We start from the raw sequence: 288,358 nt of genomic DNA, 5'->3' as shown, positions 1-288,358 counted from the left end.
CATAAAACGGATTCAACTTACGTATATATTTTAATTATAAACGTTTTGCTCTAGTATCGGGAGTATATTCAGGGTTCTCATAAAAATAACTTTAACAAGATTTAATTTAAAAATAAGAAATAATTAAAAATAAAAATATATTAATCTAAGTTAATTCTGAAATGTGTGAAAAAGAAAATTTTCCCATAGAAGAGAGAATTTAAGTTGATCTATTCTATTTGTATTCGTTCAATGTAGCAAGGTCTCACAAATCTGCATAAACGTTTTAAAAGATTATTATTTTTTGGAGAACCTTAATTTTCTTCCAAAGAACTCGTGGTCTGGTGGTGATAGCATACTCCACAAATCTTATTTGCTCTGGATAGTGGAACTTAAGATGTTCATCACAACGCACGCCTATTTATTTATACAGTGTCGAGCAAATTAATCCGAACAAGCCGAATATTCGTCAAGTTTTTCGTTTTTGTTTCAGTTCATTTTGCTTGAGTTCAATAATTCTGGTTGAGTTCTGTATGTTTCGATTGTCTCTACGATGTTTAATTAATAGTGCTTGCGTTTTTAATAGTGTAAACAAGTTGACCATAGTGTTTTATTCATTTTGTTGAGCTATAAAATGAATACAATCTTTAAGAAAGAGTTCAAAAATATGTCCTCTTTCTCAGCACATCTATGACTCAAAGACAAACTGCCAATGAGTGTGATGTTGGTTTGGTTGCTGTGCGATTTTAAATGGGTTTAGGGAAATGGGTAGCTTTTCTTCTGACAGAAAAGGAAAATTTTGGTGAAAAAGGAAAACTACACTTAGTCAAGATTATTTATTAGTTAGGAAATGCAAAATTCCAATATTGCCTGCTGTAGACTTAAATAGAGACTTGGCAGCTAATGTGATTAATGCTTCTAACATGACAGTCTGTCGAAGATTGTTCGAAGCAAGGAGCACTGGCCACAGGTCCGGCGAAAGCAGGCATGCAGAGCATGCGGGTGCCGCCGCCGGGGCACGGTTCATAAGTTCATTTTTAAGAAACAAAATTTTTATCATGAAAACAAAAAATTCTTAGAATGATCAATATTAAAATAAATAAGGTCGGATACACCGAATAAAAATTTTAAAAAATTGTATATTGCTGCCTCTTTGATCAGCCGGCCGTTTACAATTTTGCAGCGAGAGCAGGCTAAATGCTTGCCTGCAGAATGTTGTGTCCACTGCAGTCTATCTAGAGTGAAATGGTGAACGGTTTTTTATGTGCAGAAACGAATTTTCGTACAAACCATTTGTTGCTAGTTAACCAGTCATATGGTACGCATCTCATTAGGCTACTGACAGTATCGCAGTGCGGACTATTATTTCGTCTCTGTGTTGTGTTGTGTAATAATTTCTTGTGGGTATAAAATAGAAATCCAGTGCACAAAATCGTAAGCGTCATGCTGCGAAAGAAGCAGATGTTAAGAAAAAAACTAGGGCTCTTAATAAATTTGTTAAATTATTAAAATATTCTGATGCAGATTGTAACCAACTCGATACATCAGAAATCAGAGTTGAAGAACTGTGCACATCATCCAGTTGTCATGAAAGTACTATTGCAATTATTGAACAAGATAACAAGATGCATGATTTAAGTGAAAAACAGTTAGGAGAAGACTTACTTGTAGTTGACGACGAAACTAACACATTGTTAGTCTCTGTAAATTTAGAAGATCCAGGTGAATGGGGAAATATTGATGAAAAATTACGAGTTGTTTTAATTGAAATGGGGCCTGTTCAAAAGAACAATATAATATATCCCAGAGATACATATGGTCGTAAATTTACGACACGTATTATTATAGAAATATGGAAAACGGTGACCTCGTGCCAAGAACATGGCTCATTTATTCCGAAACTTTAAATTCTGTTTTTTGCTTTTGTTGCAAACCTTTCGCACCTACCGAATCAAGTAGTCTTGAAGAAGGTTATAACGATTGGAGAAATGTAAGTACAACTTTGCATATACATGAGACTAGTTTAACTCACATGAAAAATTTCTTAAAATGGAAGGAATTTGATAAAAATTTAAAAAACAAAACTACTATTGATTGAGAGACTCAATGGAAAAGTAACATTGGATGAGTGTTTTAGAACGCTTGATTGAAATTATAAAATTCTTTGATATCCAAAATTTAGCTTTTCGCGGATCATCTGATAAATTATATGAAAGGAATAACGGCAATTTTTAAAAATTAGTCGAACTGTTTGTGAAGTTTGATCCTGTTATGGAAAATCATGTTGAAAGAACCCTACAACGAAACAATAGAGTACACTATTTGAGTAAAGACAGTCAAAATGAAATATTGGAAACTTTAAGTAACGCAATCAGGGATACAATTTTATTATCAATTCGAAAATCTAAATATTATTCCATAATTTTAGACTGCACACCTGATGTAAATAAAACAGAACAAATAACCATTATTATTCGCTTTGTTTTCTGTGACAATGGAATTGTCAAGATCAGGGAAAATTTTTTAGGTTTTGTAGATATATCAGATTCCATAGGACGTGGCTTATGTGCAACAATAATGGAACAACTGAAAAAATGGAACATTCCCATTGAAGGCATGCGAGGTCAAGGGTATGACAATGGGGCAAATATGAAAGGGAAAAAATATGGGCTCCAAAATTTGCTTTTGAACAAAAATCCTCGAGCTTTTTACATTTCATGTGCTGCTCATATACTCTAAATTTAATCATTAACGATGCAGCCAAAGTGAATACAGATACAATTAGTTTCTTTGCAATTATTCAAGAAATATTCAATTTCTTTTCATTCTCTTACAAATGTTGGGCAATCCTCTTAAAGTTTGTAAAAAAATCAACGTTGAAACACCCATCAGATACGCGATGGGAAAGTAAAATTAATGCAATCCGCCCTCTACGATATCAGTTACGAGAAATTTACGATGCACTATTTGAAATTTTAAATAATGAAAATTTTAATAAAGAAACTCAGCATGAAGCAAACATTATGTGCTAAAATAAAGGACTACAAATTTATTTGTTCTCTTATAACTGGGCATGATTTACTTAACAGAATAAACCCTGTGAGTAAAATGCTTCAAGAGAAAAATATGAACATTACACTTGCTTTAGAAAAAAAAAAAAATCAGCTAACGCCTTTTTATTCCCGTATACGGGAGTAGGCGAGGCCATTTAGCCCTATCTAACTTTTGGAGACTGAGTGGGCAGTTCAATCTCCACTGGTACCAATCAGAGATAGATGGCCCATGGCTATCACTAATTAAGTGGTACACAGTGAAGAGAGACTGCTCAAATGTGCCGCCATCTCGTGGTCCCTAACCCTAACACAATATATTTAATGTCTGAAATAATGTGGTTCTACGGTCGATTTTCTTGAGTTTACGGGACGAAAAACCCGAGTTTCCTGGAGGAAAAATCCTCTTGCCCGTGCCAGAGATGGACTAACTCGGGAACCGGTCGAAAAAACGCTTAGAAAAATTTCCTCTAGTCGCCGACTAGACTTGAAACCAAGTCTTCCTTCTTGCGGCCAAGCGCCGTGGTGTGCAAACGCCACATCCACTGAGCTACACAGGCTCGGCACTTACTTGCTTTAGAATCTATCGAAAACTTAAAAATATTCTTACAAGATTATCGATCAGATACAAATTTTAAAGAAGTTCTAAAACAGCAAAAGAACTGAGTGAAGAGGTGGACGGAGAACAAGAATTTAAAACTGGTACGGAAGTCCGACAACGAAAGAAGACACGACCATTTGACTACGAGCTTCATGACGAAACGCCACAATCGCCAGAAGATAAATTTAAAGTGAATGTGTTTTATACACTTCTGGACATTGCAGTGTGTTCGTTAATAGAACGTTTTGAACAACTAAAAACATATTATGATAATTTCAATTTCTTGTATAGATTACTACAAATTAATAACGAAGATTTACAAAAAAATTGTGATGATTTAGAGATTCTCTTGAAAGACGGCGACAATAAAGACGTAAATGCAATAGAACTATATGATGAGTTATGTGCTTTCCCAGATATTTTTCGGAAGGATAATTTAAATATTTAAAACCCTTTCGATATTCTTAATTTTATTATGTCCAATAATTTATCTTTCCCTAACTTTTCAATTGCGTTTAGAATACTATTAACCTTACCTGTTAGTGTAGCGAGCGGCGAACGTTCCTTTTCCAAGTTGAAATTGATTAAAAGCAGGGTTTAATTTAAAACCTACTTAAGATCAAGTATGTCACAAAATAAGCTTGTTAATTTGGCGTTAATAGCTATTGAAAATTATATATGTGCGGAATTAGACGTTAAGACCATTATTTCTAATTTTATGAATATGAAATCAAAAATCCTAAAATTTTAATTTAAAAAAACTTCAAGTATATTTATGTAATTTAATTTATTTTCTGTTATTCTGTAAAGATGTTATTTTTTGAATACTTATATTAAATATTCAAATTATTTCTGAATTCTTTTCTTATTTTCTCATCTATCTTAAGTTTCTTTTATTTTCCTAAAAGATAGTTCCACTTATAAAAATTATTAAAAAATTTTACAAGTGACTAGGAATTTAGTAACTTGTAAAATGCAAGAATTTTTTAAACTTTAGTTCAAATAAATTTTAACTTTAATTAAAATTCATGTTAATTTTGTTAGCAATTCAGGTCGGTGAGAAGGTTATAATCCCTGTATCATTATATTCACCGATTAAAGTAAAGTGGTGTTATCAAAATTTGCCTTAACTTTTGAGAATTTTTTGAATATTCGGGTTTTTAACGATTATCCTGCGTACTCAACATCCCCAGTTCGTTATATTTAGAAAACCAACGTGTGGTTGTTCTGTCAAAATTTATTTAAGAAATTTCAAATAATTTAAATTTTTATTATCGTAAAAGAACCACACACGCCCGGATCGTTATAGGGGGCCCTTAGATAGACATTGCATGCGGGCGGCAAAGACCCTAGCGTCGGCTCTGACTGGCCACACACCAAAAAAAAAAAGAAACAACTGTTGACAAAGGCTATGTAGAAAAAGGGGCTCTAGGGAGCAAAAATGTACAAAGATTGGACTGTTGAGAAGTGGAAGAAGGTCATATTATCAGATCAGAGCCATTTCTTTGTCAAGGAGAACGAGATCGCAAATAAGCAGCTGAGAAGACTTCTCCTGACTACCTTCAAAATGCTCCTAAACACCCAGCTGAAAAGATGTTCTGGATATTTGCAGAACATCTGTTGGCCCAGAAGTGATTCTGGGCCAACACATGATGGCCCAGAATCACTTCTGCCTGTTGATGATATGATGAAAAGTGACCAATACGTAAAAATATTGGAGAAAAGAGTGGTCCCACAGATGCAGAAAGATAAACAACTCATCTTCCAACAGGATCTCGCTCCATGCCACACTTCAAAGGATTAAAACCAAGTTTATAAAGTTGCTTGGTATAACCCCTGTACTATTTTTTTCCTGGTTATTTCAGTGTACAAGAAAAATTATATCAAAAGATTGAAAACACAGCTTTCAGTAATCATATTTTTCTACTCTTGCTAATTTCTATATGGGGCATTTCAAAAATCGTCTCCTTAAAGATATTTTTCCTAAACCTGTAATGTGGTATAGATATGTGTATGATATTTTTGCAATTTGGAGTAGCTCTCAATCAGATTTGAAACTAGTTGACTCAAAAAATAAATACTCTTCACCCTATTATTCAGTTCACCTTAACGAATGAGAAAAATAATTAATTAGCTTTTTTAGATATATTAATTCTTTTGTCAACAGGATGGTAGTTTACAATTCTCAGTTTTCATAAAAGAAACACATACTAATCGTTATATCCTTGCTACTTCTTATCATCATCTCAGTCAAAAAATTGGAACGATTAAGAGCTTATTACATCATGCTCGTAATATATGTTCCAGTGAAGACCTTATACAGCAGAAACTGAATTATATCAAATCTGTCTTTATGAAGAATGGCTAGTTATCTATCAAGAAAGCATTTAACAGCTTTAGGCTTCAGTCTTTAGATCTCCTGAAGATATCTCTCAGATTCCAGATTTCTGAAAATATTGATTTATTTTTATCTAATGTTCTAAGATATCCTCATTTTGCAAAATCCTTTCATTCTATCAGGGTGATTTCTACTTTCCTCACCCAAAAACAAGTTTTCGCCACTGAGATTTCCAGGTGTCTACCGGATCCCTTGCTTCTATAGTTTGTTATGCAGATCTGAAGCTGTCCATCGTGAGGAACATAAATGATATATCCAGTAACTTGAACCTGAGCAGTCTGGCCTAGCAGAACATATCATCTGGACTAAACATCGGGTTCTCAGAAAGCAAACTAAACATTTACATAAGGATAGATTCCTTGTAGAGTGACTACATAAGGACAGTTGTGGAGCCTCTCTACTCGGACTGAACCCGATCTGATGGCCTTTGTATATCCCCTTTATTGGAGATCGCTGGCCAGAGTCCTTGATGTAGGAAAGAACAAGTATTGTGTGGGGAGCGGGAGCTTGACATTTAATTATTATTCACATAGTACACAGTCAAAACAAGATATCATATTATTGTATCTATGTTATATAAATGCATGATTGTTATCTTATTATAATAATTTCTTTTTTATTTTTATCTAATTTTAATTTTTTAAGTTAGAAATTTATTCATGGTCTATTGATCTATCTCTTCAGAAAGTTCTCCTGAGTTGCACTAAGTAACTACATAGTTTCACTGTTGAGTTGTATTGAAATTTGTATTATTGCTCTATAATATTTTCTAGTTTATTTCTATTTCTATTATTGTTCTTCAACATATACTAGATCAGGTACCACTGGTAGTACGTGAGCCACTGCCTTACTGGTACATCTAATATCTCGAATTAAATATAATGGTACGCCACTGGAAAAGGTTGAGAACCCCTGCACTAGATGATGTTTTTCGATACGATGCTTCTTCGCGGTTTACATTTATTATGTAAATATGGTGGTCCGACAAGTTTATTTATGTAACACGCATATTTAATTTCTTATCTTAATGATAAAGCAATATCGCAGTCCAGAGTCCTTGATGCTGGAAATAACAAGTATTGTGCGGGGAGCGGGCCCTTGACATTTAATTATTATTCACATAATTAATACACAGTCAAAACAAGATATCTTAAACAAAATTTGACTGGTGATATAAAGCAATTATGAATCTACCCAAGAATATAAGAATCGTCTGTCAGGTAGCGTCGTAAAATATGGACTGTTCCAAGTAATGCTGTTTTTTGTAGATCATATGGGGTGACTTCGTTGATGTTTAATTGTTGTAAATAGTTGGATAGCTTCTTTGAAATTGCACCAAGTGCACTGATAGCTATTGGGATGATTTTGGTGTGTTTAAGCCACAGCAGCGAACTTCGATTGCCAGATCTCGATATTTGGTGATTTTTTCCAGTTCTTTGTTGTTGTTGTAAAGCGCCTCCGTAGCGCAATTGGAAGAACGACGGTACATTGCGCCCTTCGATTGGAATAGGCCTAAGTTCGATTCTCGTCGCGACGGGAGGAATCTTTATCTGGTCGATTTCAATCGATGGTGAGTTAGCCGATCTCATACGGAGGTAGCAGGGTTTTTTCTCCCGGAAACTCGGGTTTTTCATCCCGCATACATACAAATCGGCCCTTCAGAACACACGCAATTTACAGACAAAAATTACTAGTTGTGGTGTTGGAAGTGGGCGGTAGATGGCGTTGATTCGTAGTAGAGGTAAGGTGTAGAGACAGTTGAAGATGTCCTCCCGCGATGAGTCTTCGGACTCCTTGGAGGTATCAGGAATAATAATAATAATAATAATAATAATAATAATAATGTTGTTATCACTGGGTACTGCGATATCGATAATCCAAACCTGTCGATGTCCGATAATTGTGATATCAGGTCTATTGTATTCCAAATGCCGATCAGTTTATATTCTAAAATCCCAGAGAATTTTTGCTGTTTCGTTTTCCAAAACTGTCTCTATTTTATTCTGCCACCGGTTATCAGAAGTAGGAAAGCCATATATTTTGTATACCTGCCAATGAATTATTTTGGCCACTTGATCGTGGCGGTATTTATAGTTCAGTTTGAGCTATCTTGCTGTAGGCACTGATTAGATGGTCTGCAGTCTCATCTTTCTGATCGCATAATCTGCATTTGCTGTTATTATTGATGTTCAAAATTTTTGCTTTCATTGCATTAGTTTGTAATACCTGTTCTTGAGCTGCTAGAATAAATCCTTCTGTTTCTTTTTTAACATGTCCATATTGTAGCCATTGCCACATCTTGTTCATGTTAATTTTGCCCTCAGTATCTCTAAGAAATTGCTATGCAAAGGTTTATTTTTCTAGCGCACATATCGGTTATTTTGCTGTTCCTTTTTGTAATCGGATTTGTTTCTTCTTACTTTTAGAAGACCTTATTGTGTAATTGCTTAATGCATTTGCTCAGTGCTATTGTCGATGTAACTTTTTAAGCTAATTTCTTCTTCCACAGTCTGTCTCACTTGCAGAAGACCCCGTCCACCTATTTTCCTTGGTAGGTACAACCGGTCAACATCACTTCGTGCATGTAATGCATGATGCATAGTCATTAATTTTCTATTTTTGCGGTCCAATTTGTTCAGGTGTTCTTTTGTCCAATCTATTATGCCAGCTGTTTATCGGATCACTGATATAGCCCAAGAATGCGTTGCTCTAATTGTGTTTAATCCATTTAGTTTTGTTTTGAGAATGTATCTAATTCTTTTGGTGTATTCTGCTGCTGCCTGTTGTTTAACTCGAGTGCAGAATATAACTAGCTTCTAATATTGCTTTTATATATTTATCTTGATCAAAATTAAAATTGCTAGTATCATTAATTTTTCCTTGTTTAATAGATAAAATTGCACATTTATCTAAACCAAATTCCATTTTGATGTCCTGACTGAAAATACGAACTGTTTTCAGTAAAGAGTAAAGTATTTGGTGGGCCGATTTTCCATATAACTTCAAGTCATCCATATACAACAGATGTTAAATTTTCTTTATTAAACAAGGAAAAATTAATGATACTAGCAATTTTAATTTTGATCAAGAGAAATATATAAAAGCTATATTAGAAACCAGTGAATCATTTTATTAATAAGGATTTGGTCTTTTGTTCCTCTAGATTTTTGAAAATTGCCTTTTTGTTCAATCAGATAAATCTGATTATCTGAGAAGTAGTGGTATATGGAATTTGCTGTGATTGCAGTGAGCTTAAGCACAGTTCGAAGGCATGTTATTGGACGATAGTAACTTGGGTCTGCACCTTTATCCTTATCTTTCATGAAGAGAAACGTGCTCCCAGATATCATCCAGTCTTTCACTGAGCCTGACTGCAACAAATTATTAAATTGTTCTTCCATTCGATCATGTTGATTGTTTATATGCTTTAACCAAAATGCATGTAGTTCGTCTTTGCCAGGTGCACTCCAGTTTTTTTAATTTTCTAGCTTGTACACTGATCATTTCTTTAGTGATAATGATATTTTGCATTTGTTTTTGTTTCATTTTTGATTCTATTTCCTTAATCCATCAGACATCTTTATTATGTTCAATAGGATTATTCCGGACTGACTTCCAAAATGTGAGTGCTTCTTTTTCTGTTGAATGATTGTTTGCATTTCTCTGGAGAGGCTGAAAGAATTGATGTCGTTGATTCTGTCGAAATTGCATATTTTGTATATATTGGTTTATTCTTAGTTCATATCTTTGACAAAGTATGTGTTAATAAGTTTGTTTTTGATGTTATTATTTTTCAGCCGTCCTTCTTTAAAACTCTTTAAGTTGCTCAGATCAGCTCGAAGTTTGTTAACTTTTCGTCGAAACGAAAAGTTAACAAACTTTTGTATATATTTATAAACCAATATTTTGTATATATTGGTTTATTCTTAGTTCATATCTTTTAATTTTCTGTGCAGTCCTATAATTCTTTGTTTTAACTCTTTAGTAACTTCAGCAATTGTTTTGTTGGACAAAGTATGTGTTAATAAGTTTGTTTTTGATGTTATTATTTTTCAGCCGTCCTTCTTTAAAACTCTTTAAGTTTCTCAGATCAGCTCGAAGTTTGTTAACTTTTCGTTTCGACTGGATTTTCCATGGTGTAGGTTATTTCATCCTCGGCTTTTGCTCTTGCGAGTTGCAACCAAGCTATAATGATATAGACTGTGCTGTATAGGAGCTGATTTGTTTCCTTTATACAATTGGTTGTGATGGGTTTTAATCACAGCATTTGCGTCTAAGAGGAATTGTTTTAGCTTAGATTTATGTAAAGCTTTTAATGGTGGTCTTATACGGTCATCTATGGAGTTCGATGTTCCAATATCCCTGACTTCATTTAACACTGCACTTCTGTCAAAATGGTTGACAGAACATTCTGAGGTATGTCATCAGCTTGATGCTTACTGAGTTGAATTCCAAAGTTTGATATAGTTACCTCCTGATGATTTGCTCTTTCTGGAGTTGTTAGCTTATTACGTAACTCTTGCAGCTGAAGTTCGGTAAATAATTTGTTACAGAAAATGAAATCCTTTTGGTCCATAAGTCTTTGTTCTGTTATTGCAGATTCTGGGAATTTGTTTCCAAATTAAATGCATACGCTTTCTAAAACTCCTTTTTTTCTGGTGTTGATCCGTAAAAACATTTTATAACTTCTCTATTTACTTCTACAGTCAATTTTATACGTTTAGTTTCTACAGTCCATTTTTTACACCTTTCAGCTTTCTTCCCTGATTGCCCAGCAAGGAAAGCTGGGTCCTGTAGCCCACTTGTCGCCTGATGTCCAGGATTCCCAACATCTGATGCAGTCCTTGATGACCCGGTATGGATCTCTTCTTACTTTTCACCATTAAGATGAGGGAGATGGAACACTGTTAGTCTGGCTCCTCAGTTCAGACCTGTCTAACAAGGGTGGCCCTGCTGGCAGCTATGCTGCTGCCAGAATAGCTCTCAACATCACTGAAGCATGTAAGTTCCACCACCACGACAAGGCTGTGTTTCTTCGGAGGGTAATTATTATTATTATTAAACGGGCACCTCCATGGAATCAAGACTTATCGCAGGAGACCTAAACTCTCTCCACACAATATCTATCATACCTCTTCTTGAACCCATTGACAGATAAAGCACTCACAACTGAGTCAGGCCATGCATTCCATTCATTCACCACTCTCCAAGTGAAAAATCTAATCCTTACCCTTAGTTAACCACACTCTTACTTAATTTCCCAGGATGACCTCTTGTTCTTCCATCACAGTCCCACTGCTGAAATATATCCTATGCATCAATCTAATAAAAACCTTTTAGTAACTAAAATCTTTTTATCATATCCCCTCTTCTCCGCCTATCAATCAACCTCTGTAATTCACAAACTCTCAATCTATCAATGTAGAGAGCATTTCTTACACCACTCACCAACTTGGTCACTCACCTCTGAATCTTGTCTACCACTTCCTCAAATCCAAGGAATCCAGGCGACCAGATCTGAGCACAGAAATCCAGATGTGGGCATATCTACGCCTTATAAAGAGGAATAATAACTTCTTTATCTTTGCCTGTTAGTGTGTTCTTCAATAACCAAGTAATCTTATGAGCTATCTTGGACACCTTAACAATATGCCCTCTGAACATCTTTTAATCCTAAAATGCATAACGTTACAATTTTCCACATTGAACTGGCATCCATTACTTAATTACTCCATTAATTGCTTTTATTTATTTATTTATTGTTTAAGAATCCCAAATTGAGTTTATATTTCAAATGACACTAATTGGCCTGAACATGAACTGATAAACAATTTCTATCGTATTGATTCACTAAGTAAAGTTTTCGAAATATGCATGCGTAATGTAGTCTCTATTGGTATTGTTCTAATAAGCCTGTTTCCTGCATGTGCAGTTAAAATTTTGTCAAAATCAGTCAAAATTTTTTGGCGAAAAAAAATTCCCAAAGGCTTCATTTTTGATAATGATCTTTAATATCCCCTATTTCCATCTATTAATAGTTCTGATTCTCGTGAGTTAATAATCGTTTCCATGGTAACGTAATAACAACAGACCATTCTGCCATATGGTTCCAAAATTTTTTGTTGTTGTTGTTGGTTTATATCGGTAAATGTGACTTTCAGTCACCTAGATTAAAATAAAAATCGAAACGAACTGAATGTTTTAAATATTGGGTAAGTGTTTATTAAAGTATAGGGCTCTATTTATTAAAATTAACAAATCAAACTGTACATAAATGCGAATGAATGCGTTGCGGCAGAAACTGGTATTTGTACTGCTTAATGTGTTCGAGTTAAGGCTCGATAGACACTTTTGTCTGCAGCGATATGGAATCTTGAAAATAAATAATACTAATTAGGACCATTGTTAATGTATGTGCCAACTCTAGGCAAACGCTGCTTTGGCGTCCCTAAATTCAAGAAATTGTGCAGATTTTTTTTTTTTTTTGATGTGCTCTTTGGTTGATATACAGTTTTGTTCCTTCAAAACTTGCCTTAGTTTCTTAGTGAGCTATGACGACACTGATACTAATATTTTATATAGAAAATGCATTTGAGGATATTTTATTTTTGTATGTGTGGTGCGTTTTTTCCCCCCGGAATCTCACCCATCTATCAAATGTTGCATACTTACTGCACATTAATGTGATAACATGAATTGGCTAATTATCTGTCATTCAGAAAATGAACAAGAAATAAAGATACGATGTAGTAGGCGGTATACAATATAAGGCAAATGGTGGATTGTGTAGTGTTCTGCTGAGTGGCGTTTCGCGATTGAGTCCTCGGACTCCGTGGAGGTATCTTGCAATGATAACAAGAGACGACTTTTTTAAGTAGAATGTTGGCCAATCGGTGGGATTCAGGCGCAGTCTCCGGATCCGACCGATTGATGCATTGTGCCATGAAACGCGTCACCTCGGTCATAAGGATGGTGGAAAGTATAAGAATAGCAATGATGGACGAAAGAAAATCGGAACGGAACTTTTCTTTGTTCATTAAGCATTTGCTATGTTCTGTTTATCTCCGGTCTTTCGCTTCGTTTGAAGTGGTTCGTAAAGGGTGTGTGTGTAAAATTTACTATAAAATAAGACAGAAGAAATTTTTATATCCTTGATATGAAAACATTATAGACTACATTTTGAAATTAAAACTGATGACCAAGATAAAAACGTGTATTGCAGGAATTGATACATGAAAGCAATGTTTTCTTTAAATGTGAGTGGCAAAACTGTTTTCAAGGATGTAGCATATTAATGTCGATATAAGACATAATTTGCAGTTAGCTACACTGATTGGAAAGAAGTCAATGGATGCCATCATGGGCAAGCATTGTGCCATGTAACGTGTCACCTGTTCGTAGCCAGCATAAATTGGAATAATATGATTCTTCCAAGTCAGTGCAACTGTCTCCAGGTAAAATGGTGGCAAGAAGAGAACCAACGGAGTTTGAAGGAGGCATTGGCAAATTATTGACAAATTGGACCATCCCAGGTCAGCAATCAGTGATACCATACTGAAATGGAAGCACAAGGAGTCAATTGCAAGTACTACCTACAGTGAATGACCACAACATTCATGGAAAGTGACCAAAGTGACCATGCTACTAAGAATGATATGGAAAAACTGCCATTCATTGGAACACATTGAATGCAGAGTTCCGGGCATCACCTGGAACACGAATCTGCATAAAAACATTCGAAACCAATTCTCATAACATGGGTGGGACTGCAATATGCAAGCCCCACATTATTCCAATCAACATTTAGCATCATTCAGTGGTACAAAGAGTATATAGAGTGAGACGTGGAAGCTTGGAAAGCTGTGTTATGGAGCAACAAATCACATTACACCCTCTACCGAGCAGATGGACTGGTGTGGGTATGGTGGATGCCTGGTGAACATCTCTTACCAGAGTGCATAACCCCCAACTGTGAAGTTCAGCGGTGGTGGTATGATAGTATGGTCCTGTTTTCCTGATTTGGCCTCAGACCTCTGTGGTGCCATGAACGTTGTATTCTCAGAGGTATCTGAACATTCTGGACAATGCAATGCTTCCTAATTTGTCGCATTTCTGTGGAACTGGCCATTGTCTCTTTCAGCAAAACAATGCACTGTGTCATAAGGCTGCTTCTTTAACTGCATGGTTTGTGGACATGAACATCACCACACCTGACTGGCCTCCATAGAGTCCTGATCTCAACCATATTGAACATCTGTGGAATGAATTTGAGCTTTAGGTGCAGTCAAAGGAGGTCCGTCTCACGACAGTCCAGGAACTCAGTACATGTCTACAGGAAGAATGGTTCAAAATTCCCATTGATTGCTGCAGTCGTCACAGCAAAAGGAAGTCCTTCCTACATCTTATTAAGATGGGTACTATGGAGTCCATTGACTTCTTTCCATGCAGTGTACATTACATGAAGCATCCTTCCAATAGTTATTCATGAATGTCCTTTAAATTAAATAGATATATATAGGTTGCAATAAGTTCTCTGTCAGCCAGAGAATATAATGCTAGTCTCAGGCAGAGGCAGCAGAATTTTTTTGTCCTGAAAACTCGGATTCCTTCCTTCGTAAAATACACAAATGGCTAGAGAACAGCACAATTTAAAAAAAAAAAAAATTTTTAAAAGATTCATTTTTGACATGAGTTTTGAATTTTCAAAGGTATTAGACAAGGTGCCACATGACAAGTTGGTTTATAAGTTGCAACATATAAGTTTGTATATCGAATTAGTGGATAACTGGTAATTGGCTTTCTGATAGATATCAGAGAGTTGTATATGGGGAGAGCTATATTAAGGAGTAGGAACGTTACAAGTGGAGTACCACAGATTCATTACTGGGGCCTTTACTATTCAATTTTTATGTCAACGATATTATCACTGGACTATAGAGAGAGATATTCAGTTGTTTAAAAATTATGTGAAACCTGGGAAGATTGTTAATAAGAGTGTTGATGTTTTGGTCCTTCAAGAGGATTTGAATAAGCTGGAAAGATGGCCAATAATTGGGGTATCAGTTTAATGAAACTAAATGTAAGCTTTTGAAATTCAAGATCCGCAGATGGGATGCTTCATAATCACTTGGTGGAGTTATAGAGGAAGGCATCCAGATATGATTGCAGATAGAAATTTGAAGCTCAGAAGACATTTCGCAAAGTTGTGAAGACATCTCTGAGAATTGCTGCAATATTGAGGAGGAGATTGACAAGGTGAAATGACAAGAGAAATAAAAGGATATTGGTTCCATTGTATAAAATTTTGATAAACATCTGGATTTCTGTGCTCAGATTTGGTCACTAAGACCTGAAGCAGATGAAATAACCTTTGAGAGGGTGCAAACATGAATACTAAAAATTATACAGGACAGTATAATGTTGGTTGTTAGGAGAGACTGAAGGTGTGAGTCTGGTAGGAAGAAGAAGAAGATGTATTATTATTAGATTGACACTGAGGAAATTTTTCATATGGTAGAAGTTGCAAAAAAAAAAAAAAAAAAAAAGGAAGCAGTGAATAAGAGGACAAGAAGTAAGTTTTTTTGCATGAAGAGTGATAGGAGCATGGAATGCATTGCCTGAGGGGTGGTGGGGTGGTAAAGATGCAAATGGTGAATGAGTTTAAGGAGTGGTATGATGGACTTTTGTGTTGTCTAGCATTGACTTCCCATGATGAATCTTATGTCCTCAAAGGGGTCAGGAAAACAATAATAATTGATGTATTAATTAGTAGCAGTGTAAAATCCAATACAAAAAAGCAAAATTTGTATAACATCATATCAGAATACTAACAGAATCCTCAAGCATACATTAACAACCATTAACGGTAAAAAATAATATATGAAAATCATAACAATAACTTTTAACAGTAAGGGTACTTACTTACTGTGTAAGTAAACAAAACAATCCAAGTACAAAGTATTAAGAATACCAGTTGTCTAAATGCCTCTTTAAAGTTGTCTATACTATCTAATACCACAATACTTTCTGTAAATGTATTCTACAACTCTTTCTAAATGCCAGTCTGGCTGGCCGAGTGGTTAGTGTATCTGCACTCCAGCCAAAAGGCTGCGGGTTCGAATCCCGCCGTGGGCATGGATGTTTGTGTTGTCTGTGGAAATACTAGTGGTGGTGGTGGTTGGCGGTAGATGGCGTTGGTGTTGTTGTGGTCAGTTGGTAGATTCAGTGGTTGAGACAGAGTTGTAGAGCAGGTGCCCTCCCCTCGATGAGTCTTTGGACTCCCTGGAGGTATTAAATAATAATAATAATAATACTTTCGATGTGTAATCTAGAGTATTTCTTTATCAGTTTAAAAGTGAGCCTTAGTAGCTCAGTTACTATAGATGACTCCCTTTTGTTGAAAAGAGCTAGGTTCAAATCCTATCTATGATGTGAGGAACCTTTATCAGGTCTTTTCATTCAGAGTGTGAGTTAGCTGGTTTCATGCAGAAATGGAAGGTTTTTCTCTCTCAAATATTCAGATTTTTCATCCCTCAAAATAGGCAAACCAGTCTCATCAATACACAGATCTACAGGCATAAATACTTGCTCATAAGGAATGCAGCAGAGGAGTGGCATGCTAGCTGCATTAATTTGTCATATTTCCTAATGCAGAGTCGACCAGAGAAGATCCTGTCCATCCTAATGGACAAATGAGTTGAAGAAGTTTAAAACTATGTCCTCTAGCATAAGCTTCCTGGGAATATGTAAAAGATTCATATAATTCAACTTCTTCATTGCCTTAATAGCCTCATAGATTTCTTCAGTCAAATTTCCTCTTATTCACCTTTCTCAAAGGTTTACAATCCACAAAATTGAAGTCCTTCTCATAAGACTAGCTGCTCATTCCAGATATTAATATGTTTTCTCTCTTCTGCACCTTCTCTGAGATAGGGACTTCAAACAGATACAATAAAACCAGTAAGGCTTCAGATATTAGGAGACATTCCTACAAAACTCTCTTTGAAAATTAATTTTATCTGTCCATTTTGTTCTGGGTCTTCACATGCTATGAGATCCTGGAAAAATTCCCCCAATGCCTTGAGATCTTACCAAGCCAGATGATTTTGATTTCTTTCAATCTTTGCTATAATGTATCTCTTATATCACCAAAATAATGAATTCTTTATCTTACATCTGAATTTGTGATATGATCAGAGTGTGGTATTTTTAAGAGATATCAGTATAGTTCCTCAATTCAAACTATGCAGCCACTTTTCATATTCTTTTAAAAGGATCCAGGTTTCACTGCCATAGAGTACTGAATTAAGAAGTGTATAAATAAGATGTAATATATTTGCAATTTTATGGATGAAGATGGTGGAATAGTAACTGCTGCAGAGGACATACTTGAGGTATCACCGAACAATTTATACTGTGAGTGTGTTTCATCCTCATCAGTTGTAAAATCATGAGAAACTCAAGCATAGAGGAAATAAGAGGGGATAGTGTAATTGTGATTGAGTAGGAGGTACATTATTATTATTATTATTATTAACATCTGACATCCATGGAGTCAGAAACTCATCATGGGAGGCACACACTATCGCATGCAATGTTCATCCAACTGTGTCTTAAACTGATCCAGTGTATTTACAGTCATAACACCCTCAGGTAATGCATTCCACTCACCAATCATTCTCCATGCAAAGAACCTTCTCACTCCTCTGCTCACAACCCCTTTATATGGCTTCCAGTGATGGCCTCTTGTTCTACACCCGTCACCCATTCTATGAAAAATCTCTTCCATATCATCCTAATAACAACTCCTGACTAGCTTATATGTCTCAATCATATCCCCCCCCTCCTCCTCCTACTCCACATTCCAAAGACCATAGACTACCTTTGTGAATCTGGTAGCTCCTCACTTGCTCACTCATACAGGCCATTCAGATATAATAGAAACATTTAAGTTAATGAAAGAGTTTTATAGGACAGACACAGAAGACATATATAGAAATAATTCTCACTTCCTGCCATAGTAGGAAGTGAGAGAACAACTGGTTTGGAAATTTTTGTTAAAGTGGTTAACAAGGGTCTAAGAACTGTGGAGATTTCTTTCCTTTAAGTCTTTGATTCCATGAAGATGCTCAAGAAATGAATAATATTTCTTTTATGTATTAGATTAGAAATCTAACAGACATGAAAAAGTTATGTGTGTGTGGAGGTGGGGGGGGGGGAGCTTGATAGTAAGACCATTATCATTCTGCCTTTATGTTAACAATGTTTTCATTTAACCCTCCAACTGGTCAGGACGTCCAGTTGGAGGGTTATATATACGTCCAGATAAATCTGGATACGATTCTATTTCACTATTTCTAATGTGAAATGAGATGGATGAAATAGTGAGACTATTTCATCCACCTTGGCTGGTAGAGAGGTTAATTGTAGGGAAATGTTTGTTGATAGAAACTGGGGAAGAATTATTAAGAATGCCAATATGATGACTCTTTTGAAATATTTTAATAGGCTGGAAAGGTTGGTAGGCATATGAGTGATGATATCAGTTTTTCTATAGCCAAGTCTAATAAAATTATGAACTTTAATTTGTGTGTATTTGTTGGTGGAATTACATGGGAGGAAGTGGAAGAGAAAAGGGATCTTATGATAATAGTAGATAAGAAAACTGCAGTTCAGGTTATGCAGTGGGTTGGTAAGCACTGGGTCAGCTCTCTTTACACTACTCCACAGTCCAAATGGGACTATGAACTATGGGAAGAGATTAAAGATATAATTAAAACAGAAGCAAAGAAGAATATTCCAACAGTTTGTAAGAAGAAGAAGAAGAAGTTTAAATGGCTGTCAGAAGATGCCATCAAAACTGCTCAGGAAAGGAGGAAAATGAAGGCCATAGGAAATTTGCATGCAGAGTTTCAACAACAAGCCAGAAGAGACAAGGAAAAATACTTTAACCAGGAATGCCAACAAATAGAAGACCAAAACAAGAAAGGAAAAACAAGAGATCTTTTCAAAAAGATCAGAGAAGTAACAGGGGAAGTTTAGTGCCAAGGTGACAATATTGAAAAGTAAACACAAAGGATATCTTACAGAAGCTGCAGACATCAAAGAAAGATGGAAAGAGTATACAGAAGCCCTTTACAGAAAGGGCTTCTGTATATTCTTTGAAATTTGAAGAGCAGGATTACACAGGAGCCAATATCACTGGAGAGTGAAGTGAGGTGGGGACTGCAACAGCTATCCAGTAAGAAGGTACCAGAAGGAGATGGAATACCTATTGAGCTGCTCAAAGCTCTGGGAGAAGAGGCAGTTAAAAATTTAACAGCTCTATGTCAGAGAATTTGGATCACAACTAAATAGCCTAGGGAATGGAAAAAATCAGTTTATATACCTTTACTGAAAAAAGGTGATGCAAGAGAGTGCAAAAATTACAGAACTATAGCACTGATTTCTCATGCAAGTAAAGTCTTACTTAAGATCATTCAGAAAAGACTGGAACCATTCATGAAGAGAGAAATGCCAGATGAACAGGCAGGATTTCAAAAAAGCAGAGGAACAAGAGATCAAATCGCCAATGTGAGATGGATAATAGAAAGAGCACAGGAATATCAAAAGAATGTCTACCTTTCTTTCCTTGACTATAGCAAGACTTTTCACTCTGTAGATCATGTGAAACTGTGGAATGTGTTAATATGGGATGATATCACTTATCTTTCTGAGGAATCTTTATTATGAAGAAGAAGCTACTGTCCGAACAGATCTTGGAGAAACTGAGTATTTCACAATAGGTAAAGGGATGTGACAAGGATGTATTTTATCTCTGTACCTATTTAACTTGTACAGCAAATACATTTTAAGAATGGCAGTGCTGAAGGAGTCTTCAGTTGGAATTAAAATTGGTGGAAGAAATATTAATAATTTGAGGTATGCAGATGATACCACCTTGCTAGCAGAATGCAAAGAAGATTATTATGAAAGTTAAAGAAGAAAGTGCTAAATATGGTCTTAAACTTAACTTCAAAAAGACAAAAGTTATGGCAACATGTGAACTTAATGATTTTGAAGTGAATGGGGAGAAAATGGAAGCAGTTAACAATTTTGTGCTCCTAGGATCCCGAATTGATCAAGATGGTTATTGTACTGAAGAAGTTAGAAGAAGATTATTACTCAAGAAAAGAAAGCAATGACAAATTTAAGCAAGATCTTTAAAGATAAAGATATTAGCCTCGCAACAAAAATCAGAATCGTGAAAGCAATGGTATTCCTTGTGGTACTGCATGGATGTGAAAGTTGAACCCTGAGAAAGAGTGAAAGAAGAAAGATTATGGGTTTGGAGACGCTTACTAAGAATACTTAAGAATTACTAAGAATACTGGACTGAAAAGCAAACCAATAAATCAGTGATAGACAGAATAAAGCCAGATTGCTCCCTCGAAGCCATGATCATCAAACAAAAATTGTCATACTTCGGACATATTATGCAAGCAATGACAGTCTGGAAAAGATGACAATGCTTGCTAAAGTTGATGGAAGCAGGAGAAGAGGAAGACCAAGAATTAGATGGGTGGATGGAGTTAAAGAAGCAACTGGAATGTACTTGGAAATTCTGAAAGATATGGCCAGGAACAGATCTGAATGGAGAATGTATGTTCATAGAATCACCAGGAGTCGAAAACGACTTGATCGAACATAACAACAACAACACAGTCCAAATGAAAAGTGAAAGCTGAAGATTTATGTACAAAAATAGCTTAGAAGTCATTACTTAGCCATAGACAACCAAACAATAGTGTACAGAGAGATGAAGTTACTCAAGGTGAAGCCTGGAAGCTCTTGTGAGAAATGTCTCCTCAAGAGTCTGCATATATGTAAAAAGTGGTACATTTTATAATACAGTATTAATATTTTTGCAGTAATAGGTAAATTTCACCATTTGTTTTAAGGGAATGTGCTGTGGGACTGACTCTGCCATTAACTTGCCTATTTAATGAAAGTCTTGCAACAGGACAGGAAGGAAGGTAAGATAATGCCATTGCATAAGGATGATGGAAGTATCAGACTATAGGCCTATTTGTATTTCTTCTGTACTTTTTAAGAGTTTGAAAACATTGGTAAGAACTTGTTGATAGTTTTTTCACTAGGTTGTACTATAAATTAAATAAATCAAGAAATCATATTCTTGGTTTAATCTTTTAATAAGCAAACATACCCAGTTTGGGTAGTGACCTTTCCGATAATGCATAACACTATATACACCCGAAAAGATGTGTGAGTTCCCCAGGCATATGGTTGCGAAGTGCATCACTTCGCAACCATATGCCCGGGGAAGTAGTGTCCTAGGTTCGATTCCCGTCGACGACGTGAGGAGCTTAAGGATCTTTCTCAGCCACAGCCAAGTTAGCCAGTCTTGGGCATGGACAGCAGGGTCCCCCCCCTCCACACACACCCAATTTATCATGGGTTTTTCATCCTGCAAGCAGGCAAACTGGCCCAGTGAACACACAGGCTACAGTCATAGGAATGGTACTTAATCCGTCATTAGGAGGGCTCAACCAGTCCTCCACGAATAAAAAATAAATTAGCCTCTATATACAAATAGTCCAGATATGAAGATACTTCATGCACAAAGTTCATTTGCATACACTTCAATAAAGGATTAAACCAAGAATATAATTTCTTGTCATCTTTAATTTATTGATAAGAACTTGTATATAGAATTGAACAGATGGGACAATATTATTTATGCAGCCCAGCATAGATTTGTTAAATTGTGCTCTTGTTTTAGTAATCTAGTTACCTTTTACAATAGACTAACAAGAGCAGTGGATGAGGGTAAGGCATATACTGTCTTTTTTTTTCTTTCAAAAGTATTTGACAGGGTGCCATATGACAAGTTGGTTATTAAGTTGCAACATATGGGTTTGGATATCAGGCTAGTAGATTGGATTAGTGCTTGGCTTTCTGATAGCTATCACAGAATTGTATATGAGGAAGCAGTCAAGTGGAGTTTCACAAGTTCAGTACTGGGACCATTACTCTTCAATCTTTATGTAAATAATACTGTCACAGGACTACAGGTAGATGTTCAGTTGCTTGCAGATGATAATGTGAAGTTTGAAAGAGTTATAAGTAATTATAAATTTATAATTTACAAATTTATAGAAAGTTATAAATAGCAGGGTTTTTCCTCCTAGAAACATGGATTTTTCATCCTGCATATAGACAAACTGGCCTTAAGAATACACACACAATTTACAGACCAAAAAATACTAGTGATGGTGGTAGTAGTGGTAGGCATTGATAGCTTTAGTGTAAATGATGATAGTGGCAGTTCGGTATGGTTGTAATCGTGGTGGAGGCAGAGATTTGTAGAAGTAAGTGCCATCCCTTGATGAGTCTTTGGACTCCTTGGAGGTGTCACATAATAATAATAATAATAATAGGGCTGATGTTTAAACCCTTCAAGAGGATATGAATAAACTGAAAAGGCAGAACAAATGAATAGGGATATCAGTTTAAGCAATTAAATGTAAGGTTTTAAAATTTGGGATTCACAGATGCGATGTTTCATACTCACTTGGTTGAGTTATACTAAAAGTAGAAGAAGCAAGGGATCTTGGAATGATTGTAGATAGAACTTTGAAGTTCAGAGGATATATTGCAAAGGTTGTGAAGACATCTCAGAGAACTGCTGCAATATTGAGGTGGACATTGACCACGACCCATTGTATAAAACTTTGATTGGACCACATCTGGATTTGTGTACTCAGATCTAATCACCAGGATTTAAAGGGAATGAAGTAACCTTGGAGAAGGTGCAGAAAGCAATAGCAAACATTATATCAGGCTGTAATGTTGAAGATAGGCTGAAGGCATAGAGACTGCAAAGTTTGATAGATAGAAGACAAAGGGGGAATATGTTTATATTCCCCCTTTGTTACAAACGAAAATAGTGTGTAAAAGGGTAAGAAATAAGTTTTTGCATGGAGAGTGGTAGGAGCATGGAATGCATTGCCTGCGAGGGTGGTGAAAGTGAAAACTGTGGATGAGTTTAAGGACCAGTTTGATAGATTTTGTACTGATCAGTGTTGACCTCCCACATTGAGTCTTGTGACTCCATGGAGGTCAAGCAAGATAATAATAATAATAATTATTATTACTATTATCGTACAGGCTCCTCCATGCAGTCCGAAGACTCATCACAGGAGACCCAACCTCTCCACACAATCATACCTCTCCTTGAACCAATTCAAGTGCTAAAAACTGACTCTGGCAACCCATTCCATTCATTCACAACTCTCCAAGTGAAAAATCTGGTCCTTATATCCCTACTAACTACGCTTTTACTCAATTTCCAAGGATAACTTCTTGTCCCCCCCCCTCCCTCTCTACCCAAGTTCTGAAACATTGCCCCTGCATAAATCCTATAAAATCCTTTAATTAATTTAAATGTTTCTATAATATCCCCTGTTTTTTTGCCTATCAACCAACTTCTGCAATTCACATATCCTCAATCTATCCTCATAGGGAACATTCCACAGACCATTCACCATCTTTGTTGCTCAACTCTGAATCCTTTCCACCACTTCCTCATCCCCAAGAAACCCAGGCCTGATCTGAGCACACTAATCCAGTGGACGTATAAAGGCCTTATAAAGAAGAATAACAACTTCCTTTTCACTACTTATTAGTATGTTCCTTGATAGTCAAGTAATTGTATGAGCTACCTTAGCAGTATGCCCTCTAAACTTCAACTCTCTGTCTACCACCACCCCTAAATCCCTATCTTCATCTATTTCCTGGAGTACAGTTCCATCAATGAACTACATTGATGGAACAGTTTACAAACATACAAAGATTACAGTTTGTAATCTTTGCATCCCAAAATGCATAACTTTACATTTCTCCACATTAAACTGATACCTATTATATTTTGCCCATACTGACAGCCTATTTAAATCATCCTGCAGGCTGTCCACATCACATTGATCTACTATTACTCTACCTAATTTTGCATCACCAAATAACTGAATATTTCTTTTCATAATAAATTATTTCAACAAAATAATAAAACTTTCAACATATTTCTTTTCATGTTATTAACTATATCTTTCATCTACAAATTAAACAGTAGTAGTAATAGCATGCCTGCCTGGTTGTCCAAGTGATTAGCAGGTTAGTGTATCCACTCTCCAGACAAGAGGCTGCAGGTTTGAATCCCACCAAGGGAATTGATGTTTGTGATTGTCCTACTAACAAATTACCATATGTACTGCTGTGACCTGCGTCCTGGTGCAATATGACCTTCGATGTCTTTGTGTCATAAAAATCAAATTAAAAAAAAAAGTCCTAGCACTGAACCTTGTTGTCACTACTAATCACCTGATTTCATCTCTACTCTGTTTCTCAGTATACCATTTTTTTGATCTGTCCAGCAGCTACCCTCTTATCCACATAAGCAATATTGTATCCATTTCCCATTTGTTCTAATATGCATAACAGAGTTCCATGTGGTATTCTGTCAAATGCCTTTGAAAACCCAGCAGAATCATTGTGTAGCCATTTCCTTTACCTGACTCAGCTGTCACTCTATTATAAAAAGTCAGTAAATTACTAAGGAATGACCAATCCTTCACAAAACCATTTTGACACTCATAGAGTATCATATTCTTATCTACCCATTCTTGAATTCTCTTTTTGACCAATTTTTCCAATACTTTTACCACCACGCCTGAGATGCTAATTGGTCTATAATTTGCTACTGCAGTCTTAGAATATCCCTTATGGAGGGGAATTCTTTTGCCCTCTGTTTTGCCTTGCACATTCCTGCAAAACGCAATCTGATATCCCGTTTAATTCCACAGCTGTATTTACATTCAGATTCCTCAATATCCTAGGAATCTCCAATTCATCTGCCTCTGTTCCCACATCAGTGTCTGTCACATATATTACAGCAGTAACCTCACTTGGATGATATACTTTTGCAAAGTGGTCAGTCAGTAACTCAACTATTTTATCTGCTTCTTTTGCCTCGTGACCATCAGCACTCATTAAGGTTAATCTTCCATAGTAATTCTTCTTACTTGTCATGTAACAAAAGACCTCTTTGGGATTTCCTTTGGCCTACTCAGCTTTCTTCTTGTAATCTGATTCTGTCCTTCCTTGTCATGCTGGTCACCTTTCTTGCCTGATTCTTCTGTGTTGTTCATGAGCTTGCTTGTCACCTTTCTCCTTATAGACCCTCCACAGCATTTTCTTTTTCTTCCTTTCTTTGTACTTGACTCTTCCATCTAACTTCTACCTGATTAACTCACCTTACTTTAGGTATACAATTTAATATTGCTTACTCTAGATACCCTTTACCTATTTTCCGTGCACTACTGACATCCTTCCCTTGCAGGGTATGCAATGACATCTTTAAGCTTCCTCCTCAGCTTGTCAATATCGCATGCCTTGTAGTTCCATATACCTCATCTTGACAGAATTCTTCATGCCATTGCATAAAACTCTTTACAATCTCCCAATTCAAGATTGCACATCACTTTCCTCAATCAGAGGCATTGTGGCCACCTTGGTTATATACAGCTCTTCTGATCCTATGACCAGGTCCAATACTCTTGCACACAAGTCTTCTCCATCACATGCCTCAAATAATTATCTCTCAGTAAGTGTATAAATTCCATTTGCTTCCTGCCATGTGATATCTCTTCCTTCCAATCAATATCTCCATAGTTGAAGTCTTCCATAATAATCATTTGACCTGCCCTCATTGTACTAATTTGCTAATACATGTCTTTTAGATCATCCCTAGTCTACAGCAGTGACCAACCACATATTTTGTCTTACTGGCTTTGATCTCACACCAGACTGCCTCAAATTAACTGCCACCCTCCTGCCTGTCTCCTATTCTTTTTGGTTGCAAGTCATCTGCTTTCATCAGCAATAACTCTCTCACATCTTATTTTCCCTGAAAATACTAAACCCTTCACATTCTATCCCTGTAACTACATCATCTGCTGTTAGTCAAATCTCACTATAATAGTAATAATAATAATATAATAATAACAACAATATTAATATGGTAGAATGGTAACTTCTGCAGAACACATTGTTGTGGTATTTGATGATCAATTCATAAGAGTGTTTCATCCTCATCAGGGTGAAATCATGAGAAACAAGTGTAGAGAAGATTGGAGAGGATGGCTTAATTGTGAGTGAGTAGGAGGTATAAATAATCTTAATGTCAATAAGGCAATAGGATTTGATGACATATCACCATGTGTCTTAAGGGAATGTTCCAGGGAATTGGTAGTAGCATTCACATGCCTGTTTAATAAGTCTTACAACAGCAGAAGTTCCAAGGGAGTGGAAAGAAAGTAATATTGTTTCACTGCATAAAGGTTGTGGCTACACATGTGGATAAGGGTATGGCTACAAATTATAGGCCAATCTGTATACCTGGAGTTGTGGTGAAGGTACTAGAAAGACTGGTGAGAATTAATATACAGAAATAGGTTGATAACAGTAGTATTCTCTGTAGTTATCAGCATGAATTTGGTAAAGGAAGATCATGTTTTACTAACTTATGTACTATAAGAAAGTGACAAATATCTTGGACTTTAATTTCATGAATGGGCAGGTAAGCGGAACTGTCAGTTCAATGTTGCAAAGTGTAAGGTTTTGAAATTTGGTAAGCAATGATGGGATGCAAAGTATATACTTGGTGGGGAAACTTTAAAGGAAGTAGAGAAAATGAGAGATCTAGGAGTGGTGGTGGACAAGTACCTGAAATTCAGAGGCTATATTCTGCAAGTTGTGAAGACGTCACATTTGAAAATGGCAATGATGTGGAGGACCCTAACATGCAGAACTAAAGAGGTTATGATGCCATTGTATAAGGCCTTGATCAGGTCTCATATGGATTATTGTGCACAGATTTAGTCCTCAGGTTTTCATGGTGATAAGGATATGTTAGAAAGAGTCCAGAGAAGATTCATAAAGGTGGTCAGATGGTCACTTTTGTGATCTTGGAATGTGGAGTACAAAGACAGATTGAGAGAATGTAAACTGCAAATCCTCGTGAGTAGGAGGAGGAGGAGTGGGATATGATTGAGACATATAAGCTAGTCAGAAGTTGTTATTATGTCGACATGGAAGAGATTTTTCATAGAATTAAAAATGAAGATAGAACAAGGGGGCATCTCTGGAAACCGTATAAGGAGGATGTGAACAGAGGAGTGAGGAGCAGACTCTTTGCATTGAGAGTGGTGGGTGAGTGGAATGCAATGCCTGAGTGTGTTGTGATTGTAGATACATTGAATCAGTTTAAGGCATGGTCTGACTACATGGAGGTCAGATGTTAATAATAATAATATTAAATACCATTTAAATATCTAAAAAAATGGTATTTTAATACCATTTTTTTAGATATTTAGATGTATTTTTAACAATAATAAGTAAATTTCAAACTATTAACATTGAGAAAATATTATTTTAAATTGTTATATATAATGCTATCAAATGTATTGCTTTTTTTTCTATGAATTTATAAATTACAAATGAGGGCTGGGGATAGGGATTATCAGGATGTGTAGCAAATAACACCTCAGAACTCTGACACTTTTTTTTATTTAGCACTAACAGTATTGGGTTCAAAAGATACATTTTGCATAGTTGAGGAAGATAACTCACAAGACTGATGTAATAGTGAGAGATGTAATCCTGAGGGTAACAAAAAATCACTGCTGATTTTTGCTGGATTTCAAACTCGCATTCTCTGTGCACAAAAAAAAAAAAAAAAAAAAAAAAACTATCATCCTATAATGCTATCCTGTGTGGCCATTGTGTTGAAGATTTCTCAGTTATTGTAAATGGCCTTATGGACAATAGCAGCATAGCTCTGTCGGAGAAGTTTTGTTTTAGTAATCTACTTACTTTCTATAATAAAGTGATGGTTCTGTTATCTCTGGAGGCTGTGCACAAGAGGGTGAGGAGTGGTTTCTTTGCATGGAGGGTGATTGAACCTTGGAATGCATTGCCTGAGAGAGTGGTTGGAGTGGGAACGGTCAATGGGTTCAAGGAGTGGTATGATAAACTTTGTGTTTCCTAAAAACGACCTCCCACGATGTGTCTTTTGACTCCATGGAGGCCTGGATGATAATAATAATAACGGAAATGGTTATACCATGATATTGCTGGACATTGCAAAAGCATTTGACAGGATACTGCTTGAGAAGCTATTACACAAATTGTAGCAAATGTGGATGGATATGAAGCTGGTGTCATGGATAAGAGGATAATTGACAGACAGACATTATAGAGAGTAATATATAGTTGAGAATCTAGGAGAAAACAAGTAATCAGTGGTGTGCCACAAGGCTCTAAGCACAAGCTACTACTGTTTAAGTCATACATTAACAAGGTTTTATATAATAGATGGAGAAGAAATTTTCAGTGCAAAATCAGAAGAAAAGGAAGAAGAGGGAGAGAGAGAACAAGGTGATAACCCCCACCCCCCTTCAGAACGTTAAGTAAAAGATGAGTAAGGATGTAAGTACTAGAATTTTGCTTGGAAGTAGTTGGGAGTGAATTGTCAGATCAGAATTACAGACAGATAAGATAGGCATTACGTGAATATTGTCAGTGTGAGCTTGAAGACGTCTGCATAATAATAATAATGATGATGATGCCATTGTATAAAGCCTTGATGAGGCTTCACATGGATTATTGTGCACAGATTTGGTTGCTGAGTTTCATTGTGACAAGGATATGTTGGAAAGGGTCCAGAGAAGATTCACAAAAGTGGTTCTTTGGAATGTGGAGTACAAGGATAGATTGAGAGAGAGAGAGAGGATGTAAGTTGCAAAGCCTTATGAATAGGAGGAAGGGAGGGGATATGATTGAGGCATATAAGCTAGTCAGGAGTTGTTATCAGGTTGACATGGAAGAGATTTTTCATAGAATGGGAGAGTGGGAGGTAGAACAAGAGGCCATCACTGGAAACTGTATAAGGAGGGTGTGAGCAGAGGAGTGAGGAGTAGTTTTTTTGCATGAAGAGTGGTTGGTAAGTGGAATGCATTGCCTGAGTTTGTTGTCAATGTAAACACATTGAATCAGTGTGCAATAGTGGTGATTCACCTCCCATGATGAGTCTCTGACTTCATGTTGGTCAGATGTTAATAATAATAATAATAATTCTCTGACCTGCAGAGATAAAAGGGTTATCATTCCTTTGTATAAGTCTCTGATCAGACCACACTTAGACTATTGTTCTCAAATTTCGTCCCCAGGATTTGAAGGGGATAAATTAACTGTGGAAAGGGTACAAAGGCAGATAACAAAGATGATTGCAGGACTGTACCATGTTAGTTATGAGGATCAGCTGAGGGAATGTGGACTGCAGTTTGGTGGATAGAAGAAGGAGAGGTGATATGATTGAGACTTTTAAACTGTTGAGAGGTGGTTATAGGGTTGATACTGGGGAGTTCTTTCACTTGGTTGAACAGCGGGAAGGAGTGATGACAAGTGGCCATCCCTGGAAGTTATGAAAGGAAACTGTTTGCAAGAGGGTGGTTGGACCATGGAATGCATTGCCTGAGGGAGTAGTGAGAGTGAGAACGGTCAATAAGTTTAAGGAGGGGACCTCATGGGGGGGGGGGGGGGACCTCCCCTCGATGAGTCTTGATAGACTTTGTGTTTCTTAGGAAGGACCTCCCACGATGAGTCTTTTGACTCCTTGAAGGCCTGAATAATAATAATAATAATAATGTTGAAAAATTCAGTGACAAATAGAGATACTGGATAAAGAACCATTGTTCCACTTTATAAAGCCTTGATTTTTATTTATTTATTTTATTTTTATTTTTTTTTGTGGATGGGAACCCACAAAAAGTTTTGTTAGCATATAGTGCAGTCATAGGCAAACTAATGATTTTTTTTTACTAATTTATATATATATATATATATATATTTGTATTTTTTATTTATTTTTAAATCTGAAAACCCTGCTCTCGAAATCAAATGTGGAACTTTTTTCAAGCCACTTTAGGCCTCTAATAAATGAGCTAGCAGTCTCACACAAGTTGATGAAATTCATTCCCCATATAAAAACATTCACAAACATCCATGCCCACTGTTGTATTCAAATTTGCAGCCTATTGGTCAGCCATCCAGACCAGCATGATGATATTATGACATCATGACTCTATGGCTCTTATTTGGATCACACGGGTTTTGTGGGAATAAGGAACTTTTTAAAAAGATTCAGAAGTAGAATGCTCACTTAGAGAATAGATTAAAGGATTATGGGCTCCAAAATTTGGCTGATAGGAAAGAGAGGATATAATAGAAACATATAACATATTAAAAGGTTATAACAATAATAATAATTTGAGTAAGTGGTGGTTATTAAGGATGTGAGAACTAGATTTTTTTTTTTTTTGCTTGGAAAGTGGTAAACAAGTGGAATCATTTGTCTGAGGTAGTTGCGAATGCATCAATTGAGTTAAAGAAATGATATTATTATTATCATTATTATTATTATTATTATTATTATTATTCAGACCTCCATGGAGTCAAAAGACTCATTGTAGGAGGTCCTTCCTAGGAAACAAAGAAGTCTATCATACCACTCCTTGAACTCATTGACCATGCTTGCTCTCACCACAAAGAAACCACTCCTCACCATCTTGCTCACAGCTTCCTTTCGTAACTTGTCATAGCTCCTTCCCTCTGTTCCACCAAGAAATGGTATGATAGGTATTATAGGAGTCAGTGTGGATGTAATGAGTAACGAGTTATAAGAGCTTCCATGAAATTCCTAAATATTAATAATAATAATAATAATAATACATTTTCTTCACTTGGCATTTATTTTATGCAGATTTTATTTTTAATTATTCTAGAAAAACAATGGAACTATCCAGAAGTTCAATACTTCAACTAGCTGAACTCCTTCATACTACTGAAGACTCTGATAGTGATGATGATTTTAAGCCAAAAACTGTTACATCATCCCTTGGGCCAGCTTCCATAGGATCTCCTCAGAAAAAACATGTATCTAAAAACTTGACAAGAAGTGAGACAAAACATCATAAAAATATTTGGGAAGAAGAAGAAATATATGAAGGAGCAGAATATGATGATACTACTGATTCAAGAGAACAGCCTGAATATGAAATTATATATAAACAGAATGTCTCAACAGAGGATGTTTATCTTCAGGTATCAAATAATAGTCAACTAGCTCAATTTTCAAAGTTCTTTAAGGAATATTTGTTGTTGTTATTATTATTATTCCAGACATCCATGGACTCACAAGACTCATTGCAAGAATCCCATCTTAGACAACCAAGTCTGTTACTATTCATTAAATTTGTTCACCATCTTGATGGCAATGAATTCCATGATCCAACCCCTCCATGCAAAATAGCCACTCCTTACTCTCCTACTCACCACCTCTTTTTGCAACTTCCAGGGATGTAAGTTCTACTATATGTTCTACTATATGAAACCCCCCCCACACACACACTGTAAATCCTATAAATACCTCACTAGTTTGAATATCTAAATCCTGTCACCTCTTTGTCTTCTATGCACTTAACTCTATAGTTTGCATGTCCTTAATCTATCCTACTATCCTTATATTAAATCTATCCTATTCACCACCTCTTTTTGCAACTTCCAGGGATGGAAGTACTACTACTACTATATGTTCTACTATATGAAAACACCCCCCCCACACTGTAAATCTTTTAAATACCTCACCAGTTTGAACATCTAAATCCTGTCACCTCTTTGTCTTCTATGCACTTAACTCTATAGTTTGCATGTCCTTAATCTATCCTTATAACTCACATTGTAAAATTCTGATATAATTTTTGTTACCTGCCTGTGTGACCTCTCCAAAGTTAATTTATCCTCTTCAAATCCCAGTGACCAGATCTGAGCACAATAATCCGGATCAGCCTGATCAGAGCTTCATACCTTTGCAATATTAGCCAATCTCATATGATGGTAACAGGTTTTTTTCTCCCGGAAACTTGAGTTTTTCATCCCGCATACAGACAAATTGGCCCTTCAGAACACACACAATCTACAGACAAAAAAATACTAGCTGTGGTGGTGGGTAGTAGATGGCGCTAATGTTGATGATTGGTAGTAGAGGTTCTGTGTAGTGGTGGAGACGGACCTCTCGCAATGAGTCTTGGGACACCTTGGAGGTGTCACGAATAATAATAATAATAATAATAATAATAATAATATGTCCCCAGAATTTCAAATTTTTATTGACTTTCACTTCAAAGACCCTTTGCTTCCTCTAGTATAGATCCACCAATAGAATATGCAGTCTCCCATCATCCACCTGAAGGGCAAAAACATTAGCACAATTACTAATAACCTTTCCAAGCTCCACATCATTGGCAAATAATTGAATATCTCTGTACAATCAGTAAAATACCATCCAGAAATACTTCCACAGTTCTTAGTATTTCTATGCACTTCTGAATTTTCAACCCTTGCACAAAACCTGCTTTTCTAGGATGAAATGCTTGAATAAAATGATTATTAAACATCTCTGCTATGTTTTCTGCATTGGTGACTCATTCTCCCCCCCTTTCCATCTAAAGGGGTCATTTGTCCACAATGATTTCTCCTCCTACAATGAATACCTTAGGATTTTCCTTGGACTGTAGTACTAATCTTTTATCATATTCTATTTTTGTCTTCCTTATTATACTAGTTACTTTCCACCTTTAATCTTATATTCCTTATGCAACTACTCTCCACCTTTCACTCTTTATACTTTTTTCCATAACTTCTTTTTTTCATCTGCAGTTCCTATTTGATTTCATTAGTTATCCACTTTAAACCAAATCATGTTATCTTTTTCACTCTAGGAATGCAATTTGCCAATGATTATTTCTTCCCCCATGCTATCACCCATGCACTGCTGATATCTCTCCCTTATAATTCTTCCATCCATGGAGCTGCCCCAAGTTAATTTCTAAGCTCATTATAGTCAACTGCCTTATAATTTCACATAAATTTCTTTCTCCTTGATACTTCTTTATGTCTCTTCAGCCTCTAAATCAACACTGCATAGTCACTCTTATCAGTGTGAGACAAAACATATATCTTGGTTACAGTCAGATCCTCTGATCCAGAAACCAAATCTAGAATTTTTGATCCTCTTGTTCTCTCTACTACATGTTATCTAAGACGTTTGTCCCTCAAGAATTCAAGAAATTCTATTTCCCTCCTGCTGTATGCTATTTCTCATCTGCCTAATTTTTACTGCTATAGTTAAAATCTCCATAATGATCACATGCTTTGACTGTGATCTGCCTAAACATTTAATGATCATCACCCTCTGTGTTCCCTGGTCTACACAGCACCCTATTAAATATCTTGTCCTGTTCACCCCCCCCCTTCGACTTCATACCATGCATTTTCAAAACTGTCAGTGCCATTTCCTTCCAAATTCTAGACACTCCGAGAGAACACAGCTCTTTGCTTATCACAAGTAACTCTCCACCACTGCTACTTGTCCTTTCTATCATGCTGTGGCCTTCTATTTCTATTCCCATCAGAACATCATCTTCTGTCACCAATGTTTCACTGATTCTGGTAATCTTTGGACAGGCTGATGTAATCAGTTCCACTTTTCACTTCGTTTATTCCTGCCACTCTTGGCATTTGTATAAATAAACATCACTTCATTGTTAGCATTTCTATACCTATTATTATTCCTTCCAGACTCCATTTAACTCTGCAGTATATCATGCATTTGCCCATATATTATTATTATTATTATTATTACGGGCAATTCCAATGAGTACTTAGACTCATCGAGGGAGGCCCTAAACATCATGTCCAGAACAACTATTCAGCATCCACACAGTATCTATCATACTTTGCTTTGACCTCACTCACAGTCGTGGCACCCACAACAGACACCGGCAGCTTATTCCACTCATTCACCACTCTCCAAGCAAAAACCTAGTTCTAACACCCTTGCTAACCACACTCTTGCCCAGTTTCCATGGATGGCCCTAGTTCTCTCACCACCAGACCTGTTCTGAAAAATTTCCTCTGAATTAATCTTGTAAAAACCCTTCAGTAATTTGAATGTCTCAATCATATCACCCCTCCTCCACCTATCAATCAATTTCTGCAACCCACAGATCTTCAACCTGTTCTCATAAGGCTCATTCCATAGACCAGCTATCATCTTAGTCACTCGCCTCTGGATCCTTTCTACCTCCTCCCCATCAAAAAGAAACCCTGACACCCAGACTTGGGCACAGTAGTCAAGATGGGGTGCTATCAAGGCTCGATAAAGAGGAACAATAACTTGCTTGTCTCTGCTCGTCAAAGTATTCTTCAGTAACCAAGTGATCTGATGAGCTGATTTAGCCACTTTTGCAATGTGCCCTATAAACTTCAACTCCCTGTCCACCAACACTCCCAAATCCCTGGCCTCGTTAATCTCCTGGAGTACAGTTCCACCAATGTGGTATACTGCTGCTATTCTTTTCACCGCAAAATGCATAACCTCACACTTAAACTGGCATCCATTCTCCTTAGCCCAGTCTTCCAATCTATCCAAATCATCCTGCAAAATTTTTACATCATGTGGATTCACTAATGCTCTACCCAACTCTGCATCATTAGCAAACAAATAAACAGTTCATCTTAGATCCTTTCATATATCGTTAATGAACAAATTAAACAGCAGGGGTCCAAGAACAGAACCCTGCAGCACAGCACTAGTCACAGGCCTTCTTTTGGACTCTACTCCTGAATAACTATCAACCACCCTCCTATCCATCTCACCAACCCTATATCCATCCCCATATGCTGCAGTTTACTGATTAGAATTCCATGGTATCCTGTCAAAGGACTTAGCAAGGTCCAGCAGTATCACTGTAAACCCATTACCCTTATCCAGTTCAGCCGTCACTGTGTTATAAAACGTGAGCAAGTTACTGAGCCTCCTTTATGCAATAGAACTATTTTCACCTCCTTCCACCCCCTCGGGACTAACCCAGACCTGACTCAAATTAAACAAATGGTCAAGGGCACTGACAATTGTTTTGCTGCTTCACATAAGACCCAAGCTGGTATACCATCCAATCCCACAGATGTATTCAAATTAAGGTTTTGTAATATACTATTCACCTCCATTTCATTCACCTCAATTCCTGTATCAGCTATTGGTTCTTTCATTCCTGCAATATCACCACCTGGATGATATACTCTTGCAAAGTGCTCGCTCAGTAATTCCACTATTTCAACTGATTCAGTTACCTCCCTACTATCAGAATTCCTTAAAATCATTCTGCCATATACATTTTTTCTTTTAATTGCTTGCAGCATATCGAAAAAACTGTTTGCTATTCTCTTTAGCTTGCGTTGCTAATTCCCTTTCATAATCTGCTTTTGCTTTTCTTACCACACTAGTTACCCTTCTGGCCTGTTCTTTATACTTTTTGCGTGCTTGCAGGTCACCTTTCTCCTTAAATTCCCTCCACAGTTGTTTCTTTCTTTGCAGCTCAAGCTTAATGGTGTTATTCATCCATTTAACCTCCACTTGATTTACTAACCGGACTCTAGGTATGCAGTCAGCCATTACCTCCTGCAAATGCTCCTTGACCACTTCCCATGCTCTATGGACATCCAGCCCTTGCAGTTTTACATACCATGGCACTGAACCAAGCAATCTCCTAAGCTTGTCATACTTAACAGCCTGGTAATTCCACATGTACCCTCTCTTAATTGAAAATTCCATACATTTAGCCACCTCCCAGGTCAAGGGAGGTGGCTAAATAAAGATCACCTTATGATCACTCTCTCACCAATTGGTGGCAACATGATCATATTCATTACAGTCAAATTCTCAGATGCAATTACAGGTCAAGCACTCTTGAACCCTAGTATATTCCATTACATGCTGTCTCAGGTAGTTATCCCTTAGTAACTGCATAAAATCCATTTCCTTCCTCCCATGTGTCCTCTCCTTCCAATCAATGTTATCATAGTTAAAATCCCTCATAATAATTACCTGTCTTCCACTCATTGAGCCTATTTGCCTATGCATACTATCTCCATCATTTATTCCATCACCTGGTCTATAGTAGCACCCAACTGTATATTTTGTTCTGCTAGCCTCGATCTCACACCAAATAGCCTCAAATATGCTCTTTTCACTATCCTGCAATTCAACTTCTATTCTCCTTGGCTGCAGTTCATCAGCTATCATCAATAACGCTCCTCTCCATTCTTTTCTCCCCCACAAAAGGCAGTGCTTCTACCATCCTCCTTGAACAAATCTAGTTTCTCTACCTAAACATTCTCATTGCCCAGAAAGCAATAATCTCTCCATATACCTACTATTGCTATTATGTTGTAAAAATAATAATGATACTTAATATAATGCAGTTCCTTTTATATTGTATACTACCTAGTTTAATCATCATCATCAATTTTCTGCTATGTACTGTCAAGAGATGTACAGGCTACTGTGACAGCACTACCTGATTAAGTTTATATTACTATTCTCCTATCAGCTATTTTCCTTCAAATTAGTCTATTACTTGCTAGTACTCCAATATAGTTGTGTCTGACATTTTGGTCTTCTAAAGCACTTCTGACTAAATCAATCTACCTAGATCTTGGTCTAATTATATATTTGGTTTAATCCTTTATCCAAGTGTAAGGAAACAAAGTTTGCACCTGAAGTATTTTCAGGACTGTGGCAACTCATGGTAAAGGTGGTATCTTTTTCATGCCACCCAGGCAGGAAAAAATTCTGCTCAAATGAAAATACAACCTTAGATTAGCCCTGCTTACTCATTCTTGAAAGCTAACAATGTCAAGTTCCTTCCTAATTTCTTCATTTTTAATATGAATCTGCCATTGATGCTATTTGTTCACTCCCCTAATTTTTCTTGGAATTCTCATATCTGTGGTCTCTAATCTTTGATCAAGTGCTTTATTCTAACCCAACTTTCAGATCCATAATTTAATTTGCCATCTTCACTAAAAGCTATGCCTAAGTAGGTGAAATATTTTAATTGTTCTATAGGTTCTCCCAGTGGCGGCGCTAGGATCTTTGCCGCCCGCATGCAATTTCTATCTATGCACCCCTGTAACGATCCGAGCATGTGTGCCCCGGCAGTGGTGCCCCCTTCTTAGCGGCGCCTGCATGCATCGCGTGCTCTGAATGCCCGTTTCTGCCAGACCTGGGTTCTCCATTAAGAATATAGCTGAAATTTTCTATGTTCCTGCCTATTTTCATAGTTTTGGTCTTTTTATTGCTGATTTTCATTGCAAATTTGGTACAGCTATTATTCAATTCATTTAGAGAATCCTGTAGACTTACACTAGATATGTTAAGGAGTATAACATCATCTGCATAAAGCAAAGAGCCAAGTTTGATATCTCCGATTATAATATCAGATTTAATGCCACTTACAGCAATGCTCCATATAATGTTCCATTTTATCCCCATATAATTGTAGCAGATTATTATTATTATTATTATTATTATTATTATTATTATTATTATTATTATTATTATTATTATTATTACATGACACCGCCAAGGAGTCCAAAGACTCATCAAGGGAGGGCATCTATTGTACAACTCTTTGTTTCTATCACTTAATCCATCTACACTGAACCACTGCTACCATCATCACCTACACCACCACCACCACTAGTATTATTTGTCTGTAAATTGCTTCTGTTCTCAAGGCCGATTTGTCTGTATTCAGTGCTTATATTCCCATAATTTCTCAACTATTGGTTGTAAAGTGAAAATCTCATCTGGACCACCTCCATTTGGCTTGAACCCAGCTTGTTCTTTAAGTTTCTCTTCCACAATTTTTCTCAGCTTCTTAAGTAAGCCTGCACAAATCTTACATGGAACACTTAGTAGAGTTCCTCTGTAGTTCTCAAATACAGTTCTTTATTCCCTTTTTTATAGATGGAAACTATGAGGGAACTACTTCAATCATCTGGAAATTGACCTTTTGACTGGGCTCTTTGTATAATGCTGTATAGCCAATGTAAAACTTTTTTACACTTCCACATTTGAGCATTCCTGGTCAGATATCTACTCCATCTGCCTTTCCACATTTCAGGACTGATAGATTTTTCTACCTCAAATATTGATATGTGCTCCTGTTGGTATTCCTCTTGAATATTTCCTATGACTGTTCTGTCACTGCTTGTTTTGTTTAACAGTCCTTCAAAGTAATTCCAAGTATTGGAGATTTCAAGGTATCAAAGATTGGCTCTCTGAACGATACCAGCAAGTTGTGTATGATGTAGCAGTATCTCAAAAAAGGAGGGTAACCGGTGGCATGCCTTAGGGTTCTGTTCTGTTCTTGTGCCCCTGCTGTTTAACTTGTTTATAAATGATATATCATGTTGACTGACTGGGGACCTTGAGTTGTTTGCTGGTGATGCAAGTTGGAGAGAATTATAAGTAGCACTGCTTATATTAATTCCCTTCAGGGAGATTTGAATAGACTTTTTGACTTGGACAAAGGAGGTTGTAGTTTTAATATTAATAAGTGCAAGGTGTTGCATTTTGGAGGTCAGAAATATAAGGCTGTGTACTATGTTGATGGTCCGTATTGCAGGAAATGGACGAGATTCAAGATTTGGGAGTGATGGTTGACAGCAATCTGAAGTTTAGAGGGCATTTTACAAGTGTTGCAACGACTGCACATTGCAGTGCCACTATAATACGAAGTACTCTAGCATGTAGGGATAAAGAGTTGGTTGTGCCACTGTATAAAGCACAGGTCATATCACTGTAGTGCTCAGATTTGGACACCTGGTTCTCAATGTGATGTGGAAACATTGGAGAGGGACAGAGACAGTGGCGGCCGGTGAAAATTTATTTTAAGTGGGGGTGCTGCATATACAAAAAAAAAAAAAACTTTTTTTTCCTAATCAGTAACGAATTTATTAATAAATAAATTTACATATAAAAATTGTTTTATTAAAACTATTTCATCCTCACCACGAACAAACACCAATAATAAAAGTTTCGTATCAATAGCAATGACAAGCGCAAAAGAATATCGGCATTAGATAGATCGCAGTGCATTTGTTTCGTGTAACGATAATTGAAAAAATATAATTCTTTTCATATTTTCAACAGTGACACTCGTCATAATTCAACCTTGTATCTATAATAAATAAATAATTAGGTTATTTTAACAAAATAAAATAAGATTTACAAAAACATAGTTCACCATGAATACGCACCAATAATAAACATTTCATATCTCACAGAAATAACGAGTCAGGCATAAGATACACTGCCCAAACGGCAGTGTATCTAATGACATAACGTGCAATGACAAGCACAAACGAATATTGGCGTTAGATCGCAGTGCATTTGTGTAACAATAATTGAAAAAATATAATTCTTTTCATATTTTCAACAGTGACACTAGTCATAATCTATATCTATAGCCTTGTATCTATAATAAATAAATAATTGTTATTTTAACAAAATAAAATAAGATTTACAAAAAATAGTTCACCATGCACAGCACCAATAATAAACGGTTCATATCTCACAGAAATAAGGCGCATAAGCATACTAAAAATACACTGCTGTTTGAGCAGTGTGGGAATGATGTAACATGCAATGACAAGCGCAAACGAATATCTGCGTTATATCGTAGTGCATTTGTTTCATAATCTAAAGCATTAATCGACAATTCCAATTATTAACTATTCAATCAATGTCAAAACATAAACTGTAATCTTTAACATGTTGTACTGCATTTATATAATGTTGTAAGCATTGTTATTATTTATAAACACAAACAAAATTTAATTTTTTCCTTGGGAGTGCTGCAGTATCGCAATGCTTATGTATGGCTGCTACTGGTCAGAGTAGAGTGACTAAAACAATATCATGACTCTGGAATGCTAGCTATGGAGAGAGAGAGAGAGAGAGAGGTTGAATAAATGTGAATTACAGAGTTTGGTGGATAGGAGGAAAAGAGGTGGTATGATAGAGACATTTCAGTTAGTGAGGGGATTTGATCAGATTAATCCACGGGGATTATAAAAAGTGTAGAAGTTAAGAGGGTAAGAACCAAAAGCCATCCCTAAAAGTTGTGTAAGAGTGTGGTGAAGAGGGGTGGGAGGAGTAGATTTTTTACATGGAGAATTGTCAGTGAATGGAATGCATTACCAGAATATGTTGTTAATGCAGGGAGTGTTAAGCAGTTTAAGATTCAATATCACAGATGTGTTGTCCATTGAATGAACCTCCTACTATGAGTTTGCTGAATCAGTGGAGGATGTAATAATAATAAATTACTCCAGACATCCAGGATATTCTTATCTTCAGTTTCATGTCACCTTTGTCGTCTCTGATTCCTTATCAGTACACTCTCTTCCATTTCTAAGCTTTTTTTCAATAGCTGCCAGATTATTTTACCTAGTTTAATAGATTTTTAATTGTAAAAAAGTTATTACTGTTATTATTATTATTGTAATCAGACAATAAGGTTTAGAATGTCATTGTCATATGAATGTCATTAGCAGATGTACAACTTGCCTGAATAATTCATTAGGAGATCTGAGGAAGGCAACATATATGAAGATATCTTGTGCAAGATGAAAGCCAGCAGGATGAAAAAAGAACAGAAAATAAAAAGAACATGCAGGTAGATTATTATGTCAATACATGAATGCTAGGATTATCAGAAACACTGGAGTAGAGTTTGTTGCCTTGGTCAATATGTTGGGACCTCAGAATGTAGGTATTAGTGAGACCTTGCTATCAGAATCAGACACTAACTGGTATTGAAGGGTACAGTATTTTTAGGAAGGATAGACAGGATAGGAGAGGAGGGAGTGTGCTGTTAATGATATCGGATGACATGAATCCACTTCTCATTGAGAACTGTGATTATAGTACTAGTAACAGTAATTCATATGACATTGAATTTGAAACCATCTGGTGTGAGGTGGAATCTAACAAGATCAATTACATAGTGGGGTGTTGTTACAGACCTGGTAGATCAGTTGCTAGTGATGAAGAAATGTATCAACAAATAGAAAAGATGGGTGCAAAAAGAGTAATCATAATAGGAGACTTTAATTATCCAAATATTGATTGGGAGAAGAATGAAAATGTTATTGAGCTGTTGTGATACAACTTACTCAAGCAGCATGTGACAGAAGGAACTCGAGGTCAAAAGTGTTAGATTTGATTATAGTGTGAGAAGGCATTTCAGTTAAAAAACATAACTATTTTGTCTCCGGTTTGTGATAGTAATCATAGTATATGAATATAAGTATGAGTATTTTTATTATTATTATTATTCAGGCTTCCATGGAGTCAAAAGACTCATTGTGTGAGGTCCTTCCTAGTAAACACAAAGTCTATCATACCACTCCCTGAACTCATTGACCATTCTTGTTCTCTCTCTCTCTCTCTCTCTCTCTCTCCACTCTATCAGACAATGCATTCCACGGTTCAACCACCCTCCATGCAAAGAAACCACTTCTCACCCTCTTGCTCACAGCTTCCTTTTGCAAGTTCCAGGGATAGCCCCTTGTCATCGCTCCTTCCCACTGTTCCACTAAGGCAAACGAACTCCCCAGTGTCAACCCCTACCTCTCAACAGTTTAAAACTCTCAATCATATCACTCTCCTTCTTCTATCTACCAAACTCTGCAGTCCACATTCCCTCATCAGAACTTCATAACTAACATTGTACAGTCCTGAAACCATCTTTGTTATCCACCTCTGTACCCTTTCCACAGTTAATTTATCCCCTTCAAATCCTGGAGACCAAATTTGAGAACAATAGTCTAAGTGTGGTCTAATCAGGGTCTTATACAATGGAACGATAACTACTTTATCTCTGCAGGTCAGTGTCCTTCTCAGTATTGCAGCAATCCTCTGGGTTACTTTCACCACCTTTGCAATATGTTCCCTGAATTTCAGTTTTCTATCAATCATCACCTACAGATCTCTTGTCTCCCCTATTTCTTCCAGTACAGCTCCTCCAATCGAGTATGCAGCCTCCCATTGATGTATCCCAAACTTCAAGACTTCACATTTTGCAGCATTAAATCGACACCCCTAATTCATTTGCCCATCTGTCTAGTTTATTCAAATCCTCATGCAGGGCTGTCACATCTACACTATTACTACTAACCCTTCCCAGCTTCACATCATCTGCAAACAATTGAATATTCCCCCTGAAATCCATTGACAATGTCATTGATATATAAAGGTTAATCAATACAGGTCCCAGTACTGTGCCCTGTCGGACCCCACTTGTAACCTTCTGCCTCCTTGATGCTACCCCACCATACACAACTCTCTGATGTCTGTCAGACAGCAATCCTGAATCCAGTTGCTTAACCCAATATCTAAACCCATGTGCTGCAACTTAAATATCAGCTTATCATGTGGCACCCTGTCAAATGCCTTTGCTAAATCCAATAAAATGGCAGTATATGCCTTTCCTTCATCAACTGCTCTTGTCATTTTATTATAAAAGGCAATCATATTACTAAAGCAAGAGTGTCCCTTAACAAATCCATGTTGACTCTCACAGGTAACATTACCCTCATCTGCCCAACGCTGTATATGGTCCTGCACTAATTTCTCCAAGATCTTAACAACTACTGATGAAACACAAACTGGCCTATAATTAGACACTTCCAGTCTGCTACCACCCTTGTGCACCGGGCACCATCTTACCTTTCTTCCATTCCTTGGGTACCTTTCCCATAGCCAGACTTACATTGAAACCAGGTCAATGAAGCTGTCAGTTCTTTAGCACATTCTCTCAAAATCTGTGGTGAAATACCATCCAGTCCCACAGCTTTACTGACATTCAGAGTACTCAGTATTTGGAACACACTCTTCTCTTGCACCTCTAAACCTCGAGTATCCCTCTCTAGTATTAAATTAAAACTTACTTCTCCAGGATGAAATACTCCAATAAAGTGTTCATTGAACAACTCTACTATGTCCTCTGCATCAGTCACTTTATTCCCATTTTATCCCACAATGTCATTTCTTTCACAGTCATTTCTCCTCCTACTGGCCACATAACTAAAAAATTCTCTAGGATTTTCTTTGGATCTTAGTGCCAATCTCTTCTCATATTCCAGTTTTGCCTTCATTACCATACTAGTCACTCTTCTGGCCTGGGTTCTCTCCATCCCTCTCCTTATATCTCTTCCGTAACCTCTTTTTCACCTGCAGTTCATCTGCAGATGTATTAATGTAGGTTGGAAATGGATGAATAAAGAGATTAAGCATGAGATGCAGAGTTAAAAGGCATTATAGCAGCAACATAAGAAGAGTTGTAATAATAAATTCTACAAGTATTACAAAGAACAGGCAAGGAGGGCAACTTAATTGGTAATTGGCAAAAGTGAAGTATCTAATAAAGCTAAAAAGAATCCTAGGGAGTTATTTCGATATGTAGTAAATAATTAGCTAAAAAAAAAAGAATGATTATGGAAGGATGACACTGATTGAAGAAAATGGTATAAGAACAGCTGCTGTAGAGGATATAGTTGAGATGCTTAATGAGCAGTCATAAAGGTCTTTCATTCTTGTGAATGTGACATCATGCAGAGTATGACAGCAGTTAATAATAAGGAGGAAGAGCAGGGACTGACTGTAAGTGAGCAAGAGGTATATGGGAAATTGAGCAAACTTGATGTTAATAAGGCTGTAGGAATTGATAACATATCACCACGTATTTTGAAAGAATGTGCCAGGGAGTTGGCATCTGCCTTGACATATTTGTTTAATATGAGTCTTGCAGTGGGTCGAGTTCCAAAGGAGTAGAAGGAGGTAAAGATTGCACTTCTTCATAAGGGAGGTGATAGAACTCAAAGATCAGATTATAGGCCTACCTGTGTGTGATTAAAGTGTTGGGGGATCCTGGTGAGAACCAGGATCCAAAATTGGGTTGACAATAATGGTATTATCTTTAATGGACAGCATGGATTTGCTAAAGGGAGATCATTACTTTTGTAATCTACTTACTTATTACAGTAAGGTGACAGCTTCATTAGACAGAGAAGCTGTCACTTATCATGTAGTAACCTATCAAAGGCTTTTGATAGGTTACTACATGATAAGTTGATAGTCAAACTAGAGCAGATGGGGTTGGATATTAGATTAGTGCATTGGTTTGGAGATAGGCTATCTGATAGGTATCAGCAAGTTGCATATGGGGGAGCAATATCCCAAAAGAGGAAAGTCACTAGTGTGTGCCTCAGGGGCCTGTTGTAGGGCCATTGCTGTTTTAGCTATGTTAATGATATTGATGAGGATTTGGATGGGGATATTCAGTTGTTTGCAGATGATGCAAAGTTCGGATGAACTATGATGAGTAGAGCAGATGTTGGGGCCTTACAAGAAGACTTAAATAGCTTGAGTGAATGGGCACGAGAGTGGGGATGCCAGTTCAATGTTGCAAAATGTAAGTTTTAAAATTTGGGAAAGAAAAATGGGATGTGGTATTTATGTTTTGTGGGGATATATTGTTGGATGTGGAGGAAATAAGAGATCTTGGGTGATGGTGAATAAGGATATAAAATTTAGAGGACACATTGCCAAAATTGTGAGGACAATGCAATGAATTCTGGGAATGATGCAGAGGACACTGACTTGTAGAAGTAAAGAGATTCTTGTTCCATTGTATAAGGCTCTGATTATGCCACACATGAACTACAGTGCACAGATTTAGTCATCTGGTTTTCAAAAGGACGAAGTAATGTTGGAAAGGATCCAGAGGCGACTGACTAAGTTGTTTCTGATTTCTGGAAAGTTGAATATGAGGAAAGGTTGAAAGATGCAATCTACAGAGTCTAGTGGATAGAAGGAAGAGGGGTGATATGACAGAGACCTACAAATTAGTAAGGGGTTGTTATGGGATAAATGTTAAAGAGGTTTTATAGAAAATGGTGGGAGATCAGGGAAGAACAAATTAGTAAGGAGGTTGTTATAGGATAAATGTTAAAGAGGTTTTATAGAAAATGGTGGGAGATCAGGGGAGAACAAGAGGTCTTTCCTGGAAGCTGTATAAGGAGAGTGTGAAAAAGGGAGTGAAAAGCAGGTTTTTTTGCATACAGAGTTGTGAATGATTGTAGTGTCTGCAGAGAATTTGAGTGTGTTTAAGGTGCAGTATGATGAACTGTGTGTGTGTGTGTATATGACAAAAGGACCTCCTAAATGAGTTGTCTCTGACTCCATGGGGGTCTTAGGGTAATAATAAGTATTATCACACAGGTAATAATGGAATTTTAAAGTTATCGAGAGTGATCCTAAACTGTATGCCAAACACTTACCCAACATTTGTACAATATCTGTCATACTTCTCTTTGAACTGATTCACGGACATGACATCCACAACACACTCTGGCAACCCATTCCATGCATTAGTCACTCTCCAAGCAAAAACTCTAGTCATCCTTGCTTATTGCATTCCTGCTTAATTTCCAGGGATGACTCCTGTGAGTAGTTCTTCCTCTTCCCCCCTCCCCTGCCTTCCCAACACACACCAGTCCTGTACTGAAAATTTTCCTCATTATGTCTTAGAAAAACCTTTAAGTATATTGTGTCTCTATCATTTCACCACCTTTTCTCCCTATCAACCAATTTCTGTGACCCACAGATGTTCAACCTATCCTCATAAAGAGCCTTCTGTAGACCTGCACCATTTTGGTCACTCATGTCTTCCTCATCTCAAGAAAATCAAGCAGCCAGATCTATGCACAGTACTCTAGATGGGGCCTTATCAAGACGTATAACAGCCTCTTTTTTCTCTGCTTGTCAGGGTGTTCTTCAATAAAATAACCAGGTAATCCTGTAAGCTATTTTAGCCACTTTTGCAATATGCCCACTGAACTTCAACTCTCTCTAACCACAAACATCCCCAAATTTTTGGCTTTATCAATTTCCTGGAGTGCAGTTCCATCAATGTAGTCACACCTAATAATGTTTTCATCCCAAAATGCATAACCTTAAGCTTGTCACATTAAATTGACAGCAATTCTCCTTTGCCCATGCTGCCAGTCTTTAAATCATCTTGCAAGATTTTAACATCATCTTTATTGATTATTACTCTAGTCAATTTTGCTTCATCAACAAACAACTGAATATTTCCCCTCAGATAATGTTCTATATCATTAATGTACAAATTAGCAAAAAAGCAGTGGCCTATATTCTGAGCCCTGCAGCATGTCACTAGGTACAGGTCTTCTACCACTCAACTCCTGAATAGACCACTGTCTTATATCTTTCCATCAGCCACCCTCTTATCCACATCACCAAGTTGCACCCATTTTGCTTCATTTTAGGTAACAGAATTTCAAATGGTATCCTGTCAAAAACCTTTGCAAAGTATCACCATGTAGCCATTACCTTTATCTATCTCAGCTGTTACTTTATTATAAAAAGTGAGTACACTGCTGAGATATGTCCTACCCTTCACAAAACACTGCTGCCCTCCATATGGAATTCCATTCCTACCTGCTCATTTCTGGATTTTTCCCCTAACCAACTTCTCCAAAACCTTTAACACCACTCCTGAGTTGCTGATCAGTCAATAATTTGCAACTTAAATCTTGAAGTCTCCTTTATGTAATGAAATGCTGGCCTGGTCGACTGAGTGGTTAGCATATCCGCTCTCAGCCAAAAGGCTGTGGGTTCGAATCCTGCTGTGGGCATGGATGTTTGTGATTGTCTTTGGAAATACTAGTGGTAAGTGATAGGTGTAGTTGCTGTTAGTTGTAGTGGGTGGAGTCAGAGAGTTGTAGAGTAGATGCCCTCCCTCGATGAGTCTTTTGACTCCCTGGAGGTGTCACATAATAATAATAATAAAAAAATTATTTTTCCATCTTTCCACTCCCTTGAGACTCATAGATTTAAAGTATAAAGTATACCTAAATCTGAAGGGAGCTGACATCAACATCACTCTTTATAACTCTTTCCAATTTTGCTTATCAGTGGAATATACCCTGTCAACCTACATGGAATATAATTAACAACTAAGTTAAGCAGTCGGGACTCAGGAACAGAACCCTGCAGCATACCATGATTACCTTCCTTTTTGAAACAGCTCTTCTCCTATTAATCCCCTATCCATCTGACCAATCTATTATCCATCCCCACCTTTCCTATGTTTGTACATCAGCTTGTTGTATAGTAATCGATCATACGTGTTTTTGAAGTCCAAGAATGTTATTATCCTTAAGACCCCATGGAGTCACAGATTCAACCAGGAGATCCCTCTTGTCATACACACAGCTCATCATACCACACCTTAAACACATTCAAATTCACTGCAGACACTATACTCTCAGGCAGTGCATTCCAATCATTCACAACTCTCCATGCAAAAAAACCTACTTTTCACTCCCTTGCTCACCCTCCTTATACAGCTTCTAGGGATGACCTCTTGTTCTCCCCAACATCTCTTCATCCTTTTGAAAACCAGGTGAACCAAATCTGTGCAAAGGAGTCCATATGTGGCCTAATCAGAACCTTATATGGTGGAACTTACTTCTACAAGTCAATGTCATCTTCATGAAGTCAGCAACTTATCATGGAAGATCCCTCTATCACACACAGCTCATCCTGCTGTGCCTTAAATACATTCACATTCTCTGAAGTCACCACACTCTTAGACAGTGCATTATAATCATTCACTGCACTCTATGCAAAAAACCTGCTTCTTATTCCTTTGCTGAAATCCTCTATCTATCCCTTCATGTTCTTCAACTCCTTTTTCATACCTTCCACTTCCCTCCCCCAAAGCATTTTACCCTAATTTTACCAGTACCATTGAATCTGTCACTGCCTCATGCTATTGTTTCTCACCCTTGATCACACATTATGATACATTGTATTGTCTAAGATGAGGTGCCCATAGTGAGTTTGTGACTCCATGGAGATTCTGAATAATAATTAATATATTAAAATCTCTTCACTATCTTAAATGTTGCTATCATATCACCTATCCACTAATCTCTGCAGTTTATATTCTCTCACAATTAGTATTTCAGAGTTTATATTAGCTATTCATCTCTCCATCATCCTTCCCAAATCTTTCTCATATGTTTGCTCACCTGAAAATCAGACAACCAATTTTATGTACAGTGGTCCCAGTGGAGTCTGAGCAACCATGTAACATAAAGCAGAATGACAATCTCCTTATTTTTGCTTGTCAGTATAATAGCATGTCATAGCAACATCATCATAATATGCTCCATCATTAATGGACAACACCTCCCCCATTCCCCATCAAGCCTCAAGTTTTTGTTAACTATCACTCCTGTATCTCATTCATCTCCTGAAGTACAGCTTCACCAATATGCTAAACAGCACAGCAGTTTTAAACTTTCTACTGCAAAACATGTAGCTCAGCAACATTAAGCAATCTCACTTTATCATTCAGTGTTACCAGATTACTTGAATCTTCCCGAATGGACATGGCTTGATATCACTTCTCTTCCCAAATTTGCATCATCACAAACAATTGAATATCACTCCTTCAAACAGTCAGTGTTATCATTAAAAAATAAGTTGTTAAAAAATAAAAATAAGTATACACAACTTTATACTAACTTAGGCAGTCCATATGGTAGTACATATATCATATCATATAATATCATATATGAATCTCCTTTATCCAGTATACATTTATGAGTAACATAAAATGTATCATGTACCATTGCCTAAGTTGATCTGAGTTACTGTATATTGCTGAAGTTTTTAAGTTCTAAACTCCAATTAATATGACAACTGCATTTTACTATACTTGAATCAATCGAAGTTTTATCCAGCAGGTGAACTGCTCTCTTGTGAGTAATGTTATTGTAAAATTAGTTGTTAGAAATTGAATGCTTATTTAGTTGAATACAACTTTTAAGATAAAGAAATATGCTTTGATATACTAAGTATTTAAACATACTTTAAAGGGGAAAAAATGGATTTTTTTATATATAAGTAATCTTACAATAACTGTTAAAATTACTATCAAACAAAAATAACAAACCTGAAATGTGTGTGTCTGTATTCCACAGATGGGAAATAAAGGACCAAGTACTGCAAGCTGTGAAAATATGGTAATACGTATCAAGTTATCCAAGGTATCTAATCAATCTGACATACAATTAGATGTTACTGAAAAGTTTTTAGACTGTAGGACATCAGTATATAAATTAGGTTTATATTTACCTCACCCTGTAGATCCTCAGAAAGGAAAAGCAGAATGGGATGAGAACACTAAGATTTTAAGTGTAACTTTATTTTTATCAAGAGAATATGAATGATATTTTTGAAGTTAAATTAGATAAAGTAAAATGTACTGGAATGACAAAAGTGTGCAGTGCATGAGATATAATTATAAATATGAAAAAAATTTAATCTGAGTCTAATCTTTCAATTATCTAACCCCAAAATAACCAGAATCTAATTTAACCAGTCCTTGAATGGGTTAGCATGTGTTGACTTTAGGACTATTTTTCATGTTAGAATATCTTCCAGAATGCTAGTCAGCTGGCTGCACCCACAGTTAACTGACTGACTTCTCAATGCAAATGATATTTAATGAAAATTTTGTGATTGCATATTAAAGATAATACACAGCCTTTGTGAAATATTTTCATTTATAATATATATATATATATATATATATAAGAGTGTACAAAACACATCAAAATAAAAGAACTTGAATAGTTGCTTTAGGTATCATTGCATAACAATATATATGACAGAGGTAATGTGACAGATATAAGTACAGTCAATCCTCAACGTATGGCATATGCAACTTACAACCATTCACACTTACAATGGCTATTCCATTAACAAGTTCACCAAATATGACCTCACTCCTGAAACTCATAGATTAAAATGTTATAGCTGTCTTCGATGCATATTATTTAAGAAATACTTTTGTTAAAGCTATTGCCTCTACTAAGAATGAAAAAAACCTCAGAGACCTTTCAAAGGAATATGATATCTTGCAGATGCAGCATGGAGTGAGGTGACACCAGTATATGAAGTATTTGGAAGAAGCTGCTGAAAATATATGTTCAGACATTCACGGTATTTGACAAGCCTTACAACAGATTGGCAACAAGATGGGCTGCTAGCTACAAGAGTTGGAGATTGACAGTTTGACAGTTCAGTTATACGGTATATTCTTGGAAGCTGTGGAAGAAGCTCTCAAATGAAAACCTCAAAACTAGAAACACAGAAAATTGCAGAAGAAGAATAGTGAAAGAAAAAAAAAAAAAAAGAAGAAGAGCAAGAAGATGAAGCCAAGTGTCCAAAAATGTTTACAGTGAAAAAAATTGACAGTCATTTTCTCTGTTAATAGAAAACTAGATGAATGATGCACTCTCTTGATAGAGGAAAATTTATGCAATCTGTGCAGACATAGTGTACAAGTTTTTAATGAAACCCATTCTTACTATTGCCTCACCTCTGATGATGAGCCTAAACCTTTCACAAGTTATGCATTTAATGAACTATCCTCAACACTTTGTTGCAATTGCTGAATTTGAAGAATTTATTTTTGATGAACTAGCTTGCCCTCTCTCCTCTGATGAATTGTTCATTTACTCTTGCTCTCCGTTTCATGAGTGTAAGATGTTTTGTACATTTACTAATAAAATGTACAAAAGCATCTTACACTTATGTTTCATTCTTTATTGCAGTATAACAAATAGTGAAATTAGCTAAATATAACAAAACAGACCTTCAGTATTCATTATAGTTCATTCATACAGTGATTTTCAACTGACAATGGGATCATCAGAATGCAACCGCTTCGTAAGTCGAGGGCTGATTCTACTGGATTTAGCACCATAGATATATATATATATATATATATAACTGCACACAAGATTCATCATCTATGCCCAACCTCAGCTCTACAGCAAAAATCCACCACACACCAAACCCTTCTGAACAACTTCTTAAAATAAAAATTTTAAGAAGAAATTTTAGAATACAGGATTGGGTTGATGGACATAGCATTTTTTATGATAGTCAGCATGGATTTGTAAAGAGTAGGTCCTGTTTTAGCAATTTACATGCATTATATTATATATATATATATGTATGTACAGTGGCGTAGCTAAAGCTGTTACCGCCCGGGGCGGTCCCTAAGTTTGCCACCCCTCTCAATACACACCAAAAATACTCCAAAAAGTCAAAATGACGTATAGGGAAATAAATTAAAACACTATGCTTATTTTTGAAGTAAAACTTTTAATTTCAACATTCTAAAATGTTATTTTTCTTGCTTTTCTGTTAGCAAAATTGTTGATGAGATTGGCGAAGTGTATTTCATAGTAATATAGGCAATTCTTAATCAAATTTTATTTAGAAAAACTCCTCTCACAACTAGCAACACTTCCAGCAATTGTGAGGAAAATTTGTAGTAGTATTACAATATTTGGAAATGAGTTCTTGAGACTGTATTAACTGCAAAAGTTCAAAAAGGTTCAAAGTGCCGCCCGAGGCAGACCGCTCCCTCTAGCTATGCCACTGTATATATATATATATATATATATATATATATATATTTATATTAATTAATTATTATATATATATTAATTAATTATATATTATAAATTATTATATATATATATATATTAATTAATAATTAATTGGCAATTAATTATTAATTAATAATTAATTAAGCATCAATTAAACATAAACATTAAATTAATTTGTGCTGATTTTCATTGACATGTCCCATTCTGATCACCAAAAATTTATATTATATATATATATATATATATAATTGCACACAAGATTGATCATCTATGCCAGCGTTCCCAAACTTTTCCTACAATATAACACTTCACAAATCCTGAAATTTTCATGGAACACCTTGGTTATTTTGTAATGTATTAATTAATAATTAATTGTTAAGTTAGCTGATTTTTATAATTAATTGTTAAGTTAGCTGATTTTTATAATTAATTGTTAAGTTAGCTGATTTTTATTAATTAATAATTGACAATTAATTATTAATTAATAATTAAGCATCAATTAAACATAAACATCATTAAATTAATTTGTGCTGATTTTCATTGACATATGCCATTCTGATCACCAAAAATTTATATTATAAGTACTTACAAGTGAATGCAGACTTTTTCTCCTGTGTGTTGGTAGTTTTCCCCTCCTTTTGTACATCTAAGAGATCACTTTGTAGGTTGGTGGTAGATAACTCACTATCTGTTGCATCACAAACATCTGTTGCATCACAAACACCTTCATTAAGAGATTTCTTAATACCAAAATTAAACAGTCCCTTGTCTCTTATTCATATTAAAATTTAAATCTGCAGGCCTATTACTTTTAAAAAATCACGGCACTACGGTTTCAGAACAAGCACTTTCACCCTACAATACAAACTTGCGAAGAAAGTATTCAGTATTACTAGATTTGAGAACCGGATACAAGACTACCTTGATCTTAAATTTTAGTGGAAAAATTTTCTTTATACTTCCTTGCTGACTGGTCACAAACATTTGCAACACAGATGTTATTTCTTTCAGTTTTGAGAATAGAGGATATGCCACCCATTGTTGTAATCAGCTTGCAGGCAATTTTTATGATCGGTCATAAACAGCGGTATTCTCTTTTCCGATTGTTGAAAGATTTCGATGTGTGAAAATTAACAATAAATCATGAATATTTCCATGTTTAAAAATATGTGGATTGGTCACCGACATTTGCTGGTCATAACCAGCTGTATTCCCTTTCCCAAATGTTGAAAGGTTTCGATGTGTGAAAATTAACAATAATTCATGAATACTTCCACGTTTAAAAATACACTTGCTACACAGATGTTATTAGACGTTCTGGGTCTGAGCTTTTCGACATATTCATGAATATTATTCTCCTCAGAATATTTCCACTAAAAATATTTATTCATGTAAAATGCTTAAAAAACTAAAATGACAAATTCCAGAACTTCTCACGGAACACAGTTTGGGAAACCCTATTTTATGCCTAGCCCGCTCTACACAGCAGCAGCAACACAAATCCACCATGCACCAAACCCTTCTGAACAACTTCTTAAAATTTTAAGAAATTTTAGAATACAGGATTGGGTTGATGGGATGGACATAGCATTTTTTATGATAGTCAGTATGGATTTGTAAAGGGCAGGTCCTGTTTTAGCAATTTACATGCATTTTATGATAGGGTAATGGGTGTGTTAGATAATGGAGAGTCATATACAGTGATATTCTTGGACTCTGCAAAAGCGTTTTATAGATTACCACATAAGCTCATGTACAAACTGCAGAGAATGGGAAAAGATAGGATATATTGGTTAGATGAACTGGAGATTGGCTCGGCTCTGAACGATACCAGCAAGTGTGTGATGGGACAGTGTCTCAAAAAAGGAAGGTATCCAGTGGCATGTTCCAGGGGTTCTGTTCTTGGGCCCCTGTTATTTAACTTGTTTGTAATGATATATCATGTGGACTGACTGGGGATCTTCAGTTATTTGCTGATGATGCAAAGTTGGGAAGAATTATAAGTAGCACTGCTGATGCTGAATCCCTTCAGGAAGATTTGGATAACTTTTGACTTGTATAAAAGAGTGGGGTTGTAGTTTTAATATCAATAAGTGCAAGGTGTTGCATTTTAGAGTACAGAAATATAAGGTTGTGTACTTTATCGATAGTGCCATAACTGCAGGAAGTGAATGAGATTAGAGATTTGGGAGTGATGGTTGACTGCAGACTGAAATTTAGAGGGCATATTGTTAGTGTTGCAAAGGCTGCACATCATAGTGCTGCTATGATAGTACTCTAACATGCCAGCCTGGTTGGCCAAGTGGTTAGCATATCTGCTCTCCAGCCAAAAGGCTGCAGGTTTTGTCTGTGAAAATACTAGTGGTGGGCAGTAGATGATGACAGTAGTTGTGGTTCACTTTAGTTGGTGATTAATTGGTAGACAGAGTGGCAGAGTAGGTGTCCACCCTTGATCTTTTATACTCCTTGGAGGTATCACGTAATAATAATAATGTAGGGATAAGGAAGTGATTGTGCCACTGTATAAAGCAATGGTCAGACCACACTTGGACTGTTGTGCTCAAATCTAGTCACCTGGTTTTCATTGTGATGTGGAGACACTGGAGAGAGTCCAGAAGCGAGTGGTTAGGGCTTTGGACTGTGATCACTTCCTCTTTCAAATCACCTATGCACTCTTGTATCTTGGACCAATTTCAAAGACCTCACTACCAACAGTAACATGACCTATGTTACTGTTGGTAGTGAAAACACATTTCCTTGTTTTATCTCTGAATGTACATTTTCATCTTTTTTTACATTGAAACATGGTGTTGGTAATTACTAGGCCATGTCCTGAGCAAATTTTTAAAATATATCTTTAGATATTCTAAATATTAATCTTTCTCTCAAATGAATAAAAGTCCTGGATTTTAAAAAAATCAGGTTTTTTTTTTACTGACGATACAATCAATTTTCTAGTTTGTTTTTTTTTTGCAAAACTGGAATATGAAAAGAGATTGGCCCTAAGATCCACAGAAAATCCTATCCTAGGGAATTTTTTTAGCTATGTGGCCAGTAGGAGGAGAAATGATTGTGGAAGAATGACATTGTGGGATAAAAATGGGAATAGAGTGACTGATGCAGAGGACATAGTGGAATTATTCAACATTGAAGTGTTTAATGGAGGAATAAATTTTAATACTAGAGGGATAGGGTGAGTTCGAGGTTTAGAGTGTGTTCCAAATACTGAGTTCTCTCGATGTCAATAAAGCTGTGGGACTAGATGGTATTTCACCACAAGTTTTGAGAGCATGTGCTAAAGAACTGACAGTTTGACCTGGCTTTTCAATAAAAGTCTGGCTACAAGAAAGGTTCCTAGGGAATGGAAGGGAGGTAAGATAGTGCCATTGCATAAGGGTGGAAGCAGACTGGAAGTGTCTAATTATAGGCCAGTTTGTGTGTCATCAGTAGTTAAGATCTTGGAGAAATTAGTTAGGGACCATATACAGCATTGGGCAGATGAGGGTGTAATCTATGAGAATCAACATGGATTTGTGAAGGGGCACTCTTGTTTTAGTAATATGCTTGTATTTTTATAATAAAGTTACAAGAGCAGTAGATGAGGGAAAGGCATATACTGCCATTTTATTGGATTTAGCAAAGGCATTTGACATGGTGCCACATAAGCTGATATTTAAGTTGCGGCACATGGGTTTGGATGTCAGGTTAGTCAACTGGATTCAGGATTGGCTGTCTGATAGATATCAGAGAGTTGTGTATGTTGAGGCAGTTTCAAGGAGGCAGAGGGTTACAAGTGGGGTCCCACAGGGTTCAGTACTCAGACCTATTTTGTTTAACCTTTATATCAATGACATTGTCAGTGGATTGCAGGGGAATATTCAGTTGTTTGCAGATGATGTGAAGCTGGGAAGGGTTATTAGTAATAGTGCAGATGTGGTAGCCCTGCAAGAGGATTTGAATAAGCTAGACAGATGGGCAAATGAATTAGGGTGTCGGTTTAATGCAGCAAAATATAAGGCCTTGAGGTTTGGGACACATCAATGGGATGCTGCATACTGTATTGGAGGAGCTATACTGGAGGAAGTAGGAGAGAAGAGATCTGGGATTGATGATTAATAGAAACCTGAAATTCAGGGACATATTGCAAAGGTGATGAAGATAACAGAGGATTGCTTCAATAATGAGAAGGCTGCTGACCTGCAGAGATAAAAGAGTTTTCATTCTGTTGTATAAGACCCTGATCAGACCACACTTAGACTACTGTTCTAAGATTTGGTCCCCAGGATTTGAAGGGAATAAATTAACTGTGGAAAGGGTACAAAGGCAGATATCAAAGATGGTTTCAGGACTGTACAATGTTAGTTATGGGGATCGGCTGAGGAAATGTGGACTTCAGAGTTTGGTGGATAGAAGAATGAGACTTTTAAACTGTTGATAGGTGGTTACAGGGTTGACACAATGGGAGTTGTTTAGCTTGGTTGAACAGTGGGAAGAGTGCTGACAAGGGGGCCATCCCTGGAAGTTACAAAAGGAAACTATGAGCAAGAGGGTGACGAGTGGTTTCTTTGCATGGAGGGGGTGGTTGAACCATGGAATGCATTGCCTGATAGAGTGGTGAGATCAAGAACGGTCAATGATTTTAAGGAGTAGTATGATAGACTTTGTTTCTTAGGAAGGACCTCCTGCGATGAGTCTTTTGCCTCCATGGAGGCCTGAATAATAATAATAATAAGTGATTTTATTGTATATGCTAAATAAATTCATTTTTTATATATGTTTAGTTAATTATGTTTTTATGTTTATTTTATTATGAAACATTCTATAAAAAATATTTCATAGTTTTAAGCAGTCTTATTACGGCACTACATTGAAACATAAAACAATGTTGCTACAATGGTATATAGTGTTGCTGCATAGTTGCTGTGTATATTGTTTAAGTCTCTACACATGTCTGTAGCACATTATTTTATTCTGATTGGAAAAATGCTTAACAATCAATTATTTTTGCATAGCTGATGCATGCATTAGCAAGGATGAAAACATTATATGGAAGGGGAAAATATATAAGCACTGTGCATTCTTACCATGTACAACATTAATAACCAGTATCTGTTGTTTTTATTAAATTGCATTTCAAGTAGAAACTTTAAAAATTTTATTAACCAGTGATGATTCTGTACATTGAAGATTTTTACATAGAAAGCAAACTTATAATACTTTAAAAGTAGATCACTTTGCTACTAAACTTTTGCTTGTAATGAAAAGACTAAGTAGGTGCATTTCTTTACAAAGAATATTTTCTTTCTTACTCTACAAAAAAAAACTTATGTATCTCCTTGATACCATTACCAAAAACAGGAATGTAGTATTTTTTGCAATTACTTTGCAAGATAGGTTAAAATTGCACTAGAAACAAACTTATGCATCTGAAAATTAAAATACCAGAATTTTAGGTATAAATATATTTCTTAATGATTTATACATCATGCTATAAAAAAAAAGTTGACATACTTAACACAAAAATTGCAGTGATACTAATTCAATTAGCAGGATACATTCATTTTAATTATATCAATGTTTACATGTATTTGCCTCAGAACACTAAAAATATTAGTTAAAGACAGTATAAAAATCTCAATGTTTATTAATTTAAATTTTGAATAGTAAAATAAAATTTAGGAACAAACAAGCGTTTAACAATTTTTAAACAAAGAGCAATCCAGCTTAAATATAACCTTACACGGATGTTTTTGAATAGCAGTGTTTAATACTCTAAAAATTTATAAGACAAAGTATAACTATTGAAAATACATTAGAAACAGTAGTATAAATAAAGTGATGCAAATAATAATGATAATGATAATAAAAATAAGCCAGATATATGTATGCAACCAGATATATTACTACAGACACATGCCAAAGGTTTAAACGTGCTACCACTGTAAATGAGTGGCCTGTCTGGAAAACCTGCAAGATCTTTGCTTTAATTATATAATATACCTTAAACTAATGACAGAATGTCAAATTGATAAATATATATACACCACATAGGCACATGGAAATACATTTCAAAACTATATATATATATATATACATACAAAAAAAAAGTAGCAAACGATAACGAATTATAAAAAGAGTAGTGTAGTGTAATATAGTATAATTTGGATTATGATATAATCTAAAATTTACAATTCTTCCTTTAACCAAAAGGTAGGTATATATTTAAACTTTATAAATGATGAAAGTACTTATGGCACATCTCAAACATGGCTACAGATATGTTTAGCTGTATTACATTTACACAGAATTCTGTATCATTGCTTTTTTTTTTTTGAATATTTTGAAAGAAATAATGGAAGAAAATGTTGAAATAGTGGAGAACTTAGTTTTCGAAAGACAGTTACTAGGGAATCGTGTACACCATATTTACATTTGAAAACTTATTTCTAATTTAAGAAGGCAGATTCTTATAGCAAGACTTATACGTTGGTCATACCTGGTAATTGACTTAAGGAATTTACAACGCATAAAACGGATATTAATTAAAGGAAACTTTAATGAATACCTTCAATATTTCAACAGCATCACGTTGCCATCTTCAGGAACATACAAATATGGTATGGTATGTGCACACAGGCACTAACATAAGAAAATGAGAAGAAGGCAAGAAACTAATATTGTTCCTAAAGTTCTACTGGTGCCCCATAACGGGATAATTGGGTTGTCTTGGTCGTTGGGCTGAAGTTCTCATGATGTAAGTCTCCCAAATTTGGGGCAGTCTCATGCACCTAAATTTGTTAAGGTTTGGAACATTTTTTAGAGCTGCTGATGATTCCATGAATAATCTTTCATACTTGAACTTGCTGTGGTGTATTATTTTAGTTTTCTTCCAACAAATTCTATGGCCGGTATAACTAAAACAATACACAGCAGCAAGTTCAAGTATGAAAGATTATTCATGGAATCATCAGCAGTTCTTAAAAACGTTCCAAACCTAACAAATTTGGGTGCATGAGACTGCCCCAAATTTGGGAGACTTACATCATGAGAACTTCAGCCCAACGACCAAGACAACCCAATTAGCCCGTTATGGGGCACCAGTAGGACTTTAGGAACAATATTAGTTTCTTGCCTTCTTCCTCATTTTCTTATGTTAGTGCCTGTGTGCACATACCATATTTGTATGTTCCTGAAGATGGCAACGTGATGTTGCCGAAATATTGAAGGTATTCATTAAAGTTTCCTTTAATTAATATCAGTTTTATGTGTTGTAAATTCCTTAAGTCAGTTATCAGTTAAGAAGGCAGATATGGAATCTAGAATAAAGTAAAACCAGAGAGGAACATTTATGCTCCAATATATATCACCAGTCATTAAAAATTTTCATTTGCATGATTTTATTTCTTATGAAGGTGCTATCTTGGTGTACCCTTTGATATTGTGTACTATTAGGTGTAAGTAAATAGTGAATGCAAAGATATATGAAACAAATTTGATACTGATCATATTTTTGAAAATGACAGTTATATTTGAATAACTATTGTAGGCTAAGATTTCAGGTTCCCTTAAAACATAAATAAAAAATAACAATTATCTCATTAAACAAGAAGCCTTATGATGACAAAACTAAAATCTGTATATTAGTTATATATTTGTACCTCCTCTTCCCTCAAAAGTAACCTCTTCCTACTACCACTGCCATTTTTTCCCTTCATTTTCTACTTTGAAAACTCTAACTTAAATCTTAATTTTTTAAAAAATGAGCAAAAAATTAGTGTTCAGTACACATTGTAATTTCAAAGCAACCTTTATTTTAAAAGATGAGGTTTTAAAAGATGTCAACTAAAAGGAAACAAAATATAGCTTAAAATTAATCTAGTTCCAGCATCATTAACTAACTATAGCAAGAGCTGAAGAAACACCTTTATTCTCAACTCTTAAGAATTTGCAAAGTATATTTTCTGACAGACAAATGGATTGTGGATAATACATAGATGGAAGGAAGAAATTTGATGTATGAATGTTCATACTCGCATACCAATTTGAAAAATGTTTTAATTTACTAAAATGAATAAATTCCATTCTGTATTAACTGAGTTAACTATATTTGTACTTATCAACATTTACAACAACATAAATACTTTTTTTTTTACAATGGTGAATATCCTGTTGTAATTTAAAGTTTATTAATTATATTTATACACTGTACACCATCAGGTATCATTTTACATAAAATACATGCATATATAAATTTAATATATCAAATCTGAGATGTGGTCCCCCATTTGAATATAAAGACAGACTTAAAAATAATACTAGGAATCTAGATAATGGTAATGATGATGAATGTGTTCATGATGGTGGTGGTGATGGTGATGATGATGATGACAGTCCATTTTCTTTGTTGATATTTCTGGTCTTCGGGCAGCAGTTCTCTCAGAATCAAAGGTAGGAATTTTTTCATCAAGATTACCTACTTTACGAGTTCGTTTTTCTGTCCAAATAGGAACCTGCTGGGTTCCTTTTCTACAATCTTTTGTGTGTTCCTTATGGCAGTATTTATGGTGGTGAGTAGGCGAAGCAGGATTACTTAGTGACGATCGATTCCTCAGATCTGCCAACTTAGCATGAGTTAAAAGATTTTGTCCATGATGTCTGGATTGTGGAGGAATACGCAAAGGAGAACTTTCCATATTATTATATAGATCATATGACTTTGAACGTTTATGATGGTGTCGACGGCTGTGATTATTTTGAATCCATCCCCAGTCAAGTTTTTCTCGTAATGCATCACTTAAATTGTTTCTTGATTCCAAAGAATTAACCTTTTGAAATGACTTCATATGGTTCAGATTATCTATATTCTGGACTTTCCTATTAGAACTATGTCCAGCCTTTTTACAGTGATGATAATCTATACAGTGAAGAGACTTTGGACACAAAGATCCCTTTCCCTGGGCACATGAAGAATAGTACACAGGATCTAACTGACAAAGGTCACAACAACTACTTCCATGAGTATGCTTTAAAATCCCATACTCCTCAGTTACTACTAAATCTTCAGTATTGCGATCAGATCTTTGATGACAGCAGACCTCATCCACATTAAGTTCTTGAGAACAGCATCTAAAAAAAAATTTTTTTTAAGTTCAATAAATGAAAACTTCACTACATATTTATTTTTAAAAAAATAAATAAATTTTTGCAAATTGATATAAAATGATTGTTTAGAAAAGCAGTGATTCCCAAAGTATCTACTACCTCCTTCTGTAGGGAAGGCAGACCATTATGAGAATAATGATGTGCCTTATGACTGACCACTCTAGAGCTTACACTCCTTCTCTTTGTGTTTGAAGTTTTTGTGTATATATAAATATTTTAAGCTAAATTTTTCCCATACTTATGTTCTCATTAGTAAAAATTTATAAAACAGAAGTTTAGAATAGTGTTAAGAAACTCCTTATTGCATATCCAACATATTTGCTGGAACATACTTTTAACATTATCTTAACTTCTCACAAAGCAAAGAAATCAACTCTAGATTAGAGAAAGTTCCTGCTAAGTAACTTTAAACCAAACATTTGGGAAACTGCTCTCATTTCATCAATCCCATCCATCATAATATTAAGAAATCCCTGAAAAGTGGATTTGGTTCTTTGCTCTAAATTATTATTACACTTTATAAATCTGATATACTGGATTTTGAATAAATATGCAATTGTTACTTGCTTTGTGCTGTGTTATCTTCATTATTCACTATTCTGAATAATGCTTTTATATAGTGGGATTGGGGGGGGGTACTGGAATGAATTTATTGAGGGGATGGCAAAAACATTTAGGAGCCAAGTTAAGGAATGTACAGGAATATAAAGAACGAAAAATATGAGTTGCAAAATATTTTACAACAAATAATAAAACAAAATAAGACCAACAAAACTGAAGACAACACACCCACACACACACACAATGAATAGAAGACTACCAAGTGAAATAATTAAATATAAACCTAAAAGGAAAAGAGATACAGGAAGGTTTAGATACAGAATGTAAATATAGATGTCAAAATGGTCTATAAGCCTGTTTTGGCAACTAAAAAGTTCTTGAAAAAAAGAACAATATTTTATAAATAACACTGATAGGATGACAGGATTTTCACTTACAAATACAGAAATTCGTCAGAATTTAATGATCTGCCTATTGCTGAATGTCAAAACAGCACTGTTCAGTGCAACAGAACACACCCACCCAGTGCTATTTTTTTATTATTTTTTATTATTATTATTTTCCTGACACCCATGGAGTCACAAGACTTGTGGAGGTAACACGAGCGAACAAAGCCTATCACACCACTCCTTAAAATCATCCACAGTCTATACATTCACCACCCTCTCAGGCAATGCATTACATGCTGCTACCATTCTCCAGTCATGCAAAAAAACTTACTTTGTATCCTTTTACTCACCTTCTTTTGCAACTTCCAGGGATGGCCTCTTGTCCTTGTTCTACCATATAAAAAATCTCCTCAGTGTTAATATGATAATAACCTTTCAACAGTTTAAATGTCTCTATCATACCCCCCCTTTGCCTTCTATCTACCACACTTTGCAGTTTGCATGCCCTCAATCTATCCTCACAATCAATGTTGCATAGTCCTGACATAATTTGTTACCCATCTCTGCACCCTGTCCAAGGTTACTTCATCCCCTTCAAATTTCTGTGACCCAGATTTGAGCACAGAAATCCAGATGTGGTCTGATTAAAGCTTTATACAATGGGACCAGCACACTTATCTCTCGTGGTCAATGTTCTCCCCGACATTGCTACAATTCTCTGAGATGTCTTCACAGCCTTTGCAATATGATCTCGAAATTTAATGTCTTATTTAACCCTTCCTACTCCCTAATATGGTTCCCCATTATACGACTCTCTGATATCTATCAGAGAGCCAATCACCAATCGAATCCACTAACCTGATATCCAAACTCATGTGATGCAACTTAAAAATCAACTTATGTGGTGCCCTGTCAAATGCCTTGGAAAAATCCCAAAAAATGAGAGTGTATGCCTTACCTTCATCCACTGTTCTTATTAAGCTAAACAGTGGAATCTGCACTGATAGTCACTGACAACTTAGTGGTAAAGTTGAGAGAACCCAGATCCAGTTGATTTTGGTCAACTGGTTTTTATTGTACAAAATCAATCAACTCGTGATCATTTCATGTTTAATAATTTTTTCATCCTCTCACACAAATGCAGTATACCACACAAACTAGTGATATAGAAACAAGAGTGGCTGATGGACAGATAATACCAAATAGTAGTATATGGAGGAGCAACACCAATGACTAGTATAACACTACAGTAGGTCATCAAAAAAAAAAAAAAAAAGAATTAATACTTGTCAAAAACAATCTGCTGATCAACTCCTTTATATCATGTACAAAATCAAGAATGCTTTTTCCTCAACTCTTCACCAACTCATGTTCATTTCTCATTAATATTTTTTCAATTTACCCTCCACTTCCACAAATGCATGAAAGTTCGGTGCATGACATAAATCAATGAATTGGAGCAAATAAGGGTGGATATGAAGTTTGGGATATGAATACAAGTATAGCTGGTGGACAGATAATACCAACACACAGTACAACACTATAGTCACCATCTGGAACAATTCTCTCCATCCACCCCAATTTTGTAATGCTGAACATAAGCAACTATTTTAATAAGAAAACATGTTTCAACTCAGAAGCTGTCCCTGAAATAAAAAAAAAATCTAATCCAAAAATGTAATACCATGTTTTTTATGGTAATCCTTAGCACAAAAAAGTTGGCAACATGGATGAATAAGAAGGAAAAGACAACTAATACAGAGCAACCTGATGCACAGAATCAAAGTGTTGGTTGAAAAGTATATTTTACAGTATAACGATTATATTTATTAATTTCTCATTTTTTATACTAATAACATAATTTAAATATATTTGCAAAAATAAATTATAAAAATGAATATAATTAGGGGTCTCACAAATACTTCTAATATGTTTCTGAAAAATGCTTATATAAATCATTATTTTTTGCAAGTGCACAATTGCTATAATCAAAGGATTACATTGCTGATAACTTCATGAAAGCTATTATAATTATTTAATAATTATTTAAGAAAAAATATTTAAGCATTATTAAATAAATCAATTCAGCATGTACAGCTCTAAGAATATTTGAGATTTTGTATTTCATCGACAGATATAGTGGTCTCTATCTGATCACATCAGAAAAGAGATTTGCTGGTAAATATGCCGAAGATACAGTGTGTTGGTATTTGTACATGATAACACTGTTTTCAGTCAAATGACATGCCAATTGAGGTTCTTCAGCTCTAATAACTAGAATTTCAGTATACCAGTCTGAACCAACTGGTTTTTGAAAGCAATTTGTACAGCCATAATTTGGACATTTGACAGCATCTCCTTCTGCCTTCCAGTGCCATACATCATCTGGAATGGTGAACAGCTACACTGCAGTCTGAGGAAACAGAACACTTGCAATGTGGCACCCCGAACTATGAATGGATTCAGATCTTTTCCAAAACTCATCCCACTTTGAATTTTCTGATCCTGTATTGGCAGACCATTTCTATTCTTGTGCAACTACCTATATACCAGATACCAGAAAATTAGGCTTCCTTGATTTGTTCTAGGAATGACATATTCCAATGAATACAGGGGGAGATTATATTATATTTTTCTCCACCTCTTCAAATGCTAATCCTTGCAATCCTATACAGATGTATTACATAGGATGTGCACCTATAGTTTGGTATATGAAATAGATTCTACCATCTCAATTTTCTATTTTATATTCTACAGTTTCTCTTTACAGTTTACTGGAGTATAAAAGCATATTTAAAACCATGTGCATAGTGAATGCAAAATAATATGAAAAATTTTTAAAGTTTATGCTGTAGTTGGTGGAGAGTTTTATAGTAGGTGCCCTCCCTAGAGGTGTCATATAATAATAAGCAAACAATCAGAATTTGTTTGTCATTTCATTTTTCTTAACAGCAAAATGTTCCATCAGCATTTCATATGCATATCTATGCTTGTAATGCACATATAAGGTGTACATTAGTATACTGTTATGCATGCTAGATACGTTCCAATTTGAGATTGGAATATCTCAAACTGGAACCTACTCATGTCTTAAATTTTTCATGTTATGGTTAAAATGGAGTCAGTTAAACAAAGGGTAGTTAATTGCAACTATACTGCATTTACACTACACAAACCATCAAGAGAAAAATAATTTTTTCATAAATGCTACACAATTTAGATATGCATTGCTAGAATTTTTAATAAACTTACTTTGTGTCTTTATGATAACCGTGGCTAGTCTTCTGGTTACTGCTAGTCAACCATCCTAATAGCTCTCTCTTAGATTTATTATGTTTCCTTTGCTGTGAATTTGGGGAAAAAGAAGCCTTTGTTTTAGAAGGTGAATATAACGAATGCTTTGAAGTCTGAGAAAATACATCATACTTTAATGGAATGGTTGTTTTTTCTGTTGATGTTTCTACCATGCAAGGAGTAGGAATCCTCTGAGTGCAGGATGCAGACACAGCAGAATCACTAGATACCTTATCTGGATTAGATATTTCTTCTACTTCTGTACTGTTTTCTGAAGTATTTTCTTTTTCCTGAGTTGACTCTTCCCCCCCTAAAGATATTGCTAAATGAACTTTTAAAGTATGATTTGAAGAGTTTGATGGTAACAATTTTAGAGATTTCATGACTGCATCATAGGATTCAGAAAGAGCTTTATCCATGCTCTATTGAAATAAAAAAAAAAAGATTTTAAACTATAATTTAAATATTAAGTTCATTTCCATATTTACAATATTTTATTGCAGAGCATCTTTCCACATTAGTTACATACAATGGACAACAAAAACATTTTAAAAAAATCCACATTCTAATAAATTATACTGATAAGATTTTAAAAAATTTAATAATTACGTCATAACTGTCAATCTAAATCTCTAATCATATTTTTAATTATCCAACCAGAAAAATGACAACCAGGGTAGAGTATATCATCCCATTGTTAAGTGTTGCAATGTTAATAGTGTGGGGATATATCTGGTTCAGAGAAGAACTCTTGTTTTAGTGCCTGGAAAACTTAATATTAAGATTATATTGACATCCTAGAGAATTCCGTGTTGGCTACAGTGCATTGAAGTGGAGAAACAACAGGAAAGATCTAGTTAGGTTAGTAGACAAACCAACACAATCTCAATCCGAACTCTATAGAATATCACTAAAACTGTATGTCTAAATGGAACCTTACACAGATATACAGCTTATACTTAGCCACAAGTGTGCAGTCATAAATGAAATGAAGCGAGAAAGATAGTTTGGTGTTAAGTGAAGACGGGTATTGCACTTCTCTTATGTATAGCCTATATGGACCACATTATAAAGGAAAGTAAACTGATAACAGAAGATATTAGGTTTAGTTCTTTGTAATGATGATATCATTTGAATTTGGAAATATTTAATTTAAATTGATATGAATCGATGCCAGCCTGGCTGGCCGAGTGGTTAGCGTATCCGCTCTCCAGCCAAAAGGCTGCGGGTTCGAATCCCGCCGTGGGCATGGATGTTTGTGTTGTCTATGGAAATACTAGTGGTGATGGTTAGTGGTAGATGCAGTTGCAGTCAGTTGGTGGATTGAGTGGTTGAGACAGTTGTAGAGTAGGTGCCCTCCCTCGATGAGTCTTTGGACTCCCTGGAGGTGTCAAATAATAATTTTAAAAAATAGATCTGCGAAACAAACTTGAAATAGGCTTTATCAAAATGAAATAACTTCAGCAAAAAATTCTGTGTGAAAACGTCACAAAGCAGATAAATTAAGCAAGAAAATGGAAAAATATTATTATTGTTAATTACAAACCATTGTGAAACCTATCCATTGTACCAAACTATAAACTCATTCACATGGTTGACATTCACAAACATTTTAGTAACAAGTTTTCTATACAGTTACCACTCGCCATAAGGAAAAAAAAAAAGATTTGATTTCCTTTCTTCAACACACCCTTCCAGGGATGCCCTCTAGTTCATCTCTCATATATATATATATATATATATGTGTGTGTGTGTGTGTGTGTGTGTTGGATTTGCACTATGTGCAGGTGCAAACTTGACTTTCTTGTCTGTTTGCTCACTTGGGGAAATAGGATTAAAAACCAAGTTTATATAAAATTACTTGGTATCTTGAATACATATATATAATCTATATTAATCCTGTAAATTCTCTTCACCAACTTAAATGTCTTAATCATATCACTTATTTTCCACCTATCCACTGAACTCTGCAATTTAAATTTTCTCAACCTTTTCCCATAACCAACATTCCAGAATTTCCATGTCACAATAGAAACCAAGTTTCACCAAATCTGAACAAAATTCGTGTGTGATCCTATCAAAGGCCTTGGTACAGTAGTACATCTACCTCCTTATCTCTGTTTGTCAGTGTCACAGCAATATAATGGACTATGTCCAGATTTGGTCACTTGGTTCAGAGTTCCCTCTGAACCTCACAACTGAATTGCTATCACTCCCACATACTGAATCTAATCCACCTAATGTATTACTTAGTTTCACCAAGTAATACATCCTCCCAAAGTACATTATCATTCATCCATGTGAAATATTAAGAGATAAGTTGAACAGTAGCAGTCCAAGAACAGACCCATGTGGTACACTACTGTATTCCTTTTCTGACAGTTATTATTCACATAACCATTCCCCAAAACTTCTACAACTTGGCATGTAGTGATGTGGAATACTCTGGAAAAATCAAAAAATCACAAGTTCCCCCATCAATCCAATGTGTTTCATAATATGCAAGCAGATTGCATGAGTAAGTCCTGTTTAACAAATCCAAGCTGACTGTCATAAAGAATCCTACGTCTACAAACCCAGTCCTATATTCTATTCCTAACCAATCTCTCCAATACTCCTTCAAGCAAATATTAGTCTAACTGGAAATATCTGGTCTAGCCTAGCAGCACTATTTTGTGCTACTTCCAGTCCTTGAAATAGAGATTCTTTTTATTTCAATACCAAATATTTCAATAGAAATTCTCTATTTCAAGGTTCAAACAAGCATCTCATGGGCACAGTCAACTCTTTTGCACATTCTGTAAAACTATATATAGCAAAATATCATTGTATTCCATACAATTATTAATATCTAGCCTATTCACCACCTTATACACTTGGTTCTTTCACTTCTTGTACTTGTAGTATAAGCCTCCTTTCTGGGCATTGCATAGCAGCATTCATACCAGTATGATTACATTTTCAAACTTCTTATATAATTCCACTAACATCCTTGAGCATGGTTACTTGGCTACTGTCATTATCCAATGTCATTCTCCCTCTTGTTTTCCACATAGCAGAAAATTTTCTTGTTTTCCACATTTGGCCTGATTAGCCAAATTTCTTTTCATATTACATTCTTTCCATGCCATACTTGTCATTTTTATAGCCCTCACAATTTATATCATCTTTTCCTTCACAGTAACCTCATTTTCCACATTGCTTACCTAACTATTATATATGTCAGGATGATTTGTTATGCATATAAGATATCTCTTAATTGCTTAACCATCTAAATTAGTGCCCTATGATCACTTTACTTTAACTTATTCAAACTACATCTGGAATGATGGACCTATCTCCACAGGAACAAAGTTGAGGATTCTGGATGGAGCTGTTTTCCAGACTTATGGATGTGGAAACCTGAAGAAGTCTGATAGGGAAAGGATAACTGCTTTTGAGATGTGGTGTTACAGAAGGCTGTTGAGGATATCATATACTGAAAGGCAAAAAACAGATGGTGCTAGAAAGAATCGGTAGAACTTTAAAGCTCCTTAAGGATACAGGTAGAAGAAAGTTGAAATACTCTGAACACAACTGAAAGTATAGAAGAACTTCTCAAAACAGTAAAGGGGTAATAGAAGATAAAGTTCTTGGGAAAAAGAGGAAGGGATAAACTGTCAGTGAGATGGATGGATGGTGCAGTGGCACACCCAGGGAGGAGGCCAAGGGGGCCCTCCAAAAAAAGTTAAAAAACACTAGAAAATTTTCCAAAATACTTTTCCTAATTAAAATTCATTTTTTATTTATGTTGTGTCATGTCTTCTATTTCTATACTACTTATGAATTAGGGGTCACATAAGGTGAGAGAACCCTATAGCAGTGTTCCTCAACCTATGGTTCACGACGATGGGACAGGTAGCCCACAGGCTTAAATTAACCAAATAAATCTATATATTTTTCCAATTTATTATAATTATCCAAACAAAACAAATTAAAATAGGGAAGTAAAAATCATTAAAACAAAATGAATACTTAAAAAAAAATAGCAGCAGAATGTTCATTCCATGAACATTCTGCCACTATTTTAATTTGTAGCGGCAGAATGACAAATAAGAGGGGTGAAGTGTAATAAAAGTGGGGTGAAGTGAAAAACAATGTGGTTTTATTGCTTCCACCTTCCCTTGCTGTTTTGTCAGATTTGAAGTGAACATATGTTGTCCACATTTCAACCAATTGTTTATTGATTTTTATTGTTGAAGGTTTTCCTCCTTCAACCAAGGCTCAATATATCTTCAGAAGTGCTAAGTAATACTTAGACAAAATGTGTTGCGAGTTAACTCCAGTATTTATATATTTTTCAGAAATCGCGCGATAAGCAAGCTGACAATTGAGTTGAAATGCTAACTCTCTTCAACCGAATTCCAATAATATGTGAAACTGCTATAACAGCATTCACTATATATATATATATATATATATATATATATCTTAGTTTTAACACATTCAAATTTTAACACTTTCGGTTGAATTTTATTGCTGCCGAGCGAACTCACACAATCTAATTAAATAACAATAGTTTTTAGTTAGATACTGTGTTTGCCGGTGCAACATATGGTTTTGCTTGAGTCTATATATACAGCATAGTTTCTGTATGAGGGGATATGTGATTTATTAATTAGTGTCGTTTTTATCCCAGTTGTGTCTAATTGCACTATTTGTTGAGAAATATATTACACAGACTGCTTATACCTTATTCACTGACATAATAAAAGTACTTGTTTTTCTTGCCTCTGCAATATAGTGGCTAATGGGGGGAGGGCGTGTTGTTTACCATTGGAGCAAGTTACTATCACTCTGCTCTGAACTTGTTTAAGGTTTTTTCATTTGCAAGGTATATGTGAAACTATTTAATTTCTTTTTTTCGAAAAGTAAAATCAGGGGTGAGAGTTATATGCAGGTAAGTACAGTATTTCTATTATGGATAAGTACATTGGTACCTTCTTTAAACAGAAAAATATCTCTGATGACAGTGATAATAAAAAACGAGTTTGTAATAATAGTTTGTGTGTAGTTTCTGAAGAGAAAGAGGTCTGTAACGAATCCACAGAAACACAGAATTCCCATCAGTTGCAATGCAATAATATTAATAAGGTGAACAAAAGGAAAGATTTGCTGATTTGCTGGACACTCGACCAGTGGATTGCATTTAAAGGTAAATACAGTTGATTATTTTGTAGGAATATTTTTCTGTTTTTGCGACTTCTCTCCCTTTACGGTAATTATGTCTACATTATGTTATTATTCAACAATAGTTTACAGGTTTGAATGTGCATATAAAGTCAATATCAACAGTAGTCTGATTACGAACACGTGATGAAAGGGACGGGGAGATTTGGAGCTTCCCCGGATAGTATTCAAAAGGTAAACACAATTGGTTATTTTGTATAGGGCCCCGAAACTTATTAGTTTAGAATTTAACCACTGGGAAAGGGTTTGTGTCCGCCTTAAAACTCTGAAACAGAATTTGGAAACATTTTCCGAATAACTTTTTATAAGAAATTTCTGCGATTTCAGGCTCCATTGCAGTCACGAGAACGACCTTTCGTTATCGAAAAAGAGCAGCTTCAAGTGACAGTGGGCTTAAAATGCAATTCCGTGATCGTGGTTTGGCTCGATTCTGGATCTCGCCTTCAGTGAGAAGTGAATTTCCCGAATTATTTGAAGAAGTTGAAAATCGTCATGCAATTTTCTACAACCTGTCTTTGCGAGAAACAATTTTCATCGCTCCTTCAAATAAAAACAAAATACAGAATTCATCTTAGTGTGTGTGCCGATCTTCGACTGAAGTTGACCAATATTGAGCCAGATATCCAGCAAGTCTGCAAGGTCGAGAAGCTTATCCATCTCATTAAAAGTAAATAGTAACATAATTATAAGTAAATAGTAACATAATTATATCATTTTATTTATTTGTTTAATAAAAATTAAAACTTTGTTTTAATTTTTATCCACAAAATATTATTGTTTTATCTATATATCCGGCCTGGTTGGCCGACTCTCCAGCCAAAAGGCTGCGAGTTCAAATCCCACCGTGGGGATGGATGTTTGCGATTGCATTGGCGTAGATGATGATGATGATTGTAGTTGTGGTTGGTGTAAAGTAGGTGCCCTTCCTCGAAATGTCTTTGGACTACCTGGAGATGTTATGTAATAATATCAGCAAGCTTTATATGTTCATTGTGCATCACATACTTTGAATTTGACACTTGGAAATGCTATATCTGTGACAAATAAGAAATTGCATTGGCATAATTGAAAAGGTACACAATTTCTTCAATACCCCTAAAAGACAGGATGTCCTTGTTGTTTATAATATTATATCTTTTAAGATTTATAATATCTTTATTTAGCTTGCAAAAAATATTTGCGTGCACCTTACCATTGTCTAAAATAATGCAAAAAATCTGACAGTGATCTCTTAATTGCCCTAAATTTTGTTCTACAACATCAATTAAATACCATTCGTAAAACATCAGATTCTTCATTTAAAGATATTTACGATGAAACATGGATAAAAGACAATAATTTTAATACTGACATTAAAAAGCCAAGGATTTCATCAAAACAAACATTAAGGTCCAATGTTCCAGCTGATTCTGTAGAAGAGTATTTCAGGAGAACTATTTCATTCCATTTATTGACCAAATATTGATCAACTTCACAAATGTTTCACTCGGCACCGCAACATTTTGAAATATATTTTTTTCTCTTCTACTAAATGGAAAAGATGCTTCAACAGCAAGTGCAATGGAAGATTTTCATCACAAAATTGTGATGAAAATCTTCGTCACAATTACACAAATATAGACTTATACAAATCCAGCAATTTTGAACGCCGAATTCAAGTTGTGATATAAGAAATTTGAAAAACCATTTGCAATAGCTCCATGAAAAAATGCCATTGATGCAGTTTCAAAGTGTGACAAAACGATATATCCTAACATCTATAACTTGTTAAAAATATTTGCAAACGCTTCCAGTAACAACATGTGTCAGTGAAAGATCATTTTCTAACTTACGCCTTTTAAAAACCTATTTAAGATCTACCATGACACAATCATGATTGAACAGACTGGCTTTGCTATATATATACACAAAGAAAGAGATTAATGTAACCACGACTGAAATAATTCAAGAGCTTTGTAAAAAGAAAAGAAAACTGGATTTTATTCTTTAAATAAATTTTTATAATTACCTAATGAATTTTATTGAATGAATGAAATTTAACGAATTTTAGCTGAACAGATAAAAATATTTTTAATGCAAATTCATTGTATTAAAAATATTTTTATCCGTTCAACTCGGTCCCCCCGAAGATTAAATTCTGGGTGCGCCACTGGGATGGTATGTCTGGAGTGAATGATCTTCAGAGAGCTGAAGCCTCCAGAAAAAGCATACAGCAAGACTACCTAGGACTACGAGGACTGGTGTGGCACATCACCAAGCAAATGAGTGACCATACAGAAAGTGATGATGTCCAATGATGGATGGATTATGAAAACAACTGCTAATGTAGAAAAAACTTTATAGGCAACAAATAATTAAATTTTGATATTGCGACTCCCATACTATTTGTACACTCCCTTTGGGAATGAATCAGAAAATTATGACAGTAATTTTTCTTAATAAAATATGTTTCACCTCTTTCCAAGACCTAACCAAATTATTTACACAATGAAGTAGTAGATGAAAATAGTTCTTGTTAAAAAGAAAAGCCAACATTGGATAGAAAGAAAATGACATAAGGCAGTGTATTTCTGATAAGTGGCGCACTCATTATATGCATGAGTACGCATACACAATTCATGGGTTCCTTTCCAAGAAAAGGAAAGAAAAAGCATTTCACAGCACCGAGATGCAACGCATTATGCAGTGCATTTTCAAACAGTTGCTTAAATATGGTTGTCAGTTAGTATTTTGCAGATGTCAACAAAGAAGGTATGTATCTTACATTTAAACACACTGCAAAGTGTTATGAAACCGTTTTTAACTCTACTCAACTATAGTAATGCCTCCCTAATGCACAAAATTGTGACCATTTTGCCAATCACATGAAGTTTGATTTGTTATATTTTATTGTTGTATGTTAATAATTGAAATATAAATTTGTTATAATAAACATTATGAAATAACTTACATCTAATGTGCTATTGCCATCAAATTTATACACTGTGAAAGACTTCAGGTCATCTAATAATACATCACATTCCACCACTTTCTGTTACAAAGAGAAAAAACAATTCCAATATTATCTCTATCTTCACAACAGCTAGCATTTAATTTTAGAATTTTATACAAAGGATCTGATAATTCACATATAGCATATGAGAACTGTTGACTGAATAGTGCTTAATTTTTTTTTTTATATCGTTAGCAATAGTCCTCCCTTTATCTCCCCATACATAATCTAAATATCATCTAAGATCCAAAACCCAAAGATTTTCCCATGGATCAAATATTGCAGTCACCAAAGTTCTCTGGAGCTTGGAAACATGATGAGAAGGAGAGACCTGATGAACTTTCAGAATCTTATCTAATTATATATATATTATTGTCCTGCTGAATTGTAGCATTATGGTGCTTCTGAATCAAGCAGAACTAGCTCTGTTCATAATCCTTGCAGGAAGAAGGGATGTGAACAGGGATTGTTCTTAACTTGAGAAACTATGAAGAGTTAAAAAGTGGTTTGATTATCATCTTATCATTATCAGTTTTGGTGTGCACATCAGAACGGCATGATAAACTTAAGTGTTTATTAATATAAATCCAGTTATAAAATCTTCAGTTTGGGGGGAGGGGACATCTGTTTGGATATGAAGGCTAATTCTTTTGACCAGATGTAATTAAATGCATATATTATAATACTACAAACAACTGTTTGTAAACAGTTGTTTGTGTCTTGTTCTATAATTCTAAAACCAAGAAAACTGAAATCCATGACTTTATTTGCCTATATGTATGCCAAGTTAACTTTAAATGTTAATATTATACAAAAAAAAAAATTTAACAAATTGGAAAAAACATTCTAAAGCAAGTGGGCTATTAAAAAATAAATATGAAACAGAAATGAATGCAAGAATTTTACTAACATTAATATACAAAGGCAACAGTGTAAAGATAAGATGAACAGTATCTGCATAACAAATTAATGTATCATGAAGCTGACTATAGCCAGCAAGTTGCAGTTATCAAAGTCGTGATCATGCCTAGTCTGCAACTGCATATTGGAATACTTCCAGAATGGATGGATTACAAGCAAATCCTCTGATAAATATGACAACATATTTATATAGTGGGTGTTAGACTGGGTACATGTCCACCTTATTTTCAAGTATACCTCTATCACAGAATTTATCATCCAATTTCTGATGAAAATTGAAGAGAAGACATTTTTCAAGTTCCTCATATTATAAGATCCTAATAGCTTAGCTACCTTAGTTTGACAGTGTCATTAATATTAACCATCCAATTAATCATGTTGCAGAACTTTGTTTTCAAAACATAAATGCCACTGACCTTTGTTGCCAAATATATTATACATACATACATAGAAAGTTTTTTACCTTGGGTATATATACGTTAAAGATACCAAGCTCAGTTTTGAGAAGTAGGAAAAAAGTAAGCATTTTCTCTTAACATTTTATACTACAAAATAAAATGCACTTAATATAGGGTGGAAAAGAAATGTATAACTCTTGCCGTAGTGAACAAGTGGCCTAATACACTTTTAACAGAACCAATCTACTATCACTTCAAAAAAGATTAATCTTGTTTTCTATGGCTAAATTATTGAATAATAAATCTTCTATGTATAAAAAGACAGCAACTATCATGAATTCATATCAAGTTTTAACTTTTATTCATATAAATAAGTCAAAAGTTATTATGAATTTTACATTGCATTTGTGCAAACCAGTTCTCTTACCACTGTGTTTCCTAATTATTAATACCATACGTATTTCTTGGAGGATCAGGAGATAATGGAAAGGTTTCAATGATGAGTGACCAAGCTGGTGAGTGGCGTACTCCCTATAAAGATAGGTTGAAGGTGTGTGTGGATTTAAAGTTTAGTTGATAGGTGGAAAAGGGAGGAGCATGAAAGAAACTTATAATTTTTGAATACATGATGAACAGAGAGAGATAGAGAACTGGAGATCACCCCTGAAAGTTGTGTAGGAATGTGGTTAGTAAGAGTGTGTGCAGATTATATTTTTTGCTTGTAGTGATGAATGAATTGCCAGAACTAGTTGCAAGTGCCTCGACAGTGAATGTTTAGGTATGGTGTATGATAGGTATGACATCTTACCCATGACAGAATGATACAATGTGTGAAATTCAATCATCATTGTGCATCAGTATATGCGGGGGGGAAAAAAAAAAAAAAAAAAAAAAATTGGAATATCTATCTGAAAGGGTGGAAAACACAGCACAATATCAACTTTTGAAGAATATTTCTTCAAACAGGAGTCTTCCATTAACATGTACACATGCATTATAGGAATATGAAAAGAATCTTAAAGCCTTTACAGAAATTAATCAGGAAGATATAGAATATATAGATATAGACTATATACTGTCAAAAATAATGGAATGCAGTAATTAAGTCTTCATAACTGCTAACAGCTCGTGATTCAGTACAGTACAATTTTTCCTCCTTGCTTTCCAACCTACTTCTACTTCTCTTTACCCCCCCCCCCCCCCACACACACACACTAAACATCATTCTCACTTGCCCTGACACTAATCTATTGCAGTGTGCAGTGTGGTGGCCGGTGAAAATTTAAAGTAGGGGTTCTGCATATATAAAAAAAAACTACTTTTTTCCTAATCAGTAACAAATTTATTAATAAATAAATTTACATAGTAAAAATTTCTTTATTAAAAATATTTCATCCTCACCATGAACAAACACCAATAATAAAAGTTTCGTATCAATAGCAATGACAAGTGCAAACGAATATCGGTGTTAGATTGCAGCGCATTTGTTTCGTGTAATGATAATTGCAAAAATATAATTCTTGTTATATTTTCAACATTGACACTCATCATAATTCAGCCTTGTATCTATAATAAATAAATAATTATATGTTAATTTAAGGGGATAAAAATCCCTTATTGTTTTTCAGCCAGTATGTCAAACTCTAAGATCGAAAACTACGATCTAAGCATTTCATGCTGACGAACTATCGGCGAATCCAAGCATAAGTGACCACTTGGTAGTACCACACCAAGGCAACTCGATGCAAAAGGTGGAGCAAGCTCCCTCACTATTCTTGATATTTTCTCATAATGTAAAAACACACAGCTCCTATGAGATGTAATACTGCTTTACATGAGGAGAGGTCACTACCCAGACCGGTTTCAACCTTTTTTGAGGTCTCATCAGTGAGTAGCTAGACTTAAATGATATCAAAGTTTAAGTGAAAAGAACTTGCATACCTTCACTATACGAATGCCAGAAAGGTGTGTCACTATATTATATTATAACATATTATAACTAAGATGAAAAGCCAAACGGCTATTTTTTTTTTTCTGACGAAGTAGATAATTTAAGGGGATAAAAATCCCTTATTGTTTTTCAGCCAGTATGTTTGGCTTTCCATCTTAGTTATAATATTGCTTGAGCGACTTTGCTTTATACAGAATAATGAAATTCTTTAATCATATCACTAATTTTTTTTCTTTATATTGTAATCTACTCTTCTTTGCACTTTCACCTTCTTGGTTTCCCTGTATAATTGGTCATTACAAAATAAAATTTACTGTTACGATTTAAATCGATATATATATTTTCTGCAAGTTCAGCTATTATGCTCCAATTTTATAATAAGCAATACTTTTGCTTATATATATTACAAAGTTTTGTATTAAAAATTTCCACTACAAAAGTTCGACAAAATCAACAATATTATTGTCATATTTCTTTTTCTCGTGTGGGATGAAAACGTTAAAATGCCACTCTTGTAATTGTATCAAATGTTATAATGGCAAAAATAGTAAGAAAAAAAAATCATTTGTACTTTCTTTTCAAAACACACAGAGAGAACATTGTAAATTCACCCAATGAAAAAGAAAATACTCCATATTTTTCTTGTGTTATCTGATTTTTTTCTTGTAGTACAAAGAAGAAATCACTGCGCATAAGATGGTAGAATACAAGAAGGCAAAAATCTGTAGATTGATTACATTATAGCTGATAGAGAATTCATGCCAAAAAAATTATTTATGTAAGAGTTCTAACAACAGCAGATATAACGACATTTTCTTCTAGTTTAGATACGTGGCATTATTGAAGTAGCTAAGCCTTTGCTACTATTTACACTAGAATGAATGGGCATGTTCCCCAAGTGATTTACGTTCATAACAGTTGTCTTGTGAACGATTTATAAAATAAATTCTCTGAAATATCTGCAAATTGAATAAGCCTTCAATATAACCTTCCTTCCCTCCCCAAAAAATAAGATTATGTGAAGTATATGCTCCTTTTCTTTAAAAATAATTAAGTCCTCTTTTTCAAGATAATTATATGAAATAATTTATATTTTTTTGATAATAAAAATGAAACTGATCATTATAAATTAAGAACTTATTTCAGCATAAATACTGTATCAGCCTGTAAAAGAAATGTGTGTATTTTTTTTTCTATGTTAGGATGTCTACTAATCAACAATTGAAAACGAAACACGACATTCTTGATATATCTTGCACTATAGCTTGAGGCACTTTAGTGTCCCTTCTGGCTAAGCGTTCTCAATTTTCTTCTTCGATAGCACTGAGAGTAATCTAAGCTTTTACCTTTCCCTCCAGCTAAGAGGTTTACTACAAGTATTTCTAAGATGTAGATTACTTCAGAAATAGCAACCAGAAGCATAAGTAAAAATATTTAGATTATTTTAAGAAAAAAACTAAAATAATACTACTGAACTTTTTTTGTGTGTGGTATGCATATAAACAATTTTATGTGGTGAAAATATAGCATAGTATTTCTACAATTTCAAATAATTTCAGCAGACAGTAAAACAGCTGGTTTTAGATTGCAAAGAAATAGTACAGAATTAGAAGCTTCAGGGTACAACAATATTATTGTCTTATTTCTTTTGTCAAAACGGTAAAATGAAGTGATAGATTTTGAATACTGTCTGGAAACGTTTTCGAACCTGTAGAAATTTAGTGGTAGAGTGGTTATGTAATTGAATTCCAGGAGAGGATAAGGAGGGGGGGGGGGGGTAAGCATTAGCAAATCTTCAAAATGAGCATGAATTTTGAATTATTCTGTATATGATAGCCTTCATATTATATTTTCAACATATCTACGGTGGTTACACACTGGATATTATAGAAATGTGCATCCTACAAAAAAAAAAAAAAATCGTTTCTAGAACTGAAATGTGATAATCCATATAACGGTATTTTGCTAAGAAAGAAAGCAAAAGGTCATATTTATTTCAATAAATATTATTTAAAATATAAATATGTGACATAATATGTTCAATGCAAACATCTGAAAATTCGCAAAAAAAGCTGTTTCTATATTGGAACAACCAATGCAACTGTTCCGTTGCAGTGATTTGAAGAATAAATTTATAATACAGCAAATTTGCTACTACTAAATAGATTCATTGCAAAGGCTGATCGATGGTCATTTCAAGATTGATTATTTTTGCACATGTGAAATTCGTTTCAATTTTTGAGAAGAAACACAATAAATCATTTTAGAGGCAAAAAAGTCGAATATTTTAGGACAGTAAAGAAAATTCCAAGTAAAACAGTGTGTGTAGAGACAGGTGACACAAACTGTTAGTCAGGCACTAACAGTTAATCCACGAATGGCCTTAAATAGCCGTAAAGGGATTAATGGTGGAGGGAGGTAATGGCATGATGAAAGGTACAATGCCGATGAAGTTTTGATCCATGCAGAATGCTATGGTGGGCTGGATATTTCATCCACCTCAGCCGGTAGGAAGGTTAAAAAAGATTAAAGATGTCAACCATACAATTAAAAATTGCTAGGTGTAAAATATTTGCTACATTTCTCCATTTTTCTATTTTGTCATCTATAACATCCAAGTATCTCTTCAAAATTCATTTGAGAAGGTTATACTTTGATGAAATACTGAAAAAAAAATGCATATTTTTTTTTTTTCAGTATTTCAATGCATTGGGTTTGTTGGCCTTTCAGTTTCTGCTGTCCTTTAAGTCATAGGCTTTGTTTGTTTGTATTCTGTATTAACAATAGACAATACATCATAAATAAAAAGAGCAATTAAATAAAACTGACAAACAGGATGGTAGTCCCATATACCAAGTAATAAAACCTACTACAGTAATTATCTAAATTGAATTAAAATCAATTAATTGGGTTCTTTTAAAATTAATTGCAAGACTTAATTAAATATAGAATACTTAAAAAACGAATATTATAAATAAAATTGCAACCTTGGGGAAAGAGAAGACAGTAGTTCAAGCAAGCATGCTGAAGGCTGTGTCTGATGCACTGCAATAAAAAAAATGCTGAGTTCATAAGGACCACTTTAATCTTATTGTGGTGTGGACAAAACAGAAAATGTAGATACATGACTACAACAAAACCATCCATTTAGTTAGTATTTTCAGATTAATTACTGAGTTGAATGCTAACCTGCAAGAACCACATAAATTGCTGGGATGTTTATTGTTTTTGTCTCAGAAATTTTTTTTAGATGTTCAACAAATTATTTAACTAGGTCTGCACTGGTATGTTGCTAAGTTCAGATGCTTGTCACTATGTAACAATAACACTGCAAAGTATTCTGCACCTATAAATCACAGGGAACATGATGTTTTTGGTTCAACTAACATTTTAATTTTTCTATAAATGTAAAACATCAACTTCCAGCCCCTAACATTTCTAGACTTCCTGCAAATTCAAAACAGTTGTGCTAGTCTGTGCCAAAATCCAAATGTAATTGGATTTCACAAATCCAAATTCATAAAAACTGAACTGTTGATTCTTTTGTAGCCTGTTATTTTGTGGCAAAGAATTAACAAAACACTAAAACTTGAGCATATTCACTACAGCCATCATAGCTACTGCTTCCAAGGGAAAAAATAAATAATTTCTGTTTTGAAACTTAATTTTATTGCTAAAGAATGTTCTTTAGCAATAAGAACATCAGCTGTTCACAACCTGAACAAAATAAACATCTTTATCATCCCATCATTGACAGCCATGTAAAGAGTAATAGACTTGTTTAGAATTGGTTTGCTATGTTATTCAAAATATCTGCCAAATGAGCCAATGACTCCCCCTCCAAAAAAAAAAAAAAGTGACAAAGCTGTTGAATGGGATCAAAGGCCATGCTGACATGTGTATGTAGACTATTTGAAATATGTATGCTACTTTAATCTAAATTTAATGGGCTTTTAGGGGCAAAGAGTTTAAGAGTTTGAAGCAAAAGATAACTATTTTGGCAAAAAAAGAATTTTTCTGCGCCAACTGTCTGAAAAAAAAAATAATAAAATAGGAAAAAAATAGACTACAAATTTATGTCTTCTTGAAGTTTCAGCAATTCAGAAAAATCCTGAATAATGTATTCAATCTACATAGTATTCAGTGGTCCAAGCTTTACCGTAATATAAGTTTGCTGTTCCAGGTGGATGAAAATGTTTTTACATGTTCCATTTTTTAATTGCTCAACAGTAATGCATATTACTACTTCTAAACATTCTGCATGAGTCCATACTTATATAAAAGCTATTTTTGAAGCTGGCAGAATGAAATGGGTGGATTTTATCACAAGCCAAAGGAATAAGGACACAAAAATTAAAATAAATCGTGAAAGTATATGAGAAATTTTCTGCCAATGTTGTTTGCTTGCAAACCAAGAAGCAACATTGAAATTAAGGATAATACTGCTATGATAACTTGCATACTGGAAGAAAATGATGGCAAAAATTAGCAATTTGGGGATTTGCACTAGTGAGATGATTATTATCAATTATTATAAACACTCTTTAGATGATATTTTGTTTTCTGTACCTTCAAATGATTCTTCTCTTCTTTTTCGCTTTTTTCCTCTTCGCCTTTTTCGGGAGTCTCTTCCATTTCTAGCTTTTTATTACATTCCTTATCACTTTCTGGTGGTAATATCACCTCTGAAAGTCAAATATAATAATATATCATTCGCAATTCAACAAATGTTATTACTGTAAACAGTTATTAGTTCCCAAACTTTTTTTTATTCCCTTTTTTTAACATTAAAAATAAATGGTCCAGAAATTTGAAATGCTTCAACAGTTCACACTTATCAATATACAATAAGAAACTGGGGCATGTATGCATCTAATATGTGTTCCTTGTCCTGCAAGCTAGATTTATACTAGCCGGAGGTAGGGTCGCCAATGCAAAAGGCAAAATCACAACACTCGCTCGGCGACTATCTGAAACTACGGCTTTGATTAGCGGCTTATTTCAGACCAACTTTCCACAATGGTTTCAGGAAAAAGGAGGAAGTGAATAGCTCATAATCATGCCTTAGTGCCACCCCACTGGCTGACTTCAAATGACGCCGAAGCCAGGTGAGCACTAGCGTCACCGGGCCTCTATTAATGCACTCGTGAATCACCGCTCTTAACGACAGGGCAGAGAGCGAAAGGCGGTGGGGGGATAAAGGAGAAGGGAAAGAACAGACAGCCTTCCTGACGTCGCCAATTTTATTGTTTACTGCAGCCGAGTAGTGAAGCGGAATAAGTAAACTTCTTTCCCCGAGTTCTTTTTTTTTTTCTTCCCAAACGAAAATTTGTGTAATGTACAGTTCCGTTTTACAGAGTATGGATAAAAATATATAATAAAACATATTCCGGAAATGGAAGGCACATATATTATTTGAATAAAAATTAAGGGCAACTCGCAGATATATAATAAACAGAGAAAAAACTTACGCATGAAAAGATGAATTTTTTTTATATTAAAGCCTATTAAATATTTTTGTTACTTAAGTATCAAAAATGCTATTTCATTAGCTCTTAGTACAACAATTTTAAGTTGTGACAAAATGCGCATCATTGTATATTACATAATAATAAGCAAATGTATTAAAATATAAATGTTCGGTTATAAAGGAAATTTAGTTGTCTAAATTAGCCAAATCAAAACAAACTGGCTTTTTTTTTTTTTACCTTGTGGAGAATTTTTCTTTAAAGTATTATCATCTGTCTCTTCTGAAATGGCCAACGATAGCGATCTCTCCTGAAAAGAAAAAAACATTATCACTCCGAATATATTTTTCGGAAATGTGAATTCTAAATTTTATTTTAATTATGATGTAATACATTATTTGCTTTAATCTCACCAGGGTATTTGAGTTTTAACTGGTTCAGGTAGTTGTTATGATTCGTTTTTTTTTTTTAAGTTATTTATTCTGAAATAAACAGGACGTCTTAAAAATGTGCTGTATGGTTAACACATTGCGGAAGTTACTTAGCGCGGCTTAATGTGCGATGAATTACGTGAATAAATATTTGTCTCGTTTCTCGGCGGCGTAACATTTACAGTAGCGCGCGTCAACCTCACGTGAAAATTACAAAAACAAGATTGGTTATTCTTTCCGCAATCCCGCATCGAATAAGGATCTCCGGCATTTGTGAGATTTCATAATACGGTAGTTCTGCCAAATCATTCGTTTTCGAGTGATGATCTTATCCCAATCTTTTATTCACTGATCAAAAAAAAAACTTTCTAGATAAACTTTCTGTGGTAATCTGGTCAAAACCACAGAAACATCCTGGTGGGGAAATATCGGTAATATACACAGTCTCCTATGAAAACTTCTGGTGTACAGATTTTTCGCTTATAGTTTGTTCACGTATGGATGTAAAAATAACGACTACCACGGGAAGCACTCCGCTCTATCAGCTGTCATCCCAGGTCACGCGAAGAAATGAAGTAACAGCAATCTTGTGATGTCCCTTGTGCTTTTATTTACATCCTGTAACTTGTGTGACAAATATGCAGCAGGAACATCCAAAGGAGTCCTCGATGCAGAATTCTAGATTGTATGCCTTCATTAAACTGAAATATCACACCAGTGCAAAAAGTAAAACTATAATTTATACAAATGCTAAACTATGCTGAAATAAGTACTGACACAACACTACATTTAGTACACATCCCCACCTCATAACATGCATTCCTCTTTTCCTCTTTCGGCCCTAATACATTTCCACTCTTTACCGCTTTGCGATAATATGATCTGGGTATTTTGGACAATTCTTTCCTCAACGTGACTACCAAACTACAGTTTGATAAGATGCAATGTTGAGAGAGACATGGATCTGTTTCGTAAAACCACCATAATGTAGGAAGCACGCTACATAATCCAATACCTATTTACGTTCATACTTCTAGGCACTACTAAAGGTCCGAGTCCATACCAGGAGAAGAAACAGCTCCAGAACAGGGTTGATGCACCAGGTTGGCCGAGTGGTTAGCGTATTCGCTCTCCAACCAAAAGGCTGCAGATTCAAACCCCTCCAAGGGCTGGATATTGGTGATTTCTTTAGGTTGGAGATGAAGTCCATTGCCCGATGTGGGACGACTATCCTGTTTATTGGAGGCCTGAAGTGACTTGAAGAAATTCCATGTTTGGTCTCTACAGCAGGGTTTCCGAGTATGTAAAAAATAAATACAAAAAAAAATACAATATATATATATATATATATATATATATATATATATATTGAGAGAGAGAATACTTAGTCCACCCACAGTATAAATGTACTATAGGTTTACAAAAAGACTTTCATGAGGGGGAATGACATAAAAAAGCGATTCGTTTCTTCATATATCAGACTTCCATTCCTCTAGACTCTCGAGTCTAGACCAGTCACGGTCTTCTTTACAGTGTAATATTCGCTGCCGATTACCATGGTTCATGTTTAACAAATGTGCAAAAGAAACATTCTGCAGCTCCAAATTTATGTAAGAGCTACTACTAAAATGAACATAACTTCTAGGATGATCGTTTCCACATTAGATTACCAACATTTCCTTATCACCCTTTAGAAGATCATCTAGTCCCTTGGTGTTAGTTTTCTGAGTCTTAGTGTATGTTTCGTGGCATTTCCATCAAGGTCAACAAAGCTGCTTACAGGTGATACAGTCTTCTACTAAAACATCCTATGACATAACTTGCTGAGTCTCCGTAGTTCAGTCGGTTTCGACGAGTCCCTCTGGGTGAAAGACCTGGGTCGGAATCCTGTCTAGGATGCGATGAACTTTACCCGGGCTTTTCAAATAGAGATGAGTTAGCCAGCCTCACAGGGACAGTTTTTCCCCCTCCTTGGCCCAGGTTTTTAATCCTACAACCAGTACGAAACACGCAATTTACACACACAATATATATTTACGCATAAGACTAGCGACCTTATCGTAAAATTATGGTTACTAATCTGGGCAGGTATGGCCTGAAAAACCTTAAGTACCATCGTTCATAGTACAGATATGAAAATTATAACTGTATCTGTAACATATGATGATGCATAAAAGCATCTTCACCTCATTCGGATTACAAGGGAGATAAAGTCAAACAGCCATACATATACCTTCTACAACAGTATAGACTGTGATATTAAAATATATAATACAAAAAATACACAATGCTCAAAAATATACAATAAAAAAGCAAATATTCATTAAAAATTAAAACAATCCTTAAAGCAGCAGGTGCACCTTTGGAACAAAATGTATAGAAATATCTAAAGAGCAGGTTAAGTATCAGCTGCCGCATGTGCAGCTTGCAAAAAAAAAAAAGTAATAATGAAATTCACTTTCTTCTCATGCAAGTCATTAATTAAATAGCTTTAGAGCTGATTTCGGAAACCTCAATCGAAGGTTCCCATGGCTTTACAATCGCGTGACAGAGCTTAAGGAAACAATTTATCCACTGCTGCCAGAGCCATCGTGATTTTGTAAACCCACCCACTTTCGTGAAACGCACCCGAAAGTCTTTACCTTCGCATCCATCTCCTTAATTCATGGCGATAGCAGAACACACACGAAGACCACCAAAACGACCACCGGCAACACCTAAAGTCTTCTTATCGCGGTTATCAGGCGTTAGCGCGTCTTAAAATTTTGTCGGACCGGTTATGTCAGCGACATTTGGTCATGATAAAGTTGAATGACAAAAGAAATATGTGCAGGACGTTTTTCCACTCAACAACCAACAGGGATAATTTATTAACTAAAAATATATCAACGTATTTAGCTACTAACTAGACCTATAAGTCTGGTTAACAACAACAAAAAAAAAAAAAAAAAAATGCACGATTATTTCTTATTTTTCCTGTTAGTGTTCTTCCGGTCGATTTTCCACTAGGGTTCTCTTTGTTACGGCTAAAATGTCTGCTTCACAATGACCGTGCTCGCAAACAATATGAAGAGTATACTAGGAGGTCCTTTTCGGCCACCTTTTCTATGCCTAACATTAAAGCCACCGACTGGGGTGGAGAAGTGCATTCGTGGAAACGACCTAGCCAATCCCACTTACAGTGCTCTTCTACCCGGTTCTATCTCGGTGGGTGTCTCAGGGCATTACAATAGTATGGCTTCATGGCTCACCGAATACAATCAATCAACCTATACCCACATCCGGTAAACACACACGGAGTGCGGCCTGTTAATTTATTATACAGCTTGTAACACGCTGCTAGGTGAAGTATTCGGTATACACAGAATACTTTTTCCACTAGAGAAAGAGCGAAGGAGGAATAAAAAAAAAATTAAAAAGAGAGAAACATGAAAGGCTATTTCTCAGTCATACCGCTTACGAGTTTGCGGTCCTAACTAAACTTCGTGTCAACAACCTAATTACAGCTGCTAAAAACGGCACGCATTCTTCGCGACAGTGATCTAAATACCAAGATGACAATTTTATTGCTCGTTCACCCTTCGTTGTTTATGTTGGGTGGGTCGCAATGTGCGCATGCGCAACTCGATACTGTAAGCAAAAATCTAATCGTTTGGAACATTTTTTTAAAGAAAATGTTATCCTACCACGAAACAGAGTAAAAAAATGAAACAGGGATAAAGTGAAAGATGTACGAGATGCTGCTGAAAGACGAACAGCAACTGTCAAAGTCGGACTCTATCATTATGATGACGGTAGCTTCTCGTTTGGCGCCAGTGATGTGTGCAAGGCAAGACCGTTAAGCCTAACGCCGCCGATTTCAAAGCCGTGACGTAAAAGGTCAAGGCACTGGCAGCTGCCCTCCTACACGCGCCCTCTGCTTTTCTTTGAGTGAAATCCGATTCTGCGGCGGAAGTCCCCAATTTGCTGCTGGCTCGACAACACACCGACCGTCAGTCTCCATTCGGAGATAAGACCGTCATACAAGCTTAGATGGGAGGCAGAGATACACTGATGCCAACTGAAAAGGCCTTTTCTATTAGATCATGAACTTCCTCAACGACCTTCGGGAATCGCCAAGGATATGACCCCTCCCCTACTTCATTACTGACTGAATATCACGGTTTACTCGATAGCAATGTACAGTAATAGAATTCGGAAACCATGTTATACGGAGACATCCTAGGTTACTATCAGGACTGGTTTTATCATTAGGCGAACCTAGGCAATCGCCTAGGGGGTCGATTTTGCTATATAGTTCGGGGAAAAAATTACAGCCTTCGAAAAAAATTAGTAAAACCTTGATTAATAATAAAAAACTGAAATAAATCAAGCCGTCCTGGTGCTCGCTGATGATCCTACATTATTTTCGCCTTTCTCTATTTCTTCCACTCCACATTTTGTAAATTAAATCGCTCTACGATGGCTCAGGAACGACTCACTGGTCTAGCAATAGACAGAGCATGAAATTGCTCTACAATCAATACAGATGAATTAATTAAAAACTGTGCCAAAACAAAAAAGATTAATTTTCCATAATTTTTGTATTTAAGATGTAATAATTTTCTTGCTATACAGATATTAGGAGTAAAATGTATTAAAACGTATACATATGGCTGAAGCAAAACTACATAATCTACTCAAGCTTTTGGGAACTGCTGTTTTAGAGGTCAGTTTTGTGACTTAAAAAAAAGCAAACTTTCCGTTAAAGGGGCAATACTACCTGGGAGAGATAACCTCAGAAAGAGTCAAGGGTAACAGTTCGCAGTTCTAGAACTTCCCGTTACCCTAAAGCAAGTTTTTCAGCTTCAACTCAGTGGTATTATTGTTTATCGCTTTTCTTCGAAAATTCTCCCATCTTTCTGTAAACGAGACAAAATTATTTGACAGAAAGACAAAATAATATAAATTCATTAAAAGTTCAATGAAAATCAGTCCAACCGGAGCGGAGTTTCAGTTATAATTAGAAGTTTACGTTTTGTAATCTATTAATGTTAACATCCCTCCCCCCTTGCTCTCATGTTACAGCAGAATAACATCGCTAACTGAATGCAAACACTGTTGGTCAAGTCAGTGACAGTGTTTGGTAGCCTGAAAGTTGAACACTCATGAAATGTAGTCCAAGCCCAAAACATGAATGATTTTTTGATGAAGTGAATACTTAACAATTAAATTCTGAGATTTTATTTCGAAACATAAACTGTTCTGTAAGCATTCAGCATAGGTTCAAATCCCCACCCGACCGACAAAAATGTTTTTTTTTTCGATATTAAACCAAAAGTTAAAAAAAAATGAAATAACATTCCATGCGATAACGTCAACGAAAAACTAAGGAGCTATATCTTAATGTTTTACTATAATCCACGTACATTGGTTCAAAAGATGAAACAGAATTATAGAGCGGCGTTTTTACTAAGTTCTCCACCTCGAATTCGCAATAGTCGACACCTGCCCTGCTCCACAGCTAGTGTTCGTAAGCAAAGCTCGTCCTGCCACAATTCAGCGCTCCGCGGCAAAGTCACAAAGGCAAAAAGCAAAAGCGGGGAAAATTATAAGGGGAATTAAAAGCTAGGATTGATATTACTGGCTATCCCAACCATCTATTAACTGACACGGCCTCCGATCCGGCGTGCGAAGTAACATGCCTTAATTACAGAGAACATGCGCCAGTGGCGTTAAGGTAGTTGCCTCTGCTTTACAGATTTTCCTTCGGACCAGAGACTTTGACAGCCGAATTGACCGTCGGTTCTTTTTAACGACCTTAACTCTCCCCTTCCCCCAATCCCCCGTGCTGCGCTCTAGCATCTAAGTTGTCTGACACGTGACTTTATGCAAGTTCCATTGAACACCCTTGCCTTCGGCTTTTTTGAAAAACCTGTTTGGAAAAGCACGAACTAGTAATAGTAATACACACAGCATTAATATATAACGAGCGGAAAGTTCAAAAAATTGCTATCACTACTTTTGCTAGCTTGGGAACTGCAGCACAGGCAATAATTGTCTGCATGTTGTTTTGTCCTTGTGTATTCGACAAAAACACATTTCTCTTTAATGATTTTTAGTAAATCATTAAATTTAGTCATTACAAAGATGTGGACTTCAAAATTATCCGACGTATCAACATCTTAGTTGATGGTACAAAGATATAATTACTTTGAGTTCCGAAGATACTGTTGTATTTAGAGAATAAAATTTATTGTTGATAAAAATAAATAAACACCTTCAACATCAAATCGGAAACTTAACCCCCCCCCCCCTCCTTTGATTTTTACCAGCCGGAAGCTGTCAAATCAATCTAAGAACGTACGGAGTGAGCTTTCAGCATCAATAAAGCTAGTATACATCTTAAGTGCTTGCACATATTCTTAGAGGTAGAAAAAAATAGAAAATCACTGTATGTTGAAAGGAAAATAAACAAACAAAAAATACATAATACCACCATGCTATACATAATGGACCTTTACTACACTTTTATCGTATTTTTCAGAACGATATTCGGTCAATTAATGAATATTGTCTTTCGTTCTTGTACATATCAATAACCTTCTTCGACCCGACTTACTCTTTACTAGCATTCAAGTCAACCCCTTTACTACTATTCTTTTTGTAAAAGTGCATATATTGGTATTTGGATTGTGTTCCTTAGAATTCATGTTATAAGACATCTAAAACCGTGTATTAATATTAGTTGCATCAAGTGCATCCTGTTGTGACACGGGCCGAGTCTTTAGTGGATAATTTTTATCATCAGGTCTGACTCCACCACCTTGATTAGTGGCTTGAAGTGAGTTGAATAGTAGCACTACTTGTTGATCTACAGGAGCATGGCTTCCGATTATTCGATCCTCAGCCCATCCACATTTAGTATGCTGAAGTACTAAAAATTGATAGCCTTTCATGAAACTGCCATGAAAAAAAAATATATGTATATTATTTTGAGAAATTATCCGTTTTGGGGGTGGAGTGTTCCAGTTTTGTCATAGATACCACTGACAAAACCAAACTCTTTTTCTTTAAATACAGTAAAATCCCTCGTAACCAGCAATACCAAAACAACGGCACTTTCGAAGGTCTAAATTTAAAACCGAAATTTAAGCCTATGAGATAAGAAAAATATGCACAATGGGCTTGCATTCTGGCAAGATTTGCCAAGCAATGTTCATCTATGTCAGCACATAATGTTATGAAACTTCATTGGATATACAGTGACTTTTTAAACTCCGGTGACAATCTTGTACATTCGAAGTTATGTCGTCACACTAAGAAATTCACAACAACTTTCTGATAATACGAACCGTAATTTTTAAATATTTAAATTTGATTTTGTGAAATATAAAATTATGTGTATGTGTTTTAAATTTTAAAAAATCCACACGATTTTTGATATTATTTATTTAATTTTGGCCGGCAGATCGATAAACACGACCAACGAACTTCGCAGGCTGCAATTTCTACACATGGCATCACAAAGATGTAAGTTCTCGAAATATATATTCAATTATCCGGCAAAATCTCGTATGCGGAATCGGCGAAGTCCCGTTCTTGCTGTTAAGACAGATTCTACTGTATTTACTTTCTAAACTGTGCAAAATAAAGTATAAACATTTATCGTTTTTGTCAATTATTAAAGTATCGTGATTTATGGAGTTTGCCCTGCCCTATTTTTTTAAGAGATAATGCTATCAATTAATGCAAAATGTGAATTTAATAAAGAGCAGCCATTTATGTTTGATAATCTAAAAAGTTCAGGTTTAATCGATAACCTTGGATAAGGATCGATAACTGCGTGTTAAATAAGTGGAAGCAATATGCAATTCTTATATGATACCCTCTTTTTCTTCTCTCAAAAAAGTATTAAAAAATTTAAAAGGGGGGGAAAACTAACACATTAGTGCTACCAATGAAACCTTTCAAATAATAAGAAAAATATTAAATCTGTTGTAAGTTGGTACTCGCACGTTTCGAAGATACCACGTATCTTACGACTTGGCTGTTAAATGCAGAATCCATGGTTGCCATAGTAACATTGGCTTCTTAACAAACGATATTTTACATAGATTTAACATTATAAGGACAAACACACATATATTACTCCTAACACGTTTCTAAGTAGGCTGATTTTAAGTGGTAATGATTACCACGGGATCATTTCCAATAAATCACAGCAGAAAAATATTAACTGAAAAAAAAAATAAAAGATCAGTTTTTCATTTTAAGCGTTTAACCATGAGGCTGTACATAAATACACATACAACGCATTTACAAACACCCATTCTATCTTTCTGTTTAATCCTTCTCCGTGAATGTGATTAAAACAATTAAATAGATGTTATCTACTATAAGGCATTTTATTTTTACAGATAAATCTATTACAAGTAAAATAAATGCTCTTTTAATCCGGTGTTTCTCAACTACCGAGCTGTGAAAGTGTTTCACCCCCCCCCCCCCCAACGAATGGTCGTCCTCGTTAGAATAAGTTCAAAGAAAGATCTTCAAGATTAGATGAGTTTGACAGGACTGCTCTGTATCAACAGGATAGAAATAGCTGGATTTCTTTGCGCCCTCCTCCTTTTTTCCATGAGAAGGCTTGATTACTTTAAACATATTCCCGCCTTTTCTTCTTGTAACGTATTGTCACAGTATTTCTTTCCTTTAAAAATAAAAAAAAACTAAGAAGAAAAAAAAGAAAGCAACCAGAAACATAAGCGGTCGTTATCTTAAAAGTCAAACAGCAAACGCTGCTGTGGTGATTCAGTTGAAATGATGGCTGCCAGCCAGGCGCAAGCCGCGGGGTTGGCCAGTGGTGAAACATGGCGGCATGCTTTGATCTAGCCGCCCAAGCAAGTAGCAGCTGTAGCGTTGGGACGATGCCACACGCACATGGAGGGGAGCAAGAGGGAGGGGGGGAAGAAAAGGATGGAGGGGGGATAAGAAAAACGACAGACACGTTAGACGGATGGATAAAAGCGTTGCTAATGTGGAATGAAAGTGGGATACCGCCGGTGCTTCTGCTTAGCAATAAGGTTGGGCTTTTAATTAACACAGCCTACAGGTGGACATACCTGTAAGAATGGAGTATTGGAATGCTTTGCAGATTAGCACAAACGGACTAATCCTAGTTTGGAATGCAATTTATCTTTGCGGGTGATAAAAAGAACGTTTTCTATTCGACAAAACGAAAAAAAAATAAATAAAAATCATTAGGAAGGTTCTACTTTGTTCAAATACGCTAAGTAATATTTTTAGAACTAACCAGTTGTACGCTCATAAAGAAAATTACTGTTAGTAGTAATTAATGTTGTAGAACAGTGGAAAAAAACCGTATTTAGATATAAACAACCCTATGGTGCAACTCAGTGAGAGATCCTCACTAAAATTTATTGTAAAAATGAGGATTTCTCGTACAAAATTATAAACAGATCGTATTTAAGCTGTGTAAAATGGTACATCAAAAATGGACCAGTGTTTAATTTTGTTACGAAAGTTTGAGATGAGGCATTTTGCTTACAGTGATGTTTCTTATCCAACAATTTCCAAACTACATCTGCTATTTACAGCATTGGTTGACTGAAAAAATGCTGCATATATCGTGTGGTTATTTGTGCCATTATTTATTTTGTTTTTTACTCAATATCAACTTAACGGCAATGATTCTGGCCAAAGAACCATATTTTTAAATGAAAGCTAATAAACAGATACTTGTTATGAGACTAGAGTCGAATCACTTATTTCAAACATATTTTTAAATAACGTTTAAAGGGGTTTTTTTTTTGGTTGTAGTGGTGGGGGGGGGGTCTACCAAATCGTACATGCAGCAGAAGCTATTGAAATAAAAATGTCTGTCCTCTTTCAAATGGAAAATTTATTTTCCCTTTTTGGTTAAAGGCCAGATTTGTAGGCAGTAACTTTTAATAGAACGAATATAACAGTTTGCACGGTATTACTTTATCCGTTTTCCACTTTCCTCCAATATCATTAGATCAAGAGCCACTGCTAAGCAACATCATTTTACAGTCCATCTTCATGATTGCCCGCACACAACAGTAATCTGCTTATAGGTCTCGTGACATTCCGTGTGTGTGTGTGTTATAATATATTAAATAAATAAATAAATAAATAAAAATCTTCTATTCTAGACTATGCCACTGTTTAGCCATGTACCAAGACACGAAGTATAAAAAATAAATTGAACTTACCTAATTCATATATATCTTATTGGAACAGAATTAAGAAAAGCACATTTTTTTTAATCTAACGATTTGTTTGCGTTTCCACAACACCCCTTAAGCAATCACATCAAAAAAAAAAAAAAAACATTTCTGTAGGGTAATAAGAAACTCCCAGTTTTCAATGGCTAACTATTTCACTATCTAACAAGGCGAGGATGCCCTCTTATCAAAACACGAGTCCAATGCAACTATGTTATCGACTTGTAAGTTTGATTAGCCGTAACTTGCCGATTCGATTTAATCAAAGGTTAATATTCATTATTCGAAGAGAGGCACTTTTTTGGACAATCACTGCAAACTCGGTTTCATAATATACTGTCCACACTATCTACAGCTTGGGGAGGGAGGGAAGACCTCCACTCTCGATGGAGGAGATAAAGAGGCAATTTCCGATACACCAAGTACGGTGGTAAACATCGCCAAGAAAGCTATTACAGTTCAAAAGATGCGACACGGTAGAAGTAGTAGATATTGAACCACTTCCCACGAAACTCTGACCCTGTGAGTAAGCGAGACGCAAGCTGTTGAGAGCACCAGTTATCGCCGTTATCTACCGTAATAAGAGCTGTTCGTATTGCATGCTGACGACGGGGAATTTAAGAAAGTTATGAATGTGATACCTTTAAATATAGACAAAAAAACAACAACAACAGTAAACCATTAAAAGAGACGAATCTTGCAAACATCTTGCCTCAGACGCAAGAATGGAATCAGTCAACTTACTTTTTTCTCCATTTTGAAAATAAAATATAAAATAAATTAGTTTGGTTGTCAGTCCTGGATACTCATTCATTGATTGAAGACCAAATTAATCGAATGATTCATAATATCGCAGCGGGATATAAATAAGCAAGTTGTGGGTCGGTGCATCAGTAGGCCACAAGACTGGTATTACCGTAGTGAACGATTCCCACTTCATGGCCTATCAAGCTTATGGACTCAGCGTCTGCCTGAGTAATAAATCTATGACGTGTTCGTGTAGACAATCCAGAAATAGCAGCTGGATTATGTAGTCTCTCTTCAATCTCTGGGATCAATAGGGGAAAAAAAAAAACTGGAATGGAAGTATGAAAACAAGCAACTTAAAATATGACGCATTAATTAAAATCAAAGCCAGTTCTTTTCAACTATTAACAAATTCCAAACTAAGAATAGGTATTCTACATCTCAGAAATGTGATGGCGTATATAATGCCGTTATACATGTAAATCAACAAAAAATACTCGATATGATTAACATTCCTTACTGTACTGCAAATCAACCGATATCATATTCAATATACAATGAACAGTTGGGGGGGGGGGGAATGACGCAGTTCTCTAAAATACTGAACCATTGAATAGTTCAAAAATAAAACACCCCCCCTCGGAAGAAATGTTAAAGTTAATAGTAAGGTGTATTAAAAATGCGGCGTTATGATTAAAGGTAGACACACGTATTTGTCATTTAAAAAATCTCAAGAGATTAATGACTAAAGGATATATTTATTATTTTTCCATTTCCAAAATGATTCTCTACGCACAAGTGATTCGAATAACAAGCTGGTAGCTATTTACACCCCTGACACTTCCTCTAGCACAATGAACAATCAATTCTCCAGGGACGTTAAACTGTCAAACGCAGACTAGTCAAAGGAGCCGCCGCCACTGCGCTGTTGACGGTACACAAGGCTGCAAGCTTTGTTGTTACCGACAGCTTTCTACGAAGAGGCGCCCTCTACCGGAAGAATAAGATAAAATGATAGTGCTATCAATGCAATTGGGGACAGTCACTTATGGCTGAAAAACAGACAAAAAAAAAAAAAAACGGCAGTTGAGACAATAACATATAATTTAATTTACCAAATAAATTTTATCAGCAGTCTCAAATTATAAACATCTAAAAACTTATTAAAAGATGATGCAAATAATAATTCTTAACAATGCTATATATTTCATTTCATACAATTTCTTCAACATTAAAGTTTTTATCAGAATTTTTTTTTTTGCTATCCGTTTTGCATACTTCAAATTAAAATAAATGCCTTCTATTAATTATTTAGGACAACCTCATTACTTCTCAGAAAGAACTTTTTTGCTCTTTCTGGAGATCGCATCAGTGATCTCTGGAACAGAAGCTAGCGTTACTGCCTAATAAAGAAACACGATCCTATCAGAGCATCTTCGAGTTATTTTTGTCGAGTCAAATATGCCGTACCACTGAATATGAAAAGAGTCATTCTTTACAACAATAATGCTTTTCATTCTAAGGAAAAATAACTCCAAGGCCGCTTCTTTCAAGCGTGCAACAAGTAACCTTGGCCACTTACTAGGGACAGCAACCAATGGATGTCTTTTCAGTCCAATGCATAATATGATAATCACATAGAAGAAATCTGTTTTTAATTAAAAATAATCATATAAAAGTTGCTGAACATTTCTCTAAGGTTTATGACATATATACAACCACAAGAAAGAATAAAATTTCATTTTATTTATAAGATTAAATATATAAAAATGCGACATTTTCATGAATGACAACGGCTTACATTAGTTTTAATTTTACATTTAGTACAAAGCTAACAGAAATAAAAATATAAATAAATTATAAAAAAAAGTTTTCTTTAAAAATGAAACACATACACTTCCCACACAAGTACTAGCATACTATAGGCTGACCAACTAACCTCTAGTGTATGGACACAACATAAAAGAAAAAGCGCACTTACTATGCCCTTAATAAATTTTAAAAAATAATTTAAATCCCATACATAGGAAAAAATTCAATCCAAAAGGACTTACTTGAATTGAATTAACTGTAATAATGAAATATCTGTAAATTTAGTTCAATTCCTCACACAGCAAATACGCAAAAATTAAATTTACTAATGAGTGACTTCAAAAAAGGTATTTGTAGAATAATATAATTTTATTTTCTACAGTTGACACTTACTTCAATAGCAAATTATTCAGAATATTATACATGTATAGAAATGCAAACAGATTTCTAAACCGAATACGATGTTGAAAATAATACTAATACGAAATTAATTTGGAGCCTTATTTCAAGTTTAAAGACAAACTAGAGAGAAATGGTAATATTTCAATTTAATTCTCGTTTAAAGTTACTAGTATAAAGCAGCGAACATTTAAACTGGCTAATCGTTATTCCCATCAACAACTAGATTTATGTTTTATATACTTTGCGTACAAAAACACAAGTCATAAATTAATCGGAATAATTTTTTATGTAATGTGATTCATTAAAAATTTTATTGCGAGCGTACAGAACCTATTATTCAAAAACAAATGAATAAATTAAGAGTGGGAGAAAAAAAAAAGCAACTTGCAAATTTCAAAAACTATATTTTCCAGTCTAATCCTAAAACATTAAAATATACTTAGTGATCCCAAAATCTTAAAACCATTTTCTTAAGTATAGGGGTCGTAGTATTCATTATGTCGGCAAAAATCCTTCAATCGTAACTTAGTCACGCGCGGCATTACGGAGAGCAACAGATGTAGCGATAAGGCGGAGGTTTAGTTACAACTCGGTCGGCTTCCTTTGAAGTCCACGCACGCAAACGCCAACCCACCTGCACGCTGAAAGCTCCAGAAATATCGCATGTACACATGCGGGGTCGCAATACAATACGGAATGTTAGTAATGCTAGTCTACCCAGGAGTTAGGAAGGAAAAGGCTCCAGACAGAGTGTCGGCAACTTACAAGAGGTCTATGCGACGCCAAGAGGTGGAAAGAAGGATGGGAGTGAGGGATATTTCGTGTCATTAGGAAGAATAGAGGATAGGAGGGAAAAAAAATCTTGCACTTACCGAAGTCATCACTAAGTTGCTGGTGCAAGTTAGGTCCGGTTTCGTTCGGTGTGCCGTGTCTTCGTCTACTTGGCAAGCAGGGTTAGAATGGGCATTCAAGTAGCACTGCACTGTTCCTTAAAACAACAAAAATGTTTATTTTCCAATTAAACAAAATTTATTTAATTGCAAGAATACTATTTTTAGCTTAGCCTACATATACAATATATATGCGAGATAACGATAGTTTTATAACACATCACATTTCTGCTATTACGTAAAGCTTATAAAAATACTTAGCTATTGCTGTTACGATTTAAGAGCAATTGTTTTGTTTAACAGCACTTTATATTACACACACACGCGTAAAACACATAAGTCGAACAGAAACATAATTATCAGTATAAGTCGTAACGTAACCACACACAATTTTAATTTTTTAAATTGCAATCACTAAACATGGATGAGTATTACGAAGTTAACAGAAAACAGACGCATAATGACTACATATAAATAAGTTTCGGTTACTTTTTTTTTTTTTGGCACACAAATTAGCGCTAGCTAGTTCTACTGATTATCATTATCAGTAGATAATAGATTATCATTCTGTATAGAATGATAATCGTTCATTTTAATGTAAGTTTTAGGACTACTTAAAATGTACCATCCTTGAATATTTTTTTCCTTAAAGGAAAAACCTTTTTATTCATAATTTTTAAAAATATGATAAAACCTTTTTCTAATTATTCTCTTTTATCAAAACTGAAATATAAGTTAATAATTAGCACACGAAGAGTTCAATGTTTTAACATACCTTGCTTACTCAGCTTTTTTCCCATAACAGCTATCTCGGTAAATTTTTCACATTAAACCACATCCGGAACTCGTATCCTATACAAACAATCCTCAAACCCTCTATAAACATTCAGCTTATAAACAACTTTCTCAGTTTCATGAGGAACACTTACAACACATTACCAACATACACCGGACGTCTCAAAGCTCATCTCTGCTACCAAACGCCACTGCTCCTTCTCACTAGCAATTACCATTACGAAGGCGTGGCCTAACGTTCCCATATGATCCAATCGGATTCCACCAGGACCTTACCACTGTTCAATTAGGGGAGACAGTCATACTAGTGATAAAAGTGAATACTTGGTTTCAATGTATGTATTCTTTTAACACTAAGTACTACTATATCAAGAATTATTTTTGGATCACGCAATGCTTAAAGCAAGATTACAATTTAAATTAAAATTTATGAAAATAAGAATCATTTAATCAAAATAAAAAATAGGAAATAATTATAGACTAACTGCAGGGTAGCGGTGCAAAGTAGGGTAACAGTGGGTTACATAGAGGCTAATTATTTGGCAAGACCACGTTACGGGACCATGCCTCCAGTGCTGGGGCTGACAAAACTTTGAGACGGCGGCACTTCAAAGCTGCAATATCTTCCTAGCGGAGCCAGCTCAACTTGTCTCGCCGCGGCGTCCTTTGATGTCTGGTCGACCACAGGCGCTTCATATCTCCAAAAAGATGTCTACTACAGAGCGGCTCTTTCCTTTAAGGAATTAGAAGGGGAGAAAAGGCCTTAAGGATACCTCTTTCTTATGATACCCTTAAGGTATCCTAAAAGTATCCATATTAAATATGCTCTGATAATGCTGTGTTTTACATCTCTGTCATATACAACTATATGCGCATACACAAAACAAGATGCTATTTAATCCGGGTACTTAATGAAGTCAAAACCCAACAATTATATCGGATGGAATTAAGTTCAAAAAAGCTTCTTCATTACATATCATAATTATGATTTAAAGGAAGACATCGTGTATATAATTTAAATAACTTCTAACTTGAAAATATAGAAATAAATCATTTACAAAAATTTAGTTGGATGAGCACATATATGCTTGAGGATTTTATACTAACTTTTCAACAGACGAAATTAAAATTTCTACGGAATTTTTTTTTTCAAATGTTGACAGAAGTAATGAAAATGAAATTCTTCGAAAATACATTAAGAAAGCAATTTTATAAACAAATATAATACGCATGCCTCGCGTAGCATATGAAAACATAAATGTTCTCTCTATTTTGAAGTCACCGTATTAATTATAAATGGCTTTACATGCGAGATCAAATATTCTTTATACTTGCGGTTCTGCTTTTACTGCTTTTTTATGTTTATTCTCTTCCCCATGTCCATCTGGCTATTATAATATAAAGAAAACGGTTTTTCCACGGGAGTATTAAAATATGGTACCAAACTGAAACCGAAAGAAGGCGAGTCTCTTTTTTTTTTTTTTTTTTTTTTTTTTTGAATCCTACTATTTTACTTACAAGGTTGTCTTCTTTGAAGTAATTCGCTTATTTCTTTAACTGAGAACTAACAAAAATCGGAGAAATACTGTAACTCCACTGGCGAACATCGCTTTAAACAGCATCCAATGTAGGCAAAGAAAGTGCACATCTATTTTTTGCCTGAAGTTATATGCCTTCTATAATATCTCAGTTAAGTGACATTTTTGACAGGCGTTAATATTATGGCACTAACAAATAATAGCTTGGAAAGTATTCCATGCTATTTTTCACGATCATTTACGATGTGACAAAAAAAAAAAAAAACATTATAAATGTCGCATTGGTGGAACAATAAAAATATCTTCTTTGATTTCTGCATCCTTTATTCTTAAGAACTTGTCTTTTACATCGAGGAAATTATCGCTAATCTTATGTAAAACTAATTGTAACGAACTTTTTATCAAAATGAGTTTAACATGAGACTTTCATAAGGAAGAGATGTGAAGCTTTTCTTCTTTCACACTAAAATATGTGTAATTGAACGTTTTCAACCTCATATAAAAATATATTTATTTTCAGTGTGTACAAGTGAACCTCCATAGTGTAATCGGTTTCGACGATACCCTTTGGTTGGAAAGACCTAGATTCGGATCTCATCTAGAATGCGAAGAACTTTTATAGGGACTTTTCAAGGTCAGTTAACCGGTCTCATACGGATATGGAAGGTTTTTTATCCTGCAAAATCCGTAGTTTCATCCCGCATACAGGCAAACCGGCCAGAAGAACATATACGCAATTTACATACAAAGTACTTACAGGCGCAGTGCTAACCACCTTATCCTGGAATCATGGTTACGAAATTCTAGGATACCTTGGACAGTTATATGCTTCAGGTCTGTTAAGCCCCTTAAAAGGAAAAGGAGTGTGTAGAAGTACAGTTTTCAGATTAAGTTTGGATACATCACGTTGAGATCATAGTTTTGTATTAGTACTAGTATAAATCTGATGTAAAGAAGCAAAGAATATATCTATTGTTTCCATTAGACATTCACATTGTAGCAAAACACCGGATCGTCACTCATTAAGAATAAATAAATAAAAATCTGAATTTGACTGATACTTTCAAAACCGTTTTTTTTTTTTTTAAACGCCTCAAGATTTTAGTTTGTGCTTTGGTATAATTCAGATCTTTAGCAAGACATCTAACTCTGCTTGTGTTTTTAAATGAGATGCTTAAATAACTGACGGGTGAAAATCTGGATCCGTTTTATGAGAACATGTGATTCTGCAGTTTTAAAACCACTGGTACAGTTATCTTCATCCACAGTTCGTGTCTTGGATAGTTTACGAACTGGTATCCTCAGGTGTTGATGATTTGAGTATTTTATTATATGTTTCTACTTTACATAAAAAGTTAAATGTTTGTTAAAATGGAACAGCAATCATCTTTCATATTATTATTAGGAGAGCATCTGCTACCAAATTGCTGCTTCAATGTTACCAAAATGCAGTCCTGTCTCATTTCTTGAAAGAATGATCTCACTTCCCTTACTTTTGATAATGTCTAGATCTACACACAGGATGAGATTTTCCTTCTCGGGCTAAGTAGTAGGGGTGGCACTCTGAATCAGATCAAGATAAGATAATGAATCGTGACGTCATTTGTTGATAAGAAATGATGTCATTGTGTGTGACGTCATGTGCTTGGAATGTTCGGAATTTCCCTGGGGGCATATGTGACAGTGACGTCAGTTCTTGTGTTTTGGTTCACATATGGAATTATGGGTGATGGTAGAGATAAGGATTCGTGTCGTGATTTGTGGGGAACCTTTAACCAGATCAAGATAAGGAATCGTGTCGTGGGTGTGTGTTGTTTTCAGATGTAGATAAGTGACATCATTTGTTGTTGTCAATAAGTGACGTAATTTATTAGTTGTAAATAAGTGATGTTATTGTTTTGAATGGAAAGAAAGATATATTAGTGGATAAGGAATCGTGTCGTGATTGGTGGAACACTTCTGATCAGATCAAGATCAAGATAAGATAAGGAATCATGATGTGGATGTGTTGCTATCAGATGAATATAAGTGACGCAATTTGTTAGTTGTAAATAAGTGACGTAATTGTTAGTTGTAAATAAGTGACGTTTTTGTTTTGAATGGAAAAGGGAGATATATTAGTGGATAAGATTCGTGTTGTGATTGGTGGGATATTATGAACCGAATAGGGGTAGGGTGAAAGGGGAAGCGATGTCAGTGTCCTGGATGTGTGTTGTTAAGAGTTGTGGATAAGTAAATGGTTTGCATATAGTATTATGGGTGATGGATAGTGATAAGATAAATTTTGGAAATGTTTCGAATTTCGCTGGGGGCCCATCATCTGTCAGGGACATCACGTTGTGTCGGTTCGCATAAAGCATTGTGGGTAATATTTAGAGATAAGCAATCGTGACGTTATGTGTTTGAAAATTTCTGGGGAACATATGTCTCTCTGTGATATTGCATGGTGTTTTGGTTTGCCTAAGGAATTGTGGGTGATATTTTTGAGATAAGATATCTTGGAATTTTCCCAGGGTGACACACACATCTTTCATTGTCGTCATGTTTTGTCTTTGGTTATCTATAGATGGCTGTACTAATTTTCCAATACGTTTTGGGGTATTTCTTTCCTGTTAAAGGGTGGGAATTCTTAGAGTAGATTCGTGATGGCGGCAGTGTTTAGGCTTTTCTGCATAATTTAATTATATGCTGGTGTCCCTCAAACATACACTTTTTTTTCCTTTTTTTTTTTTTTGCTCCGATGTTATCACTATCAGTTGGAGGTGACATCACTAAAAGATTATTGGCAAATGAGAACCTCTTCTCGAATTAACGTTATCTTGTTTACTAATGTTTGGGTAATGGTGTTTTTTTTTAGTTTACATGAAGAGAAAAAAACCAAAAATCATTTTAAAAAAATTAATTAAGATAAACAAAGACTTAAAAGCTTACAATAACTTTTTTGTATGTAGTCTAGAAATTCTAATGATAATTTAAATTTACTTACAGTCTTTCCAGAATGATTCTTCCTAATGCAAATAGATATTCCAAAATAGCTGAATTTTTATCCACACCAACACACAAAAACACAATCTTGAAAGAACGAAATTTCTGTAATAACCTGAAAAACTATTTGATTTTTCTTCCTTAGATTTTCTGTCCTTTTGGTACACCGTTAATTCCTTAGCATTGGGTCATACTATGTTTTTATTCCCAAGGTGGTGAGTGTAACCTCAAAATGTCTTTAATTTTCATTAGACTTGTTTGTAAATAACTGAGTGACTCATATCCGGTCAGATCCCGTTCAGAGCTTGGGAACATTAGTTACACATTTGTAATAAATGATCACTTTCATAGTGATTATTTCATAGACGTATCGGTTTCTTCAAAGGTAAAATTTTTTCAGGGTTGTGCATTACTCATGATTTCTGATGTGACTAGATGTTTACACTAGTGTTGCTATTTGACCTCATGTGATGATGAGAACTAAGTTATTCGAATCACTTCCTTTCATAAACGTATCGCAGTTTCTTCAAATGTAAATTTTTTCCCAGGGTTGTACATTACTCTTGATTTCTGTTGTGACTAATTGTTTTCGAGGTGATACAGGAATTGATTACCCTACTGTTGGGTAGCAAAGGTTTGCAATATGACCTCGTGTGATCGATGAGAACTAAGTTATTCGATGTCACATGTTGTCATTATTGGTTTTCCATTGGTTCTGATTTTTTATAAATAGACTAATGGGCTTGGTGCTTCCCTTTGTCTTTCTAGTATTTGGAATATCTGTATGCATTCAGAAATGCTACCTATTCATATTCTGATTAACTGATAACTGTAAGAATATTTCTTTTTCTGAACACTTCTTGGAAAACCATGGCTTGAATTTTGAACAGAATGGGAAATGAAGGCACTCATTCCAACATGAATAATTTTTTAACACGATCACAAGTATCTAGATATGGAGAACAAACAGTAGTATAACCATGGAACAGAGCAGTAAAAGTCTTGGAGATCTTCCCACTCGGCACTGTTTAGTGTCAAAGGATACATGGTTACGAATGGCTCAGGGGGAAGGTGTCCCACTAGATATGAAACTTGGATGAAAGTATGGGCTGAATTACCGAGAGGATAGTACACCTCAACAGTGTGTATGTGTGTTATGTTTTCCCTCAACCTAGCAGTGGGTGGGATTAGCAATATAAATTTTACGAGAAAATTATTATGGAACAAGGTGGTTTCCTTGTTCAATTGTATTCTATGTCTGTATATATGTGTGTTTACAGAGCAGGTCTGTCTGTCAAAGGGACAAAATAAAAGCTTTCCGGGTGGGTAAATGAAATCCCCCCCCGTATGCTTCCAGCTTAATTTTTCATTGAAAAGCCCTGACAAAAGTACTTCACATCATAAACGGGATCAGACCAAGGTCTTTCCAAACAAAAAGCTGTTGAGACCAACTGAGCTACAGAGACTTCTCAACAGCGTACCTGGTAAAAAAAAAAAAAAAAGTTAGGAAAAGATCCAGAATATTGTGAGAAGAGAAAATTGTCGGGTATTCTTCGTAAATGAATTTACTTTAGGTCACAGTTTACAACAGTGAGTCTTAACAGACCCACTGTTGTAAACTCTGTTGTAAACTTTTTAGTGATCGGCACCCCCTTGAATCTAAAAATAAGTTCTCGCACCCCCTTGAAAAATGTGTTTCTATTTCTTTATTTTGGAAATTACATCTATTGCATGATAATTTATTTATTGAAAAATAAACACATACATACAAAACAATATCTTAATTTTTAATGGCTATGTTGTTGTTGTTTATTCATAATAATACTTTAGAAGCGAGGCTCCTTTTTTTGAAAGAGCCACGCATAAGTCATCACTTGCATTTAAGCAATTTCTGGCTTTTATTTTTATGTGCAAAAGCGATGAAAATCCCATTTCACACTGGTAGGTGGTGGCAAATGGTAAAAGTGTGTGCAATGCTGCTTTTGCCAGCTGTGGATAAGGTTCTAACTGTGTACACCAGAATTGTTCTAAGTCCAGTTTTTCAAATTCCATTTGAATAAGTGCATTGGCTCGTATTTCAATATGAACGTCTTTTATTAAATAGCTGTCGTCCATCGAATCTGGGTCAAAATTTAGAAACTTCTCTCGCACCCCTGGAAATGCTTTGGTGCACGTACCCCAGGTTAAGAACCACTGGTTTACAACAACAAATACGTCAGGTTTTCCCAGCCTGGTCAGTGAAATTGGAAAATGGAGCTAGCTGGAGCTGTGGACATTAAAATAAGCAAGAAAGATGCAGTTGTTGTTAAGCTGGATTGCAGTAAATCAAGAATAAGAAGTCGAAGAGGCCAGAATGATTTTCATAATTGGGGCGAGGGGTCAGTAGAGACTTTAAATGGTAGAGATTTTAAGTATATTTCAATACTTAAAATGGATTAATTTATAAATGCGTTTTAGATGATTTTTTTTATTTTTTAATTAACAGCCTATTTTTCTACTCACTGCAGGGCGAAGGCCTCTCCCATTGCAAGACGTTTTGGGTCTACTACTCCCCTGGAGACCCAGTCCATATTGGGAGAGGACAATTACAAACATCCATGCCTACTCCGTGGCCTCTTGGCTGGAGAGCGGACACGCTAACCACTTGGCCAACCATGCCAGCAGATGATTGTAAAAATGGTTTAATAAAAAGAATGCAAGTGCAAACAAAAATGTTACTACGATTGAGGAGAATCATTATACAAAGTTTGACACAACTGACAAATAAACTTCACACAGTTGATTTCTTAGTTATGTGTTCTTCGACCGGTTTGTCTGTTTGGATTTTTTTTCCCCTAGAAGGAAACCCTTTACTCTGAATGAGACTGACTTAATGTATCTACCGCGGATAATTCTGTACATCTTTTCAACGAATTAGTTAATGGTACTATGTTATAAGTACATACAGTATTTTATATTTTATGGTTAAATAATAAATCTAATTATAAAGATTTTGTAATTAAATAAATTAGTCTTGGGTTAATTAAAACTATTACTTTTAATTATAAAGAAAATATTAAATAAACGGTGGCGGGGAAATTAAGACAACTTTTACAGTCGACAAGGACAAGCAAGGGGTAAGTTTAACAGTCTAATTTTTTAGTCAATTAATTCGCGCGTTTATATATAGTAACTTTTACACCTTTCATTTTCATTTCGTAGAGTTCACTGAATTTAATGTCTATTGGTGAAAGGTTGTTGATGATAAAAATCTCAATGGATCTTTAATTATTTAATACAGATACTTTCCGTTACACTATCCAATAAACAAGAAAATTATATCGATGAATTTGGCAAGTGGTTTGTGTCTCATCACGGAGCTGTGAACTTGACGACTGTTTCTTTGTTGATCAAGAAAACGTATACTGACTTCGCTGCTATGTAAACCGAAGCTATTGTTCTATGGAAAATATCATATCCATTTCATTCAAATGAAATTACTTTATTATACCGACAGGTTCCCTATGCTAAGTTATTATAGTTCTCGCTCTCTATAGAAATCGTACGGTATGCACATCATACATTAAACGGTAACTATACTTCTGATGTTTTTGGAAAGGCCTATAAAAAGTTTCTCTAGTTGGTAACCGGAACTGAACCTATATAAGGCCTTCTTTCAGATGATCTATAGTCATAGATATTGTTCTGGCTGTTCTGGCAACACGGTATATATGAATACACTACGTTGCAAGAATTATGGGAGAGCACATTTTTTCCCCCCATCCCAGTGACAAGGAATGTGGTACACATGAAGACAAGAGAACGTGATAAATAACTGTAAGCAAATATGAAAACGGCAATGATTAACTCCCTTCTAAAGCACTATAATCATGAGTTGTTATAATAATTCATTCGACTCGTCAACACAGAATATCCGAGACCAACTGTTCTTAGCATCGTTAAAAGATGGAATCGTATGGTTGAAAGAAACCCACGAGAAACTAATGAAAGGAATACGAGAGTTCTGAAAAGAGTTGTGCGTCTCTTCCTTCGTATGTCAACGGATTCCCTCAATCGAAGATTCAGGATATCTCCAGGTGCACGGGTTTGTGTCAGGAACTCCAAATACTCACTTTCCACGAAAGGGTTATGGCGCAGTATCCAAATATCACCACAAACTACAGGATAGCCCATAAGTCACGAAGGGGTTTAAGCATTTAATACTTTTTTAATTTATTAATTATTTTTATTTGTTTATTTATTTATTTTTTGTTATAATGAAATACAGAACCTGGAGATTTTTTATTGGTTATGAGTTATTCACAGTTTCAACTCCTTCATGACTTGTGGGCCATCCTGTATGTTCGAGTTCGACTTACAGAGCTCACCGGGAGTTGGACGAAAAGTTGCTTGAAAGTAGTTGTATGAAGCCCCACGAAGACAATGACAATTTATTGTAGCTGCAGACATGTTTTTTTAAATGGCACTTATCCAGATAAAGTACAATTTTGATTTAATGGAACGAATATTTAATTACGGAAAATGAAATTGCAAAGATGAACTCAGAAAACTATGAAATATTTCCTGAAGAAAAACTGCATGAAACATTTTGTCTGGAGAACGTTTATGAAGTTATTGTTGCAGAACGGTGATATCTCGCGCCGAACTAACACCAAGGATTCGACAATACAGTATATAAAATATGTAAGTCAGAAAGCATATTAAAATACTACTAAAGACACTTTGCTTTTGATAATTAGATGGTACACATTATCGAAAAAAAAAAAAAGATAAAAGAAAAAGAAACCGTGCAGTAAACATTCTGAGCTAACAGTGTGAATAAGTCTCACGTTCGGATGTCAGCCTTTGGGAACTAGATATCGTGTTCCCAGATGCAGCAACTCGCCGAAATTAATTTGATACAGAGATCAAAAGGATTTTATTCCTAGAATAAAGTAATTCTACTATATGACAAACTATAAGTTAAAAAAATCACGAAATTTCTTTTACGGAACCAAACCATATCTGAAATTCTTCGGCTCCTTAGTTTGTGAATGCTGTCTTAGATGGTCAAAGCAATTATGATATAATTGCTCAAAGGGCTTATTGTTATCAATTTACTGCAAGTTCGTTTAAGTGCATTCCTGATGTAAAATGCTGCGTTTATCTAGCAGTCTTAAAAAAGGTTTGAACTTTAACCTCGCGAATACTTTTACAAATACCATAACAAAACTATCACGAGAGCTAGAAGTAAGGATGAGCACCACTTGAAGGCAACTTTTGCTTCTTGCATACATCGTACGCAAGCGATATCTTTATTTGTGTTTTAAATCCGTCTCCCCCCCCCCTAAACACACTAAAACTCTTAAAATTATAAAAATATTATTTCAAAACATTCTTAGATGTATCACGTCAATTTCTTCCTTTTGCCATCGTAAAAAAAAATAAAATAAATAAATAAAATAAAAATAAACTCAATCTCTTGAACCAAAAATTGTGAGTTTTTACGATATTGACAGTTTCACTTGCTTGTTGAGGTTATTTTCAATTAGAAACTCTTCCTTAAATAAAATAAAATAAATTATCAGCACTCTTACAACAAAAATGCTAACGAAAGATTTCTGTTTTGTTGTTGTTTCTTTTCCTAAAATATTATTTTCTTTTTAATAAATATCATATTGTTCACTATAACTTAAATATTCTTTGATTCAATAAGAAGTAAAATATTCTTTTATTCGATAAGTTGTTTTAGTCCTCAACCTTATGGTTGGTTAAAATGTTCTTTTGCTGAAATTAAAAAAAAAAAATCTCCAGTTTCTGAAACGAATTTCAATTTCTTTCAAAATGCAAATTATAATGAAACTCCTTAATCTACTCGTTTTTTATCACAGTAGAAAGAGTAGGTAAATAGGTAAAGGTAAGTAGGTAAATGATGTGTGCAAACAAGTTTTAAACATCTATTTTAAATTTAGCGTTCATTATTATGTTATACAATTTACATCGATTGACATTATTATTATTCCATGGACAAGACATCACAGAAGTCATTAAACCTGCAACATTATACATCATACTTGAATTTTCTTAAGATTGATGTACTCATTCTTTTCTTACTTGCTTGTTTCATAATAACAGTTTTATATAGTTTCAGGGAGATAACCTCTTCTTCCCCAAGTGCTCCGAACTATCTAACCTTAAACTCAACATTACAGTTCTTATACAATTTTAGTTACTTCCCTCTGGAACTTCTCCAGTCTTTTCATATTACCAGATATCCTCAAGAACAGACTTGTAATGCATTTCAAGTGTGACCTATGACAAGAATCACAGGATTCCACAATTACATTCTTATTCCAATCTGTCAGTGTTCTTTTCAATATCGTGACAATTCTCTGGATGAGATTCACGCAATTCCTGGAACTACGACTCTTTACTCATCATTAATCCCCACTTTAGTAGCTCTTCCACTCTTTGAGCACAGCTCTACCAACAGAATACAATGCATTTTCTATTCCCTCTGGCTAAGTGCATATCTTTACACCTGGCAATGTTGAAACTAACATCCCTCCTCCCCACACACACTCATCAGCCAACTGCAACTGCCTATTCAAATTATCCTAACATGAAAATGATATCTGAAATCGCTGCTGTTATGTTCTCCAATCTTGCATATCTGTATACATCTGAACATTTCCCTTCGTTTCCAGAACAGCACCACTTGATATCTCCCCCGACTTGCCGCCTTACTACTTCGCGATTGCTTCCTATATACAGCTCACTGATATCTATCATCCAGCCATCTCCATTTCCAAGCCACCAATCTACTGTCCATTTCTCTTAATTTCAATATCAATTGGTCATGTAGTATTCTGTTAAAAGACCACAACCAACAATGAGAAAAAACTACATGTGATAATTAACAAAACCTAAAAAAAATTACTCTATCTCCTATATATATCTATATATCTCCATTTGTCATATTATTATAAATTGTAACTAGCTTACTGAAACTAGACCGCCCTTTCAGAACCTGTGGTGTCACTTATAGACATTCCTACTTGCATCATTCTGGTTTTGCATTCTAACCAACCCTTCCAAGACCTTCTCTACCATCCAATAAAAACACACTAGCCAATAGTTTAACACTCGTTTGGATTTTTCTTTAAGCAGTCTCACTTTCTTCTTCTTATACTCAGGAATCATATGAGCTGCGATTTCTACCAAAGAACTAAGTTGGGTGCACAATGATTACTTCTTTGCGCATTATCGTAATTCAGGGAAGTTCAACCCGTCGATCGCGGAGCGATTTTTGGTCGATCTCTTGTATTCCTCCTTACTTACAAATTAAATTAAAATTGAAAAATATTTTATTCATCATTATTTTGTATTATTTTTAATTCGCTTTAAGTGTGTTGCTATTGTTTATTTATTTTTCGTTAAAATTGTCAAATCAGTAATGTTCTTATAAGTCCGGGTAAATGAATTAATTTGGATCAGTGGAAGTCAAACAGCGAGCCGAGTGATTGTAGCTTAAATATTAAATATTCCAAAGCACATTACATCGATTTTTTACTTAGGTTAAGTCCCATGTGAATATTGTAAAAAAATAAACTGTTTGTGTCGGTATAGTTTGTATTAGATGTTTTTGTAAATAACTCTTTTGAAGCTAACTGTATATACTGCTTTAATAAGAATATGTTAGAGTGTTAAAGACAAAGGCAATGTTTTTGTCGCCGAAGCTGTACATGGCAGCATTAGAAAGATTGTTATTGAAACTTGTATTGAGAAAGGCTTTAAGTGTAAACATCTACGCAAGTCAGTCAGAAAGAGTTCAAACAACTTTCCGATGGCCGGCAACTTACAATCGAAAGAAAGCGGAGGAGAACAAAAGGCATGCCGAACTTGAAACTTAAGATGAAAGACTCATACCGATTCTTTGGGAGTTGCCAAACTTCATGCGAGGTCTCAGAGGAGGCCTAATAAAAAGGGACTGACGCAAGCAGAAGGGGTCCCGGTTCCAGAATTGCTGTCAGAGAGGAGGCCACCCGGTCCAGATTCGCCGTCAGAGAGACTGCCCGGATCCACGTTGCTTGAGAGAGGAGTTTCCCGCTTCCAGAAAGGAGCTTCTCGGTTCGAGACGTCGCTAGAGAGAGAGAGAGAGAGAGACTACTTCTAGGCTGCAAACAAGGTTTCAAATTGCCGATAGGAAGAGTTCCAATTGCCGGAGAAAAGTTTCCAGGCCAGGTTAATGTCAGACATTCACCAGTGTGTTGCGTTTTCATTACAATTTGATGAATCAAACGACTTCACTGATATTGCTCAGTTAATGGTATTTCAAGATTATTCAAGTAAAGAAGAACTTTTGAAAATTATACCATTATTGGGAAGGACTAGGGGAGAAGACATTTTTTCGGCATTTGATGAATTTGTGAAACAACACAAACTTCCGCTTTTTAAACTTGTGTCTATTACTACTGATGGTGCTCCTGCAATGATAGGTAATAAATCAGGCTTCATTTCATTATGTAAAAACAATGACAAATATCCAGATTTTTTAACGTACCACTGTATTATTCAGCAACAAGTACTGTGTAGTAAAAGATTAAACACAAAAGATGTTTTGGATATTACATTTAAAATTGTAAATTCTGTTCGAGGAAAAGCCCTGCAACGGCGGTTATTTAAATTACAGGCAGATGATGATAGGGAAACTGTTGTACAATAATGTTCGCTGGCTCAGCAGAAGTCAATTTTTAGAAAGATTTCTTGTACTAATTAACGATATAAAAATTTTCTTGATGAAAAAGGAGATATTTATCCACAATTGAGTGATAAAAGATGGTTGTTACACTTATCATTTTTAGTAGATTTCTCTACGAAATTAAGCAATTTAAATTTAAAGTTACAAAGTACAGATAAAAATTTAATACATGTTAAGTTTAATAAAAACTTTCCAACAATACTTACTTTTATTAAAGAAAAATATAAATGACCCCGAATTTAGAACATCTCCCATATTTATTAAAATTTTTTGAACCAAATCAAGAAATGCTTCGCTATGATTTAAAAGAATTTATTCGTGAAATAGAATTAATTGAGGAAGAAATAAATTCAAGATTTAAAGATTTTAATAAAACTGAAATGATTGTATCTTTTATCAATAATCCATTTCAAGAAAACTTGAACATCACAGAAATTTCAAATAAAATTAGTGGGCTGTTTGATATAAACCAAGCTGAAGTAGAACTTGAGATAACAAACATTCAGAATAGTTTACATTTAAAATCAATAAACAATGAAGTAATTTGGAAGTATGCACATGAAAAATTCCCAATATTAACTGATATTGCGCGAAAAATTCTGTTGTATTTCGGAACGACATACTTGTCAGAATCCGAAAATTTTTTCATATTTGAAAAAATCTGTTTTTCAAATATGAACGTCATAAAAAATCAATTAAGAAACCAAATTACAAATGATCATTTGGATGATTGTCTGTGATTGGCCACTTCTTCATGTGAACTTGACTATGAAAATATTGCGAGGTCAAAACAATGCCAAATTTCACATTAACTTTTTTTTTTTTTTAATCAACCAGCATTTCCTGTAACTTGTGAGTTTGTAATCAATCTGTTTTTTTTTTTTTTTTTCTAACTTTGGTTTTCAAAATAGAGAAATAAATATTTTACTCCAATATATATATATATATATATATATATATATTGGTATTAAAATATTCGTCGTATTAAAATAATTAAAAGTGATAAATAAATTTTTAAAAACACAAATAAAGTTTTTAGTTGTGCATTTTTTTTTTTAGTTGTTTATTTGTGCGTAATCAGATATCAGGTTGGGGAAACGTGATCTATATGAGAGTAGATCGCCGAATAACTTTTTATAGAAAAGTAGCTCGCATAGTAAAAAAGGTTGAACACCACTGTCGTAATTCATGCAGCGATGTCACGGCAATTCCAGAACCAAATTAACATCCAGATTATTTAATATTTCACACGCTTCTTTGAATGTATATCGTTTTTGAATAAATATAATTTATTCATTCACTCTAACTGAATGTGATAAGGTATCCAGTGTCAATTAGTGTTCATAAATTCGAATTCAGCACATACTTTGACAGTATTTGCAGCAAAGTATGGCGGGGATATTCAAACTAGTCAAACGCAAGGATGAATAAGAGAAAAGGCGACTGGAAACTTAAACTTGTCCTAACCGTTGCTTAGGAATATATTTTTAGTAAGGTTACACTCTCGTTAAATATACCAGTGACATAACTATAATTTTATCTCCACATCTCTCCTGCAGTAACGTTTTGCGTGCAGTTAGTTCCTTCAAATGGACAACCTCTTCCTTCTCCAATCAACGGTACGTGAGTTCGAATTCAACATGGATTGGATGTATACATCGTCCAGTATGAACTTTAGAAAAATGAGTTCTGTTGTTGCATATAAAAGATTTAAATGATACTAAACTGTACTGTACACAATACTATTGTATGAGGTCAGTACATCATGTCTGTAAACTGCTTCTTTTTCTGCTTCTTTTTGGAGTGATATTAACAAAAGGAAGATTTGTATGAGGTTGTCTACTTGGAGAGGAATTGTTGGCCTTGAAACAGATCTTGGAGGATAGTGTAATAATCAAATAGTAAGTGAATAAGTCGAGAAAGAAAATGATATCGTATTGAAAAAATATATACATGAAAAAGCGATATAGGATTGGTGGTGAGTTATATAAATATAGTTTAGGAGAATTTAAGAAGAATTTGCTTTTATCTCCTGAATTTGATACGGGTTGTAATACATTATTAATTGAAAGAATTAGAAGATTCTAAAAAAATTAAAAAAAAAAGAAGAAGATAAACAGGACTACAATAACTGCCGGGATATAGCATTGCACGAGGCTAGTTAGTCCCATGCAGGATAAAATCATAGGTTAGGAGAAGACTTAGGAAGGCTAGTTGCTTGTGATATCTGGGAATTATGGCCAAAGCAACTAAGACTGAAAGGCTAATATATTGTGTCTATTAATTGTGTGTATTCGCCGAGCCGGTTTGTCTGTTTTGGAAGGATCAAGATGTTTTCCACCTGCACATGAAACTGTCAAACTTGCCTTCAGATGAAAAATCTTTATAAAGATTTTTCGTGTATCCTAAACGGAATTCAAACTCACAACCAAAGGGCATCGTGTATACCGAATAAGTCAGGAAAGGCAGATCATGCATAGGCCGAACATTCGTTTTAAAAGAAGTAATGGGAAAAATAAGTGATTCATTCTCCCTATATATATCGACAATAATAATAATGATAATAATAATAGACAATCTTCTAGAAGAATTCAAAATACTTGTAGAAATCATAAAAAATATTCTGGATTAAATGAAAATAAAAACGAGTAATGTTAAGTCAATTAGAAGTGGCCGAAAGAAATTGGCTAAGTGATGGCATTTCTCTTGATGCTATTAATATTTATAACTACAAATTTATGCAACAGAAAAATGAAAGGAAAATTCCTTTAATTTTTCTGCAGATGAAAAACGTTCGTAAAGATTTTTCAACTACTACAGCAGAAATGCAGAGGAAAAGGGAATTATTGCCTCCAGAGGAGATCTTGAATGCAGCAAATTAATTCTGAATGACGAACCCATCGAAACTTAAGGCAATTTAACTTTTACTAGATAATTTTCCTCCTCATGGCCTAACGCCTTGTCGAGGTGAAGGGGTTTACGTGCCCCAATGACCTGGAGAGCTACTTGCGTGAGCTCAAGCTCCTGGTAGGACCACCTTAGCCAGACTGGTCAAAGGGTAGAGTACGGATGTAGTCCGCGCGCGCACAACACAACACACACACACACACACACACACACACACACACACACACACACACACACACACACACACACACACACACACACACACACACACACACACACTTTCTCCAAGATGGACTGGGTCACCATGGGAGTGTATACCCAACCCTCCCGCATGAAGTCAAAAAACCAGTTCTTTCATACTGGATCGAATGTCGCCCGGAATAATAAAAGCCGCGTGAATGGCTTAAGGCAGAGGGCTAGTCATGAAAAAATGCTACAGTTTCCAAACTCAATGTGAACAGAAAGAAAACAATTATTTAAAATTGCTAAGGCGAAATCTGAGAAATATTTGTGTCAATCCGTAATGTCAGAACACTCATAACAGATGATTAGACCACAAGAGCTAGAAAAAGCACTGGAAACAATGAAATGGAACATCTCAGGGCTTGAAGAAATGAAGAGAAATTCGGAGCAGAGAATTTTTTTTACATATACATCTGGTCCACACACGAAAGGCCACAAGACCTATAGCACACTAGTGCCGTGTGTGTGGGCAAGAGGAATAGAAGAAAGGAGTCTGTTCACATTTTGTTTAAACAGCTGGGGGTTGTAATCTTTGGAGAAGGCAGTGTGGAGGAGACTGTTTCAAAAGACAGAAGTAGATGGAATAAAAGAAGAGGCAGTGAAGTTGGTTCGGTGAGTTTTAAGATGGACTGTAAAAGGATATTGGTTAGCAGTGGCTCTTGTTTAAATAGTTTTGGAGGAGAGTGGGGGAATAATAGTGGCAGAGTACTGTCCATGAAAGTATTCGTAATTAAACGTAAAGAGTAAAAAAATGGAATATTATTTAAGGAAATTAGAATTATTGTTCAAGAATAGGAATGACACACCAAGAAATAAAATCAAATATGCTGAACTCAGCAAACACATAAAAAGAGAAATCAGAAGGGACATGAAGAGTGTTAACATTGCATTAATAGGGGATGCATTGGAAAATACTAGCTTAAAAGTATCAAATAAGATGTCTACTGGCAAGCGATGGATCGCCCAACAAAAAAACGAAAAAGGAGAACCTAGAAACAACAGAGAAAACCTTTTAAAAATAGCAAATATTTCTATAAGAAACTATTCAAACTCCTTGTGTCATCACAGGTTTAATGCTGGATAATAAAGAAACTGTTCCAGAGATCAACAACCGAGAAATTGGGAATAAATCGTGGAGTGAAAAATGGAAAAATTATATGTCTAAATGTCGAACTGTTAAAATTGCTACCTACGAGTATTCTGGGGAATATAACATCATTATCAGTGAATCCATTCCAGACCAATAGCTGAAATCCAAAATAATCCTTTTACAAAAGAAAAATTGTAAATTATATATGAACAACTATAATCTAATCAGTCTTATTTTCAGTAACTACAAGCTGTTCATCAGAGTATTCAAAACAAAATATGGCCAACTAGAAGCAACCTACATATATGAGCAAACAGAATTTATAGAAGCCGATTCTACAATAGATTGTTTGCGCACAATAAATCAAATTATCAAAAAATATAATGAATGTAACAAACCTATATACATAGCTTTGATCTATAAAAATGGAGTCGAATGCACTATAATAATGCATTCGACTCCATTTAGATGCACTAGTGGAACAAGGCATGAAAGTTAAATACAACTAATCCAAGCTATTTATAGCAAAAAAAAAAAAATGTCAAGCAGTTGTTTGCCAGAAAGAAACAGGAGTACTTCTCAATCAATAAAGATGTTAAACAAAGTGATTCAATCGTCCCAGAATTTTTACAACTACACTTAAACATATGATCAGAAAACTTCACTAAGACTAACAAGAGTATCCATATCTCAGGGAAAAAACTAAGCAATCTTCGATTTGGTGATAATCAATATCTAATTCCTCAGAAGACTACTCCAATGGAGAAGATCAATGAAAGCAACTATACAAACTGGTGGGACTTGAAATGAATTTTACAAAAACAAAAATCATGACTAATAGCTCAGTAATTCTTATCTTACCAGAAGGCATCAATATCCAGGACGAATATCATGCAACAGACTTGATATCGAGAGTAGCCCAAGCATGGAACAATGACTGGAGATTGGAACAGTGGATGAAGGATGATTACAACGAACATGGAGATAAGCCATAAAAACGTAAAAACTTCGGATATTAGGCAGGTCAAAAAAAAAAAAAGGTGATTGTTGAATTAGCCAAACAATTAACGTGGAACGAGGCCATGTAGACAGGATGAAAGATGACAGATGGATAGTCCTTACAACTGTTTGGATTCCCAGAGAAACGAGAGATCAGAGGAAAACAGAAGATGTGGTAGATGGGATCGAAGGAATAGTAGGAAACCAACAGATGAGGATGACCAGTGAGAGAAAAGAGTGGAGAAAAATGGATAGGACTCCAAAAGCAAAAATTGAAATTTCTAAGGGATGCCAACTCTTAAGTTTCATGGAGAAATATAAATATGGAAAGACAAAAATCAGACAGACTGCTAAAAGACACACACTCACTTATTGAAGGCCTGAAAGGGTTCACTCTTTGGTCTCTACAGCTGGATTATTTAACTCTAAACTTTAGATTTGGACTATAAACGAAATTCGTGGATGAAATTCACATAAAAAATAATACATAAAAATAAAATAACGAGCACATGTCTTTTTTTCCCCAACATACAAAATGTGGGTAACATATGAAGATGTTGACGTTATTCAGATTAAATGAAAACGAATTCAAGAAAAAAGAAATCAATTTTTCATTTGTCTCTTTCTCTCTTCCAATAATCCTTCCTACCAAGGTACAAAACCAAAGCCAACTAGGAACTGCAGAGTGTGATATGATCATGTTAAGTTACAAAATAAACTAAACTAGGAATGAGAATGGGGATGCCGATTATCATGGTCATGTTAGGAGAGTGTCACTATGCAAGGAATGGTTAAGGAATAAAAAAAAAAAAAAGGCATGGAACAAATGAGGTTTATTTTATTTTATATTATTAAACCTTTATGTTACTCAGGTGAAATGTAAACAAGTTAAGAATATTTTTAAAAATATTTTCTATGAGTAAATGGAATATTACTATTTGGGATAGAAGTATTAGATAGCTTTAAAAAAGGAAGTTCCACTGCATATATTAAAGAACATCGCAAATATATATATAATGAGCAGATTTTCAATATTCCAAAAGCTAAGCATATCACCATTCTCCATACTTACTTAAAAACGTAATGAGAAGGAAAGAAATTAGCCACACCTGTTTAACGTGGGGATATAACCGCAACGAGTACCCTGCAACTAAAAGACAATGTAAAGAGAAAAACGATATACTCACGAAATTATTTATTTTCCCTTCCTGTGAACTATTTCTCCCTCTCTCCCAAGAATCTTTCAGTAAGACAGGCTTTCAGTGGGGGCCAATGAAACCTCTAGCATTTCTCTCCCCCACAATGTTAGGTTTCGTGATACAGGCGGCTACAAGATTCACAAGATTGCAGAAAGCAAGCATTGCCAATTGCCAATCGAAGAGCACAATTGTACAACTTGACTGCGCATGAAAGGGTATTGTAAAACTCGATGCAGCTTAGAAATACACCAAAGCGCTTTACATCGATTTTTACATAGGTCAAGTCCAATGAGAACTGTAAATAACCTTGTTTGTTTCTTATGTTTTTTATGCTAGATATTTTTGTAAGTAACCCAATGGGAATTAATTGTATTTATTCCTTTAACTAAAGTTTCTAAAATGTCAAAAACAAAGGCAATGCTTTGCCATCGGAACCATGTGATAGTTTTTATAATCTTTATACATAAAGAGCACAAGTTTCTTGTGCTCTTTATGTATAAAGAGCACAAGAAACTTGTTTACTATTAACTGTGTGTAAAAGTTGTTTACTTTGTATATAGCTATGTATAAAGAGCGCAAGAAAGATTGTTTTCGATAAAGTGTGTGTAAAAGGTGGTTGCGGGTTCTGAGCATAAACATCTCCGGAGTTTGTATCAAAGATATCAGCTAATTTCCGAAAAGTTTCCGCTGCTGACAAAACAAGGATAAAGAGTGCACGGACGAGAGAAGAACGGGCCGGCCTTATCAAAAGGATCAAGGAGAAATGCCGATCTTCTTCGGGGTTTACAATCCTTAGTGCAAGGTCTCAGAGAAGCCATAATAAAAAGGGACTGAAGTAAGCAGGAAGCAGAAAGAGGGAACTCGGTTGGCAGTCAAGGGAGAACGAGTTGGCGGCAGAGAGTCATCGGAAGTCGGTAAAAGAGAAAGAGGAGGCCCAGTTACCAAACAGAGGAGAGGAAGGCCCCAGTTACTAAAGTGAGAGGACAGTCGGAACCAGAGCGGAGGCGAGCTGCAGACTATAAGCGGAGTCCGAACCAGAAGTTACGGCGAACCCGAGCCAAGTGTGTTGGATGTTCTTTTTGCTGCTGGAAGTCAACCGGAATCAAAAGCCGCAGAACGATCTTCAAGCCTGTATGCTGAAACTTCTTGCCTGAGCTTTTTGAATACAAGAAAAAATTGCAGTCCAAGACCCGCCAGTAATCCAACGAAATCCCTTGAAGCAAGACTCTCCAGATAAAAGCAAAGGCCTGAGGAAAGAAAAGGGCATAGAAACTTTAATGCAGAACCTTTCGATGAATGTGACAAAGAACCTCTGTAAGTTCCATTCATTAATTGTAAATTACTTTTGTAATCTAGGAGATATGGTATAGATAGACGGATAAGAATTGGTAATAAGGAATATCTAAGAAAGTCCTCTGATCTGTTATTGATTGAAATATAACCTGTGAGATAACTTGGCATAGTCAGCCAATCTCTTTGAGAGTAAATTAGTGCCAGTAATTGAATTAAATATGCAGAGGAGTAATTATTGTATAGTTATCTAGTTTTGATAAAAGGAAAGTTTGGTTCTTTACGCTAAAGGTCTAAAGCAGGGTTTCTCAAACTGTGTTCTGCGGAACACTAGTGTTCCGTGGAAGGTGAATAGGTGTTCCGTGAGAAGTTCTGGAATTTGTCATTTTAGTTTTCTAAGCATTTTTCATGAATAAATATTTTATAGTAGAAATATTCTGAGGAGAATGATATTCGTGAATATGTCGCAAAGCTCAGACCCAGAACGCCTAATAACATCTGTGCATAGTTAATTTTCACACATCAAAACCGTTCAACATTTGGGAAAGGGAATACCGCTGTTTATGAACTGTCATAAAAATTGCTTGCAAGCTGATTATAACAATGGGCGGCGTATCCTCTGTTCTCAAAACTGAAGGAAATGACATCTGTGTAGCAAATGTCAGTGACCAAGCGGCATATTTTTAAACATGGAAATATTCATGAATTACCGTTAATTTTCACACATCGAAATCTTTCAACAATCAGGAAAGAGAGTACCCCCGTTGATGACCGATCATAAAAGTTGCCTGTAAGCCGATTACAACAATTGGCGGCGTGTTCTCAAAACTGAACGAAATAACATCTGTGTTGCAAATGTCAGTGACCAATCAGCAAGGAAGTATAAAGAAATTTTTTCCACTGAAATTGAAGATCAAGGTAATCTGTATCCGGTTCTCAAATCTATTAATACTGAATACTTTCTTCGCAAGTGCGTATTGCAGTGTGTAAGTGCTTGTTCTGAAACTGGAGTGCCGTGATTTTTTTTAAAAGTAATAGGAATATAGATTTAAATTCTAATATGAATAAGAAACAAGGCACTTTGTTTAATTTTGGTATTAAGAAATCTCTTATTGAAGGTGTTTGTGACGGAACAAATAGTGAGTCATCCACCTCAAGCCTACAAAGATCTCCAGGATGTACAAAAGGAGGGGAAAACTACCAGCACACAGGAGGAAAAAGTCTGCATTCACTCGTAAGTATACTTATAATATAAATTTTTGGTAATCAGAATAGGATATGTCAATGAAAATCAGCACAAATTAATTTAATGATGGTTAAATTGATGTTTAACTAATTAATTAATAAGTATTACTTATTAATTACTAAAAATCAGATAAATTATCAATTAATTATTAATTAATACATTACAAATAACCAAGGTGTTCCGTGAAAATTTCAGGATTTATGAAGTGTTCCGCGTAGAAAAAGTTTGAGAAACTCTGGTCTAAAGGACAGGTTGAGAGAGTAATCTCCCTGTCACTTAATTAATGTACTTTATATTTATTGTAAATAAATGTGTTTTATTTAGATGCCAATAGAGTGCTGCTTAATCTTTATTTTACAACTGCACTGTTCCTAAATAAAAATCGAACTTGTGAGCGGGGAAACACTAAGGCATTAAAAGAGCAGTTTAAGTACTCAAGGAACCACGACTGTTTATATAAACTTTGTTGAAGGAATTTACGCTAGTAAGAGAGGGAGAGAGAGATCTACCGGAGGTATTCTGCGGATATAAATAATACTGGTGGCGCAGTGTAACAAATAAATTTCCAGTGTTCTTAGGCATACGACTAGTAAATACGGAAGGTGGATAAACGTAGTACGCAGTAGAATAAGTGAGAAAGGTTATGAAAGGAAAGGCGCGCACTGCTAAATACAATAAAGCCAGAATAAAGCTATAAAGAATAAAGAAAGAAGAAAAAGATAAAAATAATATAATAAAATAGAGACAGATAGAGTAAAGAGATATAAAGAATAGAGTAAAGATATATAAAGAATAGAGTAAAGATATCACAATATAAAAATATAATAGGAAAGCAAAATGTTGTTATTTAGCTCGAAATAAGCTAAATAACAACACCGATACATCCTTAGACAGAAGTGAGTACAATTTCACATACGGAAATCTAAGATACTGGATTTGGTTGAGTTGGTCGAAATTAAAGACGAAGCAACTAAGGCCAATGTCTGTTAACTCTGTGTGTGTGTGTGTGTGTGTGTGTGTGTGTGTGTGTGTGTGTGTGTGTGTGTGTGTGTGTGTGTGTGTGTGTGTGTGTGTGTGTGTGTGTGTGTGTGTGTGTGTGTGTGTGTGTGTGTGTGTGTGTGTGTGTGTGTGTGTGTGTGTGTGTGTGCGTGTGTGCGCGCGCGCGCGCTCTTTGAACAGTCTTTGTGTGTTTTGTTGTTTTTGTGAGATGAAAAAGATCTCGCTACCTTCCTGGCTGGCTCTCCACATGGACCCAAAATGTCCAAGACCATGCAATTCTCGAACTTCTGGTCACGTGCCCAAGAACAAGGTTCATCAAAAAAAGCTAAGTAGTTTTATAAAAAGCAAAGTATCTCACATTAGACAAGTACTAAAATATCCACATAGATAAGAACACGCGATACATTGTATATTTTCGTATGCCAGTGTATTAATAAAATAAAAAATATGAAATGCAAAACTGAAAAAAAAAAATGCTTTTCTCAACCTGTCAATTTCCCAGAGAAATAATATATTAGGAATAGTAGTATGGGTTCAAGTCGGTCCACAGAAACCTGTTCAGCATAGAATTAAGTTAAAATGCACAAGTAGAAAAACGATAGTTTTTATAATAAGGTGACTCCATCAATCAAGTTTAAGTGGAAGGCTGATGAAACTCCTTGTTCCTGCCTATACGGCTGTGTGTCATTTACCATGTACGTAACTTGAAACAAATCGTATATTAACTAAAATATTTCGTTAAAATACAACCGTACACAAAGATTCTTGCTACCGAATGATTTATAAAAACACAATCCCAACATAATTAGCACCTGTAAGTGTAGTTTTGCTAAGTTTTAAAACTGAAAAATTTCCAAACATTACTGACTTTTAAAATAAATTTCCAAAAAATTAAAAATAAGGTAAAAAAAAAACTGAATGAAACTTAAAATAAACTGAAAATTGAAAATTTAACAATTTTAAAGAAATACGGATTTGAAGACTCCCCCCCTCCAAAAAAAAAAAGGAGGGATGGAACCAATTGCATCATCGTTGCATTTCTTCATCTAAACCAAGCCATAGACCAGGGTTTTCCAAATTGTGTTCCGCGGAACACTTGTGTTCCATGGAAAGTGAATAAGTGTTCCGTGAAAAATTATCAAAATTAATATTAATATGAACCTGGAATGGTTTTAAATGCTGCGACTCTAACCACGGTGTTCCGTGAAAAATTTCAGAATTTGTGAAGTGTTCCGTCGTAGGAAAAATTTGGGAAACCTGACATAGACGATCCCAACCATTGATTGCTATTATTACAAGAATCATTAGAAGCCGAAATTTGACCTGCTATGATTCCATATTTAATTCTTCCTATAATTAAGCTGAACATAACTATTCACCATTTTTATTGTACAAAAGGTATTCAACAAAGGTGCTATCACGTTTGAAGAATTAAAAAGCCATTAATGGAAGAACTAGAGTACTCACTTTGAAAGAAGCAAACCCACTTTTAAAAAATAAAATACAATAAAATAATAATAATTTCTCCTCATCCTGGACAAAAGTCGAATAGTGGAACCTATTTCGACCAAAATTTGAAACACAATTGTTCTTACGTTGTTTATAATCCCGTGAGAGCTTCCGTGAAATCCATGAGGCCGACATCTCTACAAATGCATTGTCCAATCATTTTTGACAAAATCGGTTGAACAACGCGATCTGTAACATTGTCCGTGGAATTTTCTCTGTCTCTTTTACAACTCTGTTCTCCGATGGTTAAACAGTGCAGAAATTGTCAGAATCAATCTTACCCTTCGTGTTAGGCTTAATGGCCTATAAAGGCCTGGTAATGTGGCTTCATAGAAACGAATTAATGTTCTAATAATGGGGAGTAGTTAATATGCAGCAGCTAATCCTATCTGCATAAGTCTGTTATTCTATCAACTGTATGCATTATTACATAGAAAACTTTTTTGCTTTTTGTTCAGCAAAACCTCCCGTAATTTTAACACATCTTAAATTTATTGCTTCGAGTGCCCGATTGGTCACAATCAGTCTAAGGCTGGTCCTGAGTCTTTTCTTTCATATCTGTTTACACCTCTTTCCCAGAATATGTTTACTTCCTGAAATCCAGTGCCATCGCTCAACATAATTTACTGAAATGTATATATATACTAGACAGTGCGTAACTAGGATAGGATGATTGGACCACCCACCTAAGAGCAACAGAATCCAAATACAGTCAAAATAAATGAAAACTTTTCTTGTTAACGTTAAACATTAATTTATTGTTTTGACGACACGACTTCTAAATGAAAATATAAAAATAAAAAAAGAAAAAGAACTCAATTGAAGATGGCACATACATGAATCCCATTTTTTACTGGACGTAGACGTTATGTAGTTCGACACTGCCGCTTGATTTTCAGTTGAAATTGATAATTCGAATACAATAACTAGTTAATAATAACAAATTTGAATATAACTGCAAATGAAGCGAATTAAATGTCAAAATAAAAAGGCAGTTATAGAAAACAATAACAATCATTGCACATTTTACAAATATTGCACGAATTTTCTTAATAAAAGTCACGACTTTCGCCCTTCAGAGAGACCTGAATTTGAATCAGGACCAGGATGCGAGAGATTTATATAATGGCTTTTCAAATGAAGTTAAGTTAGCAAGTCTGAGACAAAACATGAGTTTTTTTCATCTCGCAAAACAGACAAACCGTCCAAAGACACACGCATAATTACATGCATAATTTCAGTCATTCATAGTAAACCCAAATGAAAGCCTTAGTGTGCGTATTTCAAATTTTTAGAAAGATTGAAATATTAGTTGGATATATAGATCTTTACATAAATTTAATTTATAAATTACCTAAAATATTGTTTTAATTTATAAATAACTTTCATCTCTCACTATATTAAAAAAAAAAGTTTCGTCTTAAGTAGCAGAAGACGAATGTGATATTTCTATAACAGTAAGTACAGCTTTTAGTACCTCAAACCATCCATTTGCATTCAAGTCAATGTATGCGAGATATTATTTTTATATTTAATCTTATTTATTTTGTTTTTTATTGGGAAGATAAACCAGCGATATTATAGAGTGCCAACCACCAATTAATAAACAGCATCTGTGTACTAAATAGTATTTAGGCCATCCAATTTCATAACTGGAGGTTCCCGTATGTAGCTAATTAACGGCAGAAAATTCCTGGTTTTATTAATAGTTCATAAGTATTTCTGAAATTTTTCCATTTCTGTTTTTACTGCTGTTCAAATTTCGAGGCGTTGGGCCGATGTGGTTCACCTAAAAACAAACTATGGCCAAATGTGTTTTAAGTTGATGGCAGTCAGTGAATAAAGATGTGGCATTTGTAATACTATTCTATTTTTTCTTTATTTATTTTCATATTTTTTATTTCATGAACAATAAAACTGCAAGAATTCTACGAATTCCCATCAATATTTTAGTTTTTATTCTTCACTCCAAGAATGAGAAAACATAAGTTTGTTCGTGAATATCTATACTCGATAATGCAGTGCATTATGGGATACCGATGCAACATAATGTGGTGGTCCTCAGTCTCTATATACAAGTAGCATAGTCGTGAAGATAACTTCACGCGCAGACTTTGGTTTGCTCACACTTTAGTAAAAGGTAATAATAATAATAATAATAATAATAATAATAATAATAATAATAATATAATTTCTTGTCAGATATAATTCGCTTTCAGAACAAAGAAATAAAGGATAGAAACTGGCAGTAAAACTAATATCCAGTCATTCATACATATGAAAATATGCTGTTAATATATCATTAATAATATCAATCCTAACAATAATTATTAGCATCATTTCTAATTGGTAACAGCACAACTATCATACCGATGGTACAAGAAAGGCCTTACGTGGACCAGCAAAATCCTCATGCTCATAAGGGGAATTACACTTGCAATGGTGGGTATTATAAATCATAATTACGTAGCTGATCGACAATGCAAATCAGCAAGGGGAATTAGACTGGGGGAAGTTGACTCGACACTTCCAACTGGACATTGCAATTTACAAGGGTATTACTGTATTTGAGTAACTCGAAAAGTGTAATTCAAATCCATTGCAATATAAATTTTAGTATTCTTACTGAAATTCAGCAGACCATAACTAGTCAACAGACGCGACAAAACAGCCTCACAAGCGAGATCAAATTGAGGGAAAAAAAAACAGGAAAAAAATAAAACTAAAAATCATAGCGACATTTTGTCTATTTTAATATTAATTGCCAGAACTACTTAAACTTAAGTAATGACCAACACTAACACAACATATAAAGTGGCTCGTACACGCTGTTATTCAGGAAGTACCGTAGACTGACATTAATACATCGCTATTAGCAACCCGTTGTGTGGTATGGCTTGCAAAGTGACGCTAAAGGAATGAATAAACAAAGCGGCTAATTTCAAAGTAGTCGGCGACTTCAATGGGAATATGGCATAACGTCGGCTCAGATCAGACGAATTTATCGCATTGCTGAAGTTTATGTCACCAGAACCGAACCATTAGAGAAAATACCAACTTTTCTTTCGTGTTGCTTGCACATAAGGAAGACAGACATTGTTGATACCGCACCACTAACTCCATGTTTTTGTATGCTTAAGACTTACATTATTGCTAAATAGTAGCTATTCAACCCTTCCCTTCCCCTCATTTTTTTTTCAGTTAATGGAATCGTTCCAATAAAAACTAGTGAAGCCTAGATATATACAACGTGTGGAGTTTATCATTTTAATAATAAAAAGAACGGAGCGAAGTTTCTGAAAAGATGGTTAAAGTCATAAATCAACAATTGATGTATAAGAATATGACGCTTTATAGAGGGCAGCATGGCTTTGTTAAGGGGAAGTCTTGTCATATATACAATGACGGCAGAATTAATGGATAAACTGTGATATTCTTGGACTCTGCTAAACCATTTGACAAGATACCGCATGATAATCTGTTAAGTAAACTGGATGAGATTGGCGAGATATATCAGATATATAATATATGAGATTGGCGAGATGGATAGGAAGATGGTTGTCAGACAGACATCAAAGAGCTGCGTATGGTGGAATAGAATCAAAAATGAAGTAGGTGATCAGCGATGTGTCCCAGGGTACTGTTCTTGGGCCGCTAATTTCTACATTGGAAATAGTTTAACCAGTTAATATTCAGGTGTTTGCTGATTATGTTAAGTAGGGAATGACAATAGTAAATAAAAGAATTATAGAAATCCTTCAGGATGACTTGAATAAGCTGGCATTCTCGGCAAAGAATAATGGTCTTTCTTTTAATGTGAAAAAATGCAGACTTATGCACTTTGGATTAGAAAGATTTCAATTTGGGGGTATGATTGACAGGGAACAAATATTTATAGAGGCGGTATTGCAAAAAATGGCCAAATAGCACAGAGGATCACTCGCATGCTAAAAAGCAGACTAATTCGTAGGTATAAAGAAGTCATTTTTCTCTCTATAAACATACTTTCATATCTTTACTAATGTGCTCAGTTTTGGTAGCCTGGATTTCTCAGGGACGTGGTGGCGGTTTTCAGTCTGTGGAACACTTCGTATGAGAATAGACTGAAGATCTGCGGATTACAAAAACTGGCTGATAGACGGGAGAGAGAGGATACGATACAATATATAAACTGTTAAAAGATTTTTATGCTATGAATGGAGCGGAAAGCACAAATACGTCATTATTGGAAGTTCAGTAAGTGTTGTTAGTAGGGATGGTGGATTTCGATTTTTTGCTCTGAGGAAGTGAATGAGTGGAATGGATTGCCTGATAATGTTGTCAGTGCTTTAAAAAGTCAGTTTAAGGAGAGGTATGATAGGTGTTGTGAAATGTAGTGTGGGTCTCCCGCGATAAGCAATTATTATATTTTCATGTCACTAAAATCCTTTAAAGCAGGGAAGGTATTAGAAGGCTCAGAACTTACATGAATCCCACCAAGGCAGAGAAACATGTGGCTCAATAAGTTTCCTTCCCTCCTATCTCTTTCCGAGATCCTATACAGACTTCCTTACAATTTTCGTAGGGATCCTTTAGACCTCTACATTGACTCCTTTACAGTTTTTCTAGAGTCCTCCACATTCCGAGGTAGTTACGCAACTGCTGTGATATTCCTGTTAACCATCCACCGCATGATAGAGTATTTTTGTTTTAAAATAATAATATTTTTTATTATTTTAAACTTCGAAATGACTTCGAAATGTACAAGTTATCAAAAACTATTTTTTCTAAACGCATAGAATAATCCTAAAAAAGCAATCAACTTTAAAAATGACAATAAATGAAAACAATGGCAAACATCTATGCCAATGGCGATTCGAACTCATAGCTAGCCTGTTGGAAAGGTCAAATTCTGAGCATATTTGGTGGGGGAGGACTATTGGGACCAGAAGATCTATAGTGGGTTCAAGGTATTTGGGTACTTCTGATGGCTTACCAGTGAATGATCAGAGGAGATACAAGTATACAATGCGATGTGTTTTCAGAAGAGTATAAAGTAATTTGCCTTAGTCATTCATGCAGAAATTGGAGAAAAAATGATGCCCTATCTTTCTGCCTCAGAGCCTTAAATAGTACTGCACGAATGCTAGAAGTTATCAGTAATGGCTTTGGCAAAACAATAAAAGCTATATTCCAAAAAATTTATTATTATTATTATGTGACACCTCCAGGGAGTCCAAAGACTCATCGAGGGAGAGTGTGCCAACAGCATCGAACGATTGAACCCCTTCCAACTACTAACTGCGCTCAAACTTGCTCAACTTTTTGCGTGAGCCATTAGTAGCAGAGGCTCTACCAATTGACCAACCTTTGCTGGCTAAGGTTGGTCGATTGGTATTACGTTAAGAGGATTTACGTAATTGAAAGCATCAACTGTTTGGAACTTAAGAAAGAAATAGGCTGCAACATGCACTAACTTTTGTGCCATAAGAGCTAACTGGAAGCATCATGCGAATGAAATTCCCTGCAACTGTGAATCCACCAAAACATAACATGAATTAAACTGACACAACATCCTTTGATGCCTAGCAAAATCCTCGTAGAAGTGAAACAATTCTCATCTTTGGTACAGCACAGTATAGAGTTGGAGTTACATATGAATTGACGAAAACCTGTAGCACCTTGCCAAAAGACATGTCTTCATGGTCTTACCAATGAATCTACCAGTCTTTCCTCCTCTTTCCGAAACAATATATAGAGAGACGTAAACTAATAGCTTCCCATGTGAAATGACAACATCGGTCATCAAATTTATTTCCTCAAAAGAGGTGATTTCAACCAAATTCGAAAGCTAGAGACACGTCTCCATAATCACTGACTGCAAAATAATATTCAAAATCATCGCTGACAGAATTAACCTAGCGCTAGAGTAGACAACAGACAAACATCAGAACTATGCCATTCCAAACAGATCCATCTATGACAACCTGCACCCCATCACAGATCTTATAAATCTATTCCATATTAACAGTGAAAGCATGGGCCTTGTAACGTTGGACTAAGATAAAGCTTTGGTCTTATCGAGCATCTCTACTTATTCAACTGCTCAAGTCCCAACATCATTCGAATAATCAAAATGCTGTAATCCACTTCTGTCCTTAAGAAAAAACAGACTCACCACATCCGTGCTATACCAACATTGTGAACTCTCAAAAAAACAGATCACTATAACACCTCCTTTAACGCAAAAGCGTAAACACATTTCTTTTCCTCATGGACCTTACAAAAATTACATTTTGATTTTACACACTTTGGCTGTTAAGAGGAAGTGAAACAATCCTCTCAGGATCGTTTTCAGATTACGGAGCACACTCAAAATGCATGCAGTAGGTCCGTCTCAAAGCTTCTATAGCTCAGTCGACTGCGACGATGTGCTATGAGTGGTAAATACTTAGGTTCGAATCACGTGTAGGACGTGGAGAACATTTATAGAAGTGACAGGGTTTTTCTTCTGCGAGCAGGGAATTTGTCTCGTGAACTCGTATATATCTGTAGACATAACATGCTCCTTAGGAAATGCAGCAGAAGAATGGCAAGTCTGCAGCATCAAAATGCTTTTAAGCCCTTAATCCAGGACCCAATCCTATCCTTCTATGGAAGAAATAGACTTTGCTAGATTGCCAGTTCTATTCTTCGTACCATATTGGTAAAAATAATTATTGGCCACATAAGCACCGACAGTCCTTTTGCATTAATTGTATGAAAAAAAGTGCAAGAATGTTCTGTTATTTTCTGACTTTGCCACATTTTAGTAATGCAAACATCACCCAATAAATCCCTAAATGATAATCAATGAATAGATATAAGAAAACGTAGATAACTGTGTTCCGGAATACATCGATTAAAATAAGCACGCAAAAAAAAAAAAAAAAAAAAAAAATTATTTTATTTACCCCAAATAGAAGTCTAAGTCTCAGTAATAAATTAATTATGGCAATCATTAATGTAACTACATTTACCATAAAGAATTAATACGAACTATTTTTTAAGAAGAAGAACTACTGGAATCTAAGTAGACAAAAGTGGGTATTTTGCTTGCTGAAGAGAAAACAGGTGATGTAAAATACAGCAAGGTCACAAAGGATAAAGTTAAGTAGCCTTTAATAGCAGATGTACCAGGTGGGTCAGATAAACCAGGTCAAGTGATGAGGCAAACAGTTCACCATCAGGAAAACAGATAAAAAAGACTCACGTGACGTTCCTGGCAGTAGTAGCATGCTGTGTATGAATGGATAGCAATTTGATGAACCAGTGAATGAAGAACTCGAGCTGTGTTACTGATAAGCAGTGAGTACATTACAAGCAAAATTAACACGCCAAGCAGGTGAATTATATATCAAGCTCCTTGAAGAACGTCATGTGTTGGCGTCACATCGATTTGATAAGTTGCCCCTTTTCTTTTTTTTTCTTTTTAGCTAGAGTTTCAAGACGCAACTTAACGTTAATTTTTAAATGAACGCATCCTTTGACTTACACACAGAGATCTTTTTATTCGGCGGTTAAGACAACATTGAGAAACATCTACGGATATCAGGACTTCCGCATACAAGTGAAAACAAACAAACAAAAAAGGACAGATGGGGGGGGACAACATCCGAAGGTTTAAAGTCGCCTCTTCTAGAGAATATGACTTCATTCAAAAACAGGATTAGTATATATCGTTTATTTGTAATAAAATAACAATAATTACCGTTATAATTATAATAAGCCTTTTTCAAATTAAAATGTAAATCAGAGCTTTTTAAATGCGACGCTCGAAGCAAATATCTCACTTAGTGCCCACCCTGAAACATTGTTTCTAAATCTCCTAACAGTTACTATGTTTTTTATGCTTTTATCGAGTCGTCTCTGAACTCAGACTACACGCAAATCATCGGTAATTCAGTCATGCTTGAATCATAATAAAGATTGTCATGGAAAACTGTAGCGGCTGTTACAAAGTCTGCAAGTCAGTTTGCGTGCTGAACACAAACTGAATGTATGCTATATTTAAATGCACAGTAGCCATTAAGACCAAACGAAGCGTGTCTGAAAATGAAAGCTGCTTTGTGAAGTTCCTTCTAATTATGTGTATCTTTTATTGATCAGTCGCTTTAATAAAAGGCTAAGGAGAAAACAGGGACGATTTATTATAGAGAGAAATACAGGATATTTAAATTATAGTGAACACTTCTCCTGGTACATCCAAAGTCGTGTGGACGTGAAAGGTGAACTCCTTTCCCCATCAGCCTGTGAGTTGGCTGAAACAAATATACCCTAGCTACTGAGTTTATATTTATTCTCCCTCTCTTGGAGACTTAAAAATATAGTCACTGAAAATGTTTCATGATAGAAAAAGAACAACAAAAAAAAAGTCAGTTGGATCAGAACGCATAAAAAAAATTCCCCCTTGCTGAGGGATAGCTACTTTACCAAGCCGAGACACTCATAGAAATGTCCCATTATTCGGATGAATCTATTTGTGCTTTTGTCAGTATTAGAGAACTAGTAGTTTCAACATTGAGCCTACAAATGTAAGGATAGCGTTCTCTAGTGAAAGCCTGGTGGGGTATGTGACGCTGCTAATTTTGGTATGTACCTATTATACCAGTGAACAGTCGTATTTATGCTTGGGCCATGGTGTTATTCGCCAAAATACGAAAAAGCGCTAATTATTTGTTGGGTTGTAAACAGGGTATCATTTTAAAACCAAATGAGTGTTAGATCCATGTCATTTGGCATCCGTAAACACAATTTAACTAGTGCAGGGCGTTTAATCCCGCGCTTTCCAGGAAAAAAAAAACATATGTATGTGTGTGTATATATATATATATATATATATATATATATATATATATATAAAATACAGTAACCAGGAAAGTTCTTCCACCTATGAAACCAGCTAACTCATGTTCTTTACGTCATAGATGCATACCAAAATTGAAGTCAATATGTACAATTTTTGTAAATATGTAGTAGCTCCTTGCACATTATTTGATATTCCGAAGAATAATGCGTTTCAGTTAGATATACATCTCAAAACAAAAGATAAAAATTTCCAGTAAGATTCAGGTAATGTTATTGATCATACATAACAAATCAGAATTATTTCTCGTTTTAAGATATTCCGGCTAAAGACGAGTCAGCTATCTCATATAGAACTGGTAGGGGATTTCCTCTCCCGAAAAATAGGCAAATCAGCAGAAGAACACACGATATTAATAAAATAATACATTAGCTTCATAGATTAAGTAATTTCGAACAATAACTAATAAAAATACTAATAAACTGTACATCATAAATTTCCAAATCTTTCTCTCTCTTTCTCTTTAGCTTCCTAATACGTAATTGATAAATGTTCTGTCCTCCGTTATGAAAGAAGACCGATGCAAAAGACGTCAGAGTAAAAAAAAAAAAAAAAAAAGTTACTAACCCCATCCTAGCCTATTTTACTCAGGATGTGGTTGAAAACTAAGAACTGCGAAAACCTGTGAAAATCTTGGTAATTTAGGACCTAAAGAGTGGTTGGCTCCTTTAAGTAGTACATAACGTAATTTATCTATTTGCTTCTCTCTCTCTCTTCAGTAAGCATATTTGTAATTTTATTATCAATACTTAAATGTAGAACTTATAAGTATGAAAATTCTATTCAGTCCAATTTTGCAGTTAAATAAGTCGGGAATCTGCTTCCGCATTGCTTATTATTCTGAAAGGTGATTTCTTCCCCCCCACCCCCAAAAAAAGTTTATTTTTATTCAACAAAAAGCGAAGACAGTATTTTATCTGTCATAGTTATCACTGCAAACCAAGCGTAAATTTTTCCTGTACATAGTGAAGTGCAATGAATCGTTAGAACCACAAAAAAAAAAGGACGAAAAAGTATTATTGCATTTTCCTCCAAATACGTTTTTTTAGAATGGCAAAAAATATAAAACGGAAATCGACAAAAGCAAGAAAAAATATTGCATTTGTCGCTATAAAACTGAGTGTTTAATTAAATCATGAAACTAAACAAAGGAGTGGATATCACATCAAAATATGTCTGCAAGAACGAGAAAGTAATATCTAAACTCCAAGTGACGATGTTTAAATGCAACAGATAACAGTGATTATTTACACTGCATGTCGTTGATAGCTAAAATTAACATAATATTGTTAAATGTTTTGTTAACTCGGCATGAGATTTTAGGATGCTTGGTCAATCTGATTGCAAGTCTATTATTATTATTATTATTAAAGGGAAATTTCTAGTCACCGTAAACATGATAAGCGGAAATCCTGTTGAACTCGGGTTCTGAATTTTATTTGCTTCTAGTGGTTATTGAATTGACATACGTTCTGAGAAATGATTATCGCAAAATTGAAAACATGATAAAAAAATTAATATGACACATTAAAAAATTTTTAACGATGGATCTGTGTCTTTTTTCGAACCATTAAATGATGGATAGCAATAATTGTACGTACGGTAGGATTCTGCGTATAATATTTTTTCAAGGTATAAATATTAAATATTATAATGAAAACTTTGTGATGTTAGATATCAATAAAACATAATCGAGAATATATGCAGATGCATTTAAAAAATTATGATCTCTGTTGATTAAAATTCATTTCACAAAGAAACTAGTTTCATTCTGAACACAAAAAATATTGGTTTCGCTTTTTTTTTGAGTATAATATTGCTGCTAAGTTACAAAGTGGATTGCGATGCAGCTGTCCTGCTTAGTCAGGAAACAGCGTAATCCCTTTTAATCCAGCGTTGATGGAAGAGGTCAAGGGTCTCATCCTCTGTATGTCAATGATGTTCATGAAAAAGATAGCTTCTCACCATCTGCTTGGAGCCTTCAAACATGAATATTACTACTTTCACAATTATAGTTGCAGACCACGTGATTTCTTAATTGTGCAGTAAAGGACTGAGGTATTCTTCTTCTGGGTACAAATAGTAGCAGGTTAGAGCTGCAGTTTCCTAAGACGAATGGATCACTTTGTTATTAACAGGACACTTCAAGTAGATGTGCCGAACAGTTCCTATTTGGTCACAGAAGAGGCATTTCTTCGATTCGGCAGGATTAAATTTGTGTAGTGTGGTAAGAGGGGGGAGGATATTGAGCCTCTACTTCGGTAAGGTAGATAGTACCAACAGGGGATGTTTGCTGAGATGGTGGATATCCTGCTGATGCTGCTTCTGCGTCCGTTGGATTAGTATCACATATACTTAATGCGTTGGAGGAACTGAAGACTGCCGAGGTATTACTGGATTGAAAGAAATATGTAAGCATTAGGTCCTGTGTTTGCTTCAGATGCGATTCCAGCATGGCCACAGCCATGTAGGTTATCTGTAATAGGGTTTGTTATCACAATATGTGTGGAAAGAAACTCCTTGAACATTACAAGAAATGAGGCTACCTTCTCCGTGTATCGCATATCTGTGTTTTCCATCTTTTCAGCACATTTGTATAAAAGGCGGTTAGATGTGTATCGGCACATGAGCTATTGTCATTCGTAAGGTAATATAGAGGGAGAAACCTCCAGTGGCAGAAGAAAGGATGTATGATATGGTCTGTTTATGTGGTGTTTGGCGTCACTGATTTTGAGAGAAAGCAGTAAGAAAAGTTATCTTGCAGTCAGCCCATACCAAGCCTAGGCCTCCCCTCTGAAGAGACAGTTGGAGCTTGATGCATGAGAAATAGGATTATTCTATATAAATCAATAGAATTCTGGATTATTTTTTATGAATTTTATTGGAGGAGTTAGAATATTTAGTGTATGCCAAAGGACACTAGAATCTATTTGGTGGATGATCATTACTCTTCCCTAGTATTGTTGAAGGGTTGGATTAGTGTGTCTCAGTTCCGGTTGACATAAGATTGTATATTAACTAAATGGATTCTAAGATATTTATTCTCAGGTAGATCAGTGGCTAGACATAGATGTGCCAGTTCGGTAATTCCAGTTTGCAGCACCGAAACCCAGATACATAATTGATATGATGCTTTGTATATTTGAGAAATCTTAAGTGGTATTTTTTACTTCTGTTTTTAGACATGAATGAGTAGCGAACTATACAAAAATACAGGGGGAAACGTTTTGTTACTTTACTTATTTTTTGAAGTGAAAAAGACGAATCTACATTTACAAACATAGCAAAAATAAAAAATAAACTAAAGTAAATTAAAAACTAAGAATTAATTAGAAGGGAGTACATAATTAGTATTTCACAATGAGTGCAAACAACTGGGTATAGTAACTAATATTTTATACAGAACACAAAGTTTACCAGTCTGTCAAACATTTGGAATACACTGGCAAAACAGTTAAAAGCTCCTCCTCATGAAAGGATCCGATTGTAGTTTTTTGTCACATGACAAATTAAAATTACGTTCATAAAATCGAAACTTTTAAAATGTATTTCTTTTTGGTTATAAAAGATTATATTGTACTATATAATAGTACAATAAAAGATAATAAAAGATTATATTTCTGAACACTTGCTTTAATTCGAAGGTATCCAACTCAGAAGTTGTTCAGTCATACTCCATACTTTATATATTCACTCTAGACACCGCACTGAGGGGCTTATAGGTCCTTCGACTTCTCGTGTACGGGATCAATAATAAATAAATAATGACCAGTAGCATATCTATTACTCTCACGTTTGCTGCTGTTCGGACTTGGACAGTTTTTTTTTTTTTTTTTTTGTGTGTCATTAGTTAGAGAGAGAGACAAAGAGAGAGAGAACCAAAACTGTAAGGCTGCTTCTTTCTGCATCAGAATACAGTCTCCATTTCCTGATAACAGTTCTGAATTCAGTCGACTAATTCTTTCTCAGAACTACAAAGTTTTATTTTATATTCTGAAGCCGAATGACTTTACCGACTTATAGTCTTACGGCAATATCACCGATGTCGCCATAAGACTAATAAAACTGCCAGTGTGGCATTAGCAATAAAATATGAAGTGTATAATAAAATAATAATAAACCCGGATTTTTAGAACTCTTCCTTGTTTTCTTCATTTGTATACTTTTTTTATTACTAATAAAGTTCCCGGAAATCTAGAGTTACCAATATCTTATTGCAGTTTTTATCCATTTATCCAAGCATAAATGTGGGGGGGGGGGGATAATTAAGAACAAACAATTTTTTTTCAGGGTTCAAAAAACATTTAAAGTAAGGAGAAATAAGAACCTCAAAAATTAATTTTATTATTGTGATCATTTTTAATATTAATTTTAATTAAAAAAAATTAAAAGTAAATAAAATAAATAAATAAAATACAGTACTGAAAAATAATCAAAATTCTTATCACTGGATCGAAGAATTATTTACGGTATGCGATTCTCCATTCATAAATACTGTAATAGCCAAAAGTTACAATATGGAAATCGTAATTGGCAGGGGGGGGGATAATCTAAATTAATGGTATTTAAAAGCAAAGAAATGAGACCAGATCGAAAATTTATGATACATTAGCCGCATATGTGCTCATTTATGGATGTGAGCTATACCTAACGAAAGCAGGATTAAAAAAAACTGTCGAAATGGGATATATGAAGTGAGTTGGACATATTGATCTTGTTTGAAACACCACAACAGAAATAACAGAACTTCAAAAACAGCCTATTGCAGCACTGATGAAGAAAAATGAATTTTAAAAAAAATCCCAGAACAGTTTATAGAATATAAACCGGCATAGAGTTTAAATCCAAAGTCGTGTGGAAAGATACAAGAGAGAAAATATCAAGACATCGTAACTGACCACTAAGCTTATTACATTAAATAATTATAATACTCTTTTATTATTATAGAAGAGAATTTTATACTAATAAAACAGAATTATAACTGTGTATTCTGGTTAATTATCATACAGAGTATTTTTTTAAATTTCGTGTAAGTATATCCATTTTTTTACAATTATACAAAATAAACACAATTATGTTAGAGTACAGGAGTTAATATGGACTATAATATACATCATTCACATCTTTCAAAGCCAATGTTTAGCTTAGGGATTTAATTTTCTAGATCTAGACTGTAGTTCATGTTGCTCGTTTCATCTTAAGATATATCGCAATGTAATTTTTTTGAATGAAAATAACTTGCCTTTCTGCAATGACCAACAAATGTCACCTTTTAAATGAAGCAATTTCAAACTTCTGCGCTCAATTATGATACTCAATAGCGCTAATCAAAACCTAAAGTAAGATACCAACAAGAGAAAACTGAAGAATGAGTTGTCCAAATATGAATGGGATTTAAAATCAAGTGGTAATCGAATACATTCATTTTCTAACGTAAATCTGAAAGCGATTTGTAGATAATGGACAATACATCGGGAATGACTTCGGGAATTTAACACCCAGTTAAACCTAGTCGTAAATCATGATAAATTCGGAACCGCAAAAGGGTTGCCCACGCCCGAACCATGCTGAGTTAATCCGGTGTGCTGTTTTAAAGTACAATCAAAGACCGAAACGAGGACTATTATAAGTTGATAATGAAAACCATCCCCTTCTTTCAAAACTAGCGGTGTCTTTGTATTGCTTACCCCCGCGGTTTTCTCTCCAGAGACAAGTAATCTAATTGCACACACACACATACACACATCTTGTGCGTAGTTTAATACCCAGACGGTGGAATGTCTCTTTGCTAGTAGTTCAAACAGAGGTGTGGTTCAAACTATGTGATGCACCTGGTAGAGTGGGTTGGAGAAAAGGCGGAGACCGATTGGACATACTCCTTGTACGGAGTAACATTAACAGTTTGCGTCCAATTTGTGATACTTGTAAGCAGGACAAGAATTTTCGCCTTTTGTTTACTAAATTCTTTTCAAGATTATCTTCCGAAAGCCACACACATACTGGCGGTATATTTCAAAATTATGTTGAGAAAGCCAACAGTTTCCTATTCCTGTTTTCTTATTTATTTGGCCTAGTTAAGTGAAGAATAGATCGATCTGCATTAGGGATGGCAGTCATGGAAGATTTACTTTACCGGGTCATCAACCTTCTGTGATTTATCGAGGAAAAAAAAAAAAAAAACAATAATATCAAGCTTAGCCCATATTATCATGAAAAGGTCAATGTTCACTAAAGTATATTCGATTAGTAAAATATCAATTAAATATGATCCCTTAATCATACACAGGTTTGAGGGATAGTTCCAGTTTCAGGCGTGACTCAGTGTTCAAGATTTGGACATTACTGCTCCGTATTTTGAAAAATACAGAGGATTAGTAATAAAGCGACATTATCGATCACAGCGCCTCTTACTGATCAATTTAACTGATGTTATATTTTCAAGATGGGCAATCCATGGAAAATCATTTTCCCTTCAATGATTATTTTTAAATGTCGCTTTTAGAAAGCTATAGAGAAAAATGGAAAGAAGGCGTACTGAGAATGAATAAAAGCCGAATACCTAAACAAATTCTAAATTATCACTCAAAAGGTACTCGATGCAGAGGAAGACCCTTAAAAAGATGGAACTGAGTCGGGAACAGGCCACTTGGTCTATAAGCCTGGAAAGAAAGAAGAGAAGAAAAAGAAGACTTTTAGAAGGCTGAGGAAAAGATATGTAATGTGGCGATAGGGTGGAAGATCATATCTAGATTCTAGAACGATGTCATTCTATTGTCTATCTTTTTTTAGTTTGTTTTTTAAATTTTCAGATTATAAATGCAATATCTAGCATATTCAAAAACTCTTAAAATCATAAAAAAAAAAAAAAACTGAACACGAAATTGAAATTAATTACTTTATCTTAGATTTCAGAAACATCTCGAATTTCGGCAGTACTGTTTCTTCCGTTGTGAGAATATCAGCCAATTTATTGGAGAACAGAAAAAGTTCCATATTTGATCTCCAGAGCAGGATTCTCGGATTATGCATCATTCAGCTCATCCACGGTACTATAATACGATAAGTTTACGACCTTTCATAGATGGAATTCGCATTAAAAAAAAAAAACGTGATAGTGTGTATATTACCTGTCATAACTAAAGCAGAAACACACTTCGTTGGTAATTACAGTATCAAAGCGTATGTAGCTATGCAAACAAAGGTGTCTTTAAAAATAAATCCCCATGAAGTTTAAATGGTTAGTTTGATATTTTCAGGGGCGAATTTTCCATGCTTGCCTGCGCAAGCTCATTACTTGAGAAAGAATTCATATTTATTTGTTAATAAATGCATGCATTTATAAGCATTCCATTTAGGCTTTTATTTTTGTAGACAGAAGACGTCTTAAGCTTGCGCGGCAATAATTGAGCTTTGCGTTGTGTAACGAAAGCCGATGCTTGCTCGTCTAGTTCATGCTACCTTGGCTTGCTCGGTTGTCGGAGCTTCCAAGTCCTCGCTGCAGCACTGTGATTTCATGCGCGCGCATAGCCATTTCTGCTCCCTTCACGTCGTCTTAAACACAGGCCAGCCTTTACAAGTGTGCGTATTGCTTGGGAAAATTAAGTTACAACCAACTTTTTATGACGATGTTATTGATCAGTTCATAAAGAAGAACCGTAGGGTAGAATTTGTATTCAAGTAGTTAAATTGAAAAAGATAGAATATCATTTGTAAAATAAATGTTGTATTTGTATGATTAAATGTACATAAATTTCTAAATATATAGTTTTAAATGGTCAGTAATTCATTATTCCGCTAATCAGACTTCAATCACACCTCTCACTCCCTGAATGATAACAAGAGCAAGCGTGAATTTCAAGACCAGCATTCACCCCTGTATATTAACGAGGAAACTGAGCTAAGAGACGAATGTATTTTGACGATTCGGCTGAGCCGAATACCTCTGGCGATGAAATTGATAGTAAAAAAAAAAAAAAGTACCCCTCTTTCAAGAGAATGGCTTCTTTTAGGGTGCACGAAGAGGAAATTATCTCCTTCGCCTTACTTGTTATTCTTGCTTATGCCTAATAACCACATGTATTATCCAGTCTGTTTGCGGGGTGTAAAAGATCCAATTTTGCGAACAGAAAAAGAAAAATCCCGTCTTCTCCATATGAGACCGATTAATAGGAATTCTAAATATAACACTTTGCGACAGGTGGAGTTCAAAAAAAAAAAAAAGACAGTGCGACAACTTTTAAAAACGTATAGATTTCGTGATGATTTGAAAAATGCTGCGTTTTGTATCAGCGAAATGGGTTTACAGTGATACTGCCGGACCTGGCTAAGGCCTTTGACAGATTACCACATGGAATTCTAATCCGCAAATTGCAACATATGGGAATGGATAAAGGGTTGGTGAGATGGATGGGTGGGTGGTTGATGGAGAGATATCAGAGAGTAGTTTATTCAGGAGTAGAGTCCAAAAGAAGGCCTGTGACTAGTGCTGTGCCGCAGGGTTCTGTTCTTGGACCACTGCTGTTTAATTTGTTCATTAACGATATAGGGAAGGATCTAAGAGGAACAGTTCATTTGTTCGCTGATGATGCAAAGTTGGGTAGGGCAATAGTGAATGCAGAAGATGTCAAAATCTTGCAGGATGATTTGGATAGATTGGATGTCTGGGCTAAGGAGAATGGATGTCAATTTAATGTGACAAAATGTAAGGTTATGCATTTTGGAGTGAAAAGATTAGCAGCAGTATACCACATTGGTGGAACTGTACTCCAGAATATTAACGAGGCCAGGGATTTGGGAGTGTTGGTGGACAGGGAGTTGAAGTTTAGGGAGAACATTGTAAAAGTGGCTAAATCAGCTCATCAGATCACTTGGTTACTGAAGAATACTTTGACGAGCAGAGACAAGCAAGTTATTGTTCCTCTTTATCGAGCCTTGATAACACCCCATCTTGACTACTGTGTCCAGATCTGGGTGGAGAGGAGATAGAGAGGATCCAGAGACGAGTGACCAAGATGATAGCTGGTTTATGGAATGAGCCTTATGAGAACAGGTTGAAGATCTGTGAGTTGCAGAAATTGGTTGATAGGCGGAGGAGGGGGTGATATGATTGAGACATTCAAATTACTGAAGGGTTTTTACAAGATTAATTCAGAGGAAATTTTTCAGAACAGGTCTGGTGGTGAGAGAACTAGGACCATCCATGGAAACTGGGCAAGAGTGTAGTCAATAAGGGTGTTAGAGCTGGGTTCTTTACTTTTAGAGTGGTAAATGAGTGGAATAAGCTGCCAGTGTCTGTTGTGGGTGCTGTGACTGTGAGTGAGTTCAAAGCAAAGTATGATAGATACTGTGTGGATGCTGAATAGTTGTGTGGACATGATGTTTAGGGCCTCCCTCGATGAGTCTAAGGACTCCTTGGAGTCGCCCGTAGTAATGATAGTAATAATAATAATAGTAATAATAGCAGTTGGACGAATGGACAGTGATTTCGATTTCCACCTCACGAATTGTGGGTTCAAATCTCACCCTGGACGTGGATATTTTCAAATTCTTTACACAGAAAGCGAAGCTCATCAAAGGATGCGAAAACATCACCTTTGCTTATTGGGAGCTTGAAGTAGTTTGACAAATTTCTATATTTTTGGTTCCCCGATTATCTGACCCTTAGTTCACCTACGGGACTAAACGTTCTATACGTCACCAACCTTTCGTGAGCGATTCATCAAAAATAAATAAATAAATAAATAATAATTAAATTAAAATTAAAAAAAAAAACATTTTACGATGAATATGGCGTGCAATACGTATTAAAAGTATTCGGTCACATTTGTGGTCAGTCTGATATTAACACTCATATCAAATCTAAAAAGATTGGAGATCGCTAAATGCAGTCAGCTAAATCGAAACAGTTAAATTATTCTTTAAAAAAAGTAGCAATTAGTGTTAAAAATATTATTACCGCTAAATACTTCACAATCTCTCCTTTTTGTGAAGTCTATAATGACTGCCTACGTCTGTATTCACTTCATCTATAACGAATGGGGGGGATGAATTCAACATTTGTGGGAATAGGCCTACAGTCCGTTATTAACACACACACACACACACATATATATATATATATATATATATATATATATATATATATATATATATATATATATATATATATATATATATATATATATATATATATATATATATGGTACAAAAGGAATGCAAAAAATCGGATTTTATGGACGAGTCCTATGCTGAAATGAAAAAGACAGCTCTCTCTCTCACCATGTAATTCCATGGCAAAACTAACGATGTATGTATCAGACTTATATCGTTAGTTTTTTTCCCCAAAGATTCGCATATAATTGGTGAAATGAAGGATTTGATGGAGCCAGTTCTTCGTTGGCTGAAATGGTCGAGAAATCATTAGTGGAAACTCAACTTTATAAAAAGAGTGTTTAAAATTCTGTCGTAAAATGACCATACAGTTTCGTATAACCGTAAGTTTGTATTATTCTTGTTATATATTGGGATAATTTAATTTTATGTATCATTTTAATACATCATAAAAATTTGGAAACAGGAGGATAAAAATAAATAATAATCCTTTCAGCTTTACGCATATGATTCTCTTCTCGCGCAATAGTACTCGCTTGTAGCACACATATTTCAACATAATAAAATGGTTTGTGTATGTGATGGATGCGAGTTTTTGCTTACGTGTTTCCATGGCAAATTTGTGTTTGTGTATAGCAAGTTGGCTTAGCAATCTTCTGTCGGCTGCACACTGCGATAATTTAGCGCGCTACAGAGACTAGAACTCTTTAAAAAAAAAAAAAAATCAGAGAACACTATTTTTATCTCATAAAAATCCTTATTTTCCACAATCAATTATAATTATTAATTCCTAACTTTGCCCTTACAGGTATGGTTAGTAACAGATGATAATTATTTAATGAACGTGGAATACCAGAACAAACAATCATACGCAGTTAAGAGCAGCATATCACCGCACTGCTACATAATAATAATTAAAAAAAAAAAAAGCAGTCATATTACAATGTTGCCAATACCAACCGAAATATCTATTTTTTCTATTCAGATATTTCTGTTAAATACTTAACCATATAGATTACATGCACTTTATAGAAAACTATTATTGAAAGTGAATAAATATAGTAAATTAACACACACATACAGTCTTACAATAATATGAACGATATTTGAATGCTGATGTGTAGTTTATAAATTGCTCAGTAGATGACGATAAAAGCAAACACTCATGAACTTTCATTTATATAATGTATTATAAATATCAGATATATACGTAAATATTATTCTAATGACTGATATTTTAAATATCAATTAGTGTAATTTTAGTTATTTGTAAAAACTCCTCTAAGAGATTAAAAAAACAAAAAAAACAACAACATGAAGATGAATGGAAGCATCAAAGAAATCCAACAACAGAGGTGTCATTTATTGTCGTATGTGGCCAATTAGCTCTTAATATGCAGTTCCAAACTAGCTATTTACAGTTATTAATCATAACGTGTATTGTATAAGATACAGGGGTGCCATGGATGGGCGAAATGCTGGAGACTTAAATAATAGTACTGTAACTGGCTTGTATAAGATATCCATATCAAATTCAAGTAATGTGAATATAGCATGGACCTGTGAAAACGATCAACGAACGTTTGGATAATTTCAATTCTTTCAACATTAACGCCCACAACTTGACTGTCACATAAGTATATAATAAGAACAGCCTTCATCCTACAAAACACCAAAAAAAAGGAGGATATGAAGAGTAGGGTGTAACAGCATAAACATGTTAAATTGCATCCTATAGACAGCACCCTAAAATTTTCGCTCATATGAGTTGTCGAGGACTTTGACCTGTACCATTCACAAAGGCGGGTAGGCGGAGTTCAATGAAATACACAACTTTCGGTAAACTGTATTCAACCCGTGCGGTGGATGATTGGGGTGCTCTAAATCATCCACTGTTCACAGGCGGCAATTTTCTTTTTGAAATCTTAAAGATAAATATCCGCAACTGTTCTGTGGTAGCTCATAGCGAATGCTACCTGGCGTAGTGTGCAGGAAACGCATTCTTGTAGCTCGATACGCCACTTAAACACCGAACACATTCTTTTTACCTCTTCGACAGCTTTACGACAGTCCTTTGTCCCTTGTCTTGTCGCTTAATTAGACTAGCTCACTGAATAATATAGCAATAAAGAAACTGTTTGTATCAAGGAGTGTTTTGCATGCAAACTCTTTGCGGTTGTGCGCAGTGCAAATCAATGATGCGATGCTTTGAATATGGATGGGACTAATATGTAGCGCTAGATTTATTTCCTTGAAGATATATTTCATATCTACCATCAAACAATAATAATGCCACTCATTTCCATAAAATAACTCGTTTCAATTTTTCGGGAAAAAAATAATAAAAGAAGTCCTTTTCTTCTTTGGATTGCCAACTAGTTTTTTTTTTTTTTTTTTTCTGGTTTTGTTTCGTTCAGGCAAGAAGGATTTTTTTTTTTTTTTTTTTTTAAATTATCAAAAGAGCCAAAGAGGCCTTATTTCGGCGATGTAAAATAAATAGGGATAGAAGATATTAAAGATCTACACTTATTTCTGAGAATACAATTCTCAGTATTTGAGTTGCTTTAGCTTGCACTACTTAAAAGACGCGAGCACTGCCCAGGCGTTCGTATCTTCCATTGCTATTTATTTTATTGGCGAAATGAAGATTCATGGCTCTTCTTTCGTTAATTACCATTACGCACCAACGGAGAGTTCATTTATGATAAATGGAATTCTCTGGCATAGAACTGCTTTGTTATTAAAGGGTTTTTTGCCCTCTTAAGATATCTCTAATGAGAACTAACAGTACAAAACAACCGTCAGGTCAGCGAAACCTTAATGAAAAGCACTAATCATTATTGTAAACTCCACGTATGCCACGCCAGAGTTGAGAGAGTAGGAGTGGTGCAGTTATTTCCAGGAGATAAGTTGGAAATGTAAGTTCAGCGTAACACTCCAGGGACACGGCCAACTGGGCGATGGCCAGGTGGGCGCCGGACATCTGGGCGACAAAATAATAGATCAAATATGCAATGCTATTCTATTGATTTTTAGTCGTGAAATCTATGCAATGTGGAGCCAAAGCATGAATGAATTATTTGTGAATGGCACATTTTTACCCCCCCCCCCTCTGTTCGCTCAAATTTTTATTATTTTGGCTAGAAAGGATGGAGGTCCTGTTTTCACTGTTTTGTATTGTTTACTACCTAATAAGACTCTTGAAACATACACAAAATTATTTGATATGATACATGAAATGTGGCCATTACCAGATCCCCAAAATATAAATGTTGATTATGCAATTGCCATTCATCAAGCTTTACGTATAGTATTTCCGCAAGCTAACATAAATGGTTGCTTTTTTCATCTCATACAAAATCTTCGTAAGCATTTAGCTTCATGCAAACTTTTAACCAGATACAATTCTGATGCGCAATTCTTTTTAAATTCAAAAATGATCACTTCACTTGCTTTCGTTCCAGAATAAGATATTATTTACGCTATTTCTGAACTTGAGAATCATTTATCCAATGAATTTGAACCAATTTTAGAATGGTTTACAAACACATACATAGGTCGTCTAAGGAATAATAGAACCAGGACTCCACTGATTTTTTCCCTTCAAACGTTTGGTCTGTGTACCAAAGAACAATAAATGAAAGCGATAGGACAAATAATTTTGAGGAAGCCTGTCATCGAAAACTGCAATTGAGCTTTGGCAGCAGCACAAGTCACCCAAATTTATGGATTTTTATAAATGGACTACAAAAAAAATTCAAAAAACATATGATGTTGATTATGAAAGAGCAGTAGCAGGTTTTCAAAATCAGCACAAAGTAGACGTCACGATGAAGTTGACCAAAGAATTTTGAAAAAAGTTATTAATTACAATAGGGAAAATATAATAGAATATTTACGTGGTATTGCATATAACTATAATATGAACTGATAAATTTAAAATAAAAATTTTGTTTTGAATTTTATATACTTTTTTTGTTTTAATGTATATATGTAACGTGTAAATATGTTTGTTAATTACAAAATAATATTAATAAATGAATTAAAAGCTATATTTTTTTCTTTATTTTAATATTGTGCGATTATACCTTTTCATTTTTAAATCATTTTTGGACTACTCTTTTTAACCATCTCTTTCTTAAATGATCCTACAAATTTTGATATATGATATAATTCTTCGAAAACGAATTCTTCGAAAGTAAGATTTCGAATGATCAGTTCTTCGAAAAAAATAATTTTTTTTTATTTATCGAAAATTACAACATCAGAGGCAAATTCACGCAGGTAAGCTTAAGTTAGATTAGGTCTGGATTATTTTTAGTTTTTTTTTTTTTTTTTTCAATTATATGTAAATAACTCATAGTTCAAAACTTATAACTCGTACTTCATAAGTCTTAACCATATTTATATTTATATATATTTCAAGTATTTACAAAAAAATAAAAATAAATTCCGCCAAATCGCATTCTTACAAATTTTTGCACGCTTAGCAGGTATACGATTTGGCGGAATTGATCGCCCAGTAATCGCGTACCTACACTACAAGTGCGTTTGCAATTACTGTATCCTGATGTCCTCATCTTTGTTTCGTAATTGTTCTCCTCCATAACATACGAAGCAGAAATAAACCAATGGGCAAATAAAAACGCTTTTAACTTGAAACAGGGTATGTACCACGAGAAGGTGATATTTAGAAGTAGCTAAAGAAGGCGAAGAAAATAAAAAGAAGAAGAAGAAAATAAAAAGAAGAAAAAAATAATAAATGAACATATCTTAATCAGTGCCGGATTACCAAACGGGCATAGGCCTATGGGTCCCAAGCAGTTTAGGGGCCCCACGACAAATTATAAACATATTATAAACGTAAAAATAAAAACTTATTAGGAAATAATTTGCCAGATGAGCCCCGAGATTTGGATTGTCTAGGGGGGGCCACCACAGGGGTTAATCCGACGCTGATCTTAATGACAGTGGGTAACCTTTTTAACAGTGGCAGCTCGCATATAAGCACTGCGACACTGCAGCACCCCCAAGGAAAAAAGGGGAAAAAAAAACTTGTGTTTATAAATAATCAAAATGCTTGCAACATTATATAAATGCAATACAACACGTTAAAGGTTACAGCTTATGTTTTGACATTGATTGAATAGTTAATCATTGGAATTGTTCGATTAACGCTTTAGATTACGAAACAAATGCACTGCGATCTAACGCCGATATTCGTTTGCGCTTGTCATTGCACATTATGTCATTAAATACACTGCGTTTGGGCAGTGTATCATATGCTTGCACGTGTTATTTCTGTGAGATATGAAACGTTTATTATTGGTGCGTGTTCGTGGTGAACTATTTTTTGTAAATCTTATTTTATTTTGTTAAAAAACATATAATTGTTTATTTATTATAGATACAAGGCTGATTTATGACGAGTGTCACTGTTGAAAATATGAAAAGAATTATATATTTTCAATTATCGTTACACGAAACAAATGCACTGCGATCTAACGCCGATATTCGTTTGCGCTTGTCATTGCTATTGATACGAAACTTTTATTATTGGTGTTTGTTCGTGGTGAGGATGGAATATTTTTAATAAAGCAATTATTTAATATGTAAATTTATTTATTAATAAATTCGTTACTGATTAAGAAAAAAAAAGTTTTTTTTCTTTTTCTTTTCTTTTCTTTTTTTTTTTTTTGTATATGTAGCACTCCCACTTAAAATTTTCACCGACCACCACTGCTTTTTAGTGTATGTTTTACACATTTAAAGATTCAAAACGATTTAAGAAATCAAACGCCACAGCGTTAGTGTGAGAATATAAGTGCGATATTACGTTAACGGCAAGCATACAATATACCAGAGATGGATTAAAATTGCCGCCGCCCAAGGGTGCTTCCACTGCCTTCATCGGTTATTCAGTGAAAAATATATTTTGATCTTTACATAAACCGATAATTATTACTGTCCGATTTTAAGAAAATTTAAAATTGCGAACATATTTTTTTCCCCAAAAGCAAGTTTCATTAAAATCGGTTCATATCGTGAATTATTTTATGCGGAAGGACACAAAACATAACCTAACAGGTACAGTACTGTTTGCTTGCAAACACGACTAATTTTTTTTTTTTTATTGCTTAATAATATTCGTGAATTTAAAGCAAGTACATTGCAAATTGTATGGCCTCATATTAGAGTACACATCCTGAACTTATTTTACAGAAGTTTATGAAACAATCTTAAATAAATAAATAAAATAAAAATAAACATTTCTTGGAAAATTATTAGTAATTTAAGGACGGTAGCTTCGCATAATCAGAGTACTTTCTATAGAACGTGTGTGTAGTGTCGACATTTTATTGATCAATGTTTATAAATATTCTAATCTGCAGGACTCGCCCAACGTGCAAATGAATAGTTTGCGCGTGCTGTGCGTGAAGTCATTATACAGCAGAAATCAATGCTTCATGGTTGTAATGCATTATTCAGAATGGCACGGGAAATTCTCCACGAACATTGTCAGAGTTACGAAACTACAGAACCTACTTCAGAAATCCCAGATTTAAATTTAAATTACAATTTCTATTTAATAGATAACAAGTACATGTGTACAACTGTTACAAGTAAACACGACAAAGTTAAAGAAATAAAACTTCTGAATAATTTTGACATATATTCTTATTGTGGAATTCTATAATACCAGCGCACTGTGTAATGTATTGACCCGTTCAGCACAATTCAGATGACAATAATTATAGATTAACAGAGAAAATGAAGATCAACTCTCTCTCTCTTTCTCTCTCCTCATGTAATAATTTTTTTCTCTCTTAATTTATAGCACGATTATTTATATATACAAGTTTCAGTAAGGAAATACCGTGAGTAGCATATTACAAACTATTATAATAACGGAATTAACTCACGTAAATTATTCTTTATTCGTAGAATTTTCACCTGAGTATCACAGGCATCATCAGTACAGGTACATGGCTAATTAAACAATAACTGTTATATTCACAAAGCGCCACCTAAGTAGCTAAAATTAAATTTTCTAAATTTATTTAATTATTATTATTATTATTATTATTATTACTATTTATTTTTTATATATTTTTAATTATTTAAATTTAATTATTTAGTTATTTAATTATTAAATAATAATTATTTAGTTATTTAATTATTAAATAATAATTATTTAATTATTCAATTATAATAATTTAATTTTTTATATATTTTTATTTTTTATTATATATATATAAATATATATATGTGTGTATACAATTATATGTTAGGAAAGATTTGCTGCTTTATAAAGTACTATCTCCCACAAGGGCAAAAGACGTAGACCATCGGATCTGTTTAGGTTAAGGGAGTGAAGTAACGTTTCATATGTTTCTTTGTATAGCCGTTCTATTAGGAACCGACTTTTGTGAATGACTTTTGTCTTGTTCCACTTAACTCTATGTCTTCTGCTGATAACATGTTCTGCAATTCCAGACTGTTTGGGTTCAAGGTACTGGATGTACGACTGGTGTTCTTCTAACCTGAGCAGATCTTCCTGTTTGTCCGAAATATGATAATCCACACGAGCAGGGAATCTGGTAGACACCTGGATAGCTGAGATGTGGGAGCTTGTCCTTTGGAGACATTAGGAACGTGGAGATTTTTCTGATGGGTCGAAAAGCCACACAGATATTTAGTGGTTTTAGCACCTTAGCTATGCGTTCACTAACCCCGTGTACACAGGGGATAGGTATACGTGTAGGTTCTTCTGTACTTGAAGAGGATGCTGGAGCACGACTACTTAAAGCTCTTTTTATGAAGGACTTCTTATAGCTATTGGATATGAAGGAGGAATTAATATACCGTAATTCTTTTTGTAAAAGTTCTTCTGAAGAACAAAAGGAGTTGGCTCTATGAACTAGTGTTTTTATAGTACCTACCTTTTGGCTGAGATGGTGATGTGATTCAGCGTGGATGTACTGCCTGTATGAGTCTCTTTCCTATAGACTGTGAATTGTAGATAACCATCTGGTTGGCGAAGAATCAAGAGGTTTAGAAAGGCTAACTGCTTATTTACTTCTACTTCTAGGGTGAACTGGATCCTTGGATGAAGTGCATTAATTTTTGAGAGAAACTCTTGCAGTTCTTCTGAGGTGCCCTTCCATATGGCAAAAATGTCGTCCACATATCTGAACCAAATGTTAGGTCTGGGTGTAATGTTGTTAAGGATACGCTGTTCAAAATGCTCCATGAAGTAGTTGGCAATAGCAGGAGATATTGGATTACCCATTGCTGTCCCTTCGATTTGTTGGTATAACTGGTTTTTGAAGGAAAAATAACCGGACTTTATTACAACAAATAATTTGACAAGGCTACTTAGGTGGCGCTTTGTGAATATAACAGTTATTGTTTAATTAGCCTTGTACCTGTACTGATGATGCTTGTGATACTCAGGTGAAAATTCTACGAATAAATAATAATTTACGTGAGTTAATTCCGTTATTATAATAGTTAGTAATATGTCTACTCACGGTATTTCCTTACTGAAACTTATATCAAGACTTCACGGAGAGTCTACTTCCAAACGATGTGCCAGATACGTTACGGTAAAGTATTAGTTAAGAAGGCGAATTGCATTAATAGAATAATATTCCTAAGGCGATGTAAGTTGGCTCAGGTTATTCCTACATGCTGTAAACTAAACGAAATTTTTAAGTCTCAAAGAGCCCATCGGATTTATATAAAGGCCAGTAGGTCACTGTTAAATTGTCAGCTACAAGAAGCAAAGAAATCTCTTGCCCTTCTGAACAAAGAAATAATAGATATCAAGAACGCTATAAAACCAGTATTAGAGACTGAAAATTTTAACACCGTTTTACGCATTTCATCGATGTCATACCGAAAGGTTTTTAATGCTTCCCTCACCAGTGAACGCAAGTTTGATTCACTGGTGGGCCACCCCAAATCTAGTAATACTGTCATTGATACAGATAGAGTAGTGATCAACGTATCAGGCCGCCCACTTGACAGACAGCGAACGTTTCGTTCTGTCAAAAGGGCATAATTTTGCCGTTGCTCCGAATAAAGTACCCATAACAGACTTTTTCCATAGTATAGACAGAGGTATTCGATCCTTACCCCAAAAAACAGCTAACAGAACAAGATTCGAGTGTGCAAAAATTTTTTTTAACGCCAAGCCTCCGCGGCCGAACCTATCGTATGTTGGACAAAAAGCACTGAAATCGCTAAAAAATAACAAGAACCTAATTATTACAAAAGCTGACAAAGGGAAGGCTGTAGTCATCCAAGACAGAAGAGAATACGCGAGAAAAATATCACTGTTACTCCACGACTATTCGACTTATAGGCCCCTCACTACAGATCCTACCGGTAGTCAAATTAAAAAGCTTTAATGCCCTTATAGAAAAAATATTGATATGGGATGATGATAAAAAGAAAACAATAAAGACCTCCTTCGGGCGCCCACCGAGATTATATGGTCTTCCAAAAGTGCATAAGCCAGGAATTCCATTAAGACCGGTTGTAGACTGAATAGGTTGTCCCACTTACAAAATATCGAAATTTATGTCAAATTTATTCACTTCTTCAACTAGAAGAACTGCTACATATATAAAAAATTCCGTGGACTTCAGAAATAAAATTGCCGACCTACATCTAGACGATTCGGAGATTATGATTAGTCTAGATGTTGTTTCGCTATTTACGAATGTTCCGTTGGCGAACAGCATAGAATTACTACACCAAGAATTTCCTCCAGACATTGTCAAATTATTTGAATTTGTAATAAAGTATATAATGGGTAATCCAATATCTCCTGCTATTGCCAACTACTTCATGGAGCATTTCGAACAGCGTATCCTTGACAACATTACACCCAGACCTAACATTTGGTTCAGATATAATACCTTATTATAGGAATGGATTCTCCTTTTTGCGCAGAAATGTCGAAGGATCTCTAATCGTTATAGCTTCGTTTTTTCCGAGTTTATCTGTATGCCGTGTTCAGTTAGCCAGCTGATGAGTAGATTAATGGCGTGTTGCAAATTTGTGTAGGCTGTATTTACATCATTAGGAATAGATAAAATGGCCGTGTTGTCTGCGTATTGGAAGATATGACTTTTTAAGGGAAGTTGGTTAATGTGTGTGTACATGTTAAACAGAATCGGAGAAGACCAGCTCATTCTGGTGCTCATAATAATAATAATAATAATAATAATAATAAACTCTATTATTAATAAAATCCAACTACTTACAGCAATTAAACATCAACGAAGTGACCCCTTATGACCTACAAAAAACAGCATTACTTGGAACAGTCCATATTTTCTTGATATTTGATATTCTTGATATCTTGTTTTGACTGTGTATCAATTATGTGAATAAAATAATAATAAATAGAAAAATGTTGGTTTTGGATATCTCAAAGTGAATGATGGGAGGTCTCTTCGGCTTTGGATTTAAATACGAAAGTTGTGAGGAAGGAGCAATTCAGTTATTTCTGAATATATTTATGCATATATTCGCAAATAATCATAATGTTCGCAGACCCATTTCATTGGTTATTGGTTTATAACATTTATTTTATCAATAAACTGTTTCTACTTCTAATATTTAGTTTATAGAAAAAAGTTTATATCAACGAGATCGAATTCTGTGAGTGCGCGCGTGTGTGTGTGTGTGTGTGTGAGAGAGAGAGAGAGAGAGAGAGAGAGAGAGGGCAGTTAGTCTGAACAGAGCTGACTGTACACGTATCGTGGTCTAATTAATCAGTCTAGTATTCTCAAACATTCTCAGAGTTTGTAAAGTGTTCCATTGTAAGTTACTGGTTTGACCGGGTGTACTTTCATTGAAAAAAAAAAAAAAAAAGACGTGGCTAAAGTTTTCAAACGAGGAGAATACTGACATCCACTTCATTTACGGTTCTTTTAATGACAACACGAATGCTACTATCTAGGAATACCGAAGGCGATTTCCCTAATGAAGTGTTTCTCAAACTTTCGGTATCCACATGCCTCTTTTAACATTTTAGTACCACCCTCTGAGGAAAAAGAAAAGTTGAGAAGTTATAATAATAACTTCATTCAAACATCAATAATTATAAAGGTATTTTTTTTTAATATTTGCGTTATCATAAATTAATGGCTCACACTCATTACAAATATTTAATTCTGAAGCATCGTGTTTTTTCTAAGAGTTACCACAATCATTTTCATTTTCTGAAACGACCGTTAAGATTAGAAAACAGGATTAACCATGATATGTCGAAACTAATTAAGTGGTCTAGCAATAATGGCCTTAAAATTAATACTAGTTAAACCAAATACTGTATTTCACCTTAACAAATAAGCTAGATCACAATATGATTATAAAATGGCACGAAGCAAATTGTACTGGTACTCAAAATTGCAGTTTAATCGAAAAAAAAACCAAACAAAATCAGTCAAGTATTTGAGCGTCCATATTTACAGCAACCTCCCACATCACATTTTTAACAAAGAAGTGAAGTGTGTTAACACTTTCATTGCCAAGCTGAAAATTGGAATTTCGTGTGGTGGCCAAATTTTTTTTATTTTTTTATTTAGTTAGCGACGTCAACGCGATAACGCGTGATCGGCCGTTTGGTGAGAACTCGCATCGCGCGATATCGCGTGATTGGCAATGAACGTGTTAAAAAACTTGTCAATTCAGTATTTTTAAGAGGCTTATATTCATGAGTAAATTCTTCACTATGGTATCACCTCTTGGGGTGAATATTACCAATCAGATCAGATCAATAATTTGTGCCATTATAGAAACTTTTTCTTCCTTTTACGTATTAGGCTTCGTGGCCTATTACGAATTCGAAACCGGAAATAAGTCCTGGAATAGGATTGACCGACCAGTGTCCTATGTCTGTAGTTGCATGTTCACGGGGCCGATTTGCCCGTGGAACAGGCGAAACTTTCTTTCTTGGGGGACGAAAAACCCAAGTTTTCGGGTGAAAAACTACCCCCGTATGAGACCAGCTAACTCACCTTTCGTCGAACAGATAAAGTTCCTCATGTCACTGACGGGAATCGAACCCAGGCCTTTCCGAACAAACCGCTTCGTCTATACCGACTGAGCTATGAAGGCTTTTTATAGAAATTTTATCTATATCATTTCTTACTATACGTAAGAAATAATGGTGTAAAATTTTCTGTATAATAATAGACTGTGGTTTACGTTGTGACCGGAACCTGCTGGTAGTTCCCAAGCCAAACACAATTTTTTTAACAAATCTTTTGAGCACGTAGCAACAAGCAGCTACCACAAACTGTCTGATGAAATAAACTCTGTAAGCAGGTTTCACTTTTAGAAAACGATTGCGCGAATACCTTATGGAACTAAAATAATGTTGACTTAAACAGGAAATAATTCGGACATAATATATAACATTTTAAACGTATATGATAGAAAATTACTCTAAATGTTATATATTATGTCCGGATTATTTCCTGTATGTATTCGTGCAACCAGGGCCGGCGGAAGCGGGTATGCAGAGCATGCGGGCGCCAGAGCACGGGTCATAAGTTCATTTTTAAGAAACAAAATTTTTATCATAAAAACAAAAAATTCTTAGAATGATCAATATTAAAATAAATAAGGCCGGATACACCGAATAAATGCTTGCCTGCAGAAAGTAAAGTGAAACGGTGAACGGTTTCTATGCGCAGAAACGAATTTTCGTACAAAAAATTTGTTGCTACGCAACCAGTCATATGGTACTGTAAAAACTCGATTGTAGCTTAAAAATTCCAAAGCACATTACATTCGATTGTTTACTTAGGTTAAGTCCCATGTGAATATTGTAAAAATAAACTTTGTTTGTCTCTGTATAGTTTGGTTTAGATGTGATTGTAAATAACACTCTGGAAGTTAACTGTATATACTGCTTTAATAAGAATATGTTAGAGTGTTAAAAACAAAGGCAATGTTTTTATCGCCGAAACTGCATGTACTAGATCTACATGGCGGCATTAGAAAGATTGTTATTAAAATTTGTTTGTATGAGAAAAGCTTGCAGGCTCTAAGTGTAAACATCTGCTAAGTCACTCAGAAAGGTTCAAACAACTTTCCGATGGCCAGCAACTTACAATTAAAAGAAAGCGGAGGAGAACAAAAGGCGTGCCGAACTTGAAACTTAAGATGAAAGAATGATACTGATGTGATTTGAATAATCGGGTTTTTAATGATTGTCCTGCCTAGTCAACACCCCCGGTTCGTTACATTTAGCGAACCACCGTGTGGCTGTTCTGTCAAAATTTATTTAAGAAATTTCAAATAATTTAAATTTTTATTATCGTAAAAGAACCACACACGCCTGGATCGTTACAGGGGCGCTTAGATAGACATTGCATGCGAGCGGCAAAGACACTAGCGCCGGCTCTGCGTGTACCCTCATAGGTACAGTCATTTAATTTTTTTAGTGACTATATCAACTATAGTAACCAGTATGGATACGATCCTTGGTTGCACACATCATTGTACAGTTCTTTCTAACATATTTCCATTTTCTGTTCTTTATTTCTATCTTTTACTATCTCTAACCATTTGAAAAATAATTGTCTTATATTTTCATTTGTACTACTTATTCAGAGTGTTAAATAAAATTTTAATTTCACTTTCTTTCACTATTTTCTATTGTGCGTTTCAAATATCCTGTTTTTAACCAGTGATCCATATTAAATTGTTTAAGAAATACAAAAGAGATATTAATGTTAATTATTATTTAACTGCACTTCGAGATTTGTTAATGACCAGCAACATAACTTCTAAAAAAATATTTTTAGATTTTTTTGCAAGATAAGGCATTTTACTGGACGTGATCAGTCAAGGAGGTCTTTATTCTCGTCCAGCTAAATCTTTCAACCTAAATGTTTCAATATTATTGCGTCGCATAAAAACAGTTATTTAACACAATTTTAATCGCTGGAGAGTAAATTCGAATAATTGCTCAACCAACTATAGGGAAAACGACGTCAGCATTATTACGATTTGTATCCATCGTAAACAATAAAGCAGAGATTTTTGGGAAAATATTATATAGCTTTATTGATGTTAATTTCTCAAAATAACAGATTTATTTACTAATAAAAACAAAATGAATTAATAAAAGTTAATAAACATTTTGTAGTTTATAATTCTTAAAATTGATCTATTTTATGATCCATCCAGTTTCCCTTCTAATATTAATTTCTGAATGCCTTCTTGTCTAGTTAGATGTCCAAAATATTTAAGTTTTCGTTCGTTAATTATTTTCATTAATGTTCTTTTCATTTTAGCTTTCTTTAAAACATCTTCGTTTTTCATTGCCTGTGTCCATGATATTTTCAACATTCTTCTGATGGTCCACATTTTCGGTATTTTCACTTAGTAAGAAAATATGGAAGACGAATGGTATCCGCTTTTGGCGCCATCTGCTGACATCGTCTAAAACGTTTTTTCTCTTTATCCATGAGAAAAATGAATTCTAGTATAATCACTTACAATTTAATTGCGTTGCTTTAGAAAATTAATATTTCCCCCTCTTCCACGACCGAAATACGTAGCTATACAGTATTTGCAAAGCTGATGATAAAGTTGTTTATTAGTGTGTGTACGTTATCACAAAAGTTGGTTGCTGAGGGTAACTAGGTTGGCAGGGCCGCGCCAACCCGAGGGTGCAAGGGACCGTACCCAGGCAGCAATATTGATAGGACAGCATTTTATGTAGCTAATATCTAAACTGAATTATACAATGCAGTATTAGGGGCGGTCGATAATAGTTTTCACCCGAGCGACAAATACCCTTGGCGTGCCCCTGTAGGTTGGCTCGCTTTGCTAAGTTAAGACGTACGATTTACGACTCATAACTCATAATCCTTTTCGACAAAGCAAGATTTTTTTTTTTTTTTTTTGGAATGCATATATATATATATATATATATATATATATATATATATATATATATATATATATATATATATATATATATATATATATATATATATATATATCTTCAGACGAATAAGTTTATTCTAAGATTAGGACACATAATTTCTGGGTTTTCTATTGTTCATTACGAGTTGGTTTGCAAGGTGTCGCCATTATAGCTTGCAATACTTTCATATGAACTCAATTTATTTGCTCGGCTGTTTGTGTTCTGCGCTTTATCGACTTCTAAAAAAGTTGAAACATTTGGTTAATGAGCAGGATACCGAATTTTTCCGGAGATTCTTGGTTCGAGTTGGACTGATGAGAAAGTCGCAAAATATCGAATTCATCCGTAACAACCGTCGTGTTATTCGTCAGGCTTGTTGACCCTGTGACATATGCAAAACTAGACTGCTTCACCAGCGACAATGCTTCAGTGCATGCGTTTGTCTGAGCAACAGTTTATGACTGAGAACAACACTTGACTGATGATAAAGATCAGGATCTGTGACTGTTTGGTTTTTCTCAGAAGAAATTGCAGCACAAAGGATGAAAATCTGAGAACGTTTCAAAAATTGAAACAGAATATTTTAAGAACGAAAATCCAACCGAGTTTCAGGCAGAAATGTTGGACTCGATGTATTAATTAGCAAGAGGATTATTTTGAAAGCAAAAATAACAGTCTGTATCTGAATTATATATGCAACTACATTAAAGTAACCTTCTTGACCTTAACTGTCAATCAAGTAGATCACTGTAGTTATTTTAGCCAGTACAGTAATTGTTGGGTAGCATCCAATATTTGTAAAAATTTGGTAATTAAAAAAAATATATGAAATGTGTATTTTAATTTTTGAATAAACTGCGCATAATTTTAAATTTAAATTAAAACCAAAGCAAGATACTTTCAGAATTTCTTTTTCCCCCCTTCAGTAACACAAAAATCACTCCCCCCACCTTTCTAAAATACTGAATACTTGTAATACATGGAAAAAACCTTCATAATTTTATGAAACGAAGGTGTGTGTGTGTGTGTGTGTGTGTGTCACACGGACGTGACAGTCTTTTCCCACACACATACAAATTAACAACCACAATATGCCGGCCTTAATATCCGTAGTTGCTTCTGCCCTAATTTTAAAACAGCTCAAGCAAAACAACTCTGATAGGATAATAATGAATTGACTTTACGTTGACAGAAAGGCTGGGGGGGGGGACTGAAAAATATTAGGCACAAGCAACTACAATCTTGGAGATGGAGAACTAGAATATAGAAGACGAGGTAAATGACTAATACATATATTAAATTTTTCAACAATTTCTTACTTTATTAAATAAATATGGTTTACTTCAATATTTCTCAAATACATTTCTGTTAGAATTCACATAACTTACAATAAATACATACCACGTAGCATTGCATGTTTATTAAGACTTGTTTAACAACTGTTGCTAAAAAACACAAAAACAGGCAAACGATAACTGCGAGTTTACATTCATGGGGGAGCGATTAATATTCCCCCCCCCCCAAAAAAAAAGGGAACGATTCAAATTGTTCTCTTTGGATATTTTGGATTTCATTTAAACTGGCAGTTATTATTGGCGGATTTTAACACAAGAAAAAAAAATCAAATAATTATCTTTCAGTCAGATAATTATCTTTTAAAGTTTTAAACATTAATTTTCGTCAACATTTCTTCACCAATTCTCGGGAGGTTACAATGAGAACACAACTAAAATATGTTTCTTCTTTATTTTTATTCTGCTTGATATTTAGACGCTTGCCTTGAATAGTTTTGGAGCTTCATTTATAAAGAGAGAGAGAGAGAGAGAGAGAGAGAGAAGAATAAGAAGAATGACATACGTTAAATAAAAAAAAACTTGGGGAGTAAAGCTGGGAGTCACAGTCGAATAATGGTCTGATTCAAGACTCGTCTAACTTTATCAGAACTTCCTACAAGTGAAGCTATTTTAAATTAATCCTACATTCTGCTTAACTGCAGTTGTCTACCAGCAACATTCCTAAACTTAAACTTCCCGTCAGTCAGAAAATGGCAAATCTTGATATTCATGAACTTTATTTAAAAAAAAAAAAAACTTGTCCCTTCAACTTATATTCATCTAATTATTATTTTCTTACCGAATTGAATAATCTTTTATGAATATATATTGAATAAGTATTCTAATACAAAACCCTGGGAACCCCCCCCCCTCTGAACACTATTTCACGTCGCCCATTACTGAACCAATGTCCTAATCTTCTCACTAAAGAAATAAAATAAAATAACCACAAGGAAGCTAATTTTCCGGAGTACTCCAGTTTTTCAGTGAAGAAGAGACTGAAGTTGAATGAAACGTTGGCAATATGCCCACCATTGCTTTCTCAGAGCCTCCGTAGTTAAGTCGGTGTAGACGAAACCTTTGGTCGAAAAGACCTGGGTTAGATTCCCGTCCGTGACGTGAGGAACCTCTGGTTATCTTGTCTCTTTCGACTAAAGGTGAGTTAGCCGGTGTCATACGGCAGTAAGGAATTTTTTCACCCGGAAACTAGGGTTTTTCGTCCCCTAGAACAGGTAAACCGGCCCACGAACACACACACACACACGGATTGCAGTCAGGAATACTTAAGACCCAGCCATAGGTCTAATTCATCAGCTATGCCGTTCCCAAGTGCATATAAAATTGTTGGTGTGTGTGTGTGTGGGGGGGGGGGGGTAATATGGTGCCGTACTCCGCGTAAAAGGGACTCATGGCCGTTATATCATCGTACGAAAAGAGCAAATAAATTTAATTTCTCCCTAGTTTATTCAGGTTGCAACTCTTATCGTTAACTTTTCTATTCTCTAGTTTAAGTACATTTTTGTATATCCTTCTAGCAAAGCTTAATTATCGATAAAACCAATTCGTATTAAGCCCAATAATAATGTGCTTTCCTGGAAATGAATTCAATAGACAAGAAATAACATACTGTTCCCTTCGTACAGCATGTGAAAACACAATAATAGATAAGACTATTACACTTTTTTATAAAATCTTTATCAAGTAGCTTTATTTTTATCCTCCTACATGTTTCGCCAATCTGTTTCTATTGGCATCCTCAGGGAATACAATTCAGTAAGCACAAAATGAAGGTTACAGACTAGGTTAATACCAATTTTTTGTATGATTTAGAACCATCGGTTATAACCTAGTCTGTAACCTTCATTTTGTGCTTACTGAATTGTATTCCCTGAGGATGCCAATAGAAACAGATTGGCGAAACATGTAGGAGGATAAAAATAAAGCTACTTGATAAAGATTTTATAAAAAAGTGTAATAGTCTTATGAATAATTGTCAAGAAAAATTCAACACAATAATAGATGTTGATTCTGATGCACCTTCATGTGCAAAATTATCTTTTGTGATTGCGTGATACTCATAGAAAAATACATATAGCAAAAAAAAAAAAGAAAAAGAAAACAATTTTTAATATTTGTGGAATAACAGAAACTGTTATTGGCTTATCATTCGACAGAACCGCCTATTACAAGGGACTCACTAAGGCATAGGATATGGAGAATTCGTGGATTTTGTAAACAGTACATTATTAACGCTAACATCAGAACCCTCTAACAAGTAGCATGTTGGGACCCCTTCAAATATATAATTGAGGAAGTATATGCTGCTTTAATTAATGAATTTTATAGGCCTTTGTAGCCCAGAAATGGTGTAGGCAGCCCAAAGAAAGACCATTCTAGGTTCGATTCTAGTCGCTAACTAGAAGAGCTTTTTCTGAGTTTCTTCGACAGGTTTCCGAGTTAGTCAATCTCTGGCACAGACAAGTAGCGTTTTTTCAGTCTGAAACTCTGTTTTTAACTCCGCAACTTAAGAAAAATTGACCATAGAACTCCCACCACTTCAAACAATAATGCATAAAGATTTTCTACCACTATCCAAATAAGGATGTACAAGGTGTCCCTGAATTCATGGCCCAAACGTGAGGGGATGGTAGTACTCACCGAAACCAGCAATATTCGTCATAGAATATGCGGCCGCAAACGCAGTGAGGAGTCGGAAATGAAGAACAGACAACATAGGTTTTCAGAGTCACATTTATTGGAGATAACAACAAATGCTCAAAGTCCGCCCACCAACGTTGATACACGCGGCACAACGACGGAGTAGTGATTGGCGTACCCTCTCGTAAACACCGGGCTTGTCGCGCACATCGCCGGCTGCGATGGACAGTCGGGCGTCTGCGCCCCTACCGGCACAGGGCTGCGTTTGCGGCCGCATATTCTATGACGATCATTGGTGGTTTCGGTGTGTACTACCATCCCCTAACTTTTGGGCCATGAATTCAGGGACACCCTGTATATGAGAGGGTATATGCTTATTAAAATTATTGATAGCACTGGACCAGCTATCTGTGACTGGCTAAGAGTGAAAATTGGTTACCCCACCTGGTCTTGAAAAGTTAGTATTAAACTGGCTTGTCTACTCCCTTTGGAGAATAAAATGGTATTAGCGCATTTATTTTATTTATTTATTTATTTTCATCATCATAACGCTAATTACGGATATGAACCCTATTGGTCTGTTCCGGTCTCATTATCCATTTAATATCCTTTTTTGAGGTCTACCCGGCCTTCTCTTTCCAAATGGTTTATATTTTATTATTTGTCTAGAACATTTATTTTTATTTTCTTTAACATATATATTTTGAAAATATCAGTACATTATTTATTTATTTATTTATTTTCATCATCATAACGCTAATTACGGATATGAACCCTATTGGTCTGTTCCGGTCTCATTATCCATTTAATATCCTTTTTTGAGGTCTACCCGGCCTTCTCTTTCCAAATGGTTTATATTTTATTATTTGTCTAGAACATTTATTTTTATTTTCTTTAACATATATATTTTGAAAATATCAGTACATTATTATTATTGTTATTATTATTATTACGTAACACCTCCAGGGAGTCCAAGGACTCATCTTGGGAGGACACCCACTACTCTACTTCGCTAAATACATTTCATCCTCTCCAGTACAACTTAATTATCCAACTACGACACTACTACCATCAGTGCCATCTATCGTCAATCATCACCAACAAGAGTATTTTTTTGTCTGTAAATTGCGTGTGCTCTGAAGGACGATTAGTCTGTACACGGGATGAAAAACCTGAGTTTCCGGGAGATAAAACCCTGCTACCTCCGTATGAGGTCGGCTAACTCACTTTCAACTGAAAAAGCCCATGCAAGAATTTCCCTCGTAACGACGAGAATTGAACCCAGGTCTTTTCCAATCAAAGGGCGCAATTTCAGCTATTCTTCCAATTGCGCTACAACGGCTTACATTATACCTAGAAACACATTGCTATAATTATGTACAAACAATATTCACTGCAGGCATACTATGATGAAGGAATAGTAATTATACTTTATTCAATGTAAGTTGCTTAGTCTTCAACTAGTCTGATTTCAAAACAGATTCACTTTGAAATAAGATAATAACAGGAAGTCACTTCCTTTGATTCCTCTATTGGTAACCCAGATTTGTTTCCTTTCTTGAAATGCAAATGTGGGACACATACAAAAGTATTGTAAACAATTTATCGCAGTAATTCTTGCGCAATATTTGGTCAAATGGTCTACAAATTTTGAGAATTAGAAATGTGGGAGAAGTGAGGAGAGATGACTGAAGTAAATATCCTGCAACCTATATGGAATCCTACAAAAGTTATAAAAATCTCCCGAATTTTTTTTTTTGTTTGTTTGTTATTTATTTATTTTTAACGTAATCCGAAAGTACTTCTCAAGATATCGAATATGTAACTTGCCACTTCAAGCTTCCAATAAGCTTGAATAGCCAAAGAAAATAATCTTATTCTTCAACTAAGTTTTCTCAAGTCGACCAGTTCGTGTTCCTCTGACGATATAATTAAAGTCAATGGGTATAAAAATAAAAATGTGTATTCTATTAACTGTTTTTATTCGATTCTTCTTCTTCTTCAACCCACTGAACGAAGGTCTCCCAATTTTCTCCATTACATTCTATTTCCAGTCAACAGTCCTAACAATTTCATTTTGCCATCTCTTTCTGTGGATGGCAGTAGACAAAGAGGAAGATCTTGTCTACTACACAGATCTCCATTCTGTTAATAAATTCGGCCATCTTGTGTTGTACATGTACATTGTATCTTGCAATGTGTCCAGCTCATCTCCATTTTGATAAAAGTTTTTCCCTTAAAAACTAATGGTAAATCACTTCTGAAGATATCGTTAATCCTCCCAAACGCCAACCAACCTAATTGTATCCTTTTTATAATGTTTTAATTCTTCAACTGAATATTTAAATTTATCTTCAACTCAATTTGAGAAACTTAGCCAATTCCCTAACTTTTATTTCCAAGTTTAGTTTTGCATCGTCTGCCAACAGAACTATATCACCAGAAAACACAGACGAGTCAACATTAGCAAATTAGCGCCACTAGTGGATTATCAAAAAAATCACTATTCTCACTTCTTGATTCGCGTTTCTTGCCGAATTCAAATCAGCAAATGCCCTGATTTAATTCAATTATTTAATAGGCCAGCCCTGCTTTTATAGAACTGGTAATAAAATCATAAACACATTACATTAAAAAAAATAAAATAATAAAAAAATAATAATAATAAAAGAGCAGCATAAGTAACTTGGCCTAACATAGTTTACTTTTTTTGGATAACAGAAGTATGCACGGCGTGTAATAGATGGCAGCACACTCTCCCAACTGCCCACTAAATTGGAATTAACAACATATATGTGCAAGTACGAGATGACAAATGTATATATGTATTTGCTATCTCAAATATATATTATTTATATATAAATAATATATATATTTATATTAAAATTAATGATCATTAATAATAAAAATTATGTACGCTAATCAATAATTAATGATTATTATTTAAATTTATATAAGGACAAAATAATCTGGGTAAATTTGGATATTTTAGCTAGGCAGTTATTTGCTAAAATTATTTAATTAAAATAGAGGAGCAGAGTGAAAGCGTTCCCTCAGCGAGTCATAGCTTTAAAGACAAACGAACCGAATAACCACAAATATTATGAATTGTCTTCAATGCAAACACCAGATGGAGCCACATTTCTTTTTACCTCAGCAGTTTCTCAAACGCAAATACAAATAAAATTTCACATCGATGTGGTATAGAATAAAGAACACCTTTTCTATTCCTTGTTCATTGTTACAGTTATATACTAAAATATTCGATTACAGAAATAAATAAATCATATTTTTGTATTAAATTAATAATGAACTGTAGTTTAATAAATTGACATCACTAGCAATTTCTATAAAATAGTCACCCAGGCTCAATGAAACTTAAAAAATAAATAAATAATAAAAAAAAAAAACATATGCTAACCCCTTTTATTCCCCACAGGAATAAAAAAAAGTAGGCGAGTCTTAGTCCTATTTAACTTCTGGAGCTGGAGGGAAGTACAGTAGCCAATCAAGGACAGCTGCCAAAAATAAAATAAAATAAAATAAAATAAAATCGATTTTAACGAAATGTTGTGGAGATTAATCCACTAACGAAAGTAACTTCCACTAATAACTGAAATATACCACTGCTTGTTATTTTAAGTAAATAAATCGTAAAAATAAGATATTCTCTTCAAGTTTGATTAATTTAATAAAATAAATTTTTTTAAGTACAAGCTAAAGCAACTCCCATGCCGAGGATTGTATTCTCGTAAGATCTCTGGTCAAATTTACGAAACTGTCAGAGTTTCTACAAAACATTCGGCTCGGAAATAATGTTGGATCTTTAATATCCACTTTTTCTATGTAATAAACATTTTAATATTAAATTTATAAAAAGTCTAATATATAGCTCAATGGAAGTTACGTTTGCATCCTCGGCACTAGGTTGTTCGAAGAAACACAAGTTCTAGTCCAGTTGCTGACTAGAGGAACTTTCTAAACCTTTCGTCGACCGGTTACCGAATTAGTCTATCTCTGGCATGAGAAAGCGGTTTTTTTGTTTGTTTTTTTAACCCGGGAAACTCGGGTTTTTTGTTCTGTAAATCAAGAAAATCGACCACAGAACCCACACTATCTCAGACAATAATATATTATGTTAGGATTAGAAACGCAAAATGGCGAAAGTCATCTCTTTAATTGGTGATACTTTTGAGCCAGCTACTTCTGTATGGCTACCGGTGGAAAATGAACTGCCCTCTCAGTCTCCTAAAGTTAGATAGGACTAAAACGACCTAACCTACTCCCTGTAGGAAATAAAAGGCATTTGCTGTTTTTTTTTTTTTTTTTTTTTGTAAAATTCCAATACACGCCATCTTTTAGATTTATTATTATTATTATTTGACACCTCCAGGGAGTCCAAGGACTCATCGAGGGAGAGCACCTGCTCTACAGCTCCGTCTCCACCATTCAATCACCAACAGAAGAAAGCTGAAATACTTTGGACATAAAAAGAATGGAAGAACTTCTCAGAACAGTAACAGAGGGTCAAGTGCCTGGAAAAAGGGGAAGTGATAGACTCTCATTGAGATGGAAGGATGGTGTGCCTGGAATGACTGTCTTCAAAGAGTTGAAGCCTCCAGAAAGGTTCACAGCAGGACTACCTGGAGAAAATTAGTGTGGCACATCATCGAGGAACAGAGTGACCATCCAGTGTCTGATGTCCAATGAAATTATAGATATGGATAGTAGGTCTCGCGAAAAACAACAATATTCACATTTGAAAGTTCAATGCTAAACAGTTTCAAACGACTGTATGTAAACAATATAAAGAGGCTGCTGTAGTCATATGCATGTAACTAAAATGAGGATTTAAAACATTAATTTGTATTTTGGGGTTAATCATAGGTCCGAGACTAGCTGATAAAAAAATGAACAGAAATTTTTATTACCACTGCAAATCATAATGAACAAATCTATTTTTCCCCGTTATAATATTAGTGTAATCGGCATATGATTTGCAGTGATGATAATTTTTTAAGCAATAAAATGGTCTATAACTAGACCGCTTGACTGCTAAAAACAATTCAAAATTATTACAATTCTTCCCCGGCACTCATTAATGGTACCCCCCTATGAACTGAAATTCGGTCATAGGTCACACACGCCCATTTGTCACATACTGGCTCCAAGTGCAGAAAGCGATAGGAACAGGGAAAATTCCTATCAGAATAAGGAAACACAGTTTCAAGGAAGTATTCTTGTATGCTGACTCTGAATGGCTGGCTTCTTATCAGGGAAACTAATGAACGTGCTTACAACTAAATAAAAACATTACATTGTGTACGCTGATATTTTTGTTTGGGTTTTCAGGAAGAAATCCAGATATGAATCAAGGATATACATCTTTAACAAGATGTTACAACCTATGGATTTATAGTAACCCTGCCATCTCATTCGCAATATTAACGCAATCATCATAGTTTTTCTGTTGAAACTATTTCTGTTGAACAACAGAAATAGCTTCTTTTATTTTACTTTCTTACTCTTGGGAATTTATCCTTAAATAAAAAATGCTTCACTTCTTATTAGAGATGTGAAATAATGCCAACAAAACTTTTGTTTTTTTCTCGAATCACTACTAGAGGCTCTTTTGACAGAGCAATCTTTTACTTATGTAATGTTAGTTAACACTTTCATTGCCAAGCTGAAAATTGGAATTTCGTGTGGTGGCCAAATTTTTTTTATTTTTATTTAGTTAGCGACGTCCACGCGATAACGCGTGATCGGCCGTTTGGTGAGAACTCGCATCACGCGATATCGCTTGATTGGCAATGAACATGTTAAGTAATACGAAGTTGGGTTCCAAGACAACAATTCTCGAAGCAGAGAATATTCTCAGTTATAATACTGTTACAAGAATTAGATGGACTGTTGTGTGATTGCACAAGCTTTCAGCTTATAACAAGCCCTGGGGTAGAGCTCTCCTATTAAGATAAGATTTGCATCTCCTCCCAAGTAAGACTGGAAAAACTATGAACTTCATGTGACTTCTCTAAAGATATATTTTTATCCTTTTCCATTACTATGGAGAAAGCACGTTGTTGGTTTGTTTCCCCTCATATTTGAAAAAGATTTCAACTAAATTTGTTATTGTTTGCAGGGCAAGTTCGAGTAATGCATTATAATAGCAACAAGGTTTTGACCCAAATGTTCGAAGCAACATAAAATATCCGATCCCACAGTAATACGGTGAGGCGATTCGAAAAATATATACCTTTCGTATTCTGTTAGTAAATATGAATGTTGAATATTTGAATAGCTATCAAGACTCCTGCACTGTGGAGTGATCGTGATATTCCTGAGTTGGAAGAGGAAGAAGAAGACATGGGAATGGTAAACACACTTTTGTTTTTAAATCGAGTTTCTTTAAGAACTAATATGCGTGTGAGGGAGGGGGGGAAAGAATGAAGTTTACAGGAAGAGTTGTCTGTTGATATAATTTTAAATATAAAATAAAATATATATTTAATAACATATAATTTCAATTATATAAAATATAATTGACAATATAAAATTCATTTATATTTTCAATTGTAAGTCTAAATTTATTTATCAATATTTTTCCCTCAATGCGGATCGCACAATATTTTACGATTATTAGGATACATGTTGATTAAAATGCGACCTTCCGAACAACTATTTAGCTAACAATTACATCGCTGACGTCGATGTAATCAGCTAAACATAAAATAATGGGACCTTATGAAATTAGAGGTCGTATGACCACTGTTTCAGTTACAGCAGACATAATTGCACCCACATGCCCATAGGTTTCTGAGTAATGGAAGAACACTTTCTTAAAGCAAATTAGATCTGTTCAGTAAAACAAACTTTAGTTAAAAAGCACAACGCTAAGCCTAACCATTAAACCTAAGATTGAAGCCCAGATGGGTTATTCCTAAACATCGCTACCTTAACAACCTCAGAGGTTACAACATAACCCCCATCCCTCCTACAAGCACAGTTAACGTACGAGTGATTTTGCGGGACCAGACAGACCGTAAGACCGTTGATGGGTTGAGACCTAACTCGGTCGACTGCCGATGACAGCGTGTCGCTCACTTCGCACCATTAAATCCGCCCATCTGACCCTATCCCCTTTCCCCCCATTCTGGCTGTCGCCATCCACATACGGACTGCCACGAGGGGGGACGGACTGCACCTCGTCATTAACCCTTGCTCAAGATAGCGACACTCTTCCGGATGTTGACAGGAGGACGAGTTTTACCCCCTACACCGGATGTTGTATTTTGTGGCACTTTTCTGTCAGTAGATGACGCTGATGGCGATTCACAGTGAAGAGATTCTAACGATCAACAATACTTGTGAGTCGGATATCATGACAGTTATTTGTTTCTATTGAAAAAATTAGTCATTGAAATTGGTATCCATAAACAAGGGAAAAAAGTGATTAATTTATCGATGTTTATTTTTATGACTCCTCAGATTTTTATGATTTAATACTGCGTGTTTCTAAAACTATAAAATTATCACTAAGGAAATAATAAAACTATAATTAATGATTTACTTAAATAATAAACAAAAATAAATTCGCATTAATATAAGTAATATATACATTTACATATAATTAATAAATATAATATAATTTAAAACAAGCAACTTGTTAATATTATTAATAATAAGAATAACATTTAATAAACAGAAGAGTAGAAATAACGTATGCAGTTGAATGCTGAGTAAAAAGAGAAATTTGTTAAATTCAGTTCTGATAAATAAATAAATAAAATGAAATGGAATGAACTGCTCATGAGCAGTTCAATGTGAACAAACAACTGGTCTTGTTGACGAGGCTAACAGAGATAGACCAATTGGATTTGCCGTATGTACGCAGATTTACAAAATGATCAATAATACGAGTAAAAAAAAAAAACAAAAAAACATATATATATATATATATATGTTTTTTTTTTTTTTATATATATATATATATATATATATATATATATATATATATATATATATATATATATATATATATATATATATATATATATATATATATATATATATATATGTTACGGTTAATGTGATAAATCCGGTTATTATTAATAATTGCTGGTTAAAGTGAATAATTCCTAGAGGAGTCTGTTAAATGTAATAAAAATATGTTTATAGGTTTTATATATAGGTTTTCATTCTCAATAGAAATTATGACAGCTTAGGTTAGGTTAGGTTAGTTTATAATGAAAAAAGTAAGGAAAGTACTTCTTTTGCACTCAATGAAATCAAAAATCATTATAACCTAACCTTTATCGGTTGGAAATCATTATAAACTAACCTGACCTAAACTAACCTTTATTGGTTAGGTTAGTTTAGGTTAGGTTATAATGAATTAATAATTGCTGGTTAAAGTGAATAATTCCTAGAGGAGTCTGTTAAATGTAATAAAAATATGTTTATAGGTTTTATATATAGGTTTTCATTCTCAATAGAAATTATGACAGCTTAGGTTAGGTTAAGTTAGTTTATAATGAAAAAAGTAAGGAAAGTACTTCTTTTGCACTCAATGAAATCAAAAATCATTATAACCTAACCTTTATCGGTTGGAAATCATTATAAACTAACCTGACCTAAACTAACCTTTATTGGTTAGGTTAGTTTAGGTTAGGTTATAATGAAAAAAGTAAGGAAAGTACTTCTTTTGCACTCAATGAAATCAGAAATCATTATAACCTAAACTAACCTGGATGTCGCATGTCGAACCAGAGTGTAGTCGAAGTTTGTCGTGGGCAGATTAATGGGGATTAAAGATAAACGTTGTTGTTGTTGTTGGCCGAGCTTAATGATTGCGGGCAGATAAATGGGATAACAATTAAAAGTTGTTGTGGGCAGATGAATGGGGATATTAGATAAATCAGAGAGGAACTGATCAGTGTTTTTCTCCATTGATGAGGAAAGAGGTACAGCACGTTTATCTATAATCCCTATTCATGTGCCAACAAAACGTTTATTTGTTATCCCCATTTATCTGCCCGCAATCATTAAGCTCGGCCAACAACAACAACAACGTTTATCTTTAATCCCCATTAATCTGCCCACGACAAACTTCGACTACACTCTGGTTCGACATGCGACATCCAGGTTAGTTTAGGTTATAATGATTTCTGATTTCATTGAGTGCAAAAGAAGTACTTTCTTTACTTTTTTCATTATAACCTAACCTAAACTAACCTAACCAATAAAGGTTAGTTTAAGTTAGGTTAGTTTATAATGATTTCCAACCGATAAAGGTTAGGTTATAATGATTTTTGATTTCATTGAGTGCAAAGGAAGTACTTTCCTTACTTTTTTTCATTATAAATTAACCTTACCTAACCTAAGCTGTTATAATTTCTATTGAGAATGAAAATCTATATACAAAACCTATAAACATGGTTTTATTACATTTAACAGATTCCTCTAGGAATTATTCACTTTAACCGGTTAAAGCGATTAATTCTCGTAAATTATTCACTTTAACCGGTAATTATTAATAATAACCGGATTTATCACTTTAACCATAACATATATATAAATAATGACGATTTACAAAAGCGTTTTATAAAAAAAGTTATAAAAATGTTGAATTATTTTTAAATTCAATTCTAGAAAACTTAGAGCAGGTTTCAAGCTTTCTGACGCGAAGTCTGATTAAATTTTTCTTTTCTTGATTACATTTTTAAAAACTAAATTAAGATTTTATTTAAATATTTGGAACGTGGTCTTATGCTCTTCAATGCGCCTTCAATCGATTCTTTTTATGCATAATTTATTGTATTATTATACTCATAGTTGGCAACCCGATGTATAATTATTTGACTAACTAAAGAAGGATAATATATACACAATAATTTTTTTTTTGTAAACTATAGTATACTGCTGAATTCAATAAAAAATTATTTCTATATATTACAATTATTAATTACAATCCGCCATATAATGTTATCGATTATGACAAATCATATCATTGATCAGAAGAAAAATTGAGATAACAGAGAGAAAGTAAGTCATAAAACTATTTCTTAATCGTAGCATTTTTTGTACAGCATCATCATAACAATACAGCTGTTTTTATGTATGATTTAAAAAATAATATTTGATAGGTGAGTATGATTCACGTATTAAATTTATTTTGTCCATGTTGCGCATGTTATTTTCTGGACTCTGGTTGAACATTTTTTTTTTTTTAATTTTCGCTTCACATTTGTCGCTGCCAATTTTGATACTGCGTTTCGCAAGTCAACATGTAACAGTTCCACTTGGCCGGACGGAGGATGTTCATGTTCTGTTACTTAAAATGTTCTCTAAAATCATCTTAATTTTGCTTTTAATCTGGTCTTTCCTTTTAGATAAAACAAAATTATTTATCCACAATGCATACATAAACCAACACGTTAAGATAGGGGGAAAAAATACATAAAGAAAAAAAAAAAAAAACATTTTTTCTTTTTCTTTTCTTTTTTTTTTTTTTTAAACGATTGTTTCGACCACTTCCATACCACCACGTTGTTTTATGCAATGGAGATAATTCTCTTTTTTTTTTTTTTGCATAATTTGGCTATTAAAATAGTCTTAAAACCAAATTCCATTAAACTTCATCTAGGTAGAAAGAAATTATTATTATCATTTAATTTTACTTATATATCTATTTTTTTTCTAACAAAAATATCCTGATTTAAACAGAACAGTTTTCTCTTTTGCATATTTTTGAAATATTTTGTTAAATTTTAACACTCAAAATAATCAAATCAGATCAAATAATCAAAAACAAATTAATTATTTCGAGTTGACGCGAAAAATTGTGTTCCCCACTGATGTAACTATCAAACGTCGTAGAACAAAAATGCTTCAATTAAATCGAGTCTCAATAGAGATTTTTGAGATAGTATATAAAGAATTGTTTTAAGCAGAAGGAAACAGTTAGAAATTATAAAAACTAAAATACACACCAGATTATTAGGAGGAGGAGGAGGAACCAACTAATCAAATTCCTTCAAATAGATAAATATTATTGAATTTGTCCATGTATTCACTCCCACGAAAGTAGCAGAATAAAGTCTTTAAGGTTTCAATTTGAGATTATCATCCTAATGAAATTGGATCATTAAAAATCACTAAACTGCTTAGCTACATTTGAGATCAGGATTATGTTCGATCACTCTGACTTTTGCACTCTCATTTCTTGAAATCATGCCAAAGTGTTAAGTGTAGTTACCCCATTTATATCTCATTATACTACAAGGGCTGTAGTATAATGGGGTATTGTTATGCTGATACTTAAATGATTCATTTTTATAGAACTTCCATCGCTTAGGCAACACAAAATTGTCCAGAATGACAATATAACATTCACTGTTCGTTTTTTGGACACTACGACAAGGCTTCCTAAGGTAAAGGACAAGCATTCCTACACCAAAACCCACAAACTACACTTAACACTTTAATTACCAAGAAGAAAAAGCTTCGGTTACGCTGAGAAACCACTGGGTTGCTAGAAAACCAACTTCAAAAAGGTGGTTTATGAACTCAAGGAACTACACAAGATAGTTAGATCAGGATTCTGCCAACATCCATGCGCACGCGAGATTCGAACCTGCAGCTTTTGTAATAAACAAGCAGTAGCTTTTACTAAGCACTCTCTTACCTTCATATTTGCCAAATTGTTTGTCACTGCTACGCGGTATTCAAGACAGCTGCAGAGGGTTTTATCCCAATAAAAATGAAAGACCAAGAAACAGTTGGAGAGAACACATAATTTTTATTTTGATCTGGCACAAAAAAATAACAAAAAAACTATTTACTTTACTGGATTTGTAGCAAATAAAAAAATAAATTACATCGCCAGCTTAAAAGAAAGAGATGGTGATGGATAAAAAAAAGATATCTCTCAGTATTCTTCTGGAATACTGGAAGACAGGGATATCATCCTACAGTCACATAGTTATACTAAGTTCTCAATCTCCTAGAGCAAGACTTAATGGAAATAAAAATTTTGATTAGGTTAATCATATTGAACAGACCCCTCCATATTCATTGTTTCATTTAACTCAGTACATTTCTTTTTATTTAACTGAAGGTTGTCATATTCTGTCCGACATATTTTAATAAATGTCCCTTTGTATCACTCATGAAGAAAAGCCTTCCATAAAAGAAAAATATCATTAACATTATTAGAAACTTTGCGGGCCTTCCTCAATATGAATGAGATCAGAGACAACTCATTCGAAACTTCATTTCATTGCTATTTTTTTCTTTTTTTTATTAAACTGATAAAAGAAATGAATAAAAAAAAAATTAAATGTCTTCATTCGAAAAATCAAAATGCATCCCTCCCCACACACACTTATATAGTAAAGTAATGTACGGAAGAATGGGACATAGTTCTTGACAGGCAATAAAAACATCACATTAATTGCCAGTATTATAAATCGCTAATGTCCAGTAGCATCCAGCAATGAATCATGGAACTCCATGGAGTTGCCATGTAATAAAGATAAATAATATGAACATTGTCCATCATTTTATTATTACTCAAGGGATTTCTTCATATCAATACAGCTTTAAAAAAAAATCCTATTCCATCTTCCCGTTTGCTTCCCTCACTCAAAAAAAAAAAAAAAAAAAAAAAAAAATCAAGTTTCTGGGAATAATAATCCTATAAGTAATCTTAGAGTGCCGAAAGCTTATATAGATGCTTAATATCACTGCAGCTGACAAGAGCTCTTTTAGATAAATTATATTAGTTCCTTAAAATCTTTTATGATCAGCAAGATAAATCTTATAGCATTTTATTAATCTTCATAACTATGGAAACAGCGACAATTCCTTTAAGAAAAGTGGGATCAAAATTTTTTTGCTTCCCCATAAAGTATAATAATAATTATTATTATTATTAGTAGTAGTATTAGTAGTAGTAGTAACAAAATGAAAACAAAATATTGTTAATTCGGTTCTTGCTCAAAGAGGAAAATTATTTTCATTCAGAATCCGTTAAGAAGGATGTAGCAATTGAAGACATCATCATTACTCAAAGGATTTCTTCATATCAATACAGCTTAAAAAAAAAAAATCCTATTCCATCTTCCCGTTTGCTTTGTCTGTCCCCAAACACACACCCAATGCTCGACTCCACACTTCACATTCCATCCTGTTCGAAGAAACATTCATAACTCGTTCACTAACAGATGGAAGCCACCGACAACACCTTCCTGATGTACGCCGCCACGAGTTTATGCGTTCAGCACGTGCCACGTGAGGCCAATACGTGAGCGGAAGTCGTATGACCTTCCAGAGATCTGTTTCATTCTCGGCGCGCACAGCTTCCACTAGAAATGGTGAAAACAGCAGCGACTCTTCCCTCACATCCTCATCTCTGTCTGTCTTCCACTATCCCACCATTCTCTATGCCCCCCCCCCCCTCCAACAAACAGCTGTTTCCGTTCTTTTTTTTTTTTTCTATTTTTTTTTTTTTTAAGCCGAAATTCTAGTGCTCCTTGTCCGCTACCGTTTCCGTTTTGGTGAGTAAATTTCACTTCCTCACGTCCGACCCTTTAAATATCAGTTATTTGATTTATGTCTAGGATTTATATCAGCTGAGAACGTTGCATCCAGTATTTTAATTGTCCGTGACAAAATTCCAGCAGGTCTGCAACAGCGAGTTTGAATAAAATATCACGTATCATTTTTATTACATGATTTTGAAAATGAACAGTAGTACAGTTAATTTCTACTCTGTGGCGCCACGAGTTGGTTGTCATGGTTTCTAACCAACCCAAACAGAATTTATTAATTCCCATTGGGTATGATGCTTTGGCGTGATTTTAACAATGTTCCTAACTTTCCACGTGGGACCGCTTTAATATAAGCAAAAACCAATTTAGGAGGTAGTTTGACGAGATTTATTAAGTAGCAAATCTTTCTGTAGTATGTTGAAACTGTTCGATGTGGTAAGTGCGAGATGAATTTCTTTACTTGGTCTATTTTATTGAAAGCGCGTCGGGCTATCTTTAGTCCTTGGGGTCTCGGCTTACGTAAATGCCCAAATTGAGATTGCTTTTCTGTAGTCGAAGGAAAACCACTTTCTAATGACTGGTTCCTTGGCCGCCAACTCAGCAATACCAAAGATAGACTCAACCCTCGGTTGACGCACTTCCTGGTTTACACGTGTCAGATGCGTCTGAGTCAAAAATGAAGTTGTGAAAGACTAAATAAATAAGACAAAACATTGGAGTGGGTGATTTGCGTAATAAAATTGGTCAGCTTTGAACTTGTTTTACTTATAAAGTATAGGAAGTTCAAAGTAACCAATTTTAGACTTTATTATAAAGCATAACACATTTTATAAAAGTATAACTTTCGTAAAATATGATAATAGAAGTAAAACCAGTTTGCTTACTTCAAAAGTCTAAATGAGTAAAATAAACAAAAAAAAAAAGTCAGCCTGTTGATTAATTTAAATTAATTAACAATCTAGTCTTAATAAATTCCACTGTAGGTCTGGATTCCTTTAATGAGTTTTGAGATCTTTTATTCAGTGAGTATCAGATGCTTCATTATTTTCGTTTTAAGTGTCCTTCACTTGAGCTCACAGTCATCTTGCAGAAGTAACTCATGCTCATTCGGTGCAAAGGAAATAACCGAGATGCCATCTTGTGGTTTCAGAGGCGCCAAACGTGTTGGGGGACAAGAAAAAAAAATCTATTTTTGTTTCGGGACTGGAGATGAGCTTTAGGTGAGTGACTTAAAGTATCTCTGAACGCACGCGTTCCTTACACTCATCTGTACGATGCACCATTGGGAATTCTGAGAGGAAAAAAAAATCTAAAATAAAAAGTATGTACTTAACGAGAAATTAGAAAGAAAAAAAATAACTATAGGAAAACAATAACCGACATAGTATCAAAATCGGAGATTATGATATTATTATTATTATTATTATCTCCACTTTTTTTTTCCATCTCCACAGCTCCAGTTGACGAGTTCGAGGGAGAGGAAGAAAAAGGAAACAGGGGAAAGAGAGAGGGAGACCATCTTGCTTTACAAACCTTTGAACTTCTAGTTTAAAAAAAAAAAAAAAAAGACAAAAATGTCTCAAATTATTTCACTATTAAGGAATCGTAAAGATTTTAATTTTTGTGCTCATCAGCAGTGAAATCTTCACAATAAATAAAATAATTCGAAAATGAGAAAACAGGTAATACCTCACCCCCGACATCAAGAAATATGGGAAAATATAATTTGGCTGGTCTCTATTTGGAAAGGGCTGGGGGAGGAAAATAGCCGGATAAGGAAAAAGAAATTTATGTGGAATAACAAGTTTGGTGATTATGATAGATTTCGAAGTCATCTTGGAGAAATATTACTGGTTGAAGAACTTGAAGAAACAGCAGTCGGTGAACTACTTAAGAAAAAATTACTGATAGCAGTGGCAAGTTGTATACTTAGAATGATAAATGAAAAAAATCAATCAAACAGGAACTGTATAGTTATGAAGAAAGACGTATTCAAGCAACTTCAGGTGTCCAATAAGCGACGGGCTGGTCTCACACCTAGCAATGAAATTTTTCTACTGCCTAAAGATAAGCATTGAGCCCACAACCTATTGGTTGGGGAGTAGAGACGCTGCCCCTTAGATCAGGTGGGATGGCTTTATGAGATCACTTTATCCCAGTATTTCGTCTCGATAAGGCATGTTTTATTGATAGAGGAGGAGTAGAAGGATTGGAAATGAATGCTTATGGAATACTTCGTACTCTAGATATTGACAAGGCAGCTGCAGCTGGTCTGGATGCTATTTCGCTAGAGCATTCAAAGTCATCATGAGAAACTCATAGTACTAATGATCCATTGCAAAATAAGTCTTGAAAGCAACAGTCCCTAAAGAGTGAGAAAATAGCGTAGTGGTATACTGGATTCAAGCTATAGACCAGTCTGCATTTTTTCAGTGGTTGTAGCAAAGATTTTTTTTTTAAAAAATAGTAACAGCTAATACACAGAATTAGGCAGAAATAGTAAATTTATTCATGGGATCGATGTGGCTTTCTTTGGAGTAGCATTTGAAAAGTTGGAGTTTAAATATCAAGGTAGTATTAGTGGACTGGCAATGCTACCAATCCACTTGTGTGTGGGAAGCAGCATGAAGGAGACGAAGGCTTATTAAGTGGAATTTCAGAAGACTTAGATGGAACTACATTTGGATGAAGTAGAGGAGACAAGGGGTTGTGGTATGATGGAGGATAGGGAGTTAAAGTTCAGAAAACATTACAAAGGTGGTGAAGGATACGCAGTGGATTGTTATAAGAGTAAGAAAAATGACTAGAAGAGATAAGGATGTGGTTCTTCCGCGATAATCCTTATCCAACTACATTCGTATGCTATGCAAGATCTGATCACCTGGATTTCAAATGACCAAGCAGAAGAGGATGTAAATGTACAACGGTTGGTAACAAAGGTGATTTGGGGGATGCGGAAGTCGGCAATTGGGATAAACTGAGTGCATGTGTGTTAGACAAAGTCTGGTAGATGAAAGGAGGATTGACATGATCGAAACAAAAGCTGTTAAGAGGTTTACTGGATGGATTCTGGGAAGATTTTTCAAAGAGTAGAACAAGGTGAAGGCAAGGAAATGGCCCATCTCTAGAATTCACCTGGAGGCAGTTGGTTGGTTGGTTTACGACAAAAACAACGACAGCTATGAACTCCATATATCATGCTTGTTAACTGAGTGTATTCTCCAGCCGGTTTGCCTATTTTTCTAGATGAAAACTGTGAAGGAGTCTAGGAAGTGATACGATAGAATTGGTACTTCTTAGAATACCCATCGCAATGAGATTCTTGACACCAAGAGAGCCATGCGACGATGATGTTAACCAAAGCCAACCTTCTTTTTAATATATATGTGGTTAGTTTAATATGAATTTAAATTTTACTCACCAATTGCTGAATGTTTTAGATTAGACAAAGTAATTAACATACGCATATTATTTTAGAGCGCACGGTTTCATTTCTAGAAGGAAAAATTAAATTTTCGAAAAAGAAGTTTTCACAAAAAACATTTAGGCACAACAAATACCAACAGCGAGTTATCTAGATTTGTAATGTCAATAACTCGTTGTTGACATAACAAATGTTCTTCATTTTCTTGTTTTCAAACTGCAGTAACTACGAAAGACGTTGAATGTTTCCTTTTAAAAGCATATAATTTCAATAGTTTAATATAACAATTTAAAATAAGTATTATAAACTTTTATAAGTAAATCATTTTCACTGAATATTACATTTAAAATGATTGTAATTTGTACAATTATCGAGTATTTAGATTTAATTATAAGAAAGAGTTTCGTTTATTCGATTTACAGCCGAAGCAACTCAGACTATGAGACCAGTACGATTTTTAAAAAAATAATAATAATAAATAAATAAAAATAAATTAAAAAAAAAGGAAAGAAAGAACGAGTTTCCTGGAGGAAAATACCAACGACGATATGTAATATATATATATATATATATATGAAAAACCTTTAATGACTAATACCGAGAGATAAAAAGATGACAAGATATATTTAAAAAGATACTACTAGTTAACTAGTTTCGTTACATGAACATCCTCAGGTATCACAATCAAAGAAGTATATAAAAAATTACAGAGACTTAAAATTGTAATAACAGAACAAGTATAAAAAGACAGTAGCGTGTTTGAAAAACAAATGCGAGTATGAGTTTCAAACAAACTCGAAAAGAAACTCGATGAACTCGAAAGAAAGATTGTCGAATCCAGGGAAATTTCTCTAGATTCCTCTCATATCAACAACAGCCTGAGTTAAAATCTCTCTGACGCACACGTTGCTTCTGTTCAGTACTGGCGCACTCGCGACAGCGCGTAGTATACGTTTGTTTGGAACTCATACTCGCATTTGTTTTTCAAACACGCTACTGTCTTTTTATACTTGTTCTGTTATTACAATTTTAAGTCTCTGTAATTTTTTATATACTTCTTTGATTGTGATACCTGAGGATGTTCATGTAACGAAACTAGTTAACTAGTAGTATCTTTTTAAATATATCTTGTCATCTTTTTATCTCTCGGTATTAGTCTTTAAAGGTTTTTCATAATATTCCAACCGAGTAAAAATGAATTCTGAAAAGAAAAAAAAAAAATATATATATATATTATTATTATTAATCCTGATACCTCCAAGGAGTCCGAAGACTCATCGTGGGAGGACATCTACAATTCTCTCTACACCTAACCTCTACTACGAATCATCTCCATCAACGCCATCTACCGCCCACTTCCAACACCACCACAACTAGTAATTTTTGTCTGTAAATTGCGTGTGTTCTGATGGGCCGATTTGTATGTATGCGGGATGAAAAACCCGAGTTTCCGGGAGAAAAAACCCTGCTACCTCCATATGAGATCGGCTAATTCACCTTCGATTGAAATCGACCAGATAAAGATTCCTCCCGTCGCGACGAGAATCGAACTTAGGCCTATTCCAATCGAAGGGCGCAATGTACCGTCGTTCTTCCAATTGCGCTACGGAGGCGCTTATGCGCAATGTACCGTCGTTCTTCCAATTGCGCTACGGAGGCGCTTATATATATATATATATATATATATATATATATATATATATATATATATATATATATATATATATATATATATATATATATATATATATATATATATATATATATATATATATATATATATATATATATATATATATATATATATATATATATATATATATATATATATATATATATATATATATATATATATATATATCCTACTAGCTACTAAAACAGTTGTCATTTTTGACTAGTAAAATCAATAAAGAGATTCATATAATTATACATTGTATACTATCGTATACACACTCACACAAAGAAAAAGAAAAAAAAAAGAGTGAGCAGCTTCTAACGTCCTCCGAGATGGTACTTATATTCTCTATTTCCTGAATTGTTCAAAAAAAATGTACTACTTAAAATATTGGACTTTTTTTTTTTTAATTTTTTTATTACTCTGTGGTTTTCTTTATTCTTTCTTAACGTTTATAAATGGGTTTATATAAATGTCAAGTATTTTGAATGTTTATAAATACATAAACGGATAATACGGTTGATAAGTTTCATGTGCACGAATATGATTTACCCAGAAATAATTAATGGTTTACTTTTGATGGCGACTAAAATATAACATACCAAACCCACCATAAAATATGCTTGTGCTTATGTCTCGAGAAATTCGCCATTCACAGAATTAAATCCAATTAATTACATAACTAAACATGCTTTCTGAGAGACAAATGCTAGCAACAGTTTTCCTCGAACACGTTATCCAATAATGAGGAATATAGTCAACATTTGACGGCAACAAAAACATATAATACATACCGACAGACCACTTACATTGATTCATTAGTTTCTCCAAGTATACAGTTTATTTCTGTGCTTCCATGGCATATCAGAGTTTCCCGACGGGCATGAATACAAAACATATATAAAGTACATATCTCTTCCTGCAAGCCATTCATCAGTCACACTTAGAAATAATTTAAATACATTTAAACCCTTACTTAGTTTCTTATTTTTGTTTCCTGTGTTATTCGAAATAACGTACCCAAAGAACAAATACAAAAATACCGATATATACACCTCACGAACGAAAGTAAATAACTGAACACAATACCTTAATAACCTGGAACCCAAAATCAGTGAGCGAGAATCATAAATATCTACTAATAAACAGAGCAAACATTTAGCCCAAACGCAGATTGCGCTACTAAACTCAACGCAAGAAAAAAATAAAATAAATATATATATATGTATATATATATATATATAATGCAGCATAAAAATGTATCGAAATTTGAAATTGAAAAATAAAGAACTACTGAAATTAGAGTCATCAATCCATCAAAAGCTTTTTATGCTAAAATCACGATTTAATTACAAAAGAGAGAAAAATATGGCGATACAATAATCACTTCATGATTCTGTGACATTTTTTTTTTAAAGTTATTTTATTCCAGATTTATATATTTATTTACCCTTGAAAATTGCTAGGTTTATGCTCATATATAAGATCTTATATTAATATCTTCCGGATATAATTTGAAAGGAATATTTTCTGAAATACAACGTTCACATTCATAATAACACTTGGCATTCTGTTACTGCGGATTTGGCGTCTGCATAATTGGAACTGCGCGAAAGCTTAAAATATGAACATAAAATTATGGAAAGTATAATTCATATTATGAGGGAAAAACATTCGAAGTCTAAATTCATTCAATGATTATTTATTCACTTAAATATATTTCTTTTGTGACTGAATTGTCCATGAGATAAATATAAATATGCTGTCTAATTTTGTTTAGAATGATTGCAGGATAAATGATAATATGGAATACTTGCTTTGTATTCTGAAAATTTTAACTTTCCAGTTTAAGTGCGGTCTTTTTTTTTTTTTTAACGACCGTAAGGAACTCTTATTAATGACCTTATCCTGCGATGATAAGAGTTGGAAACAGGCCACTTTCTAATTTCCAAAAAAAAAGAGAAAAAAAAAACATGAATAGTGTTTTCTCTCACACTCGCTCTCTCTCTCTCTCTCTGTAATGAAAAGATTTTAGACGAATTATTTACTCATACACAACTCTTCAATTTTTAGTATGTCATTAACATCGCTTTGTCCCTTGCTGGAAACAAAGACAGTGCGTCTGTAAACAGCAAGTCTTGGATCGAGTGTCAGCAAAGAAACTACTTTAAATCGCGATGTACTTTCGTTTCGTTTGATTCGATGGATTATTTTCTTATAGAGATATCGTTTTATTTCCAACAGGCATTCCAATCAATAGAAAGTGGATTTCAGTTCCACTGTGGGCATGGATATTTGAGAATGGCTTTAAGTGGTAGACGGGGTAGATAGTTATTTAAGTCCTCCAGTAAGTAAATGAGGAAGGTGTGCGACCACCCTATTTACTTATTGGTGATCTTAAATGACTTATAAACCTTAAACCTTTATGTTTCGTCTCTAGAACAGGATTACTTAACATTTAGTCACACACACACACAGCACTGCCTAATACTTTTAGATCTATTGCTTTTTATGCGTGGAATTGTCATAAAAAAATCACATCTGTTGCTTCATAATTTTCAAATATTTTCTGCAGAAATTGTTAAGTATTGCCGGAAATATTTCGCTTCCACTTACGACCAATCAATAATATTTAAAACTACTTGTTTAATTACTTTTTCATATAATCTCAACCGGCATAACGCTGTTGACAATATCAATTACTTCATATACAAAGAGCATGCTTCCTTTTTCTTTTTTTAAATACTTTCTCTAGAAGTTGTTGAACATCCTCACTTATCATAAGGAGACACTCCAGAAGACAGTAATGATTATAAGCAGATTATTATGGAGCAGGCCTGCATTTAATATTCATTTCAAAAGGAATATTAAATATTAAATTAAATTAGAAAATGTTTTGAGATTAATGTCTCAAAAATCTTATATTAAACTGTACAGAAACTGCCATTAGTCAGTACAGTCATTAATTTGAGCGTTTAATCTTTATTTAATGTTTACCGTTCTAAGTTGTTATTAAATTCTGTTTTCACATTTTTTTTATTGGAGATGTAATCAGTAAATCAGTAGAGAGAGAGAGAGAGAGAGAGAGAGATGGTTTTTCAGGATTTTGATGTATCTATGAGTACTTTAGTCTTGTAGTCTCAATTTTTCTCCCCATTGGGTATTAATTTTGGTATTAACTGGTCTTGACCAGTGGATAAGAATCTCTGATCTCCAACCAATTGAGAGTGGGTTTCACCCCATTGTTTCATGAATATTTGTAAATATTCAGGTATGAGATGAACATCACCGGATGGGAGACCACCACCCTACGAACACACTGTTCCCGGATTATCTACTCCCCTTAGCCCGCTAATGATACTGTGCTATAGCTTTACCAAATTTCGTGTAGTGACTATAAAAAAATAAACATTTTGTCCTTGATACGATTGTTTTTTTTTTTTTGTTAAAATTTTGTTTACTATGATTTTTCTTAATATTCTTTATAATATTTTTATTTGAACTTAGAGAACTAGAATATATGCAAAAAAGTCAAATGCAACTGAGCACATATATTGTATACCTTTTATTATTTACAATCTTTCATTCTAAAAGAGTGTAAATAAAGCAACCGCCGTCATGGTGGCGGAGATGAGAGCCAATCGACCATAAGATGCGGTGATTAATACCCTTGAAGGTAATGGATGGCAATGCTGTACCAATGAAGTTTAACCGAGGTTCGGCTGTTGCTGTTACCCCCCTTGGGCGATGAGATTCGAGTTTTTGAGTTCGCTCTCTTAGGGTTCTTGCCCTTAAGGGAGCAATTTGAGTCTCCGGGGAAGGCGTTCTCCGGCACGGCCCGCTGAGGGGCTTTGTCGGTGAATGATTTTCTTCGGAATTTGAGCGGTTCTGCTCGGTGGTGGGGGAGCCCGTCACTGAGTGGAACCAACGCTGAGATATGGACGGTCTTTCGCCCACTATGGAGTGGCTTAGAAATTGTCCGATTTTTTGAGAGTTCACCTTTACTTAAACAGTCGGTGATTAATACCCTTGGAGGGTAATGGATGGCAATGCTGTAGCCAATGAAGTTCTAACTGAGGCTCGGCTATTGCTGTTACCCTCCTGCCATGATCAGAGCTTTAATAACTCAATAACACCTTATCTCTACACTGTCCTCTACAGATAACGGGGAAGATGAAAGCATTCTTGCTTCGCTCCTTTAAGCCAGTCCTTATAAGGACTAACCGCCGTCATTACTAGAAACAATGCTGTATGTTGTGATATCATTCAGTCCTGATTAAGAGATTAAGATAGTTTGCATTTAAAGTACAGAACAAAAATCAGGTGAATATTCGAAAAATTAAGTATAATAATAAATTAATAGAAATAATCTATTCCATACTTTATTTTTCTGATGTAAATACTTTATAATAATGCCTTATTTATAATGTGAATATTTACAGTTGTGAACATTGAATATAATAAACTCAGTCTTCATTAAGTAATTATTTTTATTTGAATATATATAAATACACTGTTCAAAATAAATACAATAAATAAACATGGCACAGGTAAAATGGGAGGGATCTGATAAGGCACCATTGAGACGCTTCAACGTCATCACTATAAACAAGATAGCTGCCCTTGTGAAAGGCTATACAAATTGCACACAAAAATATGCTCAAAATTGTTCTACTTAGATTTTACAACCATATCAATCTTCTGGATGCTAAGATCCGATAAAAATATATTTATAATACAAAATTTAATGTTTATAAAAGTATAAAATTTTTATATATAGCAGATACATGGAAAATATGTAAATCTGAAATTTAAATACATTGCACAAACTTGACTATTTAATATGGATACTACAGCTACTACACACCACGAAGATTGAATAGAAGGTTAATTAGTTTATACATTTGAAGTAATTAATAAAATATACAGTTTTTATATACATTTATGTCGATCATTTATCAAATAAATATTGGAATAATTTTCAGTAGTTCGATAAACAATTTTTATAATATGTATGCGTTACATAATTTGTTTCAGATGTAAGCAGACGACAAGGAATTTTTGTTTGAATATAAAAGTTTTATAATTTCATATATTATAATTTTTGATCTTTTAAAAATTGGCACATTTGGATTTTGATCGTTTGCAATTCGTCTTTCATATGGCAAGGCATTTTCTCATTTATTTATGTATTTATTGCAGAATTCCCAGACTAATACAAAGAATTGCACATTCCACTAATAGTTGATGAGCGATTTTACACACATATTATCTTAACAAATGTGGTAACAAACATAGAAAAACAGAGTTGTCCTTGGAATTTTCATTCGAATTATTAAAACATAAACGTCAGATTTGGTATATGATGGAATGGATGTTTGGGAAAATACATAATTCATGGTCCAATAATCCAATCACAACCATCAATATTTTATTATCGTCAAATCCAATATCATTACCGTCAATAGTACTATTTTTCCCCTTTTGTTTCAGAGAAAAGATGCGATGAAGTAATGTAGTTAGGAAGATTTTTTTTTTCATATTCATGTATAGACAAGATAAACGAATGTGAATCACAGTAAGGAGATATAGATAGGATAACTGTTTGAAAAATATGATTTTAGAATATTACTGATGGAATTTTTAAAACTTTAATGTATTAAACTCAGTTACTGCTCATTTTCGTATAGAAATACAAAACTATTATTTTTTACTACAATAAAAGGACAGAGAATGTGGAAATATAGTTTAAAAACAAAAATAATATCGTGTGGTGTAAAGACAACTTTACGAATGGAAAGAATATTTGGCCCACTGAGTGGAATACATAACTGATTTGCAGCAAATTGCCTTCAAAGATATATTTGATGATATCACACCTGTATTTGGATTGGTAAAGGCTGCATTGCTTCCCTTTCTACAATCACATTGGAATGAGACCCTGCTCGTAACTGTCGATGAAGGCGCATGCACGAAGATTCTTCGTGTTTATACAGATAACTCTTCAGGGCAAAGGCTTTTCCACAACGTTGACACACGTAAGGCTTCGTAGTGGAGTGGGTTTGGATATGGGCACGTAAGTTGGATTTGTCAGCGAATGCCTTACAGCAAACGGGACATTTAAAGGGCTTTTCTCCCGTATGGGTACGAATATGACCCTGTAGTAACCAGGGTCTACTGAAACACTTTCCACAATATGGACATTGACAACCCTGGCTATGAGTACGTACATGCATGCTGTAAGCGGGCATTGATACATATACTTTATCGCAATGCGGGCATTTACGGGCCTTTTTATCGTTGACGCTACGATGTGTCTGACGATGACGGGCCAAGTTACTCGCTGTGCTGTAGCGTTTACCGCACTCCGGACATTCGTGGCATTCAACAGTAAGCGGGAGTGGGCTCATATGTCCATCGGAGGAAATGCTAGATATCGTCATCTGTGGACATAATTGTCGTTCGATGGAAATAGGTGCCGACAACGGGTGGGCTACTGTCTTGTTATCTGAGACGTCCGCTAAAGAGGACAGCCTGTTCAACGACACTGAAAAAGTCTCTTTTTTCCGAGGTATATCACAATTACGTGGCACACTGAGGTCATGGACTGTGTCACTTTGATGTCCGGAGCCTAAATCTTCATTCTCTCTGTTGTTCTTTGCCACTGTCAAACCCAAAGGCTCCACCTGACCGTAAATAATGTAAGGAGTATAGGAATCACTGAGGTATGATATATAATCTAAACTTCTGGACAAACTAGCGGGGGAATGTGGGCTGGCTGGTTTTAAAGGAACATCACCCTCTGAAGTTCGATTCTCAGCGTCGACTCCTTCTGCTGTACTTACACCCCTTTCGGGACTGTTAGCTATAATTTCGAAAAAGAAAAAAAAATTCCGTTAAATAATTTAATACATATGCATGTACGTATATATTCAATACATGAGTTAATTCAAACGTAATCAGAATAACCATACATCTGGGGCATTAAATATTTATAATAATAACTAGTATTACACATAGATTTATATATGCACATTTTAAGTACAGTAATTATAAAAAAATATTCATTAGAAATTTTAAACAAACTTATGTAGATTTTAATTACTTTAACAAGTAAACTGTCGTCTGCATTTTTGAAGTTTGTTATTTTATGAAAGTCTCCCTAAACTACCACAAGAGGGAGCTGAATATCTCTTTTTTGTAGTTGTGGTTTGCAAATATTTACGCTTTTGAATTCTTAAGACTTCACTTGACATAATTTCCTATTAAGATGCAACAAAGAAGGGTTGTATGCGTTCTTAATAGTCTGACAGCCTGATATGTTAAAGTCCTCAAAATACAGGTTGAAGGAGAATGTCACGACTTTCAACGCCCTTTCTGGCAAAATTACTTTAGTAGATGTATCGATAGCGGATGTCATTCATAATAATTAGACCTGAACGTGCAGAGGACTTCAAAAACCAACACTGATGCAGCACTTTAGGAACTCGAGAGACACTTGGAAATTCTTGTAATTGCGTAGAGTAGATTCTCCAAGCCGCGCGTGCATAACTAATAACAACAACAAGGACTTCATTAATCACATTGAAGTGATGAACAATTTTGTTTTGAGTTCGTCATTGCTGGTATCAAATGTTCTCTGATAGCCGGAAATATCTTAATTGCTAAAAAGATTACTAAATAAATAAGTGAATGGTCGCGTGCCAGACCTCACTCCTCTTATCAAGTGGATGAAAGTTTGTAAACGAGTCTTGTTCAGGGTTAAAATATTCCAAAATCTCTTCTGGCAATGATCATCTGTCCAAGATTTTAGAGTAAACTGAAGCCAGATACCAAAATTAGAATAGTTCTATCATATTAGGAAATTGCTCGGGTTACAGCTGAATTTTCTTTTTTTTTTCTCCCGAAATTAACGGTCCTCTAAAGACGAGTCGTCAAGGACGTGCGACACTGTGTACACTGTTTAGCGCAGTATTATGTATAAAGTCTCTCTCTCTCTCTCTCTCTCTCTCTCTGTGACATTTACATATACGTAAATGGCTAGAATCCCAAACTTCACAAAATCGGGGTTTTTTTTTGGGGGGGGGGGTAAATATATTGTATATTAGTCTCACTGATTTATAAATTTTAACAACTTACTTCAGATAGGTAATGTTTGAAGTTTTGAAATACGAGTAAAGTAAAGATATTTCATTTACTGTTTTAAACCTAGTATACAATCATCATGTTAAGTTATAAGGTTTAAACGATTCTACGTGTAAATCTTTGAGAAATTTTGCAATGATGTGAGGAATTTACACTAAAATGTACGACGGAGATAATCTCTCAGTTATTCGAGTTTGGACGACGACGACGAATAACATTTCTGGCTAGATGGGTGAAGCAAAATTGCTTTTCATATTCCCCTTTGTCTGTAATGAAAGAACTTTGAATGGAATGTTTGTGAGCTGTATGCTCGCCCATTGAGGGCAGTGAAATTAGTTGTGTTCAGCTGAACTTAAGATAGACTTTGGTCTTTTATATTTGTAACTTTCCGCTTCATTATATTCCAAAGCTTCCTTGATTAACGGGTTTGGATGGTTGCTTGTCTTGGTAAAGAACTTCTCAGCTAGATCTAGGAGAAGGGAAGAGATATAAGGGATATTAACTTCTCTATGGATCTGGGAGTTTCTAATAAACCAAGGGGCATCTAGAATCATCCTCAGGCACTTATTCTGTAATCTCTGAAGTTTCAGAATGTTTGTATGTGGTGTGGCTCCATGCGGGGGATGCGTAAGTGATGTCCGGTCGAATTACTATCTTGTAAATTGTTCATTTTATTTGTGTGTCCAATTTACTTTGTCTGTTGATCATAGGGTACAGCTGTGCTAAGACTTTGGATGTCTTCGAGGTAATGTAACTTATATGTTTGCTGAATAGGAGTTTACTATCAAGAATCACTCCAAGATATTTAACTTCAATCTGCCATGGAATCTTTACTCCCAATAAATAAATGTCCTCTATGCTATGGATTTTCTTTCTAGTAAACAGTATGGCTGAGCTTTTCTGGAGGTTAACTTGGATCCTACAATCTGCCAGCCATTTTTCTAAAATGTGTATGTTGGTTTGAAGTCTTCTAGTTGCCAGTTTTGGGTTCAGAGATCTTGCCATCAATGTATCATCTGCATATAATGTAGTGAATGTTGTTATCAGGTTCAGAGGGATGTCCGCTACGTAGATTGAGAACAGGAGAGGGGCCAGAAGAGCTCCTTGAGGTACGCCTGACGAGACCCTGCGTCTGGTCGAAACCGTTTCGCCGACCCTGACCTACATATATCTGTCTTTCAGGTAAGAGTGGATTATTTTTGATTTCCTCTGGGATACGGTTGGCTGGAATGAAGACAGTGGATTGCGTGACTGATTCTATTGCTTTCTGAATTTGTTGAGTTAGGTTATTTACTGCTGAGTCTATCTCTTTCTTTTTACTGATGTTAGGCACCGGACCAATATGATCGGGAAGAACCTTGGCTAACTTGTCCGATGGTATGAATGTGTGCCGAGGAGAGAATTGATCTGATGAACCTAGATTAAGCACTATGAGACTGTGGTCAGAAGATAATTCGTTAACTGATTTTGAATTGGTATCTTATATTTTTAAAGATGACGATGTCTAGTAGATCTGAGTTACCTGAAGGGGCTGAAGTGGGTGAGCTCGATAGGTCCACAACAGCAGAGTTGAGCATTGCAAAGTTGAATAGTGTGTGGCCTTTGGTGTTAATTGAAGAGCTGTACCAAGCTGTGTTTTGAGTTGAGGTCTCCTGCTATTATTATGGAGTCATTTGGACCAAGTATGGAGTCCAGATCTGTTGTCAGCAGAGGAATGCTCGGAGGATTATAAGCAGCATAGATCTTGAGACTGCCAGCATTGCAGGTATGTACCTCCACGCTGGTCACCTCCAGGTTTACTGTTTGGGGTTTGGCTATTGTATTATGATTCAAGTAACTCTTAATATATATGGCTGTGCCTCCATCTCTTACGCCAATTCTGTCGTTTCTGTACATAGTGTATCCACGGATTTTTGGGTTATTAGCTGGTCTTAGGTGTGTTTTACCAATTAAGATGATATCGGCACTGAGACGAGTCGCAAATTCTTGAAGTTCCAAGACCTTGTTCATCAATCCATTTGCATTCCATGCCATTATCTTAAGAGCTTTTGGTTTGAATTTTTTACTCATGACAGATGGCTGTTATAATGGTTTGAGGCCTTGCAGGAATCTCTTTCTGGAAGATGGTGATGTCTTGCTGAATTCCTGCAGCATGGTGGCAAGCGAGGCTGTTAAAACTGATGTTAGTTTGGAGCTTTCTAGCTCGAGAGATGTAGGAGGCTTAGTTCGTGCAGCCTCAGCATATGTTTTGGTCATGGTTGTTCCTTCCTGTGTGGTTGAAGGTTAGGTGTTTCGGACTGGGGGACGACCTGCATGGTTGCTTATAACGTTGTTAAGCGGAGGAGCAAGATTGACTTTTGCTGATCCTCGATTTTTGGACTGGAAAGGCATACCTTGTAGTTGGCAGGGTGAGGTCTTCTGCAGTTTGCACAGTAGGCTAAAATAGAGCGTGGCTTGGCGCATGTGATGGTCTGGTGTCCCTCGCCGCACTTCAAGCACCTGAAGGCTGCCTTACATAATTTTTGGGCATGCCCAAACCTTTGGCATCTATGACACTGTCCTGCAGATGCTCTTTTCCTGAGCGGCTCAGTTGATATTTTGAGTCTGCATACTACTGTCAGTTCATAGAATCTGCTTTTGTGTATTGCTGATTTCCACCAGCACCAAAAGGCATTGGTCTTTTATCCTACCTGAGCATCCTGCTGACGTTAACTGGGGGACAGGCCCTGTCTTGTGAGGTCAGTGATCACGTCTTCAGGAGTGATACCGTTGGCTACGCCACGAAGAACCACCTTCAGGTTCTTTTTCTGGGTAAAGTGAAGGTGTGGTATGGAGGATTGGTATTGTCCATAAATCTGGTCATTTGTCTATAATCCATGACTTTAGCAGGTTGAATTTTAACCCCCTCATCAGAATTTTTGGCCCATGAGAATGTGATATTTTGTTCCCTGAGGGCTGATAGGACAGGAATCGATTTATCCTTATCCCTTAAGATAACTGGTGGCACCTTTTCTTTAGGTACATTGGGTGCTTCCATCCCTGTTGCTTCGGGTTCTTCGGTGTTGGTAGAGATTTTCCTCTTCTTCTTGACTTTGGAATTCTGTATTTGTTTCCAAGGACTGATAGATGCTGTCTTGGGATGTAGCTTCTTCTAAATTTGGGGAGTGTACAAAGTTTGATTGCGTCTGAGTAATGTGTTCGTCACTTAAATCGTCCATTTTGTTTTCTGTGACTGCTGAGGGGGGGGGGAGTATAAAAAAACTTAACTTTCCCTGGCTAGTTGTCACTCAGCAACTTTTCCAATCTGAGGAACTCCTTGTACACCTCTTCAAATATGGCCTCGTTCAGAGGTTTTGCCATGACAACAATAGGTAAAAAATGTATAAAGGCACAGATAGAGAAAGAATTGAGATTGATAACGTGTCCCGAGCAGATTACAAATAATCCTGTGGACTTTTGAGGGTCCACTAGCAAATCCCATAGACACACAGGTGTCTACCATCAACAAAATATTATAGATAACTGCTCTAAAATACGGAAAAGGAGTGTCAAGAATCTACTTGGCTATAGATTGAGATCCTACCTCCCTACAATACCATAAATCCACCACTGGTCCTCATAGCGGGTGGGGCCTGCCGGCCATTAGACCTCTTGCATGTTTCATGCAGAGGGGAAGACAGTAGGAGTCAAACTGTATCAGCACCAGTGCAATGTGAGATTCCTGAAAAACCTTATATGCAATTTAATCAGGATCAATATGTGCAATCTAATCAGGATCAATCTAAAATTCGTTCGTTCTCGTCAACGTCAAAAACTTTCAAACTTCTCCCTCATTCGAGTTTGTAACTTGTAACTTCTGTGGCTTGATGGACCTCAATCCCCTGGATTATTATCCCTTCATCGCTAGGAAATAGATTTGTGTTAAAGATTAACGAGCACTTGGCTCACCCTATTCAGGGCAGTGCAGAAGCGCCTGAAACGAAAAGCAGAGAAGCTTTCGGGAAACCTCCTGAATGAGTTGCTTGGGATGAAAAGCCGCTTAGGTGAATAAGTAGTGTTACAGAGCAACGAGAAAATATCTGGGATATCAGCAACCATATGCAGGAGAGCATGTCACTTGTTGATCATGGAGAAGATGACTTGGGTATTCCTGAGGAATTTGTTGGTGTCGGCTTGGCTGGGATTCATTTTGCTAAAGGCTGTTAGCATCTCCCCTGGTGAGGCAGCAAGAATCAGTGCAGAGTTTTGGCTATAAGCTGCCGAGGCTCCGAGTAAAATTCGCTGAGAAACCGTAGAAGCGAAAGTTTTATCGGCTGTAACACCTCGCGCTGTGAAATCTGGCGCAGGTTTCATGGCTTGACTCTGAGTGGGCGGGAGCTAACGCCGCTCTTGTCTTCTGTAGGTTAGAAGGGTGAATTGAGCAGCCCTTATAGTTGGCTGGATGTGGGCCGCCACAATTCTCTCATTTAGCAGGTGTAGACCGTGGTTTTGTGCAAGTGTGCGAGGGATGGCTGTCACTGCACTTTACACACTTGTAATCTGCTTTACATAACTTTTGTGCATGCCCAAATTTTTGGCAGCGATGACATTGACCGGCGCATGCCTTTCTTCTGAGTGGTTCGATCTTGATGACTAAGCTGCAGACTAAGCTAAGGTCGTAAATTTCTCTGTGGCTTTACTGATCTCCACTAAGACCAGAGGCACGGGATGCTTGTCTGCACGGTACATGCGCGAGATCTTAATAGGTTCAAGGCCTTGTGATCTGAGATCAGTAGCTATTTCATCAGATGTAATGGTTTCTGCCAAACCTCTGATGACTACTTTTAGGTTTTTTTCACTCTTGAGTTGAAATGTGAGATATGGAACATTCAGTTCGTCCATAAGACTGGTTATCCGAAGATAGTCCAACGCCCCTTCTGGTTGAATTCGGATTCCGTCATCTTTGTTCTTAGCTGATGTAAATGTGATGTTGCTGTTCTTCATTGTCTCCGCGATTGATGACCATTTTTCTTTTGATCTTATAATAACTGGAGGAATCCTCTCTTTGGGTTGTGCCCCTGAGTCCGTCGCTCTTTCTTCAACAGGTTGTGCTGTTGTGTCCATTGGAGCTGTACTTTCCAAGGGCTGGGGTATTATTTCATGATCTGCTGCAGGGGACTTTCTCTTCTTCCTTCTGACCTGAAAGCCACTGGAGTTTGAATTAGGGATGTCTTCAGTTGTTGTTGTTGGCTCGCTGGCGTTGTCATGTGAAGAGGGAGGAAGTTCAGAGGGCTGGAGGTCCTCTGTCTCCACTTCAAGAACCTGGTGTTTTCCGATTTTGTCGGGCCATTTTGTGTTTAGTATGTTGCCTAAATGCCTGAAAAGAGCCAATAGTTCTTTAAAACTGAGATCGTCAAAAGGCAAATCTATGTCAAGGCGAAAGCTTTAATGTGGGGGGGGGCAAGACCTGCCTTGTCTCTTCTGACCGCTACCGGAAAAATTGCATTACCGAAAAAAGTGTTACCTGCTCTGCTGAACGAGCACGCTGCTGACGCTACAGGAGAGATCAAAACGCGCGTATAATATCTATTTTCATATTAACATATCTATAATATAATATCTACTTTCATATTAACATATCTATAATATCGTTTCATTTTTTCGAGATCATAATCAACAATCACACACTAGGCAAAAGCCACTCCTGGACTACCAGAATTAACTCAGAATTATCTCATTCGAGTTTGGCCTTATATCCTTATAAGGACTGGCTTAAAGGGGCGAAGCAAGAATGCTTTTCATCTTCCCCGTTATCTGTAGAGGACAGTGTAGAGATAAGGTGTTATGAGCAATTAAAGCTCTGATCATGGCAGGAGGGTAACAGCAATAGCCGAGCCTCAGTACAGCATTGCCATCCATTACCCTCCAAGGGTATTGGATTGAATGAATCTCCCACAATCCTCATTCGAGTTTGGAGATATTAATTTATTTGATATTAATTATTTATACATTAAATATTTTGGTGTGTTTTAATTCTGCCTGAATTCTGAAATGTATAGATTTATTAATAAAATTTTAAAAGAAATATTATGAATAATAATAATACATCTATAATTTATGAAATATAATAATACAGATATGTTTATAATATATTAATAAAATTACCTGTTTATAAAGAAACAGCAAGACTTTTATGTAATCATAGTTATTACGATAGGTAAGCATTGTTTTAAAAAAAGAAAATTAATGCTACTAAATACAGCAAAGAAATCAGAGATTTAAATGTTATTTTTAATAGGTAAGAAGCATTGTTCATCAGAGTTTCTTGCCTTTCTTTTTAATTTAGTTTAACATTGAAAGAAAGATGATCACGACTATCATCATTATCGTATAATATAAGGAAAATCTAGAATAAAGTAGACAATTTTCAAAAGAAAATTGTTTGAATTAAATAATAAATTTGCAACTAGTAATTGCTTTTAAAATTGTTATCGCATTGTTTCCAGTATTAAGAAGAATTTTCGCAATGGTTGATTGCGTTACATTTTGTCTCTTTAAAAGTTGTTAATATAACACTAATTTTAAAAGTAGCGTGAAACCCAAAAATTAACTTGCAAACAGTGGAATAAAACTTATATTCTTAATGTCTTCTAGTTATTTTAAAGGTGGACTCATTCGTAATTCAAAATTTTGATCGAATTTAATTCATTTATTAATTCTCTACAATGCCTGAAAATCCAAGCAGTTAGTAGTATAACACATTACATCATAACCTTTCATGACTATAAATGTTTATTATTATTATTATTATTATTATTATTATTATTATTATTATTATTATTATTATTTTAAAAAACTATTTTAAGAGCACATCGACTGGATATCAGTTTGTATTTCTCGCTATCGGAGTTACCTAACTTACTATAAACATATATGTAAAAAAGATAAGTTTTTTATTATTATTATCAGAAAAGAAAGGAAAAAACTATCTGGCAACAGATAGTGAATGAATTCGTCTAATGCCAGTTCTAGAAACTTCACAGAGAACGGCTGATTTAAAAGGATACGCTAAATCACTCGATTGGCCTAGTGGTTAGCGCATTTGGTTTCAAACCAACACATTGTGGGTTCGAATCACACCGCATGCATTCGGTGATCTGTAAAAGCCTTTAGCCAATAAATAGTTTCCATCTCCTGGTGTAACACCACTGTCCTGCTTACTGGAGGCCTGAAGTAGCTTGAATAATAATATACTACACGCTAACAGCCTTTCGCGATCATGATTGCTTTGACTGGACAGTACCATTCCTCAACCAACGTAGTCTTGCGTGTTTGTGAACGTGTTTTAAGCGGTGATGATTTCATCTCCAAGTGAGAGATCATCATCCCAGCGCCCTTCGAAGTGGTTTGGGAAAAAAAAAAAAAAAATCCATGTTTGGCACGAAAAAATTATCTACTTTAAATCACTCACAATATTGAATGTGTGATAACCTGACAACTTTTTTTTGGGTGGGATTCACACAATAAAATTATCTGCTATTTATTCTGGAATCGATCCTGTGTTTATGTATTTCTTTAACCACACTGCATAGGATGAACAAGAAGTCCTAAGAATTGAAACTACATTCGGTGGCTACAGGACAAGAAAGAAGTAGAATAAAACTTACAGAATTTCCGAATGCAATTTTTAGCTGAACCACTGGCTGAACTTTATTGGGGGAGGAGATGGCAATGTTCGATATAAGGGGATTTTAAAAGTTTATGAAATGTACCTATCTATCCTCTTCATGCCCCGTATCACACAAGGGCAAGAGAGATCCATTTTCTTCAGTTAGCACCGTCTTTTGCAATTCTACTTATAACCAGCTCTCTCTCAACAGCGAACTTTCTTTCTTTTTTTTTTTTTAAGTTCTTTGCCCAAGTTAGTTTATCAACGCTACATTGAAACCTTTCTCCTCTGTCCATTCTCTGTACATATCCAATCGATTTCTATTAACTCATCATTTGTTATACGCTATGGCCAAAATATTTTTAATATTTTACTTAAATATTTCGTTTAAAACTATTTAATTTAGCTTCCTATTTCTTTATTAATTTCCTCGTCTCTAATTCATATAATAATATGGCCTTTACATTGTTATTAAAGCCCTTTATTTTAGTTCTGTTGTGACATTAGGATGATTTCTATTTACTTTTTAATCTTCCGAAAGTAGTATTTGCACTAGTTCAGTCTTGGCGTTATATATTCTTGCCACTTCCACCCCTTCAAGTATCAATATTAGTTCTCAAGTATATAAAATTCTTAACTTCTGCAGTGTTGGTCAGCTTATATTTCTTTCCGGCATTTGTTGTTCAATTTAAGAACTTTTGTTTTATTCATATTTAAATCCAATTTTTTCAGCTGTCTTACAATGTATCTGATTCTGCTTGTAAATCAGTGTGCTCTGATGATATCGAAACTATGTCAATGCAGCTGTAATGTGATATTTCTTCTCATACTTGTAACCTTTTCATAAACCAATAAATGACTATGTTATAAAGTAATCTAGATAAGCAAACCTTCGGGGACCATTTTTATACCTTATTGGATTTTCTTGCTTCCCTCTTTCAGAGGATTTTCCTTGTCATCTGATCTCCTTATACTCTCCACGTAATTTTTCTTATCTTTTTCTTGCCTGTCTTTTAACTAACTTGTCTCTATCTTTATATTTTTTCTGAATATAATGTTTCCTATTTATTCCTATATACATCGATTCAAATGTATATTTCTAAACGTTACTAAAAGAATTCATTTGCAATCTTAGTAGCCTATGAAAACGATATGAACTCTTTCTATTTTGTAACATTCCATTTACAAATTAAAAATAAAACAAACATAAGTTCAGATTAAGCCAAATCTTCTGCTTTGCGTTACATTTAATTCTCAAACACATTAGCCAGTAAGTTATTAGTTGTGCAAAGTTTTTGCATAATCTCTGGCGTGGAAACAGTAATAAGTAATGCAGTTCACATCATTTACATATGAAGAAGTATTGAAGTATTAATAATTCATGAATATTTTCCTTTTACTTCATTTCATCTTTCATTACTGTCTGCTAAAGTGTTACATAATGTTTAGTATTTAAGAATATTAAATATTACATCTAGAATATTTTGTATTTCATTCACAAGATTAATAAGGAGCTAATATTTCTAAAATACAAGTACAGTATATGTCTGATATAATGATCATAAAAAGTCATTATGACCAATATATCTGGAAAAAATATATATAAATTTCTCCAGAATCAAAAACAAAATAATTAAGTATATTTCATATTAATATTTAAGTTAGCGTTTTTTTTTTCTGTACTAATAATTAAGACATTTATCTGATTTTAATAACTGCAGGAATTTATACTTCGGCTGTGTTATAAACACAAGGATAAACATAGGGTGCACTAAAAGCATTTTACAAGTTTTAAGCATTGAAAGTTGTTTGAAAAGCATATTGCATTAAGAAAGAATGTTAAATCAATTCATTATGGAGGGTAACCATGAAATATTAATTTAGTAACAAATAAAGAAACAAACATAATGAGTAAAACCAAACGAACATTCAATAAACGTGATGCAATTTTAACTGTGATTGGTCATCAATTCGTCGAATCAGTTTGCGGTAAAACTACTGCATATTGGAAATGAATGAATTACATAACTACCAGGAAAAGGAAAGTTGCTCTTACAAAAAAAAAATAACAAATTAGCGTTCTTCTTGCAACCGGTGAATAATCCTGTAATTTGTGCATAACACACACACACACATAAAAAAAAAAACAACTTCAGAATATACTTATCACCTCAAAAGCTTTCGTCTTTTTATATTTAAAATTACCCGACACTATTATTCATCCTTAAAATTGAAACCAAACTAATTAATAAAAAAAAGCATATAGTAAATGTATGTAACTTATATATATATTTATTATAATAGCAGAAAAGAAAACAATATTTGAAACAAAACTAGAAAAACTGAGACAGCTACCAAGTATAAATTAATATATATAAAATATATATAGTATATATTAATATGTAAAATTAATAATTTTAACCTAATTTATTTACTAAAAATAATAATTTAGTAATAGTAACTGATAACACTCTTTGTTTCAAATTTCTCTTAATTTGCTAATCCTTGTAGGGTGTATGCATTCCAAAATTCCAGTTTTCTTCAGTGAGGTGAGGACAATGTTGCCAAATGGGTACTACCAAAATAGCTTGTTTTGTTTAACGCAAGAAATATTACACTTCACTTCTGCTTACTTTTCATAATACTGAGATCTCTCTTCTTGGGATGAATTTTTCCTAGTATAAGCACATCACATAAAGTATCTCCAAAATGCGATGCACTTTTGCGCTCTAAACATTACTTCTCGCTTGTAACCTCCTAACTCTATATAAATTCCAAATGCACCCAATATTGAAATATAGTTCACACATTTAGGGTGATCCACCAACAATCTTCTAAAAATGCTGGATGCTATCCAGAAGAGGGAATTCTGGCTAATGAATGATTCTTCTCTCGCAGACGTTCTGTTTTTGCCTTATGACTCTGCTATAGGCATTTAAGGGCCCTGTTTCATTCAACTGACTATTCCTACATTGTGTAAAGTTACTTATTACACAACATGACCAGAGGTTAGATTCATGTTAATCTGCATGCTTCCTTTTGATACTAAACTGCAGACTTTTTTTTTTTTTTTTTTTTGCTCCTATATAAATGAATATGAATAATTCCATTCATATCCGAACAGATAAAGTTTTATTAGATGTAGTTTTTGTTCAGGAACATCGGGTAAAAGCAAAAGCTCAGTTTTGAAATTTTCTAATTGGAGTAAATCTTTACGAAACTAATCTAAATAAAATGAAAAAAAAAGTTTTGTTTTTCATAAAAATAATTAAGATCCTGTTGAATGTCAATGGTGATCTATGGAATAGTAAAGAATTTAACTTGACCTGCAGGGACTTTATTAAAATTGTAGTCAATGGAGTCCCTTAAAATTGCTTTGTAGACAAAGCATTGAACTTAAAGTATGACTATATAATATTTTGAGGATAATATTCCGACATGCTTAGACTTATCAACAGAGGATACCATAATTAAAAGAACAGAAAGGTTAAAAGTTGACTGTGGAAGTCAAGAGTTAAAATGATTAAGGTGCTGACATTATGGTAAACAGAGGCAACTGATAGCAAGCATTTATGTATGGTTTTATTATTATGCAATAGAAAAGTGTCTTACCTCGAACATTGTAGCTATCTTCGTAGTCCACGTCTGTATTATACCGGCGGTTAGTAATGAGAAAGGCTCGCGGCATCTTAGGCGACACCTTCGGTTTACTTTTTTTTTTCTAAAGTCAGAGGTCAGCTGATGTACTTGCAGACTGAAGGACACCGGTCACAAGAGGTGTTGCCTGGAGCTGTGTTAGCCTTTGACTGACGGCACTGGCCAAGAACGCTAGGGATGGTACTTTGGGGGAGAGAAAGAGAGGGGGGGGATAAAAGGGATGTCGGGGAAGACGAGGGTGATGTAGTAGGGGGAAGATGCAAGCTCTTGGTGTCAAATTTCCAGTAGTCGAAGTACAGCTCTTCGTTTCGGGGGGGGGTGAATTAATCAACGATTTTTTCTAAGCTTCCCCTGTCTCCCCTTGCGATCAGAACGCTCGTGACGGGGTTAGGCTGTGATAAAACAAGTGGTGTTCGTGTGTCTTGCACAACGTTCGGCAGAAGACGCCGCTCGTGGGATGTCCGATCGGAGAGACGCACTCCGAGCTTCTAGTAGCGATGTGTTGTTGGAAGCCGGGGAAACGGCGTGACCTAGGAATCAGGGGTCAAGTAAGGGCGAAGAGGTCCAGCTGGCTTTAGTAGGGGAAAAGGGGGAAGAAAGGATTGGCGGATTGCGATTGAAGGAGTGAAAGAGTACAGCGGGCGTCTACTCCGCTGCTGTGGAATATAAACTACGGCGAATGGTGATGCAAAGTGGTCCGTAACTCTGCCCGAGCTACTGCAATGTTCGGAACAGTATGTCTTGAAATCCGGGCTGCCATGCTGTGATTCCCTGACAAAAATAGAAAAGCCTCCTTACATGTTTGGAACGCTTACGTCTTCTCCGCGTGCCATCTGCCTGCCTCCAGACTTTTTAGTTGTTGCTCCATCGACAAGAAATCTTCCTACTGGCCTAGTTATTGCGCCTGACTCAGTGTGGGGAACTCACAAATTTAACGTCTCCTATTTTTTATTCTACTCTTTTCCACCTCTCTTTCTTTCTTTTCTTTTATCCTTTTGTATATTATATTCTCTTATGATTTCACTATTTTCCCCTTCTCCCTTATTCTCTACTTCTAATTCCTTTTTTAATACGTTTCTTTCAATGAGCCATTTTTCCCATTTATTTTCTCAGCTGTTTTGAAATAAGTAATCATATTCTAAAACTGGATGGTCACAAATCAACACATCAGTTTTCTTACATTAATGTATGCAGTACAGACTTTTTTTTTTACAGCCCAAATGGGAAGTACAGCTGCTTACTGTTTTCGATACATGTACACCATATGAATATAATCACATTAATGTGCCAATCTTTCTTATATAGAGCTCTAAAAGGTTTAGCATACCATGAATAAACAGAAAATCATACTTTTCGTCATGTTTTGAAACTCTACAGATACATATCCAAAACTACATCATTTATTTATTTATTTACTGAAAAAAGTAACATCACAGAGGATAGTCTAATTCGAGTACTAAATATCAATTCACATTTTTTTTTCCCTCTGTGACCGAACGATATAGGTATCGTCCTTTTTCATAACTGTATGTTTAGTAAAATTTTGACCTCCACTTCTTCATAAAAGTCGAATCAGTCTGTCAGAAGAGGAAATACTACTATGAATGAGTTGGAAATACTGCTATAAAGGCAAGATTTACCAAATGACGTAATATAGGAGAGAAAACACTCAATGTCTTCGCTAAGAATGGTAATTCCAAGTTTGTTCCAGTTTTCATAATTGTAGTTCATCACATGGCGCAGAAAATGAGTTGTTTTTTGAATTATGGTTAAAGCATCTAAAGCTACGAAGTGCGAAGTGTTATACTGTTACTGTTTTGGGCTTGGCTTGTTCTGTGGAATGAAAAACCCAAGCTTTCGGGGGGAAACCTTGCTACCTCCTTATGACCGACTGTAGATACGAAGATAAAGAATTATTACACATTATTAATACATATTTGCTATAATATGTACATAATAAAATTAGTTATACTAATTTGCTTATCAAAATATGATTTCTTTTTGTTCTCGACTGCTTCCTAAACTTGTTGCGCGCAAGCCAGGAAGTTCTGCCCCCCCCCCATCTTTGTAAACATTTATCTATATACATATACTGTATATGCTGCCTTCGCTATCTATCGATATCGATGGTTTCTTAAACGTGGGACTGAGTTTATAAAATTATAATTATTTTTATAGAAATTAAAATATTGCAATTAATTTGTAAAACTAATAAAATTTTACAATAAACATAAAAGATATATAAATTTGAATAATAAATAACTTTAAACTGAAATCTAATTTATTAATTTCTTTTTAAAAATTAGTTTTATTCCAGCATTTTTTAGTTATTAGCATAATTATTATTAATCAGTATTACACGAGAGGTTCACTTCATGAGGTAGTTCTAATTCTTGTTCTTATGTAATCTTGTTGTTCTTGTTTATATAGAGGACAGTTGTAGGTGTCCTCCCACGATGAGTCTTCGGACTCCTTGGAGGTATCAGGAATAATAATAATAATAATAATAATAATAATAATAATAATAATAATAATAATAATAATAATAATAGTATTTAGTATTGGCTGAGTCTCTTTTCATGTCACTTCCAATCGGTAATGACCGTGAAGTAAACATTAATTTCGTGATAATCCAGTAACTTAGCTCTGGGGACCAAACATGGAACTATTTTCAAGTTGCTTCCAATAATTGGTAATCTCACAAGTATGTGCTTGTAGGAATTCTAAACCACGACCTTGGTTGAAGAGAGGAGAATTTCCCACAATCTGCGAACTAGGCCGGCGTTTTTTTAAATATTTTAATGATCATAAAATAAAATATGAAATAATTCATCATGAAATTCGTGATATGTACCCTAAAGTGGTGTATAGGATATTATTACAGTACTCCCATTGTTTGTTATTAAGTATTATTAGCTTCCCATCAGAAATTTAATTCTAATTTTTTTATCATTTAAATCTCAGAATAAAATTTCGCATTAATTTTCATTTTGTTAAAATAAAATAAAATTTTATAATCAGATTAAGAATATAATCATCATAATTCTTCTTAGATGTAAATTAATAATACTGGCTCCTTTCTTTTTATTTTATTTACTTTGTAATGATTTTTAAATTGATGTCACCTAAATAAATGCGAAAAGAAGTGTTTATTTCTTCTCCTTTTTTTTACAGAAATATATATATATATAATAATTATTATTATAATTAATATATATATATATATATATATATATTATTATTTATTATTATTATTTTTTCAATTCTTGAATAGTACCGGAATTCCCAAGAGAGCTTTAGTACATCAGATAAAGACTGACCCTTAGTTTGGTCAGTTATCGTGTTCGAACGTGAAAAACGATCTCGAATTCCCATGTAGCGAAGTCAGCTACTATCATCGCACGAAGAGGTGATGTTTGTGTGTGTGTGTGTGTGTGTGTGTCTGTGTTTGGGGGGGGGGGGATAAAGTAACTGCTCTCTTTTGGTAAGTTATCTAAAGTAAATATTTACTGTGTCTTTTGGTGACATTCACTTGCCGTTAACTGATTTTAGATCTGTCGAGCTGGTTGTTGAGAAAATAAATAAATAAATAATGGAGTGTGTTTATTCAAATATAAAACATTTATAAAATGTTGACAGAAACTCATTTGAATTCTTAACTTGAAAAGGTTTAACACATGGATTGCTTTTAACTGGGATCCACATCATCGTATAATAATGCTGGCTTTCAATAATATCATAAATTCTAATTCTCAGTTCAATCCTCGTTAATATTTGTATTGCGATTTTAATATAAAATTATTAGTTTGATAGTTTTATACATGTATTCGTGATTAATTATATTTTAAAAATAAATACTGTAACGGCTTTTTCCCCTCGAGTAGGAGGAGCCCCTTTAGTCCTAACTTTTGAAGACAGCGAGGAGCCACCTGTCCTCATAAGCTATAATAATTATTATAATCTCATTCCGTTTGTCCATTTTCTCTTAAACACACACACACACACACACACACACACACACACACACACACACACATGGAGCCATTGTGTGTGTGTTCAAAAATAATTAGTTTCATTTCTGTTTCATATATCTTATTGAGAGAAAAATCACATGGATTGTTATTATTGTTATTATTATTTTGTGAATCAAATATTATAGGAATATTTAGGTACGTTTCGCAACAAATGGCTGACGCATTTGTTGGACCATTAGTCTACTTAATCTTTATAAACAAAATTTATCATATAGAACTATTACAGTAGTTACAGGCTGATCTTAATTTTGTCTTAAACAGAACAGTGGCTCAAAACGCATTTATTGTATGTTCCACTGTCTTGAATTATTTCGATACATATTTAAGCTATAATTGAAATAATTAATAATTACAATTACATAAATATAAATAATTACATTATTATATGTTGTAAACAAATCTTGAGTGTATGTTATTATTAACTTATCTCAATAACCAATCTTTGTGTATTCAAAATCAATTATATATCTCGGTATAAATATTATCTTAATAATTATTTCAATTAAAAAAATTGTGTGTGGAAAACTAATTTCACTATATAGAAATTGTCTCAACAACATTCTGTTGCATATTCAAATTCATCATCAACTTCTTCCTATCTTGTATTAGGCCTCGGCCTGTTACGGTCTCACTCCATCTTCTATATTGTCTTCCAACTGATCTCTTCCCCACGGTTTGTATTCAAGGATTTGTTTGGTGATTCTACTATTGTCCATTCTCTCAATGTCCTGTTTCCATTTCCATCTATAGTTGTGGATATATTCTATTTTTGGTTCTTCATTCATTTCTTCCATGATTTCTTTATTTCTTTTATGATCTAACAAGATCATAAAACAAATCCTGCAGTTCTCCTCATAAATACCATTTCTGCTGCAGTAATTCTTCTCTCATCTCCTTTTTTGATCGTAATTTTCATATCTATGTCTTTTTCTTCTCTGAAGGTTAGGTGATATCCAAGGTATTTGAAAGAGTTGACTTGTTTAATAATTGTATTGTCTAAACAGATTTTACTTCTTGTTGGTTCTCTTCCTTTAAAGGCAAGTACCTTTGTCTTCTCTTTTGAAATTTTCATATTAATTTTTTTTACTGTTAGATTAATATGATGGATAGAGTACTGCAGATCAGTTTCAGAGGTCGCAACTATAGCCTGATCATCTGCAAAAAGCATTGTGTCTATATTAGTGGGTTTGTTAATTGTGATATAACTGTGAGTCTCCAATCTTACTATAGAATTCATAGAGATTGTGAAGAGAATGGGTGATAGGCTACAGCCTTGCCTTATTCTCCTGTTTATAGGTTCCCAGTCAGAGATTCTTCCATTAACTTTTATTGCAATCATGTTGTCTGTATATGTATCATGGATCGCATTAATTAGGCGATGAGGACCTCTATCATTTATTAATATCTCAAAACGTTTATTGCGGTTAACTCTGTCAAATGCCTTAGAATATTCAATAAAAGCAATATGGGTTTCCACATTGTATTCTTTATGCTTTTCCAATAAAATTTTTAAGGTAAAATATCAGTGGGGCCGGTGAAAATTTTAAGTGGGGGTGCTGCATATATATATATAAACTTTTTTCCTAATCAGTAACGAATTTATTACTAAATAAATTTACATATTAAAAAATTGCTTTATTAAAAATTACTTAAATTAAGGGGATATTAAATCCCACATAGTTTTAAAACCGAATAAGAAACTCAAAGATTGGAATCAGAGAGTTTCTTGCCGAATATAGTAAACTATAAAGTATCGGCGAACACTTAGCGTGAGCTAATGCAAGTGACCCTTGTACGTAGTACAATACCGGACGACTCGTTGCAAAGGTGGGGAAAGTTCAGATCGCTATTCTTAGGTATTTTCCATAATGTAAAAACACATTTCCTAGGAAATGTATGCTGTTATTACATTATGGAGGGAGGTCACTACTCAGACCGGTTTCAGCCTTATGAATAAGTAAAGCCGTCTCTAAAAATTCGGACGATCCCTAGGCCACTCAATCGTGGGCGAAAGACCGTCCATCTCAGCGTTGGCTCCACTCAGTGATAGCCTTCCACCCACATGCCACTACCGAGCAGAACCGCTCAAATTCCGAAGAAAAGCATTCACCGACAAAGCCCCTCAGCGGGCCGTGCCGGAGAACACTTTTCCCGGAGACTCAAATTGCTCCCTTAAGGCAAAAACCTTAAGAGAGCGAACTCATAATAGCCCCACCGGTTTCAGCCTTTTCTGAGGCTTCATCAGTGAGTAGCTAGACCTAATACCAAAGTGTATAGCGAAAAGAACTTATATACTCTGCGAACGAGTTATCCAAACAACCATAAGTTACTTAAGTATAAAGAGCTAATAAGCTTCATTTCGGCAATGAAAACATTACTTAAATTAAGGGGATATTAAATCCCACATAGTTTTAAAACCGAATAAGAAACTCAAAGATTGGAATCAGAGAGTTTCTTGCCGAATATAGTAAACTATAAAGTATCGGCGAACACTTAGCGTGAGCTAATGCAAGTGACCCTTGTACGATTATGTGGGATTTAATATCTCCTTAATTTAAGTAATGTTTTCATTGCCGAAATGAAGCTTATTAGCTCTTTATACTTAAGTTTATTTAAAATATTTCATCCTCACCACGAACAAACACCAATAATAAAAGTTTCGTATCAATAGCAATGACAAGCGCAAAAGAATATCGGCATTAGACAGATCGCAGTGCATTTGTTTCGTGTAACGATAATTGAAAATATATAATTCTTTTCATATTTTCATATTTTCTTAGGTATTTTCCATAATGTAAAAACACATTTCCTAGGAAATGTATGCTGTTATTACATTATGGAGGGAGGTCACTACTCAGACCGGTTTCAGCCTTATGAATAAGTAAAGCCGTCTCTAAAAATTCGGACGATCCCTAGGCCACTCAATCGTGGGCGAAAGACCGTCCATCTCAGCGTTGGCTCCACTCAGTGATAGCCTTCCACCCACATGCCACTACCGAGCAGAACCGCTCAAATTCCGAAGAAAAGCATTCACCGACAAAGCCCCTCAGCGGGGCTTTGTTAATAAAATATATAATTCTTTTCATATTTTCAACAGTGACACTCGTCATAATTCAACCTTGTATCTATAATAAATAAATAATTATGTTATTTTAACAAAATAAAATAAGATTTACAAAAACATAGTTCACCACGAATACGCGCCAATAATAAACGTTTCATATCTCAAAGAAATAACGCGCGCAATAATAAGATATCTTATTATTGCGGTAGATATTAAGCGCCTCCGTAGCGCAATTGGAAGAACGACGGTACATTGCGCCCTTCGATTGGAATAGGCCCAAGTTCGATTCTCGTCGCGACGGGAGGAATCTTTATCTGGTCGATTTCAATCGAAGGTGAGTTAGCCGATCTCATACGGAGGTAGCAGGGTTTTTTCTCCTGGAAACTCAGGTTTTTCATCCCGCATACATACAAATCGGCCCTTCAGAACACACGCAATTTACAGACAAAAATTACTAGTTGTGGTGGTGTTGGAGGTGGGCGGCAGATGGCGTTGATAGAGATAATTCGTAGTAGAGGTTAGGTGCAGAGACAGTTGTAGATGTCCTCCCACGATGAGTCTTCGGACTCCTTGGAGGTATCAGGAATAATAATAATAATAATACACTAATATGTATCTACCGCAGTGTATCTAATGACGTAACGTGCAATGACAAGCACAAACGAATATTGGCGTTAGATCGCAGTACATTTGTTTCGTAATCTAAAGCGTTAATAGAACAATTCCAATTATTAACTATTCAATCAATGTCGAAATATAAGCTGTAACCTTTAACATGTTGTATTGCATTTATATAATGTTTTTGTAACCTTTATTATCATTTATAAACACAAACAATTTTTTTTTTTTTCATTTTTTACTTGGGGATGCTGCAGTGTCGCAGTGCTTATGCACGGGCCGCCACTGTAAAATATCCATCTGCACAAGAGCAGCCTCTCCTGAATCCATTCTGTTCTCCTTATCTTCATAGAATTGGGACAGTCTATTTTTCAGAATTTTACCATAGATTTTATATCCAGAGTTTAGGAGGCTAATTCCTGTATAATTTTCACAGTTATTAATATCACCCTTGTTGTGTATAGAAATATATATATATACAGAAATAACTATTGCCTTTTGCCAGTCTTTTGCTCACCATACAATTGAAGAAAACGAATCAAGGTTTCAGCCTGTATATTCAAATTCAAAGTGTATTATTATGCAAAGTCTAGTATACTTATAGAAAATAAATAAAGGTGTACCTGTAATTATTATTTTTTAACATTAATTTAATTTCTATTTTAGCTTGCCATTCTTTAATTATAGAAAAATTAATATTTGTTATCTAATTACTGTGTCTATATATGCAGCTACTGAACAATTAATGTAATCATAATACCTAAATTAAATCTTGGAAATGAAGCCCGTAGGCTTTAAGTGCTTTAGTTATAACTTATAGAAACGAATCATAATTGATATTACTCTTGATGGAATGTTAAGATAAAGTTTTTAGGATGAACAGAAAACACATCTAAAAATAATAGTGTTGTTAATTAAATGTAAACGCTTAACAAAAATTAAAAAAAATAAATAATAAATAATATTGAGCATAATTTTATTAATTTCGTGCTTGTTATGGAAACATGGTTTCCCTTAGCCCATCCGCGATGCTAAAATGCACGATATTTTCCAACCTTTGTGGGTGGGATTCAGATAAAAAAAGACATTCGCCTTATGGTTTTAATTTTCAGTTATTATTATTATTATTATTTAATATATAATACACTGAAGTGATAGAAAGTAATCTTTTCTATATTCATTACTTTGCCGTGAAATTTTGGAGATTAAGTATATCAGGGTAACGACCAACTCGCTAAAATATAAAATCAATTAATAAGTTTATAAACAATTTATATATAAGGTTCTATAAATAATTCTCCATTGCTCCTCTCCTATTATATAAGCATTGTTCTCAGGTAATAGTTTCGTCTTCTATTTGAGTTTTATAATCACACACATAAATGCAGTACAAAGCGATAGCTACAAATTAGCAAAGCAAATAATGACAATGAAATTCTACTACGCTAGCTACATTTGAACTCCAACTTGCATTGTTTTCAGGTCTTATTGGTCTTCAAGAGGTGCTTTAAGAAGTGTGGATGCGAACAAAATATGCTAGCAACAACCAAAATCAGTTCATCACTATAGACGATGTATGCGTTTTTTTTTTTTTTTTTTTTTTTTTTTCTGTCACTAAGAAGCCACCTGATTACGAATAACCCTTTTGTTAAGTCTGGGATGATGTAAGAGACAGGTTCAACGTCTATGTAAACAAAGACCCACACCATGTTTAAAAATACAGTATAAGTATCCACAAATGAAGTTTCTAAACAAGAAGAAAATGTAAGCTGCTTCAGTTCATTATCATTGATTTTTTTTATTCACTATCATGCTTCAATTCCTACGCACTATCTCAAGAATATTAGAAATAAAACGGTATTCGCTAACAGAAGAAATGATCATGAGGATATACTTCAAAGCAATATTAGATGCTGCGTATTGTATTTCTTTGAAAACCAAAGCAAGAACTAAGAGGAGACCTTTTTTGCAGAGTAAGGAATCAGACAATATTTTTTTTGTTTCTAACGAAAAAGTAATATTTAAAATATGAGTAATCCACTCTCCCGTAACTTTCTAAACCAAAGTGAAAAAAAAAAGAGCGAAACCTAGGACTAGTTTCATAATGAACTGTATAACATTACGCCATAATAAACTTGTCAGACTTACTATTATTGGAATAAAACAATTAAGACTGAGACCAGTGGCCATTTGTAGTTACAGCCGAAGCACTAAAGCTGCTCGGCTTTGTATGAGACCAGCTAACCCACCTTTAGTTGAAAAGTCATTATAAAAGGTTCTTTACACCCTAGAGATTTAAACCTAGCTCTTACAAACCGAAGGTGGTCTTCAAAACTGACTGAGCTATGGAGGCTCATGTTATCTTTATACTCCTTAAAGATTAATAAATAAGTTGCAAAAAACTACACTGGTTTCCATAGCTAAGAAATAAAGAGAAAAATCACGATAACTGAAAAACTGTGTGATGAATTTTCATGCAATTTGGTGAAAAGCAGTATGAGATGACATGGGGAAGATACGGTGTCCACAAAAATTATATAAATAAACAGTTTAATTCTGTAACAAATTGGTACACGAAGACAATAGTCAAAAACAAGGGATGAAAAATGAGATTGTCAAAATGCCTCAGTAAGGAATGTGGTCGCCCCCACAGCGATACAGCTCTCACAATGATGTTTCGTGCTGTTTAAAATGGTGTCCAAGAACTCAGTTGGTAATGACACCCATTGCTCCTACAAAGCTCTCATGGGTTCCCTCAAGGTTTCGGGGGATTGAGAACAGCGACACATCTATCTAGAGCATCCCAGACATGCTCAGAAAACCTGGTTGGCCATTCCATAAGTACAAGAGTCCCTTCTTGGGGATATTGGTCCACAAGCTTGGCTCGATCACGATGAGCATTATCGTATTTGTACGATAAATGCGTCTCCAATCGCACCCGCATACGCACGAACATAGGAGTTCAGAACATAGAGGAACACGGTTTCTCGTGTGCTTCCCAGCGACATACAGGTCGATGCGTCCACCCAACGAGATGCCTTTCCAAACTATCACACAATAAGTGGCCCTTTCACGGATATTAGAGGTATGATAACGTGTTCCCCCCCCCCTCTCTCTCTCCAGATATTATGGCATTGGGGGTGGCACACAGAGATTACCGGTCGACAGGGTGTAGCATGGAGGCAGCCTGCCTCACGGCGCGGCTTAATCAGGGCGCTCGTTCAGCCATATTGCGATAGGCGCCGTCGCTACGTTAACAATTCCTATTAGCGTAGCAAGTGCAGAAAGAAGTTTTCCAAGCTTAAACTGATTAAAAATTATTTGCGAACAGCAATGACCCAAGAAAGATTGGTTGGTCTAGCAACTATATCGATTGAGGCAGACATAGCTTATAATTTAAATTTAGAAGAGCTTATAAACAGGTACCGATGGAGTTGAACTGCCCACTCAGTCTCCAAAAGCTAGATAGGGTATAAAGGCCTCGCTTACTCCCTATTAGGGAATAAAAGGCGTTAGCTGATTTTTTATTTTTTAATTATTTTTTTATTTTATAAACAGTTTTATTGGGCATATCGCCCAATAAAACTGTTTATAGATTATATATTGCCCCGTAGAGCAAACATTTACGGTAATTAATATTATTATGTAATCGTTTTGCATTAATGTTTCACTTGTAATAAAAACAAACTAGTAATTCGAGATTTTCTTACATTTTTGTCTTATAATCCATCAGGGTCGATATTTAATTGTTTGCCTCAGGACGCGATCTAATCTGGCGACTGCCCTGCCAGTCGCCTAACATAAAGACCACCTTCTTGAAGCCTTTTGCGCACAGCAGAAACAGACACCTATGTTCCTGTAGCCGACTCTAAGTCAGACCGCAGCTGATTCAGGGTAATACTGTTTCGGCGAGTAAGTAATCGGAGATATCTGCCACACACACTACGGTTATAGCCGTGGCCTTCCATCTTTGTATCTCCGGGATGCTCTTTGTGACTGCTAGAATTGGTCCCACAGTCTGTAAACCACGGAACGGCTTACAAGCAACCATCTGGATACCTCCGCCTGACTTTTTCCGGCTTACAGTCTTACGATGGTTTGCCACCTGTCATCAACTAAATGATGCCTTTCAGCCAAATTCAAAACTTCTGCCATCACGAATGTCTTGTTCTCACCACAGACTCGAAATGGAAAATTACTCCAAAACGCCCTCTTTTATGCCCATTTGCATATACCGACCACACCACTCATTTGTATACGATTACCAAATTCATAGAAACCAGTGTGTAATAAATTTAATTTTAAAAATACTTTTTCATTACTGAATAGCCAATTTGATGCTGGTAATAAACGATGGTCTCTCTCTCTCTCTCTCTCTCTCTCTCTCTCTCTCTCTCTCTCTCTCTCTCTCTCTCTCTCTCTCTCTCTCTCTCTCTCTCTCACACGTAATCATTTTTATTCTGCATGTTAAATGGCTACGCTTTGTAATGCATTATATTATACACTTCCGAAAGGCTGTGTGTGCCTGTGCTTTGCATTATGGAATGCTAAAGCAATCGATGTTACGTCAACAGCCTATGTATACAAGGAGACTAGGCTCCTTGTATACATAGGCTGTTGACACTTTGTTTACTTGTTGATACCTCACAAGTAAACAAAGTTTGCATGTGAAGTATCTGCATGTGAACATCAATTGCCTTAGTATCCCATAATGCAATGCACGTACTCTTTGAGACGTATATAATTCTGTGCATTATGGGAATTGTTCTACTGTTACTCCATGCCTATAAACAAGCATTATAAATTCTGTTTTCTCATTTAAATGTGTTGTCTATTCAAGATTTGAATAAACCTAATACCCAGAGAGAGAGAAGACAAAGAGAATATCTGATTATAGTTTCTTTTTTTTTCCCCTCCCTGGAAATTTATTTTATTCGGCCATCTTGAACAAACAATACTAATTACGCAAAAATTGTATTGTTTTAATGGAAGCAGATAAATGTTTTTTTTAATCATTTAAATAAGTGTATTCGTTCAATTTTTGTGTTGTTGGCCATAAATAATGTATATCGTTCAAATACAAACAGGTTAACAAAAACTGGAGTTGAAAAACTAAAGAGCGCTTTGATGTGCGTATATTGTATATCATTCTTTCTTTCCTTTTGTAATCCAGAATAAAGTGAGTATATTCTTCGTAAATATGATCAATAAATAAACGCTACTAATTTGCTGGATGGAAAGAATATTGACAATGCATGGGAAAGCATTTGAAAAATACTTAAATGATGCAATATCAGAATGTATCCCGAGAGTTCTAAGAATAAATAGGGTAGGAGTCAAATGGATGTGTAATCTTATCAAACAAGAGATTCGTAAGAAAAGGATGATGTGAAAGGAATACTATATGCATAAGGATGATGTCAGTTATGAAAATTATAAGGAGCAGCCCAGAAGAATTACAGTTGTTGTACGGAAAGCTAAGTCTCAGTATGAAAAGAAACTGGCTCTGCTAGCTGAAGACAATCCAAAATAATTCCATCGTTATATGAAGTAAGTTGAAGAAAGAATAACTCTACTGAATGCAGATGGTGTGAGGATGACAGACGCAGAAGAGGTTGTTCAACTAATGAGTGCCAATTTTGCTGAAAGCTATCAACCTGGTGTATAGAATATTGAGCTCGCTGCAAACTCTTCACTGGATGAAGAAACTCAGGTGTATAAGGAGGAGGTATTAGAGCTGCTGCACAAAATGAATAACATTTCTGCAATAAGGAATGATCGGATATTAGCGCCGATATTAAAAGAGTGTTCAACTGAATTGGCTATTCCTTTGACCAGGTTATATAATTAGAGTCTCAGAACAGAGAAGATTCCACAGGAGTGGAAAGAATGTATAGTGATCTCATTGCACAAGGGTGGTGCAAATACGATGTATCAAACTATCGACCAATTAGTATCTCGGGAATGGTGGTGAAGATTTTGGAAAAATTAGTTAGGACTCGCATTCAGAAATGGATTGACAGTGAATATCTACTCTGCAACTGCATGGGTTTCCTATGGAAAGGTCATGTTTTAGCAATTTACTCACCTTCTATAACAATGTTGCCATTGAACTAGACAAGGGAAATGGATATACCATGACACTTTTGGATTTTTGCTAAGGCTTTTGACAGAATACAGATTGGAAGACTTGCATAAATTGGAGAATATGGGTATGAATAACATGATGACTGCACCCAATGTCATACAGCCATCAATGAGATATCCTGTCATGTATTATATTTTTTGGTGGGATTATGGTAGAAGAAACTGATCAGGCTAGGGACTTTGGAGATCTAGTAGAAAAGAAGTTGAATTTCGAGCGCCATATAGCAAATACAAATCAGAGAATAATTGCAATGCTGAAACGAATTCTGACATGTAAAGATAAGGAAGTCGTTTTGCTCTTTACGAAGTCACGATTATCGTGACCTTGCTTGGACTTGCTTGTGCGCAGGGCTGGTCTCCTGCTTTTCGTGGTGATTCTGATACAGTGGAGAGAGAGAGTGTGCAAAATAGTGTGTTAAAAATGATATCAGGATTGTGGAATACACTTATGAAGAGACTGAGAATTTGTAGACTGCAGACACTAGCAAATAGGAGAAGAGGGGGTGATATGATTGAGACTTACAAACTTCTGAATAGGGTCATACAGGATTTCAGTTGATTGAATTTTTTAAATTATGGAGAATGAAGAAAGGACGAAAGGCATCGTCGAAAGTTGAGAATGCCGTCAAAAGGGGGTGAGAGAGCGAGATTTTTCTCTCACAGAGTGGTGCGTGATTGTGATAGAATGCCATTGGATGTGGTGAGTACAGGTAGAGTGAACGAATTCAAGAACAGCTGATGCGAGTAATATGCGGCCTTCCTCGATGAGTCTGTGACTGCCTGGATGTTTATCTTATGATTAATGATTTATATTTATACTCTATGCTATATTATTTAGTCTTTATATGAATATTACATATTTTCTTAATTATTTTATTGTTATATCTTTATTATATAATATATTAAGATTTAAGATTATTCCTTTCTATTTATATATTTTAAGATAAGATAACTTCAAGTTTTGATACTAATATTTAGTGATAACGAAACTTAATCCACAGTTTTAAGTTTCATTCTTTTACTGATATTAGATAATAATTATGGTTTATTATTAAATTAAGAGACTAAATTATAAAGGGCTCATTTAGTCACAATAAACTGCTCTTGAGGTGGGGTTTTATTTATTTATTTATTTATTTATTTATTTATTTATTTTTAGCGGTCGAGAATCGTTACTATAAGCCGCATGGGTGCCTATTAACTTAATACTTAAGCTATTAAATTAAAAATCAAATTTAAACTAACATCATTGCAGTAAGAAACAAACTATCAAATACCCATAAACAAACAAATCTCTAAAGAGTAATATAATCAAAATAGTTTATATAGTGACATAGAAATATAATCTTATTAATAGTTAAGATACCGATGGGTTTTATTTTCATGAAAATAAACCCATCGGGAGGAAGGAGGGATAGATTCCATGCATCCATCTGAGGTTAAAATTTGAATTTTGTTCTTTAGTTCCAGTGCGTATAAATATTAGAATAAAAAACACTACATTGCACGTGTTAAAAATTACCTATATATGTTTTTTCCAAAACTAAAATTTTATTTAGTTAGAAGAACCATTTTTGTCACATTTACTTGGAGAAATCTTTTCCAGAAGATCCTAAGATATCGTTAGCCTGGATATCGCATATTTCCTGTGTTATGTTATTTTATTTTCCATTTTGGTTAAAACATCATTTCCATATTTGAGTACGTACTGTTTTTTTCCCTTCCAGAGGCCCTGTGGTCAGAGAATGGCAGAAACAGTTGGATATCAAACATAATAAGGAATGGATAACCGATGAAACCATCCTTCATATTTCACAGTCTTTTAATTTTCATCTATATTCACTGGTTTCAGTAGGTTTACTAGAAATTCTGAATAAGTCTCATCTTCAATTTGTTATTTAGAGAAAATATTTTAATGGGGATGTACGAGTTGAGTACCGTCTGGAATTGAGATGTAACACCATCCAATCCTTTAGGGCAGTGTTTCTCAAACTTCAGATATCCGCGTACCCCTTCCTAAATTTTCATTATTACCAAGTACCCCCTAATTAATTAATTAAAAATAAATTAATTAAAATTAATACATTAGTTTAAAACATTAATTAAAATTAAATATCTATTTTATTTGAATTTATATGTTCATGTAAACAAAAAATATGATTTATTTTTAAATTTTGGTTCTCTAGAGATATCAGACGACACACTCATCAATTTCATTTGATCCAGATGCAATATCAACGTTTTCTTGTTGCTACAGCTACTTGTATTTGCTATATTGCTCTCTTTTGGAGGTTTTATAAATCCAATCTTTAACCAATGATCCACACGTAAGAATTTGAAAGCTAAAAAAAATACTGTATTTACTCGAATATAACTAACTTTTTTCCCAAAATTAAAGCTAAAAAATAGGGTTTGCGAGATACGTGCGGGAATTTTCGGAAACTAAAGTTTTCAGAAAAAAAAACTGAAAATGGTACGACTTACCAAGAAGCTCCTACTCGCTATCACTACTTTTGGCATCGAGAACAGTTTCTTTGTGTGCATCGTCAAAGTCATCCACCCAAACAAAGTCATCCACCCAAATAGCGTCATCTTTTTTCCCATTATTTCAAGCAAAAATTACCAGTAATTTACAAGACTTGAGATACGTAGAGCAGCGAAGAACTGCATACGATTGGTGCGGTACAAAAGATCGCGCAACCAAAGACAAATTAGCATTTCAACAGTGTAGTTGAAATGCTAATTCCCTTCAACTGAATTCCGTAATAACTGAAACACATTCACTATATATTTCTTAGTTTTAGCACGTTAACGACGGGGGTGGTGTCAAGCAAAACCATGTTTTACCGGCAACATATGGTCTATATAGCAGTTTCTGTTGGAGAGAGGATGTGATTCATTAGTCAGTGCCGTTTTATCCTGGTCTCTAATTGCACTGTTTGTTGAAAAATATAATGACTCCTTTAATTATGCATAGCCGAAAATTGCCACGTACCCACTAACGACCTTTCGCGTATCCCCCGGGGGGTACGTGTACCACACTTTGAGAAACACTGCTTTAGGGTGTTGATTCTTCACACCACCAAAATAAACGCTAGTTCTTAGTCGGTAGCCTGTCATCAGTGCGGGGCCCTTGGGTGTCCCCATAGGTGGTGAGTTAGGGCGCTTAGAAGCGTCAGTTTGGACACTGGAAGTTGAACTTTTGGGGGTATTTTGGGGGATTCGGGATGGCAAACAAAATCCATAACCAATGGTAATCCGACGGAGATCTCGTTCATTATTCATTGATTAATATTTTCTATATTTGTTGATCCAGCTTTTTTATTGATTGACAATCAATAAAAAGTAGCTGGAAACAGCTAAAAAACATTATCATTGTTTTCAATGCCTATCTTTCTGTTACATAAAAAATTGCTTCTAACTAGAACTTTATATAAGCACGATTTCTATTTTTTGCAATATTACAAATGAACAATTTTGGGTCACTTCCTTTCTTGTTCTTTCTTTCTTGCAATTTAATTCACAGTGTAATGAACACTACGCATTAGACCAATCTATTGCACTCTAGTATCTAATGCTCTCTCTCTCTCTATTTGTGCTAACTTTATATTAATATAAATTATCGTCTTGTAGTATCTTTGTCTGTTTTTATTCTCTTAGTTGAGGAAGAAGAAAAAAGCGGCGTAGAAATTATAATGTACTAAGCAAAGACTGATCGCGGGTATTATAAGCAGAAATATAAACGGCGTATTAACCTAGATTTCGGTACTTATTTCACATTTTGAAAAAAAAATCATTATATAAGATTAGCACCAAAAGAGTGGAGGGAAAATGAGGGGTGAAAGGAAACTTTTATCTTCATTTTGACTAAACAAGGAAGAGAGTAATGTTAATTTAATAAAAGAAGAAATATTTACATTTGAATGTTCCCTCCTTCCTAGCCACCTCCTGATGAGGCACCAGAAAGTGTCGAAACATGTTTCTTGAATTGGGAGGGGGGGGGAGGATCTCAGGTTTTAGGATTTAAATCTACAATTTTGTAAGGCTGAAAATCTAACTTGAAAGTTCTGCTAAGCAGAGGATGGGGGTTCTGCGAGGTTAAAAGAGGATCAATCAAAATTTAGGAAAAATTAGCTTTGATGAGTCCGTTTTAAGACATCGCGTTCTGTCAAGAAACATGTCAGCATGGTGGGAAAAACATTCACATCTGGTAAGTATTTTCCCCTCCTCCTTTTTTTGCGTACTGATTTTTAAATTCTTTTAAGTATATTTATTTTTGTACTGAAAATAACTGTCAGAAGTGGGAAACAAATAACTGCAGGAGTTTTGACTACTTTATGGCACCCACAAAGCATTTACAAAAATGCAAAGGGATTTAAAAATAAATAAATAAACACTTCATATTAACATTTAAAAGGATATTTAAACAATTTCCAAAATGCATGTGAAAACCGATTTCAATTCTAGATGGCACTGCAGCTAAAGTCCTTGTGACGTCATGCGTAGACTGAAGAATTGATCGATGTGGTTAGGCCTACTTTTCAACACTTCTGATTATTTAAGAGGCCTCACACATGGTCATTTTTCAATATATTTTAAAATTCAAATTGCAATCTTACAGAAATCACCAGGCATTAATTATAACATATTTCTCTACTTCTCTGAAGAGATTTTCTTAAGTACATTTCATCATATTATTGCATAAGAGGGGAAAAATGAAAAAAATCATAATCAAGTCTCATATTAATTATTTTTTATATACACAAGGGAATATCCAATACACACTTAAATGAACAAAAGAGAGACCCTCTTGTCCTGAGAACCAAACTTGACTTGGGTTTGCTGCTAATTCATGAAAGGGATCTACTATTTTCTTGTTCTGTCACTCAGAAGTTGCACTTTCATTTCTTTCGTTCCACAGTCTGTGGAAAAGACCGAGTGTACTGTTTTTTTTTTTTCTTATCGTGATGCTCTTTCAGCAGGAGGTCTGAAGATTGCAAACATGTTAGTATCAGATGTAGTGGCTGTCTCTCTCTCTCTCTCTCTCTCTCTCATTCATTCAGAGTCCCTTTTCAGTTACATTATCATGCACAACAACTTTCAACGCAGATTTCACGATGTCCATCAGTTAGGAGTGATTCCCAGATTCCAAGTTGGCGAGTATTTTGTAAAGTGGCATGCGAGGTTTGGAGAAAGACTTTCACCCATGATTCTTACGCCTCGCCAGTTGCATGTAGGAAAGATCCCTCGATGATGAGATTTCTGTGTTTCTTACTATTGTGTTGTGGAAGATGCATTCAATAACGATCTCAGGAAGTGAAGGTGTCTTCAGTGTATGTTACGGATTTAAGTTCTTCCATCTTTGAAGTAGTAGAAATTTATTAGACTTACCGGCATGTGGACTGTTGTCATTCTTAAAATTGTGGACAAAGCGCGCACGATGGAGAGACCTTTATTCGCAAAGGTGAAGATACAATAGATTTATATGCATTTCCTGCTGTTGATGAAGAAATGAGTACGAAATGTTGTTATCCGTAGTCATTATCAAGTTTTCGTCTTCTTATTTTAAAGGAAACTAAAATTTAGTTTGGAATAAGAAACTTTTTCTTTTTTATTTATTTTTATTGTTCCATATGAATCGATAGATCGTTAGCTCTATTTGCATGACGAAGTGAGTTGGAAGGAAGAGTGAGAATCTTTGGTGCATGTCAAAGGACAGTGGCAACTATTTAAATGATGGTTATTACTCTCTCTCTCTCTCTCTCTCTCTCTCTCTCATGGATGCAGAGGCTCACACTACATCTTTCTTTTCAAGTATTGTACTTGCTTAAAGTCAGTATATTCCATTTCTTAGTTACATAAGAGAGAGAGTGTTTCTTAGGTGGATTCCGAACTATTTATTTCCTTCTGTAGATCACTGACCAAGCAGAGAGGGATCGGTTCAGCTTCTACAATTTTCACGCCTCGGTCTTGTAGTTTTGTGTTGTTAGTTTGGCTCCTGGAGTTGCGTGATATTCTGCGTTGTCCTCCTCCTGATGAGCTATAATCATCAGCATATTCTCTTTAGAACTAAGCTAGATAAGAAAGTTTAGGACGGGTTTCCTTAGTCAACGTGTTTGCTTGACACACAAAAAAAGGTTGTATGGCAATGGTGTAAAACGGACCAGAAAGAGAAATAGCCTTGTTTTATCTCTATACCTACTTATGCTGTATTGTATAGATATGATGGGCCTGTTGTTTATCTTCATGCAGAAATAAGCGTTAGAGATTAACATGTTAATAGTTCGAATGATCCACAGGGCCATATCCGAAGGCTTTCGAGCACCTGAAGAAGTAAGGATGTTCAATGCACTTGAAAGCAATTTCTTGGTCTAGTGTTACAAAATCCATGGTTTCACTAATAGCTTCATTAAAAACAGATTTATACTATTTTGGAATAGGGGATCTAGTGTTGAAGAGTACATTATCATTCCACCTGATTGTAGCAGTGATCAGTCCTATATCCACAATCTGTCTATTTACAGGCTGGTAGATCCAAACAGTCTTAATATATTGATACAAACAATAATAGATTTAATAATAAAGCCAATAATAGATACAAACGATGTAATTCAGAATGGAATCAAGCTATTTTCAGACGATTTCATTACTGAAATGAATGCGCATGCGTCTGGATGCCAAGTTCTTTTAAACGCGTAAACTCTACACAATTTTGTGCAGTTCTCCGATCCATGTTCCGCGTAACAGAAATACTTCTATCCCCTCTCCCGGAGAATGTAAACTGTTAAATGTTCCATTGGTTCCTTAAAAATCTCGCATATTTATATCTTTGAGGGAGCGGGAAGAAGAAAAAAAAAATGAAATAAAAAACGAGGAAAGAAAAATGAAGAAACATTCGACACTAAATAAACTTTTCCATCATTTTTTTTAATTGGAACATTTATATTGACATAAAAACTAATGCTAAGCAATGTATACAATGAACCCAGATGGAACACGCGCATCTACACTGCACACGGCTACTGAGTTACGTTATACTTTACATGCCAACGGACTTCACTCATATTTTCTGCTGTTACGTCAACAAGTTCGGCAACCCACCGTGAAGGGTACACCGTGCTCAAAGCCCACCCACACATCGCTGTTTACAGAGATCACAAAGGAGCAACGGAATGCTCTTCTGATAAATGATGCTTAGCGTCCCGCACATCTCTCCTAAAATAGTTGCAGATCATAGGAAGACAGAGAGGGTTCCAGATGTTGTGTAACGTACAGGAAACAAAGCGGAAGTTGAAATGAAACACTTAAGAATTGTGAAATAGTAGGTAACCTTGTACGTCACAAAATGACGTTAAACATTTAGGATGGCTAATAAATAACAAAATCCCCATATAAGCAAGTCTATTTCGAGTATATAATAAAAATAAAGGTTTGGGAAAATATATTATAAATATTTAAATTTATACAATAAAAGATAATATTTCATCAATAAAGTTAATTTCTATTTTATTATATAGAAATAACTACTTTTTTCTCATTTTTTCTATACGAAACACATATCTCCTTTTTCCTATATACAATTACAGATTATAGTAATATAATCTTAATCTGTAATATAAGTTTTTATAGATTAACAAATCGGTACGCTTAATATTCATTCATGTTCCTCAAAAAACAACCGAAGAATACACGAAACCGTTGATAAAAACGAAGTACAGAAAAGACAAAAAAAGCTTTCATTGAGTGTTAGCCAACCATAGTACGTGTTAGATGCCATGTCATTCACAAAAGGCAAAACGTCAAAGCTTCCGTTTATGGAGCTATAATTTCAGCCCTGACCCTGATAAACCTTGGCACTATTTGTTATCTTTTCTGACAAGCCAAGCTCGGCTGAAAACTTGAAGAACAACGCCACGTGCGCTGGTCTCGCGTAAGGCTGCGCGCTTCATGAGCCGCAAAGAGCTTGGTGAGTGTTGCACGCGAGTGACGTCAGGAGCAGCTGTTTGTGGTTAATTTCAACCAGCAAAGTTGCCAAAAGAGAATAGAGAAAGAGAGAAAAATGAACGAGAAATAGCGAGAAGCCGACTGACATTCTGTAGACGACTTTTTGGGGCTAATATTTGCGAAGAAAGGCTACTTTCTAGACGCCGACAATTCTGATTGACAGGAAAGACAAAAAACTACAGATGACAACAGTGGAATGTGCCGAAGGTCAGGCATGAGCGTGGACTGTTATTTTTCTGTTGACAGTTTAGGAAACGTAAAACTTCAAAGAGAATTCGTTGTTTTTCAAAACTGGGAGTTACGCCTCTTTGGCATAAATAACACGCATCATTCATGGTGAAAACTTAAGCATCTCATTTTATTATTATTTTTTTCTTCTTCTTAGTCATTCATATAATTTACACCATTATCAGAATTAAATTTCAAGGGCTATTTCAGTCACACCTTTTTTTTTTCTTCCTTCTTATCTTGAATTTTCGGAGAAATAAGACGAGAACGTCAAATGTCCATGCCACGTGATATTAACAATCCTTTCTTGCAGAAAAGAAATTCTGAGAAATCGAAGTAATTACAGGTGTTATATTCATCAAATTGATTAATAAAAGAATATTAAAAGGCTTAGGGCATATTTTATTTTAATTTTTGGAGGATTTTCATTGCACATAATTTATAAAAATCATGAGCAAAGAAAATCTACTATTTATTATGGGCATATTTAATTGCAATAATAAAGCTTTGCTCTGTATTTTTAATAGCCTAAAATCTATTCCTTTCAACATACTCATTTTTTCAAATATCTTATATTTGAAAATAAACCATCAGAAATAGTCATGACAAGGGTTCCCACACACACACACACACACTACCTTACAGTAAGACAATTCTAACTCGTTTTTCCTATCCGGTTTACCACTGACTGCTAAGCAGGCATTTCTTCGCTTCTGGATTACACAATATAAAATAATACTACGTAACTTGCCAGATGCTTATTTTATGGGCAGAAAATATTATTAATTTTTCTGATTTACAGCAACAAACTGACATGCATATGGATGTCAAGATAACCAAGGTGAGATTCTGATGATTGACAACAACGCTCTTTATGGGCGATTTTTATCGAATTCCTAGTTTAGGAAATACGAGTACACAAAATACGACGGACGTCCCGGAACTAGTAAGTGTGCGTGTGTACGAGTATATATGGGGATGGTCGAAATCATATTAGGTTCAGTGATATTACATTAACAAAAGTGAAACAACAAAGACTACAGAATTGACTATATTGTTTCAAATTCTTTGGGGATTTTCTATTTCTAATTATGTATAAATAAATGAAAAGGCTGAAGTATACAGGAGATCATGGCAGTATGAAATAAGTGGAAAAAGTTTTTTTGTTTTTATGGTAGCCTAAAAAGTATTTGAAAAATAGTCACTAAATAGCTTACTAAATGACGTATATTTAGCCGCTAGCATGTGCAAAATATAAAAAATGTAAATTTCTTGGTGGAGGATATATTTTATTTCCCCTTTCTTTGGACACCCTTTTTTGAACGCTCAAATAAGTGGATAATAAATGTCATATCATCATCATATGTACTCGTCCATCCTATCGTAGGAAAGGTTGAGTTCCCCCCCCCCCCTTACCTAGGAGGCGTACAGCTAATTAATGCAAGCGGATCGCTACTCCTTGCTGCATACTATAAGGGTAGTATTTTTGACTAATCCGTGTGTCTTCACAGAGCCGGTTTGCCTGTTCTGGGGGAAGAAAAACCCGAGTTTCCGGGTAAAAAAAAATCCCCTACCTCCATATGAGATCGGCTAACTCACCTTTAGTCGAAAGAGACCAGATGAAGGTTCTTCAGGTCATGGATGAGAATCGCACCCAGGTCTTTCCGACGAAAGGGCTTCGTCTATACTGACTGAGCTACAGAGACTCAGATAATAAATGTACAATACAATAATTCAAAGGTTTCTATTGGAAATAAAGACGCTATTTCATTTGACAACACCGGAAAAGGTAAATACAAGTTCCTCGGTAGTATAGTGGTTATTATTATTTTTTTCCACACATGAGAGCAAATTTTATTATATTTACAGAACAATGCTTTACAATGAAGAGAAGGACAAAATACACTTCATAACTTCAATATTCTGATATAAAGTGACAGAATTATTTTGTAATTTCAGTTTTAAAACTGCTTATATTCTCCTATTACCTAGAAGCTGAATAAAATCATCAGTCTTGGGCAAAAAGAAGTAATCAGGTATTTTGTAACAATCCACAACTACCTTCAAATGGATGTGACATTTTCTGTTCAAAAATTAACTTCCTAGAAAACAAAATGTAGGTGTATTATGTCTTTCTGGATTTAAAATACATCCTCAGAACAAAACACCTTTGCCCTAAAAGATTATTCCCTCTAGCATATTAGCAAGCAAAGTAAAATAGAATTTGCAATAATGTCTTTTTGGGAAGGGGGGGGTGGACTGTTTTGGAATGATGATAGTATACTCCCAAGTGGATAATGTTTTAATATTTAAGCAATCTGTAAAATTTAGTTTTACCAGAAGTAAAAGATAAAATGAATCGATCCACTTAAGTTCCACACAGAATGACATTAATAACACATGAAAGAGTAAAAAACACAGTATGTTTATTAATCCAGCAAGAACTTAATTATATTTCTAAATTAATTATAATAGAGCAGGAAATCAAAACATTTCTCTACTTTTGGTAAACTGCTATGGTGTGCTAAAGAAATTAATACACTGACATGATAAGCTGCCAAGGCAAGAGAGTTTAATCTACATGATGTGAATAACAAAATGACACAGTTAAAACAAAATAGAACAAAAAGTGAAAGCAGAGAAGAAACAATATTTCAACCTAAGTCATTGGGAGTTCTTATAATTTACCCTTATCCAGCGGAAAGAGTTTGCTGATTGATATCCCAGCCAGTGGTTAGTATCCCCGGCGAGAGACCGGGATTCGATTCCTGACGGCGAGAATTTTTTTTTTTTTTTCAACATCGTTCTTTCTTTCTTTTTTGAAGAATCTAATTTATTTTATAATTTATGTACAAAAACAAATACTCATAAATTGAATTATTATGAAAGGATGTCACATGTGAGCATTTTTTTTCTCTTTCTATTAAAATTGGCTTTCACAGAATTCACGTTATAAAGTAATATTCTAAAATTAAAAGTAAAATAGTGAAGGCTTAAAGTGGATTCAAAACTGGCTAGAAAATGTTTACATAATTTATAAATCCCCGTTCTCTACAGACATTTGGTCTGTAGAGTTGATTTTCTGAATTATGGAAAAATTAATAATAATAATAAATTATTATTTGGTACTAACATACTATAGGTTTACAAGCTTTCGTATGTGGGAGTCACATAAAAAATAGAAAAAGAGGATCCATAACTGGATTCTGTTTGTATTCAGCGGTTGTCTAATAAGAATTCAAAAATATTTCTTGAATTATTCTTAAAAATTCAAATCTTTTTTAAAAAATATGCTTCTTGATTCCTTTGTAATATTTTAGACGTATGTCTTCCCTTCGGTAAAAGTGCGATTCTATGTGCGGATGAACCCTGTCAGCTGGAGACTCTCATATACAACAATTTATACTATCATCTATTACCCATTTCCTGATAGCAAAGGGCACATAATTGATTTTGATCATGCACCTAGTTTTATTTGTATTTTTCTCTTGTTTATAATCAGAAAATCAACGAAATCAATTAAAACCTGACAACGAAACTTGTCAGGTTTTAATTGTTATTTTTTTGTTTTTTTTTAATTAAACTCTTTAATGTCATTATTTTGTGCTTCATTCATTCATTCATAGCCAAAAATATTGGACAATCCCAAATGTCAAAAAATCGGGGGCAGGAGAAACCCTCCATTACCCTAAGACCGGCTAACTCACCTGGAATTGAGAAATCCTGATAAACAGTTATTTTTGGATATGAATTATAAAACAAATTAAAAACGTTTAAATAAATATTGTGACAAATTTAAATAAATTATATTAAATTTAATTATTAAAACTGCAAAAATATGTCGATCTTCTTTCTCCTTCTTCCCACATACGCTTGGATTCTCCTCAGTACACTAAGTACACTCAGTACACTCCTCAGTTTTAAAATTAAAAATTCATAAATGCAATAACCTGTATTTTCCACAGAAGTATAGTATGTAATACAAAGGAAGAAAAAAAAAAAAAGATTTTCTATTATGATTGCTTACAGCTATCTTGTTGCTTCTCGCATAAAATTTAGTACAAACAAAAATACAAAATTCTGCGCCTATATCACCATATGAAATCACTTAAGAAATTATTTATATAAGGTAATTTAAAAAAAAAATTAAGAATTCCATGGATTATTCTAGAATTTAATAATTCATAAAAATTCGTTCGCTAATGTGCATTATAAACGCTTGAAATGGATTATTAACATAATTTTATTGCCATTTTAATATATATACTAACATTACATTAATTGTATCATTGCAGTTTTAGCTACCTGTTAAAGTTTAGCGTACGATGTTAAAGTTTTAACACTTCATGGATAACATTTGTATAAAAGTTAGTAAATAAATAAATAAATAAAATAAAAAGCGCATCTTGAAAAATTCCAAAAACTTTGTAATCAAATCTGTTTACTGACTTACCTATGGTCGTCGACTTTCATCAAGAGAACATTCTTATCTCTGACATATATTCCCACACCCCACCCATATACAATATTTTGACAGATCAGGTATTATATTAAACTAATAGTTACACTAATTACACTAATTCGTGCTATTCGATAGTAATCATTGACAGAATTATCTCTCCTTATATTCGCTGCTGGGCAAGTATTTTAATTTTATTTTATTTCCATTTCATTTTGCGATTTCAAACGATTAAACATATTTTTTAAAGTCAGAACTAAATGTAATACTCACGTAGTACACTAGAAAACCATTTTCATCAGAACCAAGATTAGGGACAGCAGAAATACATACCCAGAATCAGGTGGCATGAAAAAAAGTTCCATGTTTGGTCTCTCTGGAACAACGTTTCCAGACTCCCCTGGTCTGGAAAACTTTTTTTTTTTTCCCGAGTCACTTTGGTAATCTGTAATTGGTAAACCAATAAGCGGGGCGGAGTTTCATACTGGGCGAGCACATAAAGACAATCATAAACCTCGATGCCCACGGAGTGATTCGAACCCACAGCCTGTTGGGTGGAGAACGGATACGCTAACCTCTCGGGCAACAGGCCGGCCATTATATGCAGGCGAAATTTTACACACGAAAGAAAGGAGGTCAAGAAGTCACCATTGTAAGTCGAGTAAAAGTGTTAGGAGGGATGTGAGCACTAGATTATTTGTTTGTAGGCTGGCAAAAAGTGGGATGAATTGCCGGAAGTGGTTGTGAATGCACTATCCGTGAATGAATTTAAGTGTTAGTGTGAACTTCTTTCGATTAAGTCATCGGACTATGCAGAGATGCTCAATTAATAACAATTTCCTCTATTTACAAGGATTCAAATTAACGAACATTTTAAAATCAACTGCGAAAACATAAACAATAAAACATAACAAAAGCATGAACACAGCACATCGGCACCATATACGATTGTCTTTTGTTATACATTTTATGGCATTGTGGGTAGAAATTACAAAACAGTTTGTTTACGTTTTGGTTCTCCGTAAACCACATTATAAAGACTGGTGAAAAAAGTGGAAGCTTTATTAATATTAGTATTTAAACAATCAATTAAAAATGTCATTTAAACGTAGGCCGATTCGATGTCTTCCTCGACTAAACACAGAAACTCACTTACCGTTGAGGGGGAAAAAATGGAAGTGAAGCTAAAACAAGCGCAAGCAGCTCTTGTTTTAACAAACCCAACAAAACAGAGGAATGATGGCTGCCATTTCTGTGGAGTAGTGACAGTGGAAGTACCTACAGAAAAGACACACGGTGGAAACAGTGCTCTGTTTTGGATAGCCCAAAACTTTTTAGGAATGTTTTGGGTGCATCACAACAAACATGTGAATAGTACTGTATTCTAGGAATGGACGGATTTGGGATTTGCACAGAGTTAACAGCCTAGATGGGTGAAAAGTAGCGTCTTAAGCGGAAAATAATACCTTGGCTTTATTCACAGCAATAGGTTCGTCGTCGACCTATTGCTGTGATGTGTTAATGCTAGGAGAGGCAAGGGGGAGGGGGGGGGGTGAGTCGATCTAAGCAGAGAGATCTGATCCTGTTTGGTCATTTGTGTGTTACAGGGGGTAAAGATAGGTGAGCTGACATCCATTTTCCGAGGGGGAGAAAAGGCAAGATTGCATTTTCCTCACCCTTTCATGTGCGTGATATGCAATTTTAAGGGAACGTTCGAAACGTTAAAATAATATTGCACCAAAATAATAATAATAATAATATTGTTTCAGTGAATTATGACATTTAATTCATGAAAAATTATTCGCGAATTATATTTTAAGATGAATTATCTTCCGACGAATTCTTCTTCAACACATTGTGTTACGAAGAACTGTGTTTGTTCGACTGACTGTTTTCAATGAATTTTTTTATAAAATATCCCTCCTCCCTATTTTTTTACTTTCTGAGACCAGTGAATTCCACTTCGATTGAAGAGGCCTAACCGAAGATCACGTATCGTTCCCTTCTTCTCTCCCGCTATTTCCCTGAGGCTCGAGTTATGCTCCCTCATTTAGAGTTGAGAACCAAATTTCATGAATCACAACTCCCATGCTATCGAGTTAATGGAAATTCATTGTAGGTTACAACATTAATTTTCTCAATTCGGCCAATCAATACAAGGAGATGACGCACTTATTAGTTGCCTAATTCACACTGAAAACTGCAGCTAGTCTTACAAAACATTTGATTATTTGTACCTGAAAGTCGAAAAGAAAAAAAAAAAGTTTCTATATTCAATGCTATCATAATAAGTGAATTTGAGCAAATTTATTTTGTTTATAAGTATAAAATAGATGCAAAAAGGTAGTCTCCCCGGCGGTGATTTGAGCGTTTCAAAAAGAGAAATAGCCTACATAATGTTTTAATCACAGGCGAAGCTGCAAGTGCAGATAAGGAGATATCCAGAGATTTTGAAGAAAATTGTGTAAGAAGAGGATAATTGTGATAAAGAAATATTTAATGTCGATGAAACCGGCCTTTTCTTTTTCTTTTTTTTTTTTTTTTTTTTTTTTGGAAGCGAATGCCTTCCAAGACTTTTCTAGCCAAATCAGAAAAATCTCAGCCTGGTTATAAAGTCACAAAGTCGAATGAAATTACTGCTAGCAATATGCGAGCCGTTTGGAAGCACATTCTTCTACGTTGCAAATGATTTTAGAGGCTTCTCAAATGAATCTGGGTTAATTAAATCTCATTCTGAGAAGTTGAGTGATTCCGACCTGCTAAATATAAATGCACAGCGGGAAGATCCTGAAGAATATGAAGAAAATTTAATCACTGACAAGACCAAAGAGGTCTCACAGAAACAATTTGAAAATAGTTTTCGTACAATCGGAGTTTTTAAACAACAATGTTTAGAGACTGATCCTGGTTGAAGAGAGAACCAGTAAAATTTGCAGAAGAGGCAATAGGGCCATACCGTCAGTTTATATGAAAAAAAGAAATAGAACCCGCCAAACTACGTTAACTCAATTCTTTATTAAGAAGCAGAATAATAAATTTATATTCTGAATATGTTTTATTGTCTTTCAGCTTCATGGTTTTCCTTTAACCAGGCCCTAACATACCCTAATTCTTTTATAAAAAAAATTAAGGGTCAAAAAAGAAATCTGAGGAACGAATTATACATTTTCCCATAGGTTAGTATATTCGATTAGTGCGTTTTCGATTAATGCGCCTGTTTTAAAGAATGCATTAGGCGCATTAATAGAGGGATTGCTGTACATTTAAACCTGTCATGTGACATTGAATCTAAGTTCAAAATACACCATAAACTTATTAAATTTTAATTTCCACTTATTTAGTAGTAATAACATATCTGTTCCATATAATCAAATCTTTAAAGTTAAAATTTTTCAGAATTTACAACAGAACTTAATGTAGTCAGGTGAAAACTCGATTCAATTTTTTTTATTTTAAATATATATATAGAAGCATGTCAAGTAATATTTCGATGCAGAATTTTAACTGTCAGTAACCCTTCAACTTTGCATTCTAATAAATAATCCTGATTATCTTATAGCTATCTTACAATCACAAGACAAAAATGATATTTTGTTTTTCATGAAAAACTACAAAATACTATGATCTCCCATTTGTTGACCAAACATTCTCTTATTTAATAATTGTGATATTTGCTTTTCCTATTGGTAATGACATTGTTTTGACACTCGCTTTTTCCCCTCCTTCTGAAATGTCGTTCGTCTTCTGGAACCAAACGATTTTTTTATCAATTAGCAAGGCTATGTTACATAAAATCCTAGAAAATTAAAAACTATTTTAACTTCTAAGACTAATGAGATCTGTTCCAAAAAAGTAATGATAGAATTGCACAAAGATGGAGGATCGTAGTGTTTTACGAACCTATAAAAATTTCACATATTTTTTTTTTATATTATTATTATTATCTCGCGTGCAGTTAATCGGTGATCATTTCTAAGTAAATTGCCTAATTTTTTTTTCGGTGTCCACTTTTAGGTCGTTCAGAGCGCGAATCACTTTTAATTGAAATGTCTATCCCTCTTTAAATCAACGGAACCAGTCGCTGTTAAATCCACTATTGCCATATTCTATTTCCATATAATTAACAAGGTTATATTGTCAATTATGAATCAAAATTTAATAAATATATATTACGACCATATATTTCAGACATTGCAAAAATCGCCATGAAAAGACATTTAGTATTATTGCTTCCTACAGCATTCTGACACTGCATTACAACGAACTGCTTAGTTTGGCTTAAACCTGAAGACGTGTTCTGTCCTTTCACAGTAGCTCGCCGGCGTGATGCTGTCATCCAAATACTGTACTGTATAAGAGATCTCATATATTCACTATATTGGACAAATACAAGTATACCAAAAGCCAACACGTTTTTCATTCCTGATATAGAAATTTGAATATTCAACTAAATCGACATATTGGCGTATCACGAATGGCTTTGCACTGAATTTTCTGACAAAATGAAATAATTTTATGAAATGATAATAATAATAATAATGAAATAACATTTTATATAATAAAATAATATTTTAAAATGCTATTTTAAAAAAAAATGCTACCCACGAGATCTGAAAGGTGCGAGCAGACGACAACGAAAACATGCACTGATTATCATGTCTGCTGTTACCATGGAAATATGACGTCACATCGATCTTAGTCAACAAGAAATAAAACTACAGTATTTGTCGTACAGATTTGTATTTGTCGAATATCAATATTTCTCAAACGGCTTTTGATACGTGCTAATATAGTATAATGTAATATAATATATATTACAAACATTTTATTTGCTCATATCTATTTACAAAAGACCGATTTTTACGCCATCTTAACTTCAGTGCATTAATTAATAGCAGGTGGAATACTTTTCTGAAGAATGTATCTTCTTCAATTATACCAAGATTTGCTGTCAGTTTCTCACTCAATGCCTAACAAGGTAAGCAAATACTTGTTTAAACTGCTATAATTTTAATGGGAAAAAAATAATAAAATTGGGAACAAAAATAGGATAAATCTTATCCTATTTTTGTCTTATCCTAAAAAATAGGATAAATGACTTATTTCGGGGACGAATGATCACCTTACCCTAACTTCTTTAGAATTTGTTAACGAGACCGTGAAATTTTTCTAATTACATACACATGCCTTAATCTGTTAATGTTTGCTGATATGTCCAATGATTTCAGAACTTTTTTTGTTGTTAGGGGAAAAACAGAAAGCACATTCTAGTTTTCCTTAATGATAAATCATTGAGGAATAGAATCTTCAAGAAAGAGAGATCTCTTCAAGATACACCAACAGCTTTGTGATGATGAGACAAGACATTCTATGTTTTTGGTAGAAAGCACAAAACTCTACTGTTATCTTAATATGTTCGCAGGAAGTGGACTTGACATTCAAACGTTTTCTCTCTTTCCCTTTTTTTTCCCCTTCATACTCGCTCACCTACCATTTAGGATTTGACGCAAGGCTGCTCACCCATAAGTACAAAACCAAGTGCACCTGCTCCTTGATGTAAAGGGGAGATAGTCCACGTGCATATATCCTTGTCAAGAAGTTCCATTTCCTGACACACACACACACACACACACACACACACACACACACACACACACACACACACACACACACACACACACACACACACAGAGAGAGAGAGAGAGAGAGAGAGAGAGAGAGAAAGATGCGTTTAAATGGCTTCTCTTAGCGAGAAATAAACAATAAAACATTAACTTAAAGCTGCCTTGATTGACTTTTAATAGTGGAGCCCTCAATATGAGAATTGCAAACTCATATTTTTATAATATAAAACGTTTAAAGGTATATTAATAGTTTTTCAAATTCTAGAAATATTTTCAAATATTATCCTTTTAAATTTTAATTTATTATTTTTACATTTACATTGTAGTTGTTTATTTATATAATTTTAAACAGCAAAAATGACTATAGCACACTAAAGTCCCTTGCAGAGTAAAATGAGATACTGTTTTTTTTTTTTTTTTTTACAGAACAATGATATCCTATTATAATAATATTATTAATAAGCTTATACATTTGCAGCAGAAAGGTCGCATACTCAAATGTAAATAATAACACTAAACCTAAACGTAAAAAGTTTTCCTTATTTCTACCTTCCCTCCCCCCTTTCCTCTTGCTCAGGGCCCTTCAAACGACCATCATCACCATGTGTAGTACACCACCCTTACCATCTCCATGGCTTACTCTTACCATTCTATTGTCGATTGACAAGAAGGTTCCATGTGGCGACCGTGATTTGTCTATCGGCAACTGCATACTCCGTAAGCAAACTCACATTATCTTTTTTTTTTTTTTCCTTATTTCCTCCTTGTCCCTTGAAGCGATGGATGGTGAGCATTACATGCGCGTGAAGATTTCGGCCGCGATGAGTGTTACAGAAGATGAACAGGGTTGTAGGCATCGAACAGGCCTTGTCAGGACTGTTGTAACATGATCATGTGGTTTCAGTGAAAGAACTGAAGGACGCAGTTCTTGAATGAGCATAAGAATATGCACTGAGAAAAGCAAATAAAATTATTTTTTTAAAAAACGAGAAATAAGAAAACAAGCAAGTGTACTTTTTGATTTTTATACAAAAAAAAAACAATTTTAGTCATAAGGAAAATAATTTATATATTATATATTTTAGCGTGTGAAAACCGAATGTGTAGAAAGAACAAAATTTTACTCAATTTCGACTGCCTTAATTAAGCCACTTTTGGAGGTTCCTTCTTTGATGCAAAAGAAGTACTCTTCGGTCTGTCTTAGTGGCAGATAGTTTATTTATCTTAGAGCCAAGCACTTAGCTTTGTCGTGTTGCCTGTGTCTGACGTCATCCACCCCATGCACGTTTTGCTTTTGAGGGTAATTTATAGCCTTAGCATATAATTATAAGTAGGTGGCAGCGGTGACTTGTTTAACAAGAGCGGAAACGCTAGACAGACTGATGTTTATGAGGACTTTGTAGAAAGATGATACATCGGTGAATACTACAGGGAAAAGTTCATTCATGGATGAAGCGACTTATGTTGACAGGAAAATGTACAGCGCATTGTATAATTTCTATTTAGATAAATGCAATTACGAATATTTAGATTTTCTTCATATTTTTTATTTGTTTATTTTACTTCGTATTTAAAACTGGTGTTGGACTATTTAGGAATAACATCAGTATCAAGCGTGTTCCAAATCTATCTTTTTTGGTCTATGACAAATGCATTTATGAGATCTCAGAACTCATCTAGCATGCAATGCGATGCTGGTCTGACGTTATGTATACTTTATAATATCCAAAATTAATTACTTTTTCTAGAAATAATAATGTATATTATATTATACTTAAAATACAAAATTTAAAAGGATTGCATTTAAAAACTTTTCTAAAATTTGAAAGATTATTAATATACCTTTAAAACTTTTATATTATAAATATACATGAAAAAAAATGTCAGTTAGTTGGCTGTAAGAGTATCCTTTATTTTATTTTATTTTACCGTCCTGTGTGTTATTATTTTTTTCTGTAAAAACAAAAAAGAGGATGTAATGTTAAAAGCTATTTCAAAAGAAGCAATCTTAATAAAAATTGTTTTTCGTGTGTGTTGTATCCAATTCACTAGAAGGCGAATGCGTGTATTGAACCGGATTGGATCAATAAAAAAATGCTATCCAGCATAAAATCAACAAGATAATTTCTATCTATAATACGTGTAAGTGCAAGGACTTGAATGCTTTATAACTTCAGTACTTGGACAGGAGCGCCATCTTTGATTAATAATAACAACAAGGATGGCAACGGAACACGAGAATTATGGATATAGTATGATAATGAATATAAAGGTTGTCCTTATTTAAGGTCACTTTAGTATTTTACTTTCAGAGGGTACTTCTTGCAGTGCCATATGTATGTAGTTATTTATTTTATTTTTTATTTATCCTATTTCTATAGTAACCACTGGAAATATATAATTTTGTATCGTAATTTAAAAAAGAAATTGTATATTCATTTTCCACTCATGACAGATAAGTGGCGATCCTAAAACTTCGATAGTGAAACAAGCAACAAGCCAGAACTGCTGTAAGCCCACCCACTTGAGGATGGAGCCACCCTATCGCGGTCCTTAATGTGTCCACTTGGTCGTTGTGTCGGGCACTATAATGGCAGTTGTTAGGCCTATCGCCTGCTTAGTGATAACAAGGCTTTGGCCACATAACCCCCAAGGAAGTGTGGTGCAAAGGAGCCGATAAATAGAACATGATCATAGCACGTTGCGTTATAATGTTGGCTCAACATTCCGGACACAGCGTCTCCTGTGGTCGCAACAATAGCCAGGAAGACAAAGAGGACGCACCGGAAGCACTTCGAGTTCTTTAGGAGAAGCAACAAGTTATCACTAGATGAAGTGACGGCGCTAGCTTCGCTCATTGACTGTCAAGTGGTTCCGTCTCCTCCAGTCTTTCAGAAGAACTGCGTCGTAAGGCGGTGAATTCTCTATCGCAACCATTTTCGTCTATTTTGCGTAGTTTGCAGATAACTGTGTATCCCACTGTAGCTAATCTGTGTATAGGCGTCTATTGGTCGGTGTTGTGGTGTTGTACCAAGTGATAACGATATGTTCTGTTTCGATCCTGCACAGGATTCCCTACGCAGATGTATTTTCGCCTATCTGAGAGAAATAAGAAGCAAATGATGCTTATAATACGATGGATAGAGATAGACTCCCTCTTTTTTCCCATTTTGGAAGGGAGATACTTAAAATGGAAACAACCTGGCGAACAGGAACGAGAGGAAAACACGTGCTTTAGGACTGAATAGAGGCTTAAGATTTTTCGATTTTCTCTTGACCAGTGATCTTCCTCTGCTGTTCATAAATATAAACTAGTCTATGAAGCAATTTAGAAGCCCGAAACGATGTATAGATTAAATAATGTCGACAGTGGATTATACTGGTGTTAAAGTTTCTGAAGAATACAGATGACTATGAAAATTACAACGGAGATTTAGAATAAATCACATGGTGTAGCACAATGAGAGAGAGAGAGAGAGAGAGAGATACTTGAACCATAATGAGTAATAACTATAAATCGAATTATTTTTTATTTACAATATAATAGTGTGGGTGGAGGAGCGCGCAGACATTTAAGCTGACTCGGAATATATGCACTTGGCTCGGAACATATACAGGGAAATAGAAGTGTGATAGTTGCATGTGGCGTTACCCTATAAGTAAACGAGATCGCTGAGAGAGGGGAGGATAAAGGCATTGAGGTCAAAGAAAGCAAGATTTCTACTTTCGCATAAAAGTGAAGATGACACTATATAAGATGGTCAATGAATATGAGGTAGCCGGTACCCGAATTTTCTTTAAGAAATCCGGGTTTTTACTTCTAAAAAAAGTAATAATAATAATAAAAAAAAAACAGGTAAGCTGATCGGAAGCATATGCCATTATATATCGATTCATGGTCCTTACCACGACTAATAATCAGAGGAGATGAAATCGGTGCCATAATTACGGCGGAGACCTCGTCCTGGTACACCGTTAGGATTATTTTGAATTACGATCGAAGCAACATCCGGAGCTATGAGGGCCAGTGTATTATGCCAGTTAAATGCGTAAATTATGTTTCTTCGGTATGTAAAACACTCGAGTTTTCGGGACAAAAATTCTAACTCACCTTAAGTTGAGAAGCCTTTATAAAAGTTTTTCGTGTCCTAGACGAGATTAAAACTCAAGTCTCTCTAACCGAAGGATATCGTCGATACGGAGTGAGCTATGGAAGCTCAAGCAGATTCTTTGATATAGTCAAATTCAGTTGTTGTAATGCACAAGATTCTTCACTATACTGAGTTATGTATTCTAATATTCAGAACAAACATTGTGGACAGTGTATACTCTAATTACGCGAAAACCAACATTCGATTTGATGACCCTGAAATAAGAAATGACATTGCGTAATAACGTTTTGATAACATAATTACAAACCCTTTTCCCCAAGAAACACGAACAAAAAAAAAGCCAGTAACACAAAGTTACCACTATGAGCAATAGAAAGCTTCGGATCACAATCCGTTGTTGTTATTATTATTATTATTATTATTATTATTATTATTATTATTATTATAAATGTTCTATTGGCTCTCCTATTGTGCCAATACAATACTACTCGTCAGTACTTTTAAGGCGATCATCTTAAATTGACGTTTCCCCAGAATAAACTTTAAAATATGTAAGAGAAAGTACAATAAAGTAGTACAGAAAAAAACCTAAGGAGAAACTATAGACAACAATGATGCCATCATCGATTATCTTTGTGAAGAATATCTTCCTAGAGTAAAATGAAAATGTAACAGTCATTTGTACAGGATTCATCGACAACTCATGACACTAATTTTATACTTAATTGAAAAATCCGTTTGACTATTCACACTAAGTCATATCGTGTTTTTTTTTTGACTAGATGGGTGGAGCAAGAATGTTTTTGATATTCCCCGTTATCTGTAGAAGAAAATGTATGGATAGGGTGTTATGGAGCTATAAGCTCTGCTCATGGCAGGAGTGTAACAGCAACAGCCGAGCCTCGGTTAAAACTTCACTGGCTACAGCATTGCTATCTATTACCCTCCCTGGGTACTCATTTTAGTCGCCTCGTACGACATGCATGGGCTACAGTGGGATTAATAAGTAAAGCCACCTCTAAAAATTAAGACGATCCCCAAGACCACTTCCTTCGAGTAGCCGAAAGACCGTCCAACTCAGCGTTGGTTCCACTCAGTGACGGGCTCCCCCACCACTGAGCAGAATCGCTCATATTCCAGGGAAAAGCATCCACCGACAAGGCCCCTCACGGGCCATGCCGGAGAACACCCTCCCCAGAGACTCAAAAGGCTCTCTCAGACAAATCCCTGAAATCTAAGCCCCCCCCCCCTCACCGGGAGAAAAATTCCGGAAGAAACCTGAGAGAGCGAAACTCTGCGTCCATTTTAGTCGCCTCTTACGATATGCATGGGTTGCAGTGGCGCTATTCTTATCCTGGCCACCACACGGGTAAAGCCATATCGTGACATGGCATGACATTCTTAAATACACTGACTATTAAAAATAGTTGTTGGTGTTTCGATATCTGACATTTATACTTTAAATTATTTAAATATATTTAATTTAAAAGAAATAATTATAAACTTAAATTTTTATATATAAGATATTTAGATTAAATTTTATAATTATTTAATTTTAGATAATTTTAAACAGCAACTCCGCTTTGAATTTTATTACATTATTAATATGCCTTTGGATAGAAAAACTGAGTTGACTAAGTAATCAACCTACAACTTGATTCGAAACCCTACTGTCGTATAGCTATTTGAATCTCTTTCGGTGATGGATTATTTTCGTATTTAGTGTGTTGATAAGTTAGAGTGCCTTGAAAAAGCGTCATGTTTGGTAGTTGGAATTAGGTAACTTTAGATGTGACAGAGGTTTGAATACACTGTGTCGTTCAATTACCATTAAAAAGAGAAAAAAAAAAAAGAATATCGTGACAAAAATGAAGATTTCATTTTTGTCACGATTCGTTTGTGCCAATTGCATACTCCGAGAGTTCATTACTTTTAAGGTGATCATTTCAAATTGACGTCTTAACGGCAATACTCCCCGAATAAGCTTTTTCTTAAAAAATACAAGTGATGTTCCGGGATTTCTCTTGGGACAACAAACACGTCTTATGATTTTCTAAGGTGATAAAAGATGTGACCTTCCGAGCGTCTCAGTGACCTCATTAAATCAAAGGTTCAGCTAAACAAGTAACGTTTTAGATCTGTTCAGTTTCTGTCCTAATTTTAGAAGGGGTTGGGATGTTTTTTTCCCTTAGCTTGACATATCGGTTAGTCACCTGTTTGATGTCTCTTGACATTGAGATAATGGAAATGTTGCAGTGGTGATCTGGTCGGTCATAGTAACTATCATCGAATGCTGTTTCTGTTAAATTAAGAGAAACAGACTTTCAAAATGATACGGCAAAGAAACATTTACTAAATCCCAAAAGTTTGGTGTGTTATAATTTTTTTTTTTTTTTTTTTTGAAGGGGTGAAAAGATCCAATTACGTGTCTCGTGTTTTAGATAATAATGTTGATAAAAACAAATAAGAGAAAAATGAATTGCCTGTTGCTAGTGAAGAAAAAAATTCTGCGCTTTTTTTTTCTGTACGTCATGTTTGTAACTGTAATTAGAAGACTTTTTGTGTACTTTAAAAAATAAGTAATCATCTAGAGAAGGGATGACTATCCAAATGTATGTACATGACAAAAATCGTTTACTTGAATTATCATTAAAAAGAAAAAAGAATATAGTGACAAAAATGAAGATTTTAGGAAAGATCTTCCATTCTATCAAAGATCTTCCTATTTTGATAGGCCTTTACGTGCCCCATATCTTTCCAAACACCCTTGAATTTCATTACCATTATCCCATAAGACTACGTGATAACTCTTTTTTTTTTCTTTTTGGTTAATTATACAAAGAAATTAAAAATCACAAGCAAACAAAAAAAAAACCCTTTCATTTAGCTTAATAAACATCAAAAACACAGAAGCGTTGTAACGTATAACTCTACTGTCAGGATGGGTGAAGCAAAAGTGCTTTTCGTATTCCCCTTTGTCTGTAAAGGAAGTTATTTAGGAAAGAGAGTTTTGTGAGCTTTAAGCTCGCCCTCTGGGGGCAGTTGTATTAGTTATGATCGGCTGGGAGTAGAATAGCCTTCGGTCTTTTGTATTTGTAGTACTCTATTTCGTTGTAATTGACAGCTTGTAAGATCAGCGGGTTTGAATGTGTACTTGACTTGACGAAGAATTTTTCTGCGAGATCACGAAGAAGGGAGAAGATGTATGGAATGCCGGTTTCTCGATGAATCTGTGAATCTCTGATAAACCATGGGACATCTAGAATCATCCTTAGGCACTTATTTTGGATTCTTTGTGGTTTTGAAATGTTTGATCGCGAAGTGTGACTCCATGCTGGTGAGGCATAGGTAATAACTGGACGCATAACTATCCGGTAAAGCAGTAATTTATTTTATAAGTTCAGTTTACTCTTGCGGTTGATCACTGGGTAGAGTTGAGCTATTACTTTGGATGTCTTGGAGCCAATGAGATTGATGTGCTTGTTAAAAAGGAGTTTCTTGTCCAGTAGTATCTCAAGATATTTGGTCTCTGATTGCCATGGGCCCTTTTTTGACCAGAGAGCAAGATGTCTTCTTTAATGCAGACCTCTTTTCTAGAGAATAACATGGCTGAGCTTTTGAGGGGATTTACTTGAATCCTCCAGTTGGTGAACCATTTTTCCAGTTTGTTGATACTTCCTTGTAGTCTACTGATTGCCAAGCGAGGTCTGAGAGACCTTGCTAGAATAGCGGTGTCGTCGGCATAAAGGACCGCAATGGTTGTTCTTGAATTAAGAGGGATGTCTGATACGTAAGTTGTGAACAGTATTGGGGCCAGAAGGAAACCTTGAGGTACGCCAGCTAGAATTTTACGCCTTGATGAAACAATTCCGTTAAGCTTTACTTGCATGTATCTTTTGCTAAGGTATGAGTTAATAAGTTTTACTAGCTTAATTGGGATGTTGTTTTCAATAAGTTTGACGATAAGGCATTGATGCCAGACCTTATCAAAGGCCTTGGAAAAGTCCAAGAACACAGCAGCAGCAGTGTGGAGGAGCCAGTTGAAACCATGGATGATGTGTTCTGTTAATTGGTGAATTTTTGTACTGTGCTGTGAGCTTTGCAAAAACCAAATTGTTCATTTGGAATTATTTTATGTTTGTCCACTGGAGCCTTGTTAGGATGACTTTTTCTGTTACTTTGCCAAGGCAGGAAAGAAGACTGATGGGCCTGTAGCTTTGAGGAAGTTGTGGGTTATTACCAGGCTTTTTCAGAGGGATGATGTCAGCAGTTTTCTAAGCTGTAAGAAAGTACTGGAATCTTAATATGGAATTGGTTATATTAACTAGATGAATTATGGCCTTCCTTGGGAATAATTTTATTATTCTATTGGTGATGCCGTCGGGACCAGCAGCCTTTTTATTTTTCAATTGGGATATAATATTGATTATTTCTGTTGGAGTAGTGGGGGTGATGAGCTCTGAATCATCCTTAAGCTGTCTTAAGGCTTTTCTGACTTGACGATGAACTTTATAAATGAGATTAATATTTAAGTTTCTGTAAGATGGGCTGCATTGATTTTCCAGATTGTCAATTAGGGCTTCTACTTTTTCTTCATCTGAGTGTGCAATTCCATGTTTGGTCTTTTTAGGAGGGAAGGAGTTGTCTTTTGGTACGAAGAGTTTTTAAAAATTTCCAAATGGAGTTATCTTTTGGGTTGATTTCCACAAGTTTAGATTCCCATTCGGGATCTAAACTTGCGTGTTTCCGGAGAGCTTCTCGAACCTGTCTGTTCAAGTTGTTTTGTCCCCTGCGGTGCTCTCGTGTTGTGGTATCGCTTTCCGGCTTTGTTTTTAGCCTTAATCAGGTTCATTATCTCTTCCAGAATTATGTCTTCTTTTTTGCGAATAACAGGAGGTGGGCAGATGTTATCTGGGAGAACCTTAGAGAGCTTTTCCCATGGTATGAAAGAATGACGGGGAGAGAGAGCTGAACTTGAAGTCCTAACCTGAGTAGGATGGGATTATGATCTGAGTTAAGCTCTTCTACTATCTCCAGCTGGTATTGATATTTGATGTTTCTGAGGATAACTATGTCTAATACATCAGAACTTCCTGATGGGCTGTAGTGTGTGGGCTGTGGGTCCAGCTACTATTGATGAGTTGAGTAACGTGTAGTTAAATAATGTACGACCTTTGGAGTTGATTGACGAACTGAACCAAGCTGTATGTTTGGAGTTGAGGTCTCCTGCTATAATTATGGAATCCGTGGAGCCGAGGATGGAGTCTGAATCCGATGTCAATAGTAGAATGCTGGGAGGATTGTACGCTGCATAAATTTTAAGTCTACCTGCGTTGTTGGTGTGCACCTCCACACCTATCACTTCAAAGTTTAAAGTTTGAGGGTTGGTTAAAACATTGTGGCTTAAATAATGTTTAATAAAAATGGCTGTGCGACCACCACTAGAGTTAAGTTTGTCTGTCCCATATATTATATATCCTCTTAATCTTGAGTTGTTAGATGGTCTGAGGTGGGATTCGCTGATCAAGAATATGTCCGGATTGTATCTGTTGGCGAATTCTTGCAGCTCAAGAATTTTATTTTTTAAGCCATTGGCATTCCATGCTGTTATCATGAGGTAGTTTGGTTTGAATTTTTTATACATCGTAGAGAGCTGTCAATATGGATTGGGTTTCTAGATAAAATCTCTTTCTGGATGATGGTGATGTGCTTGCTTTGCTGAATTCATACAACATTGTGGCAAGTGAAGCAGTTAGAACTGATTTTAACTTGAAGCTTGTTTACTCTTGGGATGAAGGAATCTGAGTTTGTGCCGCCTTTGCGTATATTTTGGTCATGGATGAAGGTAGCGTGCCTTCCTGTGCTGCTGAATGTGAGGTATTTCGATCAGGAGGACGACCTGCTTGGTTGCTTGTGGTGTCATTGCATGGGGGAGCAGGGTTCACTCTTGCTGACCCACGATGTTTTGGGAAAAGGCACCTACTTGTAATTAGCGGGATGTAGTCCTCTACAGTTAGCACAACAAGCAGGTGTAGATCTTGGCTTGGTGCAGGTATTGTGTGTGTGTGCAGGTAGTGTCTGGTGTCCCTCTCCATATTTCAGACATCTGTAGGCAGCTCTGCACAAGTTTTGGGCGTGCCCGAATTTTTGGCATCTATGGCATTGCTCTGCCGATGCCTTCTTCCTTAGAGGCTCGGTTGTAATTTTGAGCCTGCAAATATCTGTCACTTCATATATCCTTTTCTGTGTATTGCTGATTTCGACCAACACCAGCGGCATTGGCCTTTTGTCAGATCTCAGCATCCTGCTGACTTTGATTGGGGTCAGTCCTTGGCTGATGAGGTTGGCAGTGATCTCATCAGTTGTGATGCCATCTAAGCACCACTTTGAGATTTTTCTCGCTTGGTAGTGCGAAGGTATGGAAGAGCAATTTGGAGTTGTCCAGCGTTTTCGTCATCTTACGATAATCTGAAAGCGTAGCAGGATGAATCTTTACACCCTCATCAGTATTTCTTGCCCTGGAGAATTTGATGTTTTGTTTTCCTAGGGACCTTGAGACTGAGGTCCACTTCTCTTGATCTCGGAGGATAACTGGACCGTTTCTTTTCTATCTTGGGTAATATGTGTTGCTACATGATACCCAAGATTGTTCCTCCTGCGAATAATCGCATTGTCCGGGAGTCTTTCGTGGTGGAACAGGTGTGAAGTCCCCTTCAGTGTCCACATCAACTTCTTCCGTGTCATTAACCTGAGTGTGGAGATTCAGACAGCCAGGATATTCGGTCTCAAATTTCTTTAAGGTAAATTTAAGAACGTCGAGGGTCAGATCTTTGTTTAAATTTTGAATGGCGTCCTTAATGTCTATAGATAATCCTGTAGACTTTGGAAGATCCACTGGCAAATCCCGTAGACACTCGCGGGTGTCTACCAGCAAAACAATATATATTAAACTTTATAACAGGGGAAAGGAGTGTCAAGAACTCACTTGAGCACAGAGTGGAAACCTACCTCCTTAAAGTACCATACATCCACCACTGGTCCTCGTCGCGGGTGGGACCTACACGGCCATTAGACCTCGTGCATTTTTCATGCAGAGGAGGAGACAATAAGTTTCGAACTGTGTTCGCGCCAGTGCAATGTGAGATTCCCGAAAAACCTTATATAAAATTCAATCAGGCACAGTCTAAAATAACACGTCCGATCTCGTCAAAAGTCACCTTTTCCAATATCAATTCAATGGAACTTGAACTTAATTGGTTGATGGACTGAGTCCTTGACTCTTTTACCCTTCATCTGGATTTTAGATTGTGGGTAATGAGATTATTGTGGGTAATTTACCCGCTCATTGTGAGCATTGAGGCTGAATCAGCTTTCTCTTGCGATGGAGGATTTCGGTTTTTTATGTTTGAAACGATCTGAGGGCTTCTAGTCCGCTACCTGTCGAACTAGCTGATTATCCGTGATTGTGAAGATCAATTCAATGGTTTTTAGGCCTTATGAGGACTGGCTTAAAGGGGCGAAGCAAGAATGCTTTTCATCTTCCCCGTTATCTATAGAGGACAGTGTAGGGATAAGGTGTTATTGAGCTATTAAAGCTCTGATCATGGCAGGAGGGTAACAGCAATAGCCCAGCCTCGGTTAGGACTTCATTGGCTACAGCATTGCCATCCATTATCCTCCTAGGGTATTAATCACCGCATCTCACGGTGGATTGCTTCTCCTTTTCCTCCCCAATCCACCATCAATTCAATGGTTATATCTGTCAGAAAGTTAAATTCACCATACGTTAACTCTTGGTAGGTGCATAATTAAATTATTATAATATAATGCTGGAAAGTTTAATTTGGAATAGATTAGAAAATAAAATAAAGAATATTATAGATACACTTATATTTTATAGTCAAATAAAGAAAAACTTGAAAATATTTGAAAATTACCAGAGAATTTTCAAGAATATAACCTTTAGCATCGGAGTTGCCTTGCTACTCAAAAGACACAAGCTCCGAGAACCATCATCGTATGTTAGCTTTCGCGCAGGCCTACACATTTTACCGCATAAGCTTCCGTAACCGATAATCCCGCGGAATAGGTTGATTACTCCTTATTCCCGGTAGTATCCCATGTCTGTCGAAGCGTGTGTTCATGGGGCCGGTTTGCCTGCTTTGCGGGAGGAAAAACCCCAGGATAAACTGGGGGAAAAAAAACTCTGCTGTCCAAGCCCAAGACCGGCTAACTTGGCTGTGGTCGAGGAATATCCTTAAGCTAGTCACATCTCCGACGGGAATAGGACCTAGGACACTTCTCCCCCAGGGAAGCGCAAAGCCACTAGGCTAACAGCGCGGACCCGAAAACCAACAGTTGAATAAAGTTGACAGGCCAGCAGAACCTGATTTAAGCGCTCATAAAACGCGAGCATACGGGTTCCTGGGCAGAGTATGTGTCTTTTAAGTAGTACAAACCAAAGCAATCTCTGATGCTGGACGTTATATTCTCATAACCTCTCTTTCTCTCTCCGGTAAATTTTCGAAACTGTTTAAGTTTCTTTTTTCTATATTTGGCTATAAAATATAGATGGATCCATAATATCATCCATTTTAATGAAAACGTAATCTGTGCTCCTACCTTCGGTTCGCTTATCTGGAATGGGCTTTATAACCATTTTAACAATTGTGTATTTAAAACTGAAATGTGTTTTTCTTAGACTAATTTTTTGTAATCTTCTTTTATGTGGGAGATGAATTTATTACCCGGTGTAATACCCCTCCGCGTTTATTGGAGACCCGAAATGGCTTAAAAATTTCCAGGTTTGGTCTCTTAGTGACGCTTACGGACTTTGTAAAATAGAATTACAAAAGTAAAAAAACCTTAGTCCACACTCGGTACGAATGTACTAGAGGTTTACAATATTTAGTTGGCGGAATGATATCAAAAATTCAATACTTTAAATTAGTTAACAATATTTGAAAAATATTGTTTAATAATTAAATTTAAAAATTAACTATTACTTATTTAAGGCTAAAATGCATTATATAATATTTATTAGTTTCCTTGCCCAGTAATCTTCAAAATACGTCCCTTCAGCAATTAAGTATTTTCTAAAAACAACAAGTAATTCCAACAATGCACATACTAAAGCAAACTCTGCAATTTGCATCCCCGACCAATTAAACAACTTCCAAACGATAAAAAGCATCTGGCAATCTAACGCCATCTGGTAATAACAATGTCTCATATTACTAAACTAGCCAGGTGTAACAAAAATTATTTTAATTTTTTATACTGGTAAAATTACTCATTATAATTAAATATAGATAATGAAACCTATTTTTTTTCGAAAAAAATATTAAAAGGGATACTGATTTTTAAAAAAGAAATAAATTAACTTGGCACTTGCAGATATCAGCTGAAAATGTCGAGAATAATATTGTCTTATTGAAATGTAACATCTGTTACAAAATATTATTATTATAATTATGCTCTTTCAAACATCTTCGTATTAGCCTTAGCCACGTGGGAGATCACCACCTTGCTTATCGAAGGTCTGAAGTGGCTCGAAAAAGTCCATGTTTGGTCTCTATGGCAGAGTTTCCAGTCTTATGTAAAAATAAATAAAGAAATAAGCAAAATTATAAAAATTAATTAAAAAAATAAGCAAAAATAGTCCACTCACGGTACTAATGTAATAGAGGCATACAACCTTTTATGAGTATGAATCACATAAAAATGCTAAACATTGGCTTCGGAATATGTGTATCTAATTGATACTAAATGATTATACTTTTAACATTAGTGAGTGTTTATCATATCATTATTATTAAGTATAAATGTTAAAAAAAAAAAGAATGTACTCGGAGCATTTTGTGCTGAATTTTAATAAAAATGTAATAATAGTAATGTTGTCTTATTCTCTCTCTCTCTCTCTATATATATATATATATATATATTATATATATATATATATATATATATATATATATATATTTTTTTTTTTTTTTTTAATGAAAAAATTGAATGACTAGAACCGAGATTTAATTAAAAAGGTTTTAATATAAATACACTACTAGTTTCGGCCTGTAACAGCCTTCTTCAGGTGACATTATAAAAGAAAAAAAGAAAAAACACTAAACATTGAGGGTTAAAAGACTATGAACAACATAGACAGTCTTTATACATAATTAGCATGAAAACGTTGTAGTTGTATTTGAAGCTGTTCTTTCATTTGTTGCATTGTTGGGAGAGTGCGTGCTTGCTGCATCACGTGAACGCCAGTACATGATTACAGCTGAATGACTATCTGGGAGGTTGTAGCTTAAGTTATTATTTAGATGAACAGGATTGAAGATGATTTCTCTCGATTCCACAATTTTTCTCTCTATTTCGTCACTGCAACGGAAGATGTTTGTAGATTTTTCCCAGCAGACTTTGTGACTTTGGTTATCATCATTAGGATTGGCCGAGAAAAGGATATGACTTGATAATGCACTCGCTCGCTGTCTCTTGTAAGTAATGTCTCTCATGTGTTCTTCCATACGCATTTCGACAGATTTGTCTGTTTGCCCGAAATAAGGAATATCGCAGTCACATAATATTTTATATACGTCAGGGTATTTTAGTTGATGATGATAAGGTTTTGGGTGGCTAATTAAGGAACGGATCTTTGGAAGTGGAGTGAACAAGGTTCTGATATTGTATTTTTTTTAGAACTTTTGCTAATTTATGTGAAACAGTACTTATGTAAGGAATAGATATATTGCTTTTGAATCTATTTGTTTCTTCTGAGTGATGTCTAGGAGGATTAAGAAGGAATTTGTTAATGATTTTCTTGGAATATCCATTAACTTCGAAAGAAGTTTTCAGATGGTATACAGAAGTCATATATATCTGATATACAAGTAGACAATAATAGTAATGTTGTCTTAATTCTCTCTCTCTCTTATGGGATACATACTAAGGCAAGTGATATGAAGTTATTAGCCTCTATATACAAGTAGTAGCTCAGACGTAAATATTTTTCACTGGCAAAACTTTGTTTTGCCTATTTGGGAAAAGGATTAAAAAATATATATATATATATATATATATATGTAGAAAGTATTTTTACCTTGGGTATAAATATGTTAAAGATACCAAGCAATTTTAAACCTGGTTTTACTCCATTTCCCAAGTAAGCAAACAGACTAAAAGTCAAGTTTGCGCCTGCAATTGATGCAAGTCTAGCTGATCCCATAGGTAGTGCAGGATCAGGGCAAGAGTAATTGTATGAAATAGTGCGAGTTCTACGATCGATTTTGCAAAGTTGCAGGATTAAAAAGTTTTGGCACAGGCAGGTAAGGAGGAGAAAGCTTACCTGCCTGTGTCAATCATATAACTCGAGAACTGAAAAAAAAAAAATTGCCCTGATCCTGCACTACCTATGGGATCAGCTAGACTTGCATCAATTGCAGGCGCAAACTTGACTTTTAGTCTGTTTGCTTACTTGGGAAATGGAGTAAAACCAGGTTTAAAATTGCTTGGTATCTTTAACATATATATATATAAGGAACGGATCTTTGGAATATATATATATATATATATATATATATATATATTTTTTTTTTTTTTTTTTTTTTTTTTTTTCAGTTCTCGAGTTATATGATTGACACAGGCAGGTAAGCTTTCTCCTCCTTACCTGCCTGTGCCAAAACTTTTTAATCCTGCAACTTTGCAAAATCGATCGTAGAACTCGCACTATTTCATACAATTACTCGAGTTATGATTTAGGATTAAGTGATGGCTGAAGTTACCTGCCTTACTTTCCTCCCAACGTCCTATCGATTAGTTAGCTAAGGACTTTTAGACAGAAGTCTTTTGAATCTCCATCTCTTTGGACTTCTGTCAAATGCCTTCACAAAATCGAAAAGAATCATTGTATATCCATTTCCTTTATCAAACTCTGCTGTAACTCTGTTATGATATATAATTACTCTATTAATAGCAGCATCATAACTCTATAAACCTTTGGTTCCCTTCTCTTGCAGGCTGCTAGTCTATATATCCCCATAAGCTGAAATCGCAAATAATAAATTCTCTGCAGTACCAAAGTCACCATTCACAATATATCATTATAAATTTAGAATATTAACTATTTTTTTCAGCTGTTGGTCTTAATTTTAATATAATATTTAATATTTTGGATTTTAGTCTTAATTTTTTTTTTTTCATTTGCCATTTCACCGTATTTTAATTTCTAAATGATGTCTACTACAGTAGACATCTTTTAAAACAGATCGGCCACTTCATTCAAAAGGTGGTAGCCAGTTTCCTTGTAAATCTGTCTGTGTTGTATGTTGTACGAAAAGTGACTCCCACCAACTTCCTTTCTTGTTTCTTAACATCCGTTTTTCACTAAACGCGAACGACAACCGGAGCGTGAAAACGATGCACAGCTCGAGTACTCTTCACCTCACATTTAATCTACGGATGTCGGACACAAGTCAACTCCGTATAACCTAAGTGCTGTAGGTCAGACGATACACAAACGATCCCGCTGACAGACAGTAGCCACGAGCTTCAGAGCAAAACGTTTTGGACTTCGGCAGTTCGCAGCCCATCACGATCATGTCAGCAAGCCATCGAAACCCAGGGTAAATCATGACTACGTGTCTGTCGTATCCTGGTGTGTGTGTGTGTGTGTGTGTGCGCGTGCGTGCGAGCATCAAAAGCAACTGACACGTTACAGAGAAATTCGGCGATGCAAGAAAATCACCTTTGTAATAGTTAAAAACAGTTAATTACAACCGGCCATGAAGTACCAGAAAAAAAAAAAAAAACAAGAATGGCAGTTTTTATTTACATTTTTTTAAAGAATATATATATATATATGTAGAAAGTATTTTTACCTTGGGTATAATTATGTTAAAGATACCAAGCAATTTTAAACCTGGTTTTACTCCATTTTTCCCAAGTAAGCAAACAGACAAAAATGTCAAGTTTGCGCCTGCAAGTGATGCAAGACTAGCTGATCTACCACGAGTTGCCTTGGTCTTGCACTACCTGTAGGATCAGCTAATCTTGCATCACTTGCAGGCACATACTTGACATTTTTGTCTGTTTGCTTACTTGGGAAAAATGGAGTAAAACCAGGTTTAAAATTGCTTGGTATCTTTAACATACACACATATATATATATATATGTGTGTATGTGTATATGTGTATATATATATATATATATATATATAATGGATCCCACATATTTCACTGAAGCATTTAAAAGGCACGGTGCCTTATTTTATTTTAAAGCATAGATGTCTCGAATGTTCACGCTAAAAACGCCAAAACATTTGTAATTTATTCCATCATCACAAAACACCAAAATATCGTTTGCAATTCATTTGATCATCTAGAAATATCAAAATATTCATTGTAATGAACTCGATTCAAGAAATATCAAATATAGCTTGTAATCTATTTGACCATCAACATACACTAAAATATCGCTAATATTATATTTTATCATGATCGTCATCTTCTCCTTATCATGGATTTTAGTCCAAGGCCAACGGACTAAAATCACTTTCTCGGTCTTCCAATTCTTTATTTCTTTCCATTTTCCGCATTTCATTATTTGATATCTGTACAGTATTTTGCCATTATTTTATTATCAATTCGATTTAGATGTTCTTTTTTTTTTGTTTGTAGTTACTTATGAAATAGTTAATTGGTTTTATGTTCATAAAATTTCATTTGTTTTATAGTCCCATTTGCTATATCCAGCTATTTTTCTGAGACATTTCATTTCTGCTATTCGAATCCGTTTTTCATTCTTCTTCTTTCTTTTTTTTTTTTTTTTTTTTAATGGTCTCCATGTTTTTCGTTTGAATAACTGATTTAGACAGGACATTATATGATTCTGATCATCATCATTTGGTCATTATATTCTACTAAACAAATGTCTGTATAATGTCTTAAGAGAAATACGTAACATTTTTTTTTCTTTCTTGTTCCCCCACCATTGACCAGGTTGCCTCTATCTGGGTAATTTCGCTCGCCATATCGTTAAGTGGTTTCTTTCTTTTATTTGTTTCTTTTAGTAAGTTATTGACAAGCCACCCGTTTGCTTACATAAGTGCTCACTGTTACATATTTCGTGATAGACACCAGCAGCTGGTGGCTATGTGCGTGTGTGTGTGTGTATGTGTGTTGACACGTGGCAAACACACGATGCTAGTGTATTCTATCACGAAGCTGTTTATATCAAAAGACATAGATCTATCGGTCTCTGGCGTTTTCATTGACCTACTTAATGAGGTTGGAAAAAAAAAAAACCAGATTGGGGGGAGCGATTCAGAAAAATTTCAAATCAAAATTACCCCCCCCCGCGCGCCCATTTGGACGTAGCCCAAGAACAGCTTGTGCATTTTGTAGCAAAGAAATGTATCGCACCAGTCTAAAGCACTTAGGCCAGTGAGGAGGGGTAAGCGAAGGTACATAACGAGATGTTAGAATCCCATATGGATTGCAACAGCGATATTCTATATATATCTTTAAACAAGACAGCCTCCGGACTCCTCAGAAACGAGATCCTCCTCCATCAGCATCCCTTCTTTCGCTTTCGTACTTGGTGGACCGCCCATCCAATGTACTTCCTTAATGACCCGAAGACCACAGATATTTTGAGACAATGGCCCTTCCCTGGCAAAGGGGGTCTTTCTATACTAGATTGAGCAACGGAGAGGTGATGTCAGACAGGGTTAGAGGAAGGTGGTCACGCGACTTGCACGTGCTATTTGTTCGACCAGCTGGTTTGGAAGTTTCTCGGAAAAAAAAAAAAGTTGTGGGTGCGTGCGCGTAATGCTTTCGTTGTTGTCTAAAACGTGCCACTTGCATGTTCGACGACTAAACTTACCTCGCTTTGTTGTAAACAGATATCTCATCTTATAAAACATAATCAGTTAATGGGTAATATAAACAGAACCAGTCTGTTTTTGATATGAACAATATAATAAATACTCTGAACAACTGCGCAATGTGCCTAAATCCCACTGTAGATGTCAATAGTAAAACAGGAATATTGAACTTTTAAATCGAAATTCATGATTTTTTTAAATTATTTATTTATTTTTTGGTTAGATGGGTGAAGCAAAAATGCTTTTCATATTCCCCGTTATCTATAGAAGAAAATGTATGGATGAGGTAATATATACAGCTATAAGTTCTGATCGTGGCAGGAGGGTAACAGCAATAGCCGAGCCTCAGTTAGAACTTCATTGGCTACAGCATTGCTATACATTACCCTCCAAGGGTATTAATCAACAAAATCTCTATGCATAACAATATGCAAACCATCATCTGAAACTCGTTAAATCTCCACAATTATTTATTATAGGAACTTTATATAAATAACAATTTTTTTTTGTTTCTTGATAATTTTTAAAAAAAATTTCTTATTTATCACTTCATCTTTTAATAAATTTAGACAGTAATTAATCTTAATACTGTATTATATAAGAATTATTAATCTTTGTTAATATTAAATCTTATTTTAATATTTGTTTCAATGAAATGATAATTAATTATCATTTCATTAAGATTCTTCAGTTATGAGTGAATTGCTCTTTTGTTAATTTTTTTGTTTGTTTAATTATTTTCATTGTTACATTCTTACTCAAGGATTTAGGGCTAATATAGGTTGTTTCAGCTTCAGAAATAATCGGCCTGCTCAATGAATCACCTGGTCCATTGAACATGCAAATAGGATTTTCCAAACAAAAGTATTTGGATAATCATATTCGCATTCTTTTGCTCCATCTAGTTGAGTTTAGATTTCTTTATTTTTCTCCATTGTTGGCTCTCAGTTTAATTCTTTCATTATTAAATAGGGTGTATTAAATATACCCTATATTAATCGTGTACATCTTTGCTTTTTATATATAAATAAATTTTATTTCAAATGCTTAACATTTTCTTTTTGTTTTAACATAAAGCAATTAAAATAAAGTAAAAGTAAAGGAATTAACATGCTCCAAAAATCTCTTACTATTTATTTTTATTCGTTATTATTTTACTTCTAGTTGGATTTTGTTCGCATAGCCTTTCTGAAGATTATGTTCGGAATCTGTAATAATAATCTGTCCATCAGCAAAAAAGGAGTCTGTTTAAATTCCCATTATAAGATTCCCCCCCCTATTCCATTATTATTATTATTTTATTTAAATATATATTAAATAGAGTAGCAGATAAAGGGCATCCTTATGTCTAACTGTTGGATTTATTTCTCTCCAAAGTGATAGTTCAGATCTCAATCATAACTGTATTTCATTATCCATATATACGCATATAATGGTTCTAAGAATGCTATTTGGTTTTTGTCTTTCTTGTAATGTGTAAAACAAAATCTTTCTTTACTTGTTGATTTTTTTTTTTTCAAAATCAATAAAGATGGTATCTCTAAATTTTATACTCTTATTTTTTTTTTTCTATCGCTAATTTTAGACAAAAAAAAAGCTTGATCTATACCCGAAATCGATATTCATAATGTATGTATATTTGGCTATGTAAAATATATTATATAATATAATAACACTTGGCCGTGAAAGGTCATTGAGCCAACTCGAATGGGAAGATGGTAATGATATACGAGGGTGGGGGGATCTGGAAAGTTCTGATAAACACCTAGAACAAAAATGAATTAATTTTTTGTCTTATATATCCTAAAAGAAAAAGAACAAATTATTATAATTTATCCTTATAAGGACTGGCTTAAAGGGGCGAAGCAAGAATGCTTTTCATCTTCTCCATTATCTGTAGAGGACAGTGTAGGGATAAGGTGTTATTGAGCTATTAAAGCTCTGATCGTGGCAGGAGGGTAACAGCAATAGCCGAGCCTCGGTTAGAACTTCATTGGCTACAGCATTGCCATCCATCACCCTCCAAGAGTATTATTAATCACCGCATCTCACGGTCGATTAACCGGTCCTCCTTATTACAATATTACAATTACAATTTGATAAAACACTGGAGTTAAAAGGTTTTAAGATATGTTCTTTCTTGTGGTTATATCAGTTGCTTTAATATCATTTTTGTTCTAGTTGTTTATCAGAACTTTCCAGACCACCCCTCGCTTATTATATTTTTAATTATAATACTTTTTTATTACATTATATTTTAATTATAACAATTTAATTTAGATTGTTATTCATAAAATATTTTATACAATATATTTATATCTATATCTATCTAGATAGACATTTATATTCATAACATATTCAATGAAGAATTACAACAAATCTTACCTGTTTTCCGAAACGTGTTTTGGTTAGAAGATTTGAAGCGCTGATTTCGACATCTTCTGTTCGTTTTTCTCATATTGTACCAAAGGATTAAAATTAAAAAATAAAAATCGCAAACATTCCCATTCCTTTAGAAATTCTAACAGAATATGAGTGAGACTTCCACTAGCAAGCGGTTTTGTGACGTGCCCTAGGTATAATGACAAACGACCAACAGGTGTCGCGAGGAACAGCCGTTTACGGCTGTATCAACGACTAGATCATTGTGCAGAAGCAGCTGTGGAAAACGCTTCCGCTGTTAGCAGGCGTCTATTTGTGTGTCATTTTCTGAACTATGTTTAATTTATATACGAATTTAGAAACGCGTAGATTATTTCTAATGGTAGGCCCATTGTTTGGAGGTTTAAAGAAGCTTATGAACCAAAGCTATAGAAATGTTTTGGGACTAAAAAGCTCTGAACATTTCTAATATCCATATTTTTTTTATTACGTTTTTCTTTGTTTTTGGCATTATTATGTATAATAACACCATGAACAAAATTGATACTGAAATTTTTAAAAAATGACTTTTGCATTTTTTTCACATTTCTTCCATATTTGAAAATTTATTTATAATAAGTAAAGATCCATTATGATTTTATAGAGGTGACAAAACAATGTTTCCTTAAAAACTTTAAAGTTTTATACGCTTCTGAATATACCACCTTCAGTATTCCCTTTGTGAAAAGATTAAACAACTTTGCGTAAAAACTCATGTATTTATTAGTGTTGTTAAGTTTTGTTCACTTTTCAGAAGCAAACATATTTTGCCGTTTGGTTCTCAAAGTTTTCGATGCAAAATAAACCTGAAAACATTTTTTTACTGACATTTAAAAGCATCAAAAAATTCTAAATTGCAAACTAGAAATAAATATTTTTCTAATATTTTAAATAAATATTCAGAAACACTACTTTTTTTAACTTATGTCAAGTATATTTATATAAATATTTTTAGGGTGTGTTCTTAATACTTAAATAATTTGGTAATTACTTTTAAAAAATAAGCTAATTTATTTTTATACTATTAATTTTATTAAATTTCTTCATTTTATATAAATATTATTTCATATTAGCATAACATTTTGAAATTTAAGAGAAAATGAAAAGGCATTCTTTTAAATGTTAAGTAGCCTAAAGCAGTGGATATGTTCATCTGTACAATGAAATACACGCATGACATACTGTATTTATATACTATTTTATAAATCAAAATCTGTGTAATGATTCATAAAATATATTTATCTGCTTCATTTATTTCAAGGTACTTAATAACTGATAAAATGGAATGTGATTTTAATATACCATTGAAAGAGAGAGAAGGGGGGAGGGGATATTTTTCTGCTTTAAACTCCACACGCTCACATCCTGACCTCTTCTCCCTCTTGCTGTAAGTGAACGTGGATGCAGGGAGCCATCTCCTTACTGCGCGCGTAGAGCGGAGTGCTGAGCACGTGCCGACAGACGCACAAGATGGTGGCAGGAGAGCAGTGAAGAGCGGTCTGTACAGACGTGATGGTTTACGGTGTTGTCCAAATATTTGAAAGTGTCCTACCACTTCCTGCCGGGATGGAGGGCAACATTTGATGGTTGTCGTCACCGAAGCGAGATTGAACAGGGGTGACCAGCTGTCGAAGTTCATGGCACTTTTGCTAGGTGGTATTAATACGAAAAAAATATTTTCGAAAATTTTGATTAAACTGCGTTAGCGTTTTACGTAACTGGGAAGAAATGCATTTAGACAATGAAGAAAATGGAGAGAGAGAGAGAGCCCAGAAAATTATGAAATCATAACGACTGTCATTCTCTTCACCTGTGTCATTTAAAGTTCGAATTAAATGGACGATTCCACTTGAAAATATAGAGCTGAATATTGTTAAATGAAATAGTTTAAAACTGAATTAAAATTGCAAGAATGAAAAAGTGAAACACACTAAATGAATGTGTTTCACTCTTAATTTTTAACAGTGAGACCTTGTATATTTTTATTTATTTATCTGGCTATAAAAACATTAATGAACAATACAATAAAAATAATTGATACTTCGGTTATTATTTGTAAGTTAGTCTATTAAAAGTAAATTTTAAGTATAGTTAGTACTTTATAATTCGATTTGTTGTATTACTATAACCGATTTTATTATTTTTCAACTATTTCCAAATTAAATGAAGTTAAATATCAAGCAAAAAAAAATTGATAAATTAAATAGTAAAATGTAAGGAAAATCAAACAATACTAGTCAGTTTTTGATATAATAACGCTGAATAGTTTTAAGCCTATGATATTTGAATAGAAAACACCAGTTTATCCTTATAAGGACTGGCTTAAAGGAGCGAAGCAAGAATGCTTTTCATCTTCCCTGTTATCTGTAGAGGACAGTGTAGGGATAAGGTGTTATTGAGCTATTAAAGCTCTGATCATGGCAGGAGGGTAACAGCAATAGCCGAACCTCAGTTAGAACTTCATTGGCTACAGCATTGCCATCCATTACCCTCCAAGGGTATTAATCACCGCATCTCACGGTCGATTATGCTTCATTTTAAGTCCAAAACACCAATTTCTCATGGTACTACCTTGATAATTATTTATAATTTAATAAATAAAAAGGTGTCTTAGAGATTTTCTTAAAATTTTTTTAATAAATTAATAAACAAAATGTTTTTGCAAAAAGTTTCAATTTTATAAGAATCATAAATTTTATTTATAATTTGTTTTAAAAATAATCATTTTAAGGACTTTTAATTTTTCTCTGATACAATAAAATTCTAGTACCTGATACCGATAAATCGCCACTTCCACGTGTTACTGTCAAAAATAATGCGAAATCAAAATTGCTGCACTACGGCAACCAGTTTGCCCATTTGATACTTGTAACTACACTTATTTTAAATAATTCTTCAAATAATGAAAATTTAAGTTTTAATACTGTATACTTTATAGAAATACATGCAATATTTCGGTTAAATTCACAGTTGCTAAATTTAAAAATACTATCAATATGTATATATATATAAATAAAAACACTATTAAAATGCTTTATGATTTTATTATCGAAGTCACAAAGATAGGATAAAGTTAATTTTGTTTTAAAAATAAATTAATTTTTAAATAAATTTATTTAAAAATAAGTGAATTTCAAGATAAATATTTTTAAAACTAAATTAATTCTAAAAGTTATTTCATTTTATTTACTTCATATAGTAGGTTGTAAATAAAAATCAGTAAAATGAGTAAAAATAATTATTTTTGAATGATTATGCTTGTAAAACAAATAACTCGCTCTTAAATAAGACAAGTTAATTCTGAGCAAAACTGAGTTAACAACAGGACAAACAAACAAACAAAAAAAAAAAAGAGGAAACCAGTATATCCTTCTTCTAGTTTTTCTGATTAGAGAGTTGAAAAGAAGGCTGATAGTATTTTGCCAGTGAATTCATATTTTGTGAAAAACAACTGTGGCTGTCGAAGACTGTCTGGATAGGTTGGGGGGGGGGGTTGAACAAGTATTTTTAAACCAGTCTCCATCCAGAATGGGAAGGATCGAAATTCATGTATCACTTACATGATGACTTAAGACATCTTTTTATTTTGTGTATGTGTGTGTCATTTTTTTTTTCAATTAATGTTATTAGGTTAATAACAGATAAGCTAATGATTTCACAATGTATCACATGACCTTCCTCTTGCCTTTTTATCATCTGATTCGAAATTTGATGACGCTATATGGAGAAAACCACAAAATCACTCACTGCCTTGAAATTCGGTAGGAAAGGAAGGCAATGGTTTCCTAACAACCCCTCTTTACCCCCTGTGAGAGAGAGAGAGAGAGAGAGAGAGAAGAAAAAACAATCTCGTGGATATTCTTGAGATTACGCATCCCATATTTTATAACCTTAACGCCATCTGCAACTGGATTTCCGAATGACGTTACTCATTTTAAAGACCAGTAGCGGTGGTTAGCGCGTGTTTGACGCCGCGGGCTCGTGTCAGTTCAGTGGTATGACACATGATCTGTGACACAACCGTCTTCAGGGTGACACAGCCATATGGTTTGCTGCAGCCTGGCCAGCGAACTAAACCCTGCCTTATTCTTTCTACCTACGCCTAATGAGGATTTATTTTTTGTTCATTTCCTCTCAAACAGCTTAAGAAATCTGATTTGTGCTATTTTCTTTTATTATTAGGATTATTATTGCTTCTTTTTAAAATTTTAATACATTTGTGTTTTGCACTTTCCTGTGCGATAATATATTATTATGTGCAGCGCCACGTAGTGGCGGTATTCTACATCTTGTGGAGTATTCATTACATTTACGGATATATGTTTTATACGCCTGACAGATAAATATATATATTTTTAAAATCTTTTTATGACTGTAAATTTCACCTTACTGATAAAGTATTTTAAATAAAGTCAATGTTTTATGGATATTTCTAAATCAAACCAAAAAAAAAAAAAACAGTAAATTAACTAAAATGTTTAATTAAAATGCAAAATAGGCTTTAAAATTTAATACAATAGTGGATGTAAATAGTAGTAATAGTACAGAATCAACCAGTCATGATGCTGCCGATGTTTTCCAGCTGAATTTTTGTATAATCAAGAAAATCCTAACGCAAATCTTCATTTGAGAAAAACAGCTCGATCTGACTTGAAAAGCTAAAGATCTAGTTTTTTACGTGTAGTACGTGACTAGATAATATGAGTAGTGACTATATAATGGATTATGAAGTACATTACTAAAAGATAGCTGATTATTATTATTATTATTATTATTATTATTATTATTATTATTATTATTATTATTATTATTATTAAGTGCAGTTCGCAAAATGTGTAAGCACCTATAAGAGTTATTTTGTCTTCTGTCAATGTATACCGGAACTCTGGTTGGTATGGATTTTAGTCAGATTTTGCGTTCAAAATCCCTACAATAATTTTTTCTAAGGCATTTCAATTTTTTACTTCGATAAGGTGGGATGTCACAGACCCCAAAGATTTTAAATTGACTACAACTTTTTAACAACGCGTGGCAGTGAGCCAAGCCTCAGCTTCTCCTCCCGTAACCCGCTACTCGACGCCATAGACGACAGGCTGTTGCGCGCAAGCAAGTTTAGTGTGCTGGGGTCCACCAGACCCACCTTACCAAAAGTGAGAGATTACGTAAGTTTTCATGTATATTCTACTAAAATATTACCGTTACTGCTGTGTCTTCTATATTTTTACATACCAACTATAAGCAAATACGTTTTCGTAAATATTTAGAGGATATTTTGAGAATAATATCTTTTTTTTTTTTCTTTTTTTTTACCAGATGAGTTACGAGCAGGAAGAATAGAGATTACGTCAACTTATAGATGACGCTTTGACAGACGAGGAGCCATTTAGCGGAGATGATGATAGTGAAATTGATTTAGAATTAGTCAGTAACCATGAGTCTGATGCAGAACAAAACTGTGTGGAAGAATCTTCAGAAGAAGAATCCACTAATATTGATTAAAAATATATGGATTTCTATAATACACTACATTATTTGGGTGGGTCTGTGGGACCCCACCTTACCACTTTTGTTACATTTTCCCACCTCACCAGCGCCGGGTTAATTCCTTTTTTATTTGTTGTCCAGAAGCCCTGCTCTAGACAACAAACATGGAACTTTTTCAAGCCACTTCAGGCCTCCAATAAGCTGGGCAGTGGTCTCACACCGGGCAATGAAATTCATCTCCCACCTAAAGACAATCACAAACATTATACCCACGACGGGAGTCGAAGCCTGTTGGTTAGAGAGTGGATACTTTAACCACTCGGCCAACCAAGTCGATTTAAAAGATGCATAAAGCAAAAACGGATCTGTGGTTACTAAAACTCGTTATAATTTTAGACACACTTCAACACTCTCAACAGATCACCTTGAATAAAGTATATTTCTAGCAATTTGTGTGTGTGTGTGTGTGTGTGTGTGTTGTGGGGGGGGGTCTAGGAAATATCGACAATAAAAAAATCCAGTTGGACCAACATAATGCTTTATTCTACATAACCAATCATATGCTGCGTAATCGCTAATGCGGTTATGGTTGAATGGATGTGTTATAAAGTATTCAGGAGTATTCAGACGACTCAAGCTTCGAGATCTATGACCAACGCATTAAACACCGATTTAGTGAATTATAATGCGATCAAAAACAAATTGTGTCTTATATAACAGAAGAAAGGCCATGCTCCACTTTCCTTCACTTTTGATAAATTCATTAAGCCCAACCAAGATCATTTTTGGCTTGACTGTCGCATCTAGCCTATCCTGGCATAAAGATATCACTCATACCTCTTCAGCCTCTAAAAAGCTTGGCACTCCTCTTCTCTTGTGTTAAGTTCCTAAGACTTTATGTGCAACTCTAGATGTTCTCACATCTAAGGCAGCACACAAAACTTTCCACAAAATGCTCGATTCTAACCAGAATAAACTTATTCCTTTAATAGATCTCTCTCTCTCTCTCTCTCTCTCTCTCTCTCTCTCTCACTCACTCACTCACTCACTCACGCTGATGCTCTCCAATCGCTTTCCCGTAGGCGTTCTGTTCCTGCATTATGCGTTTTTCATGGGTATTTCCACGGTCGTTGCTCCAGTGAACTGGCCAACACTATTCCTCCACTTTCCTCTAACCATTTACGAACACGGACAGTTGTTGGTAAATATCCATATAGATTCAGCTTCAAACTGAACCAACTTGTCATCTTCTTTCTTCATCCCATACCTCTGTTCCTTTGGAACTGTCTTCCCTACACTATTTTCTCAATGAATACAACTCCTACTCTTCAAGCAACATTTAACAGATCCCTTTCTTTTCACTAATCACTTGCCATGCACAGTATACAGTCATATTACAAATCTGTAAATCTCTCGTGAATAGGATTGATATAAAAAAATTCTATACATAATGCAAATTTTGTACATTGTATGTAGAAGTCTAAATACGAGGGTGGCCTGAAAAGTTCTCGGCCTAACAATTAAAAAACGAATTTATAATTTTAAAATTATTTTTATTTCTCAACATAATCTCCCTTAAGACTAATACATTTATTCCAGCGATGCTCCAGGACCATTATCCCGTCCCACTGTAGTGGTTCTCAGTAAGATCTGCAAAATACCTCTCTACAGCTGCAATCACCTCTTGATTCGAAGAAAAACGCTGACCAGCGAGGAAGAGTTTTAGTTTTGGAAAGAGATATAAGTCAGAGGGAGTCAAATCTGGGGAATAGGGGAAATTAAGGGATCTGCACTATGGGTTAGTGTAGATCCTTTAATTTTCCCATTGCCAAAACACCTTTGTGGGCAGGTGCATTGTCCTGATGAAAGATGATTTCTTTTCTTCTGCAAACCGGGTCTTTTCTCACGAATTTTTTCGTCTAGTCTGGTTAAAAGATCGGAATAATATTCCCCGGTTATTGTTTTACCCTTTTCAAGATAATTAATAAACAAAATGCCTTTAGCATCCCAAAACACCAATGTCATGACCTTTCCTGCTGATGATACCGATTTTGTCTTCTTTGGCGCTGAATAACCGGCTTCTGTCCACTGTTTTGACTGCTGTTGGAATTTGGTGTGTAATGGTAAATCCAAGTCTCATCCATAATAATACATCGACGCACAAAATCAGTTTTATTCTTGTTAAAACGCTCCAAGCACTGTTCAAAAATTTTCATGCGAGTGCGTTTTTTGATCTGCTGTGAGCAAGCGCGGCACCCATCTTGCACAAAGCCTTTTCATTTGCAATTCTTCATGCAAAATATATCCTACATGTTCTTTTGAAATGCCTATAGTCTCAGAAATTTCACGCACTTTGACTGATCCAATATCATATCGTGCACTTGATCATTCATTTCTGGTGCTCTTACGCTTTTTGGACGTCCTTCACGTGGATCATCTTCAAGGCTGGTACGGTCACGTTTAAACTTGGTACCCCATTTCTTAATTGTTAAACCTTCTTTTACAAAAACTTTTATAACCGCATGATAACTCAATTTTATCCATTTCAAGGGATACAGACAACACTTTTGCTTCAGACAGCTGTATAAAACAAACTACTTGATAGAATGACTTGCAATTTCAATCGATGCTTATGACAGATGTACCAACTTAGAAAAAAAAAAAAATCTTGTGTAGATGTACACATACGAAGATGGTCTGAAAAGTTCTCGGCCTCGACCAAAGTTCACGCCGAGAACTTTTCAGACCACCTTGTATGTATATTAATATGCATACAAGGTGGTCTGAAATATGTATAATATGTATATACTTGTGCAATGTATATACATTATATACATTGCACAAGTATATAATGTATATTATATACTTGTACAATGAAAATTTAGATAAAATTCCAATACCGTATTTCTTTTTACAAATTCAGCACTAAAGTTCTGCCTGTGTAATACTTATAGTATGGTTATATAGAGCAAATGGAATCTTGGCAATGATGCGTTACTGAACTGGAAAGTCTGAGCTCGTCCAGTTCATCTTATTAGGTCTGTGATATGGAGAATGCTTATTTCTCTTTTATACTCTTAACATTTTTTCCAGCATTTAGTATTTTTTGCAATGCTTCTGTTTCAAATGGTAGTTTGTTTCTACATCTGAAACGTAGAAACTTCAGCAGTCATATTTATTGTGATATTTACAGTATGCATAATATAATCAGTTGTCTGAGGTTTTGTTATACGATATGTAGTTCTGGCTATTCTGTAGAGAATCGAAATAATGTTTTAGCATACCTAACTGTGTAATTGCGTTTGTGTTTGGTTTGCCCCCTTCCCTCCAAAGGTAATCTTGTACAGTATATTCATGGTGTGCACAAAATAGATCTATTATTATAGAGCATCTTCATATGTTTTTACATAATGTATTGGACTATATAAGTGCTTTTATGTAATTAGAAAGTCGGTTCTGTTTTTCGTCTATACAGCGTGCTTGATTGCTATCCGGAATTTGCTTTATAGGTGATTTATTTGGCCATTCCAATTCCTATCTACAGCTCTAAATTCCAAGGTATATTTCATCGGAGTGATGCTGTTGGTTTTACTGTTATGTGTGTCATCATGGGCGTCCGCAGAACGGGGAAAACGAAGTACTTGCCCCCCCCCCCGGGATATACTTGTGAAAAAAAATTAAATTATTAAAAAAAAATTTATTGATGTAATTATTTGTCTCCAAGCTTTGTGCTCTCCCCCCACTCCCTGAAAAATTTTCTGCGGACAGCCATGTGTGTCATGTATATGTAATATGATGGATGGTGGATTGTTATATACTTATTGTCAACTAGTTGGCTTGGTGGATTTCTGAATATTATTTAGTTTTGTCATATGAGGAAAAGTATTGATGAATCAATGGTGATCAGATTTATGTCTTATTGCATTTTGCTTGAACAATGCTTACATTATTATGGGTGAATCCCATAGATGACACATCTGCGTATTGGAAGATCTTGCCTCTGAGAGGTAACCGGTTAATATCATAGATGTTGAAGAGAATTCTAAAGGACCGTTCACTGTAGGATTCCAGAGATTAAGCGTAATTGCTGGTCGATTCCATACCTTTGATTTGTTTTCTGTTTTGAAGGTAATCTCTAAATCATTTGTGCAAAGACCTATTCTTCTAACATATCTTAGCTTAGCTAATAGAACATCTCCGTTAATAATAATAATAATAATAATAATAATTTTTTTTATTGATTGCTAAAATATTTATACATACAATAAACATCTTGTGTGACATTGCACCTTATAATTTTACAGAGTTCAGCACTGAGTGATGCAATTCCTACATTGCATTTCAATTAAAATTTTTTAAAATACTTTTTTGCCTTTATATTATGTATTTACAACACATGTTCTTCTAATATTAACATGAAGATTAAACAGAATTTTTTGTATAATTTTTTGTTTATTTATTTATTTTTTATTTTTATTTTTTAAATTTGAGAAAGAGTGATTATACATACAAATTTCTGCATTTGCTTATAAGGATTACTTGTAGATGAGTGAGGCAAGTTAATCCCACCTACTTCGAAGCGTGGTCTAGCTTTTATGAAGAGAGTGGGATTTAGCCTTCACTATTTGTGTTGTTGTATGGGATGTAGGCATTGGATGTTAGTGATTTGTGATGTGTATATTAGTGTTAATGGTTTCTTAACTTTGTTGGTATATTTTCCAGAGTTCGTTTTTCAATGTTCTGTAGTTATCTACGTGTTTTAACTTTCTTGGTAGGTTGTTGAGTTGCGTGGGTATCTGATGTGATCTCACAAAAGAACCGTATGAGTTGTTGAAGGGTGTGGGGATGTAGAGAGTTGTTGTAGGTCGTGTTATACGATATGTATCTCTGTTGTTTCGATAGGTAAAGTTGAAGTAATTCTTTGTTAATGTCATGTAGTGTTTCAGGTTTTTAATGCTCAGAATTCTGTGTATTGCCATGTGCTTGTCGGATATTGGTTGTTGCGTGTAAGGTGTCCAGATCACTGTTGACACGATTTTCCTGTGTAGTGTTTCTAATTTTGTTAGGTGGCTGTTTGATGTATTTGCATAGACTGTTATTCCGTATCTGAGTAGGGATTCGCAGATACCGTGATATAGGAGTTTTTTAATGTTGGGTGGAATGATGTCTTTAACTTGGAAGAATTTTGCTGCGATGATCCGGAGTTTGGTGGGTAGGTATTCTATATATTTTGTCCATTTAAGGTGGGAATCTATATAGAGACCGAGGTATTTTGCGTGTGTTACAGGTTTGATTTCGGAACATTGGCAGGTATTTTTGTTGTTAATGCAGCGGTATGTGTGACATACTACTACTACTACTACTAATAATAATAATAATACATTCGAAGACCACTAAACTAGAGAACTAACGGAATAAATAATGCATGAAATATAATATTGAGGTACTTTCTGATCGGAGAAACATCAATTTTTTTTTTCTTTCAAATAATGTTTATTTGCAAAATTAAGAACTAACCGCCACGAATATTATTTGCAGATTATAAAATGGAAACTTCAAGAGTTCTTTAAGACCACGAGAATATTATGAGAGAAATAAAACAGTAAATCAACAAGTCAAAGTGGTTGACAGAAAACTAAATTTAAGATTCTTTTTAAATAACTTATGAGAAAATAAGGATCCTGGGAACTTCCTCAGAACCAGCAGGCAAAGAATATTATATTTTTATTAACCGACTACTTAATCTGCATGTTCCGGAATAAGAAGATGCTGTTACATAATTAAGAAAGTTAAAATTATGTCATTAAAATATGAAACCTTTAATATTACATTATAATGAGACTTCTCTTGACCGTGGTTAAATGCCATCTGGTGGAGACGCTAGCCATAAATCATTATTAACCAGAGAAGCAGTTAGCAGACAGATGTTATCAAGGCGCCATTTTGTAGCAGAAACTTTGTTTGCTGTTAAGTGGCCCCACTTTTTTTTTCTTTTTTCACTAACGGCATAAGGTTCTCTTTCAAGTTAACCAATGTTTGGACGACGAATGCTTCCACTTTACACTTGGGTGGGAATTCTATCCTATAAGCATAGCGAACTGTCAGATAGTACATAGGAGACATGGACACTTTCATGACAACGGCTGAATTCTCGAGAGGGCCCTTTGTCAACGCCACCTGTCGGTGCAACAGAAACAAACATTTTCCTCCCTTAAGCGCCTAGCTTTTACGATGTGGGTGGTACCACAGACGTCTTTGATCGTCACTCAGTCTATATTACGGACAGCTGGGAATTGGGGGAAGGAAAAATTTCAACTGAGGACAGTATTTACGCCTAGCGCCCTCCTGTGATCCTTGCATATCATCTTCGTATGAGACGGTGGAACACAAGAAGGTCAGTTTGGTACAAAACGGTTCTGTGCTAATAGATCCCTTGAGGGGGTTATAGGATCAGTGAAATAGAGACATCGCCTAGTATACCTCTGTGACCGAAGATATATATATATTTTTCTTCAGTGTGATGAGATAGCAGAGGTCAGTTTCCCATGCAGATTAGTTGACATTTATCCATAAGTAAATTATCAAAAAGAAAGATAAACCCAAAAGTGCTTGATATTTGAGATAATTAAATCACGTGAATTGCTAATAATCATTCGTTGATGAACCCAGTTTACTAGATGAGTTTAGCACACTTCCTGCTGTTAAGTGCAATTCTTCTTTCTTTTTAACGTTCCTGCTCGATTTACAACTGCCTTCTTTGCAAATCAGTGATAAATAGAGAATAAAATAAACTCACAGAACTCCGCTCCCAGTTATGTGAATCACAGTTTTCATATCGTTATTTCCATGTTCTACTTACACCAATAACAGCATGTTTAATTAACGATTGACGTTTATAGTATTAGGCAAACCTGGAATTCTTATTCCCCCCACCCGTTCTCTTCAGTAACTAACTCACTGTTAACGAAGGAAGAAGATACGATATCACATTTTTAACTAGCTACCACATTTATGCCGAATTAATAGACGCTATTAATTTGGTAAAAAATTAGCATTAATAATAATTACTCTATTAGTTATCATCCAATTCTAAGATCACTTTTAATTTATGATGGTATATAACTATATATTTCCCCTTTAACCTTATCAGCGAAAGAGGTTTTAAGAGCCAACTCGTATATATTTGTTTGTATGCAACTGGGATTAATTCACACAAGGGCACAGTCGTAAAAAGATACGTGATTTTATTCCATTGAACCCTACATGTTCTTGTAACGCAAAAAGAAGAAGAAAAAAATTTTTAAACGCGAAACAGAAAAGTATCCAGTATGTTGACCAAGTTTCTGTTGAAATGTTTCCCATGAGATTCGACTTGCAGGCGAACTACTGATTACTCTATGGCTATCGTATTAGGTCTGCGTTTATTTGTCGCCAGGGACGTAATCGTGGATAAAGATGATTGAATGGAAGGGTAAATACTTTTAATGATTAAATGTATTGTAAAGATTTCGAAAAGCCTCTTGATCAAGAAATACTTTTATTATGTGATTCTGAATTACAAATATAACTAAATTTATTTAAGAAATAAAATTCGAAAAGAAAAATAAAGTTCCATGTAATATTTATTTACGTACTATCCGGAAATTACCCACTAATTAATTATTTCCAGTATGGATTTACTTTAACTGATCTTTGCGGTTTCCCCCATTCCATTTTCGACTGTGTAAAATTAGCATTAATGTTACTTCAGTACAATTAATAACCTTTCAAGTACCAAGGAAAAGAATTTCAGTGTCCGCATTAGGAAACAAAAATGGCTTAAAATGCAATTATTATAAAAATAACAATTTTCTATAGATGTCAAAATAAGAATGTTTTATTTGCAATTATTATGCGTGTTTCTTTTCGTAACGAACTGCTGGTTAGTCGAATGCATAAAAATAAAATATTATAAAATAATATTTTATTTTTTATTTTATTTTATTTTATTTTATAAAATATTTTATATTATTTTATTTATAAAATATGTTACGTTTTTTATTTAAAAATATTTTATATTTTATAAAATATTTTTTATTTATTTTATAAAATATTTTATATTAAAAAAAATAAAACCAAACTGAAAATATTTTGTGATAAAATCTCAGAACTAGTATTTTATGTTTTCATTTCATACTTTAGAAATGCCATTATTGTTTACAATTCCATAACCAAGTTTTCAGAAATGACGCGTTGAAATCTTGAGCAGTGCAGCACGCGATCGATATGCTGTTGGCTTACCGTTGTCAAGTGGTGGCAGGCGCACTCATTCGATCTTACACAATTTGAGGGAACAAAGAAAGAAAAACAAGCAAGAAAAAAAAAATCCCATTTTAACCTCGTTAAGTGATTATCGAAGTTGAAAACGAACTAACGGAGTCAGTAGTGTCCCTTGTTTTGAAATGATAGCAGCAGTACTTTACTTAAGTATCCTGGCTTTCATCGCTGCTAGGTAATATACGTTTTTTTTTTTTTTTTTGCCTATACCAAAACACTTTTGAAGCATAGTTTTTTTTTTTTTTTCTCTGGAGTAATCCCTTTGAAGATTTGGAAGATTTTCACTAAGCCATTTCACTCTTCGGTCATCTGTTACAGCAAGAACTGACGAAAGATCAGGTTTCAGCAAATAGCTTTTCACCACAGTTCAAGCGCTATATGTCGTTGTGTAAATCCTAAATTTATTTAGAAATTTCGAGACGTATTTCGTTTCGTCTACCTTGACTGTTTCTTGGTGCGAAGTAGTTACTATTTTAAGATGTGTCAGTGGTTTGAAAAACCCATAGGGATGTAAAATAAGCAATATAATTTATACAAACTAGCAGAACTTAATCATTTACTTCCGAAATCTAGTTTTATTTAATCGTTTATGAAAAGTAAGTGATGTCATCCAAACTATTTCTCTTAGAAGTCATAGTGTATAAGTAATTATTTAATATTTATATTATTTTCAAGAAATTAAAGTATATTTTTAATTATAAAAGTGCATCGGCTTTCATTAAAATATTTTATATTATAAGATATATTTTTAGGGAGTATTATAGATCCAATCGTATTTTATAGTTAAATATAGAAAAACTGAAGAAAAATTTCGAAAATTTTCAGGCAGGCCAGTAAAACACTAATTAAATTAAAAACAGCATACGGGGCTGTTTGTCAGAATTTGTGTCTTTTTAGTGATGTATTACAAGGCAATGCGATACCGAATTTTATATTTTCGAAACTTTTCTCAGTCTAAATTTGGCTATAAAACATGGATAGATCTATAATATCCTCTAATGTAACATCTTATTTATGCCAACTTGAAGCCCTTCGGCTCTATGCCTTAGTAATTTAAATAAATATCATAATATCACAATTGATTTATTAAAAAAATTTCGTGCGGATAGAAATGATATATACATATATTCATTATAATTTAAATTTAATTTAATAATCAAATAAGTAAATTAGCAAATGAACAAATTAGTGGAAATTAAATATTTACTCAAATAATTTAAAAAATAAAATTTTAAATAAAAAAATTAAAATAAATTTAAAGTAAAATAATTTACTTAAAATAAACTTTAATTTGATTGGTAGTTTTAATTTAATCAATAAAATAGTAATGATATACTTGGCTGAACTTTCTAATAGGAATCAAAAGAACAAAATGGCTTGCAAAAATATATAATGTACGAGTACGTGGGTGGTCTGAAATAGGTTAATATCGGTACATAGTATGAGAATATGCTAACAATGACCATTCACTTAATTTAATTCCTTGGAATGTTATGTTTGTTGCACAGACATCATATCTCTCTCAAGAATAGGAGAGAATATATATGTAAAATATATATTCTCTTTTGAATATAGTGAAGCAGTATAAGAATGGTTTCAACAGCATATTATAACAAATGATAGATTTTTCTTTGTATAGTACAATACTGATACAGTTCGATATTAAGTTTACGTTAGGTGGGTGAACTTGAACACTCTCATAGCAATTGTGCTATGAGAGTGTTCAAGAACCACGTGGCATAGTGATGGATCTCGTTGCTGAAGTGTATAAATGAGTTTCACCATCTGGAAGTCAAAGCGCAGACTAAACTGTCTTCAGTGATACGTCGACATCAGCGATGCTGATAATGACGTCATACCCACCATAAAAGTTGTTCAACTCCCTATGCAGTGAGTACGTATAGGAAGAGTTGTATAATCGTCTGTCAACTGGTTTTTTCATACCAACAAAGCTGGAATCGAGATTATAAAAGTAACACGAAAAGCAAATGCACTCTTGGTACTTATCCTTCTTCTAATTATTATTATTATATTACCCTTCTTCTAATTATTATTATTATATTATTATTAACTTGCTCGCGTATGCATTTATTAATAACAATTATTACTTTACTGTTATAGTGTCTACTTAAAATGAATGGGAAAACAATGTTGATTTAAAAAAAAAAAGAAAGAGTAAACCAAGAGACTAAATATTATAACAGCCAGCAAATTACTGATTCGTGTTATTATATTATTATTATTAATGAATAATTAATTAATTGCTTCTCTTATAGAGAGGGGGAAATGGATCATTTGTAGACCTCCCAAAATCGGGTGGTGGGCGGTAGATGGCGCTGTGTGTTGATGGTAGTGGTGTCGTGTATTTGAAGGATTGGTGAGTTGCAGCGTAGTAGTGTACCCTCCCACGATGAGTCTTGGACTCCTTGGAGGTGTCAGTTAATCATAATAATTATTATTAGAAAAATAAAATACAAGAAGATACCCCAGCCAAACCTGCTATTGACAGGGAAACACAAAAGCATATCAAATCGAATTGTCTATAAAAACGCTCTAACAAATTAAGTTATTAAACTTTATTAATAGAACAAAAATATTCCTTTAAGCTACATCTAAAAAATACTACATTTTAAATTTATTTTAAAGTTCATTACAATAAAGCGAAATTTAAAAAGAACACCTTTTTATTTTTTTTATCAATATTATTTAACTTTAAAGTTTTGCATGTGCGCGTTTTGAGAGAGATTTGCATCTATCTCTCTAGATCGAAAAAATTTTTCATGTTTGACTATTCTCTGCAATTTTGTTTTTCTTAATTTAACATGCCGTTTGGGAGAACTAATTTATAGGGATTAAACAAAAGTGTGGAGCTATGTGAAAAATATATTAATATGTATGTTTTCATACAATAGGCAAATTTATGGGGAATTAGTTTTTCATAAATTTCAGATCCTGGAGGTCAGATAGGTGTTAAATGGTTATGCTTCCACCACTTCTTATATGGCTCCATTCTTACTATTTTTAATTTATACTTATTATTAATCAGAATAAATCTATCATTATCCAAGAATGTAACAATTATTCTGGTCAATAAATTAAAACATCGTGGTTTTTGTAATTGAAATTAATTAAGGTATGTACTTGTAATCTATATTTCTAAATGCTAAATCTAGATCTGCAATAAAAAATCATTAAGGATTTGTTACAGATACGTGCGATTTTCATAAGTTTTTGTAATATCATAAATTAATAAGTTATGATAGAAAAAAAATGCCACTTAACACTGTTAAACTGCGATATTTCCATATATTTCAGAAGCGACACTTAAGCAATGTTCATTGGTTGGATCGCATATTAGTGTAGTATTTAAAGATGAAAAATTTTAAATGAGTTTCGCTAAAAATGTCGAAAGTCGTGCAAAGATAATGTTGAAGAGTTCTGACAGTAGTAAAATTGAAAATTATAAATTTATATAAAAAATTATAGTACCACCTTATGATGTTACTGATGATTTGCCTCATTCTTTTATTTATTTATTCACAATGGGGTGCAATGAGTAATGGACTGGATGAGCGGTTCCATCAGGCTCCATCCAATAATGGATCAACAATTCCAAGGGAAATGGAATGTTAAGAGAAAGCGAAGTACTTAACACTTTCATTTTGAAAATGTTCTTACTTACTATAAATAAAGTAAAATATGCGAATATATATTTTTAAATACCGTGTTATAATTTCAACTGTTTATTGCTGTTTATTTTTTACTCCTTAAGTGCTGACTGTTCATATTCATTTTACAAAATCAATTTTTTTAAAAAATAATTTTTAAAAATTGATATCGATGTTTTTTTTTGCCGATTTCAAAGGAAAACTTTTCAAACACTTTTTGATTGTGGTAGAACACTCATTAATTTTTAAATTTTAAAAGAAGCACTGACATTTCCAAATGAAGAAATATGCTTCCCTATTTAGTAGTGCGATGTACGGATAATGCTGTGAATTTCACTTTCCTATACATCCCAATAATCTTCCAGAAGAAGTAAAGTGAATACGAATATATACAAACTACCTATTTTGGATTTGATGTCTCAAATATAAGACACAAACTGATTAATTGATTGCTATGCGGATATTTCCATGGCATACTTCCCAGACCACTCCGTGTAACACGGGGTGGTCTGGGAAGATGTATAAAATATATAAGAAAATAACTATTCTGGTCAATAAAAAACATGAATTTAAATAAGATTCTAAAAGAAATGACAAATTAGTCAAGGAAACATGCAAAGTTTTGTTTATTTATATATGAAAGTCAATATAAAATTCATCATTGTTCATATCTGCCCATTATTTCAATTAATTTATTTAATTGTAATGTTTATAACACAAAATATTTAAAGTATTTTTCTTCATGAAAATATATAAGAACAATTTAATGTTTTTAAAACCATTAAGTGAATTCTAAAAGAATCTTCAAATACCTTTTTATTTTATATCAACATCAGATATAATAAAATTGAAGAGGAGTAAACGTGTAAGTTGGATGCTTCCCGTGTGGTGGCCGGGATAAGAATAGCTCCACTGCAAATCCATGCGTGTCGTAAGAGGCGACTAAATGGACGCAGAGTTTCGCTATCTCAGGTTTCTTCCGGAATTTTGCTCCCGGTGAAGGGGGGGGGGTTTCCCTGAGAGAGATTATTTTGAGTTTCTGGGGAGGGTGTTCTCTGGCATGGCCCGTGAGGGACTTTGTCGGTGGATGTTTCTCCCTGGAATATGAGCGGTTGTGCTCAGTGGTGGGGTGAGCCCGTCGCTGAGCTGGACGGTCTTTCGGCCGCTATGGAGTGGTCTAGGGATCGTCCTAATTTTTAGAGGGTGGCTTTACTTAATAATCTCCACAGCAAATCCATGAGTGTTGTAAGAGGTGACTAAATGGACGCTGAGTTTCGAGAGTTCGCTCTCTCAGGTTTCTTCCGGAATTTTGCTCCCAGTGAGGGGGGGGGCTTCATTTCGGGGGGAGTTGCCCTGGGAGAGCATTTTGAGTCTCTGGGGAGGGTGTTCTCCGGCATGGCTCGTGAAGGGCCTTGTCGGTGGATGCTTTTCCCTGGAATATGAGCGGTTCTGCTCAGTGGTGGGGGGGGCATCACTGAGTGGAGTCAACGCTGAGTTGGACGATCTTTCGGCCACTATTGAGTGGTTTAGGGATCGTTCTAATTTTTATACAGGGCTTTAATTAAGAATCGCCATCGTGGTCTACCGACTCACCTGATGAGGGATTAGAATCTTGATGCATGAGAGGCTTTGCTTGGGGGAGGTTTTTTCCTGTCTCTGAGTGGGGCCACCACTGAGATTATGGCTCTGTCTGGTGTTGGGGTGAGCCTGCCACTGGGTAGAGCCAACGCTGAGAAGTTCTTCTTGGTGATGGGGTGAGCCTGTCACTGAGTGAAACAACGCTGAGCTGGACAGTCTAGGGATCGTCCTAATTTTTAGGGTGTTTTTTACTTAAACATAAAGAATAGAGCCATCGTAACCTATGCGTGTCGTAAGAGGCGAGTAAAATGGACGCAAACTTTCGCTCTCTTAGGTTTCTTCTGGAATTTTGCTCCCTGGGAGGGGGACTTAGATTTCGGGGGGTTTTCCCTGAGAGAGCATTTTGAGTCTCTAGGAAGGGTGTTTTCCGGCGTGACCCATGTGGGGCCTTGTCTGTGGATGCCTTTCCCTGGAATATTAGCGGCTCTGCTTGGTGGTAGGGTGAGCCTGTCACTGAGTGGTCCAACGCTGAGTTGGACGAGCTTTCGACCACTATGGAGGAGTGGTCTAGGGATCGTTCTAATTTTTAAACAGGGCTTTACTTAAAAATCGTCACTGTAGCCCATGCATGTCATAAGAGGCGACTAAATGGGACGTAGAGTTTCGCTCTCTTAGGTTTCTCCCTGAATTTTGCTCCCAGTGAAGGGGGGGGGGACTTAGATTTCGGAGGTTTCCCTGAGAGCGCATTTTGAGTCTCCGGGGAGGGTGTTCTCCGACGTATCCCGTGAGGGGCCTTGTCGGTGGATGCTTTTCCCTGGAATATGAGTGGTTCTGCTCAGTGGTGGTGGGGGCCGTCACTGAGTGGAACCAACGCTTAGGACTGTCTTTCGGCCACTCGTAGGAAATGGTCAAGGGGATCGTCTTAATTTTACATACCAGCTCATGCATATCGTACGAGGCGACTAAAATGTACTCAGGGAGGGTAATGGATGGCAATGCTGTAGGCAATGAAGTTTTAACTGAGGCTCGGCTATTGCTGTTACCCTCCTGCCATGATCAGAGCTTATAGATCTATATTACCCTATCCATGCACTTTCTTTACAGATAACGGGGAATATGAAAAGCATTTTTGCTTCACCCATCTAGCCAAAAAATAAATCATCATCATCATCATCATGCGTATCAAGGATTTAGGCCTAGAATGGCCTGTTCCGGCTTTAGAAGTCATCGTTTAAGAGGACGTCCTGGTTTTCTTTTTCCTAGTGGCTTGTACTTTAAGGCTTGTTTTGGTAATCTTTCTGTTTTCATGCTTTGAACGTGTTCCCATCCATTTATGTTTATATTTTTTAATTTTTTCTATTACTGGTTCTTGGTTTAATTCTTTCATAATATATATCTTCGTTTCTTTTGTGATCAAATAGGGTATACTTTGCAGTTTTTCTCATAAACTTCATTTCTGCTGTTGTCAATCTTTGTTTGTCTTTTTGTTTTATTGTCCAGATTTCGCTTCCACATTAAGACTGGTAGGGCTAATGTATTGTATACTTTTAGCCTGGTTTGTTTTTGAACTAGGTTTGGTTTAAATATAGAGTTGATTACACCTGTTATTTTTAAATATTTTGCAATTTTTACGTTTATATCTTTTTCATTTTCATATGTGATCATACATCCTAGGTAGTTAAATGAATTCACCTGTTCTAAGATCTTGTTATCTATTACTATTTTAGTTCTTGCTGGATCTTGTCCTTTAAAGGCCATAGTTTTTGATTTTTTTTGACAATGATCTTACAACTATGTCCTCTCTATAAACCTTATTATAATTCTTCTATAATCTACTCTTTCCTCTTCAATATACCCTATTCCTCCTATGGGTTTAAATTCGGAAGAAGGCCAGTTCAGAAGCCATAAGGTAGCAGCCCTACCACTGAACTATTCCATCGTCAGGCTAGTCCCCTGACATGGAGAACATAATCCTACTTGTAAGCTGACAGAAAAAGATAATCGGATTGAATCTATGGGAAATGACCCTGGAATGGAAAAGATAAAACAAAAATCGAAACGACAAAATATAATACACATAGCAAACTGGAATATAAGAGGAATAGCATATAAAGAAATAGAATTAGGCCAGTTATTAAATGAAAGAAACTTTAAAATAGCAGTAATCACTGAAACAAAAAAGAAATTAAAAGGAACTATGAGAACTGAAATTTTAATGTGATATACAGTGGAGTCGACAGAGACTAAAGAACACAAGCAGGAGTCATGATTTGGATTCATAACTCCCTTTCAAAACAGTTAAAACATTATAAATTATGGAATGAAAGAATAATAGAAGCTAGAATAAAAATAGATAGAGGCTATTTAACAATAATTGGTTTATATGCCCCAGAAGAAGGAAGAGAACAGGATAATATTGATTTTTATAATCAGCTACAAAACATATATAATAAAATAAATAAAAATGATTACATAATTTTAGCAGGAGACTTAAATGCAAGAATTGGAAACACGAAAATTAATAATAATATAGGAATACATGGAGAACATACTCTAAACAGGAATGGTAAAAAATTGATTGACTTTGTAGTTTATAATAACCTAAAAATAATGAATCCCTTCTATAAACATAAAGACATACATAAATATACTTGGGCAGTAAGATGATGGAAATCAATATTAGATTACTTTATATTAAATGAAAAGACATCAAAAATTTCACTGGATGTTAAGAGTTCACAGAGGATATGAAATAAGCAGTGACCACTTCCTTGTTAAAATAAAATTAAGATTACCACCTAAATGGCTACAAGTAACAAGAACAGAAAGAAAAATTGAAACATTTGTTTATAAAACTAGACTATTGAATTACACAAATGTACAATGACTATATGAACAAAGAATTAACCAATATCTAGATAAAATAAAACAAAATAAAGAAATAGAAATAGAATGGCTTAATATAAAAACGATAATAAATGCAGCAGCAAATGAAAGCTTAGGAAAGACCAAAAAATTCAATAAAAGGAAAAAACTGAAGATCTGGGATGATACAATCAAAGAAATAATCAAAAAGAAAAAAGAAGCCTATCACAAATGGTTAAGCAGTAAAAGATTAGAAGATGAAATAGAATATAAAAGAATAAGAGCCATAGCTAAAAGAGAAGTCAGAAAAAGACATAGAGAATCATGGAATAAATTTGTTTCTAATTCAGAACATGATTTATATAAAATAAGACCCAATGTATATAAGATTTTGAAACACTTAAATGCAGATACCAAAGAAAACATAAAATTAAACATTGAATTGAAATTAGGAGAATTTCTAAATTACTACACAGAACTGTGGACAGACAAATATTTTAAAAAAGACAACTGGCAAACAATTAACGAAAATGAAAAATAAATAACTAAAGAAGAATTAGAAATCAGCCTGAAAGAAACAAGAAACGGAAAATCACCTGGAGAAGATAAGTTAGGTTCAGAACTATATAAATACGCAGGAACAAGATTCAAAGAAAGACTCTTATTATTTTTAAATAAAATTTACTCAACTGATATCCCCCCCCTCAATAGAATGGAAAAAAGCAATTGTAATTCCTATCTTTAAAAAAGGTAATAGAGATGACCCTAAAAACTATAGAGGTATCAATATATACTAAATTCCTGTTACAAAATATATAGCAAAATCTTAAATAGCAAACTAATGAAATATTCCGAAAACTTTATTTTAGAAGTACAGAATGAATTTAGAAAAGGATGATCATGTATAGACCCGGCCTTTTGCCTAAAATCAATAATAGAGAAAAGAAGAGAATACAATTTAGAAACAAATATTGCATTTATTGACTTTGAAAAAGCATTTGACAAAATTAAATTAACATATTAAAAGAAAGACAAATACCAAATAATATCCTAAAAGCTATCACAAGTATATATGAAAATAATCAAATACAAATAAGATTAAATCACGAGCTATCATATACGAGAGAGATAAACCAAGGGGTCCGACAGGGGATGTCCCCTCTCAGCAACTCTTTTTAATATCTACTTAAAATAATATAATAATAAAATGGAATAAAAATTTACATCAAGGAATTAAACTTTCTCGTACAGTAAATTTAAACACTCTCCTCTTTGCAGACGACCAAATAATAATTACAAATTCTGAAGATAACTTACAGAAAGCTATTTTAGATCTAAATGAGATATCCAAAGATTATGGTATGATAATATAAAAAAAAATTAAATAGATATACAAATAAATAAAAATAGTAGCTTCATCAATCAGTAAAAGTCTGGGTATCAATTACTTTATGAAGACTTGACAAAGCAAACAAACAAGAAAATTTGAATGAGAATCAACTCCTACTTGACAAATGGAAGGTTTTGTATGTATATCGGGGAAGATAATCTCACGGCGAGAAGTTAAAAAAAAATCACTAAACGAAGTAGATTGCAAAAATTGGTAAAGGGAATTATTAATAGGAATATTGGTAGTGCATTGCCATTTTAGACTATCAAACGGAAGGGGTATAAGGAATAAATGAAATGATATCTTGCTGAATTTAATTCAGAGATTATTGATAATAATGAACGTTAATAATTATACGTGACAGAAGATGATATCAATTTTACTGATAAAATAGTAATTGAAATTGAAGAGTATTTCGAAAAAAATAATGATAATAATAATGTCACATCATTCGAATCTCATCTAGCTTTAGCTAACTTAACAGAGTTAGCTAAAATGGATCAAAACAACGCAGAATATCATGGAGAATCTGCATTCTCCATTGTTAATGATATGTGAATCGTTTATAAGCTATTTAATAGTATTTATTTTCAAAATTTATATGTGTATTTATGTTATTTTCTTCTTAACAAGTTCTGTTTCTATCCTTCTTGTTGTAAATGATTTTTCACTAATTTTTTTTCCTCTCATGAATCGCTAGAATAAATGATCGCATCGTATTACTGCTTATTCTACAATTATTACTTATGCAAATTGTGCAGGATTTTATTGTTAATTTACGAGCACATGTTAGTGTTACTATGCTACATAAACTTCATTAATATCAAGATCTGGAGAGGGAGGATATCATTATCATTCTTGGCAATTAGATGTGATGGTTGGCGCCTCCCCTTCCTCTTCCAAATATCACCAAACGTCTGTATCAGTAGGTCGCCTAAATATGTGAATCTTTATTGCCGTAAACTGCAGAAACGTCTGTTGCCCAGTATTTCAATGGGTATTAAGTCGGAGTATATTTTATGGACGACAACTCCTCACACTCCGGTAAGAAAGCGAGTCAGAGGTCACGGTCATTTCCCTTCTGCATTACAGTTTCGTTGTAATCTGACTACTAACATTTTTAAGGGGAAATGGGGGGAGTGGTGGCCACTGACCCGAACTGACCTCGAGGTTGTCCCTTCTCCGCCTCAAAACATCGTATCTGGCAATAGGAAGCGAAACAGGTGTCCCAATGCTAAGAGTTACGAGAAGGCTTCAACTGAGGGATCTACTTAAGAGGAAATTGAAGACCTCGATCCGTTAATATCCAGCAAAGAAGCACGAACGTGACTGTATTTTGAAAGGAAGACGATGGTTTTAGGACGCCAACAATACTGTGGATTATTTGCAATAAGATAAGTAAAAGGATGGATCTAAGAGAGAGAGAGAGAGAAAGAGAGAGATTTTTGTTTGTTTATATCTACGTGCAGCTGGTTTTGTGAAATTCTAAAATTACACAAGCCAAAGCGAGCCTTATGGACAGCGCACACACACGCACACGCACACACGCACGCACACACACACACACACACACGCACGCACGCACGCACGCACGCACACACGCACACACACACACACACATAAGTGGTCTTCTGAAATACCCTAGAATTATCATTCGACTATGGTGTGAGGCAAACCCCCCCCCTCCCCCCATACTATAGGCCGACAGAAAACTTTATTCAGCAACACATCGACGAACACCTCGAAAATAGAATACTAAGACGTTAGTCCATAGCATAGTACTATCAACCCGCGTTATCCTGAGCTAGGAATGATCCTCTAATAAAAAGACATTAGGTTTCTTTGGAATGTATCGAACATCTTACATCTCTGCTAACAAGATAGAGAGAATCCATGACTCTGATGGTATTACGCCAGAAAAGTGGCATTTGAAGCTTAGTATTAATCTATCTCGGTCTTCAAGTTATGATTCTCCTACTACTCAAACAAAAGCACGCAAATGAGCACCGCTATTTAGAATAGCCATAATCACATCCAGGGCCGTTCCTTGGTTTTGCTCCGCCTGGGTGCAAAATGTTTGTGCTCCACCTTCCATTAAAAATTAAAAGATCCCGAAGTACAATAACACGTTACGAATCATTTTATTATACTACACATTAAGAGGAATGTATATTAAAATAAATTTTATGAACGTGTTCGATTATACTGCCCCTAAAATGTGTCGCCCGGGTTCATTGCACCTTTTGCACCCCGGTAGGAAACGGGCCTGATTACATCATAAATGACCGTATTTGTTGCACTGTATTATTCTTTTGCAGTTTGCAAATCTGCTTTTTTATATATTTGTATATTTCTAATAAACTCGAACATGTTCCTTGTTATAGGACGAAACAAGTCGGTTTAATATTAAAAATAATACAGTATAATTTCTGGCTTTAATCATTAAAATATTTTCCATTTCTGTGCTTCGTTTTATATAAAGTCCATCCCACCCATAACGCACTTATTGTGTGAGATACATCATCAAGGATCCTGCTGTTGTAATGGCTTGGAAAAGTAGCAAACAGTATACTGTTCGCAAGTGGTGTCAGGTCTCCCATTAAGCATGGGGGAAGGGGGGGGGATGCGGTCTCACAACGAGCAACGAAACCGTTTATCACATAAAGAATTCACAAATATCTATGTCATAGTGGGGTTCAAACACACAACTAGTCGATGGGAGATACAAATAGAGATAGTTAACACCTAATCAACAACAACAAAATAATAATGAAAAAAAATGCATATAATCTATTATTATTATTTCTTTTTTTTTTTTCTGTACAAAACAAAACTTAAAATATCGAAGTTGTGACGCTCCTATAGTTTATCATCTACACGATCACAGATGTGATTTGGAGATCTAAATAATCATCGGGTGTATGAAGAAACGCAGATTGTGGGCTATCGTTCTGTGCGTGCCCATCTGAACACTGTTTACTTCGAGACCGAAGGTGGAAGCCAAAGTCCACATGCAAGCCATGTGAAGCTGTCCAGGCCGAAGCAGATGCTCACCACGCGCTGCGGCCAGACACCGTAACGAAGATACGCTGCAGACGGTGTTTTGTGTCTATCCCCACCCTCCCTCCTGCACCTACCCCCCCCCCCCCTTTCACGGAAGCCATTATATTCACCTCAGCCACGCACGCCACTCCCAATCCGATCCCTCATCTTTCGAAACTTACCTCCTCCTCATCGCTATAGACGTACGACCCCCTGGCGTTTAGTGATATAACCCCTTCAACGTTGCTGGACGCGTGTTCTGCCATTCACCCGTTCGAAAGATGCTTTGGATTGCCAGGATGTTAGCAGTAGCCGTTGCGTAGATGACCGGATGTTCGGGTGTTTATTTGGCAATTTCTATCAGCACATGCACGTGGCACGAAGGAAGCGATGGGTAAAAGAAACGACAGGAATGCCGCGTACTGCCCTTCTTAAATATGCTGACATGTGCAAGGGAGACACAGTTATTTATTACGTCAGTTGTAGCCACATGATTGTAAAGTTATACACAGGAAGCCGCAATGATAATTGTTGCCATAGTGACTGGTGCAGGTGACCGTTTGCAAAAAGTTTCAAAGTTATTTTTTTGGAGGATATGAGTCTTGTTACATATATATTTGACACGCACCTATAAGTGGTTTTATTGTAATTTCAGATATATATATATATATATATATATATATATACTAGCTTTTTTTGTAAAAATATTAAACTAATTAAATATAGAAATTTTGAAATTAATATATTTTCTCAAATTTTTATGGTGAAATTGTTATTTATTTTAAAATTAAAAAAAAAATTCTAAAAGCTTGATACACCATTCATTATTTAACATAATCTCATTAGATTAAATTTCAACAAAATAAATCAAAAATTAGTTCTTGATAAACTCGTAGACGCTTTTGATATAATATTGAGATGAAAATCTTAGATCGGATTTTTCATTCTTAATGCACTGAGACTTCTAAATAAAAATTCTAGCTGAGTACTACTATGACGCAGTGACTTTTTGAGATTGAGTTCATTGTGGACTCGATCTTATCCTGCAATGACCTCAGTTTGGCGGATCCATCTCAAGAATAGCAAGTTAACATATCTTAACCCCAAATAAGCATCCTTAGTTACGTCTCTGTATACAATAAATTGCGAGCATGAGGAGATGCACCTGTTTAATCATAATATCTTAGCGATTTGGCTTCCAGATGTCACTCTACTAATAACACGTAGCGTAATACATGTCAAGTAAACACTCCCCCACCAATAACATCACCAGGCAGTGGTGTTTCCACGTGGTGCGATGAGTGCTTAATTCACTCTACTGTCACCATATCTCGACTCAGCTGTGAGTGCGAAATAACTGGACCTGGATTTGTCGGATCAAACGACTTTTTCCCATTCCTCAGGAGTCGCGTCAATGTTCCCGTGCCGGCTGTAGATGAATACTGACATTTAGCTAACAGGAATGGAACTTGACAAGGTGCTATGCTATAACCCATGCGTAACAGGGTCCGATACGCTAATTTAAAGACCATCGTTGTATTCATCTACTTCTTGATATAATGGTAATTTAATATCATTAATTTATATAATTAAATTATATAAATAATTAATACTAATTTAATAATAATAGTCATTTTAGATAATATTCTGTCAATTACAGCGTCATATATACTGCAATATAAAGTTTAGTTAAAGATGTATATTTGTTACGATTGTTGATAGTTAAGTTAAAATAGCATGTGTCATCATCACACCTCTCATTATCGTGCTTTTAACTTTGGTCGAACGGTTTGTAACAATGATCAAAAAAGTTAGCTAAAGGTAAACATACAACATCTGTTGTAGATATAAGGAATCTTGCTGTTAGATAGAAAGCAGACGATGAAACCGTAATGTTGACAGAATTGTGGAAAAATTCAAAACACGCGGAAGTTCAATTTTTTTCATTTCATTCTTCTCTTTTTTATGTCTTTGTTTACCAAATTTGCATATATATACACAAATATTTCGAATATTCGTTAACTACTTTTTCTTTTTCTTTTTTTTTTTTTTTTTAAGGAAACGAGAAATGACTCAGTGATTTCAATTTATTTCAGTCTGAACTGTAGTGCTAGATAATAACCAATCAGCTCGCTTTTGAAACTGAAATATGTCCGGTCATATGGCATGCCAAACGATCGGACGAGGAGGAGGGGAATGTAATGGATGGGAAGCTTCCGGACTTCTAATATTTCAGTCTCCAGAAGTCCCCAGTTTATTTATTTTACATAAAACTTAATTTATAAATATAATTTTAATACACGAATTAACTATTGGTTTGTAGTATTAAAAGTTGTGTGTTAAATATGCTTTAATATAAAACTTCGTTACATTCTGTCTCTCTCCCCCCCTCATCTACGTAAAATCCATAATAATTTTCAAGTCGACTCTGGCTAGGAAACTTGCAGAAAATTTTCCATTAATATAACACTCAATCTGAAATATCTTCAGCCAGAAATGCACTTAGCGAAATCAACCTGATACTCATTAACATTTGCCTGTAGAATCACTGTTCACAAGTCAACCTGAATCACACCTTCCTGTTTGGAAGTGTGATTAAAAAAAAAAAAAAGTTTAAAAAAAGATATTTCATTTGGATATTCTGACGTGTTTTTTCATTATAATATCATAGGTGTAATAAAAATGGCAAACAGTAATAACTTATTAATGCATTTCTTAGATTGCTTATTTATTAACTGTTAATAAATAAAACCATAATAGTAATTTATTAAATTATGATTCAAATTTTCATAAAATAATTAATATATTTATTTCTTAATGAAAATGATTTTTTTTCCCTAGAATTTTAATAAAAAATAATCTGGTTTATTAAGACACCAAAATATGTTTTACATATAGTTCTTATATATTTTTGGTCAGTAAGACTATAACGACTTTCATCGTAGTTTATTAGCTGCGAAGAGATTACGGTAATAATTTTTTCTTAATAAGTTATTTTTTCAAAACGCATAGGAAGAAGATGGACTTGGCAATCACCGAATGGAGACACAAAAAATGAAATTGACTACATTTTAACAGACTGTAAATGACTGGTACAAAATGTTGGTACAATAGGCGAAACATACTTCAACACAGATTCTGACCACAGACTCCTCAGAGCCATTATAAGAATAGACCACAAAAAAGAACAACATATCAGGGCAACATCAAACCATAAAAGACAACCCAAACAAATAGACTACCACAAGTTCAGGAAGTACATACATAGAAGAGACCGAATGGACTATTAAAAACTGTTACATAAATGATGACTACATTGACTTTATTAATAAATTCAACGAGTGCAAGAAAAAATCAGAAATTCTTGTGAAACAAAAAAAAAAAAAAGAGAACGACTCTTATCTCAAACTCTAGAACTACTGAAAAAGAGAAAAGAACTGAAGAAACTTTTCTAGAATACAAAATTATCTGTAAATTACTAAGGAAAAGAATTCCGAAGACTACAAAGCTTTTAGGATATAAAAATTAAGAGAAGCAGTGAAGGCAAAAACCAGCCTGAAAAAAATAGAGAAAGACTTAAATTTTAAAGTCAATTCCTCTGCTTTACAGGATCAAAATGGAGAAAAACATACTAATAGAAAAAGGATAGAAGAAATTGTGCAGAATTTTTATAATGATCTCTATGCAACTAAGTGCCAAGTTTCAGAACCTATCATTCCAAAACCAAGCAATATACCAGATGTACTTCCAGAAGAAATAGAACATGCCCTTAAGAAAATGAGTCAAGGAAAAGCCTCAGGACTTGATCATGTTAAGGCTGAAGAAATCCCACAAGGTGGACCAATTATTTTCAAAGCCTTGGCTGCCAGATTCACGTGGTACTTCAAAGAAAGAAAGATTCCAGACGAATGGAAAATCTCAAAAACCATACTTCTATTCAAAAAAGGGAACAAGGAAGACATAAAAAACTATCGTCCATTCTGTCTACTCTCTCACATATATAAGATCATGAACAGAGTAATACTGAACAGAATCCAAAACACTCTAGAAGACAACTCCAGCAGAGCAGGCAGAATTCAGAAGAGGCTTCTCCACAATAGATCATATCCAGGTCATTCCACAACTGACAGAAAAATGCAGAGAATACCGAATCCCTCTATGTTTCCTCTTTATTGATTTTAAAAAAGCATTTGATACCATAGAACACAATGCAGTCATCAGTGCCTTACTGGAAATAAATGTGGATCCTACTTATATTCACATGATAAAAGAAATTAACAAAAATCAGACCACACAAATAACCCTATTTGATCAACCTATAAATATAGATGTAAAGAGAGGGATCTGGCAAGGCGATGTGATCTCCCCAAATCTATTTACCAGCACTTTAGAATACATTCTGAAAAAAATAGACCTAAATGGAGGAATAAGCATAGATGGTGAAAAGCTACAAATTCTTATGTTTGCCGATGATCTAGTACTGATATCCCACAACCCAAAAGACCTAGAAGAAATGGGTGAAAAAGTATACGCAAACAGCAGTAAGATTGGCTTAGAAATGAATCTAGAAAAAACAAAATGGATCAAAAACATCTACAGAAGTGACAGTCACCTATGTATTGATAACATTCCTATAGAACAAGTTGACTCATATAAGTACTTAAGACAAACAATAAAAATGAATAAAGATTTATCTGAAGAACTAGCAAAAAGAAAGAAAGCTGCATGACTATCATTCAACAGACTAAAAGAAACACTTACTGATCCAAATCTTGACATCTCTGCGAAGGCAAAACTATTTAATAGTGCCATTCTTCCATCACTCACATATGGATCAGAAACATGGAACACGACAAGAAAAGAAGAAGACTCTCAGAATAACTCAGCGTGCAATAGAACGCAGGATTTGTAACATCAGCAAAATGGAACATGTTAGAAACACGGAACTAAGAAAGAGATCAGGCATAAAAGATGTAGTAACTGCAGTATATGAAAACAAGATGAGATGGGCAGACTCAGGGATAACAGATGGACATATAGAATACTCAACTGGCAACCAAGAATAAAGAGAAAACCAGGAAGACCACCTACAAGATGAGAAGATCCACTAGTGAAATCTATGGGGATAACATGGCAGAGAGAGGGTCAAGAGCGAGATCGTTGGAGGCATCTTTGTGACCTGCACTCATGGAGAAATCCTGAGTGAAACACGGGTCCATCAAGGTAATCAAGTTTAGTTTTTGGGTGGATAGTTACATTTATTATAATAAAATATAATAATATTATATTATATTAAAATACAGTTCTCATTTACAATAAATATAAATGATTATTTTGTTTATTTTGAATGGAGTGTTCAGAAAGAACAGTCTTCATTCCCCCCACCCCACCCCAAGGATTCATTAATTTATTTAGTCGGAGCATGTTTTTTGGATCTGAAAAAAAAAAAAAAAAAACAGTAATCAGGCCATTAAAAAGATTTGTCGAAATTCTTGGAGTCATCCTAATTGGTACCGTTGTAGTGCCATAGGACACGAGACTGGTACAAGGTGTTGGCTGAACTGTCAGCTTCTCTGCCAGCTGGATCCGTGAAGTCAGAGAAGAGGAGCCAGTTTGAATTGTGCACAATAAAGTTTCGAAGGAAACTTGATCTCATTGTTGGATTCATTAGATTGTATGTGATCGACTTTGAGAAATGATAAACGAGATCAGTTGATTATTTCTGAAATATAATAATCAGATAATATATATGATAATCAGAATTAAAAGATTAGTAAAGGACTTTAAAGCAAAATAAATTGAGCAAAAAAATCCTCCAACTACGTGAACTCTAGTTGGAGGATTTAAGTGTAGAGGAATAAGAGATCCGATCTTTATGCCTGTAAGTGGTGATATACGTCATTAATATTTGCACCGAGGCTAAGAGATGTTAATGAAATGGATGTGGATGTTTTTTTTTTTTCATGGAATTTTTTTCGCTATTTTTCTCCCCGGTTTCATAGCCCATCAAAAATATTAAATTTTTTTAATATTTGGGAGATTTTTAAATCACAGTTCACCGTTGTTTATTATATCATCTTTCAGAATATAACAATATTACATTGTAATATCCGTATTGCAATTTTATATTGTATATAAAATTATATAATATATTTACAATGTAATTTTTTGCCGATAGTGGATCACTTGAGCTTTGATTCATTCTCTGATTCGCTAATAGCTTGAGCTCACTGATAGTAAGCTGTTAATTGATTTATTCTTCCTTATATTATCTAGGGATACTTGAGTTCTATATCAAAATAAGAATTATCATTAGCACAACAATCTACTTTATAAGTTTTAGCTGTTGTACTTAGAAATAAATATTGCATTTGGTTGGAGCTTGCTGGCTTTCTCTTAAAAATAATAAAATGGATAAATAAATAAATTCTCTTTCTACTACTACTAATAATAATAACAATAAAAGATAAACTATTCTGTAGTCAAATAAAAATTTCTTATTTGAAATTTGCAAATATTTCAGTTCATAAGAAACATTATAGTTTTGAGTTTCGGGAATTGCTAGTCACAGCAGTTACAATTATATACCTGTTGTGACGTTTAAAGGCTTAAAAAATAGGTAATTATATTGAATTTCACTGAAAATTTAATCCTTAAATACTACCCGAGAATCGAAGTCTTTATACACGTTTCGTTATTATTATTTTCCACATTATAATATTTATGAACATTTAGGAATGCGCATCTGAAACCTGTATATTGAATGTGTGTGTTTCAAAAGATTTCCGGAAGGTGGAGACACTGCACTGACATGCAAAACATGGCATCTCTTATTTTCTTGTTCAAGCCAAAGAAACAACATAGTATTGTGAAATTTTTGTGGTCCTAGAATGCCATATTTATAGGCAGATATCCCTATCTGAGAGAAGAAATATTTGTCATGCCTGACGATAAATTGGCGTTATGAATAGTCCACACACAGACGTAGCGATTTAACGATGCGGAAAAGGTCTGGTAGGTCGAGAACTTCACACACAGTGGATCTGATTCAACAACGCCTCGATCATTGAAAGTGGAGAATCCTTCATTATTTCATAGCCCTGACCTAGTTCCCAGAGACTTCCATGTGTTTGGCCTGTTGAAGAAGGATTGTTGGCCTATAGCAGTATTAAAAAAATTCGCACAACTGTGGAACAAATATCTCAACAGGTTTGGAAGGTGTGATTTAAAAAAAAAGTTGAAAAAGATATTTCATTTGTATATTGTGACGTAATAATAGGTGTAATTAAAATGGCAAATATGTCTTTCATATACTCTCGTATATATAAATATCAAGAAATTGACACCATAAAAACAAAAACACATAGGAAATTAAAAGTGAACGTACAATTTAAAGCTTACTATAAGTGATTATAATTACTTTTTTTTTTATTTTACCAACTGACGCAAGCCACACTCGCATAGACAGCCATTTATCCTGTCTGATTATGAAAGCTATCATTCAGTCGCCTCCAGCGGAAGGAGTCATCGCACTGAACCGCATACAAAAATTGTACAGATTTTTGAAAAAGGATACTTCCTCTTTTCTACACAGGAATAAAGGGGGTGACAAACTACAAACAGGTGTTCCCTCCCCTCCCATCTGTGTTTCCTGACCTCAATGAACGGAAATGGACAAGATGTTTAAGCTTCTTTTAAGTTTTCTTTACTTTCTGAGGGGGATGCTGATTAAAGCACATGTGTTTTTGTGACAAGTGGTGTGGTCGGTGGCTGCTTGAATAAATAAAAAAAAAAAAAAAAGAGGAAAGCTCGATGTGTCATAGTTACTGATTTTCTTACATAATACATTTAACAAGAGTAAACTTCAGTACAACTGAAGTTACTCTTGTTAATTGGAATCGTTTTTTTTTCCCTATAAGTTTTGTAAATATATATATATATTTCGTTTAAATTTTCTCTCATTATTTTCCTTCATTGCATCACTGGCATTATAATTTATAATATGATTAATAAAAGGAGGTTTTTATATCATTCGTAAAAGTCCTCGCATAATCATATTCAATTTTACACATTTCAGTTGATTTAGTGCATCGACTATAATGATATCAATTACGATCCGTGCTGAACTTCTTGTAGTATTGTTGTTGCCTGAATTTTATGCATTTGTGTTCATCATAACATCAATCGTGTAATAAAAATGTTGGCAAATATGTTTTTCATATACTTTCTTACACATGTTATAAATATCAAGAAATTGACACGGAGAAAGATAAAAACAAAAATATATATGAAATTGGAAGTGAATATATGATTTAAGCTTGCCATAAGGGATTATAATTATTTTTTTATGGTGGTGTGAAATGTTGGATATATAAACTATTTAAAAATTATTATTATTTATCTTTACAGATATTTGTTCTTTAATTCTGAAACAAACTGTTCTGTATTTTTAAATTCTTCTCTGAAACCACATTTGTTTTTGTATAAAAGTTGAATAATTCTTTCTTGATTTTTTTTTTTTTTTGATTTATTGACGATATACGGTACATAAGACTCTACAAATGATACATACAAATGATACATACATGCAAAAGCTACTGCTGTCACGGAAACATAACATTTCATCAATTCTATTCTGTTGATAATGGAATCATACATTGATTCCTCTTCCTGAATGCGTCAACAGAACCTATGTTATCATAGGAACACTGCGAATTGATGTCACGTCATAATTACCTACATGTAATATAATAAAGTAACAAAGAAATCGTTGTCACTTGGAGAATGCATTGATGATGTCAAAATGTCACATATGTCAAAAATATTGTACCAAAATGTGCCTGTGCCAAATGATATGTGTAAACAACCAATTTAACTTTTTATAAAAACTGGATACGTGATTTAACATGATTTTTACATGAAGTGCAACAAAGAAAAGAAAAAAAAAAAGATGACGAAAAACTCTGTGAGTAGGTGACTGCATATTGAGTGCATAAATGTCACTTTAGAATGTTTTGCCCTTTTTTTAGGTTGGTCGATAAAATCATACTAAAATTGGAATGTCGGTTAAATATCATATCACAACAAGTTGGCACTTTAAAATATGCCTGCTACCACAACTATAAATTAAACGTTTTCAAATTTCACTGTGGGCAAAGTTTAGTTTAAATTCTTCTGTAAATGATGATTTGAAAAACCCTAAATTTTAAAAGAATCTTTTTGTTATCGCTTCGACACGATGGCGCCATCTATTTTCTGTTACATTTATTAAAGCGTTTCGAGAAATACGTCTTTGGTTATTTGCTTCTTGTACTGCGTATCTGTAATATATAGCCTTGGAATATCTGTATATTACAGATATTAATATTAATAATTATCGTTCGATGGGAATAAGGAGCAACCAACCTCTTCCGCGGGATTATCGGTTACGGAAGCTTACGCGGTAAAATGTGTAGGCCTGCTCCAAAGCGTAATGAGGATGAGGAGGAGGATCGTTCGATATCATATTTTTAGGTTATTTATCAGAGGAAAGAGGAGATAGTAAATATAAAACAAAACGAAAACAAAATAGAATTTCGAATATGCCTGTTTTGTCTCTGTAGTCGCTGTTTCTCCTTTAATGAAATTACTATTACTATTACTATTACTATTATTATGTGACACCTCCAGGGAGTCCAAGGACTCATCGCGGGAGGATACTCTACTCTACCTCGTCAAATACATCTCACCCTCTCCACTACTACAACGCTACTATCATCAACGCCATCATCGCCAAGAACAGTATTTTTTGTCTGAAAATTGCGTGTGTTCTGAGGCCGATTTGTCTGTGCCTGGATGAAAAACCCGAGTTTCTGGGAGAAAAAACCCTGCTATCTCCGTATGAGATCGGCTAACTCACCTACAATTGAAAAAGGCCTATAAGGATTCCCCTCGTAACGACGAGAATCCAACCCAGGTCTTTTCCAATCGAAGGGCGCAATGTTCTGCTGTTCTTCCAGTTGCGCTACTGAGGCAACATTTTCATTTGACATTGAAGACACACACTTCTTCCTACAAATTAACTTTTGATCAGAATTAAACAAATTGATCTACTGCATTACATAGGGTTTCATTATACTGAAAATCGTTTATTTATAATACATCCCTCTTCATCATTGATTGCTTTTGTATTATGCTGGTATTCTGCCAAAAGTGAAATATATACATGGCGGTGGAGTCGTCAAAGAGAATTTAAATTATTATTATTATTATTCGTGACACCTCCAAGGAGTCCAAAGACTCATCGCGGGAGGACATGGACACCTACTGTACAA

General features: G+C 34.7%; 3 protein-coding genes across 10 annotated transcripts; 1 reads left to right on the top strand and 2 right to left on the bottom strand.

The window, feature by feature from the left end:
• Positions 1 to 21,939: 21,939 nt before the first annotated feature.
• Dnaaf6 (Dynein axonemal assembly factor 6) lies at positions 21,940 to 49,384 on the top strand. The gene is made up of 3 exons (XM_090398109.1): positions 21,940 to 22,136; positions 30,928 to 31,246; positions 49,136 to 49,384. The coding sequence occupies exons 1-3, from the start codon at positions 21,940 to 21,942 to the stop codon at positions 49,382 to 49,384; spliced, it is 765 nt and encodes a 254-aa protein (XP_090254235.1).
• A 9,391-nt stretch (positions 49,385 to 58,775) lies between these two features.
• LOC150103143 (uncharacterized) lies at positions 58,776 to 179,727 on the bottom strand. Of its 8 annotated transcripts, none has more exons than XM_090397664.1 (7): positions 179,451 to 179,727; positions 96,496 to 96,611; positions 82,225 to 82,294; positions 81,086 to 81,201; positions 73,205 to 73,285; positions 64,984 to 65,447; positions 58,776 to 60,745 (listed from the first exon to the last, which is right to left on the bottom strand). In XM_090397664.1, exons 1-7 carry the CDS (start codon positions 179,473 to 179,475, stop codon positions 59,935 to 59,937), a joined length of 1,683 nt encoding a protein of 560 aa, XP_090253790.1. In that variant the 5' UTR covers positions 179,476 to 179,727; the 3' UTR covers positions 58,776 to 59,934. The 8 variants fall into 8 exon arrangements, with proteins under 8 accessions (XP_090253790.1, XP_090253794.1, XP_090253792.1 ...); XM_090397668.1 differs by having other exon boundaries at positions 179,466 to 179,727; XM_090397666.1 differs by having other exon boundaries at positions 96,496 to 96,605; positions 179,466 to 179,727.
• A 3,780-nt stretch (positions 179,728 to 183,507) lies between these two features.
• LOC150103142 (uncharacterized) lies at positions 183,508 to 198,754 on the bottom strand. The gene is made up of 2 exons (XM_090398027.1): positions 198,062 to 198,754; positions 183,508 to 185,521 (listed from the first exon to the last, which is right to left on the bottom strand). Exons 1-2 carry the CDS (start codon positions 198,135 to 198,137, stop codon positions 184,530 to 184,532), a joined length of 1,068 nt encoding a protein of 355 aa, XP_090254153.1. The 5' UTR covers positions 198,138 to 198,754; the 3' UTR covers positions 183,508 to 184,529.
• Positions 198,755 to 288,358: the final 89,604 nt, after the last annotated feature.

Source organism: Typopeltis vanoorti, chromosome 9 (assembly GCF_054136105.1).
Source record: "Typopeltis vanoorti isolate ZY-2024b chromosome 9, IOZ_Tvanoo_1.0, whole genome shotgun sequence".
NCBI lineage: Eukaryota > Metazoa > Arthropoda > Arachnida > Uropygi > Thelyphonidae > Typopeltis > Typopeltis vanoorti.
Note: the sequence above shows the minus strand (reverse complement) of the source record. Positions and strands in the feature narration are given on the sequence as shown.

Bases quoted from the DNA above. Each gene is read 5' to 3' on its own strand.
- Dnaaf6 (XM_090398109.1), top strand. From the start codon at position 21,940: ATGGGTTTGGATATCAGGCTAGTAGATTGGATTAGTGCTTGGCTTTCT. The intron at 22,137-30,927 runs GTTTGAAAGAGT...TAATTATTCTAG, and splicing joins CTTGCAGATGATAATGTGAA to AAAAACAATGGAACTATCCA. The intron at 31,247-49,135 runs GTATCAAATAAT...TGTATTCCACAG, and splicing joins CAGAGGATGTTTATCTTCAG to ATGGGAAATAAAGGACCAAG.
- LOC150103143 (XM_090397661.1), bottom strand. From the start codon at position 109,767: ATGAAGTTTGGCAACTCCCAAAGAATCG. The intron at 96,612-109,739 runs GTATGAGTCTTT...TGTTGTTTTAAG, and splicing joins TGGCAACTCCCAAAGAATCG to GAACAGTGCAGTGCTACTTG. The intron at 82,295-96,495 runs GTAAGTGCAAGA...TTTTCTTTTCAG, and splicing joins GCAACTTAGTGATGACTTCG to GAGAGATCGCTATCGTTGGC.
- LOC150103142 (XM_090398027.1), bottom strand. From the start codon at position 198,137: ATGCCGCGAGCCTTTCTCATTACTAACCGCCGGTATAATACAGACGTG. The intron at 185,522-198,061 runs GTAAGACACTTT...TCGAAATTATAG, and splicing joins AGATAGCTACAATGTTCGAG to CTAACAGTCCCGAAAGGGGT.